We start from the raw sequence: 287,578 nt of genomic DNA, 5'->3' as shown, positions 1-287,578 counted from the left end.
AGTCTCCACGGGAGGCTCCGCCGGTTCCCCCTCTCCCCCGGCGGCGTCGGACGACCTCGCGTCACCGCTGAGCACAGCACAGATACCGCATGTCCCTGTCGGTCGTGAACGCACCCCCGCAGCCTCTCCCATTAATGTGTTAAATCCCTCCCAATCCGTTCCCAAAATTACTGGGTGCGTCAGGTGGGAGCTAACCGCAACCTTTATTCTATATTTTTTCCCCTTGAACCTAAGTTCGACGGACACTATTGGATACTCATGAATGTCCCCGTGCACACACCTAATTTTCACCCGCGACGCTTCTACCAATGCCCCTGGCCGAACCAGGCTCTGATGTATCATGGACTGCGAGCAGCCCGAATCCACCATCGCCTGGCGTGTACCCCCCTGGATTCTTACCGGAACACGGTACGTCGCTCCCGGGCCGGGGGAGGGTGCTGGAGCACCGGCGACCCGGATCACCTGCCCCACCTCCATCAGCGGACACTCCCTCCGCAGGTGGCCGGGCCGCCCGCACTTCCAGCACTCCTGCCCTGGCGTCTGAGAATCTCCCGGTGGGTCAGGAAGGGTGCCAGGGTTTGCTGCGGTCGGGGGGTCTCGATGTACGGCTGTCGGCGCCCGACGTGGGGCCGGTGTGGGCCGCCCTGCGGTCCGCTGCGGCCTCCTTCCGGTTGGCACTGCTGCTGGTTGCGTCGCCGGCGGCGCGCCCTCCCGGCCGCCCTGCCCGCTACGGTGCACCGCCAGGTGGTCCTCGGCCAGGGTGGTGGCCGCCTCCAGCGTCGGTGGCCGGTGATATCGGACCCACGCCGCCGTCCGGGCCAGGAGCCCCTCCACAAACTGCTCCAGTGTCACCGCTTCAAGGACCTCCGCCGCCGTTTCCACCCCCGTCGGCCGGAGCCACCTGGCGTCCCATAGGCGAACGGCCTGTCCTCTGGCCCCAGCCTGGTTCCTCGGAATCGCCGCCGGTGGTCCTCCGGCAGCAGCCCCAGCCGGTCGACCACGGCCTTCCGCACGGCCGGATAGTCTCTCCGGGCCGCCGGGGGGAGCCCCATGGCGGAGGGGCACCAGCCTGACTGGCCACTCTTCCTCCGGCCAGCCGCATGCCTCCGCCGTCGCCTCGAAGGCCTCCAGGAAGGCCTGTGCGTCGTCCTCTGCCGTCATGCGGTGGAGGGCCAGGCTCGCCAGTGCTGTCGGCCCCGGTGGTGGTAGCGCGGGTCCCGACCGTGCCACCAGTAGCTCCAGCGCCTGGGCCTGCCTCCCCACCTGGGCCTGGAGCGCCCCCAGGAACTGCCGGTTAGCCTCGGCTTGGTCCCTCTGGATCGCCGCCAGCTCCCCAATCATCTGGCCCAGTGCCAGCGCTGGTTGGGCCGGCATCGCCTGCTGTCCCTCGTCCGCCATTCTGCCGGGTTGGGCGCCACTGTACGGTGTAGGTTGGTACGGCTGTGGACACAGGCACTCGACACCAGGATGGTGAGTTACAATATTTTATTTATTCCGCTCACAAGAACACGCCGCTCGCTCGGTCGGTCTCTCACCCTCCTCGCTCCCCCGCCTCACTGTTGTATAGGGGAGAGCACACACACACATGATTATCCCCAGCTGATTGTCAATATTTTCACCTGGCACTGTTCCCCGAGCCACTCCCCCTCTCTCTCCTACCTGCAGGCGGGCTGAAACCACGCCCGCCACCACACAGACCCAGCAGAGGCGCAGCGTCTCCATCACCTGTGGGAATGTCCGACCCGGATCAGCAGGCGGGAGGAGACCTCAGTATGCCTCGGGTCATTGAACATCTCGCCGCGGTCCAAACCGAGCAGAGCCAACAACTCGGCCAAATCGGGGAGGCCTTAAACACCCTAGCAGCAGCTCTTCAGGAGCTCAAGCAGCACGCGGTGCATACGTCCGCGCGAGCGGCCCCCCCCACTGCTTCAGCCGGAGTTTCTGCTGCCATGGAAGCCCCCGCTTCAGTGTCAGCACCTCATCTAGCGCCACATCAGCGTTATGATGGTAGCCCCGAGTCCTGCAGAGGTTTCCTGACTCAGTGCTTCCTGGTGTTTGAATTACAGGCCCCACAGTTTATTTCAGGTCGCGCTAAGGTGGCCTTTATTATCTCTAGGCTCACAGGGAGAGCTTTAGAGTGGGCCACTGCAGTATGGGGCCAACAGGACCCTGTCTGTTCAGACCATGAGAAGTTCATGCAACAGCTAAGACAGGTGTTTGATCACCCCAATAGTTTGCAGGAGGCTGCCAGCCGCCTCTTGAAGCTGCGCCAGGGACAACGGGCGGTGGCCAATTATGCGATAGACTTCAGGACCCTGGCGGCAGAAAGCAGATGGGACGAGTCTGCTCTGAGGACCACCTTTTATCATGGCCTTGGTGAATCTCTTAAGGACGAACTGGTGAACAGGGACTGGGGTAATACCCTTAAGGACCTCATCAGTCTGGCTGCTCAACTCGACCGTCGCAGGAGAGAGAGACAGCAGGAAAAGAGCTCCAGGAGCGGGGAGGGTCATCATTCCAGGGGCCTCCCATACTCCACCTCCGAGGCTGCTCCTGGTTCGGAGGGAGAGCCTATGCAACTCGGGGGGACTCGACTGTCTCCAGAGGAGCGCGAGCGACGGAGGGTAGAGGGTTTGTGCTTCTACTGTGGGAGGACTGGACACTACCGGAACACCTGCCCTCATCGGGGAACCAGAGGTCAACCACTGAAGGTGAGCACGCTTCTCTGCCCAAACATTTCCTCGCACCAATGTCTGTTGTCGGTCACCATCATCGGGAGTGAACAATCATTAACAATCAGCCTCTTGGGTCAGGTCTCATCTCACAGGTTACAGTCCCGGTTAACCTGGTGGTGGGTGTTCTGCACTCTGAAAGTCTATTTTTGCTAGTTATTGACAACATAACAAATGAAGTTTTCTTGCCATGGCTGGCATTCCATGAACCACAGATTTCCTGGACCAATAATGAACTGCTCCGTTGGGGCGACAAGTGTGTCTCCCAGTGCCTGGGTAAACCCATTAGAGCAGCCATCATCAGGAGCACAGCCGCCGCGGCCCCATCAGGGGTCCCCTCTGTCTACCTGGATCTCGCAGCGGTATTCAGCAAGACGAGCGCCGAATGCTTGCCACCACACAGACCAGGGGACTGTGCCATAGACCTGATGTCAGGAGCTACTCTACCCTGAGGTAGGATCTTCCCCCTATCTTTGCCAGAGTCACAGGCCATGGAGAATTATGTGGAAGAGGCTCTCGCCAAGGTTTTCATTCGCCCCTCCACATCAACCGCAGCGTCAAGCTTCTTTTTTGTGAAAAAGAAGGATGGCGGGCTTAGACCATGTATTGATTACAGGGGGTTGAACGCCGCCACCATTAAGTACCGATACCTCCATGCCGTTGGTGCCTGCGGCTGTAGAACAACTACGAGAGGCCGCCATGGAAGCCCCCGCACCGGCAATACCGCTGTCAGCACCTCATCCAGCGCCACCTCAGCGTTATGATGGTAGCCCCGAGTCCTGCAGAGGTTTCCTGACTCAGTGCTTCCTGGTGTTTGAATTACAGGCCCCACAGTTTATTTCAGGTCGCGCTAAGGTGGCCTTTATTATCTCTAGGCTCACAGGGAGAGCTTTAGAGTGCGCCACTGCAGTATGGGGCCAACAGGACCCTGTCTGTTCAGACCATGAGAAGTTCATGCAACAGCTAAGTCAGGTGTTTGATCACCCCAATAGTTTGCAGGAGGCTGCCAGCCGCCTCTTGAAGCTGCGCCAGGGACAACGGGCGGTGGCCAATTATGCGATAGACTTCAGGACCCTGGCGGCAGAAAGCAGATGGGACGAGTCTGCTCTGAGGACCACCTTTTATCATGGCCTTGGTGAATCTCTTAAGGACGAACTGGTGAACAGGGACTGGGGTAATACCCTTAAGGACCTCATCAGTCTGGCTGCTCAACTCGACCGTCGCAGGAGAGAGAGACAGCAGGAAAAGAGCTCCAGGAGCGGGGAGGGTCATCATTCCAGGGGCCTCCCATACTCCACCTCCGAGGCTGCTCCTGGTTCGGAGGGAGAGCCTATGCAACTCGGGGGGACTCGACTGTCTCCAGAGGAGCGCGAGCGACGGAGGGTAGAGGGTTTGTGCTTCTACTGTGGGAGGACTGGACACTACCGGAACACCTGCCCTCATCTGGGAACCAGAGGTCAACCACTGAAGGTGAGCACGCTTCTCTGCCCAAACATTTCCTCGCACCAATGTCTGTTGTCGGTCACCATCATCGGGAGTGAACAATCATTAACAATCAGCCTCTTGGGTCAGGTCTCATCTCACAGGTTACAGTCCCGGTTACCCTGGTGGTGGGTGTTCTGCACTCTGAAAGTCTATTTTTGCTAGTTATTGACAACATAACGAATGAAGTTTTCTTGCCATGGCTGGCATTCCATGAACCACAGATTTCCTGGACCAATAATGAACTGCTCCGTTGGGGCGACAAGTGTGTCTCCCAGTGCCTGGGTAAACCCATTAGAGCAGCCATCATCAGGAGCACAGCCGCCGCGGCCCCATCAGGGGTCCCCTCTGTCTACCTGGATCTCGCAGCGGTATTCAGCAAGACGAGCGCCGAATGCTTGCCACCAGACAGACCAGGGGACTGTGCCATAGACCTGATGTCAGGAGCTACTCTACCCCGAGGTAGGATCTTCCCCCTATCTTTGCCAGAGTCACAGGCCATGGAGAATTATGTGGAAGAGGCTCTCGCCAAGGGTTTCATTCGCCCCTCCACATCAACCGCAGCGTCAAGCTTCTTTTTTGTGAAAAAGAAGGATGGCGGGCTTAGACCATGTATTGATTACAGGGAGTTGAACGCCGCCACCATTAAGTACCGATACCCCCATGCCGGTGCCTGCGGCTGTAGAACAACTACGAGAGGCCCAGGTATATACCAAACTCGATCTTCGCAGCGCCTATAACCTTATTCGCATCAGGGACGGGGACGAATGGAAAACTGCATTTCACACAGCAACGGGGCATTATGAGTATCTGGTGATGCCTTTTGGTTTCAAGCGTTCGTCAACGAGGTGCTCCGGGAATACATAGGAAAATGTGTAATTGCATACATTGATGACATCTTGGTCTACTCAACAGATCTGGAGAAGCATGTTGAGCATGTACGCGAAGTCCTCGGGAAACTGCTTGAGAACCACCTTTATGTCAAGTTGGAGAAATGCGAGTTCCATGAGACCCAGGTACAATTTCTGGGGTACATAATTTCCGCCCAGGGGGTCTAGATGGACGATGATAAAATCAAGGCAGTAGTGGACTGGCCTGGGCCCCAGACCATTAAGGAGCTCCAGCGCTTTCTGGGCTTTGCAAACTTTTACAGGCGTTTTATTCGCAACTTCAGTTCAGTGGCTGCACCGCTAACGTCTCTTTTAAAGGGGTCTCCCAAGAAACTCGTCTGGAATGAGGCTGCCGCCCGGGCCTTCAAAGAGCTGAGGGCAGATTCACCTCAGCACCTGTCCTCAAGCACCCGGACCCGAACCTCCCCTTTGTGGTGGAGGTGGATGCCTCAGAAACAGGAGTAGGAGGCATCCTCTCTCAGCGGCATGGTAAGCCCATTAAACTACATCCATGTGCGTTCTTTTCGCGCAAATTGACCTCGGTAGTGAGGAATTACGACGTGGGAAATCGCGAACTCCTAGCAGTCAAACTGGCCTTCGAGGAGTGGAGACATTGGCTGGAGGGAACCAAGCACCCCTTTTTGGTCCTAACGGACCACCGCAATTTAGAATACATTCAGTCGGCTAAACGCTTGAACCCTCGTCAGGCGCGTTGGGCCCTGTTTTTTACCCGGTTTGATTTCACCCTGACCTATAGACCAGGTTCGAAGAATGTCAAAGCAGACGCACTCTCCCGTCTCCATGACACGGTGACGTCCCAGAACACCCCGGGGCCGATCCTGCCCACACAACACATCATCGCCCCCATCAGATGGGACATCATGGGACAAATCCAACAAGCCTTGCCAGGAGACCCGGTTCCCCCGGATTGCCCCGGGGACAGAACCTATGTGCCGTCAGCGGTCCGTGCCCAGCTCCTGCATTGGATACATTCGTGTCCCAGTTCAGGACATCCAGGTATTCAACGCACTCTCTCACTGACCAGGGAGCAGTTTTGGTGGCCATCGTTGGTACGGGACGTCACAAATCACGTCACGACCTGTGCCGTATGTGCCCAGATACGATCCTCCCGACAACTACCCTCCGGTCTCCTGGAACCGCTCCCCATAGACCTTGATCCTACATGGCGGTGGATTTCATTACCGACCTTCCCCGTTCTCAGGGTTTTACCACCATCCTGGTGGCAGTAGATAGATTCTCCAAGGCATGCCGTCTGATTCCCCTCAAAGGATTATCCACTGCCTTGGAAACCGCGGAAGCCCTGTTTCACCATGTGTTCCGGACCTTCAGCCTACCGGAGGAGATTGTGTCAGACAGAGGGGTCCAGTTCACCTCAAAGGTATGGGCATCATTTTTTAAAATGTTAAATGTTCAAGTGCATCTGTCTTCGGGATATCATCCACAGAGCAATGGGCAGACAGAAAGGCTGAACCAAGAGATTGGCCGGTTCCTACGCGCCTACTGCTTCCAGCAACCGAGGGAGTGGAGCCAGTTTTTGCCTTGGGCAGAATATGCTCAAAACTCCCATAAGAGCTCGTCCACAAGGATATCGCCGTTCCAGTGTATGTTGGGTTTCCAGCCAGCCTTATTTCCATGGTCCGGGGAGCCGTCAGAGGTCTTGGCGGTGGACGACTCGTTAAGACGGAGTAGGACCATCTGGGATGCCGCTCGAGTCCAGATACAACAGGCCGTCCAGCGTCGGAAGGGGAACGCCGATCAGCACAGGCGCCTAGCGCCCCGGTTCCAGTCCGGTCAGGACGTATGGCTGTCCACACGGAATATCCGTCTACGCCTTCCTTCCAAAAAGCTAAGTCCCCGTTTCATCGGCCCATTCAAAATCATCAAGCAGATCAATTCTGTGTCATATCGGTTGCAGTTACCCTCCCACTACAGGATCAATCCGACTTTCCACGTATCCCTGCTCAAACCGGCCGTCAGGACCGGGGACGGCCAGTCAGGACCGTAGGTGCAGCCGACGACCCCCCCACCGCTCCTCGAGGACGGGGCGACACACACGGTCAGGGCTCTGTTGAACTCGCGACATCGCCAGTCTGGTCTCCAATACCTCGTAGACTGGGAGGGGTATGGCCCCGAAGAGAGAGCCTGGCGCCCAGCCTCGGATATTCACCCAGATCTCGTTGCAGAATTTCATCAGACCCATCCCGAGTGCCCCGGCCCACGGCCACGGGGCAAGCCCCTCCGTAGGGGTCGAGGTTCGGCTTCCGGAGCCGCCTCTAGACAGGGGGGTTCTGTCACAAACAGACGTTCCCCGTCTCCGGAATATTAAGGTCCGAACCTCGGGATCTCAGTCACCCCTCTGCTGCACGTTATAGTGGTTTGTGCCACTCAGGGTCAGCCCACTGAGCCGGCACGGCCACTCCCACCTACGCACCTGTGGCTCGTCTCTAATCAGGAGAGGCTGGGCGTTTAAGCTGCCGAAGCCTCAGAGGCCGGTGCGAAGTCTTGTGCATGTTGCCAACACAGTCCGAGCGTTCTATTGATATCCTGTTTCTGCCTACTGCTATTTGACCTCTCCTTTGTCCCAGACCTCGTTCACGCCTGCCTGACCCCCGACGGTACCTCTGCCTACCTCTGCGCTCCCGGCTCTCGACCCCTCGCCTGACCCCCAGCTCCAACCTCGCCTGCTCCCTGACGGTACCTCTGCCGATCCCTGCTTGCCTGGCTCTCGACCCCTGCCTGTTCACCGGACACTACCACGCCTGACGTCTGTACCTCGTTAATAAAACTGCGCTCTGCGCTTGGGTCCACTCTGGTCTCCTGTGGTGCGTTACACGGTGCGTGCTACGAGAGCCACTCTGCGAGCATCCGAAAGGAAATGGCGAAAATACAAACAACCTGATGACCTGCATGCATTTCAGTTGCTTTTGTCATCTTTTTCTGCCTCCATCTCCGCTGCAAAAAGTGCTTTCTACCAATCCATAATTGAGTCCTCATTTTCCAACCCCAAAAAACTATTTTCCATCTTCACTAACCTCCTCGAACCCCCCAGTCCTCCTCCCCCCTCCACACTCCGATCTGCATCTGCCAAGCTTGTTTGTTTCTCCCCCACTGAGAGAAAAGCACTCGGCGAGATCGCGACTCTTTGATGTCCTGGCTCCCAGATGGTGGAATGAGCTGTCCGATGACATCAGGACAGCAGAGAGCCTCTACATCTTCCGTTGAAAACTCAAGACACACCTTTTTAGACTCTACATGACTAAAACACTAACAAACCGTAGCACTAACAAATGATAGCACTTAAATTGTACCTATAATGGGACTTTTCTATAACATGTTTTGAAAGTGCTTATTTGATGAAAAATGTACTTTCTTGTTACTTGTTCTTCTGAGTTTGTATCTATGTAGAAATGCACTTATTGTACGTCGCTTTGGATAAAAGCGTCAGCTAAATGACTTGTGTAGCAGACGTGCGGATCCCCGAAGGAGTGACACACGGACACCAGGCAGCTCAATTCTATATTTCTTTATTATTCTTTTTTGTGTTGCACGGCGTCGCTCGCTCTACGCTCGCTCACTCCTGAGCGTCGGGTTCAGCAGGCCTTCTCCAGACCTGCTCACTGTTTTAAGCACAGGGGAGACAATCAGACCAATGCTTTCCAGCTGCGCTTATTACCTGCCGGCACCGTTCCCTGAACCCCTCCTCCCAGCTCCCCTAATCACACCCCACTACCACATACCCCCAACGCCCGACTTAGGCCGGGAAGCCGTCCGGCCGAACCAACTCCCCCCCTCCTTCTCCGGAGGGCGGGAGAGGAAGTCGGCCACGACCATCTGCGTCCCGGGCCTATGGATCACTTTGAATTTAAAAGGCTGTAAATCTAGATACCACCGAGTGATCCGGGCCTTGGTATCCTTCATGCGGTGGAGCCACTGCAGCGGAGCGTGAACCGAGCAGAGGGTGAATGAGCGTCCCAGGAGGTAGTACCGCAGGGAGTCGACCGCCCACCGGATGGCCAGGCACTCTTTTTCCACGGTGCTGTACCTGGCCTCTCCCTCCGATAACTTCCGGCTGATGTAGAGGACTGGACAGTCCACCCCCTGCACCTGCTGGGACAAAACGGCCCCCAGCCCTCTGCTCGACGCATCAGTCTGCAAGATAAAAGGGAGAGAAAAGTCAGGTGTATGGAGAAGTGGTTCCCCGCAGAGAGCCTGTTTCACCCCCTCAACCGCCCACTGGCACCGCTCAGTCCACTGGACCGGATCTGGGGCACCTTTCCGGGTCAGGTCAGTTAAGGGGCTGGTCAGCTCCGCAAAGCCCGGGATGAACCTCCTGTAGTACCCGGCCAGCCCCAGAAACTGCCTCACCTCTTTTTTTGTCTTGGGACGCGGGCAGGCCGCAATAGCCGTGGTCTTGTCTACCTGAGGGCGCACCTGCCCACCCCCCAAGTGGTACCCCAGATACCGTACCTCCCTCCGCCCAACTGCGCACTTCCCCGGGTTGGCGGTGAGCCCGGCCTGCCTCAAGTATTCCAGCGCCGCGCCCACCTGCCACACATGCTCCGCCCAGGTGGTGCTGTGTATGATCACATCATCCAGGTAGGCGGCAGCATATGCCGCATGCGGGCGAAGCACCCGGTCCATGAGGCGTTGGAAGGTGGCCGGGGCCCCGAACAACCCAAAGGGAAGCATGGCGAATTGGTATAACCCAAACAGAGTGGAGAAAGCCATCTTTTCCTTGGACTCTGGTGATAAGGGAATCTGCCAGTAGCCCTTGGTTAAATCCAGTGTCGTAAAAAAACGTGCGGTGCCCAACCGGTCCAGGAGCTCGTCGACCCGGGGCATCGGGTAGGCATCGAAACGTGACACGTCATTCACCCTGCGATAGTCCACACAGAACCGCACAGACCCATCCTTCTTAGCGACCAGGACGATGGGGCTGCACCAGGCGCTGTTGGACTCCTCTATTACCCCCATCTCCAGCATCGCCGCTAATTCTCGCTGAACAATTTTCCTCTTGTTTTCAGGTAACCTGTAGGGCCGTGTTCGCACTTCACGCCCGGGGACGTCTCAATGTGGTGCGCTATGAGGTCCGTGCGACCTGGCAGGAGAGAGAACACATGAGGTCCGTGCGACCTGGCAGGAGAGAGAACACATCGTTAAACTGACTTTGCAACCGGGCTAAGTTTGCTTTCTGGGTCGCAGAGAGATGGGCATCGAAATGGTGCCGGGTCGGATCGGTGGACTTAGGGACCTCGGGCCCCAGCTCCTCTCTCTCAGCTACTACGGACACCAGCGAAACAGACTCCGCCTCCCTCCATTTGTTTGAGGAGGTTGAGGTGGTAGATCTGTGTAGCTCCGCCCCTGACAGATCGCACCACCTCATAGTTGACGTCCCCTACCCGCCGTGTGACCTCGAAGGGCCCTTGCCACCTGGCGAGGAGTTTTGAGCTGGAGGAAGGAAGCAATACAAGAACTTTTTCTCCCGGTGTAAATTGTCTCAGCTTTGCTCCTCTGTTGTACAGCCGTTGTTGGGCTGGGCCTCGAGCAAATTCTCACGTGACAACTCACCCAGTGTGTGGAGTTTGGCTCGCAGGTCCAGGACGTATTGAATCTCGTTCTTACCGGGGTTCGGACCCTCCTCCCAGTGTTCCTTAAGCAGGTCGAGCACCCCCCCGTGGTTTCCTGCCAAACAGCAGCTCAAAGGTAGAAAATCCCGTGGAGGCCTGGGGCACTTCCCGTACTGCAAACAACAGAGGATCAAGCCATTTATCCCAATGACGTTCATCGTCGTGAATGAACTTACGAATCATGGACTTTAAGGTTTTATTCAGCCGCACCACCAGCCCGTCGGTCTGGGGGTGATAGACGCTGGTCCGAATAGACTTAACTCCCAGTAATTCGTAAAGTTCCCGCAGTGTACGTGACATGAACGAGGTGCCCTGGTCTGTCTGGTACGGGCTGGTGATTGCGGCGTCGGCAGGGGCCACGCCGCGGCCATGCCGCGGCCAGATGCTTGGTCCTCCTTCGCGGCGTGGGGACTGGCTGCAGTGGCGCGGGCGGGCGGCCCCCCTGGTTTCGCTAACTTCACGTTCCTCAGAATGGAGCTACCTATGAGATAGGACATCAGATATATAGAACGTGAAGCAATTTAATCACACACTTTTCATCACTATTAGACATTCCAAATTAACACCAATGGTGGGGTGCAACACAGAGTCATGGGAACCATGTTCATTGCAATGTCAAACAGAACTGGACAGGGATTTAAGATAAACTGTAGCAGTGTCTCTTTCTTGTAGTCATTGAATCCCATTCTTCCAAAACCCAACCATAAAGCAGACCAAAGGATCTACAGTTGTCACGGTTTGGTTCTTCCTGTTTTATTTTGTAGTTTCATGTCTCTTGTGTCCCTGGGTTAGCTTCACTTCCTGCCTTGTCCTGTGATTGCCTGTCATGATTGAGTGACATGTCATATCTGACATGCCACCAGTGTCCAATCACCTGCACCTCCCTAGTGTATTCAAGCCCTGTGTGCCTGTTGTTCCGTTGCATCGTTGTCTACGTTACATGCTGTGGTTTGTGTACCTCTGCCCTGTTTTGGAATTAAAGAGCACTTCCTGGAAAGTCCTGCATTTGCGTCCTCCCTCAACCTCCACCAACAGCACCCTGTGAACACAGTATGCATTTGAAAGATTAGTCCAGGGGGTTAAACTGATCCAGCAATTAATACAGTTGAAAAAGGTAAAGATTGGGCTAAAGTATAATATCACAGTCTAAATATTGCCTCAGAGGGCTTTACAGTTTGTACACATGCAAGATTCTCTGTCCCAAAACCCTCACATCGGCACAGGAAAAAAATGAAACCCTTCAATGGGGAAAAATGAGAAGAAACATTAGGGAGAACATAACAGGAGGGATCCCTCTCCTGGGATGGACACACTACAATGTATGTCATGTGTACAAAATAAACAATGTAAAATAAGAGTCTTCCTTACTGTTGGCTCCACAGGTTTTTTCCATAAGAAGGGTCTGACCGCTGGGGCTTAAATCCAAAAGTAAATACACCAATTGAAGTCTAAATTGTGTTCAGCTTTGCATTCATCTAATGCTCTCGCTAATGGTGTTTCAGAATCAAGCTACATAAGTTTGTTTCAGGGGGCGGAAGACCTGTCTCTACCAGTATATAAGACAAAATATCACCCCTAACTATGACCAACTGAAAAAAATAAATATCTAAGACTTTAAATAGGACCAGACAATTCTGTGTCATCTGTGTTGGAGAAGATGATAGCAATCGTAAAAATAAACTTGATTCTGAATCAATATACTTCCCTGTAACATGTAATTATCTGCATCTCATCCATTAGCCGTCCCTACACTTAAGCAAATTAGTCCTTGAACCGTCAAACTGCTTGTTGATAGAACTCGATAGACATTGTAGCATCATAAGGGGCCAGGTGGTAGATGGGTGCTACATTCCCTTTAATGGTCACCAGCCATATCACAAAATTGCCGCCGATGCGCAAACTACACCTCCTAGAGACTGTAAAGCCCTCTGAGGCATATTTGTCATTTGCGATTTTGGGCTATACAAAATAAAATGAATTGAATTCAATAGAAGGCGTCACCAGTCACCCAGCAGTGTGTGCTTCAGCGACTTGATGTAGACAGGACTTTAGAGCTGCAGGAGCAGAGGAGAGGGGAGAGCACACGGATGGAAGGAGAGAACTAATCGAGACCGGGGAACGGTATAAAGCAAAGTGCCAAAATAGATAAATAATAATGAATAAAATCTTTATAGTTTAATAAAGAGAATTACCTAAGTTGGCCAGTAAAGGTAAAATACAATTAAAATTTTTTTTAATAATCTTTTATTTATTGCACCACTCAACGCTAGCATGCCATGTAAGCTTCTCATGGCGTTACAACATGAAACTAATTAGAGCAACGGAACATCGCTCGACCAAATCCCAAAAGCAGTGGCTTCGATGGAAACCTTCATATCTGCTGCAGCCATTTGGGTTGTACAAACATTTAGAGGAACGGTTGTAATTGGCTCCAAAGATGCGTCTAGCAATATGTCCAAAGTATGAGAAACCAGATGCTTCTTTCAGAGCCAATGAAGCAAATAAAACATGTTTCACTGGGTTCCAGGCAACTAATTTGTGGTATCCAAAAGAAAAATATAGCTACAGAAGTTTGATTATCAAATCACTAAAGCCTTTAGTCTGAATATTATTCAGTGTTACGTATTCTGAATGTGTTCTTCTTCACATTTTTTTAAATCTATATACAGTATACATATTTAACGAAACGTTTTATTGTGCGCACAACATTCAGCTTTCACTTCACACACACAAACACACATTACTACGAGAGTCAAATACAAGAGATCACATATACACATACAAATGCAACAGCGGCACTGAGAAGCAAAGCTCTGTGCAGATTATCCGCTCCGTTTGCATCCTGTTTCCAACAGTCAGACATGTAAATGTTTGTGTCTTGCATTCTGGCATTGGCAACCCACAGACTGTAGGAAGTGGTCATTTATCACAACACAAATATCACATTTCAATGGCTGACCCTCCAGAGTCTGGTGTTGGTGTTTCAACTGGAAAATATCACAATCCAGCATTCTGCCAGGTTGAAGAGACATGACCTCAGTCGCCGTATTAACTTGAAGTTGTGGAAGAAGAGAGTGGGAAGAAGACAAGTGCGTGGGGATGGGAATGCAAATGTTCTTGTTTTTTCTTGCCTCATTCTGAACCTGCTGTGTGAGTCATGTATTTCACCCTGACTAGGAGGCCAGATGGTCGGCAGACGCTGAAGCACGAGACGACTGAAAAAACCCGTCCACATCCTCTCGTCTCTCATCAGCTGGGTTTTGATCTGCTAAGGCTTGTATTGAAATGCTGCAAAATACATTCCTGATGCAACATATTTGACGTAGAAATAGTTCACACCTCAAACATAGTTAATCATCCAAAAAACTTGAAAGTTGAATCAGTTGCACTTGAAGTGGAGCGCTGTCACATTCCATTCCATGTCATTTAGCTGACACTTTTATCCAAAGCGACTTACTAGTGCATTTCATCCACAAGGATACAAACAAGAACAAGAAACGAGAAAGTGTTTCAAATAAGCTGATTTACTTGTTATAGATAAGAGCCATTAGAAGTACAGTTTAGGTGCTACGATTGGTTAGTTTAGTTTAGTCGAGGTGTAGTCTGAAGAGGTGTGTCTGTAGTTTGCGGTGGAAGATGTAAAGGCTCTCTGCTGTTTTGATGTCATCAGAGAGCTCCTTCCACCAATTCGGAGCCAGGACCAATGGTGTCACTGCCAGTTGTTTGCTGACCTTTTGACCCGTCACTTAGGCTCTGCAAACTGTGTACTGTAATACTGGAAGCCTCGTGGGGAGGGGAGGGGAAACTGCACTCATGCGATTGGTTGAAATTGGGGGCGACCCCTGAACAGATAGGTGCATGTTGACGAATGTAGTGGGGTCCACAAACAAATACATACAAATCATCAAATAAATATAAATGGTAATGTATTTATGTGTGCTATTTGTAAATCCTTCCATGTGCATTAGTAAATCGAATATATTCGTCAGTTGTTCTGTTTACATTTGTGAGTTTTTCTGTGTGCATTTTCAAGTTTTTGAGACTCATCTGACCCCATAGGTGCTGCTCAAACACATGTAAAAGTAGCTAACTCAGCACATGGGTACTTCTGTAGATAAGTAAAATACATCAAAGTAAGCAGTTATTTTACAGCATTCTGCAGTTGTATTTTCAGTCAGCAGAGGGTGTTTCATCATCAAAACCCCGGGTGAAGTCACATGTGGTTTCTGCTCCCTTGCCTACGACATCCGAGCACGTGCAGAGAGGTACAACACACAGCTAAACATCCTGCTGTGGAGGAAACCAAACAAAAAAGAGTCAACTGTGGGGAGACTGATGACGTACAAACAGGGAAAAGCAACATCTCACACACCGCCAATCTGCCTTCAGAATGAGGGAACATTGTGCAACATCTCATCTGTGTGCCTTTCCACATTATTTAATCCCTTTTACTCTGTGCATGTGTCACTGAAGGATGATAGGAACTTCTCACCATGGGAACCTTGTGAGGGGAATGCAGGGTTCCAGCATGCATCAAAGAGAGTTGAACTCACTAACATCCATCCTCTAGTATCCCATGCTAGTGTCCAGGGAGCGACACACAGCTGCTCTTACAGACGGATGCTCCGTGTTCATGTCTCATCCTGCCCAACAGCACCACTGATAACCGCGGCTTATTATTATATAGATTGACAGAACCTACATTCTTCAGGAGAATGAGTAAGTTCTGCACTTTAATTGAGATATGCTAAATGATTACAGTATGTTTTATTCATATTTGTATCTGTTTATTGGTTGAATAAATATCTCTGTATAGAAGCTTGGAAACACACATACAGAGGAACAGTGACTCAATTCTAAAGCAATAGTATAAAACTATTTGCAGGATATTTTTCATATGCTAACACAATGCTTTCAAAACTGATGAAAACAAATTCAAATACAATTCACAAATTTCAAACATTTCTGCAGTAATTATTTTGAAATATAGAAACTTTTAGCAGAAAATTGTACCGAATTCTCCAGCTTAATAATTTTTCTCCTGCTTGTCTGCTTGTCAATTAACTCTACTGTCATTCCAGATCCCGTAATAAACACAAAATCATCTGATCTTTTCACCTGGTCCTCATGCCCTTCCCACCTGCAGTCCATTCCCTCATTAGCAACTCACTATTTTAGTCCCCGCCCTTGCATTTGCCCTCTGCCAGATTGTCTTGTGTTTATGCCAAGTTTTACAGTGTTTCTAAATTTTCCTGATACCCCCAAGAGGTAGACTTTTTTCACTGTCTGATCCAAGGACTAAAGCCATGGAGAAATACATCAATGACTCTCTGGCTGCCGGTCTCATTAGGCCCTCTTCGCCCTGCGCCCCTGCATCGATTACAGGGGACTCGACAACATTACTGTCAAGAACAGGTACCTCTTCCACTCATCCCCTCCACATTTGAGCTGCTACAAGGTGCTACCATATTTTCCAAGCTCGATCTCCGTAATGCTTACCATTTGGTAAGAATCAGAGAAGGAGATGAGTGGAAGACTGCCTTTAACGCTCCTACATTACGAGTACTTAGTGATGCCATTTGCTCTCACAAATGCGGTTGCAGTGTTTCAAGGGTTGGTCAATGATTTTCTCCGGGATTTGCTCAATGTCAGTGTTTTTGTGTACCTGGATGATGTTCTTGTTTTTTCAAAATCTCTGCAGGAGCATGTGGTGCACGTACGCCAAGTCCTCCAAAGGCTGTTGAACAACCACCTTTTTGTGAAAGCGGAGAAGTCGGAGTTTCACACCACAGCAATATCATTCCTGGGCTTTGTCATTAAGGCCGGTAGTATCCAGATGGATTCGACTAAGACCTGAGCAGTCGCAGACTGGCCTCCACCTGCTACACAACTAGAACTTCAACGCGTTCTTGGCTTTGCCAATTTCTACCAGAGGTTTATACGCAACTACAGTTCCGTGGCTGCCCCCCTCACCGCTCTCACCTCCCAACTTGTGCCCTTCCGGTGGACCGCTGCTGCAGCGGAGGCCTTCAGTGAGTTAAAATCACGTTTTACCTCTTCTTCCATTCTCATATTCCCAGATCCGGCACTTTATCGTGGAGGTGGACGCCTCAGACACTGGTGTGGGACCAAAAGGTTCACCCCTGTGCTTTCTTCTCCCGCAAGCTGTCCCCATCAGAGAGGAATTACGACATTGGAAACCGGGAGTTGTTGGCAGTCAAACAGGCATTGGAGGAGTGGAGACACTGGTTGAAAGGGGCGGAGCAGCCATTTGTGGTCCGGACGGATCACAAAAATCTAGAATACATCCGTTCAGCTAAACGACTGACCTCCCGTCAAGCAAGGTGGGCTCTTCGGTGGGCTAATCGGTTTGAATTTGTACTATCCTACAGACCAGGTTCCAAGAACATCAAGCCCGATGCCTCGTCCCAGTTATTCCAGCACGAGAGCTCTCTCTCTTATCCAGAAGGTATCCTTCCTCCGGAAGGTATCATTGATGTGGTAACCTGGGAGGTGGAGGACAGGGTTAAACGCTCCATTGCTGAACATCCTGCTCCCAGCGCTTGTCCGGTTAACCGGTTGTTTGTTGCGGCCAACCTTCGTCCGCAGGTTCTCCAGTGTGGTCACGCGTTCCGCCTGGCTTGCCATCCCGGGATCCGACGCACATTAGCAATGCTCAGACAACGCTTTTGGTGGACGACCATGGAGGAGGATGCCAAAGAGTTTGTTGGTGCTTGCATGGTCTGCTCCCAGCAGAAGAACACACGCCAAACCCCATCTGGACTTCTGCATTCTCTTCCTATTCCTAGTCGCCCTTGGTCCCACATCGCCTTAGATTTCGTAACCGGCCTGCCCCCCTCTGATGGTAACAGTCATCCTCACGGTCATAGATTGACTTTCTAAGTCTGCTATGCTAAATCCACTACCTAAGCTACCCACCGCCAAGGAGACTGCTAAAGTCTTGTTGCAAAATGTTTTCCGACTCCATGGTCTGCCCACTGACGTGGTCTCTTACCGGGGACCACAATTCACCTCTCGCCTTTGGTCAGTGTTTTGTAGACTGATAGGAGCCACGGCAACCACCACTGTTCCCAGAGCAAGAACGAGAGTCCAGTGTCCCCTCAGTGCAGACATTGGTCCAGAGGTGCCGACACACTTGGAAACAGGCCCGCTCCACACTGTTGCGCTCCTCCGACCGTCTGCCAACAGACGCCGTATTCCTGCACCCCCTTATGCCCCGGGACAACGTGTCTGGCTGTCGGCACAAGATCTTCCACTCACGGTGGAGGCTACAAAAATGGCTCTGCGCTTTGTTTCCATTTCCCATATCTCACGTCATTAACCCTTCGGCTGTCCATCTCAAACTGCCATCGGCCATGAAGATTCATCCCACCTTCCACGTTTCCAGGATCAAACCTGTCAAGGAGAGCCTGCTTCAGCCCCACCTCCAACCCCCTGGCTCATCGATGGGGGACCAGTCTACACGGTCCAACGTCTGCTCCAATCTCAGGCGACTGGTTAGGGGGTTACAATATCTGGTGGACTGGGAGGGCTAGTGTCCTCAGGAGCGGGAATGGGTTCCCGCCCGCAACATTCTTGATCCCTCCCTAATTACGGACTTCCGCCAATCCGGACCAGCCCTGTGGGACGTCAAGAGCCGTCCCTAGAGGGGGAGGTTCTGTCACGAATTCCCTGTCTGATCAAGTAAATAACTTCTGATTGGATTTGTCTCCGAGTTGTGCTTTTGGGTTTGAGTACCTGTAAACCTTACAAAAATCCAATAATAGGCATTTCAAGCTGCTCAAAGCCAACCCAGGTGTCCTGCTTTACATTATCATCTACATTACCATGTTGCAGTAAAGGGGGAAAGCTTGGAACTGATTTTGTTGTAGATATGGATCACAGAGGACAGGTTGGTGGGGAAAGAGCAGCGGTACGAAGGTGAGTGTGGAGGACAAGGAGGAAGACCAAGACGATGACCAAGACCAGTGATATCTGATGAAATAAGGGCCTCTTTTATTAAGAGTGAACGGTCTGCACCACTCAACAGGTGAGACGATACATGTTACAGGTACGTTTGGAAACCTATTACAATGCACTAGTGCACTGTGTTTTAGGATCCAAAGGTTGCCACACAGAGGATGGAGAGGCCGAAACTTTTCAGATGTGCATGACAACCTTCTTTGTACATATGCATGCTAGTAGCGCTGTTACGGTTGGTTCGCCCTACTACTCGTTTGTCTGAAAGTTTAGTCTAGTAACGAGTAATGTATTCTCTGAAAAAACAAGCATTATTATACAGTATATTGTACAAACAAAGCCCTGTTTGTATATACATTTCTGTGGTGGAAATCATCTAAAATTATACTTGAGGGAGAATGGAAGCTGTTATGCGTAACTCTGTACTGACTGGGAACTTCTTTATTGAAAAAAAGGGAAAACTATGATTATGTCTTTGGTCAAATCACAGGAAAACTACTATTTATGTGGCCTTTTAGGATCAAGGTCTTATGCTCCTCTCACATGATATGAGAGCTTTTGATGCACTACACCCTCAGAACTGTACTACTAGTATTAGTTAATTTGGCTACTTTGCAGACTTAAATTCCTCTCAATCATCTGAGAGCATACTACACATTCTCACAAATCTTAGTATATACCAAAGAAAGGGCATTTTATTTGAATTGCACACTTTAATAACAAGGCAATTCAAAGTGCTTCCTGAAAACCAATAAAAACATCCAAACATAAAGCAAGGAGATATACAAACAGCAAAGAACATGAGAAGGGTTTTTCATCTTTTGGGTTTTTTTTCCTGTGCCGATGTGAGGGATTCAGGACAGAGGATGTTGCTTGTGTACAGACTGTAAAGCCCTCTGAGGCAAATTTGCGATTTTGGGCAATACAAAATAAAATAAAATGAATTGAATTAATCCTTGATATATTCTTTACGTCAGATGTCCCCAACCATCGGGCAGTGGACCGGAACTTGGTCTTTCAAGTAAAGATTCAAACCAGTAAAATGCTGTGTCAGAATCTGACTTAGTCTATCCAGTAGTATGTCATGGTCGACCGTGTCAAATGTTGCCCTGAGGTCAAGCAATACTTAGACTGAAAGTCTGCTGTTGTTTAAGTGGATCTCGTTGAAAACTGTGCTGTGGTGCTGTCGAAAGCCTGACTGGAAGGCATCAAAACCCTTATTTAGCTATTAAAAGAACTATTTTTTAATTATTTCACTTAAAGACATATTTGATTACACAATGTTCACACAATAAGACAGACTCTACTTTATCGTCCAATAATGTAACAGTTACATTATTGAAGATAAAGTACTCCCTCAAAATGATCATTTGTGGCATTTCCGGGGGGTTTTCGGCGATCTCCACCGAGCTAAAAGCTAACGGCCGCGCAAAATCGAACGTGTTACTTTGACTGTGCAGTGATATGGAATGCTCAGGTCAATGTGATATGTGGATTTATGAATGTGAATAATGCACACCCCGTGGCTCACTCTCAACCAATCAGAACGCTGGATTTCATCTACCTCTGTTATAATGGACTATAATTTTTCAGCGTTGCAGCAAGGGCATTGTGTTCACATGAGACTCACACACACACAATCATACTAATAGACATTGAGACATTGATGTGCTCAATTTAATACAGATTGTGGTGGTGGGGTGTGATTAGCTCAGCTGCAGGGGAGGGAGAGCTGGGGGGAGGGGTGCAGGGAACGGTGCCGGCAGGTAATGAGCGCAGCTGGGAGGCATTTAACTGATTGTCCCCCTGTGCTTAAAATCAGTGAGCAGGTCTGGAGTGGGGGCGGAACCCGGCACACAGAGGTCGGAACGCAGGAGCGAGCGCGGGTGGAGCGAGAGCGACGGCGTTGCCCCGACAAGAAACAACAAAATACAGAAATAAAGGAACATTGAACTGAGCTGCCTGGTGTCCGCGTGTCACTCCCTCGGGATCCTCTGTTACACAGATATTATTAAAAAAAATACAGGTATCATTTGGTTATTAGGAGACTTCTGTATGGAAAGCCCCGTTATTATTGGACATGGATACAATCCGAAGCCAAAGGTGTTTTGGGTGCTCGCTCCTTTTGCTTGACGCACGCTCCTGATCTTGAATCTAGAATCGATTGCTCTTCCTTAGTGTCCCGGATGTTGGTGTGCCAAGGTTGAATTTTTTTGGGTTGAATATTGTAACCTCCGGATGTTGGTGTGCCAAGGTTGAATTTTTTTGGGTTGAATATTGTAGCCTCCATTTCGAATATTTCAACTTTTTTTTTTTTTAGGTTGAATTTTTTGCGGTGTTTTAATGTTGAAAAACATTCAGGTACATAATTTCAATGCATAAATATTCAGTGCTAGAAATTCAATAAACTTTTTATTTCAACCCCCGATGGCACAGATTTACTTCCATACTTCTGCCTTTTGCATGAAAAGTATTACTGGTTCAACTACCAGATGTTCAACCTCTGTGCCTCAAATCACTTTCCTTCTTGGTTTTGGCCTTGTACGACCTCAACTGATTGTCCTTTTTTGATGCTGGAAATGGCAAGTGAACAATGGCGCAACAGTTGTTTGCCCGTGTGGAGCATTGGCCGTCGCTACAAGCACATTTGAGTTCCTTTGATGGCGTCTATCGAGTAGGAAACAGGAAGACAGCTAACAACATTTCTAAATGCCCTTTCATGAACCACTGATATATGGAGAGGCTGCCATTATATTCAGCGTTCAAGCCACAATTGAACTTGGTGGCATTAGTTTCTAGAAAAGCTGACATGTGGAGACTGAATTGACTAAGCGTGCAGTTAGCTTGTAATGCCCTTTAGAAAACATCTTTAGGCAATTAGGAGATCCTTTAGGTTTGGAGTCCACTTTAACAAAAAAAAGGTCATGTAAAGTATCTAAACATTCATACAAATATTTGAAGAAAACTGAGAATAGCGTTTTTCACTTCTAAAACTATTTCATGACCTCCCTTTGACCTGGTATTAACTAAGTGGTGCCACCCTATACCACAATACATCGCTCTCAGAGGGAACCATTTCAGCTTTCTCCTGCAGCCTGTGTATTCTTACAGTGCTGTGGACATAATCAGGAATCAGGAAACGTTTATTGCCATAATATGTTGTACATAATATGTACATACATGGAAATTGTCTTGGCGGTAGGTGCAAGATTTTTCCAACAATCCAATAATTTACAAAAACTCCAGAAGTGAACCATCCCTACAACCCAGCAATAACTACAAACATGTGTAGAGCTGTTGGACTCACATGAACTCTCCTGCTTGTGTAAGGTGGTGGTTAGCGTCGGAAATACACAAGGGTAACCAGCAAAATTGCCCCCAAAATATAATTTTGCCCCAGATAACACTAGAAGAGGGGCAAAAATGCCCCCATAAATTCCCCTGATACTTTAACTAGCTTGTCAAAAACAGTGTAGCCTTTACGACCCGGTCCAGTTGCCATAAAATGTTTTTAATTCTCACCTTGACTGACGTTGCAGGTGTGGAAGAATCAAATGTTCTTTAAAAAAAAGAATAATGGAGCGCTTCTTGATCAGACCTGTGAGTGTGCGGAGCAAATCCAGTCTCTGTCACCATATCAAGTCCAAAAAATCCACACACCCAAATCCTCGATCAATGAAAAATGAAAGATAAATGGCTTGGGGTGGAAGAAGACAACAAGAGAACCATATTTTTTCCAAACAATAAATTCGGACGTCATTGTCAACACAGCACAGGCAGAAAAACGCAGCCTTTGGATACCAGGTGACCAAGAAACACGTCATCACCTACTGTGAGTGATAACTATTTTGAAATGATTTAATTAACTAACGTTCGCTAGCACTGATTAGTTTTACAACTAGCTATGAAGGCTTGAGAGGCAAGTGTGGAAGATGGGAATCTGATGCAGAAGGCATTGCGAAACCACAATTAAACAAAAATTCAATTGAATGAGTCTCTTTTCTGTTTCTTTTGGTTCAAAAAATAGAAGAAAACACGAATCTATAGACTACTGCCAAATAGTCTTATTATCATGAAAGATTTTGAAGGAAGTTGGCTCATGTATGACAATTTGACAGGCTTTAACTTAGGAATGCTACATCAGAATGTCGTAAATTTCCCTGAGTAACACTTTGAGGTGGTGTACTATCTACCTGAAGTGGAGTTATTATGTAACTACAGTATGTACCATTTTCTTTTAAATGCAATCTGAAGTTGGCTTGTGAATGCGATTTTTAAAGGGAGTTTTATGGCATTTTGACAGGCTGAACTTAAGAATGCCGAGTGAAATGTTGAGGCAGTGTACTTTCTACCTGAAATGGAATGATTATGTAACTATTCACCATTTCCTTTAAAAATCTAAACAGAAATTGAACAGAAGTTGGTTCCTGAATGATATTTTGATGGGCCTTGAATTCAAAATGCTACATACGAATTTCCAGATATTCTGTCTGTGTTCTTCGTAAATATATTTGAATAATAAATTACACAATTGGAATGACATTTTTCCGCCAATAATTTAAATTATAATTTTTCTCCGCAATGTTGCATGCAGTAATGATTATTTTGAGTTTAAAGTTATCATTTATAGACTGTGTATCCTATATATTGTATCAATGTCACTGTTTTATAATCTATTATCATAATTATAAATGATTTACAGACTTATTGAATGAGTTTGACACGTTCTATCACATTCAGTCGAAGTGCTCTTATTTTGAAGTCAGTTCGTTCACGGCACTTCCGTAATCTCTACTATATATGCGTACCATGAAATAACGTGCATGCTGGCTTGACTGTGTGTAGACTGGCTCGTAAGGCAGCTTTTTGCAAGGCCTGTTCCCTAAGGAGCATTTTGAAGGAGATGTTTCCTCTGTGCACACATCTTTCCTGTTCCCATCACAATCACCACGCACCACGACGGCCAACCACAAGCGGATTTGTACATGCTTGGGGGCGTATGGTGGGGTCACGTGGAGATAATGGGCTGACCTTCGTTGACATTGTCCAGAGTGCAACTCTAGGGACGGGACCCCTTCAGGGAGCCAGCGACTCTGGAGAAGTAAAACCTGCAACGACAAGTCACATTCTGGAGTCTTTTTTTGGGTGAACATTACTTCTACAAGATCATTTGATTATGTAAACTTTAACCAGCACTAGTGTGTTGGTTAGCACTTAGCATAGCAGCTGTAGCAACTAATGGGCTTAAACAAATCTGTGCATTTGTTTCTGCTTCAACAGAGTTTACAAGTACACCACTTATGCATGTCCCCATCATATATGAAGGGTCACCATAATAACCCTGGGTTGGTTTTGTCCCAGTTTTAGCAACAAAACTAGGGAGCTTGTTGTTGGTATCTAGTCGAGCAGAGCATTTACAGTATGACTGTTGAGTATAATCAGCAAGCAACAAATTTGTTTCTTGTAATTTATTTTATCACAAGCAGTTTGCCTTGTCTTGTCATGTTAGTGTTCTTCATCGTCAAGTCCAGAAGACATTCAGTTCAGCAAGCAAGACAAGATTTTGTTTTCTCCAACCGTCCATGTTCAAAGAAAGCCAAAAATCTGACCTCTATAAAAGCGTGAGGAGATTTTAGCCAGCAGAAGCCTCGGCAGACTTTTGGGATCTAATATGCCATGCTGTCAAGCTTTTCATGTCAGCTGAAAGGAGTAAACTAATCCTGGACCACATTGATCTGCTGTTATTTTCCAGTGGCAGAATGGAATTTTCCAAACCAAATCGCGGGTGACCAAAGCTAACAGCTTCCAGTCACGATGGCCAGGGGCTGTTTTACAGGAAGGGATTACTGTCCAACCGGTACTTAAGGTTGCAGAAAAAACATATTTTTTAAAGCAGCCAGGTATTTTTCTCATGTTTGGTGGAGGACTTGTGGCCGAGGGAAAGGCTAAAACTGCTAGTTTTGGATACATTTTGGAAAAAATGGTTGCCCCTTTTTTTCCATGTCTGCTGACTGCAGATTGTGGCATAAGTCAAAGGAATGTTGGAGCAGCTGTGTAACATTTCCTGGTCCCAGAATGACTGACGTGCGGCTGTGTCATTTAACATGCGGCTGTCCACACCAGAGCTGCTATAGGAAAAAACAAAAACTAATCTTTAATAGACTCTAACCCGAGACTTGTTTCATTCAACAAGATTATCTAAAAGGACAAGATTTACACATTATTTAAAAAACTGCAAATGTTGTGCAGCATTACACATGTGTATACAATTCGGTCATCATTAGGTACACTAAGTTATTTAGGTTTTTCTAGGTCAAACACATATTTTGAAATGCATTAAAAGTGTGATTTCCTTCTAAAAACTAAATCTTACAAGTAATGAGTAATCACTTCAGAAAGTGTGTATTTGATCATCTTGGAGGAAGAATTCCACCCGGTGGAACATGTTGAACTAGCGACTCTTCCTTCTATCCTCCCCGGGCCACGTCTACCAGCTCTGACTAGAGGATCCCAAGGCCTCCCCAACCTCCCCACTGTCACTGCCGCCCATGTAGCAGCACACCCAACCCAATCGGTTTCCTCCACAGGTGGTGAGCACATGGGGGTTAGAATCTTGGGATGCCGCGTCACTCCTTCAGGGTATGCCTGGCCCTCCATCTGGGGCTGGCTCCAAATGAGGGCCCCAGGCATTCTCCGGGCCGGTTAGCTCCTTTCCTCTTCCACTTTTTCATAGAGTCTTTTGCACCATTCTTAGTCTGGCCACTCACCTGAGGCCAAGGTTAACCCTACCAGGAGCACACGGCTCCCGACAACACAGCCCTCAGGTCATAGGGACACACAAACCTCTCCACCACGATAAAGTGATGGTCCCCAGAGAGTGATGTGTGTCTGTTTTTTACATGAAATTCCCCCACCTCCACTTAGTGATTTTATTAAACAAAGCAGGCGAGGCAGCAGACTTACTAAATCTGCTTCAAGAAGGGATGGTGTTATTTCACACAGGTCAAACTCCTTTAACAAATCTGCATTTTCTGTGAAGGCAGCTTAATCGTGGAATGCTGTGCCACAACATATTCACACACAAAACACATACAAATGTTCAAATACAACCTTAAGGATCGCCTATTTCTAATCAGGTTTGCAAGCATTAATGTGCTGTCTCTACTGCCTGCTTGATTCACTTTCATTTGTCTTGCTCAGTGTTGCTATTTTTCTTTTCTTGTTCTTTTTCCAAATCGAGATCGACCTATTGGGTACCCCTGCTCTAGTCTATTGTGTTTCTTTTCCTGTGTATTGGTTTTGTCTGTACATTGTGTCTGTCTATAACTCTTAATTACATTTCCTTTTGAGATTTTCTTAATTTTTTTATTTTAAGGTGCCTTAAAAACATCTGGCTTGGGACAGCAGATGGAAATTATTCTCTCTGGCTAACTCCGGCTCACTTATGCTGCATTCACACCAAAAGCAAAGCAAACCTTTACTAAAAAAATGTTTGTCTCAGACAGTTATTATTTCTGCTACCCACCATGGAAATAAATAACCACTATTTATTCTCTTTATTTGTTGTCTAAATGACACAAACGGCGTCTTGTTTGGAATCATCTGTCACCGCTTTCAGTGCTGCTTCCAGGGCTGCTTCAGGCTGACCAGCCGCCGGTTTGATGACCTGTTGTGTCGGCTTGGTGCAAGCGTCTCTCGGTTAGACACCAACTAATTTAAGGGCGTTGAGTCTCACCTGCCTGTGTATCTTCGGTGAGCGGCAGTCTATTCACGCTTTGGCAGCAGAATGGAAAAGCATCTCAAACGCTGATTGGCTTTCGCAGGTGTTACGTTTTGGGGGTGTTTGTGTTGGTTTGTGTCCTGTTTCTCCATGTACAGGAAATCTGCAGACAAGATGGCTACCCTTCAAGCAAGGTGCAGCCGATTGGATACGACCAACCTGGACTCCTCCCCTTCATTATTGGATGCAGCTGGTGCAGGTCTATAAAGACCTGTCATTGTAGATCAGGAGAAGAGAGGAGGAAGGGTTTTGCAGCTCTGATGGCAGAGCGCTTCTCGTGGATCACGGGTGTCCTCGCTCATGGTTCTGTGTTTATTTCCGTCGTTGGGGTTTGTGAGTATCTTGTTCAGAGAGAGAGAGAGAGTTTTTGTTTGTTAAAAGGTAGTCCCAGAGCGTGGGCTCTTTGGGTTAATGTGTATGTTACATTTGTTTTGTATACTGTTTGTTATTTGAGTTAAACATTTCTTCTTCCTGTGTTGCAGGGGGGGGGGAAGGGGATATTGTTAGGGAAGAGACCCATGGGTATACACCACCCGTAGCTGACTGCCTGTCTAGATACACTAGGCAAGACCTGGGCGGACCACTCCCTGTACTTTTGGTTAGCGGGCCTCATCCGTGCCCGAGGTAGAGTAAAGGGGGGGGGAATTAGGTCAGTTAGGGAAGTGTTCACCCTTTTTGCTTGTTTCTTTGCTTTGGTCTCGCCCAGCCCCTTTTCCCCTGAACATTTGTTTGGTTTTTCCTTGTAAGGAGAGAATAAACCTCCTATTTTGTTTGCACCGTTTGCCTATGTGTCCGTAGTAGTCACTCACACCACGACCCCATACCTCTGGTCGCCGCGTTCATCAGGGCTCATGTTTGCGGGGGTTGCGCTCACTTACACCTAGACTAGGGGAGACGTAACAAGTGGGGGCTCGTCCGGGATCGTCAATCTCCCGACTTCCCTGTGAACACGAGGTCCTGGTGGGTGCTGGTGCGAAGGTGTGGTGTTGTAGTGTGATTTCAGCAACAAGTTGCTCGTTTGGTTTGTAGTAGTGGTGGTGGCGTGTGTACCTACTAGAATGGCTGCTCCAGCACTGGCTGTTTTTCTAGCGGCTCCATCCCTTGACCAGCTGGGAGGGATGCGCAGGTCAGAGTTATTCGCCGTCGCCGATCATTATAAAATCTCCGTCCCAAAGCAGGCCCTCAAGGCAGAGATGTTGGAGTTAATAAAAAAAGGGTTGGTTCACCAGGGGGTTTGTGAGGGGATGGACGAGGGCAGTGAGGCCTCAGGTGAAGAATCTGGGGATGAAAAGACTGTGGGTGCACTGCTGGCTGATGAACAGTGGTTGGGGGCCGCTGCACCAGTGGTTTTACCTAGGGCCGACCTTTCGCCTCGTTCCTCTGTTGGGTCCAGAAGTGCTGCGGCTAGGCTCGAGTACTGGCTGGCTCGCCTAGAGATGGAACGAGAGGAGAGGGGAAAGGACAGACAATTTGAACTTAGAAAGAAAGAAATAGATGCAGAGAAAGAGGTGCGAATCAGGCAGCTCGAGTTAGAGGCTGGTGTTGGGGTTCCGTTAGCTCCCAACCTCGGTCGGTTTGAGGTGAGGAAGAATATTGCTGTGGTGCCGCCTTTCCGGGAGGCTGAAGTAGATTCATACTTTTCAGCATTTGAGCGTGTGGCTACGGCGCTGCACTGGCCACGGGAGGTTTGGTCCATCCTCCTGCAGTGCAAACTGTCTGGCAAAGCCCAGGAGGATGTGGCGTCTCTCTCTCTCTAGAAGAGAGTGGGGATTACGAAATAGTTAAAGCAACTGTGTTAAGGGCCTACGAGTTGGTTCCAGAGGCATATTGACAACGTTTTAGGAACCACAAAAAGCCTCAGACCCGCACTTTTGTAGAGTTCGCCAGGGATAAAGAGACACTATTCGATCGCTTGTGTGCGGCTAGCAAGGTCAAGACGTTTGCTGAGATAAGGGAACTGGTCCTTTTAGAAGATTTTAAAAACCATCTACCTGACAGAATTGTTGTGCATTTAAACGAACAGAAAGTGCCGACGTTGTCTCGAGCCGCTGTGTTAGCGGATGAGTATGCTTTGACCCACAAAATAATGTTTACTGCACCGCGACAAGAGGCTCGACCGCCAACAACGCCTACAACAGCATCTCATGCCAGCCGTGTTTCTCTGGGTGAGACCAGATCTGCACAGGAGACACGTGAGTGTTTTTATTGTCATCGTCCCGGTCACCTCATAGCGGTGTGTCCGGTTCTCAGAAACAAGAAAGCACCGTCACCGGTGCGATCGAAAAGCATAAACTTAATCCATTCCATGTCTCAGACAAACAGCAATAATACAAACGAGTGTGGGGAGAAGCCAGATCAGGTGTATGCTCCGTTTGTGTCAGGTGGGAAGGTGTCCCTTACAGGGGAACCAGTTGGCCAAATGAGCGTCACCATACTGCGTGACACGGGGGCAGCGCAGTCTTTAGTCTCTCGGTTAGACACCAACTAATTTAAGGGCGTTGAGTCTCACCTGCCTGTGTATCTTCGGTGAGCGGCAGTCTATTCACGCTTTGGCAGCAGAATGGAAAAGCATCTCAAACGCTGATTGGCTTTCGCAGGTGTTACGTTTTGGGGGTGTTTGTGTTGGTTTGTGTCCTGTTTCTCCATGTACAGGAAATCTGCAGACAAGATGGCTACCCTTCAAGCAAGGTGCAGCCGATTGGATACGACCAACCTGGACTCCTCCCCTTCATTATTGGATGCAGCTGGTGCAGGTCTATAAAGACCTGTCATTGTAGATCAGGAGAAGAGAGGAGGAAGGGTTTTGCAGCTCTGATGGCAGAGCGCTTCTCGTGGATCACGGGTGTCCTCGCTCATGGTTCTGTGTTTATTTCCGTCGTTGGGGTTTGTGAGTATTGTGGCAATCCACGGGTGTGGGCAAAAAGAACCTGCTTGGAGACACGAGTGGTTGCACAAAAAAGGTTTGATTTATTTCTAAACGTTCAAACAAAAAGAAAAAAAGCCAAAGTAAGTTCTTCCTCTTTGGAGGGTTTGGGTCCCTGGGTCCCGCTCGACGGTCCAGCACTCGGTCTCCTCACTGCAGGGAAAACAGAAGAAAAGTCCTTCGGGGTTAACGCATATGTGTTAGCGCCGGCCTCGGCCTGACGCCAGCTCCTACTCACGTCTAGTTCCCCGGCTGTTGGAACGGTTGGTCCTTTATAGTGGAGCCCTCCTTCATCAGCCTCATGAGCCGCAGCTGAGCCGCTCGTTGTCTCCCGGGGGGGGGCGTGGCGTATCCACTTTTAGTCACCTGACCTTGGTGCTGATTGATGCGCTTAGGGACCTGCCTCCGTGGGTTGCCACAACTCCCCCACCCCAGCAGAAAGCCGGGACCCCGCCGTCCCGCCCACATACAAACGTCCCGCCGGGACAGCGCATCCGCGTTAGCATGTTCCTTGCCTGGTCGGTGCTCCACCGTGAATTTATAGTCCTGGAGGGTCAGGAACCAGCGGGTGACCCTGGCGTTGGAGTCCTTTGCCTGCGCCATCCATTTCAGGGGGGCATGGTCGGTCACCAGGTTGAAGCTCCGCCCCAGGAGGTAGTAGCGGAGCTTGTCCAGGGCCCATTTTATGGCGAGCGCCTCCTTCTCCACAGTAGAGTAAGCGCGTTCGTTTGGCAGAAACTTTCGGCTGATATACATCACCGGGTGCTCCTCTCCGTCCCGTACCTGAGATAGTACTGCGCCCAGTCCCACTTCCGACGCATCTGTGTGGACTAGGAATGGGAGAGAGAAGGCAGGGGTTACTAGCACCGGTTTGGTGCACAAAGCCTGTCGTAGGCACTCAAAGGCCCCGTTAGCTTCGGTGGTCCATATGACCTTGTCCGGCCCCCGTTTTCTCGTCAGGTCATGCAAGGGGGCTGCCATAGTTGCGTAGCGGGGAATGAACCTCTGGTAATACCCCACCAAACCTAGGAATGATTTGACCTGGCGCTTGGTCTTGGGTCTTGGCCAGCTGAGAATGGCCTGTACCTTGGCATCCTGGGGTCGCACGTTGCCCCGTCCTATGCGGTAGCCCAGGTAAGAAGCTTCCTCTAGGCCCAGCCGGCACTTCTTTGGGTTTGCCGTGAGGCCTGCCCCGCGAAGGGCCCCCAGAACAGCTCTCAGTCGGCTCAGGTGAGTCTCCCAGTCGTCGCTGTGAATTACAATGTCATCGATATAGGCTGCGGCATACCCTTGGTGCGGCCGGAGAATCTTGTCCATTAACCGCTGGAATGTGGCGGGGGCTCCATGGACACCAAAGGGCAACACTGTGTACTGATATAGGCCTTCGGGGGTGGCGAAGGCCGTCTTCTCTCTGGCCCGAGTTGTCAGCGGCACCTGCCAGTAGCCTTTGGTGAGGTCCAAGGTGGAGATGAAACGGGCCGTTCCCAGCCGGTCTATCAGTTCATCCACCCTGGGCATAGGATAGGCATCGAACTGGGAGGCGTCATTGAGTCTACGAAAGTCATTGCAAAAACGGTAAGAGCCATCTGGCTTGGGCACCAGTACCACTGGGCTGGACCAGGCACTGTGGGACTCCTCAATGACCCCCAGCTGAAGCATTCTACTCACCTCCTGCCTGATGGCCTCTCTCCTCGCCTCGGGGACACGATACGGCTTCACCCGAACCGTTACTCCTGGCTCGGTCCTTATGTCATGGGTGGCCACGGCGGTCCTGCCCGGCAGGTCAGAGAAGACATCCAGGTGCTGCCACACTACCTCACGTAGGTCTTGCAGCTGACTCGGGCTGAGATGGTCTCCCATGGGCACATTCGGTAACGGGATCCGAGCGGTAAGGGCCGGGGTGGGTTGCGCCGGTGGTCCTGGAAGACTCTGCCATTTTTTAAGAAGGTTAACATGGTAGAGTTGTAGGGGCCTGCGCCGGCCAGGCTGACGTACCTGATAGTTGGCTTCGTTGACCCGTGTCACCACCTCATAGGGTCCCTGCCACTTAGCCAGGAACTTGCAGTCTGCGCTGGGGACCAACACAAGAACACGTTCTCCTGGTTGGAAGGCACGTACCTGGGCACCCCGATTGTACACTCTGGCTTGGGCCTGCTGTGCCTGTTGCAGGTGTTCCCTCACTACTGGCCAGACTTGGGCCATCCTGGTCCTCATTTGGTCCACGTGCTCGATGATGGTGCGGTGGGGTGAAGGCTGACTCTCCCAGGCTTCCTTAGCGATGTCTAAAAGTCCGCGGGGTCTTCTCCCGTACAGCAGCTCGAACGGGGAGAACCCTGTGGATGCCTGAGGCACTTCTCTTACCCCAAACAGAACGTAGGGTAGCAATTGGTCCCAGTTCTTCCCATCGGCCTCCATTACCTTCTTAAGCATCCGTTTTAACGTCTGGTTGAACCGTTCTACCAGGCCGTCCGTTTGGGGGTGATAGACTGATGTTCGTAGTTGCTTCACCTGTAGCAGTCTTAACATTTCTTTTAAAACCCTTGACATGAAACAAGTGCCCTGGTCAGTGAGGATTTCCTTGGCTATTCCTACCCTACTGAACAATAAGAACAATTCTTTGCCCACCGCTTTGGCGGTGGCAGCTCGCAGTTGTAGAGCTTCCGGGTATCTGGTTGCATAGTCTATGATCACTAGGATGTATCGATGACCCCTACTAGTTTTGGGCAGTGGACCTACAATGTCCATGGCAAGTCGCTCGAATGGTTCTTCGATAATTGGCAGGGGGATTAGCGGGTGCCTCACTGAGGGGCGGGGGGCCACTAGTTGGCACTCTGGGCAGCCGGCGCAATAATCCACGACTGCCCTTTTCATGCCGGGCCAGTAAAACCAGGTTTCTATCCTCTCCCGTGTCTTATCCATCCCTAGGTGAGCGCCCATAAGGTGGGAGTGGGCCAGATACAATACCTTACTGGTGTAGGGGCGAGGGACTACTAACTGTTCGACTGTCTGCCCTCCTTTCTGGCACATCCTATACAGCAATGAATTTTTTGTAACAAAGAAGGGGTAAGACAAGGCACTCACCGGGTCAATGGGCTGTCCGTCGTGGGCGAGCACCCGAGCCCAGGCGTGTTTCAGGGTGTCGTCTTCTTACTGGGCTCTAGCAAACTGGCCCTCTCTGTTCCCCATCCCGTCCGCGACTACGGGAAATTCTGAGAACTCCGTAAGGCTCCCGCCCTCCCCTCCTCTGGGGATTTGGGATCCCTCCGTAGCGGTGTCCGTATCGGGGGTTCGGCCCCCCGCCCGGTTGGAGCCTCCTGGCGCAGTCGAAGGCGAGGGGGGAAGGGGTCTTGCCTCTTCCGGGGGGCCCTCGTCGGACGAATCGGACGGAGCGTGGGCCGCACAGGCAGCCCTGGGTCTCCCGCGTCGGATGGGTCTTGGCTGGGAGGCCCTATCGTGCCCTCCCCTCGGTCGCAGGCCCCAAAATCTCTCAAAAATGGGGCAGTCGCGTCCAATGATCAGGGGGACCGGGAGGTCGGGAACCAGCCCAGCTCGTATGGAAAAAGATCCCCGGGGGGTACACACCTGGATCCATCTCGTTGGATATGCCTTGAGGTCCCCATGGACGCAGGTCACCTCGATGCGTGGCCCCTCTTCCCCTTCCGCCCACTCAGGGCGGATCAGGGTAACCACACTACCCGAATCTATCAGGGCTGAGGTGTCCTGGTTCCCCACCCGAACCGGCACCGTTGCTGCGCCGGGTATCGGGGGGGTCCAACAGGTAGTCATGAGGCACCTCCCTGGGCGGTGCTGTTCCTCCGTGCTGGCGGAGGGCATGGGCACATCGCCCGCAGGGCACTGCCGGGCAATATGTCCTAACTGGCCGCACGAAAAACATCTCCACTCAGACCTGTCGGGTGTTGGGCGCGGAGTGGTTCTCGGAGCCGGGCGAAGAAGGGTTGCTGATGGCCGGACCGGAGCCCGTCCCTCAAGGCCTCGGGGAGCAGGGCATGTCCCCGCCGTCATCTGCTGGCTGACCCGATGGTTCTCCAGTAGGTTAATCAGCTCGTCCACCGACGCGGGGTGGTTCTGGGCTGCCCATCGCTTGGCGTCGAGAGGCAGGGCCCGGATGCAGCGGTCCATAACAACGCGGTCGATGGCAGCTGGACCCTCCCCGGTCACCAACCAGCTACGGGTAAGCCTCCCCAGGCGCACCACCTGGCTCCGCACGGGACCCTGGGGGTCGTACACCCAATCGTGGACCCGCTGGGCGCGGCCGGCTAAATTGTGCCCATAGTGGGCCAGGATGGCCCCCTTCACCGTTGGGTAGTCTGTAGCCTCCCTGGTCCCGAGGTCTTGATACGCCCTCTGGGCGTCTCCTGTCAGAAAAGGCGCCAGAATGTGTGCCCACCTGTCTTCCGGCCAGCCTTCACGTTCTGCCGTTCGTTCGAAGACCTCAAGGAAGGCCTCCACATCGTCTCCGGGGGTCTGCTTTGTGACTAGAGCTGTGGGGGACGCGTGAGGGGCCCTTGGGGTTAAGTTCTCAGCCAGCCGGTTGAATCTCCCCTGAAGGGCCGCCATGCTCTGCACCTGCTGCGCCTGGGCTTGGAGAAGCCTGGCCATCGCGGCCTCCATTGCTTCTCCCATAGTCTCCTGCTTTCGGGGTTACGGCGGTGGAACTAAAGAGCTGCCCGCATTCTCCACCATATGTGGCAATCCACGGGTGTGGGCAAAAAGAACCTGCTTGGAGACACGAGTGGTTGCACAAAAAAGGTTTGATTTATTTCTAAACGTTCAAACAAAAAGAAAAAAAGCCAAAGTAAGTTCTTCCTCTTTGGAGGGTTTGGGTCCCTGGGTCCCGCTCGACGGTCCAGCACTCGGTCTCCTCACTGCAGGGAAAACAGAAGAAAAGTCCTTCGGGGTTAACGCATATGTGTTAGCGCCGGCCTCGGCCTGACGCCAGCTCCTACTCACGTCTAGTTCCCCGGCTGTTGGAACGGTTGGTCCTTTATAGTGGAGCCCTCCTTCATCAGCCTCATGAGCCGCAGCTGAGCCGCTCGTTGTCTCCCGGGGGGGGGCGTGGCGTATCCACTTTTAGTCACCTGACCTTGGTGCTGATTGATGCGCTTAGGGACCTGCCTCCGTGGGTTGCCACAGTATCTTGTTCAGAGAGAGAGAGAGAGAGAGAGAGAGTTTTTGTTTGTTAAAAGGTAGTCCCAGAGCGTGGGCTCTTTGGGTTAATGTGTATGTTACATTTGTTTTGTATACTGTTTGTTATTTGAGTTAAACATTTCTTCTTCCTGTGTTGCAGGGGGGGGGGGGGGGAGGGGATATTGTTAGGGAAGAGACCCATGGGTATACACCACCCGTAGCTGACTGCCTGTCTAGATACACTAGGCAAGACCTGGGCGGACCACTCCCTGTACTTTTGGTTAGCGGGCCTCATCCGTGCCCGAGGTAGAGGAAAGGGGGGGGGAATTAGGTCAGTTAGGGAAGTGTTCACCCTTTTTGCTTGTTTCTTTGCTTTGGTCTCGCCCAGCCCCTTTTCCCCTGAACATTTGTTTGGTTTTTCCTTGTAAGGAGAGAATAAACTTCCTATTTTGTTTGCACCGTTTGCCTATGTGTCCGTAGTAGTCACTCACACCACGACCCCATACCTCTGGTCGCCGCGTTCATCAGGGCTCATGTTTGCGGGGGTTGCGCTCCCTTACACCTAGACTAGGGGAGACGTAACAGCAGGACAAAATATTTCAACTTCCAAGTTCATATTCAAGTTGAAATATTTGAACTTTATATATTTGATGTATTTGCTTTGCTGCTTTCGCTTTTCAATGTTCCACTGACATTTAAAGTGCACCAGCGAACAGATACTTTACCATACTTGTATGTATGTACCATAAGTGTATGCGCATATGGAGTGTGAAGGAAGTGACCAGTGGAAAGCGATGTCAGACTGAGTCAGTGGAGGAATGGGGCTCTGTTGCTTACCCTGACTGCCTAGGGGAAGAAACTGTGTGTTTTAGTCCTGATGGACCTCAGCCTCCTGCCAGATGGAAGGGGCACAAAGCAGGTTTTGTCCGGGGTGAGACGGGTCGGCTACAATCTTTCTAGCTCGCTTCAGCCTCCTGGAAGCGAACAAGTCCTGAAGAGACAGCAGATTGCAGCCAATCACCCTCTCTGCAGAGCCGATGACACACTGCAGCCTGCCCTTGTCCTTGGCAGTAGCGGCAGCGTACCACACGGTGATGGAGGAGCAGAGGATGGACTCGATGATGGTCTTTTAGAAGTGCACCATCATCGTCTTTGGCAGGTTGAATTTCTTCAGCTGCCTCAGGAAGAACATTCTCTGCTGAGCATTTTTGGTGATGGAGCTGATGTTCAGCTCACACTTGAGGTCTTGGGTGATGATGAAAACTGAAGGAATCCACAGCGGTGACGGAGTCACATTGGGTGATAGGGTTAACCCTAACCCTAATCACATAGATTAATGTGTTTATTTTGACACCCCTACTAATGTTAAAATGTCCATATGGTGTGCTAACAACCTGAACAAACCTGAAGAGTAAGAAATGCCTTCCTTAAAAAGTAGGTATTTAGGGCAGTTTTAAGAGTCCAGTGACAGTTCTGCCCTCAGGATATCAAGGACACTGTTCCTTTTGCGAGGCACTGCCGAGCTAATGGCCTGGTCGCCCGCGGTGCAGAGCCAGAGGAGCGAGCTGCTTGCAGTTATGAGGGTGCGGGCGGAGGTTTGGGGAGTAAGTAGTTCTTGCAGAAAGGGAGGTGCATGTCCATTGATGCATTCTTGAGTGAGTAGTATAGAACTTTGTAGTTGATCCAGAATGAGGCAGGGAGCCAGTGTAGTGAGTGTAGGATGCGTGTTATGTGTGTGACTCAAATCAGGATCCGGGCAGTGCTGTTTGTAGTAGTTTCAGGATATTCTTGCCAGTGATTCCAGTGAAGAGTGAATTACAGTAGTCTAGTCTTGAGGAGATGGAGGCATGGACAAGCTTCTCTGCATCTGAAAGTCTGTTAAAAGATGAACGACTGTGACTAACTGAAGACAGTGGTTGTGTGTCGGTTTTTGTTTGAAGTCACACATGCTGGCGCTGCCAGTGATGCTCTGCAGTGATGTGGACAACACAGTCCATCCAGAACTAACAGACTGCAGTGAAACTCACAGCACTGTTTCCATCTTAGACAGCCACTGAAGACTTACCGTCAATGCTACCCCACTCCACCACACCACTAACTGTCCTGATCTTGGACGGCAGCTGTCCTCCGCTTGTTAAAGTCGGGTAAAAGCCTTTATTTACAAGTACAAACAAGGGGCCGAACAAACAGGACCTTTACTAAGGGAAGCGCATTCATGTCCGCTAGGAGACCCAAAGTTGAAGGATTTCTACGCAGAGTGTGCTGACCTCACTAATATGGATGTTTTGTGTCAAGATACTGAAACAAAAAGGCATCAGGGGCCAAGTGTGATGGGGGTGAGATCACGTCGTCTCATGATTGCACACTCTGTGTAGTCAGCTGAGTGTCCAAAAGGTGATTCACAATTCCGACTGAGGTGTAAAGTAGGACCATAAAACAGTGAAAGAGACAATAAAACATAAGCAACAACAGCCCATTTACCATTAACCATCTAAGCATAGAGCAAACACTTGCTGAGAAGCCAATAAAATAAAGGTGAGATCGGTGTGTCAATTGTGTGTGAGGGACAGATGTTTGGATGAAAACGGCCTCTTCGTAACCAACAAAAAACCCCACCACTTTACACTCGCAGTAAACAATAATTATCTGGGAAAAAACAATGATTGTTGACAGTTAAGAAACAATTCAAGTTACCCTGGTGAATAGAAATGGATAATAATAGTTTTATTTTTACTTTATACGTGTATTTCAATCAGTGGCAAACTGACATTATTTCTGCAGGAAACCGTCGAGATAACGACTTTCAAAAAACACAAATGATCACCTTGAGTGTTATTGGCATATGACATTATATGTGTGATTATATCAGGACCAGACTTACTGTTCTACTACAGTACTGTACCACTACTCAATGTAACTCAACTAAGGCAAATAAAAATTTTGGAAATGATTATGTTACTATTATTATTAATATTATAGTACTTAAAGCACAAATCTGAACGCAGGACTTTAACTGTGCTGTTTAAATAGTTTTTAAAGGTTTTAATGTGAGAAATTAACTGTTTCAATTCTGATTAGGTAGTCACATGAACCACATAATGTCTGTTTGTACATTTTCAGCAATCGGGAGATGCAAAAGCTGCTCCATGGTGCCTTGAAAGCTTTGTAGCTTTTGTAGCTTTGCACACCTCGGCTAACTCACGGTGGGAACCATTTGCTGTTAAAATCACACTAAATCATTCACTTAGTTGGAGGTATGCATACTGGTTGAGTATGTATGTAGCAGTAATTGGAGGACCGACAAAGGGGGATCCTTGAAACAGGCTCAGGCCAAGCTTAGTGGAGGTATTTTGCTGTCAGCAATGTAGTCTTACAAGTCAGACTGACTGAGTGACACGGTCTCTGAATGTGCATCTAGCCACCGTTTCGAGAGAAAGAAGCATGCTACCTCACGGAGTTTGGCCTTGTCGCTTGAAACAAATGGCTGTTTGCCACCTTATCTCATCCTGGATGGACCGACAAGTCAAATCATTCAGAATGGTCATAGAAATCAGCATCTTGGCAAGAACATTCCTGTCTGTGTAGCACACAAAGCTTGATTTTATAGGTATAGTACATCGGAGCAGAGAACACACACAGTCTGTATATTTTCAATTGCAAAATTGGGTGTAAAGAAAGGGGGTAATTGTGCAGCTAACATGCTATTTTCAGTCTATTACAGCATATGCCGTATGTATGTTGAGTAAGAGAGTGTTTGTCGGTGTCTATATTAGGCAGTTGAACGGGCAGGAAGCAGTGGAACAGCGCTGTTTTCAATTAGCATGCCAGTCTGAAAGTCATGTTTGGGTGGGAGGACTTTACAAGCGAACTGAGTAGGAGAGGGGAGAGGGCAATATACACATGCTACCTCTGTGTGGGAGAGAGGGGCACCACTTAAGCATTTACTATGCAACGTATTGTAAAGCTGTGTGTGTGTGTGCGCGTGTGCATGTGCGCGCGTGTGTAAGCGGTCTACGTCAAAACCTCTCTCTTCTTCCAAGGGACTGGGGCATGTAAGGACACGCACCATCAGCTGATCTGAACTCATACTTGATTTACAAAAAAAAAAACTATCCCTCCATTCAGTAGTAATTTCAGCTTATTTTGTTCGCTCCCTCCAGTAATGAGGTCATCCCTCTAAAAACACATGGCTGCTCAGCCTGTTTCAGCAGGAGTCCTAGCAGTGGCTCAGCACAGGATTCTTGAAAAGTTTTTCAATCACATTGCCCTTGGGCATGCGTAAATTCCTCTCACGCTTTATTGGCCTCCTACAGTATGTGCAGAGACTAAAGCCTCAGCCCATTTGAAGCCATGTTCTGGGTGATTGGATTAGATACACTTCATGTGTAAATGCAGATGCTGTGGCCAAAATGACAAAGAAGTTGATATAAAAAAGGAGTATCAGATAACTTTGCTATTTTTTTGTCGTTTTTTACTGTTTACGAGATCAGCACTCTCCATGACGAATATTGTCCTTGTACAATATTGTGGCGAGCTCGGCCAGATGAATGAGACAGGAGACTTGAATTATTTTTACTGCCTTTCCTGTGTTTCGTACATCGCAAGACCCCAGGAAACTGACACTTATAAAGGCGTTGAACACAGAACTTCACCCACAGCCATACTAGGTTGGGTCGTGGTGGGCACACTCCTACACATTAAACTAACAGTAACATTTGAGCACAACAGAACAGAAAAACACACATAAACACTAGAACATGAAAATAACAGATAGGGATTTAAATACATCCAAAGATTGTCCCATCATGCAATGCGCCTACCAGCGCAGCCTAACGCAATCTGCCGCTACGATCGCTACAATATTTTGCAAATGGCGATTGCCTTTTCAACCTGGACCCGATATTCTTATGTATTTATGTCAAAGTGGGGAAAAATGGAAATTAGAAATTTGTGTCATCCAACTCACCGTCGATGTGTTCACCAAAAGGGTTTTTCTACTTTTACTTTACCTTTAGCATGATCCAATATAGTTTTACCAAATGTCAAGTGGCATCCGCATGGTCAAATATTCAGCAAGCCCATTGAAAAATCTCTTGATCTAAAAAAGGATGTCATGTTCTTTTGTGATTCTTGCCTGGATTGAATTATTTATTTCACCTTAAAGCAAACAGTGACACATATAACTAACTACATCACAACGCCTTAGAAAAAAGTTGTCTGTTGTAAATTCGGGAATCAAAATACACTCTACAAAGTTGTACATATTTTTTCAATGTGACTTTTTATTAAATTATTCACCACCGTTTTTGCAGCCCACCCATTCTCCCAAAATCAGTAAACTAGTTTTAGTAAAGGATGGTAGCTAACAAAACTCTGCCAAATTGCTAACATGCCCGTAACAGATGTTCGCAGCACTTTTTACTAGCTTTTACTTTGAAGCAGCAAAATCAGTAGATTTGAGGGTGATCAGCTGTGCACAGGTGAAACCCTGGGTTCTGAGATTGAGAGAAAGCTGCAATGGGTTCTTTTGAGTACTGATTACCTTTTCAGGTAGGTAATTCAACACAAAAAGGTTCAATACCTCACTGGGACTGAGCCCTTGGTATTTGTCACATCATCTTTCAGAAGAAGTAGAAAACAAGCTGTCACGGTGTGTGTCCTAATGAACCAAAACATTATGAGGACATTTCTAAAGCTGAGTGATCCAGGGGAAGAAAGGCAGCCACCACATACCAGATCCACTCAAAGTGTAAGTGTATGTATTTCGCTTTATTGAAACACACTACTGCTTGCATGCAGCTTGCCGTCTATATAATAAAGGCATTATATCCGAAGCCAAAAAGGTCCACCATTTGTCCAAAGCATATTGCCTTTTCAATAAAACAGAGCACTGGGATCAAGAGGAGACCGAATAGGAAAAATTTGCTTTTCATTCCAAATTTGGCACAGTCTGTATCAAATTGGGGTTTAAAAGGAGGCAGTATGGAGGTTGGGTTCTTAGTGTGCTTTTCACGTTTTCCCAGGCACATCCAAAATAAAAAGTCCCACGGTGCTCTTGTTGTTGACGGTTGCACAACTTAAGCAGGACTACCCAGCGTTCTGTTCATGGACCTGCACAAGTGAAGGAGTTCCTAGGTGGCACGAATTAAGCCAAAAAACACAATGTCATGAAGCAAAGCAAAACAACAAATATTAGGTGGGACACAAAGTAAAGGATTCCATCAACACTAAATCCTTTAAAATTGTGTCCAATTATCACACAAACATGCACTCAAGTGCAGGATTCATTGTCGAGCCGTTGCATTGGATAGCTTAGAGGTGCGTCTTAAACAAAATGACACGTAATAAAGCCAACCTGGCTCCTAAGTCACACAAAATAGTGTTAAGATATGGTTGGGTCAAGTTTGGTTGGTCTCTAATTTCGATTTTTGAAAGTTGGTTGAAAGTGCTGCATTAAAAGGGCCGGATTATATGGTCTCAAAGGTAAGTGTAATCATAACATGTAATGTAATCATTGAAAATGCTAACTAGTCTTTCTGACCACAAACTTACGCTGGTGGCCAGAAGATTTACCAAAAAGCTATTTAAGTCGTTTATTGGGTTATACAAGTTATTTTTTTAATGTTCTGTGCAGTACGTTATAGAGGACTATGCAATTTTAACAGTAAAAAAATTGTTAAAAACAAACCTAGCACCTTTATTAAGGTCTTAGAGGAGCAGTATGGCGTATCTGTAGCCCCCCTATTCTTCTTTGTCCAGAAAGAAGCTTGCTACTTTTAAAGAGAACTAGATTCCTGGGCCACACCAACACAGCGAGAAACGACCAGACAAAATATATATGTATCAAAAATAATGTATTTCTATTTAAGTTAAGTTTAAGATATTAAAACAACATCAAGTGAAAAGCCAGGAGACAATAAAACCCGAGGGATGATTCGATTCAGCGGATGGCTTACTCTCACAGTGCTTCAATAAGTCGGTTCCACATGAAGAAGTCCGGGACCAGGGTTTCCAGGGTGCCACTCTGCACCTTCAATACGCTTCTCAATGCTCTGCGACTCTGCCGTCAGCTGTTGGATCGGGCACCTTCCGTTAGGGGTATGCGAGCGTTGACCTCGCAGTCTGGGAATCGGCTCCAGCAGGGCACAGGAGATCCAGCCAGCAGTGACTCCGGGGGACACAAGCTCAGTCGTCCAGTCGTCCAGTCCTCTGCTTCTCCATGCAGCACGTCTATCCGTCCAGCCCCCTTTGAAAGAGATCTTACCTCTTTTTATTGGGAGAGGTCTACTCAGCTGGCAAATTAGAGCTGATTAACGGGGTTCTGCAGGTGTGTCAATTTGTGTTTTATTTCGTGAGAGAGGGAAAAAATACAGTCCACAGCTACATACAATAACACAAAACCACAGCAACAAATATAAGAAAATCACAGCAAACAATATATGGAAACCACAGCAAACAATAAATAACTATACAAAATAAACTAAACTCAATCACACTGCTCACTTATTTTATATTATTTGACATATCCACGTTTTACAAAAAATGTATATGATATATGTTTGCTATTATTATGAACTAATATCATCATCACATCTGTCAGGCCTGTGGAGTACTCTACTAAAAGCATTGAAATTAGATGGTATAATTCTGTAGATTTTTTTTTTTTTTAAATGTACGTCCAAGGGGTGTAATCAGGTATTTCAGAGCATCAATTCCAATTCATCAAAGGAAGCTTTACTTGTTCTCTATTCATCACAAGCCCATATGTGGGTTTACCCATGTCTTGTTCCTTTGAACCTTAACAATGTGGTCTTTGATCTCAACATGAATATCCTCCAGACCCAAACACACAGCAGAGCCACCGCTGCCCTCTGACTGGCAAACACAAAGCAGTGCCAGTAGTTTAACTTCCTTTGAGCTGTTCAGCATTGATAACGCCTGTATGTATTAAAGGAACTCTTAGCACTCCTCTTCTATAATGTTTTACGACTGATGGGAGGAAATAGTTTTCTCAATAATTATAATAGCTTTTCACTTTCACTTTTTTAAGTGACAATAATACAGTTGTCCCTGCAAGACAACAAATATCCTAATAACAAACGAATCAATGATTAGGTGTAGAGAAACATTTTATTTATTTAGAGTTTCCATAATGAATAATGACACTTCTACTAACAATCTGAGACTACATTGTTCCCTGTCTAGCGTTCTTGCTCAATCTTGAAGCTAAGAATTGTTGTCCCCATTGGTCCCTTAAACACAAAAACATGGGGTAAATAGGGTCCATTTGAAACAAGTTATTATAGACGTATTTTCTTAAGAGAAGGTTACTGCTGAGCTACAATAATAACAGAAAAATCCATGGATCCAATTTCTACAATATTTGTCCAAGTATCTGAAGGTGGACAGTATGTTGATGCTGCTCATCCTCTTAATGACCTGGTCTAACAGCACAGGACAATAAGCGAGAGACTTCTGACCCCTATTAGACGTCCTTCCAGCCAGCCAGCCACCATTTCCCTGTAGACAGTCCCCTTTGTGTTGGTACAGGGGCTGTTGTGAGGGGAAGAATCATACCTCCAACTAAGAAGTCTTTCCACACAAGACAATCAGAGATCTCTACCTTCCAATTTCTAAATGCAAATTTAGAACGTCAAAGAGAAAGTTTCAAAAACAAGTTACAGCCAAGCGTTGTGTGGGACACGGGGCCACATATTTTGGCGAAGAAACATTTCAAACTTAGCTTGCTGTCTTGGTCATACGGAGCACATTCACCGTGCTTTTTCTGCAGCCCTGCTGATGGGTCATTTGATGCCCAATCCTACATTCTTGGGGGCTTTTAGAGCGTTTAATAAAACAGTATTGGAGAGAGGCTGGCGTGTGGGCTGAGATTTTGGGGAAGGTAAATAGTGCAGAAATATCTCTCATTAAACCCCAGTTAGGCCGCCATCCCTGCTTCCATTTGGAGGCCTTTCACTCACGTTCTTTTATTGACAAATGTTGCATTTTTTATGACAAATTTTTCATTAATTGTCTCCTTCAGAAATCTGGCTAAATTAATTCTGCCATACATCAAAAAAAGCCTGCTCAGATTCTTGAACAGTACTTCATAGAAATAGCAAACATATATCTTGTGCATTTGTAGTTGGTTATCATTTTTTTCACCCCCTTGCTAACAAGTCTTTTGTAAGTCTTACCACAATAGGTCCTAAATGAAATTGCTCACGACAAGGTGTGTGGATTGTCTTCAGTAACTGGATGATGAGTTATAGGGAAAATAACTAATAAAAATAAGGGTTAACTTTCCCTTTAATGCAAGTGGAATCAGTAGCACGAACAGTGGCTCAATTCTGCTATTGGGACCATAACGACTGATGTGGTATGAAAAAATTCATAGCTGTTAACTAAGAGAAGTTGACGTTTTTGGACTTTTGGAAGTCAATATTCTTACAGTGATTTTTTTTTGGTGCCTGAATCCATCAACCGTTTATGTCATTTTGTCCTCATGTTAATAATCAAAAACCAGAGCAGCCAATGACAATCTGAACAATATTCACCCTGCTTTAAAGAAGAGCCAACACCACTGCTAAAAGATACTAAGATTAATTTCCTACATACAAATAATGACCCAGGTTTGACCCCAAATCCCTCACTGACCCATTTAGGTCAACGGACAGGACGGGTGAATTTGGGATTTTTCACTTCAGTAAGTGTTTTATTAACGGGTGGATCATCCAGTAACCTGCCAAGTATTCGTTTAAATGGCCTCAACATTTCCTGCCATTTGCCAATGACAGCTTCTCAGTTTCTGAGCAACAAACCCTCAAGTGGTTTTCATTTCTGAACATCTATAATCAATGATCAATTGATTCTGTTCTGCAAACACACACACACACATCCATACCATGAAAGCTTTACACACACTAATCCCTGCTGTCGGTGCCCTCTTTGTTTTCAGCGTCATCCAACTTCTTTACAGGTGACTGCGTGACCCCTGCCTGGAGATTAACTAATTTCTTTAACAACGTTGAGCAGCGTGTCACATTTACTACTGTCTCTGCCTTCAGACATGAGTAGAACTGAGATCATATATAGTGTCGGTGAGTGTTTTTATGAGAGTGTAATGAATACCTGTGCCATGTGGCTTGGATGCGCCACTATCAGCCAAAATCCTCAAAAACGAGATCAGAGCAGAGAGACACTCTGTAATAAGCCGCTGGATGAGTCGAGGAAGACAGTCTCAGCTGTAATGGCTGATAATTGTATCATTGCTCTGAGTTGGCACACTTTGGTATAATTCAGTCTGTGATAGATCATTATCAGCAATTCTGTTAACTCTCAAACTACTTAGTGGTTATGACTTGTATGTATTGTAGGATACGTTTACAGGATGGTTATTGTTGAAACTCAGCCCAGTGTTGCCAACAGTTTATGTAGCTTGCAGCACTGGCACCAAAACTGGAAAAATCTAAAGTGAGAAAGTTCCTAAGTTGTTAAGGCTGACAGTACATCCCATCAAGCCAAAGACTCAGAATGATCATACTGAATGTAAAACATGAACAGTGCTCATAATAACAGGAGATCCCGAGCAACTTCTGGGACAGAAATGAGTGAACATGTAGAATAGTCCATCCTTGAATCATAATCAGGCTAAATTAAATTATTAAAGTTCTAAACCGGCTGCTGATATTGGATTTATTTAATTTTTTAGTCAGAGCATTTGATCAATTGATGGCTTGAATGGAATGTACATTCATTTTCACAAGAAGAGGGTCGAAGCTGTCCAGTCTTTGTTCCAAACTAACCACGTTACTAACATACCCCTCTTATATTACTCCAGAAAAGAAAGCAATTAAGCATATTTACACAAACATTCATCCATTCCTCACATTCTGAAGCAATAACTGATGCTTAGACCGTGAAAACCAGAAGGTTGGAGGCTGTTATAGCAGCACTCTAATGCCCATGGTTTTGAAATACCATGTTAAACTGTCACGTGAAAGGTTTCAGTTCCCACATATGTCTTTCAATGTGGCTTACCGACCTAATCCATCCAACTATGTTTCTGTTACGTGGAGAACAGAGGACCCAGATGCAGAGGTGCGGAAAAATGTCTTTTATTCTTCCAAACTCGAACTAAGGGGGCTGCCGTCAGCAGACGCAGTCCGGGACAAAACTTAAAGTAGATCTGGATCTGGACAACGCTGGATTGGTAACACAGGGACAAGGCAACAGCTCAGAGTTCAACAACAGTCTGACAGGGGAGTAGAGAAACAGTGGTTAGAAATAGTCAAACAAATTAAGCAGTGAGCAGAAACAGGTGAGTTGAGAATCAGTGTGAGAGTTGATTGCTATGGAAAGCGGCTGTGGGCGAACAACGGGTTTAATACACGACACGTGAAAGACCGGGTGGATGCGGCGGAGCTTTGGGGGAAGCCTGAGTTTGACAGCCGCAGGGCTAAGAACCTTAATAATGGGAAACGGTCCGATGAAGCGGGGTGAAAGTTTACGGGAGCTAGACTGCAACGGTAAATTTAGGGTCGACAGCCAGACGCGTTGCCCACAAACGTATCTCGGAGCCCTTACGCGCCGACGGTTAGCGGATAAGCGAGTGCGTGATTTGGTACGACAGAGGGCAGTTCTCACTCTCTTCCATGTGCGACGGCATCTCCGAATTAAAGCCTCTACAGACCGAACAGAAGCGTCGACCTCTTGGGATGGAAAAAGCGGAGGTTGATACCCAAGGCAGCAGTTAATGGGGGATAGTCATGTTGCAGACGATGGCAGGGAATTGTGTGCGTACTCCGCCCATGGTAATTGTTCGCACCAGGACGAAGGATCTTGGAACGCAAGACTGCGGAGCATGCGACCCAGTGTCTGATTAGCTCGTTCGGCTTGCCCGTTAGTTTGGGGGTGAAATCCCGATGACAGACTGGCCGTGGCGCCAATCAGTCGGCAGAATTCCCTCCAGAACTGAGAGACAAACTGCGGACCTCTATCAGAAACAACGTCAGTGGGAAGACCATGGAGTTTGAAAACGTGATTGACCACCGACTGAGCGGTCTCCTTAGCGGAGGGTAGTTTAGGAAGCAGAATGAAGTGAGCGGACTTAGAAAATCTATCAACCACGGTAAGGATGACAGTGTTACCCATGGATGGAGGGAGGCCCGTAACGAAATCTAAGGCTATGTGCGACCAAGGACGCAATGGAGTCGGGAGAGGGCGGAGCAAACCGGCAGGGGGAGACTTACCAGACTTGGTCTGGGCGCAGACAGGACAAGAGAATACAAAACGACGGACATCCTGTTCGATAGTGGGCCACCAAAATCTCTGCCGAATGACGGCAAGAGTGCCTCTGACTCCAGGGTGGACAGCCAATTTGGACGAATGACCCCACCGGAGGACGGCCGCACGAACGGACTGGGGAACAAACAGTGACCGGTCAGGACACCGAAGGGGAGTGACGGTCCGGCTAAGGGCCTGCTTAATGACCCGTTCGATTCCCCAGACCGCAGCTCCCACCACACACTCCTAAGGAAGAATGTTCTCCTTGGTCGAGGCGTTCTCAGAAGACCCAATAAGACGAGAGAGAGCGTCAGGTTTAATGTTCTTCGATCCGGGTCTGTAGGACATGGTGAAATTGAATCGACAGAAAAAAAGTGCCCAACGAGCCTGACGAGCGTTAAGTCTCTTAGCAGATCTAATGTATTCAAGGTTTCTGTGATCCGTCCAGACTATGAACGGATGAGACGCCCCTCCAACCAATGACGCTACTCTCCTAATGCAAGTCGGATTGCTAATAATTCTCGATTACCCACGTCATAATTCCGCTCTGTAGGGGATAGACGATGGGAAAAGAACGCGCAGGGGTGAACCTTATTATCGAGAGGAGAGCGCTGTGAAAGGACCGCCCCCACCCCCACATCCGACGCGTCGACCTCGACAATGAACTGTCTCTCAGTGTTGGGGTTGATGAGAATAGGAGCGGTGGTGAACAAGGTCTTTAGGTGATCAAACGCGGCTTGGGTCGCCTCGGTCCAAGAGAAGCGAGACTTGACTGAGGTGAGCGCAGTGAGTGGTGCGGCCATCTGACTAAAGTTGCGAATAAACCGTCTATAGAAATTGGCGAATCCTAAGAAGCGCTGGAGTCGGGAATCGGCAACCGGCCAGTCAGTGACCGCCTTAACTTTAGAAGGATCCATGCCAATCCCGTCAGCGGACACGACCGACCCTAGAAAAGTCACTGACTGAGAATGAAATGTGCACTTCTCAGCCTTGACAAATAAGCGATTCTCTAAGAGGCGCTGTAGGACATGACGAACGTGATGGACGTGCACTTGGAGAGAGGGTGAGAAAATGAGTATGTCGTCGAGATATACAAACACGAAAATGTTAAGCATGTCTCTCAAGACATCGTTGATGAGGGCCTGAAAGACGGCGGGGGCGCTTGCGAGACCAAAGGGGAGACCCGATATTCAAAGTGACCAAGGGGCGTGTTAAACGCGGTCTTCCACTCATCTCCCTCTTTTATACGAACCAAATGGTACGCATTACGCAGATCTAATTTGGTGAAAACCTTAGCCCCCTACAAAACCTCGAAGGCTGATGACATGAGAGGCAGAGGATACCAGTTCTTAATCGTGATGTCATTCAGCCCTCGATAATCAATGCACGGACGCAGGGATCCGTCCTTCTTCACAAAAAAAAATCCAGCACCAGCGGGAGAGGAGCATGGAACAATGGTGCCCGCGGCAATAGATTCCGAGAGATACTTCTCTAACGCTTCGCGTTCAGGGGCAGATAAAGAGTACAATCGACCGCGAGGGGGAGTCGTACCGGGAATTAGATCAATCGAGCAATCATACAGTCGATGAGGAGGGAGGGAAGTGGCCCGAGAACGGCTGAAGACCGCCCGCAGATCGAGGTACTCCTCCGGCACACCGTTCAAATCCCCGGGCCCCTCCTGAAACACAGAAACAGAGGAGACAGGAGAAACTGCAGATACAAGACACTCAACATGACACGACAGGCCCCATGAAAGAATGGAGTTATTAGTCCAATTAATCTGAGGATTGTGTTTAGCTAACCAAGGATGGCCAAGAACAACAGGGCAAAAAGGGGATTGAAAAATATAAAAAAAATAGTCTCTTGGTGGTTCCCCGATATGGAGAGACTCACCGGCCGGGTGGATAGACGGACCTTGGATATGACACTACCGTCCAGGGCAAACACCGGCGTGGAGTCTTCATGGTCAGCCAGTGGTATGCCATGTTCCCGTGCCCACTGCTCATCGATGAAACTGGCCTCCCCCCGGAGTCGATGAGGGCCAAACAGGATGCTGCACCGCCCGACCACCGAAGAGTTACAGGGAATGTAGTGCGAGACTTAACTCTGGATCTGGGGGAGAGGGTAGTCGCGCTCGCCAGCAATCCCCTGGTCACTGGCGAGCTCTGGCTTTTACTGCGCAGGTGGAAACAAAGTGGGTACTCGAGCCACAGTAAAGGCAGAGACGATTGGCAATTCTTCGCTGTCGCTCGGTAGCCGAGATGCGGATACCACCAAGTTGCATGGGCTCAGCCTCCGGCTCGACTCTTGCTGGGACAGAGAAGGTGGGCGGGGCGACTGGTTGTTCCTCTCTCCAACGTCGAGCGTGGCGGCGCATTTCCAAGCGCTTCTCGAGACGGAATTGCGAGCTCCACCAACTGGTCGAACCGATCAGGAATCTCACGGGCATATATCTCCTCCTTAAGGGCAGAGTTAAGACCCTCCAAGAAGTGAGCAACCAGGGCTGGTTCGTTCCAGCCAGATGAGATGGCCAAAGTACGAAACTCAATGGCGTAATCTGTAACTGGACGTCTACCCTGTCGAAGCACGGCGAGGGCTCGAGAAGCCTCCTGGCCGTGGACGGATCGGTCGAACACCTTGATCATCTCCTCCTTGAATAACTCAAAGCGCTCAGTCAGATCCGAATCCATTCCCCAGACGGAAGTTCCCCACTCGCGCGCCCTTCCCTTCAACAGGGAGATAACGAAAGCGATGCGCGCCAAATCACGTGCATAGGTGGTTGGCTGCAGGGAAAAAACGACCTCACACTGCGTGATGACAGAGCGGCACTCTGTAGGTTCACCGGCATAGCACGGGGGATTGTTGATCCGGGGTTCAGCGGAACCTCCGGGAACACTGGGGGCCTCCAGCTGGAACTGGAGCCGTGATGACAGGTCCGAAACTTGGGCGGAGAGACTCTCCACCGCACGGCGTGTCTCGGAAATCTCCCCATCATGTCTTCCAAGAAGAGCTCCCTGGGCCTCGATCGCCGAGCGAAAAGGTGCCTCCTCCGCTGGGTCCATCTTGGTCAGACTGTTCTGTTACGTGGAGAACAGAGGACCCAGATGCAGAGGTGCGGAAAAATGTCTTTTATTCTTCCAAACTCGAACTAAGGGGGCTGCCGTCAGCAGACGCAGTCCGGGACAAAACTTAAAGTAGATATGGATCTGGACAACGCTGGATTGGATGCAAGGTTTTCTCTATTGAATTAAGATATTTTACTTTAATTTTACGGTTTTTGTTTGTCATTTGGTCGTTACAGTGTAGCCTCTGCTATCAGTGTATAAATGGTTGTGAATGATGTAGTGAAATCGCATTTTGAGCGGTCCGATGAATAAAAAAGTGCTATACAAATACAGTCCATATAGAAATATATTATAAGTACATGGACTTAACACTTATACAGAAAAAAAAAATCAATGAAACCGCCCCTTAGAATACAATAGAGTCTCTCCTGATTGATTACCTCAGCAAACATTGTAAACACAGGATCATGGTCTTAATCGATAGTTTTAAATCTTAAATAGACTATGGAACAAATTTGATTGAGGGGTTGCTGCCCCCATGGAGCTGTATCTGCCATCTCTACATTAGTCCTCGGCATTCCAAATATGGTAACCGTATCATAACCGGGACAATTGAAAACATAGCGCAGGCCATAATCCAAGATGGCCACGGATAAATGGTTCAACTCAAGGCTGTTAAAACAGCCGGTCTCAAACCAATGGGTCCTTGTCCCCTTCTTATATACAGTCCATGGACTCCGATTTGAGATTGATTTGTACTGATTGACATTGTTCCTCAGTTTTTATCCATCTGAGTTGTCCAACCAATAACAGGGGACCATGACGGGCCCTTTTGGCCGGTTATCTGGCAAGCCTGTCCTCGTAATGGCAGAGGTGACACCAGGGAATGTGGACTCGGAATAGGAAGAGAGGGGGGCTTCTCTCACTTTGTCCATCGGCTAATAAAAGTGGGAGAGCATGAGGCAAGGACCTCCTCCAGGCTCCAAGTGTTGTCATGTCACAAAAATGATGAGGTGACCTGGATTATTTGCAGGTAGCAATGTTGTGCTCTTTTAGTGATGAAACGGTACATTGTGAAGGTGTTCAGCCGAAACAATTCTAACTCTAAAGAATTGATGTCAACTCACTTCAATGTAAATGAATCCACGTTATTATTAGCCACTCTGAGCAACTGCTGTAATACAAATGAAGAACACAAACGTATGTGAAGCTAAAGCAGGAGCAGAGTTTGGATGGGTGAAAGCGACACAGGACTTTACCCGAGGACGCTGCTGTTTGTGTGCCATGTGAGAACGAGCCGCATCAACTTATACTTTCAGGTCTGTTATGGAACATTAAGCTAACGTCAGTTAGTAAAAGTCTTAATAGTATTTATTTTACATAACAATTGTTTCACTCACATTCTTCTTTTCATTCTGTATCTATTTCTACCAGAAACGACTGCATGTATGTAATTTCCATGGCAACATGGCGGTTTATTTTGACATTATCAATGTGATCTTTGAAAAACAAAACGCCATCCCTACCCAATCCAAAATCGACGCTAGAGAGGTAACAGGAGCGTCATAGTACTGATTTACATTTTTTTTTTTAAAACGTGAACTTCATTTAAAACAAGATGAACTTCCATGTACTTTTTTTCTTAGTATCAGCTCACTCCAATTCACAAATCCTATTTGAACATGCGCTCTTTTCAGGGGAAGCTCTGCACAGTTAGACATGGCAGGCTCAGCGTGATGCTTATTACGTCCTAACGACTTCTTTGCTGTGGCCTGAGAATGAATCTGGGACAAATTAAACTACCAAATGACATGTACCAATTACAAAGGTATAAAGCACAAAACATAATGTGATGCAAATGAGCTGGGATCTGTAATTGATACCAGTCGGACGGTTTTTGAAAACAAGCCCTGGTTGTTTTGATTGGTAGCATGTCTATGCTATTTATATGTGTGTGTGTTATGGGGGGGGGGGGGTTGATCTCTATGAATACAAAGGTCGTGGTGACATTAAGATGCTTCCATGTCAGATTGATGTGGGAGTTAATTGGAGGATAACGAGGGGGGTTGTGCAGAATGTTGAGTGGGGGTTATATCCTGCAAAAATGTATATTTGTAATGTGGGAGGCTTTTAATGAAATTAAAGTATAAGCCTTTTTCCGCTTGTGTAAGCTTCTCTGCGCTAAACAAAAAAGGCAAGTAGCTGTGTTGATGCTTTGTGGGATACTTATTAAGGTTTATGAGACATGCAGCAGTTTATAATGACACGGTATTTTATCTAAAATAAGTTACTCTGATTTATTTTATTATTTATTATTATTAATTTCTCTTACCAGAAATGCACGCTTGCATGTGTAGTCGTTGTCAAATATTAAACCAGTGGCCTCTGTCCTGTTGTCTCATAATATAAATGATGAGCTAAACTTCCAGACAGCTTGAACAATAGATTTCTCAAGGATCTTAACCCTTAAACATTTATTCTGTCTCAAACCAATTATGTGACTTTCTACAAAACAACGCTTTGTTTGAGGATTTACAATCACGATTTCGAGTGCACCATAGGATGGGGATGTTGAAATGTCCCTGAGCAAGACACCTAACCTCTAATTGCTCTCCAGGCGTCAGCTAAATGACATGTATCATAATGTAACAGCACAGAAACGACACTGGTGAAAATTAGGAATGATCATCGACTTGCATCAGACCAAGGACTTGTCTCTTGTCTTGTCTTGCTGGACCTCTGTGGCACATTTAACACCATTGATCATTGTGTCTTGCTGCAGAGACTAGAACACTTGATTGGTATCAAAGGAACTGCACTCAGCTGGTTTAAATCCTATTCATCTGAGATATTTTAGACGGTGACAGCGTAATTAACTCTATAGAAACTGTTTCTGCCCCACGGACACCGTTATTTAAGTTAAAGGTAAACAACCGAGGAGTTATATTTAATAACTTAATCAAAGTTAAATGTAACAATACAACTGTGCAACAAACTAGGAGAATTAAAGGGGGTCTTTTGAATATTAGATCTCTGTGCTCTAAAGCTGTTTTAGTAAATGAACTAATATCTGACAACCATGTTGATATTTTCTGTCTTACTGAAACATGGCTATCGGATGGGGAGTACTTTAGCTTAAATGAAGCGACTCCTCCAAGTCATGTTAATACTCATATCCCCCGAGGCACAGGCCGAGGGGGTGGAGTGGCAGCTATTTATGACTCCTGCCTTTTAATAAACCTTAAACCTAAACTGGATTATAACTCATTTGAAAGTCTGACTTTCAGTCTTTCACAACCAACCTGGAAAATAATCCAGCCGGTTCTCTTTGTAATAGTGTACAGGGCCCCAGGTCCTTATTCTGAATTTTTATGTGAATTTTCACAGTTCTTAACGAGTTTGGTCCTTAAAACGGACAAGGTAATTATAGTGGGTGACTTTAACATTCATGTGGATGTCGATAACGACAGCCTTGGTACTTCATTTCTCTCTTTGCTGGAATCAATTGGTTTCTGTCAGACTGTAAACAAACCAACTCATTGTTTTAACCACACCCTCGACTTGGTTCTTGTGTATGGTATTGTGATAGAACACTTAACAATCTTTCCACAGAACCCTCTCCTGTCCGACCATTGTCTGATAACCTTTGAATTTCTACTGCCAGAATCTCCTCCTCCTGCCAAGGGTTTCTACAGTCGATGTTTATCGGACACCGCTGTAGCCTCATTTAAAGAAACCATTCCCTCTGCTCTAAGTTCAGTGTCCTGTCTCAAGATATCAGAAGACTCCTGTGAAAACTTCAGTCCGTCACAAATCGACCATCTTGTCGATACTGCCACAGGCTCTTTGAGAATGGCGCTGGACGGTATTGCTCCCCTCAAAAGAAGAATGGCAACAAGAAGGAAGTTCGCGCCTTGGTATAACTCTCAAACCCGGAACCTAAAGCAAACTGTGCGGAAACTTGAGCGGTTATGGCGTTCCACCAAATCAGAAGGATCTAGGCTAACTTGGCAAGACAGCGTTAAAACATATAAGAAGGCTCTCCGTAACGCAAGAGCATCTTATTACTCATCATTAATCGAGAAAAATAAAAACAACTCCAGGTTTCTCTTCAGCACTGTAGCCAGACTGACAGAGAGTCACAGCGCTGTCGAGCCGTGTATTCCTGTGGACCTCAGTAGTAACGACTTTATGAACTTCTTCAATAATAAGATTCTGACTATCAAAGAGAAAATTGATGGTCTACTACCCCCAACCGGAGCCAACCCGTCCGCGGATGTAGGATCCTTGGACGCAGCCGTGGGCCCTGATACCTACTTGGATGGTTTCTCTTCCATCAACCGTGATCAACTGGCTTCTGCAATTTTGAAATCCAACTCTTCCACTTGTCTCCTGGATCCGATTCCAACTAAGCTGCTTAAGGAAGTTTTTCCGTTAATTAGCACATCCCTACTGGATATTATGAATCTGTCTTTGTTGACAGGACATGTACCACAGTCCTTCAAGGTAGCTGTAATTAAACCTCTTCTGAAGAAACCTACCCTAGCTCCAGAGGTGTTGGCTAACTACAGACCCATCTCTAATCTTCCCTTCCTCGCTAAGATCCTGGAGAAATCTGTCGCGAATCAATTATGTGACTTTCTACAAAACAATGCTTTGTTCGAGGATTTCCAGTCAGGATTTCGAATGCATCACAGCACAGAAACGGCACTGGTGAAAATTACAAATGATCTTCTACTTGCATCGGACCAAGGACTTGTATCTTTTCTTGTATTGCTGGACCTCAGTGCTGCATTTGACACCATCGATCACCGTATCCTGCTGCAGAGACTGGAACACTTGATTGGCATCAAAGGAACTGCACTCAGCTGGTTTAAATCTTATTTATCGGATCGATCCCAGTTTGTGTTTGTGAACGGTGAATCATCGAGGACCACGAATGTTGGTCACGGAGTCCCACAAGGTTCTGTGCTTGGACCGATTCTATTTACCCTGTACATGCTTCCTTTGGGCGACGTTATCAGAAAACACCGCATAAACTTCCATTGTTATGCAGACGATACTCAACTGTATCTATCGATCAAGCCAGAAGACACCAACCAACTTGTTAGACTTCAGGACTGTCTTGGAGACATCAAAACCTGGATGACCTGCAACTTCCTGATGTTAAACTCGGAAAAAACGGAAGTTATCATGATAGGCCCAGAGCGCCTTCGAAGTCAGCTGTCACGTGATACAGTCTCTATGGATGGAATTGCTCTGGTATCCAACAGCACCGTCAGAAATCTTGGAGTTCTCTTCGACCAGGATATGTCCTTCAACTCTCATATAAAGAAGACTTCAAGGACTGCCTTTTTTCATCTACGGAATATATCAAAAATCAGGAACTTCCTGTCTCAAAGTGATGCAGAAAAACTAGTTCATGCATTTGTTACTTCTAGACTGGATTACTGTAATTCTTTGTTATCAGGCTGCTCTTGTAAATCGCTTAAACCTCTCCAGCTGATTCAGAATGCTGCAGCACGTGTATTAACAAGAACTAAGAAATGGGATCATATAACTCCTGTATTAACTTCTCTGCACTGGCTTCCTGTTAAATCAAGAATAGAATTTAAGGTACTTCTCCTCACCTACAAGGCACTTGCTGGTGAGGCACCGTCTTATCTTAAAGAGCTTGTTACACCGTATTGTCCTACAAGGCATCTACGCTCCATAGATGCTGGGCTACTTGTGGTTCCTAGAGTTTTAAAAAGTAGGATGGGGGCCAGAGCCTTCAGTTATCAAGCTCCTCTTTTGTGGAACCAGCTTCCACTTTCAGTCCGGGGGGCAGACTCGGTCAGTTCATTTAAGATAAAGCTTAAAACGTTCCTCTTTGATATTGCTTATAGTTAGGGCTGGCTCAGGTTAGCCTGGACCAGCCCTTAGTTAAGCTGCTCTAGGCTTAGACTGCCGGGGGACTTCTTAGGACACACCGAGCCCCTCTCTCACTCTCACTCTCTCCTCCCACAATCATCCATGCTTTATTAATGTACATCACTAATTAAGCTTCTTTCCGGGAGTTTTTTGTGCTTTCTCGCCTAGCAGGTCTCCGTGGATCATAGTTTCGTGCGGACCCCGGTTCTGACTCCTGGCTCATGGCTCTGCTGACACCTGCTACTGCCATCATCATTACTTTAAATATGATTCATATTACTGTCATCAAAAACCAACATCTTTCTGCTCTCCCTCCCCACAGAAGCCTCTGTGGATGGTGGTTCGATCTGATGGAGGTTGTCCCTGCAGTGGTCCTGCCGTACACCTCTTCTGCTACTTGCAATTACTTGTATCATTTCAGTTAGAGAAATTGAATGTATTGTACATCTTTTACATTGTTGATTCTGTACACATGACATCCATTGCAGTCTGTCCATCCCGGGAGAGGGATCCCTCCTCTGACGTTCTCCCTAAGGTTTCTTCCCTTTTTTCCCCATTGAAGGGTTTTTTTCATATTTTGGGGAGTTTTTCCTGTGCCGATGTGAGGGTTTCGGGACAGAGGATGTTGCATGTGTACAGACTGTAAAGCCCTCTGAGGCAAATTTGTAATTTGCGATTTTGGGCTATACAAAATAAAATGAATTGAATTGAATTGAATTGAATTGAAATCAGGAACTTCCTGTCTCAATGTGCAGAAAAACATGTTCATGCGTTTGTTACTTCTAGACTGGATTACTGCAATTATTTGTTATCAGGCTGCTCTTGTAAATCTGGATTGAAGTAGATTAATAATAGCCATGCCCCATACTACTCCTCACTCATTCGGGCCAGCAAATACCAGACATCCACTAAACATTGCTCCCAATTATTGTAAGGTGTTTAACATAGCCTCATTCATGCTGAACAGCTTCGAGGGAACACACTGTTTACAAAATTTAGAAAGACAGTTTGACTAATAGAATGAAACAATGAATAAATACTAAATGTGTCCGTCCAGCCACAGCTTCCTGTCAGTATCTTCACTTCAAACTGGGGACTATGGAATAGTTTTATATTTGGACAGCTTTACTGCATCAACTTTAAGCATAATGTTTCACAATATTGTTGGTGACTGACCTGCATGAAAACACTTTAGTAATTTAGATGCATTTCAATTTTAAACATAAAATATATAGAATATAAATGATGTTTGGCTCTTGAAAATCCATTCAAAGGCCAGAAGCAAGCCTCATGGTCCCCAGCAGTCTGCAAGAAGTGGTACATTCTGAGTTTCCTGGCGTATGTGCAATGTATACAAGGCCTCTGGTTAGTTCACATCTGTCATTTTTAACAAATGAACTGACTTATCGCCTAGGTGTAATTGTGGTGATTGTTTATATGGATCACACTTGGAGATGTTATTTTGTCCCAATGCACATACTGTGCTGAAACAAAACCCTAACGGCCAAAGAGGGTCGGGGTGTGTTTGTGCCCTGGGAAGGTCCGAGCTGGTAACTAGGGTACGCCAGTGGGCCTGACAGGCCTCCTCCAGGCTCTCTCTAATACGTGCTAATTGCATTCCATCCTCGCTGGTCAGCAGCCAGGGGGAATGTGGCTGTTATTACGAGTCCTGGAGCCACCAGCGCATTCTTCTGAACTCAGTCTAAACACAAAGGTGTGAGCAGGCTCTCTGTTCCTGAGAGCACGTGATAGCATTTCACTAAAATCCACGGCCGATATATTATGTTCTAGCTAACCTTCATCCCATTTCTTTCAACAAAGAAAAGAAAACTTACTTTACATGACTGATATACTCACATAGAATATGTCAGTTTAGTACACTACTACTTATGGGCAAGTACTAAAGATTCATGTGTGGATATGGATGAACATTTGAATCCTAACAAATATTAACATGTAATACCTTTACATGAGTATAAAAAACATTACAGTTGTACATGTTCAGCGAGTAAAGTTGACACCTCGGGGGCCCTTTTTCAGTCACATCCCACTCCCCAGTTGCAAAGCACTGCATTTGAATCATTCGATCGAACCTGAGAGACCATCTCCTCCCATCCACAGTATAGCACATGAATCATGTCACATGAAATAAGTGAACAAACCAGATCAGTCCGTATAGGTTTAGTTTTTAAATTCAAAATAGAACAGAAATTCAAATGCATTTTTGATTTAAATGGATTCTTCCCCACTTGGTTTCCAAGCCCACGGTCTGAGTCAACAGTGGGACAATAGAAAGAAGAGAGGTGTGGAGAGGGGAGGATTTGGTGGAATAACAAGAGATCACTGCTGTTAGCTTGGGCTCTGTGTTAGCTTTTACATTGGTTCTGTGTGCGTGTGTGTGTGTGTGTGTGTGTGTGTGTGTGTGTGTGTGTGTGTGTGTGTGTGTGTGTGTGTGTGTGTGTGTGTGTGTGTGGAGTTGTGGGATGACCCCAGATCCGGAGTCACCCTGTGAAAACACTGAAGGGAAGTGAGCCATGTCGGTGCCTGACTCTCTCTCTCTGCCTGTCTTCCCACCAGGGCATTGTGAGAAGAAAACCAAGGAGAAGGAAAATTAACTCTCCTATCCTTCCTGCCTCTCCTCGGCTGATTTGTCTGCTTCCTGGTATTGTTCCCTCTGACACACACACTCGCACGCACGCACGCATGCACACTCGTCTCGCCTGCTTGCATAGGGATAAAATCTGTGCTCTCTACTTCCTCCATAATGTCACCCACTTGGTGGGTGGATGCCTTTGGGGCAGGTCTTTTTGAGTTAAGCTCTGCTGTTGTCCTCCACTACGTGTCAGCACCTGCTGGTTTACTGGCCGGAGCAGCGTGGTGTCGGAGCTGTTACCCGAGTTGAAGCCAAAGGATTCACCTTACTCTTGTTACTGCCATGTCAGAGGCCCCCCTTTGGAAAGCTGCTGGGAAGGAGATAGCAAAGCTCTCAGGCGAAGCAGATGGCTTTCTTGGTAAACAAACACTATCTGATCTTTGTTGAATATTTGCTCTCTGGGCAGATGTGTCAAGTCAAATAAATAGAAAGGAGAGTCCATTAAATCCAGATTTTCTCTGCGAGTTCAGGGGCAGCCACAAATGCCAAGCTGTAAAGTACAAAATGTTCTCTTTAATGTAAAACTGTAGTAGTGACGGGAAGGTCCAAGTCAAGGCTGTGTCCATTTGTAAACTGCAAAGGAAGTCTGGATAATAATTATTTGTATTATTGACCATTCATCCTTTTGTTTCTTATACAAATATGTTTGTCTAGACTGGAAGTTTACGTCCAACGTAACTTGCTTTTGTTTCTCAAGCTTTCAGAATTCTTCCCAGTGTTTTTGGATATCGCTCAATGTCATAACTGATAAAGGATTGACAAAACCACAAATTATGAGCCAAGTGGTACTAAAGCCTACAAGAAATGCTGCAAGATTGACACACATTCATTTATATATCATTTTGTAGATCCTACTACAGCAAAACTTCATAACTAGGAAACAAGAAAATCCTAGTTCAAGGTTCACTCCAAACAACATTTCAAAAGCTCCTAATTGAGCCAAACTCCTTGTTATCTCTTTGCCTTTTTGCCTGATTCTCCTTCTGTACAAAGCTACTGAGCTACTCATGGGTGCAAGTGTCTTTAGAGGACTTATCTCAGCCTGACCCAGGGGCTGGAGTCCGCTGCTCGTCCCCTGTGCGTCTCGTTGTGGGTCTCAAGGAGCGAACTAGGTTTTAATTAGTTCAGAACAAAAATTCTGATTATAAACAAGTTACAGAGAAACAAGGATATTAAAATGTTGAAGGAAAACAACTCTAAGTCTACCAAAGACTGTCTTACAAAGTCTACATCTACAGCTTCTCTATCACCGTCCAGCAAAAAGCAAGAACCATCCCAAAAACCAACAACAAACCGGTTGTACAGTCGAACTGGACCTTCTAGTAATACCAGAAAGCCTCAAAAAATCCTTCACGGCCTCTGAATCCATAAATCACCTGCACTTAGGCATCACATCTCCTCGCAGTCCATAACAAACATATCTAAACACTAATATATATATATATTGTGTAATTGCACATCTAAAAATAAGAAAAACAAAGAACACCTGCACATATATAGGTGTGACAATAAGGATGATTTCTACCTTAAGCGTCGGTAAATCCAGAGCATCTTTTAGATATGCTCCGTAATATGGCTGGTTATCTTATCAAAAGGTTTTTGGTCCTACTTAATAAACATAGGCCCGTTTTCCTATCCTAATGTGAGGCAAGGCAACGGAAAAAACATTTGTGGTCATGTGACCATTCCGTTTTCAAGCCCCTTCCATTCCCCCCTTGCCAAAAAAGAGAAGTTGGTGCTGGTGCTGTGGGAAGCAGTTTTTATCCACAAAAATATGTTTTTTGCTTGTAAAAATATATTTTCTTGTTGTGAACTTAATCCACTTGTGTCAAGACAAATTGAGTCAGGTAGAAAAACTGATCATACATGTCGATGAACGGGATTGATGTTAGCTGAATATTAGCATGAACTGCTAAGATGGTGGCTGTGGGGTAAAGTGAGACACTGTCTCCCATGCTTGTCTTCCCGTGAGTTAGGTATAAGGACGACTTCATGATAAGAGCACCTCCAGGAACCAAAGGTGCCGCCACGACAACCGGATGGATGAATGAAGACACCTGGCCTGAGTTCCTTGAAAGCTCACATCTCACTCAAGGCAGTTCCAGGTGGTGGTGGGTTGATCATTGTGTTTCAAAGGGCTTGAAATCGACTTATACTGTAGTTACACTTGTATATTGACACATCTGCGGGGAGTCTAGGTCACACTCTTAAAATGTCTGCAGAATTTTCTAGAAATCTCATTGTCTTAGTTGCTATGAGAATGTGTTTTTGAAACCTCAGTCCTATGACACAGTAACAAGTGGATGTATACATTATGTACAGTAGGTCATTTCCTGACAGTGTGATTACCTTTCCCCGCCCGGATCAGCATCAGCTGTTCCCAGTTACCCCGCCTCCCCCTTAGAGTATTGAGTCTTCATCTGTGTACCTCGATTTCTCATTTCCTTCCATAGGCTTCCTGTTCACAAGAATTACACACATATTGATTTAGTGAGACGTTTGGTACAGTGGGAGCAGCAACAAGTAGTAGTCCAGTTGTCATACAATCCTTTTATGTATGATTGTGTACCTCCTGAACCTAAAAATCAAAGGCTAATCTTTCTCGTTGGTGATGAGGATTTCTTCGAGGGTAGATCAAAAATCTGCATTGTTTGTATGACAAACTGAAGCAAATGATGTGCCGTCTGCTCGCAGGGAACTGTGTTGTGCAGACATCCCTAATCAAGTTAAGGATATGCTTCTGGATCTCACAGGAGGAGCTGTGTGGTCGCGCATGCATGCACCCAAATGCATGCGAACGCTAACCACACCTCTCAGGGACGGTCTACTTTTAGTTTGGTATCCCGACCCAGAAAGAAAAAGATACCAGAAAGTTTGATTTTCTGCCTTTTTTCTGTGGCCTGTTTAACAGTCAGCAGCGTGAAGGGAACAGGGACTGCACATCAGTGTCATTCATTTATACAACATCAATGATTCAAATTTAAGTATATACATTCTGTCTTTCAAATTTTTGAGGGGTGGAAGAACTAGGATTACACATCACATATCCTCAGATGAATGGAAAATCAAGTCATGATCACTAAAATCACAACGGCGTAGACATGAATGTAACCGGGTTCTTTCTTGTAGGCTCATTTGCCCGAAGCCAGAAGGCTGGCGCAGGGCGCCGCTCTAGAACGTACTCAACTGTCAGCGCGGTGTCATGTCCATCCTGGCATTATAGTCCATGTCCATTGTGACAACAGAGGGGAGCTTGGGAACCGCTGACTAACTTTGTTCTCTGCCATTGTTTGTCTTCAGGATGTCCTTCAGTAAAGTTGCACAGGGGGTCAGAGGAGCAGCAGAACCCAGGTCCTCTGATGTTCCTGGAAGACTAAAAACAACAACAGGCAACCTTTGTTCCTCTGGGACACAAACTCTAATTGTGCGTGTGTGAACCTGTGTGATAAGCGGATGACTTCATACTTTTGGGAGGACTGCCGTTTGACTGACGTTTTTTTTGCAAATTTGACATTTTATCAAGTGATTCTCTGTCATTTGAGTTTCACATTATAGGACTTTGCCATCGAGCAACGAAAGTTCATATTGGCAATATAAAGTTAAAAACTATATGTCATGGTTTCAATGTAAATCCACCGATACATCAGCTCGCCTTTCACCCGGTCACACAACATGATAAAGCCCAGCTAAGGTCCGAATTGTTAATTTACGAGAAAAGTCATACATTTTGGCAGAAATATTTTGCTTGCCCTATAATAATGCCTTTATGTTGAGGATGGCCTCGGAGTTAGGTCCTGAAATATACATATATCTGTTCTTTAAGGAACAAATAAATACCAACATCATCAATATATTTTGAAGAAAAAATTCATTTATTTAAATGATTTGTGCCCACAATGGCCCTAATGTTCAATAAATTATATTTATTAGTTTTTGATATCCTGTTTATTTCCAGTAAATACTGACCACTAAAAGAAGACGAGCACAGGTGTAGCTATGCATACACATTATATTCTATATATGTAGTATTTCTACTGTCAGGGAACAACCATCAAGGATAGCGGTAAATTAGAGGTAAATTAGTTTTGTGTATACGTTGTGTGCGTTTGTCTGGCTCTCTGGCTCACTTACAGTACTAGTTAGTGTGCATTGTCCCTGAAAGTAAATAAAGTTCAAGGTTATGACGTCTGTCATGCAACCCAAGAGTTGTATCACAGCGATTGTTGAATGAGGAGTGGAGTGAGTGGGTTGGCGCCTCACGTCTCCTCCGTAGAGTTGGAAGTTCCATTTGCAACCAGTGATGGTTGGAAACATCTGTCTCATCTGCTTGGAGTTCCATCCTAATGAAGCCTGTCTGCACTGTTGTTTGTACTCTGCAACAGTGAGCTACGCCATTAGAGCACGGAGGGCCGTATTTCATGTCATCAGGAAGACGATTAAACCAACAAGCGACCCATGGCGGCATTTACTGTTCTCTTAAGCAAGGCGTGGAGGAGCAGCGAGTGTGACCGGGCAGCCCGGAGAACGTCTCTCACACACACACACACACACACACACACGTTATGAAACCGGGCTGGACTTACCCGTCTGGCTTTATTTTTTCAGCCCACAGTGATATCACATTATCCTGCACGAGAGCAGCAATCATCTCAGTAGATGGATGTTGGCGCAAAACATCAAACCCTCATTTAGCTTACCGGCTGAGATCACCCTGTAAATAACAATATTCCTCATTTGACATCCCCCGCTCGCTCACACAGCCGCAAGATTTCCATTCTTCAGTCTCCTAAGTGGCACCTAAAATCCTTGAGATAATTACTATCATCTTCTGCAGACTTAACTGGGACTACATGGCAGACATTGTGAAAAAGCTGAGGCTCTGAAGCAGAAGTCAGTGGTGGAGCTCGGACCACACACCAACATCACAGTCAAGATTTCAGTTGTATTGCAAAATGAAAATGAGTAAACAAGAGTTATTTGATCCTGTAGAGATGAGAGAGGACATTCTGACTATGCAAAGTGTTCTTTTTTTCTCACCAGGATAATACCAGGGCTGCAAACATGATATGTCATAGTAATTGCTTTAGTATTAAAATAGTGATGGTGGTCATGGAGTAGGGTGATGGGCTGGGAGCTGCAAGGTTGGTGGTTCGAATCCTGGCTGCCCCATGTGCCATGTAGAAGTGTCCCTGAGCAAGACACCTGACCCCTAACTGCTCCCCAGGCCAAATGTAACGCATGGGTTATAATGCAATGTAAGTCGCTTTGGATAAAAGCGTCAGGTAAATGCCTTGTGGTGTAAAGATAGCAGCATGGTCAGCTTCTTAAGGAGCTGCAGCTGGTTTCAGTGGATAAGGCTGTAACTAAGCTACTCATTCAAGTGATAGTCTAGAACAAGTTATCCAACCACTAATATGTATATTTTCCAAATATCGTGACTCCTTTTCACTCCTTTTTAAAATGTTTTCTTAACTGCACATAAGACTCCACAGAAACTGATTTGGCAATAGCTTCCGACGTAATTCAATTCTCAGTGTTTTTTTAATCCCCCAAAAACTTTTATTAAACTTTTATTAAATTTATTTTGAAAAGAGGGAAGGGGAATGTTTAGCTAGACTTTTAAAAGGAAAACACAACATATTGATTTTTTTTAAAACTTGACATTGAGCAGGCTGACTTTTTACGTCACGTTGCAACTTTATGTAAATCCTTCTCTCCTTCCTCTGTGTTCAAATGTCATTATGAGGTGGTATTCTTTAGACTTATTCCCTTCTATTATTGTGTCCAACCCTTTTGACGGATGATATGCACTGTTTTCTTTTTTACTTTCTCAACTCATTAGTCAAATCCCTTCTAGACAGGACGGTGGCTCCAAACCTTTTAAATGTAAACTAGTGACCTCTAGTCACAAGTTGCAGACTTCGGTCACTGGCAGGTTCAGTAAGGTAAAACAAAAATACGTTTGCAATTTACGTAAAACCTTGTTTAGATACCACAACCCCCTACTTTGCAAACCACTGTTTTTAAAAGCAGAAAAGACCAAGCTATGTATTTTCCCACCATAACAATCATTTTGAGAGTGTGATTCAATTGCTTTAATAATAGAGCTCACACCCAAAAAGCAGCGGTTTACGACATGAAGAAACAGACACTCATAACACGGCTGAACTCCCTCCACCCTCGTCCACACCTACAGGTCAAGACCCCTCTTAAATGCCGGGGAATGGACTTGGCATTGGGCCGAAAACCCCTGAACCCTTTTTAGTTCAACAATAATAAGTGGGGTTAGTTCCAAACCCATCTCGCCCCAGCCGTTCCCAAGCTCCACAGGCATTGCCTGCGATAACACTGAGGAGCCTGCACCAACACCGTGATATTGTCCCAATACAGACACCCATTCCCAGGTTTAAATATGGATTTATTTTTAAAGGCCCCCCTACACTGTGCCAGAGTACAGGCATCAGCTGTGGTTTCTGAGGGGCTTGGATACAGTATTCTTTTTCCCCCAAACAGTAGAATAGGTACACTGTAGGGATGTTAAAGCTTAAGGCAAGACCATTTTATTTGTATAGCACATTTCAACAAAAAGGCAATTCAAAGCACTTCACAAAAAACCATAAAAAACATCCAAGAGTAAAGCAAGGAGATTTACAGTTAGGAACATATAAGAAAACTCATCCGTGTCACCAAGACTGTTTGCAAATTGGAGGGCATTGTTTTCAGCGAGTTTAACATTAAGATTTGCAACGCTGATATTGAACTATAAGAATCCAAAAATCCAAAAAGGAAATTCCTGTGCATGCGAGTTATATTAAAAATTACAACAAAATAGTAAAAAACAATTATTTAGAAGGTATTAAATATTCAGCAATGAATACGGGATAAAAAAATACACATCCAAAAAGTGTATAAGAGGTAAAAGTAATGGACAGGATATTGAAGAAAATAGCAGAAAGTTATATTGCAAATTGCTTAAATGAACAAATATATGTGATGTAATGTTGCATTTGTCCTATTAGCAGTGTTATGCGGATTTCATTACTGGGCTTTTTATTTGAATTAGATGGAGACGTGGCTCAGGTGTTTCTCCCCTTTCTTCAGCCCCCCTTTGACAATAGCTGAAGGGGCTGGTTGATTTCTGTGGCCAAAATCTTTGGGGTCGAGACCAATAAGATAATTTTCCAAAATGTGGCGCTGGAGTCAGCAACCTGGAGTCAGTTTTTCTGTTTCTACAAGTGTGCTACAAGGCGTTTTTTTTTAATCAAATGTACTTTTGGTTCATACCGTTCTGGAAGAGAGGACCATGTTTTTTTTCCACCAAATGAAAAAAAGTTACCATATTTGGAATGCAGGAGAGTGACGTAGAGGCACCATATATTGCCCTGGTTAGAGCAGCCAGCTTTAAATCTCATTAAGCATACGTTGTTTTATGGTCTAGACTATAAAGGTACTAAATACACATCTTGCTGTATTGAAACCTTGAAACTAGGCTGTTGGTGCATAACATTGGACCATAGGACAATGGATGCCAAGACATAAAAAACTGTCAGTTCAATTCACATTTACTTTTGTAGATTAACTTAGAAGTTATTATAGAGTATAATAAATAATGCTATAGGCTAGGGGGGTATAAAATAATAATTCAAAATTCAAAAGTTAGATTCAATAATAGGAAATTATAAATAAAGTGCACTGGCAAAAAGATAACCATACTTTACACAGTACACTTGTGTAGTGAGTGTTCTGTATGTGAAAGTGTTTGAGCTCACAGTGAGCGTACGTTGGAGCGAAAGATGCCTGGCAACAGTGTGCGAGCACCACGTTTTTCAGTACAGGTGAGCACACCTTTGACCAGAACGTCCAGTAATTCCAAAGGACAAAAAGTTGGAAGCACCTCTGCTGGAGTTGTTCCCAGGATGTTCATGAGCTCGTCTCTGGTGATAGAGCTCTGGGAATCCCAACAGAAAACAGAACAAACAAGCACTGACATATCAAAGCAGCCATCGAGCACAAAGATACTTTAAAAACCCCAACAGGAACTCACCGACCGCAGGTGATTGGACACAATCACAGGGGATAAAACGACACGGCAGGAAGTAAACCCAGGTACAACGAGCCAGGAATCTACAAAATAAAACAGGAATCACCCAGGTCACATTGTGACACACTAATGACAACAATAACACAACCAGAGCACATATTCAGTAATGACCCTCGGTGAAACTTTCTGACCAATGCAGCGTAAGATGATCATGGTAGACCCATGGTCTTTAGATAATCTAATTCTGACTCAAATTATTACATTTTTTACTTAGGCGCCTCGGCTGACACTCAGCAAACAGAAGAAATTAAAATTAGCCAATGCAGAGAAGGGTGAGCCAAAAAAATTAAGTCACCACCGATAAAAAATATTTTTGGCAGCACAAACCTGCGACCTTATGTTTACACAATAATACAACATTATATGACAAAAATGTGTCATCTGTTATGTTAGCTTTTCAACTTGCTTTGGACAACTAGTTTCTGAAAACTGAGTGAGTGAAAAATGTAGTGGTGGGGGCAGACTGTTGTCTGTATCGCTTTGACCTTTAAGGCCACAGAGAGCTCATACAGCGAACTGATCCTTCAGCTAGCAAATCAATAGCGGACACTCAATCATTTGCAGTAGAGCTTTTTAATGCCAAATGCCAACGCGAGCTCACCTCTCCATGTAATGTAATGTTTGAGCAGAAGCTTTTCGCAAAAAGAAAACAACAAAACCGCTCATCGCAGGTTAGATGGTTTAAAAAAAGCACTGCTTTGACCATGATCCTAAGTGACACATGTTGTGCTTCTAATCCAACCCCCCTCCCACACTACTTTCTGGCTCTTGAAAGATAGAATAAAAATAACCAATTTTTTCCCTCCAAGTCTAACGCTCTGATGCAACAAACTGCATCACCGCAACTTTTTTCCATTTTTGAGTGACGTCAACTACCGTGTGTTCCATTTCAGTTCTGAACGCTGATTAGCACATCAGTACGTGTAAATATAACTAACCATGGGACCAGTCGGTTTTCGAAAGTTACTAGCCACCCAGCAATTTCATTAGCCACAATTTTGCAGTTGGGATGTTGTTTTATTTGAATCTACAATTTACTTGAAAACTCGAACTAGAGTAGCTAATTGCATGTAACTGGTGGAGAGGTACTTTGTTGTCGGTTTACTCGCAATGCTTTTGACGTGGCCAACAGAAATCTCATAGTACTTTGTTTTTTCAACTGGGAAATTGCTTGTCCCAAATACAAAAGAGATGCCCATAACCTTTTCCGCCACCCGACATTCTTTTTTTGGCTGGATGAAAAACCAGCCATTCTCGACTGGACCTCCACTTTTCTTTGAACAGTTTTTTATTTAAAAGTTCCTCCTCTTCATCACCAGTTCTTATCTTTTGTGCGTGCCCTGTGGTTTTCCTACACCTACTGTGCCGCCACATGTGCCTTGCCCTGGGCAGGTCTCCACACGCTTCATCAAAAGCCTCCACCTGTCACGTGTGCATGTGCATCTATGTTGCTTATGTGACGTCTCCGGGCTCTAATGCTTGTCCCTCTGTCCCCAGAGAGTAGATGATGCAAAGCACCTAGTCCAAGAACGTATTTTTTTATATATAAAAAATGTCTGTTTAACAATGTTTTACAGGTGACTGATTTAAAGAAAGCATAAATATTGAGGATGAAAATTTGATTCGAATTATACATAAAATATTCTGGAGAGTACAGATGAAACAAATATTATGGAAAGTTTAGTGGAGACCAGTTTTTAGTGCATTCACTCACGTGTAACGGTTCATCACAACATTCGCTCCTTCTCTCCCTCCTCTGTTCTATCAGCTCTTCCCTCAACTGACTCTCACTCTTACATCTGAACGCTGCCGCAGGGACTCTACTCTCAATTCTGTCCTCCTCTCTCGACTCTCTGTCCTCTGCCGGCAGATCCCCTCCGGCTCCGTGGTGGTCTGACCCGGTGCGTGCCGTGAGAGCCACTCTGCGAGCATCGGAAAGGAAATGGCGTAAATATAAACAACCTGATGACCTGCGTGTGCGTTTCAGTCTCTTCTCTCCTCTTTTTCTGCCTCTATCTCTGCTGCAAAAAACTCTTTCTACCCATCTAGAATCGAGTCTTCATTTTCAAACCCCCGCAAAAATCTTTTCTGTCTTCTACAACCTACTCAAACCCCCCCCCCCCCCCCTGTCGTCCTCCTCACCCCTTCTTCCGGGAGACTTTGTGAACTATTTGATCAAAAAAATAGCTGACATATGCTCTTCTTTCTCTAACCCACCTCCTTCCACCTGTATCCCACCGACTTCACCTCTATCGCCATCACATCCCTTTTTCCCCCCCATCTCCTAACCAAGTTCTTACCTTAGTAACATCTGCCCGTCCCACCACCTGCCCTCTCGACCCCATTCCATCCCACATTCTACATTCACTCCTGATCTTCTTCCTTTGCTCACCTGTCTCATCAACTCTTCTCTATTATCTGTTTCCCCAACTTTCTGAAGGAGGCAAGAGGTAACCCACGCTCAACCCATCTGAAGAAATATACAGACCGGTCTCTCTTCTTCATTTTTGGTCCCTTTAACCAACTCTCCTCTTTTCTCTACCTTAACAACCTCCTTGACCCCCACCAGTCAGGCTTCAAGGCGGGCCATTCCACAGAGACTGTCAGGACGCGGGGTGCGAGGGCAAGGAGGGAGGACTCAGACACGGAGTAAATGAAAAAACAAAAGGACTTTAATAGTCAAAAAATCAAAATCAAAATCGCTCCAACCAAAAAAAGGGGAGGAAGGAGGAGAAAACAAAACAGACAAAAAACAGGGACCTGGACTTGAAAACACAAGAGACTTACTTGACATGACACGGTCAACATGTAATGACGCCACCCAAGACAAGAGACTCACAGGGCTTAAATACACAAGGGAGGTGCAGGTGATTGAACACAGGTGGAAACAATCAGGCACGGCAGACAATTACGGGGGAAGACAGGACAAGGCAGGAAGTGAAGTTACCCAGGAACACAAGAGACATGAAAACTACAGAATAAGACCAGAAGCAGACCCAAACCGTGACAGAGACTGCTCTCCTTGCAGTCTCGGAGCAACTCTCCGTCTCCGGTCTCGTTCTGGACCGTTCTGTTGCATTTGACACAGTAAACGACCAGATCCTTATCACCTCCCTCCAGGAACTTGGTGTCTCAAGCTCTGCTCTCTCTCTTCTCTCGTCCTACTTTGATGGCTGTACCTACCGGGTAACTTGGAGAGGATCTGTGTCGGAACCTTGTCCTCTTACTACTGGAGTTCCTGAGGGTTCTGTCCTGGGTCCCCTCTTCTTCTCTATCTACACCAACTCTCTCAGCTCTGTCATTATCATGGTTTCTCTCTTTCATTCACTCGGACACTCAGGTGGCGACACGGATGTCTCTACCTCTAACTGTTCCCTGGGTAAAATGTAAAAACCAAGGGTTAAAATTGCAATGCAAGTCACTTTGGATGAAAGCGTTGACTAAATGACATGTAATACAACTCTGTTACCGTCCACACTGCTAGGAACCTCTGTGTGACACTTGACTCCCCCTGACTCCCACCATCACAGCGACAACACGATCCTGTAGGTCCACGCTCTACAACATCAGGAAAATACGACTCCTTCTCACTCAGAAGGCAGCGCAGGTACTGATTCAGGCTCTTGTCATCTCCTTGACTATTGTAACTCTCTCCTGGCAGGTCTCCCTGCTCCATTCCACCTCTGCAGCTCATCCAGAATCCAGCAGCTCGACTGGTCTTTAATCTTCCTAAATTCTCTAAACATTGGTGCTGACTTCACTTCACTTCGCTTCAGATAAAAGCCTCAGATAAATTATATGTAATGTCAAAGTGTATTTAGTTATTTTTTCGGCAGCTGTGGCCATAGCTCCCTGCCTCAGAGCCCCACACAGACACAAATCTGTGTGACGCCTGTATTCCCCAGAAGACATACAAAGTTCATCTGTGTAAGCTATCAGCCTCAAGCAGGGAGGCAGGAAGTGGACGAATGACCGCCATTCCATGTCTGCTGTGTTTACACTGATGTTACATCCCGCAAAACACTTGGCTGGGATAGGACTTTCATATAATGAAGACTGTCTAATGAAACAGATCATGTCCAACAGCAGCAAGATTATTTCATATACAATAAATATCAGCTTTTCTGAAGAAGCACAAAATTAATGTTGATTATTGAGTTTTATGGGCCCATCTTGACCCAACCGGATTCCTTTTTTGACTTGGTAATAATACGTTATTTTTACCCCACGATTCTTCGACTAAACTTGCCAAATTTCATTAAACTCATTCTTTAATGCTGCCTAGACCAAAAACAGAAACTATGCAGGAGAGGTTACATTACTGGACCAACAGGTCTGTGTCAGGCAAATCGCACAGGGGAGACAGATCTGTGTTTACACAGCTTTGATAGCTTGAGATGAAACAAACAAAGTGTCATCCACTACATCAGTTTTTCCTGTGCCGATGTGAGGGTTTCGGGACAGAGGATGTTGCATGTGTACAGACTGTAAAGCCCTCTGAGGCAAATTTGTAATTTGCGATTTTGGGCTATACAAAATAAAATGAATTGAATTAAAATGAATCAACACGGCTCTTAGTGAAAATTGTTGCATCCCAATCGCTGAGAGTAAAATATTAGACTGCTGCGACTGAGAGTAGTTGAATCCCATGAAACAGACATTGTGAGCCCTTCAGCGTCTTACATTGTATTATTAGAACAGAGTAAACACTCATGTGCTAACAGCACTCCAAACCCTCAGGACGAATTAGAGTCTGCAGCCTTCCTAAAAAAGACACTTGTTAACACTAAGTGCATTCGTTTGTCAGCCTGTAAGTTGAACACTTTTCTCCTCTGAACAGAAATCAAGCTTTTGGAATTGTTTTGTTCATCGTCATTTTCTGTTATAATTAGATTGTCCTCACCAAGCTAATATCTGAGATCCGGGAGCAATGGTGACATCACTGAAAACAAAGTCAAGGAACAAGAGAAGTCAGGACAAGCAGACACTTCAGCGTTATTCTCAGGACTAAAACTTGAAATAATTGCATAATGGAAATTGTATTACAATGGACAATAATTAGATTAAATGCCATTTATCCAACGCTTTTATCTAAAGTGACTTTCAATAAGTGCATTCCAAACATACGGATACAAATCCTGAAGAAGAAACAAGAAAATGCAATTTCATCAAATGAGCCTAACTTGCTATAGATAAGATCCATAAGTACAGTTTAAGTGCTCTATTTTGTTTTGCGTTTTTTAGTCAAGGTATAGTCGGAAAAGGTGTCTTTAATTTGATAATGATAATAATGATTGTTGAACACATTAGAGTCAAGTGTCTCGATCTAAGAACATTATGCTGAAGTTAATGGTTTTATTTGTACCCTAAGGCATCAATGGCAATGACACGCCTAAGAAGACAAACCTACAGGACATGGTGAACACAATAACAAACAATATATTCCTGTTTTCAATAATCCACTAATAGTTGTATAATTGTATAATTTTTCCCAAGCATTGTTCATGAAAACATTTGTATTTAGTTAAGGGTGTTTGCCACTTCAGGGATGCAATCTCAGGGTTTGAGTTTTTGGTTGATGCATTTGCTTCCTATGGGGAGGTACCCATTGAAACCGCTAATATCAAAACTAAATAAACTAAAGAAAACTAAAAGTAAATAATTAGAATTAAAGCTGCAAGCAGCAATGAACGGGCCTTCGCCTCCCCTTGATGTCGGGGGGGCAGGGGATGGTAACAGAAACCGCTTACCACTGGGTTAGTGTCCTGTCCATACATGCTGTATGAAGACATTCAAAAAGTCACTCAAATATGTAGGATCACCTTGACTTAGTCAAGGCAGAGAACAGGAGCTAATTACACAACTTCTGCTCCACAGAGAAGTACAAACCTTTGTGATTAAGTACAGGTCTGGCAGATCTATTTAGAATGTGTCTCTGCAGAACAGAGCCACCAACATTTAAAGCTGTGTGACAATGTTGGTGGCTTCCTGCAGCGTCAGAGCTGTGGTCAAGTGACTGCAAACTTCTGCTTTTATCAAGTGGATAACTTCTCTCCAGTGGAGATGTGGACAGAGGTCCAGTCATGTTGGTCACAATGGGACATCTGTGATCAAGTCCCAGGGAGGAGTTTATCAAAATATAGCGTCAATAATATTTTACTTCCTGTTTATTTTTGAGCATGATCCCAGGAGACCTTTTTTCAAGTCTCGCTGTTGTACATATGTCTAAAAATTGTCATGCATGTAGGTCAAACAGGACACTGACAGAAGTTTTACAGAGAATTTTCATGCGCAGACAGTCAAAAACTCCCAATATCATCAAAGTCTTAAGGAGTATCTGCACAAATTTGAGGTTGATTAGATAAAAGGGCTACGAGTAGCTCATTAGTGTGAACTTAAGCATTTCTCTTGTGCCAAAAGGTGGTGCTATAATTTTTTTAAATCACTGCATAGGAATACTTTGAGTCCTACACTAGCATAATGAATAAGGCATTTTGGCCAGGAGTAAAAATGTTAAAACATTTTACATTTTCAAGAAAATCAACCAAAATGGATGCTAGGCCACGCCCAGGTAGTTACACAAAAACTCTTGATTTTGTTCACTCTTGACCACTCAGGATCAATTTCCTCGAACATGAAATCAATAAGAGTTAAAACTCTTGGAGGAGTTAGTTCATTCATGAATCAAAAACATGATGTAAATTGTGTATGCTCAAGGACTCAATGTGAACACATCCTAGAGATTTGGTGAGGAAAAGCCCATTACTTTTGAAGTTATAGGTCTTTACCTATTAGGCCACACCCCTTAGTAACTTCATTGGACCAAGGACCCCCGCCGCCGGCTGCATCGTCAGCGTCAGCGGGTCTGGCCCACGTTCGATCCAAGTGAGCAGTATCTGAAATGAGTTTCACTCCCCTGGCGTAGAAGAATAAAACAGCTTTACAATCCACTGCCAAATTATTGAAAATGTCTCTTTTTTTGCAAGGATTTTCTTTGTTATTCCTTCCAGAATTCTTAAGTCATATGTCGTACATTTTGATAACTTAGCTTTTCGTGTTGGAATTCCTTCTACAGGTTTTCGTGTTCTAATACTGTTCATCCCTATGAGCCATCGACTCCCTGTGGCATGCTCATTCCTGTAATACGGTGGCTCATGTCTACATGTTGGTGTGACATGGCTACGATATCGCTTAACACTCTGATGAATAAATGCCTGAGATGATTACCAGCTCGTTCCATTGACCTTCTGCCCAGGGTTCACTCATATTCTGCTTGAAGCTGGCTGATGACAGCTGACAAGAACCTCTTTTGAATTAATTAGAAAAATATATTCTGGATGCTATTCTTGACGTATTCTTCAACCTATTCCTAAACTGATGGCTGTGTTGTATGTCATTGTATCTTATCTTAACTGGAACGGGAAACATTTTTAATATGAAAGTTACATTACCCCTCCCCTCCTCTCTATCCACTTAGTCAGCAGATGAAGTAAGTCGTTGCAGTGAAGGACAGAAGCTTTTTGAATGTGGATGTAATCACGTAACAGGAAACAGAGAAATGCACTGAGATTGCTGAACAACAGGAAGCAACTTCTCTGTGTTGTGGCTAAACAGTTTTTTTTGGTTTGGGAAAACCAAAGGGCCAATTTAGTTTGTTTAACGTTTAATTAGCCTTTGCATCTAATGAATAAAGAGATATTTGATCAGTTGAAAGTGAAAAATAGAGGAACACAATGCTTTCGCGGCTCATATCCTTATGAAGCTACGGTCAAAAAATTAAACAATGTTTCTAACGGTATTCTAAAAAAACACTTGAAGACCAAATCCACATCTAAGAATCCTGTGCACATGTACCAACACTTCAGAACATGACATTTTTCAATGAGGTACGAGGACTTGAGATGTAGAAAGCATGGTTGCTATGGAAGCACCCTGTCACTCCCAATCCTAGAAATAGCACGGCTCGATCAGCTCCTCATTAGTATTGGACACGAGGCACTATTTAGCGCCCTGATGCGACGCATCAGACTTTCAACTAACTCTAATGAAAGCCCATCTGTATCCTCGTAAGATGGTCAGAGCAATTGACTTTGTCAGGACAAGAAAATCTGTGTACTTTGATGGAAAGGGAGGTTGTAAGGGTCATAAAAACAGGCGTTCACTTCGGACACCACTTATCGTATCATGCATTGGTTTCATTATTGCCTTAATTCTATTTAATGTATATAATCTACTTAACGTCAGCAACGTAATGTGTGTATTTATATCTATCCAAACCACAACCTTATGAGGCATATGTAAACTCCAACACCAGGTAAACCTGTTTTGGAAGTTTTAACATGTAACGAGTGCTTGTTTCCCGAGTTCATTTGTGGAGTGGAACCCGACACACAACCGTCTCTATGGCTTCTACTAAAATGTATATCTATATTCGTCAGGCCTAATTGGTCTCACAGTCAGCACATTACATTATCATTACACAAGCCATGTTAATGCATCCAGAGCACTAAGATTAGAAGGACTGCTATGTTTGTTCCAAATGCCCTGCAACCCGAGCACACAATTGACTCTCAGACTCACACACAACAAAGTAAGCACTATTTACTGTGTCTGCCCCCCGCTCATTACAGTGTACAATACTGTATAATTAAAGTGTGTGGGCCAGTTCATACACATGGACTATTTACTCGGCAGAATCCACTGACAACATTGATTATTTTTCAGTTAAATGGTGGTTAGGATGGTCCTTTCGTTCTGATCTTGCTCACTCCTGTTGTATACTGTGCAGTCACTTCTTCACGCGTCTTATTAAACCTTGATTAGGATCCGTTTGCAAAGATCAGTGTGACTGAGTTCATTTACTATGTAAACATACATCACGCCGCTCTCTGCTACATTTGTGTACTCAGCTGAGCGTTGCTGGAATGAGGAATTCCATCAGCTCTACGCTTTGCCCCGTTTCTCTGTTGCGAACACTCCGGAGGTGACGGGAGGTCACAGCTCCAACATGGCAGGTGCACATCAAATAGTGCTGCATGGGGGCCATATTTCTTTAGGGCCAATCAGGTAGTTAGCTGTGGTATACCATGTATATAGGCAGCGAGGCCTAGTAGTTGTACAGGGGATTATGTCAGCAGTGACATCATTGGGTCAGACCAAGTATACGGGTGGGGGGCGGGGGGTATTAATTTATGTTAAATTTGGTGGTAGAATTTGCACTTAAAGGGGTTCCTTTACTTGCACAGTGAGGAAAATTAGCTGTTAGTGATTTTGGGCTGTGCTAAATTAATTTGATTAAATTAAAGCCGAATAAAGAACCTCTGCTCATCAGTTCATGTTGCTTTTCCAAAGGAAAAAGAACTTTAGAATTTGGGATGCCATTAATAACAGACAGTAACAGTCTGCAGCATTTAGGTTGACACTATCTGCCTCATTCTGTCTTCTTTCAGGATACTTTGTTTCCAGAAGATGTTGTAACAATCTGGGTTTTTAATTCCACAATACCTGTGATTCCTGTTTGTGAAAGAAACTCTCACTGTAGATGAAAATAAGACTATAGCTCTTTTTGTTGTTGGAAAATACAGTTTTTGACAAAAAGATCAAGTGAGAGTGAGGATGAATGTGTAAAAAAGAGAGAGAAGTGAAGAGAGAGGGAGAGAGAGACTGGGCTGTATACATAACTAAACTATTGCATTAAAAAAATACTACAAAAAACTGCCCTTCTGGGATGTCCAAACCTTCCCACAGGAGAAGCGTGGCTGAGTACAGGGACCACTCGGACTTCTGAGCTACACACAGATTCGTCATACCACCTTTATGTACAACTATAAGTATAAGTACAGGGATCACAAGAATGTATTATAGCATTTCCAGAACTTACAGCATGTATGACCATGTAAAACAGAAAGAATGTCTATGGAGAGGTGAAATGATACGCTGTCAGAGTAGTAATAATGGCTAGTAACCTGGCCTTAAAACATAACTGTAGTTACGTACTATTTCTATACATGTGCTCATTGTTCTTTAATCAATCACAGATAGAGGGCATTCACCCAGGAGACGGTTAAGCGTAGTTCTTTATTCACGGCAGTCTGATTGCTCCGTTTGCTTTGTTGTTAAATGGCCATGTTCATCCGTTGGTGGTTAGTGTACGTTTAATGTTTAACGCATTGCTTTGGTATGTTGTTTTATAAAATGATTGATCCGCTAGTATAGGAACTGTATATGGCTTGTTTGATTCAAGATTGATATGAAAGGTATTTAACAGGTCTATTCTTGGTTTAAAACATCGTCATTCAACACATCTTTGGTATTTAGGCGCAAGTGAAATTTCAAGACATAAATGAAAAATACAATGCAGGAAGGCCCTCATGCATTTTGTGTTTTCCAATATTTTAAATCCTATAGATCAACTTTTCCCAGTTAATGTAGTGTTGCTGAGCCAGCACACATGTAGGCAGGATTTACACCTCCATGCTCTTTTGTGTCTTCTGTTTGGGGAGGTAAACCCTTTAAAACCGTCTGCACATGGCTGTCACTCAGGAGCTATCCTCTACAATGTCAGGCCTCCAATCAACACCAGTCAGTGTGTTTAACCATCTCGATCAGTTTGTGGCACCTTCATTTTTAGTAAATGGGCAGTTTATGCTCGAATCAAAAATAGCTGAAGATTGTTTTGTTTTAAATTGGATCTTTGCTAAAAAAGCGGTCTGTATGATTCCATCCAGTCCAACAAGTCAGTTTGCTGACTCAGTCTTCTTAGGAAGAGTCAAACCAGGCCACAAACAAAAAAAGCCAAAGCTTTCTAATGTCGGCAGAAACAAACAATATAATTTCTTGTTCTGGGTTTAAAGACTCATTTCATAATATGAAATGATAAGATCTGTTTTCAAATCATAGTTATCACTTAACACACTTCACAGACGCTATAATTTTCTCTTTGGGAAATGTCTAATCCGGTGTTTCGGTGCCTTTGCTGCGCTGGCTTTTTATCAGAGATGCACAGATATCAGAGAGTTTTGGCCATGCTAGAACGGAAGAACAAATGGCAGTCTATTCTGCATTTTCAAAGACAAAAAATGAAACACACACACTCGCTGCGCTGAATGCCCACACTCTCTCAGAAGAGAAATCAAAAAGGGGAAAGACTTCAGATGTCTGGCAGCAGAGACAGGATGTCCAACAGGAAGACCATCTCGGGATTGTGGGCTTTGTGGAGACAATCAACCTCCACCTCTTCACTCTTTGTTTTTCATGCAGGGCGGCTCATCATCTGTGCGTCAGGCTGACATGAAAATCAAACCAGCAGAGCTAGAGTCAAAGTGGTCCGTATGATTCCTCGGCACATCCAGTCCAGCCAGTCAGTTTACTGCTCGCTGACTCAGTCTTGTTAGGAAGAGTCAAGCCAGGCCACAAACAGAAAGAGCTGCAACTTTCTCATGTAAAACCACTGGATACTGTATGTGCTGTGTGTGTGTGTGTGTGTGGGGGGGGGGGGGGGGGGGGAGTGTGGGTGTACACATGGCATACTTTTTTCTGCCGAGTCAGTTCTGTTCTTGAGCATGCAATTGATTGTGCTGCGGGTTTGCCAGCCAAAAGCAGTTAAAAATAACCAACCCTACCAAATGAGGTGCAATTTGTTTGTTTCTCTTCAAGCCTGTAAAGTGGAACCATGTGAATAAAAGACTTATATCTCCTAAAGGCTGTTTTCTTTCTTGTCTTCTTTGAAAATAATTGGAAATCTCGATATCCTAGTTACCACATTTGAAACGTAATTACAAGCTGTGGGTATGCTTTCTTGTCTGATGTGGTCCCATGTCTCTTTTTTTTCTCTAGTATAAAAAGGCTAAATGAGCATGGATAGTTTTTTTTGTCTTTGTCTCAAAACCACCCTTTTATTAAAGTACTTTCGGCCAAGAAACGTTGAATCCAAATTAGTTTCAGTTTTAGAATGCAGAGTTTGACTGACTGATGCCAGGAAGACATCTTCTTTCAGTGTTCATGAGTCGGTCATTGTGAGCAAACGCTGTTCAAACAGAAGGTCATTTGAGTTTTATATAATTTTGCTCCAAAAGCAATAAAAGATAAAAGATATTCTGTCCAGTGCTTCACGGATCTTGGCTTCTCTTTGGACAACACCCCAGCAGTCACAGCGCGGTGGGTTAGCTAAGTGGATGAAGCCCTGCAATAACCACCGAAAACTATAATCATCCAAAACTGTAATAACAGGCTGAGGCTTGGAGCGAGTTATCTCCTCTCCTCTGTCAGCCTCTCAGCAAACCCGGGGTTGGGTGCTGTTTAGGGTGTGGTTCCATTTTCAATGCAATAGGTTGGGGTGATAAAAGGATGTATCATATTTGATCAAATATTTGCAAATATCTGTGCATTTATTATCTTTTGCATGTTTTGTCAGGGCTGAGGTTGTTAAGAGCACTGATAACATTTAAAGGAAGCAGTGATTGTCCTTTTGGGTTTCCCTAGCTGGATCTACAGTGATGCGGTATCCAAGCATTTTACTACTTACCTGTAGTTTGCGATTTGAAGTGAAAAAAGGATTTAAAAGGTTACTGCACGTTTGTTTCCTAATTCACATGCAGATCAGAACCAATGACAGAGCTTTTGTCCAGGCTAAACCTGTGACTGTGCAACATTTGGCCAGTTTGGTTTTCAATGTTCCATTCCTTCTCTCTGTCGCTCCTCCAATAGCCGGTGTGTTTTCAAGCCAATACCCAGGAATGGACTTGTACATTTATTGTGGCTGCTGCCTGCTTGCTGGATGGAAACACCTCGACCACATGCTTCCATGAGTTACTTACCTTCCCTTTGAGAGAGTTCCATCGAAATCCATCATTACGTGTTTGAACAGTCTTGCAGGTGGTGGATGTGCCGCTGGATGTAACATCAGCACTGGGCTGCTACCTGTAAGTTGTACATGTTATGCATGCTTGACAAAGGCCTTTGAGAACCATGTTTCATCAATGATACTTAACATTTAAAACTTTTGACACATGGTCTAACCAATGAGTCAGTCTCACATAATGATAGAAAAATGTTTAGGTAAACAAGGGTTACCGTTCGGACCATACCAGATGCCGTCCATTCATTATGGAGTTGAAGGAGGACCAGAGAAGTCCCTCATCAGAAGGGACTGGGACATGGTTACGTGGTTTTTCCCTTTGCCTGTTTACACGCCTCTGTGAGTGTGATTAGTTCTGCTGATTGGGCTGAGAGGTGACATGGAAGACGGCCAGAACAGAGAACAGTGGAGTCAGAAAACAACACAACACCCCCCCAGGATTAGTACCAGTTTAGAGATCCTGTGAAGTAGATCCACATACATTACCAAGTCACTGCTGATCAGAGGTGTGTCTGCGAGGTCTGCTCAAGGAGTTCACTGAGCAAACAGTAATGCTCTCCATCCTCCGCAGTGGGGAGAAGAGATGCAGGATTGAGAACATTTAACTGTAACATTAGGCACGTCGAGGAGACATGTGTGATATTGCAGGTTACACGCTGCAGACAAACAAGACAATTTCTGTTTGAGAAAAATCAGTGAAACCGTATGTGAAACCAGTAATTAGTTGAGTGGCCAGAGAGCCTGTAGGAGCCTTTGCAGACACTGTTGTAAGCATGCTGCTAGCTTATTGAGTTAAAGGAGAAATAAGCCATGGGTCGTAGTTCATTGCCATCACATTGCAGGAGTACTGACGTCATATAGCCAGAACGTTCATTAACAGTTTGAGTAAACGGTTTGTGAGGATGAAGCGGATCCAAAGTCAGAGGAACCTGAAAGGCACATTTCGTGTCTGTGACAGCTTTGGAGGCTGCAGGAAGCCACTGAATTCTATTATGTATGTTGAGATTTTTACGGACAGAGGTTGTTCAAGCTGAAAGTAATTTGGAAAAAAATGGTACGGAACAGTAGGAACACATTCCCCAAAATGACATCATCTGTTTCTTTGTTTGTGGTTTTGGAAGTGCCACAATTGAAGCAATGCGTTGCAGTGAGAGATAGTGAGGCTCTCTAAGCTTTCCCTAAATGCCTTGTGGTAGATGGTAGGTGATTCTGTGCAGCCCTCAAACAAACCAGTGAAAGGGTTCGCGATCCAAAGCATTTGAGAGGTCAACTCCCCGGAAAACCATTGAGCATCAGGTGTAAGGTTGGAGGTTGGGGAAAATGGGGGCTTGTGCGTGGACGGCTGCATTAACTGTTTTTAGGAGGGCCCATCAGTTGGTTTGCCTGCGTCTCTGATCTTTTTAACAGGAAAATAAGTGTTGTTACCGGGGAGTCAGGACCAATGGTGTTATGCCATCAATGGCCTCTTGGCGCAGTGGATGTGGATGTCTGTGGGGACGAAAGTCTGAGCGAGGAGTGATGACCACAGTTTGGCAGTCCCAAGCCATATTTATGGCGCTGCCCACAAGGTTGCTGAAACAGAGCAGAGGGTGAAATAGAGGAGATGTCAATCAGAAACACATCAGCTTGTGTGTCACTTTCATCCATGACATAAACAGATCTGAAACCAGGTTTGGAAAATGCAAAGAGCTGTTTAAAAGAAGCCTGTCGATGGAGACAGGCTCCTTTGCTCCAACAATTGGATCCGGTGTAGCCTCCCAATCTGTCAAAGTGTCACTCGACAAATGATCCCAAATCTCTACATGGTCTTTGCTGGTTTAGACAAAGAGATGTATGGGAAAGAGCATTCTACTTTAAAGAGGTGCCATGCACTTTGCTGCCAGGTGGGACAATTCTGGTATCTGTTCAACAGGAAGCCACCAATGGGATACAAACAGTGGATCACTGTTCTTACCATCTGATTGATGGCTCTGCATCAAAGCACTTGCAAACCTGTAGGAGTGGAGATGAGGCTAATGCCAAAAGAACAATACTGCCTTTTCCCATTAAATTAATGGGACAGCAAAAAAATGTTTCACTGTAATGTCTGGTTCAGGGTCAGTAGACTCAGTGTGTGTTTTGGACAAAGGTCCCATAAATATCTCAACCATAGTGATCCTGAAGCCCCTTGTGAGAAAACATATCTGCCACTCAATTTCTGATCTGGAAAATACTTACCCTGCGTTACAGAATGTGTGGCCCCTGAATCAAACAAAAATGATAAGAGTTTCCATTGAACCCGACCAAAGTGGTCATACTTGGTCATGTGGTTCTTTCGCTGCCGCTTTCTGTCTTTTTATCGCTGGCGGGTGTTGTGAACCGTGGAGCCTGTTGAGCTCCGACAGGTAGAGGCTGTCGGTCAGCAGGTGGAGCATGGTGCATGGTGGTGGTTGTTGAGACGGCCCCCAGCACCTGTGAGACTCGGACACAGGTTAGAAGAAACACATTGGTAATTTTGTCCAAAAACATTCATTGTCAGACAATGTGGTTTTAGTACATGTCAATTCTTTAGCCATTTGCTTTCTTTCTCTATATTCACATTCATTCATTCAAAAATCCATATTTTTCAGCAAATAGAACATTTTTCACATGGCAACATAATTCCATTCACATCTTTAGTGGTCAATGGGTCCCTGTGAATATGGACATGCCAGTTTTTCCCATGCCAAAATCTCAACAAGGATGAGTAAGGGCGTGGAAGCGGGCTCCCTTGGGGATTTTAAAAGGGGTTTTGACCTCAATATTTATACTTTTTTACACAGTTACTGCAACTCTGAGCAAGAAATCGGAGAACTCTTGGAGGTTGTATTAGATTGAAACAAACATTTAAGGTGATCATTTTATTGCCTGACTCAGATTTGGCCTAATAATCTGTGGTTTAGATAAGATGCTGAGACTGGATGTTTAAAATGTGCCACGGTGGGAGAGATTCCTTTGAACATGAGAGAGGAAGGGGGAAAACTATGCGGTGGGTTTTTTTTCAAGGAGGAGGGTCACAGTCAACAGCCAAAAACACTTAGCTATAAAAGGGATAATTTCTCTGTTTCTGCTTCATGCTGACTGCACTGCCTGGAAACACCAAATCATTTCACAAGGCATTTAAGACCAAGGAACATGATAACTACAAAACCAAATAAATTGCCTTAGCTCCAAACAACAGCTTTTCAAGACCTCCAGACTCTCTCAATTGACTTCACCTCTCAACCTTTTCCTAGTACACACATTTCTCTCCGTGAATTCCATCTTAATGACCATCCTGCGCCATTCTTTTTGCCTCCTGCTACCACAGCTGACACTGCTGCTGCTCTTTCTAGCTATTGTTTTTTTGACAAAAGCTTTCTAGATTTAAATATCCTCATTTCAAAAGGAGTTAAACCGTCCTTAAAACATGGATGGGGCTATTTAAGCATATTCAATCAAAACATGCAGTGGGAATGCATTGGAACAGACATGGGCCCATATTACCCATGTGTGATGAAATGTTTTGATTGAACTCAATACAATGGCCTCAATACCATAGAATACATTTAGTAATCAAGAGACAATGTACAGCTCTAATAGCGGGCTTAATAAACCATTTATTTATGGCATCCATTTATTCCAACCGTATATTCAACATGCCAGGCAACTTTCTTTTTTAAATCATGACATTTTAATTGTATATGAGAGCACTTTAAAAGAAGGCCATTCACTTTACCGCACTAATAAGTTCATTTCAAGTTCTTGTTAGTTCTTGTTAGTTCTTGCTGTTCAAACCCAAAGTCCTCGTCAGATGCAAGGATAAAATTTTTTTTAAAAACATCACTTTGATATGTTAAAAGCGCATCAGGATCTCTGAGTCTAAATATATAATAGAAGATCATGACTTCAGAGATGAACATATAGATAAAACCATTAAGCAAGGGTCATCCTAAGCAACTTTTCACTAGTTTCCACCATTTGCTGTGCTCAAAAGTGCATGCAAATAAGCTGAGGGAGTGTGTTTTATTCACTAGCTTTTACATTACATCTTTTTTACATTATTGTTTTTCACTTTAAACTTGTATTCACCTGGGACTCCTCCCAGTACAACAACCCGTTTTATTAGCAATTAAGCCATGTGGCATTTATCATTACTTAGTTACCCTTTTTGTCTACATACAGTAACAATAAAGACGTCAAAATGGATTGCTTTTCCTCTCTTTGTCAAAATGTTTTGCGTGGGTCAATCAACACCAGAACTCTGAGTGTTTACACTCTATTTGGTTCGTACAAACTCCAATAGTTTGGTAACACACATTTCTCAAAGTTCTCTTTACCAACACTGAATCTCATGCCCTGATGGCTTCAATGAAAGATCTGTGCCCAGTGAGTAAGTGAGGCGGGAAAACAGAGCCTTTAATTGGGAAAATCTCATACTGTGCAATGCTGCCCAACTACTTATGAATGTAAAGACACCAAAAATGCATAAGTACTACAAAAAGAAGTGCTGTCAATAGATTAAGGAATACAAATTAATCGTACATTTTGAAATTCATTAATCACAATTCATGAATGTTGTTGTTGTTACATTACATTTCATGTCATTTAGCAGATGCTTTCATCCAAAGCGACTTACAATAAGTGCATTTCAACCATAAGGATACAAAGCGGAGTGTGCGGGTTGGGATGTAGGGTTTGACCATGTCCTGGATGTGGACTGGACCCCATCCATTCACATATGAGAACCAATGCTTTGAACTGGATGCGGGCAGCCGCTGGTAACCAGTGAAGAGAGGAGGATTGGAGTAGTGTGGGAGAATTAAGGAAGGTTGAAGACCAGTGGAGCTGCTGCATTCTGGATGAGTTGCAGAGGTGGAATGGCGGCAGCAGGGAGACCTGCCAGGAGAGAGTTACAATAGTCAAGGAGATGACAAGAGCCTGAATCAGCACCTGCGCTGCCTTCTGAGTGAGAAGGAGTCGTATTCTCCTGATGCTGTAGAGCGTGGACCTACAGTTGGCTGTCAAGTGTCACACCGAGGTTCCTAGCTGTCAGAGTGGGCGTTAACACGGAGTTGCCAAAGTTAACAGTCAGGTCCTGGGTCAGTTGTTAATATTGTCCTCAAGCAAACGTAAAAACAACTCTATGGTAATTCTGTCCATTCTCTCCAGCCACTTTTAAAAATTCCGGAACCAAACCATTTCCCTTCTCCTTCCATCCACCAGATGTAATTTCCCCCTTTCCCCATCATCTGATATTCCCCGCCCAGCAGCTAAACCTGACGCCACTTTCCTCATCAGTGCTCTAAGTACTTAATTAGGCAGTTTTCATTCATCCCTTTTCAGTTCATAGTATTTGCATGGTTGGCTTCTTGTTTGTTTAAATGACATTTGAATGCTTCCTGGACCGAGAGCTGTACCCTCTGCACCTGACTAACGTCTGATATGAGTCACCAAAATAACCAATAGAATACAGATCCTTTATGTTATACAAACAGATGGAATCGTCTTTTTTGTTAAAGTAGGAGGAATAGTCTCTGGTATCGAGCGCTATGGTAATGACAGTCTGCTTGAGTCATAGATGTACATCAAACTAAAATAAACTACTTGCTGGAAAAGCTTTAAGAAGCACTCTTATTATTTGGTTTCTAAAATAGCAGGAAGGTGGGACCGTTTTTGATGTTGCTGAAGTGAGTGGAATAAATCTTTGAGAAAGTTTAAACACACATTCGCTTTGGTAGGTTTCCATCAACATTCAAAGTCTTTTCACTTTCAAGTTTTTGTTTCAGAACACAGATGTTCTCATTTACTCAAGGGATACAGCACTTATGGAAATTGTTCCCCAGTAAGTGCTTTTGTCCCCCTTGCACGAAAAGTGTTTTGCTGGCAAATTCCTTTTGTGATCGTTTCCCCCGCAGAGAGAACTCAGGCGAAATATTACTTCAAATCACTTTGTGACAGCCAGTGTTCAAATGGGGGGATAACCTCTCCCTAAAGATACTGGAGTTGCTATCTCTAACACTGCATATGATAAAAGGGAATGTCAATTGTGTAATTTATTTATTTTGCACAACACTCTGCTATAGTCAGTGCATCTGACTTGATCTCATCTTGTCAATAATGTGTAAGATGGTTAATCAGAACACTAGTGCGTGAGCTACTTTCATGCGCTGTGGTCCCCTGTTTCAGAACCAAATTGAAGGATACCTTGGTTCTCCTGAATCTGAGGTTTGACAATCATTTGGAGTCGCCTTTCCAGAACACTGGCACAAGCTTCTTCTGGGCTGCTGAGCAGTGTAGCTCCCCGATAACTGTCTGGCCAAGATAGCCCAACAAGTTCCTGAGCGTCAGCATCTCAGGGTAAATCTCATTCACAACTGGCGCCTGGCTGCTGAGAAGTTACTTAACTACCTCAGATTCCTCTGCCAAGAATATAAGTGAGGCCTGAATTTCTGCGCACACCACAAAGGTCAATGTCAGTAGCGTCTCAAGTGCTTTCTTTTTTTCCCATAGCTTTACCATATCTCCAGTCAGTTTCAGCAGTTATCGTCCCCTGCTGAATCCAGCCTAAGTTGAGCCCTGCGTCAGAAAGTTTGCCAGAACTCCATGGAGGTCAACCGAAAGTTCTTCTCGTCTCTAAACTCTTCCCAATCCTGAGTTTGGCGACCACAAAAGCCTTCTGGTCTACTTTTTCAGGAGATCCCTGAGCCAACACGTAGGTTCTAAGACCGACACCAATGACATTTTGACCACAATTACACAATGAAGGTTATAATCATGGATTTTACAATGGGTCCGAGGGGAGGTTAAGGTCATGGAATATGAAAATTCCTTGACCCTAATTTTTCCTGGGCTGCACCGCAAATTATTCCAGAGGTGTGAGTTACACCTCAGACGCTAGGTGCTCATGATTCAGCCTTGCTACCCTTGCTAACCAGCTTTGGGGATCCGTTGACAGCACAGTCTATGGGATCAGTCTCTTCATCTCATACATGGGATCAGATCCGACGATAGAACCACAAAGACAATCATCCATTTGTGGCCTAAACTATTCTGGTATCGTGCAGACTTTGGGATCTTCCCATTCTTGGATACGGTGCTTGTTATGACGACTGTAGTCTACCGCAGAAGTCCAATAAAAAAGGCAAACCCTTCTTCCCAATCACCACCTCCCAGATTTCTCCATTGCTGCCAAGTTAAACGTCAAAATCCATCATCAAAACAATTGGGTACCTAAACAATATACCCAATGCTGAGACATTATGAAGGCTGAATGCCCAATAGGCAGTGCACTGCACAGCGCATCATAGAACATGTGATCTCCCACTGGCTCATAGTTGCATCGACCCAACCCTGCATTCTCTGGGCAGACGAGCATCAGAGTGACACTATGCTGACTCTATGGGCTTGTCAGGATTCTCACATCAGTCTGGCCACTCTAACCTAGACCATCTGTAAAAAAAAACAGATTCCAGTCCCTCTTTTACTATTTGTAAAGGAGAGCCAAACTATATCTGGTTTGTATGGTTGCATCTCAGGTTCAAACATAACCACTGCCAGGAAATGGCCAATTCTGTACCTGACCAGCACTACTCCCAAGGATTTTTGGGGGGCATTGTACATTTCTTTATAACCAAGAGTACACTGGAGCAAGTCACATTGTAGAGGTATGCAACCTGCAGACTAGTAAATCGAGCAACAGTTACTGAAAGTTCTGTAGGTGAGGTGAGGGGTGGCAGACAGGTCGGGCGTGGTTCTACGTAGCAGCGTTTTTGTAACCTTAATATACAGCAGGTGATGTATAAAGAATATGAGAAATGTTTTCTTTGGTTCAGATTAACATTCACTGTATCCTCTTGTTTTCGGAAATGTGCAATGCCAAAAATGGTCTGCCGCCAGCGTTGTGTCGGTGCCTGGGAGGCAGAATAGCTGCGTGTTTGGAAATGGTAACTGAGGGGGTAGAATGCAGAAGCCTCTGGGCCTCCTGCTGCCCACAGATCGGTCTCTGAAAGATGGTTGAGCCCAGGGTTCGAAATGAGGGGGGGTCCCGGACCCCCTATAAGTCATTAGGGACCCCCTATAAGAACTTATTTTTAGATTTTGGGGGGTCCGACAAATATTTTTAACATTAAAAATGATTGTGAAAAGGTCTTTAGTGACGTTTTATATTCATAACAATAATTAATTTATTTCCTAGCGCGATTGGGCAGCAATCAGGGCAGCTATTAGCATCACAGATTGTTGTTGTGGTCCATGGCGCAGACACGTAGGTTATTGTTGAACGCGGCAAAAACAAAGCCTCACAAAGAGTGAAATCCCTCATGAAAATGCTGTAAGTGCTTCGATTATGTATCTCCATAATAATTGCTTATTGTAGTAAAAATATTTGGAATTGGTGTTCCTATATCAAAATTTATAAGTCAAATTTATAAATAAATAAGTCATTTCGAACCCTGGTTGAGCCTCTCGCTGAGCGCAGCCCCGTATTTCATGACTAGCTACACTCACTGATTTAAAGCCACATAAATATTTCAGAGATTTAATAAAGCTCAGCTTCAAAACATGTGAAATTGTTGGAGGTCTGTAAGCCTCTCCCGTTCTGTCTGTTCTTTACACCCATTGAGTGATTTAGGTTTTCCACACTATTTTCCGGGAGTGATGTTGTGATGTTTTTTTCAAATAATAGGTATAGCCGTGTTCAATAAAACTTCAACAAAAATGTGACTACGCAAATGACACCTTTCAATACCAATCAGAAACAAATACAGTCTCTAGAACAGCAAAAACTAATAAAAAGAGTGAGTAGGTGTCTATTGGAGTCATAAGGTTTTATTTAATAAGTCAAGGAAACAAAGGGCGGTGACAATTACAAAATCAAGTGTGTAAGAAAAACACAAGTCATGTCTAACAAAGTTCATTATTTGGACAAAGGAAGTTATTGATCTTTATGAACACAGTGTCTCCCTAAACTGCAGCCCTGTCTTGTGTTAAGTGATGGTTTTGTTGCTGCACTAGTAAGTAGTTATGTCTCTGGATTTCTGCACTGAGAGGGAAACCTTTATAAAGTGCCACATAGCTGAATATAATCATAATGGGGAATGAGGTCCAGACACGTCTGCTGTAAACCAATGAAGAGCCAAAATGGACTGTGGCGAGCTGGGTCTCGCACTTATCATTTAACCTCAGGATTTCAGACAGGGGCTCTCTCACTGTTTATTCTAGTGAAAACAAACACCAAATAAAAGTTAAGAATTATTTTCTTAACAAGTACTTCTTTTTTTTTTGAACTTTTTATTTATATTTTTTTTAACAAGTACTTTAAATTGAAAAGATATGACATTTGCTAGTCATGCTTTCTGTCACGACGGGATGGTGGAAGCAGGACTCAATCGCAGGTTGAGGTCATGCTAAGCTAATACTAGCTACATTCTTGGTTATTCATAGTAGTACAATATACCATTTTTTGTTCATTTTCAAACGGGGCATATTCCTTTGGCATTCTTCTTGGTTGATACTGCAACTGAGTAATTCTACGCCGTGTAAAGGATCTGAATACTTTTTATGCAGTAAAGAAAAACCTACAGTCAAACACATTAACAGTTGGAAAACGCGTAAATCATGGAGCATTGAGGAGCTCATGAATTATATCACCCTGTTTAACAGTGTGAGCTCATCGGGCGGCTTCACAATGAGAAACATGAATAATGAACTGTAATTGCTGCATGAATAGAAAAGAACAAAGCAAATGGAATAGGTACTTTTAGGCTGGGAGGGTGTTTGTTTTAGAACTTTCATAAAATCATCCAGTGTTTGGCGTGCAGTTTAAGTATGTGTCAAAAGCTTTGTGGACTCAAACTCAGAGGACAATAGGTCTAGAGGTGGGAAGAGAGGAAATGTAGGGAAAGGGATGCAAATATATCTCTGATATGTAGGAGAAGCCTTGTAAAATACAAATCCCCTTTTTCTAAACCTCCAGGAGCAAATGCTTCCAACAAACCACAGATGGACCGACCAACCTACAAAATCATTAGGAAAGAAAAAGACGACTTGTTTCGCTTTAAGTCTGAAACTTCATCTACATTTTGTCCAAATGCAAACACTCACTGGGTAGTTCAGGGGCCATTGGAGATTTGAACATGCAATATGCAACTATTGAAAGCTTTGGTTCTCAGCTTGCATTACGGAGCCAAAGGGGGGATTGGAAAATGGTGACTGACAGCTAAGGGTTCAATGAAGTGTAAAAGAGAAGAATCACTGGGAGACCGTTGTTTTGTTTGTTTATGAGCAGGTTGGGTGAACCTGAACATCTATCCTAACTATATATCTATATCTAACCATCTAACCAATACAAAAGCTCCCGTGTTTGGACTTAAAAGTCACAATCGTTTGATTTAGCACACACACACACACACACACACACAGCTGGACTAACAGCTTGTGTTTCATCAAGGCTGGATGAGCAGTAACTGTCCATTGGACTGCCTCAAAGTGCAAGCTGTGTGGACTGACTGAACTCCTGATCCGGCCTGTCGAGGCTCCATGGAAACGTGGAAAGAACCCAAACTCAGAAAAAAAAACCATTAAGAAATATTCGAAAGATGTTTTCAGTATTAGGAAAAAGTGGAAAATTCAATTCATAAAAAAATATGACAATCATTAATATGATAAAAGTCAATGATGTATTCCATCACATTAATTAAAATCACACAATTTGTCATTTATTTCAACGATATTCTCCATCTCAAAAGGAAAGATTAATGTGCGAGAATTGAATAAGGAAATGTATAACCAAAAATGGATTATTAGAAAAATAATCGTGCAATGTGATTGCAAAGGAATAGCTGAATCCCACCATTCAGAGAGTTGGAGTAGTATATTTTTCAGTGTTATTTAAGTGTTGAAGCAGCTCTATGCTCTCTCAGTGTAGCATTGACCTGTGACAGACGTAGCCCGTCTAGCCAGCTGGCCGTGGGTTAGCGAGCTTTTAATGACCCAATGTGTTAATGCTGCACCGGACAAACAGATATGTCCCCACACTGTGGTAAGAGTGAGATGAAGCTTCAGACAAATTGGATCTGGCTCTTAACACTTGGTGACTGCTGCTGGTTTTACGGCCCTTCTATGGTTCAGGCATCTACACTTGCGTTTTGCCCTTGTTCCCAGATGCACACCCTCCCTATTTTGGGATCAATTAGCTTAGTGATGGCATTGGAATAACTGAGTGTCCTAAGCTCTCCCTCCCTCACAGCGTGAGGAGCTGCTGTCTTCAGGTGCTAAGTGCACACAACTCAAAGTAAACCGCAGCATACATTTGTGCAAAGGTCACTCTCTTAGTAAATGTGGCCCTGAGAGGGAATCAATAGTCAAAAGAACACCAAACTAATCTCACATGACTTTTAAACCACCTACATTTCATTACATTACATCACATGTCATTGAGCTGACCCTTTTATCCAGAACGACTTAGAATAAGAGCATTTCAACCATAAGGAAACAAACTCAGAAGAACAAGAAACCAGAAAGTGCCATTTGACTTGTTATCGATAAAATCCATTCAGTACAGTTTACTGCTACAGTTTGTTAGTGTATTTAGTCGAGGTACAGTCTACATCCATCATGTGGTTGCACAGAGGCTTGTTAATGGCTTTTGTCTGAGTCTACTTATCAGGCTGCATGGGGAGCCTGGAAAATAGATGAAGAAAGATGGTGAGTTTGTGGGTTGTGGGAGAGAACAAGAGGAATGAGACACAGAACATAAGCTTTGGCTACTGATGAAAAGCTTCAGAAGCATTAACCTCCAAACACACGTTTATTACATGAGTTTATTGATCCTGAGTCACACTTTCCACCATTTCCTTTACACACACACACACACACACACACACACACACACACACACACTCATTGGTGAAGCATTCCAATATACGTTCCACTTTTAAGGTATTGTTCAGATCTTTAGGTTTATGCTGCTTTCACTGTTCTGGCTGTCTTGATGCTTTTTGTGTGTGTTCTCTGAGGCTGCTGATCACCCAACGAGTCCATCCAACCTTACTAAAACCAGATGTTAACTCCTGTTACCATAGTCACCTTACTTATGGAAAATGCTGCCCTGAGTGCTCGATAGTTGTTAAGGATCTCAAATCTTCACTTCATCCTCCAGGCCATTAGGAAACAATTTTGCCAGGTGGAGAAGTACAATTCATCTTATCCCTGTTTGATACTGTCAAGTGTGGCAGGTCTGTCACATGCCAACATTAAACCATACAGGTGTGTTCAGTCTCACTTTGCTCCAGATTGCTTCCTTAAATTGTTCTGACTTTGTTTTCATGATTTGATTTCCTGTGTGGCTGAACAAAATATTGTCCATTGAACCTGCCCGCTCTCTCAATTCTGTCCAAAGAAAAGAGGTCATCAAGTACGTCAAAGCGCTGCTGTGAACCCAAGGCCACACGTGCAGCATGTTATCTCAGAGATTGAGAGCTTGCATCTCACTTAGTAGGAAAGCTGATTTTGAGGTGAAATACAATGAGAGCTCTGTGTGATTTGACACTTTGTTTGGTTTTCTCAACCCAAATGTGTGATGTGTCATCAAATACGCTCACTGCATGTTTCAACCCACTCTGCATAAGGAGGAGCATGTCTCAAGATGTTGTGTACTCACCCTCTTATGTGCCGAGGCTATCATCAGAACACCATGAGACATGAGAACACCGCTACATGAAAATGGTGGTTATGTATTTGAAATATGAAAAGTAATAGGGGGGCAAAGTTGGGGGGCTCCTCCTGAAGTCCAGTGTTATCTCCACGCTTGTTCTCACCACACCAGAGGACCAGCGGGTCATCCTCCCATCTGAAGAGGCCCATGACCGCTGTATCTTCAGGAGAGTGACAAAAGACTCCGAACCCGGAAGCGTATCGGACTACTTCACGAGGGCCGTAAAGGCTGCAGCAATCAAAATAGAATCCCTCCTTTTTTTACATTTATAGTTGACAAATATCTATTGGTTTTAGGTTTAGGGTCCAGATAGTAAATCCTGCCCAAAGAATCCTCTGCTTCATGGTGTAAATGCCCAGTAAGTATCTAAATGAACATCATGCTGTATTTAAGGAGACTTGAAACTAGAGACCATAAACTCATGTTTACAATGTTTACTGAGGGAATAAATCAAGAGACACATAAAGTCTATAGATCAGGCTTTTTTTTAAATAATGCGAGTTGACGCCGCTTCCACATTGGCTACATTTTTCATAACCCACGGGAGCTGCCTAAACTTTACACACAAATCCCAATGAGCAGCAGTATTTCACATGCTAGAGCCTTGTGCATTTTAGCATGTTGCCTCGATTGCTGTACACCCCAAAAAAACCTTGAATCCTCTTTCTTGTGTCCAAGCACTGATTTCACAGTGATCCATTGTGTGTATTCTGGCCTCAGGTCTGTGATGACAGAGTGGGATACTTCAGTGACCTTTAGAAAGCCTCTCGGGCTTTTAGCTCTGCAAGTGTGTCTAAAGTAGGAAAACAAGTAGTAATAGTAGTTCTACAGTACAGCAGACAATGGTTCAGCATACCTGCTTCCTAAATGAAAAGGTTGATGATGGCCCACATTGCAGACGTGCTCTTGCACAACTGCACACACAACGTGGCCACTGCGTGTTAAAATGGCACATGCAGTGACTATTGTGGTTGTGTGTTTGTCAGGCATGCAGAAAGGCTGGTAGTGATAAGGGCTAAGGGTGACAGACATGTCCACAGTCCCCCCTATGCATTCATGCAGTTCTACAGCGTGTCTGACCCACTGAGGCAACAAGCCTTTGTGCACTTGACCCTGACAGAAAGAAATGTTGTTCATCATTAAACTAAATATGGACTTTTCCCTTTTGAAAGGTAGGTAACTGCCTCTAGTTTCCCCTCGCAGTCAGCTGCTTCTGTTTTCAGGCATGACGTCACCGCTCAAAGAGCTGTTTGAAAAGCACACTCACAAGTATACACACTGTCCATGCGTTCTCTTTTGGTATTTTAAGCCGTGTTTCCAGCCCAACTCTGTGGCATGGGGTTAGAAGTCAGTCTGTGACGTCTTTGGGTGTCTGTGTGCAGCAAACGGCTGGCACCCTTATTGTTCATTTATAAACTAAAAATAAGACATGCATGCACGGTCTGCAGCCCAGTAAAACAACATTGCATGTGGAAAGATTTACTGACTTATTCAAACGTCCCAGCTGGGGTTTCGGTTGGTTTCCCAGTTAAGTTTGACCTTGAAACGACGTCGTGCAGAGGTTAGGTTTTCCATCACAACACCGCTGGGAGAGCAGTTTAGTACAATATGAGTATACTTTCTGGAGGACAGGGTTGGTCTGTGAACACCAGACAGAAACCACTGCCAGCATCATGTGTGAAGGGGTCCAAGGTCATCAAACAGGCCTTGGTGGACAGCAGGATGTCTATCTCCAGTGTAGCCACTGAAATTCTGTGATTCTTGACGTGAGCGTGGTCACATGTTTCCACATAGTCACAGAAATATTGCTGTTTGGGAGTCTGGAGATCGTTTGTGTAATTCACAACAAGGGAATTCGTGTGCTCATGCATGCTTGTGTGTCAGCTTTGATCACCAAGGCTATGACCTGTTTCCCTCTGAACCTCCCTGTCACATGCTCATAGTGGTCATGTGACTAGTGGTCTCATTTAAGCATTGTGCATTTGTTTCAGGAAACAGCTCTACACAAACCAGCTCGTGTCATTGATTTTATTTGAGTTTAGTGCGGGACACAGTGGTTTGTCACTGGTTAGTTGGGTAAGCCCCTTGTTGACCCCCCCCCCCCCTTAGCAGCTACAGAGCTACAAAGCTACAGAGCTACAGGGCTACAAGGCTACAAAGCTGCAGTCGATGCATCTTTCATCTTAATTTAGAATTTAGAATTAAAGAGAGATGTACAGTATATATGCATTTGTTTAAAATAACACAACATGGTTTAAACAGGCTCACAAGGCAACCTCACAGTGACGACAATTAGAGAGAAAAGGATTTAACGTGTTGAATAATGAGCTTAAGGGGTGCTGGTCAGCTTTGGACGGGGTGACTTTTAAGCATTGTTAGTTGGGATACATTTGGATGTGTGTCTTCATTCTTATGGAGGCGGTTGGACTTTGACTACGGCCAGAACTCTAGTGTTCTATTCCCTGTCTGACATGTGGTATTTCATTTGAATCCCACATTCCCCACTCTGCACTTAAATGAACTGGGATAGAATTAGTTTGACTTGAGAAGGTGGCAGAAGAACCTTTGAGAAGCTGTAGGGAGCAGTATCCTCTCATTAGGAACTCTGTCAGAAGCCTTCTCCAAAGGACCCAACAGCTTTATTGGGATCATAACTTGGGTCATGTGGAGTTCAAAAGGCCTTAAGCACATGATGCAATCCTCTAGAATGTCACAATAGAGCTACAGGTCTGAAGGGTGGCTACGTACTGTATGTATCCATCACACGCTGAAGGCTCAGCACAGTCACATCTCACTGAAGTCTGTCCCATAATCAAATGAAACCTTCACATTGAACCAGACAGAACGGCCGTGGTGGAGGGATTTTGATGGAGATAGTCTTTATTGGAAGCTAACCTGTGGCCTGTTGCAGCTAACCAGCGCAGCAGTTTGCCTTGAATGAGGTACTGAAACAGCATTATAGAACTTGAAGAAACAGCCTATTGAATCACAAATCAAGAGAAATTGATCTAAGAGACATGTTGAGAGAGGTTGTGTGTAGGTATCACTGGGCCCACTCTCATGGTTTCTAACACACACAAGTGGCGTGTGGACGAGGGTTCACCAACATTCATCCAACACGGTACAGCAGTGCACCTTTCTAGTTAAACGTCTCTTTTATGTGAATTCCTAAGGGGGTTTTTCTCTTTTTAGTCTGAGACGTTTATGTCAGGACTTCAAATCTTAGTAAGAATATCCTTATAAGAGTTCAATACAAATCTGATTTGTTTTTAAAACGGGATGACAATACTCTGCCATTAAAACCAATTCATCACCAACTGAGACAGAAAAATATTTATTGGTTAAAATAGCTTTTCACAGATACATTTTGTTTGTTTTGCTATCATGAACTTCCACTGTACAACAGTGGATCCCCTCGGGTTACAAATACAGTGTCAGTGGGAGACATCTGTCACAGGAGCAGCCGATGAAACCAATGGCCGATGATGTCATGCACTTAGTGATTTCTGTGTTATAAAATAAATTAGTAACAAGTGTATCAGAAAACTCTCACCACTAACTGTGTGCTTCATATTACATCTCTATCACCAAGATCTCAGTGCAAATGCCATTGTAGCAGAAAGATCCATGACACAAGTAAGTACCAACAAAATGATGCATGAATGAAAGGTTCATGTTTAGAAATGACAGAAGAAGAAAGGGAAAAAAGGCCCAAATTAGTGTTTGGTAGTTGTGGAGCTACATTGGCAAACATTTGAACATAACTGACTAAATATTAGTCCAGATCTATAAGCAGTCTTCTAAAAACTCTGACAGTTAGCTTGATTTACAGTACTAAATATCTATCTCTCAAGCAGCAACGGTTACATTGAGTCCGAAAAAAAACAATAGCTACAGAACGAAGAAAAAAGATCATTCACTCCAATAGTAAAACGCTGATAAATCATTCTACTCTTTGTCTACAGCAAAAAGAAAAAGAAAGAAAACACAGTAATAAAGCCTTTCTTTATGGAAGCACGACCCCTCCCCCCCCCGAGACCCCCTCTCTCAAACACATACAACAACTACACAAGATGAAAACATGACACCACAAAAATTCAAAGTTTATCAGGAGACAACGGTACACACTGACTGACAAGGTGAGAGGAAGAAAACCAATGTTTACTGGGAATAAATATACAGTTTCTGGGGGGAAGATGTTTTGTGATACTGGATAGTAGTCAAATGTTCCTCTTAGCAGTAGGTGTCCTAAATATGCCAAGCAATAAATATTCACTACAACAGATAAAAGGTTACCATGTCTGGACTACTGTCATGTGACCTCCAATCGGGGGCCCACAGTTACGCAGTGAGATGGAGAACAGAACAAAGGGGTTTTAAAATGTCCAATCCTAAGAATCGTCTGTAAGACGCAGGTAACGCATGGCCATTAGTGTGTGTGTGTGTGTGTGTGTGTGTGTGTGTGTGTGTGTTTCAAAGTGACACAAAATGACACCATTCCTGCTCACTATCATATGGCTTCATTGCTGAGCTCTACATTATTAAGTGACCATTTCTAATGAGAACAACATTCAGTCTTTTTCCTCTCAAAGTTCACATCCTATCTCCTGGGGGTGGGTGAGTGGGGATTTGGCGGGGGGGGGGGGTGAGGGGGGTAAACACGAGGGGAAAGACCACTTTCACATGAGCCTCGTTAAGTTTAACCTTTTGAATTCCAAAATGTTACTTGCGACGCCGACGTTTGTGGCGGTTTGTTTGATTCGTACAACTGGACATTTTCAGGGGCATTTTAGTCACATGGTTATAAAAACAAACAAAAGAAACCCGACTAAAAAGGCACCCTGTTATAAAGTTGTTCCCTCTGACAGTGGTTAAGTAAAAGGCTGCCGCCATTAGGAAGAAGAGCAGAAACTGTGGAAACAAGGAGAATACTTTGTTCCTTTAAATGTAACCATGGCAGCGGCCGCGTTGACCGGGGAACTGCTCTGGGTTCTGTTGGACTCTTGCCCCCACCCCTTGTCTCCCAGCTGGGTTAGCTCCCCTAAAAAAAGAAAAACACTTACAACTTGTACCTTTTTGACAGTGTTACATAAGGAATTTGAATGTCCCTTGGAGTGACTGAGAGTCTCTGAGGACAGTGATTGAGGTTAGCCCCGCCCCCCGCCTGGACCTATGTGATGGAGGGTTTCCTGAGCCTCAGGCTGAAGGCGACATTCGAAGTGGAGCTGGCAGGAGGAGGACGGGGGCTGGAGGGGGAGGAGGGAGGGGGGGGGGGACAGCTCACACGTCCAGGTCGTCTGGCCTGGGTCGGCTGCTCATCCGGCTGCTGGCCCGGCTGCAAGGCCTGACGTCCATCAGCGCCAGCGGCTGCATCTCGTGTCCCGCCGCCGAGGGCAGCTTCTTGTGCTCCTGGGTGTCATCTGGGAAGTCGAAGGCTTGTGCGTGGGAGTTTGAAATAGTGCTTCCTGCGCCGTTCTGGCCCAGCCGGTGCTGCTCCGTGGAGTAGTTGGCCCAGTTCTGCTCGGTGGCCTGCTTGTTGTAATTGCGACACGAGCCGGTGCCCCGCTCCCCCGTGGCCAGCTTGTAACCCGGGGGGGACATGGGCGACAGCGGCGCCGTGGGGGAGGAGCAGCCGTTGTAGTAGGCGTACTTGGTGGTGGACATCTCCTTAGGGGTGGGGCTCAGCGTGCCCCCGCTGGGGTAGAGGATGGGCGGCTGTCTGCCCTTGACCCGATCTTTGATGTTCTTGAAAAAGACGTAGAAAAGCTCAATGATGTTGAGCATCAGGGACACCAGGGAGACCACCAGCATGAAGATGATGAACACCGTCTTCTCCGTGGGACGCGACAGGAAACAGTCCACCTGGTGTGGGCAGGGGCTCCTCTTGCAAGTGTAGACCGCAGAGAGGCTGAACCCGTAGATGTACCACTGGATCACCAGGAAGCCCACCTCGAACATGGACTTGAAGAAAATGCTGACTATGTAGGTTCTGAGCAGGGCGCCTTTCATCTTCACTTTGCCGTGCTCCTCAATGCCGTACTTCAGCTTCTTCATCTCGATCTTCTTCAGCGGGATGTCGACGTCGCCGCCGTCGTTTTGCACCGCCTTGAGCTCCTCCTCCTTCCGGTTGAACTTCTGCTCCTTCCGGTTCAAGTAGAAGACGTGAGCCAGGTAGAGGAGCGTTGGGGTGGACACGAAGATGATCTGGAGGACCCAGAAGCGGACGTGGGAGATGGGGAAGGACTTGTCGTAGCACACGTTCTCACAACCAGGCTGCTGGGTGTTGCATTTGAAGGCCGACTGCTCGTCTCCCCAGGCCGATTCCACCGCAGTGCCCAGGACCAGGATGCGGAAGATGAAGAGGACCGACAGCCAGACTTTGCCGCCGGCGGTGGAGTAGGCCTGGACCTTGTCCAGCAGACGGCCCAGAGCACTCCAGTCACCCATTGTCAGGGAGCGTTAGCTGGTGGAACCAAAAAGAACAAGGAAGTGTCAACGCCTACTATTCAGTTATGAGTTCAGCCCCTTACAGATAACAGGTTCTGTATGTCACTCCTCATTTGAGTGTAGTATGATGCCCATAGTGGTACAATCATTTCAGAATTCTTAATGAATCCATACATCACAAGGTGTATCATGAAAATGTCATTATTATTGATTAGAAACACATGAGCTGGAATCATTGAGCCAAGAGAATCTCCTACAACAACTATATTTATCCGAGGTGCTTCTCACTGAACGAGAACCGCTGAAGAATAATGAGAGACCAAACATCTAAAAGTTCAATATTTTTAACGTCTCTTTAGGAGACACAGACTTGTGTCAGTGACAGCTGGTCGTGAGCCTGGGGAGCACAAAACACCCCATTTCAGTACTTATGAGGTCCAACCTACACGTCCAGTTCCTCTGCTATTTTATTAAAAATGTTAACAGCTTGCAGAAGCCTCTGTACCTCTGCTTGTGTCGTACCCACAGAAGTATCTGCTTCAACTGACCAACCTTTGAAAGGGAGGAGGACAGAGTCAAAGACAGGAAGAAAACCAAAGGACACCGAGCGTCAGAGAACAGTGGAAAATCTGCTGAATGCCGTCATTGGACTAGCTGTCCAGAATAAAGGGGGTTTGGGGCTGGGGGGGGGGGGGGGGGTTACTGCGTGCTTACTGAGAAGAAGAACATTTCATTTGGAAGATTGACCAATTACGGAAAAAAGCATGACATCAGCAGCTCCCCGTTGACAGCTGGCTGTGGAACAATTCAGGCCCCAACTTTAAGGGGGTGTCCAGCTGAAAAGCTTCTGCTTTGCTACGATGACAATAGAGCCACAGCGAGAGGGTGCAGGACGGCCTGCCCCCCATGCGAAAAGCAACAAGCCTCGGATGACTGACTCCTCATTCGTGTAAATGAACAAGACGCCACATTGAATCATAAAGGGGGGGGGAATGGTTTGTTGAAGAGGTCCTCCAAGGGGTCGAGGAGCCTTTTGGGACATAGTGAAGGGGGGTGGGAGGGGGTCTTTAAGCGGCTACCACTGGGCCGTACAGCAGTATTACCCCACAGATTATAAAACAGCCTTAGACCGGTTTCCCCGGTCACCTTCTCAACCAAGCTGCAGTGGGGGGAATGCTGGTGGAGAAGTGGCCCCAGCACTGTAGGCTGGGGGGTTGGAGGATGCTCTTCGACGGGGAGCAAACCGCCACTTTCTACATGAGTGACTTTGTGTGCTGAAGATGGAGCGGGACAGCAGAGGACACAAGAAACCACACAATCACGTGCACCCAAACCGGGTTTTTAAGCTCATGGAAGAATCTTAAAATAGAAAAAAGAGATTTTCTTCAACTTTGGTGCAGAAAGAAAGAAAGAAAAGAAACGCTCAGGATTTCATTGCGTCATATTTATTAATAAGGAAGCCAGAATGTACCAATAAATTATTTCTTTATCACACCTTCGACATGTGGGAGGGGGGAGGGGGGGGGGCAGAAAGCGACCCAGAGAAACTTGACCACCCAGTGGAAGTGAAATAGTCAAACTTTGAAGGGAAGGCACGTCGTGAAGTTTGAAGCGCACCGGAGCGCACCGGAGCGTCCCGACTCCCTCTAACGGGAGCGCGCATACGGGACGGGGAGGCGGGGGGCTCTTTCCACTAATCTCAAAGAAAAGTTTTCAAACTTACCTGGGGGAGTCACGCAGAGGAAAGAAGCCGGGGGCCCGGAGGGACTTTCTCCGTCCGCCACTTGTAACCAAGTTGAAATCCAAGTGTTGGCTCCAGAGTGGGGGGGGGGACTGAGGAGAACTTGTCAAACTCCCTTTATAAGTGTCCCGTCAGAGAAGTTAGGGTCACCTGATCTATCTACGTCAAGACCCAAGCCCCTGTCCACTGGGAGGAGAGACAGAGGGAGAGAGAGAGAGAGGGGGGGAGAGAGAGAGGGAGGGAGAGAGAGGGGGGGGAAGAGAGAGAGAGAGGGGGGGGTGGTGGTGAGTTTAATAATAACATAACTTGAGGTATACTTTTGAGATACTGATCCTCATAATTTAATTTCACAAAGAAAAAACAACTTTACTTTCCACTTGTGGATGCTGACGATGACGATGATGACGATGATGATGATCCTCCATTAAGATGAAGCAGCAACAACACTGCATAGTGACTACTTTCCGTTTTCTTAAAGGGACAGTTTAGCCCCAAAACACAAACATTCACTTTATTGGTTCTTTTCCCGGCGGGCTTTGACTCGGAGACCTTCTGTCCAATGGAAGGGTACTTCCTGCCCGTACTAATACACAATATATGTATTTTGTCAGTTTAGTTTAAATACCAGACTTTTGAGCATTGGGTTATTGATTCTTTTACTTGGAAAGGGGACACTCTGTCCCCAGTGATGAGATATTTGAAGACATGCATTGCTTATATTACGTCATTGAACCGGTTTATAAGTCTAAAAAGTCATTTAAAAGTCTTAAGAGCTTCTTCAGTGTTGAAGCGTTACATGTAGAAAATGACACGTTTTTTTTTGATCAAACGTGTCATTCTGAAGAGCTTCTCAGTGGGACCACCTACACTGAGGGTTCCTCAGTGACCTCCACGGCCTACAGGGAGGGCTTTGGAAACACTGATGTTACATTATATTGTGCTGTTGTCCCTGACTACGTCACTTGTGATCGCTGCCGCTCAGAGGGGTGTTGTTTCACTACCCGCTTACTTTATTAACATACAAAGGCTTCGTTTCTGCCGTCGTCTGCGGCTCATTTTCTTTGAGATGGTAAAATAATAAATAACAGAGGCACGACTCAAACCTGCTGACAGTAAAGCCCTCGACTTCCTGTGCTGCACGTGGCCATTGCACAGCACCACCTAGTGGTGACTGCAGGGCGGCACCGCTCCACTGGGCCTGCTGCTGTGTGCCGTGGAAGAAACCCCCACAATGCAATGCAACGCATACAGGCAGACGGCAGGGACACAAAGTGGACGGCGGAGACGTGAGGTGGACAGCAGGGACGTGAGGTCATAACCGCTTATACAACTGAGTTAACCATGAGGTTTAATGAGAGGAGACATGCTGTACTTTGACCCCAAGCGGTCAGCGAGGACATCACCTGTGAGGGGACCAACGACTGCCCCCCCCCCCCCCATGTGCCCTTCCTACAAGCTCAATATTTCAATAGGATTAAAAAACATTGATGGTTACAGATCACAATTGATATTTGAGTTGAAAGTAAAAAGGTGTAAAAATTACCTGAATTTAAATAAACTGTTTTCAAAAAGAAGTGTGCACATGTTTATGGAATTGATGTGAATTCATACTGTGTGCTTTAAATCAAAGTGAATGACATCAGCTCCTCTGCAGCCGCCCAACAAACAAAAGAGCAAAAGGCAAATACTGTAAATCTTTATTTTCAACTCATATTCTTGTACAGAGAAGCCACGTCGTAGATGGGATTCATTGTTCCTGCTCCATCTTTTCAATAGTTCTAGTACATCCACATCAGTAATATCTAGTTGCTCTGATCGCATGTTGGGAATGAAGAGCACACATCACTAGTGGTCACAATCCAGACTGAACTCAAAACTTATTTTAAATATCCAATGAGAAACATTCCTATCATGACCTCTTTGAATGAAAAAAACATGATGTGAAAACAACAAACAAAAACTATTTACAAGGAATTCAGTCAGCACAGCATAAAATTATACTTAATCTAATGAATACTACGCTACTGCTGCACAGGCAAAAAAAAAAAAGACTTGTTTTTTTGGGTTCACATTTGCAGTTGAGAAAATCTAACGCACAACAGCTTGCATCGAGTTCATTAAATGGTCCTTCCATCATGGTCTTCAGGAGGAAGACAGAGCGCATTGGGTGGTGCATAGTTTTGGCTAAGCATGGACAACCTGAGGTAGCAACACCAAGTCAAAAACACTTCAGGACTGATTAGGTCAGAAGACTACAAATAAGCCTCTTCACATTCATGCATTTTTCTTGAAGCCTCACAAATTAATTCATACTCAACTAGATGTCTATTTATATAAATATTTTAAAACAAAATGCAACCAAATTCTAAAGGCAAAAGGTTTCTAACAAAGTTCTGGGTCCTGAGTTGCACTGTGCAGAAGATTTAATGGCATCCTCCACAACATGCTCCCCCCCCCCCCCCAGGGTTATACTACCAAGGTGTGCTTGAAGAAGTTATTCAAAATGTGATATTGTGACATTGTGGGAGCAAAACTTGCCAAAATTATGCTGACGGGAATATTCTTGAAGTATAAAACAAATGCATATATACAAAAATATACATCCTTACAAGACATCACTAGCAGAAGCCGTTTCCCCCCCCCCAGAGATTTTAAAACTAAAAAGGTAATATTCTATTTCCATTGAAAAAGGCGATTCTTCCACTGGGTGTTGCTTTGTGTCACATTTAAAAAAAGAATAAAAATAAAACAATTCAAAAACACTGCTGGTCCTTAACAAAAAAGATTATAAAAAGTCAAATCTGTCAATAATCGGTTGGAATTGAACTTTTGAGACTCACAAGCCGTAATATTGGGTAGAAAAGGCCTGGGCTCGTGGGCGTCCTCAGTAGACCCCAGGAACGATCCGGTAGGGAACGGTCCGGCAGTACTCGTCCCACGCAGAGCCATACTTCCTCCGACACTCGCTCATGTCGCGAGCGTCCCGGTGCACCAGCAGGATGACAAAGTAGATCATGTAGTACCACGGCAGCAGGTGGCTGAAGCCTGCAATTTGGGGAACAGACATACCCTTAATAATAATGAATAATACTATAATGATGTGCTGAGCAGACGGTTTAAACATGGACGTGGGCTCTGGCCCCGTTGGAAGAAGTACCACTCGCTCGTGTTAACGTACGCCCTTTAGCAGATGTTCCTTCAGGTCAAGGCATGTGTGAATGGTGTAGATGACTCACCACAAGGAAGGGACCACGCCAGAGCCATCAAAAGGTCCCCCAGATAGTTTGGGTGGCGGACCACCCCCCACCAGCCGGACACCAGCAGACTCTTCCCTGTGGCAGTGGGGATGGTCTTCAGATCTGAGCAGAGAGACACACACAGGTTACCATGTCGACTAACTACAGAGAGCTCACACGGCGGGAAAAAGCTGTTAATTCCACAACAGAACTTACAAGACAGTTTGGGGTCTGATGGGTTTCTCCTGAAGGCGTTCTTCTCAGAGTTGGACTTTCTGAAGATGTAGAATCCAACAACTGAAGGACAGACACAGAAATCTGAACTTTACTTCATTGGGTCTTAAATCAAATGAATGTCAATATTTTCCATGAGTAGCTGTTCGGGACGTCAAGATAAAGTAACGATAAGTAACGATCGACAAATGCAGTTTGGTCAACATCTGGATTAATGGGACGACATGAGATGGCTGGGGACTGGAGTCTGATGCTGCGTTTCTTACCTTTCAGTGCGATTATAGCTGCGACGGCGGGGGGGCTCAGGTGGATGGGGTGGCGGACCAGGTAGTAGGCCTGCAGGGTGTAAGTGAAGGGAACCCACACCAGGTCACCAAAAGCCAGCATGAAGCCAAAGCCATCGTGCATCAGGTCCATGGTGGTCAGTATGGCCTCCTGAGGACACAGAGAGGACTTTGGTGACCTGATATCTGGTAGTAAATGTCGGTTACAGCACGTTTTGAGCAGCTCAGTCTACCTCGTTCCAGAGGCCGTCCACCACGTAGAGCAGCTGGAAGAGGTTCACCAGGAGCATGGAGTAGGACGGAGCATCCAGACCCTGCTGCTTCATCTCAGCCAACGCCATCGCAAAGTTGATCAAACACTGAACAATGAGAAACAAATCAAGTGAGATCATCACAAATATGTCGGAATGGTCCAGAGGGCTTTGAGACGATACACTCCCATTGGAAAGGGCAGAGCTGCTACCTCTGGGGTTCTAAGGAAACTCACATGTGGCCACTAGAGGGAGCAGTAGGTCTAGCAAATGATCTGCTGAAACACATCCACTCTACAATTAGCGGTTTGTACTGGGTATGGGAATATAAAAGGCCTCTTCTGCATATTATAAAAAACTTCATACTTTAAGTACTAACTAGATGTATTTTGCGTTGGTGTCACTCCACAACTCACCCAGCCAATCAGACCAGGGCGCATCTCACAGAAGAACTTCAGGTCAAATTCTCTGATGCGTGGATTCAGCTCATGTCCTTTGAAAAAGTCATAGACCATATTGCCTGGTGAAACGGAGAAGACGAGAAAAATGACGTCAAGGGGCACAACGCCACGTGGATAAGCAGTGATTGGGTTGCTCACCAGCTCCCGCCCCCCTTACCAGAGCTTCCCCCCAGGGCCAGCTGCTCCGCGGCAGCGCACTGAGAGCGGACATACAGGTAGACGCTCAGCAGGACCGAGACGAGGAAGGCAGCCACAGCCAGCTGCAGGAAGTGGCTGTGGATGTAGGTGATGTCGACGCCCTGGTGCACCGCCACCGCTACGGTGAGAGCACTCACAGAGATGGCGAAGAAACCTGAAGGGGCACAGAGAGCTTTAGATACAGGGAAATCCATGTGACATTTGATTAAAACCATCAAGGTGCTCCGAGGCCCGAGCGGTCAGTTAAAGCCACAGATGAGCCAGCACGTCACTCTAGCAGCAGTCACCAGTATAGGAAACATTCATGCATTCAGACTTTAATGTGGGCGGGGCTTCACACATCCTCACCATTGGTTCTGTACTTCAGCCTCTCCCCGGACCAAAGCGGCATGCCCTCGCTCAGCTGGAGACACAAAGAAAAGACATTCCTATTACAACAGCTCCTGATCCAGGGTTAGGGAGTACTATGTGGCCGACGTACCAAACAAAATGTGATTAGATTCATGATTCAGGTCAGTAAACGTTAGGGTGAAATATCAAGAGGCCGCGATGAGCCTAATCTACTTAGCCGTCACTCCTGACCATTAATCCAATTTCTGCCTCGTGCCAGGAATAACAAACCCAAAACCTCCTCCTCCTCCTGTCTTCAGTGACCGGGGGAAACGGGTCTGCAGCTATCCACACAGACTTTATTTTCCCTCAATCAACTGGTGCTCAGCTCTTCTCACTCACTCACAGGGGGTGACAAAGGCCTCATTTACAGCTGCAGCCGCAGTAGAGATCAATGCTGATTGGCCAAGGCTCGTCACATCAAAAGGTTTTATTGCACAGTGAAAACATCACCTTTTCTTGTTGTCTCACACCAACCTCAGAAACGCTGACCCCCCCCCCCCCCCCCCCCCAATAAAAACTATACGGATGTACACGATTCACATGGATGACCAATTGAAGTTTGCAGGTCACTCACCTTTCCAACAGGCAGTGTGTAGAGCACAGCCTGAAATAAGATCCAGAGGAGCACCAAGCCAAAAGCCCGCAACTCCCAGAAGGCTTCGGGAGGGGGCAGAAGAGGAGGAGCGTTGGTCAGACTGGGGTCCTCCTGGTTCACCTGGAGGACCAGGAAGAGAACCCAGGCGGGCAGGAAGAGCAGCCAGAAATATGCTCCTGGAAGAAGGGAAAGGCAGATTGATGAGGTTTAGTCTTCCTGTTTGACCCTTAACAAATGAAGAGAGTTATGACTGGTTAATACTGTCACTTTCTAAAGAGGTGAGAAAATCGCCAGTAGCAGAAGCGCTGTGTGGCAGACAGGCAGCCAACACATTGCGGGGCAGACGGGTCAACTGGAGAGTGCATCCACTGGCACTGGCCACTTTACAGGATCGCTCTAAACTGGGAGCCAACTGGCCCTTCTGGGGAGTAACATGGTAGCATAGCAACACCAACTGACTAATCAGTATACAGTAGTAATCACCAGGACAGAAGCAGAAATACAGTCGCATTTCAGGGCGTTTCCCTAAATTTACATCTGTGGGGGGTGTGGCCAGGCTCTTTGCCCCGCTGGTGCGGACATGTTTGTGTATGCGTGGCGTGTGCAGTTGCAGAGGTGAAAATAAAACTCTTGCTGTCGGCTAACATTAAGCTGCATGGCTCATCCGTCACATGACCGACCTATCTTGCCTCCAAAGTCCAGCGGGGTGGTGGTGGGGGCGGCAGGGGCTGCAGCCGGCTTGGCCTCCTCCTCCTCCAGCTGCTCTGGTTTGGCCACAGCTGGTTTGGCGTCTCCGTCGTCCTTCCTGCGGCGCAGATTGTACCGGCCTTGGCCCTTATCAGGCTCCGCCTCTGCCACACCCTTCTGAAGGAAGTACGAATCAGAGTCAAACGTTGTACAAGATGGAGCCTTCCAAAGAGCTGGCAATCAGCACCTTGTCAAACAAATACAACACGTTTTAGGGTCTACAGAAATGTGACCTGATGAGAGATACACTGCTACCAAAGAGAAAAGAGGTTTCTCATGGTATTTGAGATTCCTCGTTTAAGACTTTAAATTAAAGATCCCCTTTGGGATCTGAGGTACTATTTGTTTCTAAACACGTCAACTTTTCCGTTTGACAACAAGCCCTAAAAGTTAGAAAATATCTTTATATGCAATTAATTGCACACTTTTTCAGGGGGCAGGAGGAAGGGTGCAGTTATAATGGAAGGGAAACGCTGTTCACTAAATACGGCTTTACTAAGAAATATTGTCACAAAGCTGTAAGTGAGCTCTCAAAACGCTTCCTACAGAGAGGATTAGAGATTAGCTCCATTAAACATAAAGAGTTACTCTGGTCTGTATTCCTCTGGGATTTCCGCTAAGCAAAAAACATCAAATACAATCCAGCGCAGCGGTGCCCAATAGGTGGATTGCCTTCCAGCATAGAAAGAAAAATCACGTTACTGACCCTTGCTTACTAACGGACACAATTGATTTCATTCAAAAGCCACCTTTGCCGACTCCGATCAGTGAGTCTTGGTAATGACCCAGAACGTGTGGATTCCCACTTTCTGACAGAGGAGAGGCTCCTGGGTTTCATTTTGTAGGGTGCTGATGGTATGCAACGTTGTGTTGCTTATTTACCGCTACTCCTCGTTGGCCTGACCCCCCATGTATAATGTTTATATGAACTCCTGACCCTCCCCACGTAGGAACCCCCCAAAGCCAAGGAATGTAAAGAAGTTCCACATGTTGCTACGCCATGTGACTGGCTACATGAAGCACCCCCCCGCCCCCCCATGCATGCATCATGACATTCCATGAGCTCCAACCTACACAAAGGCCATTCACGACGACACAGCGAGTAACGTCAGGAAAAACTATTGTTGTTTGGAACCGTTAATATAATTTAAACTCTAGAGAAGCGTGTGGATGAAGAACCAATGCAAAGACAAGGTGTGGATCTCAGGACCTCTGGTCTTTCACATAGGATGCTGTTCAGTTGTGTATGGGGCCTGGAGCCTGTACACAAACAACTGCTTTTCCATCCTTTTGATTGAAAAACAGCAACAGACAAATACAAAAGAATCACTCCACTTACATTGTTGACAGTGTTATTCTCCTCTTTTGGTTTCTCCTCTGTCTTCTCAGGCTTATTGTTGCCATTGTTCACCGCTGCCTTTGTCTGTTTCTGGCCGTCGAACAAGGGGGGGAGGGGGGGGGCAACGTGAGGAAACCAGGCTAACAGAGAGTGTGTCTTATACCATATCTAGTCTATTAAGAGACCAAATATATGGAGCTGTGATGTTGATGTATGTCAACATTCCTTTTTGGACAGACTGGCAAAAGGAAAACAATGTAATGCACTGGATGACCACGTTGGAAATGCTTCTTGCTTGCCAAGTCACAATCTACACATCCACTAGTCCACTCTGCTGTTTGCTGCCTGGTAACAACAAAATGTAGCTGCAGGAAGTGAAAACATTGCAAAATTGTGTTGAGTGACATTACAGACACGTGGTTAGAACACTGCACATTAACGGGGTGGTCCACTGGGCCATGGTAATCGATGGCATGAGAGTTAAGAGAATTATTACATGAATATGTCCAAGTGGCGCTCACAGCAGCGGGGCAGAGAGCACCAGAGTGACTAGTCCCCCCCCAGTCGGCCCGAGTACTACCACCCCAACTTCCTGCAGCTCTTACCAGGGGACTCAGCCTGACTTCCAGTGAATCCTTCAGCCTTGTGTCCCTGCGGGGGGGCAGTGCATCGTTGGTGGTGGTGGAAGCCGCGATGCGGGAGGACGAGCGGCGCGTGGTCCTCGCCGGGGAGCGGGAGCGGCTTCGCCGACGGCCCGGAGAGCGAGAGCGGGAACGGGAGCGAGGCCGGGTCTGGAATCCTGAAGCAGGCTGAAGGAAAACAGAAAGATTGAGAATGCATTTGGTCCACCTCATCTTGTACTCAATGGCTCGTGCAATGCAGCGATTTTCCTCCAAATCATTCATAGGCAGCACAATAAATCAGGTAGAAATCTTCACAGCTTGGGAATTCATTTCCCACAATTAAATGAACAACATAGACATCAGTTCTGCTCCTATCACTTCCAACTAGGGATGGGTATCTTTTGGGTTTTTTCCGATACCGGTGCTTTTAAAACGATACTGGTGCCAATACAAAACAAACAAGGACAAAACAATAATTTAATTCCAAGGCAATTTTTTCTTCTTCAAATTGAACAATACTGCAAATATTAATAATTAAAAAACACTTGGCTTCAAACTCCGGCTTTGAACTTTTGAACTTAAACTATGAACAATATATTAACCGTTTACAGTTAAGTCATTTGTTGTTTCCCCCTCTAAAAGCGTAACGTGTATATATTATTTCATAGGAATTTGGGGCATATTAATCATATCTTTACATTTTAGATTCATGCTCATTGTGCAGGAACTAAAGATGTAACATATTGAAGAGGATTGACTCTCCTTGTTTGTCTTGATGTAATGACGTCATGAATCCAGCAGGTGCAACACAGAAGAGCTGCATTAAGCACGAGAGCATATTGTTGATCACTGTGTGATTGAATTTATTATTATTTATATGTTAAGTCAACGCTTTGCTGTGTAAAATGAAGACGAAAAGAATCAAACGATGTGGTGTCATTGGTGTGAGGAAATAGAGTCACGTGTCTGCATCTCAATGCGTCTTACTGACGAACAACGTCATTAAGGACGGGACACCGGGCGTGTAGGAACCGGTCCTATGTTGGCACCGGTTCGCGGTACCCAACTCTACTTCCAACATAAACAAGTAGCTTTGAATTCAGGAATCAGGAAACGTTTCTTGCCATAATATGTCAGACATACATGGAATTTGACTTGGCGGTTGGTGCATGACAGCAGACGGTACGACAATGCGACAACAGACAACTTAGAGCAGGAATAAGATTAATATATAATGAAATATATGCTATGGGTTAGTAAGCTAAAGGTTAGTTAAGTTAAGAAATGAAGATAAGAATAGAAATAAAAATGAAGATAAATTGCAATAAATTACTAATTCAGGTGAAGTAGAACAGTATTTAGTTTGATGGAAAGAATCGTAATCCGTAACAATACATCAAACATTCAAAGACAAAGCAGTGCTCCGTTGACTTAATTTTGCGTTTGAATGTTTCAGTAAAATCTAACTTTGCTTCTAAGTGATACACTGTGACTAATTAACTGCTATTGTTTTAATGCAAATATTTAAACAATCGCAGATATTTAGCACAAAAATGGAAGTGAAAGCCCCACTTTTGTCAGTAAAAGTCAATGAGTGACTTTCAGAATGTTGGCCGTAATCGCACAGCCCGCATAGTTAAAAAGTAGAAATAACCGTTCTTATAATTTGTGTTGAAGTTACTGACTACCTTGATGTCTGGCTCCTTGAGCTCCAGCTCGGTACCATCCTTGTAGATGACGGTGTAGAGACTACTTCCTGCATCGAAGTCCAGCACCTTGACCTCGTAATACAGGCTGCTGCCAGGCCAGCGGCCCATGACCATCTCCCCCTTCTGATACCTTACAGTAGGCATCTTCACTGACCTGAGGATATGGGACAGATATATAGTACACAGAGAGAGGAGAGAAAAGAACAGGTATGAAAAAAATACAAGACAACACTTTTTAGTGTCTCGCCAAAAGCATTGAGGGTTGTGTTTGGGATATATATATCCCAAACACAACCCTCAATGCTAATATATACATACATTTTTTCCATCACATCAATATGGAATTTTGAAAACAGTCAACGCGGCGCACTGAGAAGGCTACATGGACACAATGGCAGTCTCACTTACAGTCCAGTGAAGCACAGCATGAGCTCAAAACATCTACAGGGACAACCAAAGTGGCATCTCCAACACTCAGTGGGCTCATTGTCAATAACTGCCTTGGCAATTACATATTTAACATCCTGCTTTCTGTTAGTGCAGCTATGGCTGCACAATTCAGTTGACGTAATTCATGTCCACAGAATCTGTGTAACTGATTTCACTTGGTGTGAAAATAACTTGGCAGATGCATTCAGCAGGCTGAGGCCATCCTTTTCAATGGGGGGAGACCCCCCCCCCCCTTTACACAGAAAAGAACCAACACCCAGCTTATACTAAATGAGTGTCCTTCAAATGCCGGCTTTTTGTCTGCAGCGCCGCCTACACTTTAGAGCGGCAGAAAGTGACTGTAGTGTACACCACTGGACACAATGAGGTGGGCCAGGCAAGGTCAGCAGTGTGGAACATCAGTGACCAGGGAGGCCCGGTGGGTCTAGAGAAGCGCTGCACTAACGCAGAACTGCTGACAGGTGCGTCCCTGGTAGGTTTACCCAAAGCTGTCTGTCTGACAGAGTGGTGCCATGTAAGTCGCAGGCGACCAGCCGCTGTACAGATGACAGGAAACAGAGCTGTCGAGTGTCTACTCACTTTGAGGACAACCATTCAATCTGAAACAGTGAGAGCAGCTGATCAGCTCTGCTAGAAAACACCCACATCAGTGTTGTATGTAAAAAAAATAATTAAAAAATGTCAAACTCAAACCATGTACTCATTCCAAAAAGCCCCATTTTAACATGAATGGAAACATGCCCACGTTCCTGCTACTACGGCTCACTTTCCAATGAGTCACTTCACCAATGCCAGGAGAACACAATAATGTGAATAAATGTTGATTAATATGTCAACACGAGATGTCAGCCAGGAGGTGACATCTGAGTGAGCTCTGAGGGTTAGGTTAGTTGTTCAAGTAGTGCTTTTTGTCACACAATCCAACTTGCCAATCCTTTTTTAAAATGGGCCATTATGTTGAAAAACATAACAAAACCACTCTGTTTTACAATAATATCCGGTGTGTACCTTATCTCTTGTATGCCTTTCAAAAACACAGAAACAACCCAAACAGTCCTTTGAGTAGTCTACTGCCAGGATTACAGAAATCGGTAGTGAGGGTCCACCCTCAGTCCACTAGAGACCGACGTCGCTGCGCTGCTGTCCGGGTTCCACGCGCGATGTGACCGTCCCCATCGGATGAAAGGCCGTGGGCTGTCCCGTAAGTGGAGTTTTCACGGAAGTCACACGCGCGCCACCCCGCTTTTGTGCAGAACGCTGTTGTTCAGCTCCACCTGGTATGCAGCCCCTTTGACGTGCACGTTAGGTCGTAAACAGCCACCACAGTTCAGAACAACCTTTAACGCAACTCTCCGTGTCAAATGTGGGCCACATTAACATCGCGTTACTGTTGAGTCGCGAGTTTAATGGGGATATTGTGAGGACATGACACTAAGCTAAACATATCAAAGCTGTAACATACACATACATACATACATGCACACAATAATAATAATAATAATAAAACAAATTATTCACACACGTGAAATCTTCCCTTGAGTTACATCGTTGAGTCTCGTGAGCAACTTTCACTGCGCTATCATTCTACGTGACGTAACTGCAATAACGATCAATAAGGAGCACTTCTGGAAACTAACGCTTAAGCGTTTATTTCTTTTAAAGTGGGCATTTTACACACTATGGCCATTGAAGTGCAGTGACGGGTCCCCGCTATGGGCCTGTTGCTTTAAAGACACGCGCCAGAGGTTAGCTTCGGGACCGAGACGAAGGAGGGAAAACGTCATGACTTCAAATACTGCTGGCGAAGAAAACAAACGCACCCGTCAGTCAAACCCAGCGCACATGTGTGAATAAGTTAATCAAAAATTAAAACTCAGGGACCGTATCCCATCGAAAGTATTAAAAACACCTAACGGTATGGCAACGTTGGCGTTATCGTTGCAACTTGACCGTACTTGTATGACTGAGTAGGCACGGTCTAATTTCTGGGAGTAACATGATGGCGTGCCGTTAATCTGGAAACGCTCTGGCGTGTCTCCGTACTACTGATCAGAACTAACGCCTAATAAGAATGTCTCATGCAACAATAATAACAACAAATAGGAGTCCGGCTGCTTACACCGAACCCAATGGTCGCCCATCTATTTTACTTCGACCAGTGGAAACAAGTTTCCTTTCCAGGAAGTAGTCGGTGCCTAGTCTCCGTTAACTTCGCTAAAATCAAATATTGCAACAAAGAGGAGCGTTCAGCATTTCTCATCACGAGCCTGTGCAGTGGTCAGGCGCGCTTACCTTAGTATTGAGCGAGTAATTCCAGTGAGTAAAAATAATAGAATATTTCGTGACCAAACGAAGAAATAATAACTGTATATTAATATTTTAAAAACGGACGCTGTTTAGGTTTTGACGTAGCAATCGCGCTCCCTCCCTCTGAGGGCAAAACCCACCAGTGACCAGGAAGGCGCGAAGCCCGTTGATTGGTTGGCTCAGCGTTCATTTCAAATGTCTCTGCATTCTGATTGGTTATCAGGGGATTTTAACTGAGCCGGGATTGGTTCCAACAGGATCACTATTACTTTTACTTTACTGTTTACTAGTATCAAATTACCGCCAGACAACATGGTAGGAACAGCAAAACCTTAACCGCTCTTAAAAACATTGCTTCATCGTTCCCCTCATTATATTACATATCCCACAGGTGATAATATGATAATCATTTAATTCATTGACTTAATCTGTTAATAAAATAGTGTTACTACTCCTACAATTATTACATCACATTTCATATGAAAATTGTAGATGTATTCAATATACTACTTGAGGCACCGTCTTATTGTAGCGCGTCTGCACCATCAGCTCAAAGTCATGACCCTCTAAGCCCCGTCCCCAGGACGCCTCTGACCGAACACGGCTGCAGCACTTTCCAAAAGTGCGGGAAACGCAGGTTTCATCCTGCAGCGGGTGTTTGGGTGTTACTAAACACTACTCAGAGCTTTATTAATAAATAATATATTATATAAAATAAAATATGTTGCATTTCAAGAATCAGCTATTCGATGCACAGCGAGACAAAAACAGTAAAGACAATCTGCCTTTGATGGACTGGGCTGAAACTGAGCATCAGGTACACCAAAACAAGGTTCACCAAAGAAGTTAAAAAAATTAAAAAATGTAAAAACCATGATGAAACAAACAACTGATGTTGCAGATGTGTGATGCATCTTGGAGGGAGATTCAGAAGAAGAAAAGAAAACCTCCACTCTCATCTTCCTCTTCCTGTCATCGTCAGCTGATCGGAAGCTGTGCTAAAGGCAGACATGCTTCCAGATGTCAAGGTGCCAAACAAAGGTTGTATCGAAGGTGTGGGCAAACGGGGGCCTGTGAGGCCTTTAAAGTCAATATTGACTAAATGTGAGACTGTTTGAAAGAGGAATTCACCATACTGCACTTAGAAATGAGAAGCTGACCTCACAAGCAGGAAACCATAATACACAGCTCCGGCAGACTTTATTATACCTTCAACCTGGACTAAGGACCTAAATCTATCCTCGTTTCATATCTTTCACAATAAAAGCCAGAGACATACAGTTAAATCCACATGCGAATGAATCGCACTAGTGCGCTGCAGGTTCCTAATGTCATTCTGAAAGAAAAAACCTTGAGTCTTGTAATGTAGTTTTTATTTTATTTGCTCAAACGAAAAACATTATGTTAACATGTAAGAAAAGACTAATTAACATGAGAAGGTTATGGTACAATGCACCCGAATAAAGAACAAGTCTGGGAGCCCTTCGGTGTAACACAACTCCTTCAGAGACACGAGTTCCCATCGGCATCGCCATCTGACCTCAGCACGGAGAAGACATCGCTGGAGAGGAAAAAATACTCTTTCAAAATAAAAAGAAGTGAAGAAAGCGGATTGGCTGAACACACGCGTGGTCTGATGGCGTCACAGAACAACTCATCTTATCTGGACTTCAGATTTAGAGTAAACCACCTGGGAGCGAAGGGCCTCGTGTCTCAAAGGCTGTATTAGAGAAGCAAACCTCTCAACGGTATGTCATAAGAAGATGGGTTTTATGTTGGGAACAGTACCAAGTTGATTCAAATTCCCCCTTAAAATAAACATGAACATAAGTAATAAGAAACAAAAGAAGAAGCCAAACTAAATTACACCTGCATGTGATCATAACAACAGTCCCTAGATATTATTACTAGTCATCTTTATATGTTTGACATATTAAATGCAACTTCGGAACAAGGCACAAACCACGTGGCTTTACCAACAGTCGACACATTTATCACCTCCGTCTTGTCCTACAGGACTGAGCGCAGACTGCCGGGCGCCGCCCTCGTTTTACGGATCTCTCCAAAACGGAAAAGAAACAGAATTGACAAGAGAGGCGACCTGGTGTCGAGCCGATCCTTTGGGGTGAGAGGCGGGACACGTGGCTGTTGTCAGAGTGGGTTGGATTGTTCTGTTGGGGGGGGTCGATGCCGTGTTTCCATATATAGTCGGGAGTGGATGAGGATGACACAACCTCGATCGAGCCGATCCCACAACCGGATCCAAAGCAAAGCAGAGGACCCGGAGCTTCTTGCACCTGCACCTCCTCAGGCCCCCGGGCCCCCAGAAAGTGGCTGCGTGGCCAGAGATTGGACGGCCAGAGGTGGGCGGAGCTTGTGCCCGGGACCCTGGGAGGGGAGGTGACCGTGGTGATGTCACCAGAAGGCCTCGCCTCGGACACCATTCGCAGCGTATATCTGGAATTGAAGTGGAATTGGGTTTTGGCAAAGACGACCATACTCCTCAGGCAGAACGTCTAATGGGGAGAACAGATGCTAAGGCCTGAATCCAGGGACAAAATGCAAGATGCTTTTAGCATTTGTTAAAACCTTTGGAGTGTTCTTGGTCTTACAGTCGGCCCATCGCAAGTGTCCCCACTTAACAGAAGTACGATATTCAATGTAAACGTAGTAAAACTGGGAGGGTCCCATCAGCCCCCACTGGGCTCGGCTACAGGACCCGTCCCACCTTCTGGATCTCATTACGACAGCCAGCACAGAATTCAACTCATTGAGGCAGTGGCTACAGTTTTTAGACATTTCCCTCTCAGCTTGATTGTACTTCAGTGAAACCAACTGGGCCCCGAACAGGGCCAGATGGGTTCAGAATAAAGTGACAGCCCCCCTTCATCCATGTCAAATCTCAGGGAAGGAACAGGTGAAGGGATTTTGACAAAAAAAAGGCAGAGAGAGAAAAATGATGAGGCACGTCGTCAGTAAGCACTAGAAATATTCAAAGCGTGTCCTTCACACATGTCGCTTGTCCCGTCACCTTTCAATCAACTTTAGAAATGCAGTAAAATAATAATGATAAAATGATACAAAAATCTGTTCAGCTCCAACGCGGTTGAACACGTAGAATCCTGTTTAATAGAAAATAAGAATAGGAGCACTGGGATTTAGGAACCGTGACATCTGATGTTCTAGTCTTTTCATCCCCCGGAGTCACAGAATAGCTGCGATGGTGGTGACATCGTCCTCCGGCCCCCAAAAAGGGACACACGAGACATCCAAAAAAGGCTCCGTGGCCTTGGACCGGGGGCCCTTTAAAAAAGAGATGCTACACTTATTGCTTGTATGAAAACTTTTAGGACGTTGCGGCTGACCTGTGGCCCCTGCGCCCCACCGTGAGCGGACAAAAAAACCAAGACGGACATGCAGACAGGGACCCTGAACGCGGCGCTGGGTGGGGGCTACAGGGAGGGTCGGGCTAACGAGCTACTTGGTACGGATCAAGGTCCACACTCACACCCACATGGTTGATAGATGCTCTTCTGTCTTCTTCTAAATAACTGGTTTCTCTCTCTTTTGTACATATTCAGGTTAAAATAGTATTTGAGGAAGACGAGCTTTACAGTGTCCTGCAGTGGTGGACTTCACCAGAGACTGTCCCATACGCACTCTCACACACACAGTCACACACACGCTGCCCCTGTGGCATTATAGGAAAAAGGGGTTGGATTTTACGCCCCCCGCGTTAATAAAACGTGCCTTTTGAAAAGTCTGTATTCTTAGCATCAGGTCATAGTTCACATAATACAGTAGCAAAGAGTATTTAGATTTTTATCATAGGACGAAGAGAGAGAAATCATCTTTTCCTCAGAGGGAAATGCGTCCTCTCTCTCTCTCTCTCTCTCCTCCAGCATCCACATGATAGTTGTTGCCGTTGTTTAATTGTTTGATGGGTTTCCATCTGTCGTATCGCTCTGGTGTCAGCTGGCTTTGTGGAGGGGGAGTTTGGCTCCTCTACGCCGAGCTGGACTTTCCAAGCTCCTCCCTGATTGCTGGAGACACAAATGGAGACAGACGCATGGGAATGGAAGTAAAAAGAAAACAATAGAAAGGCGTTAAAAGCATGTGACACAATACTGAAGTATCTCCTCGTGGTACTTCTTAGTTCTGCTCACTGGGCAAAACTGGAGGACGCTGTGTAAAGCCAAAGGGTCTTAGAACCTGTATTGTCTCAACTGACCAGCAGGGGGCGACTGCTCTGGTTGCAAAACTAAGTTTCTCTAAGTCAAAGAGAAAATCGCCTTTATTCCCTCAGTGAACATTTTAAGTTGGCTTAAGGGTGGTAGTGTGCAAACATTAACTGCATAAATAACTTGTTTGGTAAATAGTTCAGAAAAATGATTCAGGGCTGCATTGACCCCTTAGTGGGGGCCCGGGGGCCCGTTGATTGTTGATGTGTTGAACCTACTTTGAAATGTGACATGATGACGTGTGTGAAAGCATAAATACCATCGATGAGCTCTTCTTTTAGCTTCGACAGTTCCTTCCTCATCTCATCCAAGATGTCCTGAAAGAGGAACACAAGCAGAGCGACCTCAAAACCAACGGAACACAAGAGGAAAAGGCCCCTTGGACCCTTTAGTCATGGTCCTAAAAAGATACCAGCGTGTCAAATACCATTCCTTCCATAAAACACATCTCCTTACAAACCAGTGGAAGGAAAAGTAAGTGTATTTCACTACTTTGTTTCTTTCCCTCTGTAGATTTTTACCATTAGATGATGCCTGCTTTGCATATTTGAAAAGAACATTTCAGAAAATGTTTTAATTAGTGACTAGCCTGTTTTTTTGCCACTGCCATGATAAAAAGTGTAATAACTATGTGGTCTGTTTCCTTTCTGTAAGATGAAGGGGAGCCCTGATGTGTAAAATCAGGTTATATTTTACTCAAGCAACAAGGTACGAGAGGATGTGCTTTATCCTCCAATAATGTAACAGTTACATTATTAAAGATAAAGTAAAGCCTCAAGTACCTTCATGCTTTTATAACACTGTTACTAGCGACAGTATAAATAGAGTAAATAGGAGAGAAGGAGTAAATAGACTAAAGCTGCCATTAGTAAAGTTTTTGGAGTAAACATGGAGAGCAATTAAACCAATGAACACGTTTGTGTGTGTGTGTGTGTGTGTGTGGACTCACCTGCTTTAACCTGTCGTAGTCCACTGCTTCTGTTGGCACACCGTTGGCCCCCAAGGACGCAGCAGGTGTGGATTTGGGCCTGTGAGGAGGGACGGACCATCACGTGCATCAAGGTCAGTACACATGTTGGATGCATGTGACTAATACCAATGCTTTCCTCCCTAAACCACCCTGTACCACAGCCTCACTTCTTCCTAACAATATCATATTCTCATTGAAAAGAATGCTGCAAATTAAGGAACCGAATCATGGGCAGGCCGTCTGATCTGGTCTCGACAAACAAAGGGAAGTATCTCGGTTACGTGATGGTCCTGAGCATGGAGAGAGCATCCTCGTGGCGCTGCACCTGTCTAACTTATTCCCAAAGTTCCTCAAAGCCAAACCCATGGTGAAACCTGTTAGCGGCTAGGCGTCTTCTCACACGTCTGAGGAAAAGAGAGAAGAACGCTCGTCCTCTGGGAAGGAGACGTGGAGGGAAGAAAAGGAAACCAGCTCCACCACGTCCTTCAGAGAACATCTTTTTCCAGAAGCAATACTCTACCATGAGCCATGTGTTAGCATCGCGTTAGCCACATTGCGTTAGCCACAGGCCGTTGGCAGGAGCTACACCATGAGCAGCACTTCTCTGCTCCTTTTAACACGGTCTTCATCTATTGGAAATGTGGGAATAGTCAACTTTTAATCCCCTCAGTCTCTAACGCACACACACACTGATACACACAGCGGCGGTGGGGGGGCTTTATCTGTGAGGGCCGGCTGGATGATAAGTCTCCTGAGCTCTGGGCGGACACACATTTTTGTGTGTTTGTGGGTGTGATAGGGTGGGTGTACAATGTGTGACTTGGTGCAGAGCTGAAATATTGAGGTTCTAACTCAAAGGCTTCCATCTGAAATCCAACGAGTCCATCGCTGTGCGTCCCTGATTAAAGGTTTCCTGTGTGCAACTCTTTCTGCATAACAGAAGTATGGACTTGTTGTAAAAAGGCCTTAACCCCTGCCCCCCCCCCTCCAACAAACCCACTTCCATCACTGCAGACCTCAATGAGAAAAATAAGAAGGAGGTTCGAGAGAGAAGATCTTTCTCACATCGTCCCCAGGGCCCCTCCTCTCTACCAGACACCATCATGCCACTCAGGATCATTGTGAGGGACACCTTCCCTCTTTTTCACATGTAGCACTGTATTAACCCTCAGTTTAGATTTGAAAGCATCTTTCACCGTATGTTGGATGTGAAAATGTTTTTTTCCGGCCCTCGAGCCCAACCTGTTGACACAAAAAGGCTGCATGTGGACACTGAACGTCATTGAGGGTGTGATGCAACGTCCAATCAGCAGAAGCACTGATGACGCGCAGCTTGATGCAGCCAGTGTGCAGGTCAAGGGATGTTAGCCCGCATCATGCTAAAGCTAGCCGACGCTAAATGTACACACAGTATGCCCTTTAAGTGGAACAAGGCATAGAGCAATGGGGTAAGAAGGCGTACCGTCCGATGACTGGAGACTTGCTACCGTTCATGGTGTTTGTTCGGTCCCACGGCTTCCTGGGCATGTCTGCAGGAGAGGAACCACAGCCATGAACATGCGCCTTGTGGAGGTTCACTGGGGACAGACACGGTTTCTCTCCACTCACCTGGTGTGCTACAGGCTGACACTTTAGGAGTCGTGTTGATCTCGCCCTCCTCCTGGGTTCAAAGGTCAAACATGTGGGAAACAGACGATGCAGTTTAACCAGTCATGCTAACACACCGCTAGCTTTTGGTTTCTCTTTGATTTACACTGGAAGCATTAAGGCTAAATGCCCCTGCAAAGTTTCCAATCCAGAAATGAAATGAAAGGTTGGAACATTAATTCATACAGATTCCCTCAGTAATTGCATCCTTTGGAGAAAAACTGTATGACCTTTTCATTTTAATCCCTTTAAATATGCACCCTGAAAATAAATCCCTCAGACGTCTCAGAGAGAATTCAATCAAACCAACTCAAAACTTCCTGCAGATGTTTCACATTAAAAGCCTGGACACAAGTGTTGAGTTTCAGGGACATTAGCTTAGAGCTAATGATAAAATAGCAGCCATGGGGAAGTGAGCGGAATCCTATCTGACTAAAATATGAAGAAGTACTGCTGTACAAATAAAGGTTAGAAGGTTGAGGATCAGACTGGAATGTGCTCACAGAAACGGCACTGAGGCCGGTGGACCTCTCAAAGCACCGCAGAGCCCTCACACATAGCAGCTATTGTACAGTGAGAACGGCATCTGGGACCCAGGCCTTCGCCGCACTCACCGATCTCTGGTCGGGTTCAGGAGACGAGCCCTTGTCTGCGATTCTCCTCCTGTAAAAGACGCGTCAGCAAAGTCACATCCAGCATATTCACATCCACAATGGATGATACAACATAAGGGATCGTAAGATGGCAGCTTTCCTTTATGATTGCTTTTCTGTTCATTTATAACTGCTTCTCTTCTTGAGATTTAGCAAAAACATCTGTAGAATCAAGAGGAAAAGAAGGATTTTGATCAAATGGGAACAAAGTGAAGAACTCAGTTACCTCCTGGCCAATAGGGCGCTCATCTCCTCCATGAGCCCTCCTCCTCCAGGCACAGGGCCGTTGCCTCTGGCTTCGGACTTGGCCCCCGCGGCACCCCCTGCCCCCAGCATGGCTGCTGCCAGAGCGGCCCCCGCATCGTCACTCTGAAAGAACACGAGCCACAGCGCTAGAGGGTCTCAGAGAACAGCACGATGGTCAGAGTGTTCAGAGAAGCATGAAAACGTGTGTTTCTATGTGTGTGTGTCTCTGTGTGCGTCTGTGTGTGTGTGTGCGTGTGTCTGTGCGTGTGTGTGTGTGTCTCTGTGTGAGTGTGTGTGTGGGTCGTGGAGCACTCACCCGGGCCACTTTGCGCAGCTTGGCCCCGGCGAGGGCGGCGGCGAGGCCCGAGACGGGACGGTCCTCGGCGGGGGAGAACAGTCCGGCGGGAAGGGGGGGCGCCGGCGGAGGGAGCGGGGCTCCGGTGGGAGGAGGCGGCCCTGGAGGAGGAGGAGGAGGAGGGGGGGTCCCGCCTGGAGTCAGCGTGGGGGGAAGCGGGGGAGCCGGGGGCGGGGGAGGGTGGCCGGCCGACGGGGTGACGGCCGGGGAGGTCACAGTAGAGCCGGGTGGCAGGGGCGGCGGCGGGGGAGGGGCGAGGACGGTCGACCCCAAGGTCTGCAACACTTCTGTCGGGTGGGAGTGGGGAGGCGAAGACACATGGGGTGACAAATGTAATTCAAACTGCCAACATTTTGGAATGTAACTAAATCCTGAATCGTGTCTCCCAGTGACCCTGCTGTACGCTGACATCATTGACAGGTCACATGACCGGGGTGGCGGCTGGGATTTGTGTGAATGAACATGACAGCATGCAGCTTTAGTTTAATGCTGAAATTAGGATGAATCCATGAACAACCATCAGGCTGAGCTGTGATCAATACCTAATCAGTTTGATCATCTCATAGGTCAAAGGTCATCAGAACACCTCCTGAGGCTAATGCAGATGAACAGTCTGAACATTATTAACCAAAACAGTAATGGAATGAGCTTAATTAATTTCATATACATATACAATGGTCCATATGTGGTAACACTAAGAGAATTGCTCAATTCAGTTCTTGTTGGTACTCTCCATCCTTTGAGCGGGTCACTGGGTCGATAGTGGCCACGCCCCCCTCCCCATACCTCTCAATGTGCACATTGGAGTTTATTAGGTAACATTAAGCAAAAGAAAAGCTCAAAACAACTGATCAGCTGGTTCCTGCTTCCCATAATCTCTCAGCGGGGCTGGTTTTCGTGGGGCAATTCTTTGTGGGATTATCCTGAAGGAAGGAGTGGCTTATCTCCATGAAAACCATTAACCAAGGCACTATCAAGCTGGAGGAATAAACTACACCACTCGTCTCCTGATTCACATAAGATGGATCCAAAGGGATGCAAATGACAAATGGAATGGCAAAAATAAGAAGACGTTGCCTGCCATGCGAGGCCCCCCCCTCCCCTCCCTCCCCCATATGTGCTGCATTATGGGAGCGAGGGAACGGACCCGGTAACAGTTAGTGTGGTGAGTCAGAGACACAAGAGCTGGGACTGGAGGCCTTACCCTGGGGCTGGGCTTCACAGGAGGAGCCCCCCGCGGTCGGGTGGGCCGGTGGCCCCGGGGCCGCGTCTGCCCCCCCCGGCCCCGTCAGGCCTGGGCTCACAGGGAGCGAGAGGTGCTCGGCTGCGGCTGTGAAGGGAGAGGGCACACCAGGAGCCTGGGATGAGGAGGGGGGAGACGAGACGAAGGAGGAAGACGGACGGGGGGCCGAGGGGGAGGGGAGAGGGGGCGGGGTGGGAGGCGGAGGCGGGGTGGGGCAGGCGACACCAAAGGGGGTGTGGCCGTGCGGGATGGTAACGGGCGACGGCGCGGGGAAGCTGGGCGGGCCGTTGTGGCCCGGCGAGGGCGGCTTCTGGGTGAGCGGCGAGGGGGCCGCGAGGGGGAGGAGCGGCCGCGGGCCGGCAGCCTTCCCCGGGGGGCTGCTGATCATGACGGGTGGCGAGGGCGGCAGGGGCGTGAAGTTGCACGCCGACCACACCACGGCCTTGGCTGGCGGATGCGGGGCGGGGGCCGGAACGGGTGCAGGGGGCGGGGCTAGGGGGAAAGCCTGCTGCCGCCTCGGCACGGTGGCGTAGTGAGGCAGCACCGGGTGGAAGGCGGAGCCTAGCGAGGTGGCGAATCGGGAGGCAGAGTGTCTCAGAGGCGGGGTCGGCGGGGTGGCAAAGGAGGGCGACGGCGTCCCGGGTGGCGGGTGGGCGGGGGCTGCTTCCGAGGACGGCGTCCCGCTGTACAGGCTGCTCTCGAACGCTAAATACACGCGGCGCGCAAACGGACGCACCGGGGTCAGGGACAAGGAGACAGGAGGGGAAGGAGTGACCGAAGGAAGGAGAGAAGGAAGCAGCCGTCATGCACACAGGAGGGAAAGACAACAGGTGAGGAGAGAGAGAGAGAGGGGGAGGGAGAGAGGGAGGACAAAAAGAGAAGTGGGCAGATGAAGCAGAAAAAAACAGCACAGAGCTACACCAAAGTAGTGTGTACTTCACTGTGTTAGTGGACAGGTGTTAGCACGGGGACACTAAGCCGCAGTAGACAGGACCACAAAAGGCCCAGCATGCACCAGTGATTTCAACAACAGGTCAGGAAGGCAATCCACCCCGACCACTGAGGGGACAGGGGACACACCTCTCTGTCTGCACTTGTCTTTGTTTCAGAGGAAAGAATTCATTTCATCCACCGGTTTTCAAAATCTATTCATGCAACACTGGATGTTTGACCCTTCTGTTGCTTTTCTACACTAAATCACGGTAAATAGAATTGAGCTTTTTAGACAAGAATTAGCTAAATGATTTTTAGAAACCCATGTCAATGAATAAAATATGTGCTACTTAAACAGCTCTATGATTACACTAAACTCACTATCTTTTTAATAGCATTGTTGGGAATTTGGTCTGAAATCCCTCCTGTACTTGTGTGTGTGTGTGTGTGTGTGTGTGTGTGTGTGCGTGTCCATCCTGAAGAGCTAGTAGAGTTTTAGTGGGTTTCCATAGATGAACCACACACACTGGACAGCTGGCTCGACAAGCATGAAATCAGCCACAATAAGGCAGCGCTTTTCAGCATGCGCTGTGTCTTCAGGGGGCACGTGGAAACACACACACACATCTCTCTTCTGCATCTGTAGGGGCTGACAAACTAGTTTGAGGAGTATGGAGCGCACACACGTGAGAAGAAAACAGAGGCGTGCTGCATTCAGGCGCCTCGGCTGCAAACTGATTCAACATAAACCTTTGAGATAAGATGGGTTTGAAAACTGTAAAATGTAGATTGTTATCATTCCTGGAAAGTTACTTTTCATCAATGAACCAAATAAATCACACAATGAACAATGTGTCCAGGGGGAGGCGCCTTTCTTCTCTTACTATACGTTCATTATGCACAGACATGTGTGTCGATTCGCTGGATGGGTCGCAGACAGTTACTGACACACAAACACACACACACAGTTATCCTGTAACACACAAGTAGTGCTCTAAAGCAGTGGTTCTCAACTGGGACCCACCATCACCCCTTAATGACAAGCCGTGACCCAAATCGAGGAACATTCTCAACATCTCAAATTGATTCAAAATCAAGTTCATAAGCTGAATTTTATATTCAGGATGTTTAATTATCCTAAAAACCCAATGTCTCCCCCATATCAAAATGGTTTGACCCAACCTGGCACACGCTGCTGAAAACATGGATGGACGAGCCCAAAAAAAACGACACTCTGCTGCGTTCAAAAAGTCCCTTAAAAACAAAATCACAGGATGTTTTTCTTTTTTTTTAAATTCTAATTTATATTTTCCCATGCAAAGGCCCACGACCCACTAAAAACGCAACCCATCAGTTGAGAATCACTGCTCTAAAGCGTTACCTAGCGTACACACGTTAATGCTAGTTAATAAAACATTGTGCGTGTGTGTGATCCGGTGTGTTTAATTGTGTATGACAAACTTCTCCTTGTTATCCTCAGCACGCACCCCCCCCCCCCCCCTTGGGGGTCTCAAAACCATTCTCCCTGATGGTGTATTTTTAGCCTGTGAGTAACACCGTTGAGCTACGTTGCTGTGTGTGCATGCGTGTGCATGTGTGTGAATGTGTATTTGCATGTGTGTGCATGTGTGTGAATGTGTGTGCATGCATGTGAATGTGTGCGAATGCGTGTGCATGCATGTGAATGCGTGTGCATGCATGTGAATGTGTACGAATGTGTGTGAATGTGTACGAATGTGTGTGAATGTGTGTGCATGCGTGTGAATGTGTGTGCATGCGTGTGAATGCGTGTGAATGTGTGTGCATGCATGTGAATGTGTGCGAATGCGTGTGCATGCATGTGAATGTGTACGAATGTGTGTGAATGCGTGTGCATGCGTGTGAATGCGGGTGAATGCATGTGCATGTGTGTGAATGCGTGTGCATGTGTGTGAATGCGTGTGCATGCGTGTGAATATGTGTGCATGCATGTGAATGTGTGCGAATGCGTGTGCATGCGTGTGTGAATGCGTGTGCATGCGTGTGAATGCATGTGCATGTGTGTGAATGCGTGTGCATGTGTGTGATTGTGTGTGAAAGCGTGTGCATGTGTGTGAATGCGTGTGCATGCGTGTGCTGCGGGGCCTGGCGGTGCACAGAAGCGTGTTGCACGGCGCTGCCTCCCCTACTGGCCTGGTCCTCGGAAGCAGCTCATTCCTCCTTTCCATCACGAGACAACAAGAGAAACCCTGACCCATCACAGCGTGTTGCCCCTGAGGCTCCGCCTCCTCTCGGCTCCACTGGATCAGGACACCTTTACCATCTCTATGTGTGGCCATGGTGTGTGTTCATGACCCCCCCCCCCCCCCCCAGTGCCTTAGCGTGTCCAGACTCAGAACTACTATACTGCCTGCCATTCTCCCACAATGCAAATGGTGGAGCTGCATCTTGTTGTAATTCCTGTCCCTGACGACCCACCACAGATCCAACATTCCAACACACATAAGCATGCTCCTCAGGGAAAAGGCCCATGTGAAGTCCCAGCGGGTCATTATGGAACCAAAGGACATCACTCACCGGCGTTGGAGACGCGTCTTCCTCTCTCCCAGTCCTGCTGCTCTCTGTCCAACTGCTCCTGCTGCTCCCTCTCTGCCTTCTCCCTCTCCATCAGCTCACGCTCGCTGCGCTCCTGCTGCTCCAGGCGCTCGCGCTCCGCCTGCGCCTCCCTCTCCAGACGCTCCTGTTCCTGGCGCTCCAGCGCCTCGCGCTCTAGGCGCTCCCTCTCCTGACGCTCGCGCTCCTGCTGCTCCCGTTCCACCTCCTTCTGCCTCTGCAGCTCCTGGAGCTGCCTGTGTGAGGAGAGGAGATGTAACAAGAAGGTAAAGGGGAGGAAACAGGAGAGGAGTATTGGAAACAGGGATGGAGAGGAACCAAGAGGAGCAAGGAGAGGAGAGACAAGAAGGGAGGAATCAGAGGAAAGAAGAAGAGCAGAATAGACATTATTTCATAGTTCACATGTTAATTGGATGATGTCTTCATAGTCATCGCTTCAACAACCTCAAGGACACAATGACAGAAACAAGAGGGTTACATGTGGACAGCGTATTTCAGTAAAGACGAACAGAGCCAGTAAAAAAAAAAGAGTCTTGACCCCCCACCACGACCCACCGGCCATTACTGGGGTCATTGAATGAGTGAAAGCCTTTTAGGGCACACTGCTGCACAGAGACACAGGGGGCGGGTCTTTTCTTTCTGTTCTTTAGGTGAGTAATCTTGAAGCATGGCGCGATGCAAGAGGCTGCAGACACGGGTGGGACCAGCAGGTGTCAGCAGAGGCCAGCGGTGCATGTGACTGCAGCAGCAGGGCGACAGGAGCAGGGAGTGTGGGCATGCTCGCCAAGTGAATATGACAAAGTGTGACAGAGCAGCAGCCATCTGACATTTGATGAACGGCTCGAGGGGGAGAACACAGCATCAACAAAGATATCTGCCAACAAAGGTCATACACAGACCGATGTATGCCTCTTCTTCATTACGAACTAGATGCAAATCAATCAGGATGCGTCCGAAAGAGAAATAAACCACAGTCAACTAGCGACAGGTGCATGTGTTAAGGCGGGTTCGGCCCGGCAGAAGTGGCGTCGTTGCGTTTCCCAAGGTGCACTCTGGGAATAGCTTCTAATGCAGTTTGGCCTGGAGTTCTCCTTGTTGAGACGGCTGAGAGTTGGCATCCGTCCTGTGCAAATTGGGCCATGAAGGGAGCTGGCACACAGCGCCGTGTGAAATCATTAAGGCGTTTATTGAACCGCAGTGTTTTCAATGCCCGGCTAGAAAAGTTGTCAGAACAATTCACCAGTATCCTGAGAGCGGCCCACTAGGGCCCTGGTGGGCCGGGGTTCAAGTCCCAGACCCCCCTTAAAGCAACGTCAGCCAATGAGCGGCAACAAAGGCCCTAATTAAGGAATATCTTGTCTTAAAACACGCATGTAACATGGCTACTCCTCATCGAGAACACGTCTGGAAGAAGGAGGTATGTGCAAAGAACAACTGAAAAGAGGGCCAATGCTTTCCAAAAGGTACTTGGAAGGGGGTAAGCTGAACCATCTGTCAAGTGTCCATGCTACCACTGGAGAGATGCTCTACAGCTGTGCTGGGTTGGCGATCCTAGGCCCGACTACCCAGCATGTCCATGCGTCCTTGGGCAAGAACCTTAACAAGGTGCTTTCTCAAATCTGCGTCGAAAGCAGGAGGTAAAATGAGAAAACGTTTTTTTAAAAACGCGTCGCTATGAAACAATGAATGAACAATCTGAGAACTGATTTTGTCCAAAAGGCTTGTGTGCCCATTGGAAAAGTCAAATTACCCATATGTCTCCATTGATGGACTGAAGGTTGAATATTTCAATTGATCCTTAAACCAAATAGAAAAGTAACCACAACCTTTCTTCAGATAATGTATGATCTTTGAAAAGAGACTTTTGTCAAGATGTTGCTCTCATTAATCTTAATTAATCCAAAACGTTTTCTAACTATCATCTGGCAGCAAAGCAAGCTCTCGGGTGGCAGGATGTCGTCATACATGAACACAGAGAGGTAATTAATGGATGAGATGTGAAAAAAGAAGACGACCTATCGGCTTTTGGACGTGCCAAGTGGGCAGGCCCTAACCCGGGCTTTTACCGGACACCTCTACGACGGATTGAAGCTTGTTCCCAGACAAAGATTCTACCCTGAGTTCACGTCCCTTACACCCGAAGCTTTCCTTCTAAAGAGGCAGCCAAAGGAACTTCCTCCACCATGTGGCACCATCCTGACCTCACGGCACACGGTGGCTGCTCTCACACCGCCCCGGTTCCCACGGTGTCACGTGGGAACCGGTGACAGCAGCAGGGCAATGGCAGCTCGGCAGGTCTTGTCTCTGAGGAGCATCGGAACGGCACCGGAGCCTCTCCATGATGAAACACGGCTCGTTACGTAAGCGCGGGGCATTGCAGAGGCTTACTCTCCTCGTCCTTCTCTTCTATGCGAAGATGGTGACAGCGGCATTTGGCTGCCGGCTGTTGGCGGTAGCTGGTGCAGCTGGTGCCGCTAGTCTACCAGCGACGTTGGCAAGGCAGCTTTTCTAGCCATGTTTGAGCTGTTAGCCACAAGCGTCTGAGGGATGGAAACAGTACCAACAAGTGCCAAGTCAATTGAGAAGTGAATCAACTACGGCAGATGGATGGATGAACGGGCAGATACAGAGCCGTGCAAAAGTATTTACCCGCCTTTTGACAAGCTAACGACACACAAATAGGAGGCGCCTGGGGACGATGCAACATATACCTGGCACACACACTCATTAGATGGTGACTACGTCGCCCTTTTTGGGCTTGGTCAGTGTTTTTGTCACCCGTTCACCCCGTGTTCCCCCAGTGTCTCCCCAGTGCGTGGCCCACCTGATGCCATCATACTCCTCAATATAAGATCCAACAAGGGAAACCCAACTAACCAAGTAGGTGTCATTTGTCTCACGTGTAGTGTACTTGCTGAATACGCGCGTCCTAATTAGAGCGGACAGGAAACCTCAGCTGTGTCCTTCGCTGCAGTTGAATGATTGAGCCGGCGTTGATTAATGTCTTCTGGCACACACACACACACACACACACACACACACACACACACACACACACACACACACACACACTCTAGTGTGTGATTTATGGATGTCACACATGCACACAGCATTCCCCGAAGCAGAAGATCACGACATTCTTAAATAATGTGCACACATGCTTAAAATAAGCTGTCCTGAGAGAGGTACTTGAGGTGTGTGTGTGTGTGTGTGTGTGTGTGTGTGTGTGTGTAAAGCGGATTCAAATCTTCAGAGGGTTCTACAGCAGATCTGTTTGCTGGTTCCATCTGTGAATTCCTGCTCCAGTATGTCAGAGTGTAAAGCGTCCAAGATCGCTTTGATCAACACGAAGGAAAAACACATTGATAAAAAAAAGACAGAACTCACAGTCCAAAGTACAAAAAACGCCTTTAACCAAAGTTAAAAGTTAAATAGCAGATTTTTTGTCTGAACCGGAGTGTTTTGCTTAAAAACATGTGGTTAGTGTAATAGAAATGTTCACAGGAGCTGGGCGTGTTCTAGATCCAAGCCCTGAATATTAATGGGTTTTTTGCGGATGGAACCAGAGGAATACTAAAACGTTGCTCCATTCCCTGGAGGGGGTTCTTGTTAGCATCCTTATAAGGACAGAGAGGGACTGATGCAGCCTCTTGTAGGGTTCTGGACCCTTTATATCCTTCATATTCTTTGAGAAAGAGAAATTCCAGAGCAGAGCATGTCAATCTGAACGAGTCCAATGAGCTGTGTCATGTGTCACTTCCTGGTGTCTTCACAGTCTGTATACCTCCTGCCCCGGGAGGGGGACCCTAAAACGATTCAACGATTCAAAGCTGGGGAGGTAGTCTTCCTGCACGCTTCCACCGCGCCTCCCTCGCCTCCTGACTAGGGTTGCCAGGGAAACCGTCTCTAAGGGAGCGTGGGCGGCAACACGGGCCGAATCCCGCCACGCACATAGATACGAGCATGTGCACACGTGTTCCTTTTTTTGCTCTTTGCTATCAACTCAGAGCTGGAGAGGATGTTGGGAAACGTCCATTGTGCACTGAGAGAAGGCCAATAACACCCAGATCACATGAGGAGCCCTCAAAGACCTTTTGTACTCGCAGCTCCATCCACGGTTAGAGACACAATCAACCACAACGACAGCTTTAACTCTTTAACTCTCTGGACGACCGTGAAGAACCTTTTTTAATTGGAGAATTGTAACACAGCCTCATACTTACATAAAGGGTCCCAAATCCAAAGGAGTAGGACACTAGTGCGTTGGTGCATTAAGAAATACACCATCAGAGTCCTAAAGGGTGTTGTTTGGTGTGTGAGCACTGACCAGGTCGACTCTTTATCAGGTGATATGATGAGTGTGGTTCTCTTCTTCCGGTCCACCAAGAAACCACTTCACATCTGGCCCATCTGTGACTACTGTGCAGAACCTCCAGATACTGAGAGCTGTGGGCCAGCTGGACCCAGGGGCCGCCTGATTGGCTCACAGAACCAGGAAATGGTGTGTGAATGGACGGGAGCCCAGATGGACCATATGGACCTACTAACGAGGGGGTCGGTCCAAGTGTACAACACACACACACACACACACACACACTGTCTGTGTGGTTGTGTCCCGCTAACGTAAGATCCCAACCTCGTTATAAGGTGAACATATTGTTTTTAGATAGATGTTTGTGTGTGTAGTTACGTGTATTTGTGAGACGTGTTATATATCCAAGCATGCACTTGTGACAATGTGCAGAGCAGCTGCTGGTGTTTGCGTCTACGTGCTAACAGCTAACACCGATATCTCCCTGCCTCCCAGCACACACTCCCCTCGCTCCCACGCGCCACACAGTTATTTATATCACGGCCTCTTATTTTCAGCTCCTGTCTCTTTAATCCGAGGGCAGCAGCCTGCATCCCTGAACAGGTGGGCTCTACCCGCGCTGTACCGTGACCTCCTCCGCTGGAGGCCGCATTGGGCTGCACCTCTTCTCCAATGAAAGGGAGGAGCAGATAGAGATGGAGGTCACGTTTCCATCCTCTGTGTGACTGAACATGGGTGGTCACTGTGGAATGAGGTTAGCTCATCGCCTTTAATGAGGCTCGTCCAAATCTCCGCTTCTCTCTACTCCTCTTTGTCTCCATATCAGGCAACGTGCTTTGGGGGACACACGTTCCTCACATGTAAGACAAAGCCAAGACATTGGCTCATGCGTTGAGTGAGCCCATGAATGAATTCCTCTGTGGCTATTTTTAGTGTTTATGCCACTTTTCCAGCAGGAGGATCCAGAGCAGAACCACAGTGTGATACTGGGTCTCCCTCCATTGAAAGACCATGATCTCACTCCAAGACAGACCGCCAGGCCCTCAGACCGCCAAGCCCTCAGACCGTCAGACCGCCAGGCCCTCAGACCGCCAGGCCCTCAGACCGTCAGGCTCTCAGACCGCCAGGCCCTCAGACCGCCAGGCCCTCAGACCGTCAGACCGTCAGGCCCTCAGACCGCCAGGCTCTCAGACCGCCAGGCCCTCAGACCGCCAGGCCCTCAGACCGCCAGGCCCTCAGACCGTCAGGCCCTCAGACCGCCAGGCTCTCAGACCGCCAGGCCCTCAGACCGCCAGACCCTCAGACCGTCAGGCTCTCAGACCGCCAGGCCCTCAGACCGCCAGGCCCTCAGACCGTCAGACCGTCAGGCCCTCAGACCGCCAGGCTCTCAGACCGCCAGGCCCTCAGACCGCCAGGCCCTCAGACCGTCAGACCGTCAGGCCCTCAGACCGCCAGGCTCTCAGACCGCCAGGCCCTCAGACCGCCAGGCCCTCAGACCGTCAGTCAGGCCCTCAGACCGTCAGACCGCCAGGCCCTCAGAGCGTCAGACCGTCAGACCGCCAGGCTCTCAGACCGCCAGGCCCTCAGACCGCCAGGCCCTCAGACCGTCAGGCCCTCAGACCGTCAGACCGCCAGGCCCTCAGAGCGTCAGGCCCTCAGAGCGTCAGGCCCTCAGACCGTTAGGCCCTCAGACCGCCAAGCCCTCAGACCGTCAGACCGCCAGGCCCTCAGGCCGCCAGGCCCTCAGACCGTCAGGCCCTCAGACCGTCAGGCCCTCAGACCGCGAGGCCCTCAGACCGCCAGGCCCTCAGAGCGTCAGACCGGCAGGCCCCCAGACCGCCAGATGGGTCTTTCTAAAGGTACTTTGGCAATCTAAAACAACACCACTCTTGTCCACAGGGTGCCGCCAAAAGCTACACAGAATGCTCCATGTAGCTTTAGCTAGTTGTACTTGTTACATTTCACCACTGAGTTATTTGATTTAACTCAAACATGTGTAGAGGGTAGCAGTAGACTCTCTGCAAAAAGTAGTGTGGATATCGTATAGGAGTCAATCCCAGCCAACATGGGGTGAGACATCCACACACCTATGAGTCACCAATCAACTTCCCCAGCGCAACCCAAGATTCAGATGGTCAAATCTATTCCCTAATGCTAAGCTTCCGTAGCTCCTCCAGCATAGGAACCACTGAAGCATCCTTTACCAAAGCAAAGTTTTCCTTTGAAGCTGGTTGTTTGTGTCGTCTGCATGACTCACACTGTGACGACACATGAAGGAATCTCAGAGGCTTCTTTGGAGCCGCTGCAGACTGACGTCACCAACATGCGTCTCCTTCATCACAACTTCGCAGCTCAGTGGAAGTGGAGCCGATCCCCTAAACACCGCCATGTCCTTTCCTTCCTCATCAACTCTTCAGGCCATCTTTCCTTCTTTTCCACAGAGGTCAAGGAATAGTGGTTAGGAGGTCATTTCTTTGACACTTCAAATTTAGAGGCAGACCAAAAAGCATGGTATGCTTGAGGGCGGGTTTTCTGTGATTGACTGGTCGCCTTGTGGGGCTCTTCCACATCCCTCCTCCCTCTGAAGAAGGGTTCTGATTCAAAGCCTGGACTGAATACTCATTGCTAACAGATGCTTGACTGGCCGCAGCGTACTCACTAGATGTTCATCAGGAATAAGGTGAGCAGCACCCGTGTGCTGCCACTACGTCTGCTCCCTTTAACCCTCCTTTCATCCTCTCTTTTCCTCACAGCCATGAACATGGGGTCGGGAGGAGGAGGAGCTGGATCCATCAGGTTCTCTCCGACCCAAGACCCCTTAAAGTTCTCCTCAAAGAGAAGTGGAAGGAACATTGACTCACACCTAAAGAATGCTTTCCTCTGTGTGTGTGGGTGTGTTCTTGTACTTGCTGCATAGCGAGGACCATCAGAGTGATGGTGAAAATGAAGACATGGTGGAAATGAAGACATTTTGAAGGATTGAGGGATTTAGGGTACAGGTTAATTTAGGCCTGAATTTAGGTTAAGGGACTGCAGTGTCGATGAGGGTCCACACAAAGGTGGAAGTAAAGGGACGTGTGTGTGACAGAGGGAGACAGGGGAAGACAAAAAAGGAATCGTGAAAGGAGAGAATAAGGAGAGGAGGGGGCAGAGTAAATAGCAGCTGTGTCTGATGACAGGATGTCACCTTTACGAAGAATCCATAGCTCCCCCCAAGAGGAACGTTACCAAAGGTCTGCACAGAAACATGTAGAATCAGGCTGAAGATGCTGCATTACTCCGACCAGGCGTAAAATAGCCTGCAGTTACTCGCCATCGAGGGAGCCGAGCTTGCTAGCCACGGCGGGCGAGGCCGGGCGGAAGTGTCGGTGAATCGCATCGCGGACCCGAGTTTCCACGCTCTCAATGTTTTGAAAGTGATTTCAGTGCACTTTTTGCCAGACCAAACAGTCCTGCAACGTGTTTTTTTTCTCGGCCACATTGTTGCCGTAAGTAACTGGAACATGTGTGGCTGTGTGTGTGATTGACTTGTGTCAAGACACTTAGAGGGGGGAGTTTTGTTGTTATTGTTGAGTTCTCTGGTATTCTCTGAGTTGAGGAACAGGAACATTTCAACCATTTATTTTGAAGTCATTGATACTATTGGGGTGTATCACTACATTTAGAGTTTATTATTTACGTTTTTATTTAAGCTTTGGTTATTTATTTTTGTCTATTTGGTAATATTGTGTTTTGGGGAAAGTAATTATTGTATTTAAATAAACAAGGCGTGACCCTATTTATTTTACTTTTGTTAAAAGAAACAACCATCTCTGGGTCTCATTATTTTTTAAATAGCTTCTGTTAAAAGGTATTACAATACATCGAACCCAAGCACCCCCCATTCTCACGTGAATGATTCACAGAGTGGTGATACGCGTGCTACATCTCATATCAGATGAAACAAGGAACAAGAACCACATTTACACACATGTGACGGTATCTAAATGGGTCTACAACGTTATCAAAGCAGCATGGTTGCTTTGTGACGACACAAATCATCACTGTCCTCTTTTATCTTAGAAGGTGTTCTGTGAAACGTCGCGTTCTGATGGACAGGAGGAGTGTGTGTGTGAGAGAGACAGATGTGGTCCTGTACCTTCTCTGCAGCTCCATCTCCTCTGGCGTGGGGCCATTCTGGACCTGGGGGCTCTGCCTGGGCAACGTGGGGCCTGTGGGAAGCGACACACACACACACACACACGCAATAAACATTCATTCTATAAACAGTTAAATGTATTTCCTGCAGTATTTAAGAACTCTTGTGCTGAGCATTAAGTTCTTTATTTTGAAAGGAGTTGGAAGGGAGAATGACGATCTCTAAATGGTGACACACAGCGAGCATCTTGACACGGAGCCCTGACGGGTTTTATGTCCTTGATGATGAAAAGGTGGCGAAGAATTTATTAATAAATGAAAAAGACACTAAATCAGATTTGAACAGTTGGAAATCAAATCAAAGTATTTAATGCTTAAACGTTGCCACGTTCATCTAAAGTGCTTCCTCGCTTACAAACAATTCAACTTTATTCACACTTCATTTGGAACTGTTCTCTACATTTAAATTCCTTCTTATCTTTTGTTTTTAATACTTAATACTTTATTGTAAACTGTGTAAATTGAACACTATGTTGTCTTACTGTGTGACGCTATGCACCAACCTTCAGGACTAATTCCTCGTATGTCGAACATATTTTGCCAATAAATATTCCTGATTCAATGTCACTGATGTCACTGATTCCCCCCCCCCCCCACACACACACACACGCACACACCGTGTTTCTCTTTTCTCCTAAAAGGCTGGCCTGTGGGGGGGGGGGGGGGGGGGTCACAGGGCATTATGTCTGACCCTTACCTCCTGTCTGATGGGTGCATAGCTTTGTGTATGACGGTGCTTCAACCCGTTCAGGAGGAACTGGGTCCGAGCCCAAGGAGTTTTCTGTGGTTTTGTGTGATTCCGGTGGCGTTGTAGCATTAATTATTATTATTATTAATTATGACTCCAGAGAATAAAGAATCTGTCCCTGGTGGCCTGGATTCTTCATGAAGGAACTATTTGAAACAGAGTGAAAGCGGAGAGAAAAACATTTCATTTATTTCCAGTCTTTATGGAGACGCACAGATGGACACTTGTTCCTGTCCCATAGCTCCCAAAGCAACAGCCAGGACCAGTTAGTCGTTGTGGTTGGGGGGGGTCATTAAATATTGAAGGGCGTTAAGCATCCAAGGCTACAGTGCAGCACATCAGCCCCCCCCCCCCCCTGCAGACAGGATCCAACCTGGTCCTAAGAGGGGGAGACGTCAAGCCTCCATGTTTCTGTCCTGTGGAGAAGGAGCTCCATCCTCATGTACAGAGGCCATGAAGTGCTGAGTGAGGATCCAATGGAATGTTCCTCTGGGGAAGAACCTGTGTCTGCTGTAGAGCCGACTCATTGTCGAGCAACAATCATCTGTTTTAGAAATAGTTCAAGGTCAAGGACCTTCTTCACCCCCCCCAACCCCCAGCCAGCCCTCAGTTGCCGGGCAGATCGATTCAAAAGAATTTGCCTCACCAGATGACACCCAAGGACAGAGCGTCAATCGTTGAGTCCTTGAGTCCCAGTAATCCCAATAAACGAGACGTTGAAAGTAGGGCTGCAACAACCAATCAATAATTAGAAGTTGTGTCACGTGACATTACGTCACTCAATGAGTTGCAGAGACAGCCAGCAGCAGTTGTTGAGTCCCATGTAGGGTGAGCATGTCCACGAGACTATTTAGTGAGGCTGTAAAGTGCAGACGATGCAACCGACTGGGGGGGGGGGCAGTCTTCATCTTCCATATCATATCGGTTATTGTTGACAAATATATCTGCTTGTTGTACATTTGAACTAATACACTTTAAAAGTTATACAATAACTTTATTTTTACTAATGGTAATAATTTAATGAATAAGCTGAACATATAGAAAACACGTTCTGACGTTAAAACAAATCTGTTAAATTTCCTGATTTGTCTTTATTTTTTATAACTTATGTTTGTGAACTTGGTGCAGTCTTTTGTAATATTCCGTTTTAGAATAAAAAGTGCAAATGAAAGCTGTTTTTTATCTGATTCATCGATTAATGGTTAGTTGAAAGTCATGACGAGTTCCTTGAATGTCTTCGAGTGCCTTTGTCCTCATAACAGCAGGCTGCTTTTAGAGTAATGAAGTGAGGACAAGGCAAACGCTTGGTCAGATGCACAATCTGAAGCCGGTCCACAGTGTGCCAGGAAGCCCATTGACGGGGGTGTCCAGCCTAATGGTTATTGATGGAGAGAACTAAGCAGACCTTTGAGGACCAGCTGAATGGGCAGAGGGCCTCGGAGCAGCCTAAGAGCCCATTAGCAGGGCCCGGTCCCCCAGCCTCTGACGCTCTAACTGGACTTACCCACTGTGCTCCGCTGCAGAATGAGTTAACAAAGGAATACTTGACCCTGTGTTACCTGGAATTGCTTTTCTCATGCCTCCGTGCTGAGCAAAGGATCCTAAATGGAGAGAGGCCTTGATGAACAGGTGGATGGGGGCGGAGCTTAACAGCAGCATCGGTTGGCGTCACATGATGCAGTAGAAGTCGCGTTCCTCCAGCCGTGTGCTCGCTACCTGTGTTAAACAGGTTGGACTGGCTCCAATGATTAGATGTGAACCAATCATCTCTTCAGATGAGCTTCTCCCAGGAGACTTCATATTTCACAACTCCGTCTTCACGTTGTTCCGTTGTCACCAAACACGATGTCTAACCAAGCTTGTTCCAAGCGTGTTCCAACGTGACCTCTGCTGTTCATCAGGAAGAACATCCTCAGCTGCTGTAAAGTAGGCGTTGGCTCCTTACCTTTCCAGCCAAATACTGTTTTATCTATGAGTACAAATGTTCTTAACCAGAGTCGGTATATATATATATTTATATTTATATTATATATTGACATGTAGAATCGTTAACATGTATGACGATCACACATGCTTCAGGGGCGATCGGGAAAAGAAAGCCTGGAAACCGCATCACATTCCGAGTGTTGGGGTCATGCAAATATTAGCTTCTGCTGTTATATTTGTATGTATGTATTAGGGCTGTCAAAAATAGCGCGTTAACGGCGTTAATCAGCTGTTTGTTGTTAATTACGTCAATTTTTTTGACGCATTTCACGCATGCGCAGTGTGACAAATTATTCAGGTCAGTAAAGTGCCTCTTCCTCTAGGGAATGCACTTCATCCTATACAACACATTACTGCCACCTGCAGGCATATGTCAGGACGTCAGGTTCAGCAAGTCGTTTGCGCCAGAGACCTGCACCCCTCCCCCCCCCCCCCTCCCTCCCCGTTCTCGCGCAGCAGAACAGAGAAAAAAAGCTCCGCCCAGCAGAGCTTGGCTAAGAGCAGCGCTGAGGTAGAGGACCATCGGAGAGACCCGTAATACTGTTCTGAAACATGCGGAGGAAGGGAAGCCAATGCGATCTAAATCCTCCCGGGTATGGGGATATTTCACACTGAAATGGGGGTGGTAGCGGATTTCTTTGCAGCGCCAGTCGTTCTAATCGCCGCGCTCGACTTCAAGGTGTAACCTTTATTATTGTTCGGTCTGAAACGGCGCGCCCAGTGACGGGTGGTGCAGCAATATTGTTGTTCGGGTGGAAATCGGGAGAAAGGTCGGTCCGGGAGATTTTCGGGAGGGGCTTTGAAACATCGGGAGGGTTGACATGTCTGGTCATGTCTGGTCATCGCAGCCCTGAACCATCAGGAGCACAAACTCACAGCAGAGTGGGATAAACTGCAGAGGCTCGAGACCCTTCTAGAGCCATGCAGGGAAATCAGTCTGTGACTTGTCAAATAACATTGCTTTGATTATTTTCTGAAATGAATTAAAAAATCAAATATCAATAACATGTATTTATGTAAAAAATAATAATGATGATAATAATGATAATTATGTATCTGTGTCCTGTTATTTATCTTTAGTATGCATTTCAGAAAGAAAAAATGGTTAGGATTCAGGTGTGATTAATCATGATTAATCCACTGAAAATTCTGATTAATTTGATTAAAATTTTTAATCATTTGACAGCCCTAGTATGTATATATCTATGTAGATGTTATATGTAACCAAGCTGTCACTGAGGGGCTTCTCATAGACCTGATGAACATTTATTGGTCCTTTATGTATAAGGGGAGTTGCTCAATGGCCACACGCCATGTAAGGCATTACCTTCAACCTTTACCCCGTGGGGGGGTGTTGGGGATTCTGGCTTATCACCAGCAGGTGCTATAGGTCCTGGGACAGTGACATCGTGAGCTAAATGTGATGCGGTCTGCGTCTTTTACCAGACGGCGTCCATGGACCTGTCGCCACGTGTCCCTCAGTCCAGCTGGACTTTGACTTACGGGGCGGTCCTTCGCATTTCTTGCCAGGTATCGCGAGCACGTATCGAGTGTGTGGAGCCAATGGCCTCCAGAGCCTGCTGCATGCTGTTATTCTGTTTACTTTACTCTGACGTGACATGAGGGATGGACGGCCCATGGACAGGAAGACCTTGTCCTCCCCGTCAGCTCCTCGCTTACAGCCACACCGCGGCTTTGATGACAGGAGGCTTGTCCAGGTGGGCAGAGGACGATGACCCTGTCCTCTACTGTGTGTCCATTGTGTCTCTAATCTCAAAGAAACACCTCCATAGTGCATCAACACAATGGAGACGGTTGCCATGGCTGCCAGGGTCTCCACCGGCGATTCGTCATCAGGACTCATCATTGTCAAATGCTCACAAATGTCTATCAGCTGCTCCCCCCCTAAGCTCAGCACAAGAGGCCTGGTGCATGTAGCACATTAAGGACAGCTGTCTCTGACTATGCAACATTCAAGGACTTTGTTACATCACTAGCGCGGGGTTCAAAGTAATGTAAAGTAAGGAAGGGAATGAGCCAACACTTTGACCCCTGCAGCGTGTCCAACAATAGTCACGTGGGGGGGGTTACATTGGTGAAAGCCAGGTGTGCCTCACTAGGGCGATGGTGGCGCACGGAGTAGAGCAGTTGGTGGTTGGTGGTACGAATCCCGGCTGCTCCATGTGCCATGTCGAAGTGTCCCTGAGAAAGACACCGAACCCCTAATTGCTCCCCAGGCAAAAAATGGAATGCATGGGTTATAATGCAATGTAAGTCGCTTTGGATAAAAGCGTCAGCTAAATAACATGTAATGTAGGGCCTGGAAAGGTCTGAGCTGGACGAGCCAGTGAGAGGGACATAAGTCCATTAGATAGTAGGAAGCCATGGTTCTGTATGCAAGCTCCCAGGATTGTAGGGGGGTGGACGCACTGAGGCCGGACAACGGGTCACACGGGGGCCTTCGAAGGACTGTGGTGCTATGTCTGCTGCCAGAGGAGCCCCTGCCCCCCCCCATGTAGGTACAGGTGTATGTGTGTCTGACATGTGAAGGTGTTAAGTCCTGAGGACAGTCGTCCCTCTGAGGACAAACAGAGGGTCGGTGGTTCTGGCTTCACTCCCCGTCTCCATCATGGCGCCACGCGGTGCTCCTGGAAGCGGGCCGGGTCGGGCCCCTGAATTAGTTCCTGTCATTGGAGACGCTTCCTTTCGCCCACACCACACCACTTCTCCATTCTCTTCATTGGTTACCAGTGGCTGCCCGCATCCAGTTCAAAACATTGGTACTGACGTACTATGCTGTGAATGGATCGGGACCAGTCTACATCCAGGACATGGTGAAACCCTACATCCCAACGCGCACACTTCGATCTGCATCTGCAAAGCGGCTTGTTCCTCCCTCACTGAGAGAAAAGCACTCGGCGAGATCGCGACTCTTTGCTGTCCTGGCTCCCAGATGGTGGAATGAGCTCTCTGACGAGATCAGGACTGCAGAGAGCCTCTACATCTTCCGTCGAAAACTCAAGACACACCTTTTTAGACTCTACCTTGACTAAAACACTAGCAAACCGTAGCACTAACAAATGGTAGCACTTAAATTGTACTTATAATAGCACTTTTCTATAACATGTTTTGAAACTGCTTATTTTATGAAAAATGTACTTTATTGTTACTTGTTCTTCTGAGTTTGTATCTCTATGTGGAAATGCACTTATTGTAAGTCGCTTTGGATGTAATGTAATGTAATGTAATGGAAGGTCGCCGCTGTGAGGTCATCACTCATCAGCTGCCTGCGTTCTGTCACTCACAGTAACACAATTACACCCACTGGCAGGGGGAGATGGGGGAGACGAGGGAGAGCAACGGGACGGGGGAGACGGGGGAGACCAGGGAGAGGACAGTACATTGACTCCCTGTGGACACGGTTTAATTGAATGCGGTTTCAGTGGAGCTGTCTGGACGGCTTCAGCCCAGATTCTGGTACGTTTTATCTCCATCCGTCTCTGTTCGGACAGTCAACACTGGGCGGAATACTAATGGTGTGTGTGTGTTTGTGTGTGTGTGTGTCTGTGTCTGTATGTGTGTTTGTGTGTGTCTGTCTGTCTGTCTGTGTGTGTCTGTGTGCGTGTGTGTGTGTCTGTCTGTGTGTGTGTGTGTGAGTGAGTGTGTGTGTGTGTTTGTGTGTGTGTATGTGTGTGTGCATGTGGGTTTGTGTGTGTGTGTGTCTGTGCGTGTGTGTGTGTGTGTGTGTGTGAAAGTGTGTGTGTGTTTATGCTTTGCAAAGACGGAAACTATTCTGTGCTTTGCTTTCAAAAGCTCACACATGCGTTGCTCCATGCCTTAGATGAGCACGCACACACACACCCACACACCCACACACACACACACTCACATGTTAGCACAGATCAAAGGGACGACAAAAAGTGGAGAATTGAGGGAAATTCAATGATGTTTCGGGAGGACAGACAGAGACACAGCCTCATTGTCCTCAGCAAAAGAATTCTTTAGAAGAAAGAGGCCACTGGTCATTCGTACACTCTTTTAGAAGCCTTCTCAAGCATCAGACTCTTCACCCAGAGCCCTTTAGCCCCCCCCCCTCCCCCCAGCAGCCGTACCTGTGTCCTGCGAGTTGAGCACCTCCAGGGCGTGCATCATGGCGCTGGCAAACACGTTGGCGTCTTCCTTGCTGCCGAAGTTGAGGCCGTAGACCTGGCGTGCGTCGCGCCACTGGTGGAAGGTCTGCGTGGCCTGGTTGTACTTGAGCCCCTTGGGAATGGCACAGTTTATCACCACCTGCAGGGCAGCCAGGGGGAGACATCAAACAGACCCTCCTCCAGAAGCCTTCCACCCACAAGAGACCCAACGTGCATCATAAGCTCATCTGATGGGGCTGATACATGGTGTAAAGTGGTTTAATCCAACGCTTGTCTAATGACAATGACCCCCCCTTTATTTGAACCCCCGAGGATTCACAGCAGCGTTGGCCATTGGAGGACTGAGCAGATCTCAGGACGCTCCGACTGGAAGACCTGCCTCATCCTTCATTTGAATGTCCAAAGGGTCACATTTGATGAGGCAGCGCTCGTCATGACAACAACACTCCATGTGACCACGTCTCCTCGTTTATTTAGAATGTCACATTTGGACACATGTTTATGATGTTTACTGAGGGACTAAGCGCCGGCTGACCTTCATCGTCAGGGCTCACCATCCACTCGCCGCGTCGTGTGAGTGGATGGGGCCTTCACGGCTTCACGGCTCGGTCCATCTGCTGCACATAGCTCAGCCCGTGATACTCAACCACTGACCCGACGAACATTCCTCGCGCTGCAGCGTATTAGCTCACACGCACAAAAGTCACAACAGCAATTAGACGAAACCATTAGCGCCTCCCGACAACAATAGGAATGGAATGCGGTGGCTCCAGTGACGCTGGGTTTCTTGGTGAAGTTGCAGACGTTCAGATGTTGCATCATGACGGATCCTCCTCCCTGCAGCCACGCAGCAGACAGAGAGGATTGACCCGCAGGAGGCACTCACAAGCTTTCATCTCACACACACACACACACACCTCCAGCGGTCCTTATCGGCTCATTAGTGCTTTGTCTTTAGATACCCTCAATGCATCAGCCCTGCTTGGGATGCTGCTATATAGACGGAGGATTATGCGTGCTGTCAAGAAGGCAGCTGATGGGATGGGGGGGGTTAGAGAGTTCAGTGGAAGGTCAGGCGTGTCTGACACCTGGAACCTGACACATGTTCATCTTTTCTTTCCCATCTGGATTGATGAATGTGTCTTAAACCGTCATGGTATAAAGAACACAAAAACATGCATTAATTTCTAATTACTAAATGCACAACTAAAATACACGCTTTCTAAACTGATTAACCATAATTTATAAGATTTTGTCTAGAAATTGATCTAGAATAATGAATTTCAAAATGTGCAATTAATTAGTTTGTTTTTACATCACATGTCATTTAGCTGACGCTTTTATCCAAAGTGACTTACAATAAGTGCATTTCAACCATAGAGATAGAAACTCAGAACAACAAGTAACAAGAAAGTACAATTTCATTAAACAAGCAGTTTCAAAACATTTTGAATATATTGACAGCCCTATATATATATATATATATATATATATATATATGTATACATACACATGCACACACACACACACACACAACTGAATGACAAACCATTCATTCAAAGGGTTACATATATTTTCATTTGTGAAAATCAAAAGAGGACTTTTTCCTCCAGAAGAATTCACAGTGAGCAGCTAGCGTAGCTGAGGCGATATGACCGGATCATACTGACCTGATGGTCCTGGATCTTGCGGCCCACCACGCGGAAGGCGTTGGTGCCCGTGTGGTGGTAGATGTGGACTCTGCTGAAGCCCGTGGAGCCGCCGGCGGGGACCCACTTCTTGTTGGCGTCGTCGTACACCATGACGGCGGCTCGCGCCTGGCAGATACTCTGCTCACTGCAGGAACACGAGCACAGGGAACAGTGAGGGACGCACATCACCCCCCTCGGTCAAAACCCATTCTCCTGTTTCCCTCCTTTCAGACCCTAAAGTCTGGGGGGTTTTGGTTACCATATTGATGCAACATCCACTACTAGAGCCCCCCCAACTGAGACAGCACTGTTTTATTATTGTTTTAAGTAAACTAAGTGTAATCACTGTTGGATTCAGCCGAGCCGTGTTGAAAGGAAGAGAGGACCGGACTTATGGACCGAACTCATGGACCGGACTCATGGACCAATGGACCGGACTAATTGACCGGATTCATGGACCGGACTGATTGACCGGACTGATGGACCGCAAAGAGGGCGTCCAAACAACCCCATCTGAGTGGTAAGTACAAATAGCTTGTGCATTGCTGTGCTTTGTCATTCGTGTGAATGAACTGCATGTGATTACAAGCGGCCTGAAGGCCGCCTGGAATTCATCTTGAATCCATTACAGGGAAAAGAAAGTGTACAATTATGTCTCTGCATTGCTGCCCCCCACCGAGTTATCTTCTGGGACGTGATGTCACAAAGAGCTGCCTGTACGCTCACACTGATGGTGCTCAGGTATGCAACACAAGTGCAGCGTCCTGATTGGTTGAGAGCGAGTCATGGGGTCTGTTTTATTCAGCCATAATGTACAGTAGCTGTTCACATTGACCCCATTGTTCCATATCACTGTACACTCACAGTAACACGGTAGTTAGTTAGTTGACATTTTAGCGTAAAAAGAGGGGAATCATCAGGCAGTTTGAGCTTTCTTTGTTGCTGTTTGTCAGCCACACGTGTGTCTCTGACTACTGAGACGACACAACTTACTTCCTACGTATAATGTTGCTGGTGCTTGAGGCAGTACTTTATCTTCAATAATGTAACTTACATTATTGGACGATAAAGCACAGCCTCTCGTACCTTATTGCCTAATTAAATCTAGGGTGGATCTGTTAATTCATTCAACCCTGGTGAGGTGTAAAAACTGTCTACACATCACCAGAGTACCAGGCACCACTTCAGTAGCATTCCAGAGGCCCTTTGTGGTTGTTGTCCTGGGTCTGATCCCCCTTATCATAGTAATGCTTTTGATAAAAGCGTCAGCTAAATGATGTGCAACGTAACAATCTTAATTATATGTGAGCGCACTACAGGAGAGGACTTCTATTCTCATGAAAACATCCACCTCTGGGTTCAAATCATTCACTTTACCGTGGACCAATAACAATCAGCAAACCCTAACAGGCACCAAGGACCAGCCAATTGGAGAGAGAGGAGGGCGGGTCTTTGCAGAATGTGTTTGGGGCAACATTAAAAACAATTACAGTAAACTACAGTAAAAACTGTGAAAAGGGTAGTTTAGCATCCACAGGTGAGCCAGCGGCTTGCAGCTAACACTACAAACTGTAAAAAAAAATATATCAATGTGCAATCAATAACATTGATCAATTGATCAATGATTGATCAATAGGACTAAATCCACCCCTTATTCTCAGAGCACCTGGAGCAGAAGAAGCGGGGGGGCTCGGCGCCGTAAGGTCCTGGCGGCTGCAGGTATTGGTTCAGATTACCTTGTGAGATAAATGCAGTCAGTACGCTGCATCGCCGCTGCAGGGGGGGAGGGGGATTGGAACCATTTATAATGAGTTACATAACGGCCAAACGACTAAAAATAGACCACAGGGGGTATGTATCCCATGTATTAACATGGTTATGGAGATATCATGGATATCATGGTTGTGAAAGTGTACAGCCTGGACCAATGGGAGGCGGGGCTTAAGAAAGACCCACAGCTGCTTTCTACGGACCCATTTGCCCCCCCCCCCCCCCATTTTGGCTGGAAACCATCCCGACAAAGCGGCGCTCTGCTCTGGAAAAGGCCCGTCAGCAGTTTTCCCAGAAGCGGGGGAGGGTTATAAATCCTGTGCATCTGAAACAAAACATGGGGAGTAGAACCAGAACCAGATCGATGTTGGAGCTTCTTTTCCGTGTGAATGAGCACATGGGGGGGTGTCCTGGGACTGAGAGATGACCTGAAGGTTTGTTCGAACAGGGCTGCGGCGGAGTCTGGATGGAAGGAAGGAAGGAGGAGGGGGGGGGGCTCTGGAGCATCCCGGCCGCATCACCGTCCTTTTTTTCAATTTCCATCTCCTCAAATTTCAGCCTCTCCTTTTTCGTTCTTTGGTATCTCTCCAGTCAATTTGTAACTCAGCGACACCGCCCTCCTCCAACCATGTCCTAGCCTCCATGAGTCTCTTCTTTCCCTCTCATTAAACAGCCATTCCTCATTGTGTGGTGTGCAGCATGCCGAGCTCTTCCAGCCCATATGGAAGCGATCAGTACGGGGGGGGGCCCTTAAGGACAAACTGCATGTTTGGGAGGAAACGTAGTGAATTAGGACTCCAACACGGGCTCAAGACCTGAAGCTTAAGGAGCGGAAGATCTGCTGTAATGGAAGCTAATGTTAGCATAACATGCTTTATCTTCGTCTTTTTGAGCCCTTTCCTACCAAAGGACGCAGCTCGGCTTGATTCACGCTCCTTGCGTCGTCTTTTCAAAATGACGGAAATGAAGACCTCCATCTTCACACCATATAATGCGTTGAGTGGCATGGTGTGATTATATCAATATAATATGTGGTGTTTCACCCCCTAAGAAACAAAATCAACTGATAACTAAGGGCCACGCATACCAGTGACATGGTGCGATATCACTGGGTAAATGACAAAAATATATTTTAATTAATTTAACATGCTGGGTGTCCGATTGGCTTTGGGAAACATCTGAGAAAGCCTGCAGGGTGAAGCTGTCTGATCACACAGGTTACCGTGCAGGGACACGAGGGGGCCTTCACAGAGCCATTCATCTTTGGATTGTAGCGCCGTGACAGCTGCTCCACAGTCCCACACTCCTACGCCGGACCCCCCCGTCGCCTCCTTTCCGCCCCACCCTGCTGCCTTTTTATAGGCACTGCAAACCGAGCAGTCACCCTGGCAACCCCGCCGTAAATGTGCACAGCTGAAGAAAAAGGGAGAGGTTGTGGGGAGGAGAGGAGCACAGGTGCACAGGTGAGCACACATGAACAGCTGTTTGTCTGCATGTGGGTTGGCAGCCTAACTTCGGAGCCATGTGCTTACAGTATGATCCTCTCCAGCAGACGGTGGAGAGAAGGAGACCAGCCTGGTGAAATCATGGCAGCACAAACACCTGAGGTGTCACCAAGAAACCAGCGCCACTAGTTGCTATATATAAGCCGCCACATCCCACGGCGATAACACTGAGTGCGTGGGAGGCAGACACACACACGCAGGGGGCCGAGGTCCGGCTCCTGCACGGGGACTAAACCCCCCGACCTACTGCGGGGGATGATCATCAGACTATCAGCAGGAACCAGGAGAAGGAAGACTCATCAGGAACAGTGACGTGAAGTCATCAAGAGCCTTAATGGCGCCCATCGACATGCACTTGACCCTCAAAGCCCAGCGTGGGCCTTTCCCCCTCTTACCTTGTGTACTTGAATGCTGCGCCGTTGCCTTTTACACTAGTTCTCCTTTGTTCTTCCTACAGTCCACTCACACAGGTGATGACAGTGGCCGCTATTTACCTGGACCACACTCAATCCCTCTTGGATTCAATTAGGCTCCAACTCACTTACAGAAAGAGGAAGGCTCTACAGGCTGCGATGCCTTTATTGACTCTGCCCTTTCCAGCGCAATAGTGATCATCCCCACGGAGATCCCCCCCCCCGCCCCCTTACCTTAAGAAAGCCTGTCTGACCTTTAACTAAATACAAGATGGCCCTCTTTGTCAAAAGGCTCATGAACAATGGGAGGAATTGACTGCAGACTCTACGGTGAGCGAGAGGAAGTCGATACGAGTAGAAAACCTGCACATACGGAAAGTTACACCAAAAGGTGGATCCTTATTTCTGGACTGTGACTGTTCAGGTCTGACTTAGTGACTTAAGAGTTTATTGGGACCCAAGCTGTTGTACAGTCCAGTTCTTGTTTTGTATGTTAATATTAGGGCCGGGACTCGATTAGAAATATTAATTAGAGGCTTTGTTATTAATTAAATCGAAATTAATCGCATTTTAATTGCATAAATATTTGACCTGAGAACAGTGAGAAGTAATTTTTTTCACATGGATTTTTATTTTTGTTCAACCAATTCCAGCGGACAAGTGTAGCAATAGCATATTTAGAAATATAGTAGGCTACTTTCAGAAATTCGGTAGACCTTCTGTAAACTATGTTTTTTTAAGTAGACCAATACTTTCAAGTACATTCTGAACATTGGTTATTTTTTCAGACGTGGACTTAGTTACCCTGGTCCTTAAACCAGTCATCTGGTGCAGTGTGGGTTGGGTGTGGGTCCTTGTACCCGGAGTGGGGCTAACGTCCACGCTAGCTGCTAATTGTTTTGCGTTGAGGTGATACTTAAGGCTCGATGTGAATTCCTTGTTGCACAGCTTGCACACAACCATGCTCTTATCGACGCTTCCATCCGTGTGTTTATTATAATAAGATTTCCCATTCACGGGGCCACCCGACACGGTCTCATCAGCTTCTTTGTTCATGTTCTCTGTGGTTTGTTGTTGTCTGAAGTCATGAACGCTAGTTGGTGCTCCAGTATAATCGGTCCCCCCGAAACTCATCCAGTGAGAAACGTTCCGCGGTGCAAAAAAAGGTGTAAAAATGCGTAAAAAAGGTTTAATGTGTTATTTTTTGTGTAATTAATTAATCTTAATTCACATTGTAATTAATTAATCTTAATTAATGCGCTAAAGTCCCGGCCCTAGTTAATATGTCTGATAATGATTAAACATCATCTATTAACTTTGTACCAAATGTCCACCTGCGTGTCATGTCTCCGTTACTGCCGAGTCATGGTTACCCCTCCCACTGTGTGTGTCCACTGAGCACCAAACAAACAACAATCTAAACACAAGCAGTCAGCCCACACACACACACGCACGCACGCACGGCTCGTTAACTCGGCGCCTGGCACGTCTTTATGAGGCGTTACGATTGACACGAGGACAGGGAACACATTGACCAGCGGGCAGGTGTGGACCGGACCGAGCAGCGCTTCTGGTATATCGCCATGGAGACCGCCAGGATCAGCTCGTTTTAAAGGCAGTGTGAACAAAACAGTGGATTGAGGCCAGATGGCCTTTGAGGACTCATTAAATACCTGTGAAATTTAGTGGAGTTGCCAAATTATTCACCCGTGAATGGGACGGCTGTCCCCTGTGGACAACCAAAGGGAGACCTGTGGGACCTTTGTGTGGGAAATGTTGGGCTGCACAAAAGGAGCTGCTCAGGTCACCTGAAGTGGCCTTGTACAGACTTTTCCACATCTCACAGGTGTGAATAATGAAGTGAATGGGGGGTGTATTCCATCCTGTCAAAATGGCATGAACAATAAAATACATTATTAAAATAGTTTCTATTATTGTATTTAATGTTCTATTTAAATGTAATTACATTGCATAAGTGCCAGTATCAATCCAGAACAACGGGTCTGAAACCTCAGATGCTGCATTTCTATGGATTACAGTGAATAGGAATGTTTTGTATTTCAGTGGCAGCTTCTTCTTTTCATTCTTCCATCTTCTCAGGTTTTTAAACTGTTGACATAAGGACAGAGAGCGGAGCTCCGCTTGTGCGTTGGAACGTTGTTTAGAATCACTCAACAAAGAAATGAACATCTTGACTGCCAATGACTCAAATACAGTCTGTGCAGCTTGTGTTTCAGACACACCACAACACAAAGCTGTAGTGTTTGTGGAGCTGTTGATGATGTGGATGCCACCACTTCACACCCCGAGGCCCCACACACACATGCCCATATGTCTGTCTGTGTGAGGACCTTCGTTTACATGCTGCATTCCCAAGGCCATGCTTCACTCGCACCTCAACCATCACAACTAAATCCAAACATCTGACATTCAGCTCACATCCAGTCTTTGACTGACTGGGAGAACTGTCCAACATGCTAATCACTAAACCTCACAACTATTCCTGGAGCGGTTCCACCCCGAAGTCCGTTTAGCAGCGCGTCCTGATGTTCTGACCATGAGTTGAAAATAAGCCACTTGCCGTCACTGTGGAAAATACCCATCTCTCAGCCCACTGCTTTGAGAAAGATGGTTTTTGAAATGTTAACAAAGTTGCATCAATAATGAAGCAGTGTCTTCTTTCTTAACTTTAAGTTACACGCTGCTGAAGGTGACAAAGTGCTGTTAGCTACGTCCCCAACAGGCTCTGTGGGAGCCGACGAGGGAAACCCGCCAAAAGACCTTCTGCATGAGAACAGATTTTACATAAAGCACTGTGTGCCTCAAGACGAGCTCTCGTCTAGTACGACAAACTTATGGTCCCTGGTGGTATTGTCACTTTCTAGCGCTTGGGAACAGGGTTATAAATCCAAGATTATATCAACCATCACAATTGTTCTTTTCCCTGTAGGGTGGAAGTCATTAAATCCCAGCTTTCTGCAGGATTACTCTTCAAACCACGAGGGGAAAGGCTCTGCATCAAAGGACTGACAGCTGGGCTGAGGGCCGGGCAGGTAGACCGAGGCCATGCCTCTGAAAGAGGGGACGAACCCACCAGCTGAAGGCCGAGTGACAGAGATCCTGTTTAGACACACAAAGAAGTAACCAAACCCAACAAGTCGTAATCAGCTACTCTAAATGTAATAACAGGCCTATCTAGGTTCCATCCACCCACATTCTTGTTGTGTTGATATCAGCAGTACAAACCACACGAGCAGCATCAGCAGCCTAAATGCCGCGCAAACCACAGACAACACAGGCGACTTTTAGCGGGAGCGAGCTGAAGCCGGGGGCACAAAATGCCACAAAACATTCATGTGAAATCTGGCACCAGCAAGGGACCAAACAAACAGCCCAAAATGGCAGGACAGGAAACAGGGAATATATTAGAGAGACTTATGTTGTGCCATGAAATATATCTTATAATGACTGGAGCAATAATATGTCCGTTATTCTAATCTACTGCTAACTCTAACAATGTTGGCTCCTGGTGTAAGGCAGAAAAAAGTTCCAACATTTGAACTTGGATGACAAGTCGACAGCTACTGTTGAGTAACATTACCACCCTGTGGTCAGCATCATCGTGAACTCAGCACCATGAAGGTCGTCCACACAACTTAAAACCAGGAACTGAAACAGCAAAACCCTTTTGGGGTGACGATGGTGGCTTATTTAGTCAAATATATTTAGGAAAAAAGCATTCGCAAAAGGTAGCAAACTCAACCTCCCCGCTGGAGATGACTGTGGTGCCCGCCTCACACTACTGAAGGGTTCCTACTGGACTCCCACCGTGGTCAAAAAGCAGGACCAGAGCGAGGAAACACAGAAGAAGAACTCCCCCGCAGGTACGTACCGCTGCATTTCCATTTTGGAGGCCAGCACGCATCTCGGATCGAGGATGAAGCTGGAGGCTGGAGACTGGATTTGCATGTCCCCCCGCGCCGGCCACCTTCCTGCTGCAACTGACCAGCCCCCTCCCCTCCCAGCACCCCCCCCCCCTTCCTCGGCCCCTCTGGTCCCGCCTGCTTTCGCTTCTTCCCTTTGCCTCGGTAGGACCACGGTAACCTGTGGGTTTCTCTCCAGTGCCCCTCCTCTCTCCCTCCCCCGCAGTCCCACTCACTGCCTCCCACCTCCTCCCCTCAAAGCCGGATCAGGGTGGTGTCTTCCTCGTCCTGCCATGTCAGCGAGCTAGAGAGACGTCTACACAGTCAGCCAGCTGGGAGTTTCCCATGGCAGCGGCACCAGCTAGCACGCACGCACACACACGGCTCAATCCTGGCTTGTTGCCTCCGTGGCGACAGCAGGGGTATCCAGGCAACAGGCTCCTGCTCCCGCACAGCCCAATCTCCTCCGGGCGGTTATGGGGGGGAAACCGTGGCGTCGCGCAGTCTGCCACGGCTCGGCTCGCGGGGGTTGAAGCAGAAGGTGGAGGTGGTGGAGGGGCTCCTCGTCTCCTCTATCACTGGTTTCCCTGTGCTACACCCACCATCTCAATGGATCTGTCCTTCCTTCGTTAGCCTACCTACCTCCCAGCTCTCCTCGCACTGCCTTTTAGACTCCCCCTCTCTAACTCGCCCAAACCCAACTGGTCTCTCTCACCCGCTGCCTCCGAGAAAAGACGTGCTGCCGAGGGTTGGGAGGAACAAGCGGCTCGGAATTAGTGATGTGTGGAGACACCAGTAGAGGATTAGCCAAGCGTCTGATAAACACAGCGCTCAGACGCCAGAGAGGGTTCTCTTTTCTCAGTGCGAGGCTTTACAAGACCAATGGACGTGCATCGCATGTGCAGCTACGCTGAAGGTCTCCACTCAGGTTCAGCTCACAGAGAGAAACACAGCACAGTCAAAGGAAAGACTCAAACTATTAAATGTCTTACTATTTCTTTGTTTCCATGCTCCTCCACTGTGGTGAATAATCGTTGGATTAGTCGGCTAATCGAAAAATAGTCGATAGAATTGTTGATTATCAAAATAATCGTTAGTTGCAGCCCTACAGTACAGTGATTGGCGGTCTACTGCTCAAGAGCAACCTGCTGCTTTTTTTAAAGTAGTCGTTTGAATTGGTGACCAAATTTCTGATTGGAATGCCTGGGCCGGATTTAAGATAGCTAGGGCTGAAACTACAGATTATTTTGATTATCAATTAATCGGTCAATTAATCAATGAATCCAATAAAATAACAACACTAAAAAGCTTTCATTTCCAACCCTTTACTCTAAAACAGAACTCCAAATCAACATTGCAAAAATACTTCAGAAAGTACAGGTTGCTCCTTGAACATAATAAAAAAAATACAAATCAGAAAATGTATTTAACGTCAGAATGTTCTCTAAACTACACTCAAACTCACACACATCATGTTCACTTGAAGCCTATTCATTCAATTATTACCATTATTATCATTGTAGTGCAAGTTAATTAAATGTATACAGCACATCTAAATAGAGCTAAAAAAAGAACCAAGTGCTATAAGATGAATTTGAAATGGCATTTGTAAATAAATGCATTAGAGGCTTCTTAGTTTGATGGATCACCGTGTCTCCCTTTACAGGCTTAACATCAACTACCGTAAAACCCACGGTAAATGTGCACTACACTACCATATATGACAGCATTAAAAAGTACACATACAAACAAATTTGTCAACAATAACCGACATGGAACGAAGCACAAAATATATACAAGACAACAGATGGAAAAATGAAAAGGTCCAAAAAAAGGCGGGTAAATAAAAACGTGTCTTGCTATCCGCTTTACTGCTGTTATTAGCGAGCTGACGCTAACCTGTGACACATGGTTTACCTTGTGTAGAAGTCACATGTTGCGCTGTGACACATGGTTTACGTTGTGTAGCAGTCACATGTCGCCCTGTGACACATGGTTTACGTTGTGTAGCAGTCACATGTCGCGCTGTGACACATGGTTTACGTTGTGTAGCAGTCACATGTCGTGCTGTGACACATGGTTTACGTTGTGTAGCAGTCACATGTCGCGCTGTGACACACGGTTTACGTTGTGTAGCAGTCACATGTCGCGCTGTGACACATGGTTTACGTTGTGTAGAAGTCAGATGTCGCCCTGTGACACATGGTTTACGTTGACATGGTTTACGTTGTGTAGCAGTCACATGTTACACATGTGACACATGGTTTACCTTGTGTAGCGTTCACATGTCGCGCTGTGACACATGGTTTACGTTGTGTAGCAGTCACATGTCGCGCTGTGACACATGGTTTACGTTGACATGGTTTACCTTGTGTAGAAGTCAGATGTCGCGCTGTGACACATGGTTTACCTTGTGTAGATGTCAGATGTCGCGCTGTGACACATGGTTTACGTTGTGTAGCAGTCACATGTCACCCTGTGACACATGGTTTACGTTGTGTAGCGTTCACATGTCGCGCTGTGACACATGGTTTACGTTGTGTAGCAGTCACATGTCGCGCTGTGACACATGGTTTACGTTGTGTAGCAGTCACATGTCGTGCTGTGACACATGGTTTACGTTATGTAACAGTCACATGTCGCGCTGTGACACACGGTTTACGTTGTGTAGCAGTCACATGTCGCGCTGTGACACATGGTTTACGTTGTGTAGCGTTCACATGTCGCTCTGTGACACATGGTTTACGTTGTGTAGCAGTCACATGTCGCGCTGTGACACATGGTTTACGTTGTGTAGCAGTCACATTCGCGCTGTGACACATGGTTTACGTTATCAACTGTCCTAGTTTGTCAATGTGTAACCCGGGAAGAAAGTTGTGAAGCGGTCATAATGAATCTTTTAACGATTTATTGCGACTACAGGCGTCACAAACATTCATGTTCATGGGCCGCTCGTGGCTCAGGGAGGACGATGGGTTGTCTTTAATCAGGTGGCGGACGGCTCGTAGTCGCTGTCTGGATGTTGAAGTGTCCTTAAGGAAGACATGGACGCCTGCTTGCTTTCACCTGGGACGAGAACACCACACACACTTTGGCCCTGTGTTTGACCCCCAGCCTGACCTTAGTGGAAGGTCTCTGTTGCTCTGGTGGTCGGTCTTAAAAGGTGGTGATAAGTTGCTTCCTTACTACCCAGCATTAATATTGGCGCCGTGAGAGGGAAACCAGGCTGATTGAAACCATACCTCTAGGCGGATCAAATGTTAATGGACCAATCAGGGAAAGCAGCAAAGGCCTCATAAATACAATGTAGGCTCATACACCTGTAACATGCTAATGATCCCATATTAGATAACTAGAATGCATCTTGTCATCTTATTGCACTCATAAGCTTCCTGTGCAGGTGTCAGTAGCAAAGAATGCAGGCCTTTTGATTTAATTACTACACATGTTGCCAATAAAGACTTGTTTTCCTTTTCCCACTGGACAGCTGGCTCGACAAGCATGAAATCAGCCACAATAAGGCAGCGCTTTTCAGCATGCGCTGTGTCTTCAGGGTAGGACACACACACACACACACACACACACGAGGGGAGGCTCTACCGAACTATGGAGGTCGGAACAACGAGGGCTCCAGGAAAAATGTGTATTTGTGCCTTTGTTCAGCACATTAGACGCACACTGACTGTCACAGGCGACACTTCAATGCAACACATCGCTGACTCACACACACGTTATCAGATCAATGGTTATTAAGCAGTCTCGATATTCATAAAGAAATGATGACGTGTGACGATATGGACATATTTCAGCATTGGGACAACGATGTAGATTTGACCATTTCTGTGGCTTACTAGTTGTCCTTTTATTGAGTACTTATCAAAAGAAACTTTTGAATAAATAGTCCTCAATAATGTAGACATAAAGGCTGATGTGGAGCTGCCATTTGGCAGAACTATCAAAATGTCTAAGTGCTGAACATGCACGTTGAGAGCTATTACAATCAATTCTTAGACACGGAGGAGGCAGCGGGAGGAGGAGGAGGAGGAAGACAGCCTACAATGAGCTCCTGCTTCTTCTAGTGCCACAGAGGATGTGAGGGAGGAGAGGGGTAGAGGCTGTAGAAGTGGGGACAGAGTGAGGTAGGGGGTGCTAACTCCTCAGTATCCATTGAGATGACCAGGGAGCGCTCCATTTAGTCACAGTCACAGGTCCAGGCTGGTTCAGCATAGCTTGCTATAACCCCATCATGGAGAGGGACACGCCTCAAACAGCATTTACGGAGAGAAGAAAGTTATTCTGTAAAGTTTCCTCAAAGAGGTTCAGTTTATGGTTCACGTGAGTCTGGAGAGAATCACTTTTAGGCTTCACCTTCCACCTTCAGTCAGCAAAACTCTGGCTGTTTTTGTGATTCCTCACAGTTCATTCTGCTGCTCACGTGTGCATAACATGTTCCATTCACAATCTACATGTGCCGTGTTTGCCATTTCCCACTCGTGTACACGCTTATTTCCTGCAGATCAACAAATGTGAGACTCCGAAAAGGATGTAGTTAGCAGACCAATCACAGCCTTGCGTAGCTTTTGACGCTAGTCTAGAAAAATTGGTGGACACACGCAAGAAGGGGTGAAAAAGCACGGAGGGGCTCTTGTGTCTACGCAAAAGCATCCACGAATGGTGGATGCGGATGAAAAACAATGGAGGGAAAGTTGAACTGTTTCGGGGTGATAAACCACGCCCCCTGACCGATTACGCAATACACGCAAATTGACCACAAATGTACTCCAAGAGTCCTGCGGCGCCGTCGGTGTGAACGTACAAGTAGAAATGAACAGCTACTCCTTCAGCGAAAAACAGCTTGTGTGTGTGTGTCTGTGAGACAGGGGTGTGCTGTTGACCTGCGACCCTTCTCTTGACTTGATCAACAGGTGTCCTTGTGATCTGTGCAAGGAGGCGACGTCACACAAAGAACTGGCCGGGTCGCATTCCTGGCATCGACAGGTGCGACACACTTTGACACATGGCAGGAAGACGCAGACTCTCAGAGGGCCCACAGGAAACCGCTCCGTGTCCCGCAAGGCTGAGGTTGCTGGGACATATTCATGCGTCACGTCAAGCACTTTCACTTCACCAGTAGAGCACTCAAGGACACAAATCAGCAGCGTCTCCACTGCACTGATAGAACATGACATATTGGAGATGGAGAAAGTAACCAGTCACAGGGTTATGAAACGCACCACCATCACACACCATGGACGCACACTTACAAAACCACCATCCCTGCAGATATGAACAAGTCCACAAAGAGCTTTCTTAGACGTCACTGGTCTTCTGGAAACACTGCAGGGGAGCAAAGTACCGTCACCTCACCGAGGCCCCTCATCGGATCTATAATGCAGCTCCCCGTGTGGCGAATAATAATAAATAATGAATAACGACGTGGTCAGCCCTGAGTGCCAACGCGCGTTCTACATCCGGGTGGGACGGGAGGCCAGAGGGGTTGAAGAGAAGTTCAAACAAGGGGGGCTAACCCTCCGTCACAAGCCCTTAAAGAAAGGGGAAAGCAGGGGAAACCTGCCCCCGACCGTAGTCTCCTGAATCCTACCACGGCTCCCCCACCCCCACCTTCTGAAACTTACGAGTCTCGGGTCATCTCGGCTGAAAGCGGCCTCCTCCGCCTAAAAAGAAGGGACGCGTTATTTGTAAGCGCCTTTTGGTCGGATCCCTGAGGTGTCCACTTCCTCCACAGACCGTCTGACTGAGGGAGGGAGGGGGGGCCAGCTACTGGGCTGGCTTCAGTTTGGAGGAAAGTGAACTAGCGCTTAGACGGACAGTGACAGTAAATCCACTCAAGCTGACTCACCTCACTGGAGCCAGGACTAAATGTAGAACTGCTGGGTGGGAGGTGGGAGGGGTCTGCCATGGGGGGCTGTCGTGAAGGGAAGAGTCTCTCTGCCCTCTCTAAAAGTAGACCTTGTGACGGGGCACCGCCTTATGTGGAGGATGGTTAGTGGTTGGGTCATTGTGTGTCTCCGCAGGGGACAGATGACCCAAACACATCCGGCGTGACCAACGCAGGCTCCCTTTTCTATCCCACCGAATCCACAACAACGGGTCCAGTGCCACATAAGGCCTCGCCCCTTTTAGAACGAGGCCGAGGTCAAAGGTTGAGTGTATCCGGTGTCCCGTTGTCTGAGCCGGGATCCGTCCTGTCGGGTGACGCACCGCTCCAGTATCTCCGCTCCTAAATAACCCGAGCTGTCAGCAGACCCCCTCCACCCCGTCAGCAAAGACCCGAATAGGTACAGCACGTCTTTCATCCATCAATCATCAGTTGAGGCTGTAGTAGAATGTGTTTACATGCTTTGATGTGGAGAGTAACACATCGTTTGGCTCTCAAGCTCAAAGCTGTTATAAAGCCTTCATCATCTAATGGACCACAATGTGGCACAAGGAGCCACCTCTGATTGGCTCATTGGCCCAGGTCAGAAATAATGAGACCTTCATGCGAGGCGTCGCCTACTGAGGCCCTGATGGGTCTAAAAATTGCACCATAACCTTGAATTGGAATCTGTTCTAGGAAATCCTTGTCCTGTCCATTAATACACACATCAACACGGGTCAGTGTGTGTACGCCAACTACACAGTACGACAATGAGCGGCTCCACTGTAAACAGATCGACATCTTCTGATTTGAGCCAGTAAGACTGGACCGACGGGAAGAGGCAAGGGTGGATTAACGATGGCAACACCCCCCCCTTGACTACCAGAGAAGGAGCTAAACTTTCTCACCCCCCTCCTTCCGCCTCTGCTCTCACACACACACACTGTCCTTTCATTCATCCTTTCCCTCCAGCCAATTCTTTTGCTCCCTTCCTCCCTCGGTATCGCTTTTTCTCATCCGTCCAAAACACACCCTCTCTCTCTCTTTGTCTCGCTCACAGGCCACTGATGCGGTTTCTATGGTGATGTCCTTTTTTCTATTCCAGTGGAGAGCAACGGGCCAACGGACTGACAGGATTAGTGTGCTGCAGGGCAACCTGTGAATGTGTGTGTGCAACAGATTATTACGGTTGAGTTTTTTAAAATGACATCAAATCATGTTAGTGACAGGCTGATGGGCTGATTTTGATGATAAAGTGCAATTCTGAACACAATGCCAGAGCGTCACAGTACACGTCGCTGGAGCAGCATGACTGGTTTAACCTGCCGAGTGTGTGTGTGTGTGTGTGTGTGTGTGTGTGTGTGTGTGTGTGTGTGTGTGTGTAGGTGTGTGTGTGTACAGGAAACACATAACAGCACACGACCAACCAGCTCGGCGGCTGCAGACGTCGGCAGTGTAGCCAATGCTAGCCGTGTTTGGTAGTAACGCTCCGTTGCTACAATAAACCCGACTGCCCAGCCATCAAATCAAACTCCAGAGAGGTTTTGCAATGACACACACACACACGAGAGAAGACAAGAGGGGGCAGAGACATGGAAACGACTGAAAGTCCACAATAACAGCATCTTTCCTGTTCTTCCCCCACGTGGCAGCCAGACTTTGACGTGTTAAACCATTTCAGGGATTCACTTCTTGGCGCGAGGAGGGGTGGGGGGAGGGGCGCTCTCTGCAGGAGGCCCCACCAGGTGATTAAGTACTGAAGGTCCTAATCTTCAATTGAAAAAAGAAAACGTATTGATGACATTGTTGGCCTTGTTGCATGGAGGTTGGAGGTCGGGTGGTATAAATGTGGCCTTGCTACGTGGGAGCCAGTTGAAAGCCTGGTGCCATTCCTTATTAAAGCAGATGTACCTCACCTCGTAGAACTAGCACTAGCAGCACTGCACGTTTCCTGTGAACACAGAAGATTCGCCGACTCGCCGTCCCCAACACGTCCAAAAAGTGACTCTGGTCAGCAAACTGGAGCCCCCTGGTTTGAGATCCATCTAAGGTCAGTAAGGTCAAGACATGCACCATGGAAAAACTAGTTACTTCCACAAGACCTTTCCAGTCCCACCAGTGTACAGGTAGCAGGATGGGCGTGAATGCCTCAGTGGATCCTCTCTCTTCTTTCTCTCTCTCCTCGTTTCTTCTTTGGAAGACAACAAGCATCTCGGGAACAGAAGTCCTCATTAGGTTCTTCCGGAATTTCTCTTCAAGAAGGTCACGCAAAGGGGAAGAGTCCAGTTTTCTTCCTAGGTTGTGCTGTTGATGGTATCTGCCGCCCTGTAAGACGATGCCACGAGTCTAAACATACAAGCCCCAGAAAGTGGGTCCTCTCAGTGACAATAAACGGAACCAATATGTGGGAGGACGGCTGAGGGAATGAATGAAGTGACACGTCCTTTTATATGCTCGCTTTATGGTTACCACTGTGACGCTGCTACCTCTAGCACGGCACAATACAGGTCACCAGATTTCATTTCCTCAACACCGGCGATCAGGTGCACTAATCATCTGGTTAGTCATCTTCTTCATTACAGCCCACTCTCATGGAACTTCATTCAGGTTACGTATGGTTGATAACAGCAGAACGCTCCGCTGGGTTTAATGAAGAAAGGTTTATCCTCATGCTCACAGCTGGAGTCTAATGAAAGAATCATGCATCTTGTTTTCTACTCATGTAATGAGAAAAAGACACTGTGCGCTGGTTGTTTTGCGTCTTTGTGGTGTCACATTTACACAAAGCTGCGTCAGCGGCACGTCGAGGGGCTGCGCATCCTTCAAATTCACTTTTTAACCAGCGCTCCAGTGGAGGGGGGGGGCGGGACAAAAGCCCACCACAAAGACGTCGTCCCTTGTATTTGATGAGTATGTTGAGTATCATGGCTCCCAGCTTAAGAGACTCCACTAGACGCTTTAGTGCACACATATAGTAGAAAGGCCAAATGAGAGGAGCAAGACATATTTTGATATCAAATAAAAATGTTGTATATTCATTAAAGAAATGCTAAATTACATTTCACAAACTACTCAAACTGCATCTGCCACCACACGGGAGGAGTCCGAGGAGGGAAGCGTTGGAGGGACGGGGCGAGCAGGGAGCGCTCTGGGACTGGATCAGGTGGAGAACAGAACTCAAAGCTACTAGAAAGGAATTGATTTTACTTCTCCAACCACAGAGGAGATGAACTGGAACAGAATTTACCAGCTACGCGAACATAAACGTGCTCAAGGACCGGTAGAGAAGCCGATCGCAGCCATCTCACTTCGTCAGCTGCATGTTGGGTACAGAGACCCGCATGCTTAAGACAACATAGAGACTAGAAGCTGCCCGGCTCTCCCTTTGCCCGCCTTTTTCCTCATTACTGAAAATATTTATGAAGTCGAGGGCAGAGCCTCCCATGTCTCCTGCATTATGAAACGCCCCCTCCAGAGCCAAGGAGCAAAAACAGCGTTTGAGTTGTTCATTGCTTCCGACAGGATGCAGACTGCAGGGACAGATGGACATCCATACTAGCACGCTTATGGGTACTGCATTGGTTCAGATCTATGAAGCTTAAAAAGTAGTAGTATTCTTCCAAGGTCTTTCAAATAGCCAGGCGATTAGCGCTAGCACACAGAGGGGACAGTGAGTCTCTGCTTTCATTGAGTTCTCAGCATCCACAGGTGTCTGTTACCTCTGCAGGGATGCACTCTGTACTCTGCAGTCCCTCTGTGGGTCAGAGACAAAAAGAGACGGATAGAGGGCCGCTAGGACGACTCACTGTGGAGCTTCTGAAGGACCCATCGGAGAATCCTTTTACTCTGGACCGCATCAGTACTTTTCACTCTTTTAGAACGCGTTCCCCTTGACGCTGGCTGTGAGGGGGACCAGGCATCACATCAGGATCATTGTGCGTGAGAAGAGCTGTCAAAGATGTCCAGAGGACGTGACGCTGGACTGTGTTCTGACAGGGAAGAGATGGACCGGCCGAGTGTGACAGATCGCAGTGCGGTGACCTTTGACACCGAGCAGGGACAACAGAGGAGGTAGGTGGGGCTCAGGAGGGACAGATGGACCAATGCGGAGTCAGCCACCTGCTTTTCATTTACACAGAGAAAGTCAGCGGACGCCATGCAGACCGAGACTAGTATATCTAGTGATCTAGTGTAGTTATTGCTGTAAGGACTATGTGAAGCTTTTCTTCAATGCTGCACTAAATAATAAATGAGCGCCATAAGGCCTCCACCAAGGCCTCCACCGTGGGCCCCACCATGGCCTCCACCGTGGCCCCCACCAAGGCCTCCACCGTGGGCCCCACCAAGGCCTCCACCGTGGCCTCTACCGTGGCCCCCACTACGGCCCCCACCCAAGGCCTCCACCAAGGCCTCCACCACAGCCCCCACCAAGGCCTCCACCAAGGCCTCCACCACGGCCCCCACCATGGCCTCCACCAAGGCCTCCACCACACCCCCACCAAGGCCTCTGCCGTGGCCTCTACCACGTCCTCCACCGTGGCCTCCACCGCGGCCCCCACTACGGCCCCCACCCAAGGCCTCCTCCACGGCCTCCACCAAGGCCTCCACCACGGCCTCCACCACGTCCTCCACCACATCCTCCACCACGCCCTCCACCACGCCCTCCACCACGTCCTCCACCACGGCCTCCACCACATCCTCCACCACGTCCTCCACCATGGCATGAGGAGCCACCACTGCTGCTTGTTACATGTTGCAGGAGTCCGGATGCGTCAGTAGTTATTTCATTATGATAAATGATTGGTCAGTCAAAGGAAGATTTTCTGAAGGGAGTTGTGACGGGTTGGTGCAAGGGCTATGCGAACATCCACCCACGTGCAAAATATCTCCATCCACACAGAGTTTATAGCATGGATAGTGTGTAATTAACACACCTACATATATGCATTGAGTTATGTCTTTGTGGTCCCTGTGTACATTTTACTTTTCCCACGAACAAAGAACGGTGTCCCTCTAAGTAGGACAGCTGGCACTCCGGTTCAACGCTATTTCATTGTCGAGCACCTCTTCATGTACTTGAAAAGGCTGAATTAGCGTGGCGCTGGCTATTGGATTGTAGAATACATAAATAATTGATTGGTCGGTCCTGCTGAAGTGTCCACGAGCGAGAAGACGCTCCCCAGCTGACGCTAGGGCTCACATATCAAATAGCCGCGTGTTGCTAGGCCGCTGACATTAAAGGTCCAGTGTGTAGCATCAGGATGAAACATCACAAAAACACAATGGTTATCATACAATACAGCGTACATTCTACATATCATCATCATCATATTCCATACATGCCGCTACGCCCCGTTGGTGCGGCACCTTCAACAGACAAACGTCTAGTCCAGGTCTGGCCCTCTAACCCCACCCGAGCTTCATTTGAATCCCTCCTGTGTGCACACTGCCAGCTCATGTGCCAAAGCTCACACGTCCCATAGGTTCAACATTTCCGTCATATGAGAAAAACATCCTGCAGAAATATACAGAAGCTACATGGAACGCAGTTAAAGCAGCCAGTAAACAGCCCCCCTGGTCCCACACACAGTGGGGCAGGGGGGGGGGGTTCTGTTAGTTCTGTCTTGACAGGATTCTGTCCTTAGCATGACTAATCCTAATCCCGTCTGGGATGTAATCATACCTGTATATTTCCAATATTCAGACAATCCGATGATGCATCACAACAGTTGCAATAACTAAGGAACGGGATCACACTCAGTGTGTTCTCGAAAGACGTATTTGAAATGCTCCTGCAGAGGATGGAAGTGGACACAGAGCGGCTGGCTGCACCAGGTCTGAGGCAGCCACAATTCATTATTCAACACATCCAGAAGTCATCAGAAAACCTCCATTTACACCTTTGTCTCTCCTGCTTTGCTTCTTCCATCATCAGCAAACTCAGGGGCCCGATCGCAACGAAGGAGGAGCTGCACTCTCTGTCAGGCCTGGATGCTCACCTCGGGGGGGGGTCATGTGTCTGATGGCTCTCCCTGCCAGAGCTATTGTCCAGGGCAGCAAAGCTGGAGAGGTTTGTCTCGGGTTGCGTCATTATGGAGGAAGGAGGCGGCCTGGCTGCTGCGTGGACGACCCGTTTCGCAGCTTTTCACTCCCTAGTTTCTTTCCTCCCTCCCTTCCTCCCTCATTCACTTCCTCCCTACTTCACTTCATCCTGTCCTCCTGGAGCTGCAACTTTAATTTTCTCCTCTAAACTCATTCACATCTAGCTACAAATGGCCAGACAAAGAGCGTCAATGTCTTGCGGGTGGGAGTGAGGGGGGGTGAGGGTTACACTGTGTTGTATCGATCGGTAACACAGAGGCAGCATTCTCTCATGTGGAAGTCAATGACAGTTTACTAAATGCATCCAGTTTAAAATACAACTTTCACTCTCAATAGTTGTGTGTCAACACTAAAGGTCACTAGTGGTCACTTTAGAGCATGTATTTCATGTATTTCAGACGCAGTGACACAACTGGATTGATTACTTCTTGTGTTGTGAAGTGGAGGAAGTGTCAGAAATCCCAAAGATCGAAGAAGATCTGTTATGTCAACTTCCCTCAGAGTCAGCAAACCGCTCTTAAAACATTTTACATTCAGACTGCATGAAGAAGCTCTGAGAGGGGGAGAATAAATCTGCTTCCCTCCTCTCTGCGGGGGGGGGGGGGGGGGGGGGGGGGTGACAGGGCAAAGCAGAAAAGTGCACATTCATGAGCTGTCGCGGCTCATCGTGATAGCCCCGCCCCCTGCTGGCAAATCATACGGCTGAGTGCGCCGTCGGCACGCAGCTAGTCGAGGGGGGGCTGGCCCTGCTGGTCGGCAGGACCTCATGCACGCAAACACACAATATGAAAACACACTGAGCTCCAGTCCAGAAACGTAGATTAAGAAACGCTGAAAGTGTCACCTGAGGTTGTGCAGATTGAGTTGAATCAATTTCTTCTGAGCTGTCGGCGTGAGGGGGGAAGGTTTCATCCTTGGAGATATGGAGGGGGGGGGGGCTGCTCCTTGACATTGAATGGGGTCAGCTGATCAGGACGGCTCCATTTGGAGGCCCCTGGTGTAGAGCTCAAAGCGTGCTGGTCTCTGGGTGTCCATGTAGTGACACACACACACAGTTTAATCACAGAGTGTGATTAACATGTGCCCCCCCCCCCCTACAGTTGGCACGCCCTTGAGCAAGGCACTTAACCTTTAGCTGCACTCCTTAAGCCAGTCTTTACCATCCAATAAGGCAGAAATGCATGTTTTAATGGCGTCCTCCACTCAAGTGAATCAGCAACAATCCGGAGAGAAGTGCGGTGACCTTCCTCCTCGGGTCGACTTCCCCGCTGCAAACAGCGAGTCAGCTGAAACACGACACCTGACGGATGGAGCTCGGAAACAAGGCAAGGAGAGCCGACCCTTTTTTTTGGAACAGATTTGAGAGGGGAAGCGAGATTAGGAGAGATTGACGAAGAGAGGGAGCGAAGAAGATAAGGAGAGCGAGGAGCAGATGGTGGAGGGGAGCCAGACACCAGATCACAATCTTCCCAAAAACTTCAAAACTGGTGGAGCACAAAAATCCCTGATGCGCTCAACATTATAGAGCTAACTCCACCTCGAAATGAACAACACACCCAGCAAGACTTTGAATGATTCATTTCATGTGAATTATTCAAGATCGTCGTTCATTGATGGAATAGAAATTAAGATTCAAATTGTAAACCTTTCAAAGCACAAAGTCAAAAAGACAAAAGAAGATTCCCAAATATACAGGAGAAATAGAAAAGGTGTATTTATGCAGGGTTTCCCCTACCATTATAACAGTGGGGGCGCCCCCTGAAGTTGTTAACCTAAGGGAAACACTGTTGTGTGTATATAAATATACACACTTTGACCTGTGTGTGTATGTGTATATAAATATAAACACACATACACACACACAGGTCAAAGTAGCCAGTTGCAGGCTTGTACATGAGAATGTGATAAAAACAGCTTGATAAGGTACAGTACCAAGGACACACACCTGAATGAGAGCATGGTGCTGTAGGTAAGTATTTGACCTTAAATGACGGCTATTAGCTCCCCTTTGGGTCCGTGGCATCATGTGATGCCTATGATGAGCTCATGATGTACGGGGGTCTGCTCCCACTTCCACCATCACACAATGGGACAGTTGTGTTAGTGAGAAGGCTTTGATGAAGGCGTGGAGATTGGGTTTGCGCTCCACCCCGTGATGAGGTCCTCTTTTTAATGAAGCTGTGTGCCATGTAGAGAGGAGCATTGGCACCATGACGCCTCTTCTTTGCATCTCGTCACAACACTCAATAAAAGCGACTCGACTGCCTCTCCAGTCTTTAAAATAAACTTACGGGTCAGATGTATTCTCCTGTGCAATTGCCCCCCCCCGGCTGACCTCATTAGCGCCTCCTTTAGTCGCCATGACAAGAATTTAACCTTTGAGGGACTACGGGGACCAACACTCGCCCCAGTGCAGCGCGGTGGATAAACAGCCAGCCCCTCGGCCCCCGTCACTCATCTTTTGCGTGAACCTGCAGCGGCCTTTCAGCGGGGTGGGGGCTCGTTACAGTGACGCTTAGCAGCAACTTATCAGAGGGGCCCGAGATAAGAGGACGTCCGCGCTACGTGCCGCCTGACAAAACGCAGGCGAGCAAACGGGCCGCCGCTGTGTGACCCTCGTGGTTCAGGAATGTGCTTGTGCCAGCTATCCTTGACCTTTGACCTTGACCTTTAACAGTTGGGATAAAAAGCCCCTGCAAGAGTGCTGCCGGCTATCTGCTGAGAAGACGAGGATCTGCCAAACATAGAAGAGACCCACAGAGGTCTGACAGGACGTAAAATGGCCAACGGATCAGGACTTTTATCCTTAGATCGCCAATACATGCACGGAAAATATTAAACATTTTACTGACTCAGATTCAGAATCTTTTCTACGAACATGTGTGACCAAAGTTCTGAGAATAGGGATCAGTTCACTGTACACAGAATGAACAAACTCCCAAAACGCAGCAGGTCACAAAAGGCTAGAAGACTGAAAGCATCCTCTACGCTCTGTAAAGACTTTCAATTAGTTCTACCTTTAAAAAAAGCCGATGTGAAGGGCAATTACTCCCCTAATTGTTTTATCCAGTTGTTTAACTGCTGCTTGAATGCGGGGGGGGCCATGGAGTTAGACGTTTCCACCCTCAGTGTTGTGCCTGAACGTGTTCATTGAACAATAGTTCATGAACTCGTTCATATTTTGGGCGAACGTGAACTGAACGTACTGTATTAAAGCCCGATGAACGTCACTGTGAACTCGTTCATTCTGGTGTCTGTGAACGGCGCGTTCTTTTAGGTTAACATCGTTCAATAGGGTGCCAGATTTCTATAGAAAACACACCATAAACGCGCCTTAATAAGTAGCGGAAAAAACACCCATCTGGCAACACAGTGTCGCACCGCGCATGCGTCATTAAAAAAGAATGCATGGAGGCAACAGCTGCGTGTAGCAAAGAGGCGGTGAATAATAATTTAAATTACTTTTATGAAGTTACTGACAAGGTCGGTGAGGATGGGAGGAATCTGACCTTTCTTTGCATACATTTGCACCTTAATGATAACTGTCGTGTTTTTATTCCTTATTTTAAAAAGACCATTCAAGCAGCATGTGTTTGAGGATGTACTGTAGGGGTGAACGCTGCAGCTGCTGCTAGTGTGGAGTGAATGGACAGCAACATTAAAGCAGCAATCCCCTCAATGCTAATGTAAACCCTGGTTGGATAAGAAAAATTGGATATGAAGATTAAATCTGATGCATAGCTTCAGTGTTAAAACTGATACAATAATTGCTGTCTGTGGTTCTGGGCTGTGGCAATCATTTTGAATAATAATAGCTTGCAGCAACATATGGAAAAAAAGAACTGAACTAGTTGGAACTGTGAACTTAGTTCAAATATTTAAGTTTGAACTATGAACTGAACTAGTTCATTTTAAAATTTGTGAACTGAACTTTGAACTAGTTCATGTAGAAAGTGAACTTTCCCAACACTGTCCACCCTCCTACCCAGTGGAGGAGCGTCTGAAAGTCTCTCTCCAACAAGCCTCTCTCCCCCTGACGCGTGGGCGGGTCCACTTTGGTTTTTGGAAGCAAAGGTGATCAATAGAGAGACTTCAATAGAGTGGTCAATAGAGAGAAGTATAGAAGTAGTCATTTTCTCATAGACGTCTATGGGACCAGAGGAGTTGCCCCCTGCTGGTCAATAGAGAGAAGTAGTCATTTTCTCATAGACGTCTATGGGACCAAAGGAGTCGCCCCCTGCTGGTCAGGAGGAGCGTGCACGTTTCGGCTTTACTTTTCAGACCTCACAGGTTTGTGCATCGGCTGAGCAGCTTGACCTCATGAAGCACTAACACACAGCCATAAGTGTCCTGCATGAGTCAGCTCTGAGCAGCTGGGGCCGCCACTCACACACACACACACACACACACACAAACACACCTGTTGCACCCTGCAGACACACCACCATCTCTCCACTGGTCACATGTCTCCCATTCAAGGACTGCTGGTTGCAGAGAGCTCATGAGGACTTACTTTGTGACAGGATGTAAAACATGAGAATGAAAAGTTGTGGTTTCCATTGTGGGACCCAACATGAAACTACCAACACATGGATCCAATGAGGGTGGGGGGGGGGGGGGCGCACAGTCCACACTGCATGACTCCCTTCTCAATAAACAAGTTTGATGGGAGATTGGACTGGGGGGAGATAAGTTGCTCCCCAGTAAGCATGGGGGGGTGGACATGTCAAGCTGAATTGAGCACAAAAAATAAATTCAGGGGGGGGGGACAATGACACCAGGTTTTTCACCAGGTGGTCTCTGATAAACGAGGACATAAACATTGACACCGAGGTGGTAACACGAACAGAGCAGGGTTACGAACTAATGGGAGATTTAGACCCCCCCCCCCCCCCCGCCCCTCTAAAATAAAATCCACAGGGAATAGACGTCATCACTGTCCCGCTGGGCTTTGGGTGACTGTTGTCCTTGAAAGGCTCCAACGAGGTCTCCCCCCGCGTTACAGTATTTAAGCGCGGGTCTACAGTATGCTTAAGGAGGCTGACACCCACCACCCAGGGTCACCCAAAAAACACCACCCCCACAGCTGACAAAAGCGCACGAGCTGCAGTGAGACGAAAAGCACAGCCTTATTTTCTTATTGAACAAATGCTTGATGGATCCCTCTGGTGTGCGCCATGCGGGAGCGATCCCCACCGACCCCCCCGCACGGACACGAAGGCAGCGCACATTGTGGTAAAGAGCCTCCTCAAGGAAGGCATCGTCTTACCTCATGACGAAAGACACCGGGCCAGAGAGGTCACAAAGTTCCCCGGTGACTCGTAGTTGTTCTGCCCCCCAAAAAAGTTCCCCGCTCGGCTCGATGCTGCGGGCGATCCGGTGAAAGGGGGGGGCGGGGTGCGGGGGGGGGGCTTCACAGTTTGCAGGCTCTCCGGTACAAAAACAGAAGAAAAAGTACAAAAACAAAGAATGAGTATCGAAAATCAAAAAGAACCAGTCGAGTCCTACATGATCCACAGCGGCCCCGCTGCTGCTGACGAGTGGCTTGTGAAGGAGGCGGAGGATCGCCGTTCTCGGTGCGGTGCGGCGCGACTCGGCTCGGCTCGGGTGCCGGTCTGCTGCCGCTGCCTGCTGGAGGCAACACGCTCTGCGTTCAGGGCCGCGCTGAAAGCTCCCTCTCTGAAGCTCCCACTAACTGATCTACATCACACGTGTTAGAAGGAGGCCACATGTACACTTTGTTGAGGGGAGAACTGCGGGCTTCTTTGATACATTTTGCGGTCACTATTTGAACAGAGGGGGGGTTCTGGCGCCTCAGGGGAAATACTCCTCTAAACGTTGGCGTGTATTCGAGCCCGCTAGTTTTCGTTTCCCACAGTACGCGAACGCAGCAGTTGACGCAACTTGTGGGACGTTGCCCCTGACAACTGAGTTGGTTCTCTTGCTGTCTGCCTGCGTGGAGCGTGGGACCAAATGTTAAATCTGTTTTGATTGTTAATATGATTGTTAATAGTAACAGTATTACTATTGATATTATTTTTACCAAATTGCATATGGTCTATAAACCCATGTGCAGTGTATTTATGACAAGCGTTAAGAAAACTTAAAGTGCATTATAACTGCGTTTAGAAGAACATGTCAGCATTGTGATTTTGGATTTTGTGATGTGAATGCAACGGTTCATGACAAAGTACCCAGCTAAAAGGGCTCCGCATAGACCAACATGCTGGTTCACTGCATGACACTAAGTTATTATCACAACTTCAATTTTGAAATTAGGACATGCCATGTCATTTAGATCACATAAATGTTACAGTAATTATTCAATTATTATTCAAAAAAGGTTGTACAGAGCGGACAGGAGCTGATGCCCTGACAGAGGTGGCTGTGTTACCTGCTGGTGTTACCTTTACGTCTGATTGGGTGGAGCTTTTAGATAAAATGTGGGTCAGTGACACGTGTAACCGCATAACTCAAACCGGTTTAAAAGCACCGTTTCCTTATTGAGCAGACGGATGCTGTCCTCCACCTGCCGATTGTGTTTTCTATGAGTGCAATGCCATCAAAGGCATCCTACCAATGTCGCAAAGAGGTCATTTTTGGCCTGTAATTGAGTCCCAATTGAAGGGAAGCTGTGGCTAGCTGTGGCTAGCTGTGTTAGCGCCTCGGGCTGTGTCTCGTTTGTAGACTTTGGAAAACAGTGACACCATAAAGAGAAAAAAACCCTAAGACAAACAAGAATAACATAACTAAGTCTCCAATAAGCCGCTGTGGATATTCACAGACTATTATTAGGTTCAAAGGAAGCTCCCAGTGGTCTGTTTTTTAAAAGAGGATTATGAACTTAAAAATGAAATTGAAAGGTGGAGGCAAAGCACATTTTGAGCTCTTCTGCCTTTATGTAACGCCAGTGCCATTTGGCACGATGCTTCCTCTATGAGAGCAGAGGCCACATTTGACCAAAACAATGGCGTCACTCTCTAGGTTTCCTTTTGAGCTTTTAACTGCCTACAAAAAGTTGAAAATAAATCGATCTTGTCTGGTTGACATCATTGAAATTCTATCTGGAGTCACGTGGGAGAACCTCCTTTGTTTTCATGTTTGTGGTGGTGGCATCTGAAATAGATGCAGAAGTCATGTGGCGCCAGGGGGAACGAGCTGCTTCTGACTCAGATGATGATGAACGAGCCGTCATCTCGACGACGCCCACTCTTCATCAGCTCTTACTGGGATCATCTCAAAGATCAGGAAGACAAGGAAAAAGAAGTCTTCTGAGGACATCCAATATCAAATATGTATATAAAATACCTCATCTTTGTCCGCCATCTAGTGTTCAACTTGTGGTATTACACAACGAGAGGGGGATAGATGGACACGGACAGATTGATACTTTTTAATCCTGCGAGGGGATGTTTTTTTCACTAGAGCAGCGTTTAAAAATACTTTTATATTGAGACAGTGCCACTGTGTGCAGCAATGCTACTAAAACGCCAATGTAGCAAGACCAGTGTGCATCTCTTCTACCAGATCTTCAGACTTCCAGGAGACTTGAAATCGGATTGAGTATATTTTCTTTAACCAAGCTAGTCTGCTAAACTTGTTGCTTCTGCTGTTTTTAAGTGAAACTTGACTGCTACTGCTTTATCTGTTACCGTTTCTTGTTTTAAGCTAACTTGACTGCCAGTTGTTGTTGTTGTTGTCCACTGATTAGGGTGTCAAAGTGCTCGTCAAGACAAGCAGAACAAAGACAACAAAGGAGTCTTTCTTGGAGTCAAGACAAGCAGAACAAAGACAACAAAGGAGTCTTTCTTGGAGTCAAGACAAGCAGAACAAAGACAACTAAGGAGTCTTTCGTGGAGTCTTTGGGGCGGCTGAGTGAGGCGCCTCACATACTCATTCGTAACTATGTGTTTTATCCCTGTACCTGTTCGAATTTCTGTCCGCAGATACTACCGCCCCCGGACTAGATGAATTCTTTGTCCTAATCTCTCCTCTCTTACCTACCCCACCCGCTCCACACATGTCCAACACCTTGTCACAGGAGGACTCTGGAACTGCCAGTCAGCTACTCGCAAGGCAGACTTCATCTCCGGCTTTGCTATCCAGCAGTCGCTTGACTTCCTCGCCCTCACTGAGACATGGATCACACCGGAGAGCACGTCCACCCCAGCTGCTCTCTCCTCTGCTTTCTCTTTCAGCCACACACCCAGACCCACCGGCAGGGGTGGCGGGACAGGTTTACTCATTATCTTATATATATATATCTCCCCCCCCCCCCCCCCCCACTGTCTTTTGAATTCCATGCTGTGACCGTTACTCACCCGGTTCAATTAAACATTGTTGTCCTCTACCGTCCGCCAGGCTCTTTATGTCATTTTCTGGAAGAACTGAACATCGTCCTGTCAAACTTCCCTGAAAATGGCCCTCAACTCATCCTCCTAGGAGACTTCAACATCCCGACGTCATCTGAAGTCATCTGACCTCATACTCCTACTTTCTTCCTTTGCACTGTCACTCAATCCCTCCCCTCCTACTCACAAAGCTGGCAATCACCTTGACTACATCTTCACTAGGAACTACGCTACAACTAACCTCACTGTAACTCCACTCCATGTCTCTGATCACTACTTTGTCTCATAATCTCTTCCGCTCTCCCCAACTAACGACCCCACCCCATCAATCGACTCTATACCCGTCTGCCGTAACATTCGCTCACTCTCTCCCCCCTCCCTGGCCTCCTCCATTCTATCGGCTCTGCCCTCAACCGACTCTTTTGCACTCTTGCATCCAAACGTTGCCGCAGAGACTCTCCTAACAACTCTGTCCTCCTCTCTTGACTCGCTGTGTCCGCTTAAGACTCAACGGGCTGACAGATCCCCTCCAGCTCCGTGGTTGTCTGAACCGGTGCGTGCTACGAGAGCCACTCTGCGAGCTTCCGAAAGGAAATGGCGTAAATACAAACAGCCTGACGACCTGCATGCGTTTCAGTCGCTTCTCTCCTATTTTTCTGCCTCCATTTCTGCTGCAAAAAGCGCTTTCTACCAATCCAGAATTGAGTCCTTTTTTCCAACCCCAAAAAACTATTTTCTATCTTACTAACCTCCTCGAACCCCCCAGTCCTCCTCCCCCCTCCACCCTTCTTCCAGGAGACTTTGTCACCTACTTTACCAAAAAAATAGCTGACATACGCTCCTCCTTCCCCAACCCACCTCCTTCCAACTATATCCCACAGACTTCACCTCTATCGCCCTCACTTCCCTGTTTTACACCCCTGTCTCCTAACAAAGTTCTTACCTTAGCTACCAGTCCCACCACCTGCCCCCTCGACCCCATTCCATCCCACATTCTACAGTCGATTGCCCCCGATCCTCTACCTTTCCTCACCTGTCTCATTAACAATGCTCTGTTATCTGGCTGTTTCCCACACTCTGAAGGAGGCAAGAGTTAACCCACTCCTGCGCGCTCTCTTCTCTCATCCTACCTTGATGGTCGCACCTACCGGGTAACTTGGAGAGGATCGGTGTCGGAACCTTGTCCTCTTACTACTGGAGTTCCTCAGGGCTCCGTCTTCGGTCCCCTCCTCTTCTCAATCTACACCAACTCTCTTGGCTCCGTCATTCGCTCGCATGTTTTTTCCTATCACATCTATGCCGACGACACCCAACTAAATCTCTCCTTCCCCGACTCGGACGCGGCACGGATCTCTGCATGTCTGACTGACATCTGCCAGTGGATGTCCACTCATCACCTGAAGATCAACCCCGACAAGACCGAACTACTTTTCTTCCCTGGAAAAAACTCTCCCACTCAGGACCTGACTGTTAACTTCGGTGACTCAGTGTTAACGCCCACTCAGAATGCCAGGAACCTTGGCGTGACACTCAACTCCCAATTCTCCCTGACTGCCAACATCACAGCAACAACACGATCCGGTAGATACACGCTCTACAACATCAGGAGAATACGACCCCTTCTCACTCAGAAGGCGGCACTGATTCTCTCTCTCTTGTCATCTCCCGCCTTGACTACTGTAACTCTCTCCTGGCAGGTCTCCCTGCTACTGCCATTCGACCACTGCAGCTTATCCAGAATGCAGCAGCTCGACTGGTCTTCAACCTTCCGAAATACTCCCACACCACATCACTTGTCCGCTCTTTTCATTGGTTACCAGTGGCTGCCCGCATCCAGTTCAAAACATTGGTACTGACGTACCATGCTGTGAATGGATCGGGACCAGTTTACATCCAGGACATGGTAAAACCCTACATCCCAACCCGCACACTCCGATCTGTATCTGCCAAGCTGCTTGTTCCTCCCTCACTGAGAGAAAAGCACTCGGCGAGATCGCGACTCTTTGCTGTCCTGGCTCCCAGATGGTGGAATGAGCTCTCTGATGAGATCAGGACTGCTGAGAGCCTCTACATCTTCCGTCGAAAACTCAAGACACACCTCTTTAGACTCTACTTTGACTAAAACACTAGCAGACCGTAGCACTAAAAGCGTCAGCTAAATGGCATGTAATGTATTCTAATATTATTTTAATCCAGTGCTTCTGCCACTTAAGAATGATCTGAACCCTTCTGCCATGATGACTGAGCACACATCCCATTCTTGGGTTCTAAAAATGCGCTTGGAAAATATAAATAAATGAATGAATGAAATGAATGGATCTAGAATGTAGCAATTCAGCCAAATCATAATGACTATGATCTGAAATGAATCAATGTTCATATTCTGAGCCTTGTGGACTTGGGAAAGGCGTCAGTTTTAAGGGCAACCACTAGGGGGCGACCAGTCGAATTTCCCACACAATTCACTACACAACTATTTCCGGGCCTGCGACCAAGGATCGTGTCAAAACAAAAGGTGGGGGCAGATAGGACCATGGGTGTAAGAGGCATTACTTGCTATGTAGCTATAGCAAGTAATGCCTCTTAAAGAAGTGCGTGTGTGATTCATCTTTAAGAAGGGTAACTACAACCAACTGACAACATTGGTTTATTAGAATATCAAAACATGGATGTCAAGTGTTAGACTTACATGGAGCTAACGAATAGGAACATTTTTGTCACTGGTTCTCTATGATGTTACATTTTGAACTTGGTTAGATGGGCTCCAAATAGCATCCTATATCATCTATTTGAATCCGCTTTCTTTTTTGAATCGCTATTTGAAAATACTCAATAATACCATAAACCTCAGACTGAATGCTAGACGTGCTTTTGTTTCGAAACTGCAACCCGGAAGTCGTTTCTGCTTAACAGTCCCTTCATTCGGATTGGCTGGCTCCACTCTTGTGCTGATGTGGTGTTCTGTTAGCGAGACCGGTGGGACGATTGGGACCGATTTTTTGGTTGAATAGTAGCGTCGCCATCGTTAGACGGAATGCCTTATTTCCAGACGTGGGAGGAGTTCGCCCGCGCAGCAGAGAAGCTGTACCTGACGGACCCCATGAAGGTGAAACGTCTTTACCCCGTCGGAAGCACCGCATGCTAGCTTACATTACATTGCTAGCTGCGGAGCTCGTGGCAGCGGCCGCTCGTGACGTTCTGTTGTTCTTGTTTCCAGGTGCGCGTGGTGCTCAAGTACAGACACTGCGACGGAAACCTCTGCATCAAAGTAACGGACAATGCCGTGGTGAGTGACGTGAGTTCGGTGTGTCACGTGAGCAACGTCGCGTGCAGGAGCTAGGATCCCAGTATCTCCTATTTCTAGTGATGTAAGCGGCTGTCAACATCGTTAAGGGTGTTACTGCGTCCTTCCAAATACGCAAGACGAGTGACTCAATCACCAGCTAAAACATAAAAGCAACTAATGGACTGGACCTTTGTTGCTGTGAGGCGACAGTTTTAAGAACCTTGCGCAACCAGCACTAAACCAAATTGCATTCATATAAACACAAGAGCACAAGGTCTCTGTAATGAAATGGACAAGCTATGGTGATGGTGATGTGAGTAATGTAGTGGTAACTAAACCTTGCCCTCATGTAGGTTATTGTCCGTCCCCACAGTGTTTACAGTACAAGACTGACCAGGCTCAAGACGTGAAGAAGATCGAGAAGCTCCACGGGAAGCTGATGAGACTCATGGTGTCCAAGGAGACACACAGCGGCTCCATGGAGACAGACTGAAACGCTCGGCAGGCGCCGGCCTTCTGGAGCACCCGGACTGAGCCCTGTGGACCCGGTGGTTGAGAGCACAGAACCATCGGTGCACTGTGGAGTCCCGGGACATGGACCTGGCTGCCCACACTGATACACCTTTTGGGGGCTGGTCATGCATACTGTATATATTTTTTTCTCTCAGGATGTTTTATGATCCGTTCTTTATAAAAAAAATCAATCCACTCATCTTTCATTTTACTTCTCAGTTCTTGTGATTGGATCCCAGATGGTATTAGTATTAGGTGTGGTTGGTGTAGGCTGTTGGAAGTTTGATTTAGGAAATGTTAAGTTGGCAAGAAGAGTGGTGCAACAAATCCTGTGCTGTGTGCAATGTAAGCAGCGTCGGCACCTTGGTTGTTATTGTTTTTTTCCTGAAGCTTGTTTTTTTTCAGCTTTAAAGAGGACAAGGACAGGCAATGAATGTTTTTTGTCTTTTCTCTATTTACATCGATGTTGGATTCAATTCAGCGGTTTTATGCACCACAAGAATGAAGCAGGACCTGATATCTCAAGAGTGGAGACACACACCTCCAAATGCTATTTTGTCGTCTGAGAATCATATGTCACATGTTTAATAAATGTTTATTTAGCCCAGTATCTCTCCTGTGTTCATATGGTGTTTTCTACAAGCTCATATCTAAAAGATTTCAATGACCACAACCGACTTCAACAGCTCGTGTTGTAGTTCTTAATCCAGAAGGGGCCCTATTCCAAACTACCCACTTCCGCTCTGCATGAAGGGTCCGCAACGCAAAGGGCCATCCTAAACCAGTGGGGGGGTCAACTGGACTGCCAGCATCTGAGATTGGGCTGAGACAAGGACAAAAGGTGGTGGCCTTTTCTCAATACCTAAGACGGCGAGTCCCGGACCTCCTATAAGTCATTAGGGACCCCCTATAAGAATTTATTTTTAGATTTTGGAGGGTCCCCGACAAATATTTTTTGTCATTAAAACATTAAAAATGATTGTGAAAAGGGCTTTAGTGACGTTTTATATTCATAATAATTTTTTGGGGGGGCAGCAATCAGGGCAGCTATTAGCATCACAGATTGTTGTTGTGGTCCATGGCGCAGACACGTAGGTTATTGTTAAACGCGGCAAAAACGAAGCCTCACAAAGAGTGAAATCCCTAATCAAAATGCTGTAAGTGCTTCGATTATGTTTATATCTCCATAATAATTGCTTATTGTAGTAAAAATATTTGGAGTTGGTGTTCCTATATCAAAATGCATTAACTAACTTAGATACCCAGTGTAACGTAATGATTAGAAGAGTTTCTTGCTGTATGTGTATGAAGCCAAACAACCTGCCAGCTAACAGCAGCACATTCACAAACATATTGCTGGAAATCTACAAAATGCATCACAAATCCATTGCAGCGTTCACAATTGCATAAGTGAGCACTACATCACAACCACGGATGAAAACATGTAGTCAAGAAAATATATTTAAGAAAAGATCGGAAGGATCGGGATTCGAACCCCGTGGGTCAAAACATCCTAAAGCCAACAAGCTCACTGCTCTACGCAGTAAACTATGCATATTTACAGGTTCTCTTGGGCGGTACAGGTGTGTTAACGGCCGTTATCTACCGGACCGAATAGCAACTCTGATTTCGGTGTCTTATTTAGATGCCAGGAACAGTCTTTATAGACATCATTATTATTCAATGCAGCGGCTAGTTGTTTTACAAATTCCATTAACATAAGGGATGAGAAACGCCAGTTGTATTTCATCAAACCCTTTGAAGGTGCATGGTGCTGCCATAATGAGTACACCTGGTGGATTTAGGTAAGTTAGTTAACTTCCTTGCTCAAGGAAAGAATGACCTGTTATCCACTTTGTCATGTCAGGGATTTATATAACGTGCTGTAACTTTGTTGCTCCAGAATTAGAGGGTTACCTGTTTGATTAGAGCCAATCCACTTCTCCAGACACCACTACAATACTGGGACTAGCCCAAACCATGAAAAACATCCCAAGACCATTATCCCACCTTCAAAATATGTCAATATAATTTTGCCTGCAGTATATAGGGTAGCAAGGTAGTCTTCAGTATTTTTTATAGTTACATTTTAGGGGACCCCCCAAGAGTCCAAAGTCATTTCGAACCCTGTGGACATGTCAAGGCCCCGCCCCCCTGTCACCTTTATCACACCTCACGTTGTACTTTAAACGCGTACAAGCCAACGAAGCTCGTTTGCGGATCTTTGTGCGAACGAAGCAGAGCGGTCGCAGTTAGACTGGGTCGCGCGCGGAGGCTGGAGGGTGGAAGTACGTCATCGCGGAAGCGAGAAGTTGCAAGCGGCGAGTTTACGGTTTGGGCTGTGTTTGAGGCGGAAAAACAGCGAGAGGAAGGAAGCAGCTATTTGCTGGCTGGAACACAAAGTGTATACGTGTACGGTGTGGGTGAGTTAAATCGAGTAGGAAGTGGGGTGGGATAGTATCGGCCGACGGCCTGTATAGGTCCGGTAGCGGTACTATCTCACACCCGCAGCCTCTTGATTGAATTAAAAATAAATAAATAAAAACTTAAATGGAGCTGCATCAGGGGAGACAGGAGGAGGATAGTATGGAGTATAGTGGAATGGAGGAAAATGGAAGTGATGGGAGGAGGGAAAGTGATTGGGAGGAGGTAGGGAAAGTGCGTAGGGAAAAGGAGGTTAGTCGTAAAAGAAAGAAGAAAAAAGATTGTGCTAGTTCTAATGGGACGGAAAGCGAAGAAGATAAAAGGAAAGCCCCTAAAGCAGGAATGCTTAATGTAGTGGTGCGACTTGAGGGAGAAGGAGTTAAAAAAATGGACCCGCTTAAGCTAACTAAGATAATAAGGGAAAAAGTAGGAGAGGTGAAGTATGCAAGGATTCTGGGAGATGGAAATCTACTTGTAGGATGTAATAATGAAGAGCAAATGGAAAAAGCAAAGAAGATGAAGTGTATAGGAAAAGTAAAAATAGAAAAAGTAGTAAGAGTGGGGGAGAAAAGAAGTGGAGGAAGTAAGGGAGTGATATATGGAATCCCACTTACTGTGAGTATGAAAGAGTTTGTAGAGAATCTGAAATTGAAGAATAGATCAGTAAAAAGTGCAGTAAGAATGACAAGGGGGGTTGAAAAAACGGAAACCGAGTCTGTGTTGATTGACTTTGAAACAAAGGAGGTACCAAAAGAGGTATACTATGGATTTTTGAGATACACCATAAGGGAGTATGTGCCTAAACCATTGAGATGCTATAACTGTCAAGAATTTGGGCACATGGCTAATGTCTGTAAAGGAAAGAGAAGGTGTGCTAGATGCACTGGGGATCATGAATATGGAAAGTGTGGAGACGTAAGACCAAAGTGTTGTAATTGTGGAGGGGATCATAGTGTGGCCTTTTGGGGGTGTGAAGTGATGAAGAAGGAAGTTAAAGTACAACAGATAAAAACACAGGGAAACGTCTCATATGCTGAAGCTGCTAAAAGAGTGGAAAAGGAAAAGAATAATCAGAGCGAAGGAGCTGAAAAAAGGGTAGTACGAGAAGATCATCAAGAAAAGAAGGAGAAATGGGAAGAGAAGAAGAAAATAGTGACATTCATAGCAGGGGTGATAAATGCTACGGCTGAAGTTAAGTCTAAAACGGAAAGAATTCAGATTATTGTTAAAGCAGCAATACACCATTTAGATATGGCAGGATTAAAGTGGGAAGAAGTGAGGGATGAACTTAGTGTACAGTCGAGTCAAGAGACAGCATGGGTGGGCTAATCATTTTAGTAATGTTAATCCTACAGTGGAATGCAAGAAGCTTGATCGCGAATGGGCAGGAGTTTAAGCAATTTGTTGGGAGTAGAAAAGAAAAACCAGATGTAATGTGTGTCCAGGAATCCTGGTTAAAGCCAAATTTGGAGTTTATAATATATGGATACATATCAGTTAGACAAGATAGGGAAAATGGTGGTGGAGGGGGATGTATAACATTTATAAGGCAAGGGATGCCGTATAGAGTGTTAGGTATAGGTAAGGAGCAAGAGTATGTAGTAGTAGAAACGTGGGGGGAAAGGGAAAAAATGGTAATTATAAATTATTACAATCCATGTAGGAAGTTAGAATTAATCAAATTAGAGGAAATAGAGGGACAAGATAATAATAATATTGTATGGTGTGGGGATTTCAATGCACATAATACATTGTGGGGTAGTGAGAAAATGGACAGTAATGGACAAGTAATCGAAGAACTATTGGATGAGAAAAACTTAGTGTGTTTAAATGATGGAAGTAAAACGAGGATAGAGGTTAAGACTGGGAAGGAATCTGCACTGGATCTAACAATGGTATCTAGTAGGATGGCAGCGATATGTAAATGGAGTGTGTATAAAGAAGGAACAATAGGTAGTGATCACTATCCAGTACTGTGTGAACTTAATATGGCAGTATCTCAAAGTGTAGGAAATAGAGGAGGAAGATGGGTTTTTGAGAAGGCTAATTGGGAAAAATTCCAGCAGGAAAGTGACAGGTACCTGAACCAGATTGAATATAATGATGATATAGAGACACTGGAAAGTAAAATTAAAGAAGGTATAATAAGGGCAGCAATGGAAACAATTCCAAAAAGTAAAGGTAATGTGAAGAGGAAAATAGTACCATGGTGGAATGAGGAATGTAAAGAAGCAGTTAGAAATAGAAATAAAGCATTTAAAGTAATGAAAAGAACGCATAATTTTATGCATATGATTCAATATAAGTATGCTCAGGCAATAGTAAGGAAAACAATTAGACATGCAAAAAGAACGCATTGGAGGAAGTATTGTAGTACAATTGGGAGTACAACTCAGATTGGAGAGGTGTGGACAATGATAAAGAAGATGGGTGGTGAAAGAAGAGAATGGAATTATCCAGTTTTGAGTAGTGGAAATGAAATTGCAGTGACGAATAAAGAAAAAGCTGAGATGTTAGCAAATACATTTGCCGAGGTGCACAGCTCTCATAATATGTCTGAGGAAGAGAAGAGAGGCAGAGAAAAAACTAAATCTGAAAATGTAGAGGCACTTGCAGAGATGGGAAAAGTAGAGGATGAGCTAAATGTATTATTTAATATGGGAGAACTAAATCGGGCAATGGCCAAAGCTGGGAAGACGGCGCCAGGAAAAGATGACATTTGCTATAGCATGTTGAAATGTTTAAGTGAAAAGGGGAAAGAAAAATTGTTGATGCTGTATAACAAAGTGTGGGAGAAAGGTAAATTACCAAAGAGCTGGAAGAAGGCAATTATAGTTCCGATAAGGAAACCTGGGAAGGACGCTAGTAAACCAGCAAGCTATAGGCCTATTGCCCTGACCTCGCATAGTTGTAAATTAATGGAAAGAATGATAAATGAGAGGCTAATGTATATTATGGAAAAAAGGGGTATGATGGCTGAATGTCAAAGTGGGTTTAGAAAAGGTAGAAATACTATGGATGCAATACTGTGTTTAGAAGACAACATAAGAAAAGCACAAGTAAACAAAGAGACAACAGTAGCAGTATTTTTTGACGTAGAAAAAGCATATGATATGTTATGGAGAGAGGGATTAATGATTAAATTATATAATATGGGAATTAGAGGAAATCTTCTGAACTGGATTAAGGATTTCCTGGAAGGAAGAACAATCCAGGTTAAAGTAGGGGAAGACTTGTCAAGGGAGCAGGGTGTAGAGAACGGAACACCTCAGGGGAGTGTTGTAAGTCCCACATTGTTTTCAATAATGATTAATGATATATATGTAGACATACCAATGGATATGGGAAGATCGCTATTCGCGGATGACGGGGCAATATGGAAAAAAGGAAGAAATATCGAACATATAGTTAAAAAGATACAAGAAGGGGTCCAACAGGTTGAAAAGTGGGGAACAAAGTGGGGTGTTAAATTTTCTATAGAGAAAACTAAAGTGATGTTTTTTACAAGGAAGAAAATCAAGGAAAATATAAATGTTAAACTATATGGAAGTAATTTAGAGAGAGGTAAAACATTCCGTTTTTTAGGAGTACAATTTGACACAAGGTTAACATGGAAAGAGCATATTAAAAATATAGAAGATAAGTGTAAGAAAGTAATAAATATAATGAGATGTTTAACAGGAACAGAATGGGGAGCAGATTATAACTCATTGAAATACATATATGTGAGGTTAATAAGACCAAGAATGGATTATGGAAGTATGGTGTATGGATCAGCGACCAAAACTTTACTTAGGAGGCTTGATGTAATACAGGCAAAAGCATTGAGATTATGTTTAGGAGCAGTTAAGACGTCGCCAGTGTGTGCTCTACAGGTGGAAGCGGGAGAAATGCCATTGAGCATGAGACGAAAACAATTGATGGTAAATTATTGGGTTAATCTAAAAGGACATGGAGATAGTCATCCAACTAAAAGAATATTACAAGATAATTGGGAAAGGGAGAGAGTACAAAAGCTCAGTTTTGGGTGGATAGGGGATCAAGCAGCTAGAGAATTGGGAGTATTTGAAAAGGAATTCTGCTCAACTGTAATATGGCCTGACACTCCGGTATGGAAGTTAGAAACAATGACGGTTGATTTTAAATTAAATTGGGCAAAAAAAGAAAGGAAGAATATTGATTTGGTAGCGGAATGTTATAGACATTTAGAGGTTAAATATAAAGAATATGTTCAGATCTATACAGATGGATCAAAGGATCCAGGAACGGGAAAGACCGGATCTGCAGTTTACATTTTGAATCAAAGAGATGAGATAAGTAGACGAACCACAAATGACCTGAGTGTGTATGCAGTTGAGTTATATGCTATATTGATGGCACTAGAATGGATTGAGGAAAACAAAATAAAAAAAGCTTTAATTGGCAGTGATTCAATGTCAGCTTTATACAGTCTCATGACTGGGGTGTCTAAGAGCCATCAGGATTTATTGTATGCTATATTGACAATATATACTAGAATAAAAGGAAAAAGTTACGAAATTCAAATGGCTTGGATTCCTGCTCATATTGGCGTTGTGGGAAATGAGAGAGTCGACAAGTTAGCCAAACAAGCTGTTAAAAAAGAGTTTATTGAGGCAAATATTAAGCTGTCAAAATCTGAGGGAAAGAGTGTAATATGGAAAGAAACCATTAGAAATTGGCAACAGCAGTGGGATAGGGAAAATAAAGGAAGACATTTGTACACTATTCAAAATAAAATTGGGGTTGTGAAGAAAAGGGGAGGAAATAGAAGAGAAGAAATTGTTATGAGCAGGTTAAGGATAGGGCACAGTAATTTGAACAGCACACTTCATATTATAAGGAAGCACCCAACGGGTTTTTGTGTTATTTGTCCGGTTGCAGAAACAATAGAGCATGTGTTAATGAATTGTAAACAGTATGAAGTACATAGGAAAAAGATGATGGAAGAGTTAGGAAAGGCTGGAGTAAAAGGGACAGGAGTGAAGGAAGTACTAGAGAGTGGGGAGAATGAACAATGTAGAGAAACTATTTTAAATTTTTTAGTAAGAACAGGTCTGGTGAAAAGAATATGAAATAAGGATATGATGTAGCAGAGAAATAAATCCGGAAGATGGCGGTAGTGCAACATAAAAGGATGCAAGCTGCCGATAAACCCTAAAGAAGAAGAAGAAGAAGAAGAAGAAGCTCGTTTGCCGGTGAAGCGGGAGGAGGGACCGCGCAGGGGGAGGGGCGGCGCCTCATATTCCACCCTGGGGCGCGCATGCACGAGCACAGGTCAGTTCGTTGTGTGGACGGTTCCGCTCTTCAGGCTCCGGTTTGCCAGTGACTCGCATCTGAAGAAGTGCCTTAGGGTTTGTATCCCGGTGGAGTTTACGTTCGTAGTCGCTAGTTAACGTCATTCAACTTAACTTTATTAAGGTTACGTTAACAATAGCGAAACTAGCTCGTGCAGCCTCGTTTCAGCACCAGCGACCGATGTGTTCGGCTGAGAGCCTTCTGCGCTCTACCCAGCATACATCGGGCGGAGGGCTGCGGGTTAACGGTGTGAAGCTGTCCCCGGGCTACACGGGAGTGACGTCACACTAGCGTGTGCACAGAGACCAGGCCCGTGCACACGCTCTACTGAACGGGGGGAGGGCAACGCTCTGTCGTGCTGGGGGGGCGGTCAGCTGGTCGCAGTAACAGGGAGGTTTTTGTCTCGCCCTGTGACCCTCCTCTGTGACCCCCCCCTCTCCCCTGGAATGAAACTGTTGCGCCATGGACTTGAAACACAAGCTTTCAGTAATGGCTGCTTCTGTTGGATTGTTCATTAAATCTCTATTTAGTTTAACAACGACATGCATTTTGTAACATCGCTTTACAAATGGCCGATTTTTGAATTGTTTTTTAGTTAACTCATTTTTAATGTTGGCCAAAACTGGTCACTGTGATACAAGGATAATATAAAAATAAAAAAAGCCATTTGTGCTTCGATTTGATGCCTCTTGGTTACGACAAGTCTTGACCTCATAAAGCTTTCCTTGTGTCATCTGTTCTACACCCTCGTCCTCCCTCCCAGTCCTGAGCACCATGTTCACAGAAGTGCTGGTGGCCCTGGTGATAGGAGGGCTGATCTTCTTCCTGGTTCAGAAAAGCCGAACCCAGGTTCTGAAGACTGAGGATGGCTGGTGGGGGGCCGGCGCGCCCCCTGATGACGTGGGGGACATCAGCATTCGCCCCTTCAAAGTCACCACCAGCGACGAGGAACTCGAGGTCAGCCCCCCTGTTTGTTTGTCAGGCAAAGGTCAGCCTCTGCGAAGCGCCATTTCACGTCCTTGTGTCCCTCTTTGTCAGGACTTGAACAGGAGGATAGACCAAACTCGCCCCACCCCCTCCCTAGAAGACAGCCAGTTTCACTATGGCTTCAACTCCCAGTACCTGCAGGAGGTGGTGTCCTACTGGCGAAATGACTTTGACTGGAGAAGGCAAGTGGACAAGCTCAACCGGTACTCCCACTTCAAAACCAACATCGAAGGTGAGGGCGCACTGCGGAACCGTTCACTAAGAGGTGGGTGTGGCACCTCTAACCGTCTGTCCCCCATGGACATGCCATCCAGGCATTGATGTCCATTACCTGCACGTGAAGCCCAGGATCGTTCCAGAGGGGTCCACCGCCATTCCCCTGATAATGGTCCACGGCTGGCCCGGCTCCTTCTATGAGTTCTATGGATTGATCCCTCTGCTCACGGAACCGGCGGACCCACAGGATCTCGTGTTCGAGGTGGTGTGTCCCTCCATACCAGGGTACGGTTTTTCAGAAGCACCACATAAGAAAGGTGAGACCTCTCCTTAAGAGTGATGTAGTACAGTAGTTTATGTGGAAGCGTTTTTACTGTATTGTGTGTGTGTGTGTGTGTGTGTGTGTGTGTGCGCACACACACAAACAGGTTTTGATTCGGTTTGTGCGGCACGCGTCTTTCATAAACTGATGAAGCGCCTGGGCTTCCAGAAGTTCTATGCTCATGGAGGAGACTGGGGCTGGCTGGTCACCACCAACATGGCTCAGCTGGAGCCTGGGTGAGACGCACACAAGCATTCCCAATGGTTACTAGCGGTGAACCTACATGATTACAGAATCCAACCCAGTGGCCCGGAGGCATTGAGACTTCCATAGCTGGTTAAAAGTTGTTGCATTTTCTCTGAATGATGTCTCACTGGTCTTTTCATTTTGTTTACCCCAGGACAGTCAAAGGTTTGCATGTGAACTTTGCCCCCAACTCCAAACCTAGTCTGTCCATGGTGTTCTCCATCCTGCTCGGCCAACGCTTCCCTAAGATGTTCGGCTTCACTGCCCTGGACGTCCAGCGTCTCTATCCCCGCATGGACAAACTGGTGGTGGAGCCCATCAAAGAGACGGGCTACATGCACATCCAGGCCACCAAGCCTGACACCGTGGGTACGGACCCAGCAACGTGACCCTCTGGGCTGGGGGGATTAGTACAATCTCAAGTGCTATTGGTTTGTTTGGCATCACAGCGCTTAATGCTCAATTCCTCCTGGTGTTATGGGATGTCGAGGGGGCTCTTCCACAGACTCAAGATCAGGAAGGCAGTAGGCCTGGGCCAGCTGTCCTGCTCTGGTCTCATCACAGGATTAGTGACCACAGTAGGGCTGCAACAACCAATCAATGAAATCAATTATTATTAAAAGTGTTGGCAACGAATTTCATCATCGATTCGTTGTGTCGTGCTATTATTACGTCACTCAATGAGATGCAGAGATGCGCGCGGAGCAAAAATAAAAGAGCCGAGACGACGTGGAGGAAAGAGTCACATGACCCACAACAACTGCCGCTGATGTTGCTGCGTGCACACACACACACACACTTATTCGGATGTGGAGAACTGCCGTGCGAGGGAAGAACAATGTCATTTCCATACATTTTCGGGGGGGGGGGGGGGGGGTTAGGACATTTGCTACTCCGCCCCCCCGCCACATTTGCTGGTAACGGAGTCCCACAACAGCTGTGACTGATTCCCCTGCAGGTCGAGGACTCAATGACTCCCCGGTGGGTCTTGCTGCCTACATCTTGGAGAAGTTCTCGACGTGGACAAGCCACGACTTCAGGAAGCTGGAGGACGGAGGACTCACCAGGTCACTAGAAAGCTAAAGAACATTCACTATTATCATATCTGTTTTAATCACCTCTAGTACGAAGATGCTGTATCAAACCGTGCACTAAGTTCTGAAGTGAAATATATATGAGCATCAGCCTCAAGGCTCAACTGTAGAATCCATCCAGAACATTATGGAGGAATGGAGATTCCTGCATTAAAGCCTGTGTGTCTGCTGTCCTGTAGGAAGTTCTCTCTGGATGACCTGCTGACCAATGTGATGATCTACTGGACGTCGGGCTGCATTGTCTCCTCCATGAGGTTCTACAAGGAAAACTTTGGCCAAGGCCTCAACCAGCCTCATTCTAAGTGAGTGACCTCCCCAAACCAGTGTTGCGTTGCTTGAAGAAGTGGATGTGGCAGCTGTGTGATGTCATTAAAGAGAGGGTCCATTCTTTTGTGGAACATTGTTACTTTCAAATCTAAATATTCACAATTTGATCAACAAATGTCCCCAATTTCCCTTTCTAAAAATCTTTTCCTACGTCCCGACACACATATACACTTATGTGTATGTGCTAAAATACATAATACCCGTTCATTCTCGTCAACGATAGCTCACAAACGCCTCCAGAAGATTTCTTCAAATGTGGCCGGACGGATCGATGCAGATTTGATGTTGGAGGTCAAAACCACTTAGCTAATTATTAGGGCTGCACGGATCAGTCCCCAGGCTTTGGGTATCTGATACCAGTTTGATTAGTACGGCGCATCCCCTATGTACTAACAGGTTAAATCCATCACGCATGGTTAGCTGTCCCTCGTCACTGGTTCAGCCTCAGATGGTAAAAGTGAAGGGCAACCTGCAGCTCACTGAAGGTGGTTTGGCCTGTTTAAGGTTGTTCCCCTTCAAATGACTAGGCTAGGCGCAGCTATGAACGACCTATTGAGAGACAGTTTGAGTCCCCACGGGCCTTAAAGCCACCACCATTGTCCCCGTCCCCAAAAACACGGCACACACCCGCTTCAATGACTCCCGCCCAGCCGCCCTGACCCAGTCATCACAAGTGCTACGAGAGGATGTTACTAAAGCGCGTCCTCCCAGTTGACCTGGACAGAACATCAGTTTGCACATCACACAGCCCCGTCTCACCTGGAGCCCCCTAACGCCTACGTCAGGATACCCGGCCTTCACTACCATCCTAAACTGGTGCATACACTCCAACGCGTTGGTCTTTCTGTTTCTCTGGTTTTGGACATCCTCTCAAACAGACCACAGATGTGAGGACAGGGACCCGGACATCAACAACCTGAACACTGGTGCACCAACAGCTTCTTCCTCCATCACACCCCACCCAGCTCACAGCCAGAGATGGGGACTCGAGTGCGACTTAAGTCGCAAACACAGTAACTTCAGACTTGACTTGAGACTCGTCCTCGAAAGACTTCGGACTCGACTCGGACTCGAGCTTTGGGACTCGTGAACAATGTTTAATTTTAGGAAACATCTGATGCGCTCGCTATACCGCTCCCTCCGTTACCTGCCTACGTAACACGTACATTGACATATATTGCTGGCTGCGCACGCGCGGCCACACACAAGAAAGATGCCGAATGCACCGGCTGCTGCTGTGCCATTCGTCGTGAGCTTTGGGTTGAGTGGTGAGTCGCTGAAGGGGGGGGTGGCGCTGACGTGGGGGGTTGGCGCTGGCTGGTCGGCGCTGGCGGCCGACGGTTCGCTGAGGTCGGGACGTATGCACTCCAGTGGCGGACCGTTTACTCTGCGATCTCCTTAAACTGTCTCTGCTCACTGAAGCAAAACAATACGTGGACAAGTGCAGCGAGTGTAGTCAACTACTGGTGCTAACACATCCCGTCGGACCAGGATTATTTATTTATATCCGTTAATGAACTCTTCTCCTCTTGTTACCCTGGTAACCGTGCTCATTACAGACGGTTGCGTCGATTCTTACTGTGAAAATCTATGTACTTCCGGTTTAGCGGCTATGCTTCGTATTTTCATTTATGGGAAAAACCACAAAAAAAGTTGTTGGTATGGTTTTTTTATGGTAAAAGAGATGATGATAAGGTACACAAGGAAATTGGACACAAGCGGTATGTAATGCAGACTGTGAGGCCCGCGAATGCGCGACGACACACAGTGCATTGTGGGATTTGTAGTATTATGGTGATGCGTGCGATACACCAGCGGGCCAGCTCTAATAGTAAATAGATTTGATCATGCGGGCCAAAGATAATTAATTCCCGAATTAGCTCCGTTAGCTTGCTTCTTACTTTAGCTACGACCCAACGTTACGGGAACGGATTTTTCAGTCTGCAAGTGAAAAACAAATATTCCTCGACATCTGCAGGTTTAATGAGTTCAGCCAAGCAAAGAAAGGGGCCCGTGCAGAGGGACAGAACAGCATTGATTCATTCTTAAGCCAGACGAGAGGTGTACAGCTATACAGCCAGTGGCATTCCAGACAGAAGGCCATTACTGAATCCACAATACAGGACCTCATCATTTCATGCAACCTACCTCTGTCTTTGACTGACAAGCAAGGTTTCAGGATACTGCCCTGATAATGTATGCTAATACTATTAGCATACAGTATTATTATGACTGCTTTAGTGTTATAATGACTGCTTTATCTATTAGGCTAATAGATAAAGCAGTCATTATAACATATTACATGCTTTGAATTCCTTATATATAGCTATGCAGTGTTCTAAGCAGCCTGGATGTGTCGCTGTACGTGTCGCAACACTTATTATAACCACAAGAGACTTGAGACTTGACTTCACCTCTAGCTCAGAGACTTGTGAGCATCTCTGCTCACAGCGCACAGTGCTGCAGGGGGACAAAAACACGTCACGCCTGTGTTTTACGTTTGATCTATTTTATATTAATTTTCTAAATCTTTCTTTGTTGTATGTTTTTTTTATTTTACAATGATATATATTCTTATGGTCATCTCCTTCCCGACAAGGCAGCATCTTCCCTCTAGTTTCGAAGTGCTACAGCCTCTGAAACACAGGAACGTTGGAGGTTAAATCTGCTCTCTAAAGCCAGAGTATCCCTTGTTCAATGCTAACGCTTCAGCGTCTCCTTACAGGATGCCTGTCTATGTCCCCACTGGCTACGCCTGCTTCCCCAACGAGCTGATGCACACCCCCAAACCCTGGGTCGAGCACAAGTACCGCAAACTCATGACGTACTCGCCCATGGCCCGCGGTGGCCATTTTGCTGCCATGGAGGAGCCCCAGCTGATGGCTGAGGACATCCAGAACTTCACGAAGAGGGTGGAGAAGAAGAAATAGTCCGAAGTAGATGCGTCAGATTAAGAATTCAGCTCGCTGATGGTTGACAAGCTGAATTGCTTATTACTTTCATCTAGTGGAGGGGTCTTCCACTAAAATGTGAAGAGGTCCAGTTACAGAACATTTCTAGAAGCATTTAATCAATACACGACTAACAAATCACAGAAATTCAATAACATTTAAAAAACTCTCTGACAATAATATTGTCAAATAACAAAAAACTCAACATATGTGTGACTGCAAATATAAATGTTCTCTCAATTAACTAAATAAAAGTAGGACTGCATTTCAAATTCTGGTCTGCATGTTTAATTCAGAAAAAATTAAATAATGGGAAGATAAGTTAACCCGGTTTAACAAGTGAACAGTTGAATATATATATATATATCACTCTCCCACTTGTTTGGTAAGTGGGAGAATTAAGATCTAGTTTTTCCAGGACTTTAAACATGTGCCTGAAGGCATCAGGCCATTCTCCTCACGTGGAACTCATCGTGCCTCATGATGATGTTTCAACGGGTTCGTAGCACATGACACACTGGTTTAGTGCTGCAGTGGGAAGTATGAACAGAAACCAGTCCGTCCATCATGGATTAAATGCTCCACTTTCGCTGTCCATTTGTCCCTCATAACCCATCATTGCTCCTGTAGCTGCAGTGTGTGGATGTTATTACTGATGGGCAGGTGCCACTCAGTGTGCTGCGTTAAGTGTTAAAGTGTTAAAGCACATTGAGTGGTTGAACGACTAGAAAAGCACTGTACAAGTACAGTTTATTCCTGAAATACCTCCAACAAATCGCCTACGTAGTTTAGCTCACATCCACATGTAGCATGTAGCACGTCACTGCCTCGTTTTTGAAGGTCTACTTGGTACCGGAGCACCCGAGGGCCAAAGCTCAATGGATTTTTTCTTCTTTTATCTCGCTCATGGTGGGGCTACGCCTCATTGCCCTGAATGGACCAGCAGCCACTGCTGCCACACTGCCACAAAAACGAGACTCAAGGAACCCAGAGAAAGGGTTTAAAGCTTCTAGAAAGCAGCCTACAGTACACTTAAGGATATTGTTGTCCCGGAGAACCTTACACTTCATGAGTTTTTAAAATGATCCCTAAAATCTAAATGAGACTCTTCTTTTCAAGAGGGTCACACAGGGAAAGACACCATGTGGTTGTTGACGTACCGATGACCTACCTGGCTGAGAAAGGTTAGGGTAGGTCATTGGTGCCGGTTATGTTGGCCACCCAAGAACCTGCTGGTGGAAACCACTGTCTGAGAAAGCTGTCAATCTGGAAGAGGAGTCCTTTGTGGCTGGTTGGTGGTTGGGGCAGAGCACCCCTGTATCAAAAAACTCTCCCACTCAGGACTTGACTGTTAACTTCGGCGACTCCGTGTTAACGCCCACTCAGAATGCCAGGAACCTCGGCGTGACACTTGACTCCCAACTCTCCCTGACTGCCAACATTGCAGCAACAACACGATCTTGTAGATACACGCTCTACAACATCAGGAGAATACGACCCCTTCTCACCCAGAAGGCGGCACAGGTACTGATTCAGGCTCTTGTCATCTCCCGCCTTGACTACTCTAACTCTCTCCTGGCAGGTCGCCTGCTACCGCCATTTGACCACTGCAGCTCATCCAGAATGCAGCAGCTCGACTGGTCTTCAACCTTCCGAAATACTCCCACACCACACCACTTCTCCATCTCTTCATTGGTTACCAGTGGCTGCCCGCATCCACTTCAAAACATTGGTACTGACGTACTATGCTGTGAATGGATCGGGACCAGTCTACATCCAGGACATGGTGAAACCCTACATCCCAACCCGCACACTTCGATCTGTATCGGCCAAGCTGCTTGTTCCTCCCTCACTGAGAGAAAAGCACTCGGCGAGATCGCGACTCTTTGCTGTCCTGGCTCCCAGATGGTGGAATGAGCTCTCTGACGAGATCAGGACTACAGAGAGCCTCTACATCTTCCGTCGAAAACTCAAGACACACCTCTTTAGACTCTACTTTGACTAAAACACTATCAAACTGTAGCACTAACAAATGGTAGCACTTAAATTGTACTTATAATGGCACTTTTCTATAACATGTTTTCAAACTGCTTATTTGATGAATATTGTACTTTCTTGTTACTTGTTCTTCTGAGTTTATATCTCTATGTGGAAATGCAGTTATTGTAAGTCGCTTTGGATAAAAGCGTCAGCTAAATGACATGTAATGTATTTACCTGTATTTTTTACAGCCCGTAGTCCTGGAGAAACAAAAATCCACAGTATCCATGATATTGTCACATTGATAAACCCTAAAATTACAAATGAGTGTCCTTCTGTTTCAGCCGATCTTAGGGAGTTAGTTAGATTAGTTAGATTTAGTTAGATTAAAGGGTATTCTTTGTTCTGACAATACAACAAAAAGAAAAAAGCTAGACTTAAACAAGGCAAAAGGCAAAGGGAAGTGAGCGAATGGGTTAAAAGAGACATCTTGGAAGCCAAACGTTTCTTTCAGATGTCTTTATATGTACACTGGGTGGCGCTGTTCTTAGCTCCCTATTAATGGACAATGGATTCAAGTGTCTTATTCAACAGACAGAAGCAGTCAGTTGAGGACAGTTGCTTTGCTTTGAGCTTTGTCTCGTTAGCCCTGTCCCTGTCTCCTCTCCTATACGCATCCTCCTTTTACAACTTTTGCGCGACGATGATAAGGTACACAATGAAATGTGACACAAGCGGTATGTAATGCAGACTGTGGGGCCCGCGAATGCACGACGACACACAGAGAGTGCATTGTGGGATTTGTAGTATTATGGTGATGCGTGCGATATACCGGCGGGCCAGCTCTAATAGTAAATAAATTTGATCATGCGGGCCAAAGATAATTCATTCACGGGCCGGATATGGCCGGATATCGCCATGAGTTTGACACATGTGCCATACAGGATGATTTTGATTGGTTTAGAGGTCTGAGATTCTTTTTCTAGCAAAACCAGACCAGTTGCTTTCATGTTATGCGGGAGACAAAGCCTCTGTGTGTTGTTCCTCTAACTCTCTCATCTGTCACGCCCTCGTCCACCGGCTTAACAGCCATCTCCTCCAGACCCTGAGTTCCCATCACAAACCACTGCCCTAGACACAGACCCTGTGTCTGCATATGAACCAGCTTCCATCAGCAGGCAGAGCAAGTGGCAACAACAAGTACTAGTTCCTCACTCCGGATTATCCAGCTCCTAAACTGCTGCTCCCAAGGTTTAAATGACCAGAATATCCATTCCAATACATTAGGCTCGACTTCATTGAACTAAATCAGTGTGAAGAGCAGAAATATTGTCATCATAGAGATACTTTACAAATTGATTCAGATGTTTTTAGACCATGACTAAAGAAATGATACTTGTATCCAGTTTTCCATAGCAGTTATACATAAGACACTATACTATAACTAGGATGAGTGTTCATAACTTTTAATCTGAAACTGGTGTTTGTTCACTGGTTGTTCAACTTTATGTTTAAATGTCTTGTTTATGTCTTGTCTGTATCCATAGTGTGCAGGCTTGTTGTACTCATTATCATTGTGCATTAAAACTAACAGTATTTTAATTGAAGGACCTGATGACTGTTATTGAAACTGGCAACAGGACATTAGCTTCAAAGAAACTCTCCATTCCAAATACAAATGATGGAATATTTCTTTGTAAGATCTACATGTGTGGTCTCCGCTACGAAAAAGTCGATGTAAGCGGAGCATTTCACAGAACGTGCACTAGTGAGATGCTCTTATGTTTACTAGTGAGATGCTCTTATGTTCACTAGTGAGATGCTCTTACATGCACTAGTGAGATGCTCTTACATGCACTAGTGAGATGCTCTTACGTTCACTAGTGAGATGCTCTTACGTGTACTAGTGAGATGCTCTTATGTGCACTAGTGAGATGCTCTTACGTTCACTAGTGAGATGCTCTTACGTGTACTAGTGAGATGCTCTTATGTGCACTAGTGAGATGCTTGTACAGTCACTAGTGAGATGCTCTTACGTGCATGAGATGCTCTTACGTGCATGAGATGCTCTTACATGCACTAGTGAGATGCTCGTAAGTTCACTAGAGAGATGCTCCTACGTGCACTAGTGAGATGCTCTTATGTTCACTAGTGAGATTACTCGTATGAATCCATGTGAAACACTTGTATCTAAACGTTTCATATCTTTGTAATCATATACAAGAGATTCAGATATGAATCAGGAATCAGGATCAGGAATCAGGAATCCTTTTTTGCCATAATATGTCAGACATACATGGAATTTTGACTTGGCGGTTGGTGCATGATGGCAGACAGTACAATAATGGACAACAGACAACGTAGTGCAGGAATAAGATAGAAATCTAATAAAATATATGGTATGGGTTAGTAAGCTAAAGCTATGGGATAGTTAAGATAAAAATAAATATAAAGTGCACCAGCTAACAGAAAGTGACGAGTGAAAGTAACAAAGTGTATGTACATGGAGTGGGAGTCAGTCAGGGGGGGCCCCGGGCTCTAATGATGAGCCTGACTGCCGACGGGAAGAAACTGTCAGTGTGGCGGGAGGTCTTAGTCCTGATGGACCTCAGCCTCCTGCCGGATGGAAGGGGCACAAACAGTTCATGTCCGAGGTGGGAGGGGTCGGCTACAATCTTTCTAGCCTGCTTCAAGGTCCTGGAAGCGAACACGTCCTGGATAGACGGCAGATTGCAGCCAATTACCCTCTCTGCATAGAGGAAGACACGCTGATGAAGGAGCAGAGGATGGACCATCATCGTCTTTGGCAGGTTGAATTTCTTCAGCTGCCTCAGGAAGAATAACTTCTGCCGGGCCTTCTTGGTGATGGAGCTTGAGGTCCTGGGTGATGATGTAGCCCAAGAAACATCAGCATCGTAGCTCCTCTTCCAACCGATTCATCCAGCTCTGCAGCTTAGATCCAGGAGATCATTCTTGCCCACTGCAATAAGACCTCTGTTTAGTTAGTTATGTTTATGTAATGGTATTCTATTTTCTTAAATTCATTAATTTTGCATTTTTTATATCTTCATATTTTTAAAATAACCACAGGCGGCTGGCCCATAAAAGGCCATGGGACCTGGCCCCACCTTTACCACAGAATAATATGCTAAATAAAAAATACATACAAATATTCAATATTTTTCTGTATTTGTGCTTTTGAAACATTGAATATACCCGGCAACATTTGGAAATTGGATTGATGGAAGATATCTGTGCTAAATATATGCTTTTCCTGCATGCCCTCTCCACCTGTCTGTATTTCAGGTGTCCTGGCCCCAAAGAGGCGGGTCTAAGAAGCAGTTTAGCCACTAACCGATTAAAGATAAATGAGTGACATATTAAACTAGATTCAGCCTGGGGCCATCGTCGTTTGGCCCCAGGCTGCGCCGTTTTAACGACCCGAACCAAACTTGGTACATTCTCTCCTCCAAGACCCATTTGCCGGAGAAACTAGAAGTGGTACAGAATCCAGCATGGACAGATACGTGATACGTTAAATATTTAAGTGCAAAGTAATAATGCATGTTTGATACCCTTTTTTGCATTGAATCATACTGGGATGTTTACTGAAACCCCCAAAAACATCCACCAGCCGCCACTACAAATAACATGGCTTTATCTGAACATTGAATCCTTTATCTCTGTAAAATATTATTCTGTAAATCTGCGAGGCACCAGGATGCGCATGAAGCTGGGAAACCAGGTCATGTGGGAAAAGTGGACTTTTTTTGAGTTCTCTATATACCAACAACACTTTTTAGCTAGTTCTTGCACAAAATGCAGTTTATGTTTGCAAATAATTGCTCAAGTGAATCAGACTTTGTCCTGTATAGAAATACTAGCACAGTGGAAATCTGGAGTGAAAAGTCTGAGAAACCCTTCAGGAGCATTTCTTTCATGTCTACTTGGATTCGAGGGTGATCTGAAGATCATTGTGACCTCACGAAATACGCGTTTTGGCCAAAGCCCAAGAATGATGTTCTGATGGTGTAAATTTCCCACTAACATCTAAAAGGGTAAAATGACACGTTGGACGGATATGGACGTAGAACTGCAACTGGAGGCCGTAACTTTCTATTCTCTGGCTCCTCATCATCGTAACGAGGTCAATCAGCTTCCAGGACGCCCCGGATGTCCTGAACAAAGCAGAGGACTCGTCCGTCTCTCTTTGGTCGATGTCGTACTGCCCCCGTGCTCCCAGTCCAACCCCTGTCCAGTTGTTAGCAGAGCTGTTGAGTTTCCCAAGCCCCCTCCACCCCCCTAACCCCCTCGGTGCCCTGGCTCGGGACACCATTTCCCATTGCTGCACTCCCCCAGGCCTGACTGCCTGCCTGCCGGCTCTTCTTGGCAGCCAAATAGCCAGGGGAGGATCAGGATGACCGGGCCGGCTGAGATAAGGACCACATGAAGTTCCCCACGTTACCTCACCCGATAAGGAAACAAGCAGAGACAGAGGGAGAGGCAGAGAGGGAAGGAGGGAGGGTCCAACCGAAAGGACGTCAATGCGGTGCTTGTGTTTTCTTATTGTAGGGGACCGGCAGAGGCCCGGGGAGCTTTGGAGAGGAGCTTGGAGATGCTTCAGAGTAGAATGTTTGAGACCCGATGAGTGATTTCAGCTGTTGTTCACCAGTATTCACATCTCCATTGGACTTTTAAAATGCTTCGAGAGAAGGATGACCTCAGGCTGTGTGTCCTGTAGTGGATGATAATCTCACAACCAACACTGGAAAGCAAACCTCCATCCAGCCAATGAAAACGGACGAATCACAAGTGAAATAAGTCTGCTACGGCACCTCGGCGGCAACCATGGCACTGAACCCCCTGGAAGGTCTCATGGCGGTGGCGGCGAACCACCAGCTGGTCCCCGAGACGCGGAGTGTGAAGCCCCCCCGTGCGGCATCCCCCCGCGGACACAGGCTGAGCCCACGCAGCAGCCGGGAGCCCAGGAAGTGGGTGAGTCTCCGGACGGAAGAGGGACCCAATCACACAAGTGGACTTCAGTAGTTCTCCACTGAGCTCATGCAATACGCCGATTTATGTACAGATTTTATTGGTACTTTTTCTAATTTAATTATATTTCTCTTCTCCCCTATGTTTATGTTTTCACATATTTTTATGTAAAAAAAGTTTTTCTAAATTTTAATATTTGATTTAACTTAAATGTTTCTTACACCAAAGAAAATATATATTTCAAGATGTTTTAAATTTTCTTCATGATTTTTATCGGAATATAGTAGGAGAATTGAGTAGATTGTGCTCGACAGACACCATCAAATTCATTTGATTTTGGTAAATATGTGCGTAGTTCTAAATAATCATCTCCTTCCTAAGACGATGAAGGTGACAATGAGGAACAAATGTTGAAAATTGTTCTAAATTTACACAATGCACTTGGTGCCATTTGTCATTTACTGGCTGCACACAATACACAACGCATTGGGAAGCCATATTGTAAAATAAAATTAATTAAAAATCCCCTTCAATTCATTTAATGTCAATATCTTCCACGTTTGACACAATCCCGTCTGACTAAATGTGCTTTATTGCTCTGATCACTGCTCCCCTGCAGGTGCAGTCTGTGTGTGCGTCCAGGTCTGCCTCTGGTTGTGAGTCTGCGGTCCAGTGCAGTACACTCAGGGGTCAGCACTCCCCAGAAAACGCAGCGCGAGAGAGGAGCCGTGTGCGCAACCTTCGACAAGCCTTCCACAGCCTGCAGGTAGTTAGTTCTTTTACAGCTCTTTATAATACACGGAACCAACCAAATTGTTGGTTCCGTGTATTATTAAAAAAAAAAAATAGTGGAGTGGATAAGATATATCTTCAATGCTCTTTGTGAGAAAGACCTGAACATGTCCCACTGACACTAGAAGAAAATTTCCAAAAGCTCCAAATGAACTAATTACTCCTCCACATCATCATCATCATCGTCGTGTCATCAACCCCAAACAGCGGTTTCCTCTTGTCAGGCAGCAGCAAAGTTGAACTTGCTCGGCAGCCTCGTATTAAACCCTTAACTTGAGACAGCAGGTCGGTTGCAGTCATCACTCTGTCCTCCACGATGTGATCAACTGAACCTCTGCAGCCCAAGGGAATAATAACAAATCAATGCAATTCATCCAACCGATGATTATTTAGACTTTAGTCTTCTTTGAAGTCAACCTTCGGGCGGTCAGAAGAGACGCAATGCATTTTTGGAACTATGAGTGCGTTCACTTAGCTCATGATGCATAATCAGAAGTTATCATAAACACAAGATCTACCTTTTACGCAGCCGGAAGGTGTGAGGAGCCAGTTGGAATCCTTCAGGTGTTTGCTGAATGAACACAAAGCAACTGCGTATTTCAGTTTCATACTTAAATGTCCGTCCTGCTTCCTCTGTCCTCAGGCCGCTCTGCCCTCCGTCCCGCCTGACACCAAGCTGTCCAAGCTGGATGTCCTGGTCCTGGCGACTAACTACATCGCTCACCTGACAGAGACGCTGGACCAGGGAGCGACGCTGGCCGAGCGCACCCTGCCCCCCAGGCCGGGGGGGTACCTGCATCCCGTTAAGGTGAGGACAGGGACCCAGGACTCCGTGCAGGAGGACACTGACTGGACGCGAGCAGCTGGACATGATTAGCACCTTAAAATCGATTTGATGTCTGAAAAAACGACATTTTGAAAGTTGATATATTATTTGGGAAAACAGGACATGCAGGCAAAAGTCAGGGTCAAGGGTCAAAGTGGGTTTGAAGTTCACAACGTACGGGCACAATGGTTGTCCGTCACAGTGACCCACGGTGCCGTGTGGTGTGGATGCGTCCTGCAGACATCCGCCTGTCACTCAAAGGGGCCACACCCTCCACTACGCACAGCGTTAAGCCTTAATATGGTCAAATACTAATCCACACCGCGGGGAAGCTGGCCGTAGGAACTGCACCGATCCTTGTGAGCATTGTGACACGTGTGTTTCGGCTTCATTTCTCGACTGCTTGAGGATTCAGCTCATGTCACGGTGCTAATCAGATTAGCATGTAGCGCTAACCAGTGTGCTGTCTCTGTCCTCAGAAGTGGCCCATGCGGTCGCTGCTCTACTGCGGCAGCGTGGGAGAGCTGCTGTCAGGGGTCCAAGTCAATCAGATGCACCCACCTGGAAGGGACGGGACACACACGCTGACCCCCACCCTGGAAGCAGAACAAGAGTGACAGCAGAGGACGGGCTTCGACTGGGCCATGTACCAAGCAGCAAAAGAAACGTTCTCCTCCGGAGACTATGGTCTTTTAGGAGAAGGCAGAAGCTTTTGATTTATCTAAAGATGAAGGACAGGCCTTAAATCAACTCGCATCTCCAAGACATTTGGTAAATCTCTTGGCTGACGTTTGAAAGTTGCCTGGTGTTTTTTTATTGGAAACCCACATTATGGTTTGTTGTATGTTTCGATAAAAGGCCTTGAAAGTGTTTTTTATTCCACAAAACCCACACAGCGCAGACAGGTTCAGATTAACTCTGAAAACATTCCATCATTATATGAACTTCAGACCGAAGCAGATTTAATGCGAGGAAATGAAAAAGCTGCTTAAGATGACTAACGGCGCCACAAATCACTTCAGCCATTATCTTGATTTAGAGGTCGTAGTGTTTGGTTTTTCTAGATATTACTTTTGCTGTAAGGAAGAGATGGGTGAGTTAAGAAAATATGAAATGTTGTTTTGTGAGGTGCTATGCCTTTTTATGTAGATGTTTGTGGTATGTGCTGAAGCCTCTGTGTGTGTGTGGGAGGGAGAGGATGGACGGACAGACGGCCAGTGAGGGAGGGATTGTTGTGGGAACACAGCTGCTGTCTGATCACTTGCTATCTCTGCAGTAATGACCACTTAGTCCTCATTACAACCGAGCTGCAGAATGTAACCTTCTACTTTTGAGTAAAATACCCTGCTGTTACTTTGTGTTACTTTGTGTTACTTCTCACACTGTGGCCGAGGCAAAAACCACCCTTTGGCGGCGTTAAACTGCGGGAACATTGGAACGAGGAAGGAAAATGAACATCAGAGACGCAGCCCAGATGTTAAAACCAAAGTTTATTGAATATTTTTAGATTTTCTTCACAGATTAACCTCTGTTCTCCTTGGCTGCATTCATGTGAGAGTTCTTTTGGTAGCTCAAAAGTCCCACATAGTGTGCATACCGTATTGTATACTAGAGTAATGTACATCACAGAGAGATGTTACATGTCTCAGGACATTTCTTGTGTTAACTTACTATGGTCTGCTGTTGCTGTTTGGATACACAGTCAGTGCACACACGAGAGATGAAATCCACTGCAATAACTCATGTAGATATGTTAGAAGCAACTGAAATCCTCTCCTCCTTCAACAAGATGGGCGCCGCTCCACAAGCAGCAGGCCGGCGTTCAAGGCTACTTCAATAAATCTGTCCTGGGGGGGCCGCGTGCAGCAATGACTCATTTGGAGCTGCTGGAGGTTACAGAAGGACAGGAGAAGAAGAAATGCAAACAGGAACCACTCAGTGGGATTAACGCCTTCAGAGAAAAAAACCATTAAACTCCAAAGTCCACCATTTGTTTCACTTCACACTTGAGCTCCAACTATTAAGTATATTTAAACTATTTCATATGTTTCCACTTGTCTTAATGAAATGAAAAAGCACACACTGTAATGTAATGAATACTTTATCTTAAACATCCCTGGATGTGTATGGTGTGTGGCGCGTCAGGCTAAGCAGGCTGGCTAGCTGCTTGGCTATTCGTGCCCCTGTATGTGTGTGATGGGAGATAATCAGCAGGCTCTGTCTCTCATTACGGCTGATTACAGGCTTTACAGGAGGAGAGACGGGGGGGGGGGTTCAGAGTGGGATGGGGGAGGAGAAGAGAGAGAGAGAGAGCGACGAGACTGATGGAGAAAAGACATTAAAAAAAAGGAAAGGAGAAGACAGGACAACGAAGGGGAAGAGGGAGACGGGGGGAGGAAAGGGAAAATAACTAGTTCACCCCCCCCCCTCCTTTATTGTCATGTGCTCCAGAGACACTTCCCTCTACTGAATCCTTATGATCAGGGGTTGAAATAAGAAGTTGATTGAATTTCTAGCACTGAATATTTATGCATTGAAATAATGTATCTGAATGTTTTTCAACAAAAAATTCAACCTAAAAAAAATCACTGTTAAAATAGTCAGCCGCAAAAAAAAATCATGGTTACAATATTCAGCCCAAAAAATTCAGCCGTGAGACACCAACATCTTGTCTTTTAGGATCCAACGGTTGCCTCAGAGAGGGGGGAGAGGCTGAAAATTGCCTCAGAGAGGGGGGAGAGGCTGAAAATTGGTTTTTTGAAAAGTTTCTTATTTTCTTATTCTTATTACATAAGTATGCTTCAGTACATTCAATAGATTAAAAATTGGTTAGTCTGTAATGAAATAATATTTATGTTAAAATTCAAACTTTCAATAAGTTTGTAATTGATGTAATGCTCCTTGTTGCTAGTGTTGGAAATGCAGACTGTGTAAAGAGTTTTGAAAGTGTGGTTACAGTATTGAACAAGGCTTTTTAGCAATGTTCCTCTGCTGTCTCAGTTCACTTTAAAAGGATTCCTCCAATTCTCTTCAAGTCATCCTCTGCACTTCACTTGTTCACTAGGGATGAGTACAGCGGTGGATTGGACCCAATATACTGAGCTTAAGTCACGGGTGACTCGTGCTGCTGTGTCAACATCCATGTTATAAATCGTCTAGAACAAAGGACGCTCAGAGCTTCTGTGTGATATATACATTGGGTGAAAAAAGCATTGAACAGTTTTTCTCAGTAAATATATTTCCAAAGGACCTATTGACATGAAACTTTTTATAGTATAGTTTAGGTTTAAAGGACAGCATTTTAACAAAGACAAAAAACATGTTTGACTGTCGGTAGAAAAGAAGATTCACAACACCAGCAATCACAAAAACAGTATTTGTCACTTATTTTAATGTCGTCAGGATTCAAGTACATCTAACTTGTTAAATCTAATATTCATAGATTCAAAGCAACAGTGAAACACAATAGATTTAAAATTCATGAGGAGGCTCCCAGACAGATGGCCTCATGAAACATGAGGACAAAACGAAGACACAAACGAAGGCACAGAGGTCTCCTCCACTGCTGTGCTTCTGTTTTGCTTTTTTTGGAATGCAAACAGGAAGAATTCTTGTGGATGGCAGAACAAATGCGTAAATATTGTTTAAAAAAAACAATATTTATCGTTGCTGGAAATGACGAAGCACCTTCTTTCCCAAACTGTACGTGCCTTCGAGTCGTTGTGCTTTATTACGTCTTCATGGGGGACACTTCTCACTATAAAAGGTTTGTGCATCATCAAGGTGACATTACAGGCACACACTTCAAGTCATTTCAAGTATGAAGGCATCATAAATCATAAATACAAATACACAATGTCACCTTGTGTCAAAGTAGTTGAAAGCATTCCGTAGGGTCCGTGTGTGATGTCGCGTCTTTCTGCTAAAGGCAAAGGATGCGACCGCATGCCACACGGAGACATGTTCTTGCATATAGAATCCCACATTTCAACAAGAAATGTGGCTTTTTGGTGAATTTACACAAAAAATACACAATCTCAAATATATATTCTGTTGGTAAAAAAGAAACTAATCAAAATATAAAAAGAATGGTATTCTATATGCTTTGGATGAATGGAGGTATTTTGGCGCTGAATGGTTCCACAAGATCAACCTCCATCTTCATCTCATTCACACGTTCTGCTCACTCTCCTTTTGTGAAGGCACAACAAACATTTCTTTTATATTTCCAAGGATTGTAAAAGAAGTCTTCTCTAGAAAAAAAGTTTGGTTTTAGAAATCTTAAAAGTATTAAAATGACATTTTAATATCTAGTAGTGCTTCAATATTACTGAGTACATTTACTCAAGTATCATTTTTACTGTAGTTACTACTAGTTAGACTAGACTGGAGATTCAGATTGTTCATAAAAAACCCAAATCCACCAAGTAACGGATGTGCTATTAGTAGTGTCCATTGGTACTTGGTACTATAGCTGCGCACTCTTTGACTTAAATGACGTTCTGATTGGGGGACTCGCTTCCTTCCCGCTGTGCGTCACTAGATTCCAGGATCATTACCACGCTGCTGGTGTACATGCGCGTCACCTGACAGCCAGGCCTTCTTTCCCTCCTCCTAAAGGATGCCCCAACACCTCGGGGATCTACTACGTGACCCTTTGAAACAGGTCAGCGGGTTGGTTCGCCCCTGATCTTCAGCGACACACACACACACACACACACACACACACACACACACACACACACACACACACACACACACACACACACACACACACACACACACACACACACACACAGCTAAAATGGGGGATGGTCAAGAATTCTGTGATTCCAAAAAACAGATCAACAACGACAATATTCAAACACACACAGTTGTACAAATCAACAACACACTGACAACAACCTGGATTAGAAAGGAAAATAAATAGGAGAAGTTCCTGCGGTTCGGACATCGGATGGAGCTCCCTGTCTAATACCATTAGCCAACTGGAGAAGATTAAAGAACATTTGGAAAACAGCCCATCACAAACTCTTCTTTGCTCACTGTAAACTAAGTTGTGGGTAACTAGTGAGGGATTTGAAGTGGGTGGTATTTGTCCCCAGAGGACAATGCTTGTGTCCTCGTCCCGGGCCCATGTGGACACACAGACACACCACTTGGCTGGAAGGCTGACAGCTGTCCGTCAAAAGTTATTTTTATAATAGATTCTCTTAAAACATATTGTGGGATTGTATGGCTTTTGCTTACATCATTTACATCTTGTACCTTTTGAGGACTACCTGATTATGCTAATTTTGTGGTCTAAGTGCGTGGATCCGACCTGGCGGAGCCGCCGGCTCTCCTTCCAGCTGCACAGATCTGGACCGGTGCTTCACTGACTCCCATGGGGACATCCGGTGGACACGTTCCATAAAACACCCAGTCTATGGACATTTACTGTAACCAGACTCAACTGATCATGACATTGTAAAATAAAACCTCCTGCATAGCGACGTGCTCCACAAGCCCAGGAAGACCTGCTTGTTTAGAAGTAGGACGAGACGGGATCAGAAGACTGTCTCCTCGACCGTCTGACCCGTCAGTTTGCATGAGGGTAGAGGCGTCCTCGATTCCACGTCGTCCTCCTCTGTCTGCGCCCGGTCGCTCTCCATCTCTTTGTCCTCGGTGACCGTGTCCTCCTTGCAGAGAGCCGTTCCGTTGATGTCCTTTTTGGCCATCCGATATGTCTGCGCGGGGATATCTTTGGACTGGTCAACAGGGGGGGACATTACAATCGGCACAGGGTTTAGGGCCAAACAGACACGAAGATGAGGTCCTCACCTCCGGAGGCGTGGACAGAGGAGTGACACAGCAGAGCTTCTCCCTGTAGCGCTCGGGCAGGAAGAAGAGTAGCGTGCCCAGGACGGGGAACACTGTGCCGGGGGTCAGATCCTTCTCCTTCATGGGCCCTGGCATGGTGACACACACACACGGTACCATGGATATCTATACATCTGTAGATATAGCTTTGGGTGTTTATAAAAAAGCTGTATTTGATGCATTTCATTGAGCGTGGGTGGGTTTTAACGTGTGCTCTCTGTGGGCTCTTACCGGTTAGGAAGCTGACGAGGAGTCCCACCACCACCACAGTGGTGGAGTTGTGAGCGCTGTACCACATGTAGGACAACGAGTAGAGCGCCTGCACACCCGACGGCCTGGAGGGAAGGGAGCGATTAAGACTTCTGTGGAGGAGGAGCACGGTGCACCTCAGGGTTCCCAGCGGTACCTGAGCCTCGGTGTGGTGGCGTTGACCAGAGCAGTCATCACAGACGTGTTGTCAAACGGCGGCAGAGCGGTGGCGTTAAGCGGCGGCATCGGGATGGAATCGGACATACGCATCACAAAGCTCCCGATGCCGATCCAGAAGGCCATGGCGAGGCCCGCTACCAACCCGACCACGGCCCCCTGACCAAGGACAGGTACACATGATTGACCCTGTACTTAAGAACGGTGGGTACGACATACCAACAAATCAACACTCACAGTGGAGTTTGCCCAGGGAAAGAACATTCCCAGACAGAAGAGGCCCAGCAGAGGACCTCCCACCATCCCAAAGATGCTGAAGGCTGCCTGAGGACACGGGACACAGCAAAACACGTCTTCACAACATGCTATTGGAAAAGGCAACATTTTAGAATGTGTCCCTCTTACATTATTTGTTTACCTGCAGCACAGATCCCATTTTAGAGGCGAGGTAGGCCATAGCTAGACACACCAGGCCATAGACCAACGCTGGGGGCAAAGAGTTAGTGGTTATACACAGTATGGGCTCATATTACACAATAGAAATCATTGGAACCATAAGTCCATAAAAAGACTCAATGCATGTGTATGGTGACGCAGGGGGGAAAGGTGACGAACATTGTTTAGTTCAAGTCAAATTCACAAAGGGAATTAAAGGAATGCAATACTGTGTCTCCTGATGCTGTCTCACCAAGTCCCTTGGATAGCAGCGTAGCTTTAGCCTCAGTCATGTTTGGGAAATGAGGTTTAATCAGGTCCTCCATGGTTACCGTTGCTAGGGAGTTAAAAGCTGATGAGATGGTGCTGAAGGGAGAACACAAATGGATTGAATTGCACATTACAGTGTGAACAGCACACGCATTGGGACAGAGCATGAAGACAGTATTCAACCGCAGACCAATCTTCTCTTCTCTTCCAACTCGACTTTCCCACCTGAGAGCTCCACTGAAGAGACACGCCACAAACAGTCCTGCAAGCCCGGGCAGATCCTTGAAGACGTCCATCACAAAATACAGCACCATCTGCACACAGTAAGGCAACGTTGGCCAAGCGAGTAGAATAGAGCGTAGATACAATGCAAGGACCATGAAGACAACTTGATGTGAACCTGGTCATTAGTCTTAACGTAGCCTTTGTCCAGTGGGCTGTCCTCTCCGTAGCGAGCAAACATGACCAGACCCATCAGGCAACCCAAACACAAGACGATCTGCTGGCAGGGGAACACCACGTAGCAGGACCTGGACGCACAAGACGACAGGACAAACCAACACACAGGAAGAAACACGAGTGCTTACAATTAACATCCAGTTCAACAAGGTTCTACTTATCTCCAATAGAGATGAAACGCAGTATTTAAACGTAACAATGTATCTACCTATGCTAGCGGACCCTTTCGTGGTTGCAGTGATTCACACTTTATGTGACCACATAGCGTAGCTCCTGACAAGCTAAACAGATAGCAAGGCTAGTTAGATAGCAAGGCTAGTTAGCCGCCAGTAGCTCGCAGAGATGGGCTGAGAGTTGGTGGGGACAACACAGCTAACAGAAACACACAGCTGCTGGTGGATGCATCTAGACAAACTGGTACATTCTCTGCAGTACTTTGACAAGTACGCTTTAAGACTTTGACTGGACTCACATGACGGCCTCTCTCTCCGTACGAGAACTGAGGTACCTCTGGACCTGGGCCTGGTTGACCCCGTACAGGGCCAGCATTAGGAAGACTCCGCCCACCCCCAGCGTCCAGAAGGTGTGGCGCTCCAGAGGGTCGGGGTTCAGGCTGTAGGGGCAAAGAGTGACCCCAGTCTGATCAGCCCTTCCTGTGCTGCAACACGACTCGGTCATGAGGAATACCTCATTGAATCACTCACTCAAGTCCAGAAATGCGGCTGCCATTCAGTGCTTTCCTCCACACCTCCGCCATGCCACCCGCCTGGCTGGCTCCCACCACGATGACCGCCAGCTGGCCAGCAAACATCACCACCGTCTGGAAGACGTCGGTCCAGATCACCGCCTTCAGACCGCCCTGCGTCGTGGATTAGTGGACTCAGTGAAGATGTGCCGTAATGAGAGGCTGGACATACTGGCAGAAGATGGAATGAGTTCCATCTGCCATCCTAAAAATGACCAAAGATGAAGCTACGAAAAGAATTGACTGATTGACTTAAGGAGGGGAAAGAGTTTTACATAGTTGTGGTCAACTAAAAGGTCAACGTAGTCATTGATGAAAGATGAAGGGACTGACCAGAGCAGTGTATAGAGTGCACACCAACCCCATGGCCAGCACCGCCCCCCACAGGTCAAAACCTGTCACTGCAAAAGAACCAAGGAGAAGCGTCACAAGACCCAACGCACGGGTTACTCAACCTTCTGTCTATAGCAAGCTAGATAGCGAGATAACAAGCACTAACTTACCTGCATTGAGTGCCAGGGCCGGGGCGTACAGGACCACCCCCATGTAGATGACCTGCACGGGAGGAGAAGAAGAAGCACACAAGCAGAGGTGAACTTGTATCACATGACGCCTGCCTAGCAGGCATTTCAGATGACATTTAGAGAGGAGGGGTGTGATTGGACAGATCCAACTGACATGCAAATGTTTATTATTTTTGACAACAACAATTCATGTCATTTGTTTGTGGCATCCATTTATGACTGAAATGCTGTTAGTGCTTTTATTGGAGAAGAAAAAGACACTTTACAAGGGTCAATGGGACAACTTCAGGGCCAAACTTTTACTCTGGCTGCAATATAATCAGCCAATGAATTCTTAAAAAGTCAGATAAAAAGCAAGTGGGGCGAATGGTTCTTTTTTCTCTCTTAACAACCTTTTAATACCTCATCTGCTGACTTTACCTGCTATACTTACTACACACAATTCGTTTTTAGTATATGTTTATGTGAACGTGATTTTATCAAAGTAGCACCGATCAGGTCCTGACTCCTGCAGAGACACAGGACTGCCACGACCGCTGTACAGAGAAAGAATGACGCAGGCAAAGATACCATCTGGAAGATGAAGGTCACCGTCCCACATATGCGAACCGTCTTGTTGAAGCGCAGCTCCAGATACTGTCGAGGGGAGAAAAGGCCAAAAGGCTGGTAAATGGAATCTGAAACACGCTCGCTTCCTCCCAGGATCACAGCTGCTGGGTTGTCTGAATGTTTCATTGGCTGAGAGAGTCCACGCTTGTCTCCAATGAAAAGAACCTGATATCTTGGTGCATACCGCGTCATTAACCCAAGGACTCGATAGCGGCGCACTTCTTCATCGTGGACAATATCTAAGGATCACATTCACTACTTTTTTGTATTTACAGGTATCTCAGAGCGAGCAAAGACACGGTCTCCCTGGAAAGCTGAAAGAATTTGAAGCTGCAGTAGAAGCCTGAAACCCTGCTTCACTAAAGAAACCTTTCACGCCTTAAGTATCTCCCTAAGTGCAGAAATACCTCGTAGGCGCTGGACAGCCTCAGTCGGTAGAGGATTGGTATGAAAACGTGGGCCGGGATGAGCAGGCCCAGGAAGTAGGAGCAGCCCAGGAACCAGTACTGAGTCCCAAAGGTGTACACCTCAGAGGGAGCGCCCAGGATGGCCACGGCCGACTGGAAGGTGGCCAGCAGGGACAGAGACACGGGCAGGCAGCTCATTGAGCGGTCCGCCATCAGGAACTCCTAGGACAGACATCAGGGTCAGGGTGCAAGCAGGGACGGCCCTGAGAGCGGGGGGGCGCCTGGAGCCTACCTGCGTGGTGCGCTGGCGCCCGCCAGAGAAGGCGTAGAAGAGGCCGATGCCGGTCGAGGCCACCAACAGAAAGGCAAAGATGACGTAGTCCACCGTGGTGAAGTGCATAAGGACGACGTCCCCCATGGTAACAGCGGATGTGGGGGGCAATCACAACGTCAGAGAGAGCCCCTCACCCAAAGGGTAGGGTCGCCGAGAGCTGGAGGAAGAAGGACATGTGAGGCGGTGGTTCCAAGACCTGGGGGGCCGCGCATGGTCCATCTCTGAGAAATAAGGGACTTCAAAGACAGCAAAGCAACTACACCTTTTACCCCCACCCCCCCCCCCCCCCATTTTATTATTACTGAACCAGTAATAAAAGCTACTTCAAGAGCGCTCGGCTGAATCACAGCCTCTAGAGGACTATAAAATGTGAACCAGAAAGCCTTTACTGGGACGAATTCATTCCCAAACCACAGCAATACACAACAGATATCACAGGTACTTTGACCTGGTTTACTTCCTGATAGCAGCACTACACAGCTCATAAAACATCAGTATACAGCGTTCCACACACACGCAGGAGAAGGACTTACTGTAGCTGCTGCTGCTGCTGGACTGCGGCTGGCTGCTCACTGGAGGGGAGGAAGAACGCCTCTAATCAGGATCACAGTGAGAATGTTCCCCGCCCCGAAAACAGACCCTTCTTCTCTGTTGGGTACGGATCATTTCAACAAAACCCAATCCGGTGTTATGTTATCACAAGGGGTGGAGGACAGTGTTCTCCTATAGTTGCCCTTCGGGGGGGGGGGGGGGGGGGGTAGAATCATCTGCCCCACCACATAAGGACATCTTCTCTTTCCCACAGCCTTGAGGTCTCCAACCCTTGTGAGTGAAGTTGTCTCGGCTCGGCCTCGTTTCTGGTTCAGCGCTTCGGGTCAGGATTTACACCACGGGGCAAAGTCACAAATGTTCACCTTCAGCAAAATGTTTGTTCCTTTAATTAAACGACAAATGTCCTGCATTGGCTAAAGCAAAGGTGTATGAACACCTGCATCCTCTACTGCCCATCAGAGTCTATGAGAAGGACCACCTCTCATGTCTCAATCGCCTAATAGTATGGAAGGGGAACCACTGCGTCCCTCCTCAGCATTTACAAAGAAAGGAACTTCTTTCCTTGGATGACAAAGTGACATTTAGGTCAAACATCAGTAGCTCTCAGTGACGTCCACCTGAGGCCATGAGCTGATTTGATCGGGCCCCGGCCCAGAGGGGGGGCCTTGTTAAATCTCACCCTTGTGACGGCTAATCTAGCACAGCCTCACAGGTTGGGAACATAAGCCGGTTAAAACTGGTTCCTCTCAAGAGCCCCCGCTGCATCAATGTTTGACCAGAACGTAGCTCTTTAACTAAATGTTCAAGGCACGCAGAGAAAAACGTACGGGGTAAGAACCAACAGCACTTTGCAAAGCTCTGCAGTTTGGATGCCATTCAAAAAGAAAAAGGCAACAGCAATGTGAACAAATGCATTAGAACTTGAAAAACTACATAACAGTCTCCCCAATGTTGAAATAAGAAGGCTTCACGGTGAAACCAGTGGGCTTCATTTGGTTACTCGGTCAGTTCTCAGATCCACAGACCGTCCCAGCTCTCAACGACAAGCCTCCATGATCTGAAGAGGAAAATGTACCAATTGTCAAATGGAGTACCTCCTATGCAGGCTAGGACCATGGTGAGAAAGCAGCTGTTACTGACGTTGTGTTCTTCTCTGTATCTGTTCTTCCTCACTCTCACTGTGCTAGATGGGTTAGCAGATGTTGGTTTAGAAAAAGAGTCAACCAGGTAATTGAGTCTGTATTGTAGTGTTCAATCTTATTTATCAGTCTTTGAGCAATGCATTCTGGGCCTGCAGCAGGCAAAATCTCCATCATCACCCACATACTGGGTCATTTATTCATCAGTGGAATGGTCTGGATCCACCAACAGCACTGATTGGACAGCTAGGTCACAAGTGCAGCCCATTTCCATATAGTAGGCCACGACGCCTAATAACCGTGTTCCCCTGAATTGTGAATCTTACAGGACACGTGAACGCATGTATGAACGTACACCACAGAAGGAACACGGCTCACATCCAACAGATTCAACCTGTATTTAGGCCTTTCTCCGTCGAGGGAGGTGCAGCACTGCCTGGGTTTTAGGTGGTGGGGGAGTCACAAGACTCGCATAGTCACTCAAGGAGGTCAGGGAGGCTGCGGTTGCCAGGCAACACAGGGTTAGTGAGGAAATGGTGGAACAAAAGACCTGCCGTTTCATTGGAGGGTGCAGGTGGAGCAGCCCGCTGAAGGAGAACAGGGCTTTTTATTACGCTTGGTATTTAATACGCTCTGTGTGAGCACGCAACGTAAATGTCAACAGGGATTAAAAGGAGATAATTACTACCAGAAGTCTTATCGTCCTTGAAAGGAAGATACAGATATTGGTCTTGGTTTTTATTTTTGGACAGGCTGCCCTATTAAAATGAAAACATTCATCTCAACTCAAGGTTAAACGAGGTCCTTGTAGCTCCGTTACTCTTGATCGTGGGTTTGAAAAACCGTCTGATAGAGAATAACCGTCCGCTGACTGATGCTCTTTCTGTCCTCCAGCCACAAAAGGTGAGCTAAATGGTTCGGATTTATGGCTACAGTACCACTCAGCTGGTTCTGATTTATGGCTCCAGTACCACTCAGCTGGTGACAGTCAAACCATTTTACTAGACAATTCTAGACTATTGTAAACCGCCGTGGCCTATAGTTCAGCTGAGTCCTACTGGTTTACAGTGAGGGACTCGTGGAGGGGAATGAGATGGTCCGGGTAAGAGGGTAGTGAATAGTCTCTTTAAACACTTTTCTGAATGCAAGAAATGTTTTTCATCATTCTCACAAATTGCTTTAAATGAGGACAATATTTGGGTTTTGGGAGTGTTCAAGTTGCATTGGTAGTCAAAGTGGAGTTGATGATTCCTGTTCAAGCCGTCGTTGGCTGCATGCAGGTCAACGGTCATGTGAACAAAGGTGGAACCTGTTGGCTTTTACCTGAACATCAATTCACTCTTTACTGGTTCAGTTCACTGAAACAATCCGCCTTGCTTCTCTTTATGTATTCAGGGTTATACTTTGGCAGTATATGGATCCATCCATGCTACTAATCATTAAACCCTTCAGCTGAACCCTGACTGCTGTGTGAAAGAACTGCACAGACGAGATGCTCCTCAAGTAGCCAAGACCAAGTGCTGCTGAAAAGTGAAGCACAGAATTGCCACTGCTGATAAATGTGTCGTCAGTCCTAAAAAGCCTTGTTGTGAGTGGAGATGTGCGCGGGCCGCTGGCACTGTGTAATCCTCAGCCTACAGAAGGTGCCGTGGTTCCTCAGAGCAGATAACTGGCCACACCATCAGGGAAATACGGAAAGCCCTTCAAGTGGATCTGTGTGCCAGGGTCAGCGGACTGGGTCACTAGTGTTAAAACACTTGTGTGTTAATTCAAACGTTGCAATACACTGGTCCTCTTACTTTGCTTTATTATCTGGACAGCACCCGTAAGACGTACACAGTTCAGTATTTGACCAAAGCACTCAATTCTACTACAGACATAAAACATGCAAAGGGGAATGCATTGGCTCCTCTTCACAGAGACTGGGAGGCCTGCTTAGAACCCGAAGCCTTCACAGGAACAAATTCGAATAGCATTATGGACATGTGACCTTAGGGCAAAGGTCAGGTCCTTTGTCAACGTGGCTGCCTGATATGTTCTTTTTCACTGGTGGAAGCAATAGAAATAAGGTGCTGCATTTAAATACCAATAGTGTCCGACGCACTTAGTACATGGTAAGAATGTTATTGTGGGTAAACTTCTAACCCCAAGTAGGAATACGCATTTCATCAGGAGAACTTATGGAGATCTAGAAACGTCATTACAGGCAGGAGAGGTTGAATAAATTTCTTAACCCACGAGCACCTCGAGATTCACCACAGATTACGTGCTGCATGCCACCAACTGGAAGAGATGGACATGTCGGCTCCATCACTGTGAATCACAAAACGTCTTTAGCAAGAGGCTTTAATCCGAGGACCTAAGCACCAGAACAAGGAATAGTTTTCCATCTGCTCCACCAACTGACAGATATGCAGCAGGAAGCGTCAGACATCCATTTGTTCTTCATAAACATCAGCCTGAGGTACCGGGAGGACATCTGAACCTATCACAGAGCTCCATTTCGTTATTGATCTCTGTCACCGTAGCCACAGAATCAAATAATGAAATCGTGTTTACGCGTTCATAGAAGAATATTGCGCGCGTATTTGACCGTAATGATGGACGTTATTTCAATGCGGTCCACGTGACACGGCGTGGAGACAGTGGCCGCCCGCCGCGTGCACTGCTGAGGAATGCTCGCACAACGCTTCAAGAACGCGCTGCGACTCTTAAGGCCACGCGCACGCAGAGCGCGACCCGCCGATTTGTCCCCACGGGTCATTCATTTACATCTGTGTGAGCGAGCCGGAAACCGCAACACGTGGCTGCGTTGCCCAATCCGAACTTTATTCTGCCGGCGCGTGAGACTTCCCGGCATGCTCCGGGTCCTCGGTGACAGCGACACCACGCATCGCGCGCACGTCGGTCCCGTGCACATGGACACCGTTCGGACCGGAATGAGGTCGAAGTTACCTTTTGGCCGGTTGACGTCTCCGGGACGCTGCGGGCACCGTTATGCTGCGCGCGGGGTCAGGCGGCGACGGACCGCCCACTCTCCTTGACTGGTGCTGGTACCTTCAGGGACGCTTCGTGAACCACGGACTCACCAGTTAGTGCAGGGAAACTGCACTAACATTCACATCAAACACCTTTCACTATACCATAGGCTTTCCGGTGATTGTCGTACATAAATTCCCTTTTCATTTCATTCAATTGACACAACCGTAACGCAGTTCTCGCATTTCTCAAAATCCAACGGTAGTTTCGTCCTTTCCCATTTATTTGAAGTCAACTAGCGCTCTGTCAGTCTGAAGCATTTTGTATTCCATCGATCGGTGGCACGACATTTAATTGTCCTGTTGTGTAACATGATGACAGCTCACTAGCTTCATATATATATATATATATACACACACACACATACTCCCAGAGCGCACAACTCCATGACGAGTCCATGACGTCACCGTAGTAATTCATCACCATGGCAATCGTCGCTGCAGTGACAGTATGCGTCACTCAGGTCGCATAACCCAAATCACGGTAGCCTGGTTTCTTACCGGTTTCTCCCCGTTGAGCTCGCTCACATCGTCCGCCGCGTGCCTCCGCTCAGTGGCGTGCGCTCTAGCATCTGGTTGAGAGGAACCGCCGGTGTCTCTAATAAGAAGCGTCCCGGACCTCGTCTCCCTGTGCGCACTCTGTGGCAGCGCAGCTGCATAGGTCGCTGCCCGCCTCCTCCTTCTGCTGGTGACTCACGTGTCGCTTTGAATTAACGTCCCCATAGTAACACAGCGTGCGTGTGTGATGTCCCCGATTGATCCCGTGCACGGATTTCTGTCTTTGTGACTGGAACAGATCAATCAATTGGTCGGTCTTCCAGCTGTCTGTCATGTCACACTGAGGAGGGGGGCAAAGGGCACATTCCTTGTGCTGGGTGTCTTCTGATTGGACAGCAAAAACCTCTCTAATGTGAGTGTCTTCCTCCTCCTGTGGGAGAAGAACACTGTCCCTTTCAGCTGAATTGAGTCAGTTAACTTGCATTTACGGCTTGTGTTTGGTGATTTCTGTACTTTTCTATATTCTAGTTAGTAATTAATACTTAATCACAAACCAGTTTATACTTTTTTTCCTCACAAGGGCTCAATCCACCGACACAGAATCCAGTCACAGTGAAAAAAAATAAACTCAGTTGTTGCTGTATTTGTACTTTATCCTTTTTTTAATTGTAAAAACTTGAACAATTGATCATAGATCTATGATTTTAAACACTGACTACTACTAAAGTAGTGGATGAATTATTTTACTGTCCTAATGTACGCAGCAACGTGTTGATCCGCTCCTCTGACAAACTGAGGAATCATACAGAACCCACAGAAATGTACATTTACACTTTCACCTGCTCACACCCTTGAATTACAACCGCTGTACAAATGGTCACTTTTTGGAGAAAAGGTTTAACCTCTCAAAAGAATTCAAAATATCAAACAGCTTCCCTTACTCTGTAGTCATGGCAACTACATTTTTATTTTTGAGTCCTTCTGCTCACAGCTTGTAACCACAATGGTTGTAAAGATGTATTCCTCTCTGACAAAGACATCATGGAAAAAGCCTCATAGTGTCCGTCCTTGCTTGCCCCCCCCCTCAGTTCAGCAGCCGGATGATGGAGTTAATGTCCGTGCTGCGGAATCCCGGGTTCCCCAGGTCCTTCAGGAGCCCGGCCTTGTCCTTGGCGGCGTGGCGTGCCACTGACAGCCTGAAGGGCAACAGGAAGTTGTTGGCGGCCTGGAAGCCCTTGCCGACAGAGTAGATCTCGTGTATGAGGTCCTCCAGGCAGATGATGCCGTGTTTACCTGGGAAAGAGGGCAGACACTGTTAAAAATACAACCGACATGGTGAGAAAACACCACCTGACTCATTCATGCAAACCACAAGCGATGTAGTGGAGGACCAACTGTTGTTGTGGAGTTACTCATTCTACCGATTGTGTCACTGAGGTTCTGCCAAGCAGCACACGACTCATCAACTTACAAATGCTTTTATTCTTGTGACTCCGCCAACAAACATTCCATCATTCATTTTACGCTGAATTGAAGACGGCCTTTGGCCAAAGGCAGGACTGTTCTTTTAAAACAACTTTCAGGAATAGGATTTATTGACATTGGTTTCCAGTGAGACATTTACAACTTAAGAGTATCTTTGCTTAAACGGGACTTTGTTTTTGTCACAAACGATGTAAAAGTACCGTGGCAGGTATTTGCTTGGGGTGAGACAGAGTGGTTTATTTAACCCGGGTCAAAGCTGCTGCTGGACGAGACTCACCCATGTGCTGCTCGATGAAGGTGTTGTCCGTGAGGGGGACCCTCCTCCTGCCGACCCTGGTCTGTCCCCTCTTCAGAATGAGCTCACGGACGGACTTCAGGTTGGGAAATCTGTGGGACGCATTTGAAATCAGAGCGCGTATCAGGCAACAGATTTGATTCATGCTAAAGCGACCGGACCCCAGATGATATGGATGGATAAAGCCACTCACCCCCAGGCCACGTAGGGCTCCACTATCTTCATCATGGTCATGGAAGTCTTGTTTATTCGGACAAAGGCCCCACTGAAAATCTTCCTAAGTCTCAGCATCTGGACCACCTTCATCACTTTGGGGCTGACACCTTTAATCCTAAAAGGGTAGAGGATGATCAGTGTTGAGTGAACTGGGAAAGGTGTCTTCGTTTAGTACACGTTAATATAGCGACCAGAACGTGAGCACTCGGCGCTTGACGTCATCAAAGTGACACACCTCCGCCTGAGACCATAGTTTGACCAATCAGATTTGACCATGTACTCCTTTTCGAGAACAGATGTTAGGATTGATTAGTTAGCTGGGGATAAATTGTGTTAATCTGCTAAAAAAAATTCAAATCTAGTTAAAAGTAGCAGATAGTGGGTTGTCCTTTTCAGGTGAACTGTCACAAGAATTGAACCTGAAGAAATAAACCAAGCATGACGTAACTCACTCTCTGATGCGGACAGCGAAGGCCAGCTTGCTCTTGGCAGGAGGCAGAGGGGCCGGCGGCCTGTGACGTAATCTCTCGATGCGCGTGTCATCCCCGTGGCTCCTGTGGCTTTGTTTTAAGAATTCCTCCAAACGCTTGAACTTCAGCGGTTTGCCTTTAAATGTCTGCAATCACACAAATACACGTGTAGTTAAAGCGACTGCACAGTCCACGTGCAGATGAAACCCCAACATTTGACCTCCTGACCCGTCGTGATTACTCACCTTTCTCTTATCAAGCAGTGCGAGCTTGGCTTGCGTGGCTTTGATGGCCTGGTACGCTTTCCTCTTCTTCAAGAGATACTCGGGTACTAGCTTGATCACCTTCTTTGGTCTGATAACAAGGGCGCACACAGAGGGAAGCCTTTGAGAATCAGACAGTAAACACCTGGAGGCTCGGGTGCATCAAGCTAACGCGAGCAGTGCTTCTATTAAAGGGAAGTCAACGAAGGAAACGGCAGCAAAAGCTTTACACTTGTGACAACGTTCCTGCGTAAATACCGCACCGAGAGAGGCAACAGAAGACATAACGTTAACCACCATTTCAACTAGTGCCAGTATGTAATGTACACTCGGACCCATGTGAAACCAGACAGATTAGAAACCACGATTTCTAGCTATCGGCCTGAAAAATATTAGTCCCGACAGCATTGGTAAAAGACCCACTTCTTACTGAGACTTTAAACACAACAATTACATTTAGAAATAGGACGGATGGACTTAGATATGATACAGTAAAAACATACTCAGCTTCCGCCATGTTGAAATCGTGAGCCTCACGCGTCGCACAGAGATGACGTCCCAGTCCACGTTGGTTTCATTTCCGGCGGACTGGAAACGGGCTGAGAGCGCCACCCAGCGGTCAAGAACAAAATATTTATCAGTATTGTCAAACCGCTCGCGTCCAATATAACATTCTCAATACTTCTTAAATATCTGTTTAAATGATCTATTTCATTTTTCTAGTTTCTCAGTCTTTTTTGTGCGTCACTTTAGTTGAACTGTTTTTCTTTGGCCTTCTGTCTTTCAAACACTGTAATTCTCTTTAAAGTTGCTAAATACAAAAAGTTTACTATCTGTTAACAGCATATTGTAGGTATTTGTACTTACAACGTGCAAAGAATAACAAAACCAATGGAAGTAATGGTCAACCCCTGAAAGAAAATGTTCTATTTTGTCTTTATCATTTTGTCAGAATGCAACAAATGCACTAAATAGATGACCCACCTCCCTGACCATGTGACCATAATCAGATGAAAGGAAATACCATGACCCTGCTGCTAAATGTGGTGAAATATGTTAATAAGTTATAAATTAATTTTCAGTAAGAAATAACAATAAACGTGTGGAAAGGGGGCCTTCATTGCTCCTATATCATCATAGGGGGCTTAGCAGGACCCTCTGTGCTAAGGTCTGACTGGGGGAGACCAACATTCCTGTTGGTGCCGCTGCTGCCTGGCAACGCTCACCATTCGCCCTCCCGGTGCTACCTCCCGTTCCCCCTCGGGGCGTTCAGTTACTGACGCCAAGTCTTATCCCATCAATAAGCACTTGGTGCACACATCCCTCTAACAGCTTTTGGGGGACACCGGCGCTCCACAAGAAGCCCCATGTGATCACTCTGGGATTTGATTGCGATGGCGCCGGGCCATTGTTAACAAGCGCTTCGATTGGACACTTGCCATACAAAATGGATGTCCATCTGCTGTGGCCATGATGGATGTAAACAGCTTCAGATAGCTGTGTGGGGAGATGAAGGCATTTATCTGCCCAGTCATCATGAGCTCAATTTGCTCCTCTTCTCCCTCAATCTCTCTGCTTCACTTTAATTGTCTTCCTCTTTTTCTGCTCTTCCCCATTTCTCTTTAATTTTCTTTATATGTTGTTTCCTTCCCGGGATGTAGTTGGATTGGATGGATTTTGGAGTTATGGATGGACGAGGATTCAAGATACATTTATGGTTGGCAGGTAATTTGGGTTCCCTCTCAGGGAACTCGAGCTGCGTAAAAACGCTGTGGGATCGCCTCTGCGTGACCGCGTCATGAAGCACGTGTGAAATTTAACCAATGGCGAGCTGGTACGTCATAGGCGGGAGACGCCGGTATTTATTCATTTATTTATTATGAAATGCAGTGTCATTATGCATTACCGTGTATTTATTCATTTATTTATTATGAAATACAGTGTCATTATGCATTACCGTGTATTTATTCATTTATTTATTATGAAATGCAGTGTCATTATGCATTACCGTGTATTTATTCATTTATTTAATTTTGACTAAAACGGCATTCCATACTTATTTGCTCCATCCGCTTTGTGCTTTGACTTTGCATGGAAACTCGCACAAATAATTTGCTTTGCTTTTGGTGTGAATGTACCATAAGAGCGGCCCTTAATACTGAACATAGGCTGCTTTATGCTGTTTCTTCTGGTACCTGTTAAGAAGATTCATATGCTATATGACTGCTGAGGGGTGTGGTGTGGTGTGTTGTGTTGTGTGGTGTGTGGTCAGCACTGTCACCTCTCAGCAAGAAGGTCCTGGGTTAGATTCTGCCCTGTGGCCTTTCTGCCTGTTGTTTGGTAACCTGGCTTCCTCCCTCAGTCCAAACCCATGTGCTGGGGATCAGGTTAGTGTGTGTGAAAGGTTGTTGTGTCTGTGGTACCCTGCGAAGCCTGAAGTCGGCTGGGATTGACTCCAGTGACCCTGTGTGCAGGATAAGCTGTTTGAAGATGTATGGATGGCGAGTGCCTTTTTATATTGTTGTACAAATACAAAATGTGTTATTGATAGCGTAGTACCTAAATTAACAGTTGGGTTGTCAATTTACATCTATTTTATATATATAAGAAAAGCTAGTGAGTTATTTACCCTAAATTTAGGATATATTTTAGTGTGGCTCTCCAATCATGAACGCTGGCTAATGACTTCTGTGTGTGATTGTGAGTTTGTGACTGTGTGTGTGTGTCTGTTGGCCAGGTTTAAAAAGGATGTCTCATCTTCCTCTGTCTCTGTCAGCACAGCTGTCTATCTTCCTCGTGCTCTCCCCGGCACACATTAATCCCAGCGTTAGTGGCGTCGGCCCTCTCCTCCAGCCTCCAGCACTCCACCCATCAGTCCTCAGTCCTCTGATACGATCTCATTCCCTCTCTGGTGATGGTGGGAGCCTGCTGCAACATCTTCCTCCAGTTTCTCCTGCTCTTCGCCTCATCCCCTCTTCACCCTAGTCTCCGTCTCTCTGCCGGGAAACAGAGAGTGACATGTTTCATGCACTCATAAGGAATCACTGTCCTGACCCACTTCCACATGCAGCCTCTGCCACATAGACAATGATGTGCAGACTCACAGCATTGCAGTAGGAGCTAGCGCAAATTGTGGCAGTGGCAACTCGCTGAGGCACTTCCTGTTGCAGGCTGCTGTCGTGGCAACTGCCTTCACGACAGCTGCGTCGACTTTGCGGTAGTGGTGCCTCGACACTTGCCGTTTTTGTTTGCCAAATAGGTGACATTTATGTTTTATATTTGGCCAACAGGTGACAATACAATATGCCCTTTAACAGTACTAGTGTTAGTTGTAATTGATTTAGTCATAAAACGCAGATAAGTGATACAATGGCTTCCTGTTTAGTCCAGCTTAGCTAATACGGGCTAAAAGCAGTTTTAAATATAGATAAGATGCATTATAACATTTGAAATAATAAGAACCCCAGAAATATTTTTGCTAGATATACATATTTTTGTACTACATAACAATGGACACATTTTCATGTAACTTATTTTCTGTTATGTCTGTCTTGACAGGACTGTAGTAGTTATCAAAGGATCATACACTTTGTACACACTATGTACCCGTTGGATGGTGTTGGGAAAAAAACACCATTTGCCATGAAACACATTTGTCTTGGTAGGTAAATCAAATTGACATAAAATTCATTCCACACAAGAAGTTTACAATGCAAGCCCAAACATTTGTTTTTCATTGTGGAAGGTCACCCTTTTGGCAAAGGTCATTTTGAGTGGCAAAAATGATTGAAACTTAAAAAATATGGATCACACATGTAACAAACCAATTCTTTTAATTCAAAATGCCTCATATATTTTCTATTGCACAGGTGTGTGTCCACTAGTTTGAGCAAATGTCAGCACTACTGTTTCTCAAACTGTGCAAATACATACATTTTTTTCATCCAGTATTGCAGTGCAGAACTTTTGGTAGTCTTTCGTAAATAAAAGTACATTTTTTTTTTAATAATGCGGTGAACATGACCTCTGTTAAAGGCGTTGTGTAGTCACGCTTTCCCAAAGAGACACTCAACTCTTCGCAGAAACGAATAAATGGAAGGTCTTCTACAGTCTCTGATAGAAGATTATGAAAGAATAACGCATACTTCTCGCTAGAAATGCCAGCGAAATGCATACAAATGCTGATGCTTTCTTAAAATATTGTGTTTTTCACAGATAATATGCAGACCCGTGCGCCTTGATTTTCTTTTCGCTAACGGGAAACTTGATAGTTACGTGACCTATTTGCAAAGCAATGTAAATGAATGGGCCAAAAGAAACGTAACATAGTAACGTTATTTTGGGGGGAAACGTAACAAGACTATGTTTATTACGGTGGACCAACGTAGCCATTTCACGCTTTTTTTGGAGACTGGGTTGCCTATACTTAAAGAGCACCTGGAAGTAATCCGGCCTCACATGTTGGAAATCACCAATTAGGGTGGTGTGGCCCAACAGGTAGGAGGGAGGGGGCACTCTACCCATCACAACTCCATTTAATACACAGGCCTTTTTTATGACCTGCAGAAGTAAATATCACCAGTGAGAAGAGTTCCTGTTTGTAGTTACTCCTGATGCTTCTCACCACGGTCATGGGTTCAGATGCCGCGCTGATGACTGCGCTGCAATCACACCTTGTCTGTAGGGATACTACTGCTTTTAGGTCCTGCCAAGGACAGCCCACCAGTAAAAGCTGTAAAACAGAACAGATATTTTAAACTGCTGCCGGATGTGCGTCACGTTCATGGCCCACATGACCTTTTTAAATATTGAAATAAAACACAGATGTGGTGGAAATTTGACCACAAAGAGAAATTTGTCTTTTAAATAGAATTTGACATTTTAAAAGATAGTTCACAATCAAACAACTGCTCCAGAATCCAGTTTTCTGGCCAGAATCCTTTAAAGATATGAAATCAATGCAGACATCAGAGGGAGACAATTAAATGATACAGAGAGGGGTTTTCAGTCTGTGGGACTTCCAGAGGCCAAGTGGATCATTTATATGAGTCCATGCACACAGTTCACAAGGTCACAGTTAGGGTTCATGTCCTGTTTTACTTTGTAGTCTCATGTCTCTTGTGTCCCTGGGATAACTTTACTTCCTGCCTTGTCCTTCCCCTGTGATTGTCTGCAGTGTCCATGATTGTTTCCACCTGTGTCCAATCACCTGCACCTTCCTTAAGCCCTGTGTGTCTCGTCCCTTCATTGTAGATTGTAGTCTGTGCAGCTCGTAGACGTGACGTGACGTCCTTAATCTCGTGTCTTGTTAGTTCCTGGTCCCCGTCTTGTCTCTGTTTTTCTTCCCCTCTGCTTTTGGGATTTGTGAGTTTTGACCGTCTTTTTTCGTCTGTCTGCATCTGAGTCCTCCTTCCTGCCGCCCCAAGAGAGTAGTGTGGGAGTAATAGGTTTGGTTTTGAGAAACTGCTTAGAATTCAGAATGCTTCATTACTCAAAACGCGCATAAGATTTGTGATTGTTGAAAAGCAAACAAGGACCACAAGACTCCAGTGATTAAACTTTTTGAATCAACTCTGTCATTGCTCATACGGGACGTGATTACTCTGTGATTTTATACCACAATCTACACACTGATGAGTGGAACTTTTCATTATGAAACAAAGCACAGCGGAAAATGTTCTTGTGATCAAAGAAGCCTTGCACGAAGTTAAAAAGACCAATTATATGTATCTATAACACTACAGTCTTATTTATTGTTATTTAGAATATTAATTAACCCTTTGTTAAACACTGAGGAAACTCAATCTTTTTTATTACCGACAACTGTTTCAATTATCAATAAAAATGATGAAAAGTTCTTTGTCTGAAAGCAGAATTTGCATGATGTTGGTTATCTGCCTTCTAGGGACTTCAATTTCAATTCGAAGTAAATGTAATTAATATACGTACATTATCAAATTATTACATACAGGACAAGAGAAGAAGCAAATGCCCCTGCTGCTGCCCACCCCCATAGCCCCCCCAAACAAAGACACAACCTGATGTCTACAACTTTGCAAAAAGGCCTCTGCCCAAGAGACAAAATATGGTGAGCTGAGATGAGGTCACGTTGTGAAAAGATCCACAGTTTGAATGCCCAAAGCGGGATGTGAGGAATCAGACACACACACACAGGACCTTGGTGCATACCATGGATCCAGGCCATAATCTGTGGATGCCACATTTGTCTGGGCCGTGTGACATTGCAGAATCGGGAGCTGTGGGAGTTTCACACCCAGCTTTCACTGTCTCCACTATGTTCCCACATTGCTTTCATAAAGACTCCCGAGAGCACATCTCAGAACACAGGAACACACACGGCCTTCAAAGTGCATCTACATAAGCAGGAGTTGTAGTTAAGGTAAGTGGAAGTGAGCTTTGGTGACTTTTTGTGTGGGAGGAACGAGGCAGTTCAGTTGGTTGAAACATTAATCTTACTATTATCTAACTTTAATCTAACTTTCTACAGATGAGGAGCTGCACTGTTCTTTGTCATCGAATGGCAGCATGTGGTGTGGCTCTGCTTACCTCTGTTCATCTTTAAAATGGGATTTACTGCAGTGAAATATTCAAATTGCTCTTTGTTTGTCATGTCGCTAGTTCAAAGTGAAATGTTAGTATTGACTTAAGTATTATTGTATCCCATTAATTTTTAAATGGGAACAGGTTGCAGCAGAAACTATTAATCTATAATCTATGATCAGTAGCAGGTGTTGAGTTAGTGGTCCAGCACTTAGTACCAATGTTGTGCCTGAAAGTGTTCATTGAACTCGTTCATATTTTGGGCGAACGTGAACTGAACGTACTGTATTAATGCTCGATGAACGTTACTGTTAACTCAGGTTAACATTCAATATGGTGCCAAATTTCTATGAAAAACACACCGTAGACGCGCCTTAATAAGTAGCGGAAAAAACACCAATCTGGCGACCAGTGTCGCACCGCCGCTTGCGTCATCAAAAAAAAAAGATATGCATGGAGGCGACAGCTGCGTGTAGCAAAGAGGCGGCGTATAATAATTTAAATTATAGCAGCGATGAACGGGCCTTCGCCTCTCCTTGCATGTCGGGGGGGAGGGCAGCGCTCAGCCAGACACGCGGGTCGAAAAGAGATAAAATAAATCACTCTTGTGGCTGGTATTCAAACCTGAGTCTGTGGTTTCATAAACGGAATCCACCAATACTAGGCTGATGCCGAGCTGCAAAAAACCTGCAAAAAGTAAGTGAAATGTAGCAGAGACAGTTGATGGAGATCGCAGAGTTACGGGTCTCGGGCACGATGACCACAATAATAAAAATATGTATTCCCGTAAAATAAAGGGAGAGTCTGAAGAGCAAGAATCACAGCAACACTTGTCTCGTTCTCCAGATTGCGTCTGTATAATTGATTCAAAACAAGAAAAGGTTTACGCCTCTGCAAAAAATACAGGGAATATTCACAAAAAAAAATGATAACCGACTTCCTGTTTGTTTTAGAGCATAGTCCTCAGAGACTTTTTAAGTCTCCCTGTATTACATTTGTTAAAAAATCACCGTACTTGTAGGTCAAACAGGGTGCCGGCGCTGCTTCGTTGAAAACTTCCAGGGGGCGCTATGGAGGCAATTATTCACTTTTGATCGAAAACTCCACATTAGGTCTGTAAAGGTCATCACGTAGGACACTCAGGGGTTTTCAAGAGTTTTGGAGTTTGCCAAGGCTCAGAAGATGTGCTTGAACTTTCATGCGAAGATGGTGTCGTCACGGCAACAAAGTTAGTCCAAAACTCCCAATATTCACTGTAACCTATCATCACAGTCTTACGGCTTATATTCCCAGATTTGAAGTGGATCAGATTAAAGGGCTAGGAGATGGACATCTGACTGTAGAAATTTTGCATTGACCTAAGCCAATAGGTGGCGCTATACTTTTTCAATAATCACTGCATGGCAATAGTTATAGGTCTACACAAGCATCATGAATAAACATTTCTAGCCAGAAATATAAATGTTCCTTGGAGTTATAACATTTTACATTTTGTCAAATATTGTCCAAACTGGACGCAAGATCACGCCCAGGTAGTTTTATGAAAACTCTTGATTGTCAGGTTGTCAGGATCAACTTGCCAGATTTTGAAATGGATCGGATTTAAACTCTCGGAGGAGTTTGTTCGTTTGTAAATGGAAAAAATGAAGAAAAGTGTAAAAAATACAGAGAATCACTATAGCGCCCCCTAATGTTCGAATTTTCTGGGAAAATTTGGGGATGTTCTAAGACTCAATGTGAACATGTCCTATAGATTTGGTGAGGACAGGCCTTACTTTTACTTTTGAAGTTATAGGTCTTTCCTTTCCAGGCTACACCCCTTACAAACTTCATTGGTTCATAACTTTAATGCAAAATGAGATATCAACATTTCAATAACTTTTGATGGCATTGAGCCAAGGATCATTTCGCCGAAGATTTTGTAAGAATCGTCTCCGTAGCGGTTATACATGAGATTTAACTGTACTATAAAGAGTCTTCATAACTTTCAATGTGGTGTCAGAGACTGATGTTGTTCACCGGTTACGTCTGTTTAAGGACAGAGTTTAGATTCATAACTTCATGTTTAAATGTAACTTTAACATATTGTCTGTATCCGCAGAGTGCAGCTTGTTTATTGTCCATCATTGTGCATTAAAACTAACAATGTTTTAATTAAAGGACATGAGGAGACCGTCCTCAAGACTCTAAACCGGCAGCAGAACTTCAGCTTCAAAGAAACTCTGAAGCTCTGAATTATAATAATAATGAATAAATAAAAATTCCATTCCATTTTTGATGTGTGGTCAGCTGCTTGCTGTACGAGGACCACTAAACTGATCATCAGCCTCTTTATGTTTGAGTAACAAGACAAACAGTAGGTGTGTGTGCATTAAAATATCGACTGTTTATTTTTTGTTGCTGTATCCAACCTTCTCCTCCTAAAATGATAACGCTAATTATACCATTTTAATGAAAATGAAACAAAAGCTTGTTAATAGTAAAATATTTAAGTCAAAAACTAAAGTAAAACGTATTAGCAAGACCAGCTGACGTGCTGACGTGGTGACGTCATCAAGTCTGCTGTTCCAATTGCGGAAATGTCTGTTCTCCGTTCTCCCGAACCTGCGAGTCAGGACTCCAGAGTCTGTCTCCCGAGTCTATTCTCGCGGGAACGCGAGCACCTGTGTGCAAAATTTCAAGTCAATCGCTAAAAGTGGGCAAAAATGTCCCCAGAGGGAGCATTTTAGGGGGGCGCTAGAGACCTTGCGCAACCCCAAGAATATCTAAATTTTTCGCACTTCTGAAGCGCCTGCAAAAATTCAAGAGTTTTTTAACATGGCAAAGGCCCCAAAAGTGTGATTCAAGTGGTGAAATAATAATAACAAAAATTCTTTGAAACACAATAGGGCTTCGCCCGACTTTCAGTCGGCTCAGGCCCTAATAAGAATTCTTCGAAACACAATAGGGCTTCGCCCGACTTTCAGTGGGCTCAGGCCCTAATGAGTTTTATGAAGTTAATGACAAGGTCGGTGAGGATGGGAGGAATCTGACCTTTCTTTGCAAACATTTGCACCTTAATGATAACTGTCATGTTTTTATTCCTTATTTAAAAAAGACCATTCAAGCAGCATGTGTTTGAGAATGTATTGTAGGGTTAAACGCTGCAGCTGATGCTAGTGTGGAGTGAAAGGACAGCAACATTAAAGCAATAATAGGGAAATGCTGTCCCCTCAATGCTAATGTAAACCCCTGGTTGGATAAGGATTAAAAATTGGATATGTTATTATACATTAAATCTGAGGCATAGCTTCATTGTTAAAACTGATTAAATAATTGCTGTCTGTGGTTCTGGGCTGTGGCAATAATTTTGAAAAATATAGCTTGTAGCAACATAAGGAAAAAAATAACTGAACTAGTTGGAACTGTGAACTTAGTTCAAATATTTTGAATTTTGAACTATGAACTGAACTAGTTTATTTTAAAATTTGTGAACTGAACTTTGAACTAGTTCATGTAGAAAGTGAACTTTCCCAACAATGCTTAGGAAAACAAGGCATGTTTGTACTGGATTATCAGCCCGAAAAAAGAGACAGAGATACTCTGATGAATGACTTTACTTCTGTCAACCCGCCGTGGAGCAGAGATTTAAAATGTATATGTAAGAGTCCATTTCTCCAGTTCATAAGAGCAGAGCAGCAATCTTAGACTCACCCTCATATGCTCTCATTAGTTGAGACGTGCAATAACGCCCCACCTACGCCAGAACTGATCAAGAGTCAAAGATTTGAAAGTTTGATTTACAGATGGTTCATTTAATGGTTTCTCTGTAACAAACTACGTGGTGGGTCTGGCTCGATTGCATCAACTGGTCACATAATAAATGGAATTTGCTTTTGTCTCATTCTCTCAAAGTCTCCAGGGGAGATGCGTTACCAGGCGGGGTTGATGATTGTAATCCTGTGGATGATGCAGGCTGCGGAGGGATGTCCCGATGTCTGTAAATGCTCCAGGAAATCTGGTCCAGAGAAGTCAGAGGTCAATTGTCATAAGACGGGGCTACGTACCTTTCCCTCCAGACTGCCCCCTGATGCTTGGGTTCTCAAACTAGGTGAATACCTCATGGTTACTCCAATCCAATCGTTGTTGGGATGTTCCACGCTCAGTGATGTATCCGACATGGACTTCTAGTACACATGAGCATTGTGGGAAATGACTGCATCAGTACTGACCTTCTCATTGCTTTATTAAAAGGTGAGAATGGCATCGTAGACTTGAAAGCTAATGTGCTCAGATCAACTCCAAACGTTGAGAGCATCAACCTGGAACGAAATGCCATCAAGTCCATCCACCACCACGCCTTCTCTGGTGGAAAGCAATTGATGCTCCTCAATCTATACGGCAACCACATCACCAACCTTCCACCAAAGGGATTCCAGGTATAGACTCTGTGGAGAGGTATTGTATACATCCACAGTGGTCGCAATGCAATGATCTGACAACAAAAAATAAATGTTGTGCCTTCTTTCAGGACCTCCTGAACCTCCGCTTCCTAATGCTGGGACATAACCAGATTCGCAGCCTCAAACCTCAGATGTTTGCTGGAATGAGGAACTTGTCAGAGTTAGACCTTCCACTTAACGCGCTGACAACCCTCCCATCCAATGCCTTTAAACCTCTCATCGCCCTCAAAGTTCTGGACCTTTCCCTGAATCGCATCCAGAAGATCTCTCCCAAGGCCTTTTTTGGACTCAGACAGCTCATGTTCCTCAACTTAGACAATAACAGGTCTTCACATTTGTCCTTCAATGGATTATTGTTTAGACTGTTTATGTGTGTGTGTGTGTGTTTGTACTATGCATTCATGTCTTTACTGTATTTTTTATAGAAATTCTTCTCGGTGACATCGAGTAACTACTTTAGCATTCATACAGATAAGGACAGCTATTTCATAGATTTTTATCTTTGCTATGTACAACTTAACAGCAGAGATGAGTTGTTATAGGAATGTTTTAATATTTCCCAAGACACATTTACATTAGTCGTGTAGTATAATCATGTTCATTAAGGAATTTGGACTTTCAAAATTCAGTTTGAAGAACGTTCCGGCCGGAGTGTTTAGACCGCTGCGATCTCTGGAGATGCTGGTTTTAGACAATAACCTTCTGTCCATGCTGGGCTCCTCAACTCTGGATGGCATGGACAACTTGCAGGTAAAATCAGTCATCACATCGGGTCCATATGTTTTTCTGTTATTGTGCCAAAAAAAGTTTCTGTCAATTGAAGAATGTCTTTTTATCAGAACAATTATGTGACCTTCCAATTAAATACTTGTGTAGTTGGTAACATGTTCACTTTGTAGACTAAATGTTAAAAAGAAAATGTGCTGACTCTGGAATCAGGAACTCTACGTGAGGAACAACGAGCTGGAGCACCTGCCCCCTGATGCGTTCAGAAACATGGCCAAGCTTTCTCAACTGGCTCTCAGTGGAAACCGCCTGAAGACAGTGGATGGAACCATGTTGGCCCATATGCCTGGTACAACCACCACCAGCTTGCCTTCTACCTACCCACTTTCACTGCGACAAAGGGGTACCTCTTTATGGTAGAGTTGGCAATGATGATTTTTCTTTTCCCACCCCTGTCAGACCTGAAGAAGCTGCATCTCCATGACAACATGTGGCAATGTGACTGTAACATCGCCTCCTTGGTGCAGTGGATGGGGCAGACCAAGGTCACGCTGTCTCCTCGGGACACCCTGATGTGCGCGAGCCCACCGGAGCTCCAAAAGAAGAGCCTCTCCAGCCTCCAAGCTGACAAGTTGTCCTGCCGTGAATGAAGCCGGAAAACCTGTATGAGGAACACACAGAAAAAACGTCTTGCCAATACATGTCCTCGTTTTGTGTTCTCTCAACTACCAGAACAACATTGTGATGTTTTCACTTTAAAACCCGCTAGAAATTTTGGCGTCACCACCACATATTTTTAGAGTAAAAGAGCTAACAGATTAACGCTATTTCAACTTCAAAAGCATTGGAAACTTACATGCTCAGTTAAAGAATAAAAATAATAAAAAATGGAGGTATGTTTTCATTGAGCAGTGTTCACTGTTGTTCTGTCGACCAGCAAAGAACCACACTGCAAAAACTCCTGCTCTAACCAAGACATATAATCTTATATCCAGCCAAAAAATCTTAATGATCTTATTTTGAGAATAATATACCAGGTATGAGCAGATTGTGTAACATAATTTAAAATTATTTTAGGAATATTTTTCCTTTATTTTCTTACTTAGTATATCTTAAAGTTAGTTATTTTTAATGTACATCAAGCTGAATTACTGTTAGAGACAGCATTGGAGCATTTTAAGAGGATTTATGGCTGTTAAAGACTGGTTTCAAGACAGTAACAACTGCTAAAATAACAATTCATTATCAGATTTATTGCCGTAACAAATCATATCATCAGTATCAAGTCACCACACACCTTCCAAAACTTAAAAATGGAAATGAATAACCATATTGTAAGTACAATTACATCATCAAGGTTATATTTTGTCAAAACATACAAATTGTTTTAAAAAGTGATTGCATAATATGATGTATAATCAAGTAGCTTTTCAGCATCTTGGAACTCTGTGGCCTGTGCAAGATTAGGTACTGCAACTGCAAATGCCAAAAGATCTCTATTCCAACCCAGAGTCTCGTAAAGGTGATATTCAAAGCAATACAATACACTGTCTATCACATAAATGTTTTTATAAGTCCAAAAACAGGTACTGTCTCATTTGCATAAGTAATTATCAAAGACTGTTCACAGATGTACTTGTTACCAATGAGAATCAGCCACTTTACACTGACCCAGGGCCCAGAGAAAGAATTTGAGAAGGGAAATGCACCATGTAATGTTGCTTAGGAATTACATTATTCTTATGAAACAGTTGTTTAAACTGTTTGAGATGCTGTTCAATCATTTGTTTCATTCTCAATACACTTTGCACAGATAAAACGGGTGCAAATATTATCAGAATTATCTCAATTAAGTCTAAAACAAACTGAACATATTCATTTTTCTCAATATTGTTCAACAGAAACGGTAAGATCATTAACAATATTAGCATTTGCCCAGAAGACTGTTTGTTATAATTAGATGCCAAGGTACTGACACTGGTATGACAAGACATGTTGATACACAAAAGAGTTCAAACTTGCTGACCAAAGTGTTAAATATTTCTGTTCTTCTATACATCAGTATTTCATTTTTTTCAAACAAACAAGAAGTGATGGGTTTGTGTTAACAGTCTGATACTGTTCATAAGGGGGCAAACAGGGTACTAAGACATTACACATGTAATGAATATGGTTTTATTATAATTTCATGCAAGATAGTTAAAGTGAAATCTTACATGATGATCACTATGTTGAATCTGGGAATCATCAAGCTTCAGCTGAGGCATTTCATTTGGGGGACACTTGTGCTGACTTCATTGCTGCTCCTTTGCATCCCTCTTGTTTGAGTGGCACAGTCAGAAAAAATTGGTAAATCAAAATGTTCTCCTCCAACGCTAGATGGCTCAGATGTAGCTGCTGTCATCCCTCTGGTGGGTGGCTGACCAGTTGCAAGATACAGAGCATCTGATGGTAGTAAAAGGAGTTGTATACTCTGTATTCTTCAGTACATCGTGTATTTAAACCATAGATGTAATTATATTAAAGTGTCCGTGTTAGCAGCCCCGCTACCACAAGCGCCCCCCGTCAGCTGTTTGCACGGACATTGCACTTTAGAATGTAAATTCATTAACTCAGCATGTACCGAACCATATTCTCATGTAAAAAAAACACATTTTGTAAAACATGACAAATTAAATCACTGCCCCTGCATACTGAACAAATATTACATCCTGTGTTCTGCCTTCAATGTTGAAATAATTGTTAAGACAACTTTAAGGTTTGTTTTAGTGTTTTAATAAATCTGTGTAGCCATTTTATTTTGAAATAAACGGTAAAACAGGAAGTGAGGCAACAGGAAGTAGGAAGTTGCAGAGCAGAGAATAACAAACGGCTTAAACGGAGCAGTGTAAAAAGAAAACACACAATCTAACTCCATCCAGCGTCTGAATCCCTCAGAAAAGCAATGGCTGTAAGTGTTTATGTTCTTTATCTGTTTAACGATAAGAATAATGATTTTAAGTTACTTGATTTCAGATGACTAAGATGTTTTTTGTATTCTTCTTTCTAGTTTTCACTCTGATTCAACGTTGCCATGTTTGTACAAAATAAAAGGAGCAAGTACGCTCACATTCCTGGCTCTTGAAAAGGAGTTTGGCTTGCTGTTAATTCATGTTAACACTTTTGGGAAGTACAACACATGAAGAGAACAGTACAGTGAAAAAAGCCATACTGTAAAAGAGATTCATCAGCGGAAATGATGGAAGACCATTCATCGGGGAAAGATGAAAGCGGGTCATCTGTGTCAAGATCTTCGTCAGTGTCCAGCGCTGCTGCTAGAGCGAGAGCCACGGCTGAAGCTGCACGCGCCAGAGTAACATTTTCACAAAAAGAGCTAGAATTGAAAAAACTAAGCGCCAAACTAGATTTGGAAAAAGCTACACTAGAAGCAGACTTGGAAGCATTGGAACTTGAAAAAGCAGCTGCAGCTGCGAATGCAGAGGCAGAAGTTTTAGAAGCTGCTGCAGGGAGAGCATGTGAGGATGTTCAAAGTGCTAGAAGCGGCATCTCACCACAGACAATCAGACAGCAAACAGAGGCGTATCTACAACATCAGGCTCAGGAAAATATCGACAACACCAAACAACCTGACACATCACTACCCCTCACACTCAAAGACGAGCCCACAAAGCCAAGGCAGACTCAGTGGACTGAGTACTTGACAGCATCAGGGAAGCAGAGATGTATGCAAGAGCATCCCATCACACATCCTCTCTCCTCCAACAAGGCCAATCAGCGGCAGGACTCCTCATCAGTCAGGCACGTGAGTCACCCGTCCTATCTTCAAAAAAACAACATGCACGACCCTACTATTACTCCATCTGCTAACATGGTAGACTTTGCCAAGTATCTAGCCCGCAGAGAGTTAGTAACCACGGGGCTCAATAAATTTGATGATCGCCCTGAGAGCTTCAGAGCATGGCAGTCGTCATTTTTAAATGCTACTCAAGGCTTAGAGCTAACAGCCAGTGAAGAGTTAGATCTGTTGGTAAAATGGCTTGGAAAAGAATCTTCGGAACACATTAGGAGAATTCGAGCCGTCCACATTACCAACCCGCAAGCCGCACTTCAGTTGTGTTGGTCGAGGCTTCAAGAGTGCTATGCAGCCCCTGAAGTGATCGAGGATGCACTATTCAAGCGGCTAGATAGATTTCCTCACCTCTCATCAAAGGAAAACATCAAACTAAGAGAACTTAGTGATTTACTGATGGAGCTTCTTTCTGCCAAAGAGGATGGTTACTTACCTGGTCTTAGTTACCTTGACTCACCGCGTGGGATAAAAACAATTGTGGAAAAGTTGCCCCCCAACCTACAAGAAAAATGGCTTTCTGCTGGATCAAACTACAAAGAAAACTACGGTGTTTGCTTTCCACCATTCACTTTCTTTACTGACTTCGTACACAAACAAGCCAAGGCTAGAAACGATCCAAGCTTTGCCTTAACAGAGAGCAGCCGCACTCAATACCGCAGTGAAAGACTGATTGCTAGGCAAGATGGTATGAAGGCTGCTATATCTGTCCATAAGACTGACGTGTCCACTACATCAGAGCCAAGCTCAAGGTATAGAGCTCCTACAACAAAAAATGTCAATGTCAATTATGATGAAGCTAACTACTGCCCCCTTCACAATAAGCCTCACCCGCTAGAGAAATGCAGAACCTTTAAAATGAAACCACTAGCAGAACGCAAAGATGTACTAAGGGAACACAGGCGATGCTTCAGGTGCTGCTCTCCAACTCACATGGCCAGGGAATGCACAGTGGAGCTTAACTGCAATGAGTGTCAGAGTAACCGACACGTCACAGCCATGCATCCGGAAACCACGTTCTCACTAGCAATGTCTACTAGAGTAGAGTCGGACGTCGAGCAGCAAAGCAGGGAACCTCCCGAAGTGACGTCAAAATGCACCGAGGTCTGTGGAGAAGGCCCTCATGCACGTTCTTGTGCGAAGATAAGTTTGGTACGTGTTTTTCCAAAAGGGCAACGAGAGCACTCAGTCAAGATGTATGCCATCCTTGACGACCAGAGCAACCGTTCGCTGGCCAGATCTGAGTTTTTCCAGCATTTTGGCATCCAGGGCGGACTTTCTCCGTACTTAATGAGAACTTGTGCAGGAACCACTGAGATGGTTGGAAGAAAAGCAGCCGGTTTCCAGGTAGAGGCAATGAACGGAGAAGTTTGTTTTGACTTACCGCCTCTCATTGAATGTAATGAGATCATGAGCAACAGAACAGAAATTCCCACACCAGAGGTTGCTCTTTTCCATCCCCACTTGAAATCTGTGGCGCCGCACATTCCCCAGCTTGATTCTGAAGCACAGATCCTGATATTATTGGGAAGAGACCTTATTTGTGCCCACAAGGTTCGGGACCAAATCAACGGGCCCCACAACGCACCCTTCGCCCAGCGTTTGGATTTGGGGTGGGTGATAGTAGGTGAAGTTTGCATTGAAAGTGTCCATAAGCCCACGGTAGCTGTCTTTAAAACTAATGTCCTGCAGAACGGACGTCCATCTTTTCTGACATCATGTGAGAATTACATCCGTGTCAAAGAAAAACTTAGTCACGGCGGGGAGCAGATCCTGCCCCCTGAAGACAAACTTGGAATGGGTGTGTTCATTAACACAAAAAATGATAACAAACCTGCCTTGTCCTTTGAAGATGAAATATTCCTGGAAACCATGCAGAAAGAGTTTCACAGAGACAACCAAAACAGCTGGGTTGCACCACTGCCATTCAAGTCACCTAGAGCCTGACTTCCAAATAACCGTGCTCAAGCCATCTCCCGCCTTCACTCTTTGCAACGCACACTGAACAAAAGGCCTGAAATGAAAGAACAGTTTGTAGCCTTTATGGCAAAGCTCTTTGAAAATGGACACGCAGAGGAAGCTCATCGTCTCCCTGTAAATGCAGAATGCTGGTACTTGCCAATTTTTGGCGTGTACCACCCCCAAAAACCAGGCCAAATACGAGTTGTGTTTGACTCAAGCGCACAAGAAGGTGGCATCTCTCTCAACAGTGTCCTTCTCTCTGGCCCAGATCTAAACAACTCCCTCCTTGGGGTGCTGCTGAGGTTCAGAAAGGAACCTTTTGCAATAACAGCTGACATCCAACAAATGTTCTATGGATTCTTTGTGAGAGAAGACCACAGAAACTACTTGAGATTCCTTTGGCGCAAGGATAACGACATGACAAAAGAGATAACGGAGTACCGCATGCGAGTCCATGTCTTTGGGAACAGCCAAATATATACGGCCTGCGACGAGCCGCTCAAGAAGGTGAACACGAGTTTGGATCTGACTCTCGCCACTTTGTCGACAGGCACTTTTATGTGGACGACGGCTTGATCTCCCTTCCCACCGAGGCAGAGGCCATTGATTTGTTGAAGCGCACTCAAGCATCACTTGCAAAATCTAATCTTAGACTGCACAAGATTGCCTCCAATAGTGTTACGGTGATGCAAGCCTTCCCTCCTGAAGAGCTTGCTGCAGGCCTAAAAGACCTTGGGCTTGGTGAAGAAGCTCTGCCTGTTCAAAGAAGCCTTGGATTGTGCTGGAGCATAGACTCTGACACTTTTACATTTAAAGTAGCAGTGTCTGACAAGCCGTTCAGCCGCAGGGGAGTGCTGTCCACTGTCAACAGCCTCTTCGACCCATTGGGCTTTGCTGCACCCGTGACAATCAGAGGACGAGCACTGCTCAGAGAACTTTCTGCTGACGTGAACGACTGGGACGCCGAACTTCCAGCAGACAAGCTAAACAGCTGGAAAACATGGGAAAAATCACTACAGGATTTGAGTAACTTGCATCTTCCCCGTTCATACATACAACAGTCTCTCTCCGGTGCCAAATACACTGAGCTGTGTCTCTTCTCCGACGCCTCAAACTGGGCAATCGGTGCAGTGGCTTACTTGAGAGTTGTCACTACAGATGGGCAGAGTAAAGTCGGCTTCGTGCTTGGAAAAGCAAAGTTAGCCCCTCAACCAGAACCGACCATCCCTCGCCTCGAACTTTGTGGAGCTGTGCTAGCTGCAGAAATGGCTGAACTGATCCTCGACGAGCTCGACCACAAGCCAGATGCGGTAAAGTTTTATTGTGACAGCAAAGTTGTCCTCGGATACATCCACAACGATTCAAAACGTTTCTTTGTATACGTGCACAACCGTGTCCACCGTATTCGCCAGACAAACGATCCAAAGCAGTGGCACTATGTGCCGACCGACCAAAATCCAGCTGACCTGGCCACGAGGTCTGTTCCGGCATCACAGCTCATGAACACAATGTGGTTTACAGGACCAGAATTCCTTCACAAACCACCCAAGCCGGATATAGATAAGTCCTTTGAGTTGGTAGATCCTGAAAGCGATGTGGATGTTAGACCTCAACTGACCACCCTTGCCACTCACATAAGTGAAGGTAAACTTACCACAGAAAGGTTCCAACGCTTCTCCACCTGGGACTCTTTGCTGAGATCAGTTTCCTTCTTGATCCATCAAACGCGTGCACACAAGTCAGACTCGAGGGACGCATGCAAAGGATGGCATCAATGCAACAAACCACGAAGTCAAGAAGAGTTGGCAAAAGCAAAGCTAGTTATACTAAAGTCTATCCAAAATGAAGCTTATCCAGAGGAGTATATTGCATTACAGGAGAACAGAACACTCTCAAGAGCGAGTGCAATCCTGGATCTTGATCCTTTCATGTGCGATGGTCTCCTGCGGACTGGAGGACACATCGATTCTGACGTAAAAAACCCAATCATACTCCCAAAACAAAGTCATGTCACAAAACTACTGGTGAGTCACTACCATGCCAAAGTGGCACATCAGGGCCGACATTTCACTGAAGGAGCAGTCAGGGCCGCTGGCCTGTGGATTGTTGCTGGCAAGAGGCTGATCGGTTCAGTCCTGCATCACTGCGTCACCTGCCGCAAATTGAGAGGAAAGATCGAGGTCCAAAAGATGGCAGACCTTCCTCCAGAACGTCTAAGCTCATCCCCACCATTCACATACGTGGGATTGGATGTTTTTGGTCCCTGGAATGTGACCACGAGACGTACAAGGGGCGGAGCAGCTCACAGCAAACGGTGGGCTATCCTCTTTACATGCATGAGTACCAGAGCTGTGCATGTAGAAGTAATAGAGTCCATGGACTCATCCAGCTGCATCAATGCCCTGCGAAGGTTTTTTGCTCTAAGAGGGCCAGCAAAGCAACTGAGGTCAGACAGAGGTACAAACTTTGTGGGAGCCAGTTGTGAACTGGGCATGGGACAAGACGTTCCAAGTGTGTTTAAATACCTTCAAGAGAACGGTTGCAAATGGGAGCTTAATCCCCCACACGCATCTCACATGGGTGGTGTGTGGGAACGCATGATCGGTGTTTCCCGCAGGATTCTCGACTACATGCTGCAGCAATCCAAGCGTGCTCCCCTGACGCATGAAGTGCTTTGTACCTTGATGGCAGAGGTCTCAGCCATCATTAATGCCAGACCGCTAGTCCCTGTTTCGTCTGATCCATCTTCGCCAGTACTGTTGACTCCTGCTATGCTTCTAACTCAAAAACCGGGTCTGATCGCTCCAGTCGGCAGTTTCGGGAAAGAGGATCTCTTCAAGTGTCAGTGGAAACAAGTGCAGGCCCTAGCCAACGAGTTTTGGACCCGATGGAGAAATGAATATCTTCACACTCTTCAGCCGAGGCGCAAGTGGCGCACAGCATCCAGGAACCTGCAGGTAGGAGATATTGTGCTGCTAAAACAGAGCCAATCACATCGCAACGAGTGGCCAATGGGACAGGTCACTTCCACTTTTCCAAGCAGCGATGGGAAGGTCCGTAAAATTGAAGTCAGGACAACATCACAAGGCAAAGTAAAGACTTTCTTAAGGCCCATCTCTGAAGTTGTCTTGCTTTTGCAAAAGGACAGTCAAGAGTCAACTGAGGACAATTAAAGCTTAAGTGGCACATTCAAATGCCAGACGGGGAGTGTTCTGCCTTCAATGTTGAAATAATTGTTAAGACAACTTTAAGGTTTGTTTCAGTGTTTTAATAAATCTGTGTAGCCATTTTATTTTGAAATAAACGGTAAAACAGGAAGTGAGGCAACAGGAAGTAGGAAGTTGCAGAGCAGAGAATAACAAACGGCTTAAACGGAGCAGTGTAAAAAGAAAACACACAATCTAACTCCATCCAGCGTCTGAATCCCTCAGAAAAGCAATGGCTGTAAGTGTTTATGTTCTTTATCTGTTTAACGATAAGAATAATGATTTTAAGTTACTTGATTTCAGATGACTAAGAGGTTTTTTGTATTCTTCTTTCTAGTTTTCACTCTGATTCAACGTTGCCATGTTTGTACAAAATAAAAGGAGCAAGTACGCTCACGTTCCTGGCTCTTGAAAAGGAGTTTGGCTTGCTGTTAATTCATGTTTGTCAGGACAATGACAGAGGGCGACCCAATAGCAGACGCAGACACAGGTAAGCAGGGTGCAACGCTTTTATTTGTGAGTAGCGTGGTCTGTGCGGGGCACGATGCGGGACGGTCGGGCAGGCGGGGTTCGAGCAGGGGACAGACGTAGTCAGCCGGGCGAGGTTCAAGCAGGGGACAGGCGTACTCAGCCGGGCGGGGGTCAGGCAGGAGGCAATCAGGCAGGCGGGGGGTTAGGCTGGAGACAGAGGTGGTCGGACAGGCGGGGGTCAGGCACGAGACAGGTGTGGTCAGACAGGCGAGGGTCAGGTACGAAGGGCAGGCCGGGAGAAGACAGAGAGACGGGAACGCTGGAAAGCTTGGAGACATCACAAGACGATCTGGCAGGGAGCTGACAAACGAACAGAGGTTAAATACACCGGGGAGGCAATCAGGGGACGAGAAACACCTGGGAGGGGTAGAGACAAACACTTGACGAGACACCGGCTGTGACACATGTTAACACTTTTGGGAAGTACAACACATGAAGAGAACAGTACATCCTGGATTCATTAAACACATTTTAAGTCACATCAGGAGTCTTATTAAATAAGTTGTGGTGATGTACAAAGTGCTAAACCTAAATAGAGGTAAAAAAAGCATGCTGTGCCAGGAATCTAACCTACATCTCCGTCGCCAGGGGCCAAGAGCTCTGCAAGTGAGCTATCTGCTCTGATACAATTTTGTAGTTCGAAACGTCCCTCAAATAGGATTGGTGACTCTCTTGCAAAACTACAGGGAATATTCACACTAAAAAAATTATAACTGCCTTCCTGTTTGTTTTAAAGCATAGTCCTCAGAGACGTTTTAAGTCTCCCTGTAATACATTTGTTAAAAAATTAGCATACCCAAAGTAAGAGTGCTTACCGTCAGCACCCCCCCCACGCCCTTTGCCGTTGCTTCAGTGAGCAGAGCAGAGACAGTGTATGGAGATTGCAGAGTAAACGTGTTCGCATCTCCACCCGTATGTAGCAGAATACGTGTATTTAAACCATAGATTATATGATAATCATAGATTAAATTATATTGAACTACTTACCGCCAAGGCCCCCCCCCTCTCCCTCCCCTCGTCATCTGTTCGTATTGATCGTATGTGCCGCAGCAATATCTGGCCCGAACCTGAAATGAGTTTGACAGCCCTGCTCTAAAGTGTAAACATTTGAGTCAATATCTTCAACAAGGAGAGTAATCTGGATCCATTTGTTTGTTGTATCAGCCGGACACGCGTATAAAAAGACAAGGGGAAAAAAAAGTACGCCTGTGTCGGGAGTCGACTCACGCCTACATCATTAGAGCCTTAGCAGGAGAGCTATATTCTCTGACAGGATTACAGAGTCAAAAGGTCAATAAAATAGGATTGGTAACTGTCCTGCTAAAATACAGGGAATATTCACACTAATAGAGATATAACTGACTTCCTGTTTGATTTAGAGCATAGTCCTCAGAGACTTTTTAAGTCTCTCTATAATACATTTGTTAAAAAAGCAACATACTTGTAGGTCAAACAGGGTGCCGACGCTGCTTCGTCGAAAACTTCTAGGGGGCGCTATGGAGGCAATTATTCACTTTTGATCCAAAACTCCACATCAGGTCTGTAAAGGTCATCACTAAGGACAGAGTTTTGGAGTTTGCCAAGGCTCAGAAGATGTGCTTGAACTTTCATGTGAAGATTGTGTCGTCACGGCAACAAAATTAATCCAAAACTCCCAATATTCACTGTAACCTATCATCACAGTCTTTCGGCTTATATTCCCAGATTTGAAGTGGATCCGATTAAAGGGCTAGGGGATGTACATCTGACTGTAGAAATTTTGCATTGACCTAAGCCAATAGGTGGTGCTATACTTTTTCAAAAATCACTGCATGGCAATAGTTATAGGCCTACACAAGCATCATGAATAAACATTTCTAGACAGAAATATAAATGTTCCTTGGAGTTATAACATTTTACATTTTGTCAAATATTGTCCAAACTGGACGCAAGAGGTAGGCCCAGGCCCAGGTAGTTTTATGAAAACTCTTGATTGTCAGGTTGTCAGGATCAACTTGCCAGATTTTGAAATGGATCGGATTTAAACTCTCGGAGGAGTTTGTCCGTTTGTAAATGGAAAAAATGAAGAAAAGTGCAAAAATACAGAGAATCACTAAGCCCCCTAATGTTAGATTTTTAAAAAAATTTCAGGGGAAGTTCTAGGACCCAATGTGAACATGTTCTAAAGATTTGGTGGCAACAGGCCTTTTACTTTTAAAGTTATTGGTCTTTCCTTTAAAGGCCACACCCCCTACAACTTGGTCCATCAATTAAAAACCCAATGAGATATCAACAAGCTTTTAATAACTTTAGATTGCATTGAGCCAATGATCATTTTGCTGAAGATTTCATAAAAATCGGACAAAGCGTCTGGGAGGAGTTAGCTAAAACGGTAGGCGCATTTGCATACCATGATTTACTTTTTTGTAAGCGTCTGGGAGGAGTTCGCAAAAACATGTTTTTCACTAAATTCAAAATGGCAGACATAAAACGGTAGGTGCATTTGCATACCATGATTGACTTTTTTGTAGAGCACATCCAAGAGCACCTGTTTGCAAAATTTCAAGTCATTCGGTAAAAGTGGGCAAAAATGTCCCCAGAAGGAGCACAAGCGCTAGAGAGCACTTTTTTTCATCCCCAAATTGCGCGACCCCAAGAATATCTAAATTTTTTGCACACAGTTTTTGAACATGGCAAAGGCCCCAAAAGTGCGATTGAAGTGGTGAAATAATAATAAGAAAAAGAATTCTTCGAAACACAACAGGGCTTCGCCCGACTTTCAGTCGGCTCAGGCCCTAATAATTCTTGCAATTTCAATAGGGCTTCGCCCGAATTTCAGTCGGCTCAGGCCCTAATAAATTGTTGTCGACAATGATCTGTGTGCTTTCTCATTTTAAGCTGCACAAGCTAATAATGAACAGTGTTGAATTAAGTGAAATTGTCTTGTTAAGTGGTTCTGCTTTTAAGAACTTTTCACTAAAATTAAGAAAGGAAACAAACTGAAAGAAGAATCGACATCTTATTTTGAGTCAATATAGTGCTTGAAATGATTGTTTTACCACTCATCGCAAGATATTTATCACCTTTCTGATGCCTAGATAATTTTTCTTATTTCAAGAAATCTTGCTAATTATAATTATCTTACTGCACTGGCAGATAATTTATCTTGTTTTAAGTATTTAACTTCTCAAATTAGGTATTTTTTTACTTACATTTAGATGGTTCATTTTTGCAGTGCAGTGCTTTATCACCAAATCCAACACTGAGATTATAAATATAATCTCATATTGCTTGACACATGGAGGCTGGTTAGGGAAGGTTTGGGAAGTGGCGGATTACATGCAATGGGATTATATTAATCCCATTCTAGGAAATGGGTTTAAAAATAGCTGATGTTTAAAAAAAATAATTTGAGATTGAGAAGCCTTTGGGAAGTAAGATGGTAGCACGTCAGGAAATCTGTAGATTAGATCCAAAGGGCTGTAAGGAAGGTGATCCGGGCTGATCCGTTTGACACTGAACATTATGTGAGACACTTAATGTTCTTAAAGTCCATGTGAAATAACCACAAGGTAGAGCCTGTTCCTTTGTCCAGATGACACACTCATTGTGTTACTGTGGAAGTGGGCATGTTCATGGCTCAGCTGCAGTGGAGCGTGTGGGTGCAGGATGAGCTGGAAGAGGATGGAGACGGAAGGTCACACTGAGCAGAAGGGTTTGGGCCGCGGACCAAGTGCGTCTGTGTTGTGTTAAAAAAACCGTTGTGAAAAGGATTGTTGTTGAGCATTGTGTGATGAGGTGGATCCACTGGCGAGCCGGCTACAGCTACATTTAACTAAGAACATGAAGTGCTCACAAATACACAATGAGATGAACATAATAGTTTGATACTTCCCATTAGCAGAATTATTATCAGTTACATTCCTGTGAAATGTGTAAATATGTCATTTAGACAGCATTAGGAGACATCTAAATGAACCATTTTAATCACAAAATGATTGGAAGACATTTTTGAATGATTGCCCTGGCAACATCACAAGTTAAGGCAAGTTACAAAGCTTCAGTAACAACAATTGATCTCAGACTAGTTTTCCTATAAAATGTTCAGGAATCAGGAAACGTTTATTGCCATAATATGTTGGACTTGCATGGAAATTGTCTTGGCGGTTGGTGCATGACAGAAGACAGTACAATAATGACAACATAGTGCAGCAATAAGATTAAAATAAAAGTATAATACAATATACACTCACCGGCCACTTTATTAGGTACCCCATGCTAGTAACGGGTTGGACCCCCTTTTGCCTTCAGAACTGCCTCAATTCTTCGTGGCATAGATTCAACAAGGTGCTGGAAGCATTCCTCAGGGAGTTTGGTCCATATTGACATGATGGCATCACACAGTTGCCGCAGATTTGTCGGCTGCACATCCATGATGCGAATCTCCCGTTCCACCACATCCCAAAGATGCTCTATTGGATTGAGATCTGGTGATTGTGGAGGCCATTTGAGTACAGCGAACTCATTGTCATGTTCAAGAAACCAGTCTGAGACGATTCCAGCTTTATGACATGGCGCATTATCCTGCTGAAAGTAGCCATCAGAAGTTGGGTACATTGTGGTCATAAAGGGATGGACATGGTCAGCAACAATACTCAGGTAGGCTGTGGCGTTGCAACGATGCTCAATTGGTACCAAGGGGCCCAAAGAGTGCCAAGAAAATATTCCCCACACCATGACACCACCACCACCAGCCTGAACCGTTGATACAAGGCAGGATGGATCCATGCTTTCATGTTGTAGACGCCAAATTCTGACCCTACCATCCGAATGTCGCAGCAGAAATCGAGACTCATCAGACCAGGCAACGTTTTTCCAATCTTCTATTGTCCAATTTCGATGAGCTTGTGCAAATTGTAGCCTCAGTTTCCTGTTCTTAGCTGAAAGGAGTGGCACCCGGTGTGGTCTTCTGCTGCTGTAGCCCATCTGCCTCAAAGTTCGACGTACTGTGCGTTCAGAGATGCTCTTTTGCCCACCTTGGTTGTAACGGGTGGTTATTTGAGTCACTGTTGCCCTTCTATCAGCTCGAACCAGTCTGGCCATTCTCCTCTGACCTCTGGCATCAACAAGGCATTTCCGCCCACAGAACTGCCGCTCACTGGATGTTTTTTCTTTTTCGGACCATTCTCTGTAAACCCTAGAGATGGTTGTGCGTGAAAATCCCAGTAGATTAGCAGTTTCTGAAATACTCAGACCAGCCCTTCTGGCACCAACAATCATGCCACGTTCAAAGTCACTCAAATCACCTTTCTTCCCCATACTGATGCTCGGTTTGAACTGCAGGAGATTGTCTTGACAATGTCTACATGCCTAAATGCACTGAGTTGCCGCCATGTGATTGGCTGCTTAGAAATTAAGTGTTAACGAGCAGTTGGACAGGTGTACCTAATAAAGTGGCCGGTGAGTGTATGCTATTGGTTAGTACGCTAAAAACTAAAGCTATGGGTTAGTAAGTATTAGTGTAACATTACCCAGTGTTTGTAGAGAAAACAGAGGAGCAACCTGTCAGACATAAGTCCACATCATAGTCTATTTTTCATCTAACTAACTCTCCTGTCATTTCAGATCCACCCACCTCGTCACCTGATTTCCTGCACCTGGTTCTCCTCACCTGTGGTGCCTCCCCTCGCCAGCCACTCAGTATTTAAGACCGTCACATTCTGTTGCTTGCTGCCAGATTGTCTTGTGTGTCCAACCAAGTTTTCCAGCGTGTCCCTAGTTATCCTGTCTACCTCGATCCTGACCTTGTCTGTTACTTGACCCTGACTTACCTGCCTGCCCCGTTTCGGATTTGTCTGCCTGTCTCTTTGCCATCCTGGTTCTGAACCTGCCTGTCCTCGCTTGCGGATTACGTGCCAGCCCCTCTGGAATTGTTTACCTCCCAACGGATCTCCTGGTTTTGGACCCTGCCTGAACTTTCATTAAAACCCCCCTGTCTTGTCCACCGCGTCAGAGTTGTGCGTTTGGGTTCTCCTGTACTCCGGTACCAGTAACCGTGACACAACTTGTCAATCACAGTAAGCCCGCCTAAAAGCATACTCCACTCTATGGTCTGTTTTACTCTAAATGGACCATCATTTACAGATGGACATCATGCTGCATTGAAGAGGACCCTCCCATAAATGCACGCTTACTGAGTGAATGGTTTAACAGACACTTCTGTTCTTTTTATCAAAGCTGTCTATACAATCTGACATAGGATTCTCTCATTATCAGAGAGAATAAAAGTCTCCAGACACAGGCACTGATCTCTGGATCTCTGGCCGGAAAGCTGAAGGCAGTTAATGTATCAATAGCAAAGGGCATTTAGGCAGATGGAGAAAGAGGGACGCGTCGTCCATCTCTGTATGGAAACTATGGCATGGCACGATATTGTGTGATTATGTGTGTCACATTCGGGGTGGTAGGAAGAGGCCCGGCACAAACGCAGACTTCCAAAAAAGAGACTTGAATCAACCGCCAACAGGGATCCAGAACTTCCAAACAGGATGACACACAAAGGACATTTAATGATGCGACCAGGGACAAAAGACACACAGGGAAGGCATGCCAAGGCAGGAAGTAAAGCTAACCCAGGGACACAAGAGGCAGGAAACTACAAAATAAGACAGGAAACAAACCCAAACCGTGACAACGTGGGTATTTCTTTGACATGCTACATTTGATGTAACAAAGTCAATGGTTGGTTCCATTGGGCTCCCGTCTACGCTAACTTCATGATCAAAGTGATTGATGCATGTAGTACACAGAAATCATCATTATCAGCTACATTGTCACTTTTTTGTATTAGTGCTTCTGAGCACAATATAACGTGTTTATCAACCTGTCCACTTGTAGAGAAGCTGACTAAGTTGACTACGCCGCTACCGAGATAACCTTCTCTACGTATCGATCATGATTGATTTCTTGATTCTTTGTCGTCAGGTCGATCCTGCAAATCTGGCAATAAAGCACAATGTTCATTTTCTATCATCAAACTATGAAATAAGTTGTGTCATGAATAACACCCTCGAATCGACGTAGTAGTTACTGGAGGCTAATATCCATATATAGCATGTGTGAAAAGCAAAGAGGGGTGTGTTGTGAATCAATTAAAATAGAAGAAATAATGAATCCAACATTCTGTCAGACAATGAGCCCTGCTCGGGCAGCAGGAGTCTTAAATATGATTAAAGGAGGCTGTGGAATATTATGATGTTGTCGCTGCACAGTAGTTGCATCCAGGGGCGGATGGTGTATAGGGGCGATTTGGGCAACGCCCCACCAACTGGGAGAAATAGGGGGGGGGGTTCAATAAATTCTATCACAGCAAAAGGAGTTTTCAGTGTTCTAGACATATTATCTGTCATTTTCCAATCAGATTCAGGTCACGTTTCAAATGGTCGTGCGTGGCGAACGTGAACTGAACGTACTGTATTAATGCTCAATGAACGTTACTGTGAACTCAGGTTAACATTGTTCAATAGGGTACCAGATTTCTATAGAAAACACACCGTAAACACGCCTTAATAAGTAGCTTGCGTCATCAAAAAAAAAAATGCATGGAGGCGACAGCTGCGTTTAGCAAAGAGGCGGCGTATAATAATTTAAATGAGTTTTATGAAGTTACTGACAAGGTCGATGAGGATGGGAGGAATCTGACATTTCTTTGCAAACATTTGGGGTGGTAGGAAGAGATGTCGGGCATGGAATCCTCTGCAGCGTATATTAATGATAACTGTCGTGTTTTTATTTCTTATTTTAAAAAGACCATTCAAGCAGCATGTGTTTGAGAATGTACTGTAGGGGTAAACGCTGCTGCTGATGCTAGTGTGGAGTGAATGGACAGTAACATTTAAGCAACAATGGGGAAATGCTGTCCCCTCAATGCTAATGTAAACCCTGGTTGGATAAGGATTCAAAATTGGATATGTTATTATATATAAAATCTGATGCATAGCTTCAGTGTTAAAACTGAGGCCTGTGGCAATAATTTTGAAAAATAATAGCTTGCAGCAACATATGGAAAAAAAGAACTGAACTAGTTGGAACTGTGAACTTAGTTCAAATATTTTGAACTATGAACTAGTTCATGTAGAAAGTGAACTTTCCCAACACTGACCAACACAATAGATTGGCCGTAACACACTCACCCATTTTAGAATCACATTGTGTTAACTTGTGTATAATTCCCAATTTCTATTGATGTATTTGCACTTACTCTTACTAAATTCCACAAGGCAAATAAATTAAGTTAAAACTTTTTCCGTGGTCCCATTTGCCTTTGTAAGAAAATGTTCTATTTTGTCTTTATTATTTTGTCAGAATGCACCAGAATGCTTCGTCTTCGGCTTAGACATCGTCTAAGCGGCCCTAACGCCATGGTTACCAGGGCCCGGATGATCCCCACCGGGAGAGACAGGGCTTCACTGCACTACCCGGTGCCCCCATCCTCTCGGTACTCTCCAGGGGTCAGGCTGTTGTCCCCGCCATCGTTTCGGGGCACGGCCGGCCCCAGCGAGCGCGAGCCCAAGGGCCGCTCGCTCCCTCCGAGGAGGGTTGCGGTGCTGTTAGACCAGTGTTTCCCTGCCAGTGCGCTGTTACAGGGCACTGTGTCTGCAGACCCGAGAGTTCCAGAGACCAGTGTCGAGAGGCTGGTACCCTTAAGAGAGTTTCTGGGAGAATGGCGAGCCCTCCCCCATGTAACTCATTGGGTCCTGCGTAAAATCGACAGGGGCTATGCCATCCAGTTCAAGAGGTGGCCGCCTCGATTCAGAGGGGTTCTTCCCACAGTGTCGCTGCACGATGTTTGTATGGCGGCAGGCTGGTCCTTGACCTTAACTCCACGCCTGGAGCGCTGGTGCTCTCGTCAGAATGAGCGCCCTGACTTCACACTACGATCACTGGCTCATATGTCGGAGTGGGTATTGGCGTTCCCACAGCGTTTTCACGCAGCTTGTGTTCCCTGATGGGGAACGTCTCCGGTTACATACGTAACCGGAAACGTTCCTTACTGTTTTTATTGACAATATAACGCCTTTTAGGGTTATTTATCAGGGTAAATTCTTATGTAACTGCTGTATCTCCACCGGAAGAGACAGGGCTTCACTGCACTACCCGGGGGACAAAAGAGCGGATCGCATCCCTCAATCCTGATGGCTTTCTCTTAGCCGCAGAATTGAATGAAAGGCAATGCTGCTTCTAAAATCAAGACACACAATCGGAGCAGAATATACGACAAACGTGTTGAAGGACTAAACTCCAGCCAAGCCGCACACCTCACTGGGAGTGGAAGGCCAGTGGGCAAAACCCGATGAGCAACCTCCAGTCCATTGTCAGCTGCTGGGTAGCAGGACGGGCCGTGCTGCTCGTTGGGAAAGTGAGAACGATACCCTGTTTAGTTGTGATGGTGGGTCGTATAAGCAGACCTGTTGGGAACCACTGCTCCAGAAGCCGAGCTGAGCCTGTCAGAAACACCCTATTCTATGTACTTACTCTATGAGTTCTTCCGGCTGCAGATTTTTATCAAACAAACTCTGTTCTGAAAATGGCATATGATAAAAAGTGTATTCACTCTAGAACTACTCTGTCAAGTGAAGGGGAACCCCTGTGGGTGTTCTGTGAAAAAATCTGTTTATATGTTATTGGGTAAGAAATCTGTATGAAACTACGTCCTGTAAAACACTTCTACGTGATCATGGAAAGCTTCAGCAGGGGATTTAGTGCAGGTCTAACTGCAGAGAAACAACAGGAGTCAAAATCTGTCTATAGTCAGGCTATGGTTGGCCAAATTCCTTTTTATGTCTGATCGGATCACTGCGCGGGAAAGAGCGACAGCTTCCTTCAGCCAAAAGCGAAATTGGGTACAGCGTAACATGATGCTGGAGAGGGATGGCGGCTCTCCCCACTCCTGAAGCCTGAAAGGTGTGATGTATATACAACGACGTCTGCACGTATGTCAATAAAGAAACAACGTCCAAGGAAAGGAGCATTTAGGATTCACAAGCAGGGCATTTCATTGGTGATTCAATGATTCATGTGTCTTTAGTTCCTGTTGTCCGAACCAGTTTTTTTTCTTTGCAGCCCCACAGATGCATCAGCTACATCCTAAAAAGGACTTGACACAGATTTGCTTTGAGTGATTAGATGAAGTTTGATATTCTTGGTCGGGGCTTTTTCTTAGGAAACACTTACAAGAAATAGTAATGAGGTGGGGAGGAGTTTGGTCTCAGAGCTGACTATTAACCGTATCAGCCTGTGTCAGCAGTTTTTTGTGCCTAATCTTTGACTAGCCCTTTTCTTTCTTCTGGAGCAATACTAAAAGCAATTAACTCCATCTGAAGGTTATCCACACACAGGAGTCATAAGGAAACTCAGGAGCAACAAAAAGCTGCCGGGAACTGCAAATGTTAGCAAAACCTCATGGAACCCCTTTTTATGTTAAAGCCTGTGTTAGCAGGCGCTCATTTTAGAGATTTTCGATGTGTCGCTTTTTTTTATATGTATGCGGTTGGTAGCATAAAGTCGACATGAACATGCCCTTTTAACAGTATTTTACATTATTCAGCTTTGTAGGAATGTCTGTTTCCACGTCTTAAAGTGATTTCCGAGCAGCTTTTTGGTTAGATGCCTTAGAGTAAGTATGTAGTTACACTTATTGTATGTTACATTTTCAACATAGAATAAGACAAAAATCTGCAAAACTTGGGCCAGCATCCACTAGTGGCTATATAAAACATTGTCCTTATGTCAGTAAGTCTGGACTTGGATATGTTAATAATCCAATGTCATGTTTTTGCTGGGGAAAAGAAGTTCAGATGAATGCATAGCATACTTGCTAAATATTTCTGTTCATTTCTAACATTCTGAAATCAGTCTGTCCTGGAATCAAACTTTTGTGAAATTCAAAACAATACTTAGTTTTTTGAAACATGCAATTTAAACGAGGGACATGAATACAGCTACTTTTTATCTAATAAAGTGAGTTTATATGTTTCAAACACTGACCACAGAACCAAATCCTGACTGAAAATCTTCTTAAGAGGTTCTATCACAGCTAATCTGAAGGACTGTGGTACATATCCTGTTTCCAGCGGTTTCCAAGGTTCCTACATTTGACAATAGATTAGTGCTGTTTCAGGGCAGCAGATATTCAGGTTCCTCTCCAATAGTTGGATTTTGATTCAAGAAGTTTTTTGTTTTTTCTAAGGAATTACCACCAAGGTACAAAGAGCATCCTTTAATTCAACCATTCACGCCTAGAGGACATCATACAACATCTGAAGTCATCCTCCTGCTGTTTAGATATTCTTACAAACCACTTTTTAAAATGTATTTCAAACTGCATTACCACTGATCTCTTCGAAATTGTAGACACATCACTCTCAAGTGTCTTTCGAAAAGCCCTAAAAGCTGCTCTTAAAAACAACTCAAAGAAGGCTAATTTAGACGCTTGAACAATGAAACATTTTTGGCCAATAACAAACCTGCCTTTTAAGTAAAATAATTCCCTTCACAACCCACCATTGTTATCTTTATAGATTGGTGGAATGGCCCCCTGTTACGTCCCCTGTTCTGTGTATAGGTTTGTGTATGTGCTCTGTTTTGTATGTGTGTTCATACAGGTGGTACTGATCATCCATGATCTCCATTCATCTTGGCTCCACCCCCGCTCGTTACCCGGTTCATCTGTATCCACTCATCGCCAATCCCATCATGCCCTTCTGTCAGTATATGTACCCCTGTGTTTGTTTCACCCGGGTGGGTGTCACTCTGGTTGTGTGTATGTGAGTGCTGGTGTATGGTGGGGTAGTTATTAGTTCTAGTGATTGGCCACCTACTGTAAGTTTGGGTAGGGCGCCTTGTTAGTGTGCCAGTTAGGACAGGTATGGGGGTGGGAGGCATTTTGTTATTTTCTTTGGTACCGCCAGCCCTTCTCATTTCCCCTGTTAACTGCGCTTAAATAAAAGCCTGCTTACCCCAACTTCAGGTGATGTTTTTTCTTGCACCTACAACTCCATACCCGTCAACTGGCCACATGACGTCCTCGGGCGGTGGCGTGAATCCCACTCCCCTCCTGGGGAGGCAGAACATTACACCCTCCCGTCATACGAGGTGGCTAAAACACTAGCTGCTCGTGGTTTACAAATCCAATTTGGGGATGACCCCCCGCTACCTCTCAAATCCTCTGCACATTTGCACAGTAATCGCCATTTAAGATCCAGTGACTTCATTCCTCAAGTCCGTACTGTGTTTGGTCATAACTCCTTTCATTTTGCTGCTGCAAATATTTGGTACAAAACACGCTCAAACTAACAGCGCCCACCTCAACATGTTCAAACAAAAGCTGCAACAAGCCACAACTATTTTGTTTTTAGCCATTTTTCTCATCTGTCATACTGTATTGTATCTGTACTGTTGTTGTCACTTATTTAGACTGTGCTACTGCCTCTTGGTCTTCATTGTAAATGAGAATTGGTTCTCAATTGATTTTACTTGGTGAAAATGTCATGTGGTGTTCCCCAAGGTTTAATACTAGGGCCCCTTCTGTTCAACATCTACATGCTTCCATTGGCTCAGATTATAGAAAACAAAGTGTGACATAGTAAAATAGATGTGTGTGTTATCTGAATAGTTTTCTCTTATTTAAATAAATTGTCTGCCAGTGTGATTGAATACCAATACCACAAAAATAGATTTTCTAAAACATGTAGATGTTTGGAATTTAAGGTAGTATGTGAGCTATTATTTTATTCAACAGAGGTGCAGTGGTTATTTGAATTGTCAAAAGACACAGGAACTAAGTGACTAAGGTCACGGCCTGTGAGTAAGTAAGAGATTCAACGAGTAGAACAGGAGAAGGAAGCTAATAAAGAAAATACTATCAATTCTGGTGTATGCTTTTTGTAAATATATGATTCTGTAAATGTGTATTTTTCATTGTTACAATTGAACATGGCCTAGAAATATTAAAGTATTCCTTCCTTGGATTGATGTGTGACAGTGACATACGCCTCATGACAGATGACCAGCTGAGAAAATGCCTTCCGTCCTGTGTTCATCGACTACCTGTTCTTGGATGCTGCAGGCGCAAGGAAAAAGATCCTAGCAGTCCAAGATTATGAGCGACAAAGGCTTCTTCCTTTTAGAGACTGTTTTACTTTGTTTGTTACATCACATAATGTTGGGTCATGGTCTGTGTTCAGATTATAACCTAGCTTGACATAATATAAGTAACCACCTCAGGATTTTTTTTCAACCATGAGAAAGTACTTTCATTGCCTAAATCTAACCAATTGTTTCACAAAGTTAACTATAGTGCATTGTGTGTGCCTACAAGCTTAACACTAGGCTGCATTTTGGTTTGTATGGACGTACAATACCAACATCAAAACTTGGGCATCTAAAAACACTATCAAAACGCCATCAGAAATTGTGTTTGGTTGCGAGCTACTCCTAGGAATATTACAATGCTGGATGTGTAATACATGGGACATTTTCCTCTAGACTAAAGTTAAATAAAATGGCCCTACCTTGTTTTTTGACCTGACTGTGAAGTCACATTTTCCCACTGGAATGCTAATTTTATGACGTGACCACGAGAATGTGATATTGATATCCCAAGTGAAGCAAGCGCAGAGGCAGAAGGCAGGTTGATGAGGCGGGGAAAACGGTAGTTAGAGATAAAAAAACAAATGGGGAGTTCAAATGGCATAATGGTACATGGCCAATGTTTCCGCCAAAGGAGTTTAACGTACGAATCCCAACGTTTGCGATATAAGTGGATTAGCTGAGTGTGAGACTGTCCCCTCCATTCCTCTAGCCAGGAACATTGAATATAAGAGAGTGGAAGAGAATTAGAGAAGAAGGGGGGGGAATTATTTTTCTATTTCAGGTTTTCTGAGGTGTATGTGAGTTAACACAGCCAAACCTGAAGGGATGTAGAGGTTGGGGACTGAGTGAGTGGTGCTGAAGCAAATATCAAGTTGATGGACTGAAGACATACATGCACAGACACAAGGAAGTAATAGAATCTCCTTTCCTCTGTCCCATCTGCTGAGTAAACTTGCCCCTCATTTTTGCTCGCCATCTAAAAGTGGAGCTGTCATGAATAACCACGCACAGCATGGAACAAATATTCCACGAAATATGCGATTTCCCATTTTTTCAAACTTGTCTTTTACAAAACGTGTTTTCTGCTAATAATAATAACAGTTATGAAAGTTTGGTTCACAGCACAAATGATTCTTCCAATGCAAGTAGATTGATATTAAGTTGGTGGAGCTGTGGGGGATGGAGTCAGGACATTGTCTTTCAAATCTGCAGTAGAATTCAGCTCGTCTGCCAGGCGGAGGTCATTCATGGAGTGGGGGGTTGGCTTGTAGTTTTGAGGTGTTTAAAGCCTCCACAAACCAAAGCAGAGTCACTTGCTGAGAACTGTTGATGTTTCTGAGAGTACAGTCGTTTCCCAGGTAGCCAAAATGACTTGGCCCAGATCCGGCATGAGCTCGGCACATGAAAAAACACATTGGGTTTGCAGACTCGTCTGACAGTGGGGGCCGAATACACTGTCCCAATTCCGGTATAAGACACTGCCGTCACTGGGCCAGCATCGTCCCAAACCCGGCCCGATCCGGTTGCTGACTCGACTGAGACTCAGGGATGAATGACGCCCCAGAATCGGGCCGAATACACTACACTCTCGGTTACGTGATACAAAACTTCCGTCCCAGAGCCACAATCCAAAACATTCTTTGGCAACCACAAACAAATGCCAAATAAGACGAAATAATATAACATGATATCAAATGTTTTTTTTATATATATATATATATATATATAACATGATATAATATCATATGATATTATTTAAATAAGACAGACCAAAATGTTACAGTGAAATAGAAAGCCCACTGTTAAAATGGTTAAATTACATTAAATTAATTAAAACTCATACTGGGTAGCAACTTTTGACTCCGGCCAAAACGGCTGAGCATTTGTTTATTGTTTATTTAATTTATTATTCATTCATTTTTATTTATTGGATTTTGCAACTCCTTACTGAAATAGCTGGTTTCAATTAAACGACTGATGACATGTCATATTTGGCTTTGACTTTGCTTTGACATTTGCGTTCAGGTTTTCTTCCCTATTAATGTGGAGAAAATATCGGGATGTATATCGATATCCAGCCAAAATATACCGGGATATGACTTTTGGTCTATATCGCCCAGCCCTACCTGACAATGAAGGTTTTTCAAATCGGGCAATCCTTTGCCATCCCCATCCAAAAAACAACATGGACTTATTTCAACCTCAAAGGTAAAACTAAAAAGATTTAGGTCAGCTCTTCATTACACATTGCCACCATGATCACATTTGAGGCCCGGGATATTGGAAATTGTTTTTATCATACCATTTGGAAACAAGAGGACCCCAAAAAAGCCAGAACCAGTACCATATAAACTGATTGCTACACAGTATAGCACTTACAAAAGTTCCCCTTTACCCACACAATCATAAAATGTACAAATAGAAAAAGTAGTTCCAGTAGTTATTGTATTTTTATATATATCTATAGATATATATCTATATAGATAATACAATATATATATATATATATTGTATTAACAAACCTGCAAAAATCTTCTATTAATTCTTCTGCTAGTATGATCACAAACATACATGCACAAACATACATGCACAAAGGTGCAGAAAGACACATAAATAAGTGTTTGTTCCACTTCTTTCCAATGTGGGGTAATTGAAATATACAAACAAGGACACAATTCAAACCTGAAAAAGAATAGTTGTATTCATATAGGAATCCATGTATTTATTAGATGATGTATTGGTTCAACTTTTCATAATGATGTTCAACCCACAGAGACTGGGCCAAATTATACTGGCAGGCTATTGGAAACATGCACTACAAGTTTTCAACAGCAGAGGTCATCATAGAGTTTGCGATGCATTGAATGAATGACATTTTTCCGATATAATTGGCTGAAAAGCTTCACTGGTTCAGAAAGCTTCACTTTGCCATCACTACCCACTCCCAGCGGCGAGGGCAGTGACCGGAACGCCGTTCGGAGACTCAGGGCAAGCCGGGGTTGGCGTTAATCCGAGCAGTCAGCTGCACGCTGCGTGGCATGCCTAAAGCCGGACGAGTTCCCCAAAACGGGTTTTGTAGGACAAACTCGGCTGAATCCTTCAGTGGTGGAGGTGGAGGCAGGACTCAGACGGAGAGTTCAAGACACTAGTCATTCTTTAATATCTCAAAAAAAAGGCAACACCAACAGGGACCAGGGATATTCACAAGCAACGCATAACAGGCAAACAGTAACAATGACACGACAGGGGGCACCAGGCACACAGGGCTTAAATACACAAGGGTGGTGCAGGTGATTGGACACAGGTGGAAACAATCATCGACACTGCAGACAATCCCAGGACAAGACAGGAAGTGAAGCTAACCCCAGGAACAAGAGACTACAAAATAAAGCAGGAAAAAAGCCCAAACCGTGACACTCAAAATACCCTGTTGAAGTCGAAGAGTTCGAAGACATTCCATCACCAGAACTGAAATGACTCCATCCTAACTTCAGGTCACTCACTGAAGGTACATTTAGCTCATTTAAAAAATAGCTCAGGGAATATAACTTGTGGTTAAGGATATAAAATCTGTCCAAGTTCAGCCAGAATGTTTCCAGATTTTTCCAGCAAAATAATATTACTACTACGGTCAGGGCTGTCAGAAACACATGGGTGGGTACATTGCGTATGCTCAGACCTGTGGTGCCCAGTACACTCATGGAGCTGTACGCCCACTGTTTATTGATCTCATTTTTTAAAAGAAGCTAGGATGACCTTTCTTTTATACGTTTAAGGTCACAAACCCTGTGACATCAAAGTGGAGGTTTGTTTATTGATCGGTGTGGTTTAGCTGTATCTCAGCAGTACGTATTACGAGAGAATGTAATGTGTGTCATACAGTTAAGATGTAGATGAAGCTGGATGCTTCTTTTCAGGCAGCTTTTTGTCCAGGAGCAAAGGAAAATAAAACGTTAGATTTGTTCATTTCCGCTTGTCTTGCTCTTGTCTCCAACAAATATTTGGAGCGGACCTCAGTTGTATCCAAACGAATTTAGACATAATGGAAAAAGTTGGAGTGTGTGAAAGAACAGTTGCACCACATGCTAATATTATGACAGAGGACTGCAAAATTCTAATTCATATCTAATTTAGGATGTTTTGGTACTATGTGATAATCTGCATTGGTTGCACTGGTAAGAGAGTAATCTTAAAAGGCCAATCTGTCGCCATCACTCTTAACTGTATCACATTTGCAGTGATTCACAATCAGCCCAGTGCATTAGCACGGAGGGGAAATATTAATGAGGTATTGGCATTTCGGTGTGTTGTAAATGTTACAGGTGTGTACCTTTTATTATTAGTGGAGACTTTCCTCAAGGTGGTTATCCGATAATTACAGTGGGCCATGTCGAGGAAGACTTGTCAATCAACTTGACCTTCAGGGGAAAATAGGGACATTAGAACTGTTTTTTTGTTTTTGCAATGTTCTCGTATCACCAACAAACACACACACACACACACTTTTCCTTTTTACGAAGGAATTCTCTGCATCAGGCGTGAGCCTAGAGAGAGGCTATGTGGGTTGGGGTGTGTGTGTTGCTCTGTGGGAGCAAGACTGAGTGACTGCATGTCACAATCCAGCGCTCCTTTTTCCCCTGCCTTCAAATCTTTCTCATACAACCTACTTCTTTAGAGACGGTGGGGGTGGGGGGGTTAGGTCAGTGTTATTATCTTCTCTTTGCAAAGTGAAGGCAGCTTTATTCGCCATCTGGTGAAAGGGAAAAATAGCAGATGTGGAGGAAACATTGTGGTGACCGTCTGAACACACCAGGTGAAGGCGTGGTAAAATTCCGTCTCAGCCTCTGACCCAGTCTTTGTTTAGTTTCCAGATGGCTGGCGACTCCCGACCTTCAGACACCGCTCGCCTGCTGTCTGCTCACAAAACTCTTGTTTGGATTAAAGGAAGAAAAACTGAAAGTCTCATGCTGACTTTAATTCTGTGAAAATAGCTGTTATCTCTAAAATGCAGAGTGGCATTGGATTTTCTTTATTCTCTTCCAGCAGCATAAATCCCAGCTGCTTGTTGATCTTAGCCACATGGAAAGAAACCGCTCGTCTGGTTCGGGCCGCTTCCTAAGCCTCTGCCTGGACCCCACTGTTGGCTCGGCCAAGCCTGTTTTGGAGAAAATTAGGCTGGTGTAAAAAAGAACACACATCAAGCTACAGTCAGCTGCCAGAAGAAGTGATGGGATCATTTCAAGGGGAAATGAGAATGTTGTTGTCAGTAATGAACGTCACTCACAGAGGCTGAGGTGGATGGTCCACAGGTCATCTTCCTTTAAGAAATACTAACGGGAAACTGGTAACTTTGTGCTGAGTCATGTCTGGTTAGGATTTGACTCCTCTCGCTCAGTAACGAGTTGCTGCAACACACTATCTGGGATGCCACAAGATCCCTTTTTCTTCTGGTGGGGCCCATTAACTACTATGGCAAGTTAGTCAATGCCACTTTAAAATCACAAACATTGTTAGAGGTACGAAACCATCTATGAAATGGCTGCCTCATTGCCGACATCGTGGAGATGAGGCACGTTAATACGGGCAACCTGCTCTCTTTCAGGAATCAGGAATCCTTTTTTGCCATAATATGTCAGACATACATGGAATTTGACTTTGCCGTTGGTGCATGACAGCAGACAGTACAATAATGGACAACAGACAACGTAGTGCAGGAATAAGATAAAATATATGTTATGGGTTAGTAAAAACTAAAGCGGATGACTCGCTGCAGTCTGCCCTTGTCCTTGGCTGTGGCTGCAGCGTACCACACGGTGATGGAACAGAGGATGGACTTGTAGAAGTGCACCATCATCGTCTTTGGCAGGTTGAATTTCTTCAGCTGCCTCAGGAAGAGCAACCTCTGCTGGTCCTTTTTGGTGATGGAACTGATGTTCAGCTCCCACTTGAGGTCCTGGGTGATGATGGAGCCCAGAAAACGGAAAGAGTCCACATTGGTGATGGGGGAGTCACACTTCCTTGAGGGGGGAAGGTGGGGCTGCGTTCTTCCTGAAGTCCACGACCATCTCCACTGTCTTTAGAGTGTTGAGCACCAGGTTGTCAGACTCCCACCTGTAGGCGGACTCATCCCCACCAGAGATCAGTCCAATGAGGGTGGTGTTATCTACAAACTTCAGGAGCTTGACGGACTGGTGACTGGACGTGCAGCTGTTGGTGTACAGCAGAGGGGAACCGGTGCTGATGGTCCGAGAGGCAGAGACGTGTTTCCCCAGCTTCCCGTGCTGCTTTCTCATCACTGATGCTCAATCAGCCTCCCTCTACGCCTTGTACCGACGCACTATTTATCATCTGTATTAGAAGCTTTGATCACTTTTTCCCTGGACTTGATAATGGAAGTAGTCAACGAGGGAGTCTTCCTTACCTTCTCCTCCGTGGGGAGTTACACGTGTGCGGTAACGTTCCTACTGGATGCACGGACTGGGTGTTGAGTTGCACTTTGTTGCTGATGAAAGAGACGGTAGCCTGAAATTAGATCGGAAGAAAGACGTGCATTCTCGAAAATACCCAATCTAGAAGTTTAGACTCTATCGCAGGCAAAGAGGTGTAGGAACAACTCTCAAGGATAAATGTCATGGCAGGGACCTTGTTTTGGACTGCATCATGATGGCATAGTGAATGAAGTTGCTGCTGGTTACTGTTTTAATGTGATGAAGTGGGGGGAATGGCAGTTGGAAATAGGTGGGCAATGTAGAGCTGTAATAACGTGAAGAAAATTAAGCAATGTCATTAAAACAACCTATGTCATCCATATAATATTTCCCTGAGCTGTTAAAATGTGATCATCCAATAGTGAATGTAATAAACAATCCAACGAATAAAAAAAACATGCATTTTAAAAAGCTTGGAATCCCATGAATCCATTTGGGGTGGCGGAAGAAGCCATGTAAGAGAGGAAAACCCGTGTGTATGATGTGATCACATTCACATGTTATATGGAACATACAGTGCCTGTGCCTCCAGTGTTTTGCATTAAATCTTAACAAAGGAATACTCATTATAATACAAAATGCTCCTTTGGAACTGAGTATGATGGCTGATTGGGTCAGACACTGGCACGTTACTATCCTTCTAGAAGAGGGGAACCCTTTTCTGGCAGCAGCAATGGAAGACCGCAATGACGCAGCGGTAGACTCCTCTTAGTGCCCCTGGGGGGGATTTTCTTTTTTTCTAAGTACTGTAGTTGTTATTCCTCACTAAACTTAATGCATGCTTTTTGTGCGCACAGAGGAGTGATGACATCGCCTGCGGGTCATTAAAGCGCTGCTAAGGTGATTAGTATGATTATATCATAGGCGATCACTGCTGCTGTGATGACTGAACAGCACATTAAAGAATTTGAAGAGGTTAGGTTTTTGCAGTGAAATGTTGATTTGTCTGTCCTACACATATGCAACACTCATCTCAGTTATTGAACAGTGTGCGCCGCGCATCCTGCAATTAGTTTTTCTCATCCCGTCCTCAAAAGAATCATAAAACTTTATTGATATGTGCAGTCAGAGCAACGTGTTCCTTCCAGGCTCCCCGAGTACACACAACGTGGAACAGAAGTTTTAAATGCTTGGACAGCCGAGAGACGTGGGCATGGTTATGGAACCAGAACACAGACGAACGCAGGGATCCCTAAAATGACTTAGCAGTGAATTCACTTAGAGGAAAACAAAAACAATGTGGTAGATAAGGTTATTTCAAAGTGTTCCACTGACCTTAAAATTCACTGAAGGTGAAATACTCAGGGCTCAGCTCCAAGCTCCTCGTGGAGGTTTCACCTGCATCCCAGTGTTCTCTTTACCAGACAGAAATCAGGTGTCCTCTACGAAGTACCCTTTCAAATTTGCTCTTTCATCATTGTAAATCCAATCACAGAGATGTATCCTGTTTACCGGCTGAATTGTAGTCAACTAATTTTCCTCCCCTCTTTGTGGCGCTTAAATGCGCCGAGCACAATCAAATACCGTGTATGTTGTAGACCTCACTCTATGTTTAGCATCCCCTCAAATTAAGCACTCAAAAGTCTTTCCTTGAACTACAGGGTGCATTTGAAGGCGTCCTCAAGCGTTCTAGTGTTGAATACCTAGCACAGGCCTATTGACCCCAACAGCATGTACTATAACAAATATATCAACATGCAACATACAATATGCCACCATTAGGAGACTTCTACTGAGAAAGCTGTGTTCCTGAAGAAAGGGTTGGTGTCAATACTTTGCAGTTTCCACTCTCTCCATTACTTGTGTAGGCTGAGTAAACTTGAGTGGAGTTTGTAGGGCCTGAAGCAAAAATGTCCAAAACATGGAAAGAACAAAGTATCTTCAAATATTTACCGCACCTAAAACTACAAAAGTAAAGTGAATATTGTACCAGTTGGGTCTCTTGCCATAATATTTGATTGAATGAATACAAAATACAATCATCTAACACCGCCCCCACCAAACCAACCCAGCCCCCTTTTGTACTGGCTCTGGTCATGATGAAAAGAAACGAGCATGTAATCCCACCGAGTCCCCTTCACTTCTGCTTGGCAGCTTGAAAGCAGGAGATGGGAACTTCTTGGCCATCCAATTAAGAAATATGACTAATAATAACTTTATTTATCCCATAGGACATTCTTGTGCCAGAGTTTGGTTAAAGAGATAAATAGCAGATAATAGTGGAATGCAAACATAAACTAAAATAATTAGTCAAGTGTGAAAATAAATTAACAACAACAAAAATGCAAAACAGACTACAATACTAAAATTGAATAAATATTGATATTGACACCAGTGCATGAAGGAAAAATTATATTGAGCATGATATTCAGAGTGACATTGCACATAGATGAATGAAAATAACATTAAATTAAAAATGTAATGTTGCAGTCTCTATTGCATAAGTGCATGAGTAGCTAACCAGCACCCTCTTTTCCTCCTTGTCTCCTAATTGAAGGATGTTTTTTAGGTGTCATGGACAAACGGAAAACTGATCGCTAGCAGATAACTGCACTGAATGGCGCCTTAGTCCCTCCGTCTGGGCAAAAACAATTCAAAAAGGGGCGTGTTCTGCCTTCAATGTTGAAAGAATTGTTAAGACAACTTTAAGGTAGTGTTTTAATAAATTTGTGTAGCCATTTTATTTTGAAATGAACGGTAAAACAGGAAGTGATGCAACAGGAAGTAGGAAGTTGCAGAGAATGACAAACGGCCAACGGAGCGGTGTAAAAAAGAAACACACAATCTAACTCCATCCAGCGTCTGAATCCCTCAGAAAAGCAATGGCTCTAAGTGTTTATGTTCTTTATCTGTTTAACGATAAGAATAATGATTTTAAGTTTCTTGATTTCAGATGACTGAGATGTTTTTGTATTCTTCTTTCTAGTTTTCACTCTGATTCAACTATGCCATGTTTGTACGAAATAAAAGGAGCAAGTACGCTCACATTCCTGGCTCTTGAAAAGGAGATTGGCTTGCTAACACTTTCGGGAAGTAAAACACATGAAGAGAACAGTACAGGGCGTGCTGCATTGCTTCTATCATCACCTACATATATATGTTGTTTGTGCCAAAAAAAGCCCCAACACACCAGTGAGACGTGTGTGTCTGATTGCACTCTGCCTGCTCACCTGCCCCGTCCAGCCAGCTGCCTCCAATTACCTCATCAGCCCACCCATATGTACTGTGTTCCCCGCTCCAGTTGTCATTATTCGTCCCCTCGTGTGTCTCTCATGACTCTTCGCTGAATCTCCATTATTGAGTGTGCATGCCCCTTTTGTGGATTTTTGTCTCGCTCCTGCTTGGAGTGGTTTTGAGATTATTTTGTGTTCATCAGTAAAGAACCACCTTTTGTAAGTTATATCTGGCCTCCAGTCACTGCATTTGAGTCCTCACCCAGCAGTGAACCACGACAGAAGCCTAATTAAACACAGCGGTGCATCTTCACATCTGGCAGCTAGGAAACATGCAGCAGCTTGGTGGGGTGCTTCTTCTCACCTGCAGATATGAATACAGTAAGAAGCTCCAGACAGAAACAACATAGTAGCCTTGAACAACATTAAACAACACCACACCATGAAAATAATGAGGGGGCTCATTATTTATTCCATTAATTAATTAATTTCATTTTGTGTAGCCCAAAATTGCAAATTAGCCTCAGAGGGCTTTTACACATGCAACATCCTGTCCTAAAACCCTTACATCATCACAAGAAAAACCTTAGTGAGAGACAGAGGAGGATCCGTCTCTCCCCGGATGGAGAGACTACAATGGATGTTATGTGTATAGAATAAACAACATAAAAGATCTACAATACATTCAATTCTTAAGACAAATGGTTCAAATATTGCAGGGACAACAACGACCAGATACAACAACCATCCACAGAAACCTGTGGGGAGGGAAAGCAAAAGATTTAGGAAAGAAGCAAAGTCGGTACTGTTTATGATGACAGTAATGGTAATGTGATTCATATTTATAACAATAATAATGATAGCAGTAGCAGGTATCACTAGGGCCACGGCAGGAAGAAGGAACAGGGTGCAGATAGAACCAATGATCCAAGGAAGGAGAGTGTAGATCCTGTGTGGATCCACACTCAAAAACTTTTGGGAAGAAGCTGTATTATCGAGTAATGAGATGTGAATTATGATAGAAGGGGAGAGAGAGAGAGGTTTAAAGAATCCTTTATTTCACTATTGCAATGGAACCAGAACACACTCTAAAAACAACAATAATAAACATACTAGCATAACAAGTAGAACAAAAAGGAGACAGAGTAAAGGCATCAGCATAAAATGTTCCCAATAGTTCATCCACCCTGAAAGTCTGTACGTTGTCCACAATCTGGTAATAGGCGTGTTACACCCTGAATTGGGCTTTCAACAGTCCCTTCAGAACTTTCACTGGGCCCTCACTACCAGAACCCCTCGCCCTATTCTTTCGTGTCAGCCAGATGGCGCAAGTTCCCAACCTTCACGCAGATTTCATATATTGTTTTCTACCCTGCTGTCGGAAACGTGTCCAGGCGAATGGTTGTGGACATTAGCAGCTTTTTTCCTCCCCCCTGCCGGTCTCCCAGAGCTGGTGCAATGAGCAGGGTGGGGGGGCTGCACTCACTCTCTTCATCCCACTAGTCAGACAGAGCACAGCTGCTCTCAGGTGTTGTGGCACTAAGTACTAAGTCTTCACTAAGTACGGCCTGCTTGTCTTACTCACGTTCGCATGCTGGCAGACTGCATGTTTGTGTCCTTATTGTTGAAGAAAAAAGGCTCCTCCAACAGCCACACACCCGGAGTCTCATCAGCTTCACGTGAGATGCTAAAAACCTGCCAGGCTTGCAGAACGGCGCTGTACAATGTCCTCAATTCCCTCAGACTGTAGAACAGGGGTGTCAAACTTATTTCTGGTTTGGGCTAGATACTGACCACTTTGATCAAAAGTTGGCCAGGCCGCGCGCAGCGGAGCAGACAGACGGGGCACCCCTGTGAATGGCTGCGGGACTGAGGGCTGCGAGCGGCGCCGACAACAAAAAAAAACCTTTGAACAGGACGGGGCAGGCGGCCGTTTCACGTGACAGAGCCCACTGTCACATTTCCCTCCTACTCTTCCAGATTGGCGAGGATCGGCGAGGATCGGCAATCGGGAAAGGTAGTCTGCCGTAATATTCTGCTTCCCGGCTTTACGTCTGATGTTGAACCTAAACGGTTGCAGTGCCAAGTACCATCGTGTCACCCTAGCATTCCGGTCCTTCATTGACTGGAACCAGGTCAAGACCCGATGATCTGTGTCTAGGTCAAACTCCCTTCCGAGCAGGTAATAGCCCAGGCTGTCCAGAGCCCATTTCATGGCCAAGCACTCCTTTTCGATTGTAGAGTATCTGGTTTCCCTTGGCAGCATCTTCCGACTCAGGTACAGCACAGGTCTGTCCTCTCCAGGTTCTCCTTGTGCCAATACTGCTCCGAGGCTGACAGCAGAGGCATCTACCTGGACCAGGAAGCGTTTGGTGAAATCCGGACTCTGTCTTCAGCGTGGCAAATGCTTGTTCACAGTCCTTAGTCCATTGCACTGGATTTTTTGCTGCCTTGGTCGTAAGATCTGTGAGGGGGGCTGCTATGGTTGAAAACTCTGGAATGAATCGTCTATACCAGCCTACCAGGCCTAGAAAGGACCTGACTTGTTTTTTCGTACGAGGCCGAGGGCTGTTGCGGATGGCCTCCAGCTTGTCCACCTGTGGTCGGATCTGGCCTCCGCCCAAATGGTATCCCAGGTACTGAGCCTTACTTCTGGCCCAGTCACACTTCCGCTGGTTCAAACTCAACCCAGCATCATGGAGTTGACCCAGGACGCGTTTCAGATGTTGGAGGTGATTGGCCCATGTGTCGCTATAGATCACCACATCGTCCAGATAAAAGCGGCACAGCAGTCCTCCCCTCCTTTACGGATCCAGTCCATTAGCCACTGGAAGGTGGCAGGAGCTCCATGAAGTCCAAAGGGCATCACCGTAAACTGGTATAGGCCCACCGGCGTCTGAAAAGCGGTGTACTCACGGGACTTCTCCTCCAGTGGCACTTGCCAGTACCCTTTACAGAGGTCTAGGGTGGTGATAAACCGGGCACGGCCAATCCTCTCAATCAGGTCATCTATCCTAGGCATGGGGTAAGCGTCAAACCTCGATACGGCGTTGAGTGTGCGGAAATCCATGCAGACCCGGAGCGTCCCGTCTTTTTTGGGCACAATGACCACAGGGCTGCACCATTCACTGCTGGATGCCTCGATGACTCCAAGCCTTTTCATGGTCTCCACCTCCTCCCTCAGTGGCTGTAGCAACAATCGGATGGGTGTTGACTCCTTCAAGCGTATGACATGCTGCGGCACCATTGTCTTCCCTGGAACAGGACCGGGAACCTCCAGAACAATTGCTGCAGGTCGACTCGTTGGTCCTTGTTCAGGTGCCCTAGGTCCACCGGACTCTGGCCGTGCCAGGCTGTAAGGTCGCAGGGGCCTTCGTCTGCTTCCACATTCCTCACCATCAATGTCTTGGCCGGACTCTTGCCGCTCCTTCCATTCCTTGATCAGTTTGACGTAGTAAGTTTGCTTCTGCTTGCCACGGTCAGGATGGTGGATTTCGTAAGTGACCGGTCCCATCTTCCGGGTGATGGTGTATGGCCCCTGCCATTTTGCTAGAAGTTTACTTGGAGGTCATCTGGTGCTCGGTCTGGTCGTAGAGTCTCCCGTAGCTCAGGAACCCTTCCTCTCGTCTCTGCTGTTCCTCCAGGAAGCCTCTCATTAGCCCAAGGAATTCAGCATTCTGGCCAGTGGTTGTTGGTTGCGTTGGTTGGGTCTGCGTTCGGCCCCTTTTCCCCTTGTCCTCCTCTTCGTCCGTGGCCTCCATTGTGTTCTCTTCCTCGGCCTGTGATCTGAGGCTCCTCTTGGCCTTTGTTCGGGCTTTGCGGTTGACCATCCCACTTCTTACACCAACTGTGGTAAAAGGCTTCTTCCGGGTCCGGTAATCGTTCGATCGTTGGGCACCGCTGTCGGTGGGGATGTCAGGCGTATTTATTTAAGGGGTTAGACGACCTTACATGCAGCTAACGCGCAATTTGCATTCAGCACCGCCGACTCTGCACTGCTCCTCCTGTCCATTACACTCCACTGAACCCCGAACACCAGGAAGTGCTTCCTCTTTTGTACACCGGGCCACGTGAACTCACTATCCCCCAAAAGGGGCGGGTCCCCTGCACCAGGACAGCTGTTTTGACGCTGGTGATCACTTTCAAGTTGTCACAGCACGCAGCCGAGGAGACAGACGGGGCACCCTGTGAATGGCTGTGGGACGGAGGGCTGCGAGCGGCGCCGACAACAAAAAAAAACCATTGAACAGGACGGGGCGGCCGTTTCACGTGACAGAGCCCACTGTCACACAGACCTTTGTGTCTCCGCTATGAGACCTCCTGGTGGCGTCAGTATAATGAGTCTGTGCCAAAGAGTAGATGCAACCAAGTTGTTAGCAACCATCTCCACCTAGCAAACAGAGTACACCCCTTCTCCTTACTTCCCACCCAGTTCTTTTTCTTATAATCCTCAGAGCCCAAAAACACAACACTCTTAGTCCTTCTTTTCCCGACTGAAGCCCCCCAGGCAGGTGAGGCACCATCTACAAAGCTGCAGATTTTTCCCAGTTAACCTTTGCAGATGAAGCCTTCTCATAAAGTGACAAACCATCCCGTCAGCTAAGGACATTTCCCTGGTCCTTCTCAGTCGGCACAACAGAGGTTGCCCGGAGATAGGACAACCTGGCCATATCCCTCGCTGCACAGGGCTCGGTTGACTCAGCCCAGTTCCTATCTTCACCATACAAACAGGTCCGTTATACAACAAACCCACCCAAGCCAAAGAATAAAACATACATCAAGCACATCACAAACGAGAGAAATATTGTCCATAGCCGTTCTATCTGGGATACAGTATGTTTAGTGACTATTTACAATGACTTCCAAGTAGTCTCTGGAAAAGCACCTTGTAGTCTGTGTAAAGGAGGGCCACTGGTCTCCAGTTTTCAAGGAGGGCCGAGTCGCCCTTCTTTGGCAGTGGGGAGAGTACATCTCGCTGGCAAGAAACAAGAAGTGATCCGGTTTCCAAACATTCCACCAACAATATCCTAGAACTAAAAAAAATCTGCGGATAGGCCATCAATTCCCAGAGTCTTTCCTGAAGCTATCTGGTTCACTGTAGTGGTCAGCTCCTACAGTGTCAGCACTCTGTCCAGCGTCGCTCTCTCAGCTGTGGAAGCCCCTGCTGTCTTTGCAGTGTTGCTCTTCCCCAAACAAAGCATCCCAGAAACCCATGGGGCGGGTCTTAATCTCCCTCTGGTCTGTGGTTATCCTGCCTCCTGGGAGCTTCACACAGGTCATCCGCTTTGTCTGTGCTGACGATCTTGGGGCATCCATGTATGTTAACTGTAAAAAAACAAGATCTAACCAGCGCTCACTTCGCCCTCTCTTGTAGGAAGGAGCTCAACTCCAGCCACCTCACCTTCAGCAGTTTTCCCACACTGGTGATGATAATGATAACCTAAAAGCAATAAAATATCATACATTATAAACAGTTCTAAATATTTCCAAATATATTATTACATTAACCATTTCATTCATACAGTAAATATGTCCGTTCCCTACTCATTGAATGATTTTAAATAGTGCATTCTTAGATAATACTCGAAAGAGACTTTGTTATTTATTTTTCGTATATTCAGTGGACAATTATTCCAATGATTGATGGAACGATAAATAACTGTTCTCTGTAAAGCATTTTATTTTGGGTGTGGTAACATCATCCGGCCATCCTCAGCTGATCGAGTCAAATGAGAATGCACCCGATCACACCTAACTATCTGGTTATCAAAGTAAGCAAGTTGAGAAGAAAAGACAATATTTCTGAAAAATGTAGTTGTATTGAAAACCAGCCTGTTCTCTACCGTTAACCATGAGAGTCGACGGTGCATACTGATCATATTTGTTCTTATGGGACAGTGTAATACTAACCTGGCAGCTCTGTTTTGGGCGGTTTGTAATTTCTTTAATTGACCTTTAGATGTAGATGACCATACAGGTGCACAATAATCTAGGTGACATAAAATTAAAGATTTAGCCACTTGTCCCAAAATGTGTGTCAAGTATCAAGTAATACTGCACCAGTCATCTTTGAGTTATCCATTTCCTTGAGCCAGTCGTCTGTCATTAATGTAAGGGCGGAACAAGTTGAATGGTTATGTCTATAAGCATGTTGGAAATCTGTGTTCAAGCCGTTACAGCTAAAGTATTCCTGTATTTGTAAGTGGACTATTCTCTCAATTAGTTTGCTAAGAACTGGAAGAATAGTGATAGATCTACTGTTCTTCCCAGTGAGTTATTATCTGCCATCATTAGGTAATGGAATAATTTTACCCTCTTTCCAGATAGTGGGAAAAACATTTTTTGTTAAACATGCATTTAATATTTGACATAATGGACCACAAATATAGTCAGCTGCCAGGCCAATTACTTTACTGTCCAGCATGTCAGTACCCACTGAGCTGTATTCAGGGACTTCAATAAGAAAGTGCACCTCTTATTTATGAAAAAATCCTTAAAACAATTTGCTATATCAGATGGTTTGGTCAGATAGATGCCTTCTGATTCCACAAAGGATGCCCCTGGGAAAGAAAGGTGATTTAAGCAATTTTGAGGGTGGCATGGTTGTTGGTGCAAGACGGGTATTTCACAATCTGCTCAGTTACTGGGATTTTCACACACAACCATTTCTAGGGTTTACAAAGAATGGTGTGAAAAGGGAAAAACATCCAGTATGCGGCAGTCCTGTGGGCGAAAATGCCTTGTTGATGATGAAGTCAGAGGAGAATGGGCCGACTGATTCAAGCTGATAGAAGAGCAACTTTGACTGAAATAATCACTTGTTACAACCGAGTGGTTATTGAAGAAAAAAATGTTGCCTGGTCTGATGAGTGTGGATTTCTGTTGAGACATTCAGATGGTAGAGTCAGAATTTGGCGTAAACAGAATGAGAACATGGATCCATCATGCCTTGTTACCACTTTGCAGGCTGGTGGTGGTGGTGTAATGGTGTGGGGGATGTTTTCTTGGCACACTTTAGGACCCTTTGTGCCAATTGGGCATCGTTTGAATGCCACGGCCTACCTGAGGTACACAACGGAAGTTGACACAAGCAGTATGTAATACAGACTGTGAGGCGCGCTTTTGCGGGCCCGCGAATGCGCGACAACACACGGAGAGTGCATTGTGGGATTTGTAGTATTATGGTGATGCGTGCGTTACACCGGCGGGCCAGCTCTAATACTAAATAAATTTGATCATGCGGGCCAAAGATAATTCATTCACGGGCCATGAGTTTGACACATGTGCTCTAAGCAAACAAAAACAGAAGTATTCTTCTTATAGTTTCAAGGTTACATTAGCTCACCATTTACATACCAGTCCAACGGTGCTGGTCACATGGGCTCAGGGCTGAACATGTGACGTGATTTCTGTCAGATACTGGTGGAGATAAATTAATGAACCTCAATAGAGCTCAGAGTGTAAAGGGCAACGTGGCGGAGTGTCCATCACCGCTCCAATGTGAGTGTTACAACCTTTACAGGCAGGGCTACATGGCAGGCTGACAGTCTGTAAATCTTCACAGTGCAGGACAGTGATTTCATTTAACGTTCGGTCCTTTACAGCCATTCGTCCCCCCAGGCTGCTGAGGCGTCTGTACTTCTTTGCATTAAATAATGCTTCCCTGCACAAGACTTAAAATTACAAACTTGACCTCTCCTGTTACAATTAATCCCATCTGGACAGGCCCTTTTATATAACCCCTTGGTATTTTACAGAGTCTGTCTTTGCTTGGGGCGTGTGGCGTAAATGTCAAACTAACCATAAGTGGAGTGTGTTTTGTGCACATTTGGTGCACATCAGGACATGAAATAGAAGCTGATCACTGATACTGATATTTCTACAAGAGGACAGTGTTGGCTGACAGCACACCAGTTAAGAGACAGCACATGTGACTGTGCACAGAGTATCTCTGCACAGATATCTTCTTAAAAAGGTAAATGCCCATAGCTAACTTTTTCTTACCCGGTCCAGAGATGTTGTATTGTAACTTTGGTGACAAATGCTCAAAATATTTTGGAGCGCAGCAAAAATAAAAAACGTTGTATACTGTATAGTATGAAATTCATTTAGATGAATGACAGTGTTCTAACAAGGATGACCAGGCACTACCAAGCACACTTTTACATTGTTGTTGTTAAAATGTCACTACTGATGAATGAGCACGGTCACCCTTAGATAAACAGATAACAACACACAAAAATACCCTTTTATCAGACAGGCGTGGTTATAAAATAGCAAGACGAATGGCCAAGGACGTGAATACAACAGATAGCAATTAGCCGGCGCTAAGTTTAAGATTTTAGGGCTTGTTATTGAATGTGCTGCATCTAAAACTCATTTGACAGAGCAACTCTTCAGGCACACACACACACACACAAGTCAATTTGTTATCCGTCAGGTTTATCTTACTGTGGGCAGAATATAGAAGTGGACAGGAATTGTTTCAGAAGGCAAGAGGACACCTGGGCCCTGTGGTGTCAGTGCTAGTTTATCACTGCTGTCACTGGCAGCGGACAGCTGCTAAATGCTGCTCCAACTCGTCACATGGAAAAAACATGAGAGTATGGGGACAAGGGCCGGGCTGAGAGCTGCCTGTGTATAGCTGCTGCAATGACAATATGACACTATCAATAAAAAGACAATGTACAACTGCAAAAAAAATAATTTGATTGTGCATGACAAAGAGTAGATACACACACACACAGGCACGTGAATTCTTACCATACATTGCAAAATTGTGCAGCTCAAGGATGTCATAACTTGAAAGAAAGTGAAAGAATTTCAACAACTTTTACTACATGTTGAAACTCTGCATTGAAAATCTTATAGTTTGAGTGCAACATTGGGAGCCAAAACATGTTTCAACATGGTGCATTTAATTGCTACTACCAATTTTTCAGTATTGAAAGCAAAACAATGAGGTGAAAGAGGAACAGGTACTTTCATAATATGCAGTATGCCATATGTTCTCACTGCCACCTCGTCACGGACGGAAGATCAGTTAGTGGCCCTTTACTTCACACATCCCACGTAGGGGACTTTGCTCTTGTAAAACAAGAGAACTTAAAATGTTTGCTTTTACTGTGAATGTAAATAAAAAGGAATAGAATAGAAAGAATCCATCTCCCATTGATCATTATAAAAAAAGTAAAGAAATATTGGTCACTCAGAGATTCCTTGGTTTGAAGAAATAATGTGTCATCTTCAGAGAGTGAAGGATGAACGGATGTCTGCCCTCTCACCACCACCCTGAATCGAGTCCTTGACATAGTTTCACCTGTAGATTTCTCACATTGATCATTGTTCACATTGTTCCTCCTGCGGTGCTCCATGAAGTCCTTTAGCTCTTTAGTACAAGCTCCCCAGCATGTACCTCCTACACGGTGCAATCACGGCTGTGCCGTAAAACTAATCTGCAACACTAATCTAATCTAACACATAAATGCAATTGTGACAAAACCTGGGTACAGAATATGGGAGTTTTGAAAATCCAATTGATTGGCTGCGTCCCACTAAGGAGAAACTTCACAGGTGTTCTTCTCTAATGCTAAACACGCACACTATGATGGGATGCCATGTGTAACCACAACGACCCTCCTTTTAATCTTCCGGCTGTACTACAGCTGTGAAAAAAGTGGAAGGTTTTCCAGGTCTAGATAAGGAAAGAGTTGGGAAGGGGGACAGTCAGCAGGGAGGAAGGGGAAGGAGAGATTTAAAGTCAGTCGTGGCTCCCTGGCCGAGGCGTCGGAGCAGATTTTCCGTCCCATCGTTGGCAGATGAATCCGATCTGAGGGTATTCCACTGAGTGTCAATCGATCAAATACTTGCATTCTGGTGAATTTTAATTTACTCATTTTAGAAGGTGGAAATGTCTGAAATTCAGGCACTTGGGAAAAAATGTAAAATGTCCGGGACCCCCCCAGACCACCCTCATTTCGAACCCTGGTCCCAATGCTAGAGCCTAGCCAAGCACGAGGTCTTCTCGTGGGTGATCATCCAAATGCGCCTCCATTTACACTCCTTTGTCTGCTTCCCACACTTTAGGGTCAAAGAAAGTTGAACTCTTGTGAAGGGGTGAATCACTGAAGAGGAACATTAAGTACAACGCACAATTAGTGAAGCAAATCATTTGCAATGAATAGGGGGCCGTAGAAAATTAATGAGAGAGTGAATGTTACTGTTGGATAAACTAGATGAATGTTTCACCTTTGTCAGTACTAGTTAGACAACAGGACCATAACCGGGTACTGGGCATGTTGCGTTCCAAGGCATCTGGTATTCTAGATGTTTGTGCGTCAATGTTAGTTGTAATTATTCAAATAAATATATTAATAATATCACTACAAATCAGCACTTGGGTTTTGCCAACTTTAAATGATGAAGAGTAGCCTGGATGCACGACTTTGTTTGACTATATTTGTGTCAATTATTTCTAATAAATGTCCTGTTTAATGATTTAACATGTGGATTCACACTTTCTGCAAGCTACAGTGGCCATTTGGCATTGGCATCCTTCTCAAAGCTTGTTCTGTTCGCTTGTTGCTGACCTGATGCACTGGAGCAACACCCCGTTTAGAGCAGCAGGCAAGAGCACTGTGTGAAGCGAAGTGAGACCTTGTACAGGCTACGTTTATTCTTACACCGGTCTAATTCTAGCACTTTAGCAAAAGAAAATTATTTTTAGTTAGGTGAAGACATGGTGAAGTGAGAATAACAACCAAGTATGAGTCACAGAGTTTGGTGTGAGTGAGTAAGTGCGTGTTTTTAAAAGGGCCTCATCATAAGACATTAAAGGCAACGTACTACAAATAGTGGACTCCATAAGGTCAGTCGTGTATGTGAACAGTGACTCGCTCTTTGCTGGAAATGGGAAATTCAAATTGTAATGGTTCAGGAGCTAAGCAGATAAGCACAGAAAAACACAAAGACGAGGTGAGCTAGTCCCCACAAGCAGTTCCACACAGGGAGTCAGTAGAGTTAAACTAATCGGACGGAGAGGTCACAAACCACAGAAAAAATAGAGAAATACTAGACAGTGATGAGTTTTAACACACAAAAGCTGTTTGGCATTTCTAGCGTGAATAACCACTTGTAGCCTGAAGAATGAAACACCATGGGGCAGGAGCTCTGCTCACTGGAACTCAATAAGCCAAAAGCGGTAAAAATTTTATTTGACACATGACAATTACAGCAGTTTCCATTGGTTGTCAGTCCCTGCTAGAGGCCAGGGACAAAATCAAACAGCAAACACACAACCTGGATTCTCTATTGAAATCAGATGGTGCTCAAGTCACTTCTGATAACTGGTTTTCATGCCAAGTTTGGGTCTCTCCAGCAACATCGCTCATGCTCTCGCCTACACTGCTGTACTTGCTGACTCCATATACCCCTTTATTTAGTTTAAGCTCTTCTCTCATGTTGACTCAAAATTCATGAATAGTTTGTCATGTTTGGTGGTGTGAATCTCCCTTTTTTCTCATCGCATAGCGATTTGTGACTGAGCCAGACTTTTCCACCTGGTCGGAGGAGGCAGGGCTGCCCACACTCAAGGACTCCAGCTTGTATCTACTATCAACGCTGCAGCGTCTGACCGTGATTCATATGGGGCCACTGCTAGCGTGTACATCGCACGGCATCGATCCAGTTCAGACGAGTTGTGTGATTTATTATGTTCTACGTTGGATGGATTCAATAATGGAGAGCGCAGAGAGCACACAAACCCTGCAGCAACTAAGTTTAATGTTAGTTCCTCCTCCCTGTGAGTACTCAACAACATCTCCCATTTGCTCCCCCCACCCTCATCAAACAAGTCACAATTCCCTGCTGGAATCACTGATGCTGGTGCGGTTTCTGGGAGTTCACACCATAGACTGTGAATAAACGGACTCCTGTTTTCAAGCCTCAAGTTTGGAGATTTTACTTTCTCCATCCTGGGTCACAGCCCTCACCAAGTTAAGGTTTTTTGCAACCAATAAACAGAACTTAGCTTATTTGGAATTTAGAAGGAGCCACAAGATGCCTTGGGGCAGCCACTTGTCAATCACAGTAGACCCCCCCTAACACATACTCTAAATGAATCCTGAATTCTAAACAGGGTTCGAAATGAGGGGGTCTGGGGGGGTCCCGGACCCCCTATAAGTCATTAGGGATGTTAGGGAAGTGGTGGTGTTCGGACCCCAAAGCAGACACGGAGGAGCAGGTAGTGACAAAGGGAGGTTTATTAGTCGGAAACGTAGTTGGCAGGCTGAAGTGGCCGGGTGCAGGCTGGCTGGAGGTTCCGCGGTGAGGCGAGGAAGACAGCCGAGCGAAAGGGCACAGGGAGATTCACGCTCTCACGGAGCACGACGGAATACTCTGGCGCCGGTTGTAGAGCGGGCCAGATCCTTATAGTGGTGTGATTGGTGATGGAATGCAGGTGTGCCTGCAAGGGGAAAACGGGAAGGGGAGGTGGAGAGACAAGACAGTAACGCAGAACCACCCAAATCCTCACAGTACCCCCCCCTCAAGGGACGCCTCCTGGCGGCCTGCCCGGTTTATCCGGAAACCGGGCGTAAAAGTCTTTGAGGATGGAGGGATCGAGGATCAAAGACCGGGAAACCCATTGTCTCTCCTCAGGCTCGTATCCCTTCCAATCCACCAGGTATTGGAACCCTCGGCCTCGCCGACGTACGTCCAAAATCCTGTTCACCGTGTAAGCCGGGTGGTCTTCAATGTTCAGGGTGGGAGGAGGGGGCTCTGCTGGAGGGCACAGAGGACTTGAGGACACTGGCTTGAGGAGGGAAACGTGGAAAGTAGGATGAATCTTCAGGGACGGGGGCAGCTTTAGTCTTACTGCGCAAGGATTAATGATCCGATCGATCTCATATGGTCCAATGAATCTAGAGGTCAATTTACGGGACTCTGTCTGAAGAGGCAGATCCCGGGAAGACAACCAAACCCTTTGCCCTGGCCGGTAATCCGGGGCCGGTGTTCGATGACGGTCGGCGATCCGTTGGTTGCAGGCAGAGGTCCGGATGAGCGCTGCCCGGGCCTCGCGCCAGACCCGCCGAGCGCGTTGAAGATGCTCCTTGACCGAAGGTACTGCCACGTCAGTCTCCTGAGAAGGGAAAAGCGGAGGCTGATACCCATTAGTAACCATGAATGGGGACATACCTGTGGCGGAGCAGATCAGGGAGTTGTGAGCATATTCAATCCAGGGAAGGTGTGTGGACCAGGAAGCCGGGTGTCTTCCCGTAACGCAGCGTAGGGCTGCTCCCAGATCCTGGTTAGCCCGTTCCGTCTGACCATTTGTCTGCGGGTGGTACCCTGAGGAAAGGCTGGCAGATGCCCCCAAGGCCTGGCAGAACGCCTTCCAAGTCCTGGCGACGAACTGCGGACCCCTGTCAGAGACAATGTCAACAGGAATTCCATGAAGGCGGAACACGTGCATAACCAGAAGATTGGCGGTCTCGAGGGCGGACGGTAATTTCTCAAGAGAAATGAAATGAGCCGCCTTTGAAAAACGGTCCACAATGGTGAGGACCACTGTCTTGCCCTCGGAGGGGGGAAGGCCAGTGACAAAATCCACAGCGATGTGCGACCAAGGGCGGTGCGGGATGGGTAGGGGGCGCAGCAACCCCGCAGGAGCCTGGTGCGAAGCCTTGCTTCTGGCGCAGACCGAACAGGCTGCGACGAAGTCCCTTGTATCAGCGGCCATGGACGGCCACCAAAAGCGTTGTTGAAGGAGTCCCAGGGTCCGACGACAACCAGGATGGCAGGCGATCCGGGAAGAGTGCCCCCACTGAAGAACTGGGGACCTGACCGCCTGGGGGACAAACAGCCGATTCGGTGGACATCCTGGTGGAGCTGGCTGATCCCTCAGGGCCCCCTGGACCACACCTTCGATGTCCCATCCTGCTGCTCCCACCACACAGGCGGATGGCAAAATGGTGCTCCCGGAGGTGTCCTCCACAGGAGCAGCAAACTGGCGAGACAGTGCGTCCGGCTTAATGTTCTTCGACCCCGGTCGGAAGGTAAGTGTGAAGTTGAACCGCCCCAGGAACAACGCCCATCGAGCTTGGCGTGAGTTGAGTCTGCGGGCAGTACGGAGGTAAGACAGGTTCTTGTGATCAGACCAAACTAAGAATGGGTGAGTGGAACCTTCCAGCCAGTGTCTCCATTCCTGTAGCGCCAGCACCACCGCCAGCAGCTCCCGATTACCCACGTCATAGTTCTTCTCTGCAGGGGAGAGCTGGCGGGAGAAGAAGGCGCAGGGGTGCATCCTCTGGTCAGAGACTGTGCGTTGGGAGAGCACAGCCCCTACCCCAGAATCGGAGGCATCCACCTCTACAACAAACTGGAGAGCAGGGTTAGGATGAATCAACACAGGTGCAGAGGAGAACAAAAACTTGAGACGGGCGAATGCCCCCTCAGCTGCCGGTGACCATATAAACGGCATCTTAACCGACGTCAGCTGGGTGAGCGGTGTGGCAACTCTGCTATAGTCCCGGATAAACCTGCGGTAAAAATTGGCAAACCCGAGAAATCTCTGAAGTTGCTTTCTTGATGTCGGAGTGGGCCATTCGGCCACTGCCTTAACCTTGGCAGGGTCGGCTTTGATCTGCCCCTTCTCCACAATAAACCCCAGAAAACTAACAGAAGCCACATGAAAATCACATTTCTCCGCCTTAACATACAGTCTATTCTCCAGGAGTCTCTTCAAGACAATGTTAACATGTTGTACATGCTCCTGGAGGTCACGGGAAAAAATCAAAATATCATCCAGATAAACGAACACAAAACGATTTAACATGTCTCTTAACACATCATTTATAAGTGTTTGGAACACCGCTGGGGCATTTGTGAGGCCAAAAGGCATGACCATATATTCAAAGTGACCCAGGGGAGTGTTAAAACCTGTCTTCCACTCGTCCCCCTCCTTTATCCTCACCAAATGATATGCGTTGCGAAGGTCCAATTTGGTAAACATAGTAGCTTCGTGGAGGGGACCAAACGCGGAGTCAATGAGTGGGAGGGGGTATTTGTTCCTTACAGTAATGTCATTAAGGCCCCTAAAATCGATGCAGGGGCGAAGAGACTTGTCTTTCTTCTCCACAAAAAAAAATCCTGCCCCCAAAGGAGAAGAGGAGGGGCGAATGAGTCCAGTGGCCAAAGAGTCAGTGATGTATTTCTCCATGGCCTCTCTTTCAGGCTTGGACAAGTTGTACAGTTTACTGGATGGGTAGGGGGAGCCAGGGATCAAGTCAATGCCGCAGTCATACGGTCTGTGGGGTGGAAGGGATAGCGCTCTATCCTTACTGAATACCTCCCGGAGGTGGTGATAAACAGACGGGACGGGACTTAGATCCACTGGTTTAGGAGGAGATGGAGTGGTGGCTAACGTGGAGGGAATGGCAGAATGTAAGCAGTGTGAGTGACAGAATAAACTCCAATTAGTGACTGAGACGGTAGCCCAGTCTATGTGAGGATTATGCAGCTTTAACCAGGGGAGACCTAACACAACTGGGGCATTTGGAGAAGGGATCAAAAAAAATGACATAGCCTCATGGTGGTTACCGGAAAGTTGCAAAGAAACGGAAATGGTGCGGTGAGTGACATGGGCGAGGATCCTACCATCCAGTGCAAACACCTTCCTAGGGTGGGGAAGGGGCTGAGAGGGGATTCCTGACTGGGCAGCAAAATCAGAGTCCATGAAACTATCGTCCGCCCCAGAGTCAACTAAAATAGAAATAGGCAGGGAGGCCTGAGCCCAAGATATAGTACCCTTAAGGATCAGGCGGGGAGGAGAAGAAACAACCGCTGAGTGGCTCACCAACGCTCCTCCCGTGGTTGATGAGCCTCCCCTTTTGGTAGAGAAGGGCAGTGTGTCAGCAGGTGTCCGTCCTGCCCGCAGTAGACACAAAGTCCGCTGAGGCGCCGCCGTTGGCGTTCTCTAGGCGTGAGTCTCGTCCTCCCCAGCTGCATGGGTTCCTCCGTGTTTGTGGGGGGAGGGTCGATCCGCGGCAGAATCCTGCTGGAGCCTGGCTGAGGCAACGGAGAGGGCGCAAACCCCTGAGAAACGGGGTACATTGTCCGAGTCACGGGGGGGGCGTGGCCAAGCCTCCCGGATCTCTCCCTGCGCCGCTCGTGAAGGCGATTATCTAAGCGTATTGATAAAGAAATAAGATCGTCCAGCGAGGAGGTCTCATCACGAGCGGCTAATTCATCCCTCACCTCATCTCTGAGTCCCCTGATAAAAACCCCCTGAAGTGCTTTCTCGTCCCACCCGCTCTCTATAGCGAGGATACGGAAGTCTACCGAGTGCGCTGCCACGGAGTTATTCCCCTGGCGAAGAGACAGGAGCCGGCTGCTGGCCTCCCTGCTGCGCAGCGGGTGGTCAAACGTCTTAAGGAACTCCTCAGTGAAGGAGGAAAAAGAAAAACACGCTGGAGAACTGCTATGAGCGATGGCAACAGCCCAAGCCGCGGCTTTCTCCGACAGGAGACTCATGCAAAAGGCGATCCGCGACTTGTCCGTGGAGTAGGTGAACGGCTGCTGATCGAAAACAAGATTACACTGATAAATAAATTCTCTGCCGGAACCTGACTGTCCCGAAAACCTGGCGGGCGTGGGGATGAATGGCTCCCGCGGCTGGATGGGGAGAGCGCCCGAGGACGCAGCAGGTGGAGGTGTTGTAGCGGGATCCGGAGCCGGGGCTGGAGCGGGAGCTGGGACTGCAAGCGTGGTGAGGTGAGTCGTCAGCTGTTCCATGCGGGCCCCGATCTGCGCCACGTTGGAGGTGAGGGTTTGGAGGGTTTCCATCACCTCGTGTAGAGCCTTCTCATGGATTCCCACACGGGTTCCTTGGGACGAGAGGGCCTGTCGGAATTTCTCCGCGTCTGCGGGGTCCATCTTCTTGGCCAGAGTATTCTGTTAGGGAAGTGGTGGTGTTCGGACCCCAAAGCAGACACGGAGGAGCAGGTAGTGACAAAGGGAGGTTTATTAGTCGGAAACGTAGTTGGCAGGCTGAAGTGGCCGGGTGCAGGCTGGCTGGAGGTTCCGCGGTGAGGCGAGGAAGACAGCCGAGCGAAAGGGCACAGGGAGATTCACGCTCTCACGGAGCACGACGGAATACTCTGGCGCCGGTTGTAGAGCGGGCCAGATCCTTATAGTGGTGTGATTGGTGATGGAATGCAGGTGTGCCTGCAAGGGGAAAACGGGAAGGGGAGGTGGAGAGACAAGACAGTAACGCAGAACCACCCAAATCCTCACAAGGGACCCCCTATAAGAATTTATTTTTAGATTTTGGAGGGTCCCCGACAAATATTTTAACATTAAAAATGAGTGTAAAAAGGTCTTTAGTGACGTTTTATATTTATAACAATAATTGATTTATTTCCTAGCACTATTGGGCAGCAATCAGGGCAGCTAATAGCATTACAGATTGTTGTTGTGGTCCATGGCGCAGACACGTAGGTTATTGTTGAACGCGGCAAAAACGAAGCCTCACAAGGAGTGAAACCCTAATGAAAATGCTGTAAGTGCTTTGATTATGTTTATATCTCCATAATAATTGCTTATTATAGTAAACTATTTGGAGTTAGTGTTCCTATATCAAAAGTTGCATTAACTAACTTAGATACCCAGTGTAACGTAATGATTAGAAGAGTGCGTTTGTCAACGTTTCTTGCTGTACGTGTATGAAGCCAAACAACCTGTCAATCTGCCAGCAGCACATTCACATACATAACATATTGCTGAAAATCTACAAAACGCATCACAAATCCATTGCAGCGTTCACGATTGCATAAGTGAGCACTACATCACAACCACGGATGGAAACATGTATTCAAGAAAATATATTTAAAAAAAGATCGGAAGGATCGGGATTCGAACCCCGTGGGTCAAAACATCTTAAAGCCAACGAGCACATTGCTCTACGCAGTGAACTATGGATATTTACAGGTTCTCTTGAGCGGTACAGGTGTGTTAACGGCCGTTATCTACCGGACCGAATAGCAACTCTGATTTCAGTGCTTTATTTAGATGCCAGGAACAGTCTTTATAGACATAATTATTATTCAATCCAGCGGCTAGTTGTTTTACAAATTCCATTAACATAAGGGATGAGAAACGCCAGATGTATTTCATCAAACCCTTTGAAGGTGCATGGTGCTGCCATTAAACTTTCCCTCTGCTATATTCCACGTGGCATTAATGTAGCAGAAAACAAATGTAATAAATAATACTATATAAGTAGAGAACAGCATCACATTTTACTGCTTGCACATGATCAGGTCGGTGTTATCCAGACAATGGTTGAATAATGGTTCATTTGATTAACTTTATCTTTACAGTCAGCAAAAGATTTGACTTAAGTCAACCAAGACCACGAGACATTCAAATCATTCCATAACGCATATTTACAGAAAACAGAGTCAGGTTACTGTCTCTGTCTCTGTCCTCCACCCACCTCACCCTGTATCCCTCCTCCCTCAATCCATCCCAGTTTTCAGTGGTCTTTGAAATGAGGACAGATACTGTGGGATGTGGGGGTGTGCTAGTGAGCTGCATAGAAAATGTATTAACAGCTCTGAATCTGTGATTGCTTAAGCACGTTTTCATGGTGAGATGTCAAATGGATGTGTCACGCTTGATGAAAATAATTTGCACTCAGTTTCCTGTCCCTCTCTGTTCCTGTTATCATCTGTGTGTGTGTGTGCGCGTGTGTACTTCAGCTACCAAACCATCTGCATCACTGTTTATCCGTTGAAGCAAAAATATTCTCATACATTCCTTCACATCTGTGCAAGTGGGTTTATACTGTATATTTCTGTCTGTAAGTGCACATGTATATACGTTGTGTGTGTGTGTCTGTTTTTGGAGATTTAGCAACCCTTTCACGGTTGAAATGTCTAAACCAATTTTATGCAACTGATTTTCAAAACTGCAGTGGAAAACTCTGTAACAGCTCCACCTCACTCTCATGACCAACACTCAATAAACCATCACGTGACCTCTTACACACGCAGGCACTCAGCGATGAAAACAGCTGTGTAAGGTACAAAAGTGCAGTGTAGACATTCTAAGAGTTACATGAACCTTTTCGACCGAGGCTGTTTTTTGGCCTCTGCTTGAAAAAGTGTAATAACTGTATAACTACTTTGTCTGTGTGTACCGAGTTCCAATACTTCTTGGAAAAACACTGCTCATAGTTGCTCTTGTTGTTAAACGGAGCGTTGGGAGACTCGCCCTCACAAGAGCTGAATGTATTTGAGGACGCTGAAATTATACGTCAATCATTAACTTGAATCGGGGATTGGCTAAACTGCTTCTTAGACCCGCCTCTTTTGGGACGTGGCCCGAGCCCAGCTGAGACATGCAGACAGGAGGTGCAGGAAAAAGAAAATATTTATCATAATTTACAAATATTACTTGGTCAAAGGTAAGGTGCATTCATGATTCGTATGCTTAGATTCTTATTTCGCTGTGGTTTGACTGAGAGAAGTTATCCTCCTATCAGCATATTCCGTCTAGCCTATTAAATGCTTAAATAGATTTTGTTTTCATTTTTTTGTCTGCAAGACTAGGAAAAGTTTTTTGGACTACATTTGGGATAGATAATATACTGTTAGTACTGATTTTAACATAATAACGGCAATAAAATCTTTACTAATAATAATTACTAATAAAATATATTGATACACTAAGTTACACAAATGTTTATAAAGTTTGCCTGTTCAACATAATATCAACTAAGTTCTTTTATAAGGGGAGTCAGCTGGCAGTGTCCTCACCTGGAGGAGCTCATTGCGCCTCATGATGACGTTTCAATGTTTGTTCTGGGACCGCGTTCCGCCAGTTAGTGACCTCTGATTTAGCTGAATGTGGACTTTAACCCTACCCTTCTTCCTCTTAGTTCTTGCTAGTGTACTAGATAGTTGACATCAAGGACTCGTATTTGTACACCGCTTGGGTTGTTTTGAAGGCTTCAGACTTCACCTAATGTGATACTGCACCATGGACTTGTTACTTTACCTGACCACCAGGTCTTGTGATTTGATGTAAGACAAGACTGGACTTGTCCTTTAATTCAATTCAAGGATCATGAAATTGGAGACTTGGGACTTGGCTTAACTTGACACATACATTTTCCTCAAATAAAGGCTATAGTAATTCTGAACAGTTTTCTTTCAAATTAAAAATATTCATCCATTCTTATAACAACACGTTGGGGTCTAAACAGTTCTCTGTACTCTAATCATTTCTATACTTTTACATAATATTGACGGACGTATTTTAGGCCTTAACAACAATTTATTGTAGTTTATTAAAACCCATTTTAACAACATTTTGCAAATGTACATTTCAATATCAAGCAGCCGCTGCATTCTGGATGAGCTGCAGAGGTGGAATGGTGGAAGCAGGGAGACCTGCCAGGAGAGAGTTACAATAGACAAGATGACAAGAGCCTGAATCAGTACCTGCGCCGCCTTCTGAGTGAGAAGGAGACGTATTCCCCTGATGTTGAGCGTGGACCTACAGGATCGGGTTGTTGCTGTGATGTTGGGAGTCAGGGAGAGTTAGGAGTCAAGTGTCACACCAAGGTTCTGTAGGATATTAAAAAATAAATTGACGACCAGGTTCATAAATTAACCATAGATAAAATGCATTTAGTGTACAACAAAACACAACCATGATTGTGGGGATATGTATTCGATAAAGTAATGGGAATGTTGTAAAAGCCCTGTAATTTTGAAACTGTAATCAATAGAATAATATCAATGTTAAGTTATGATTGTATTCAATGTAATATGATCTACCAAAATGCATTCATGTAATACTTGATAACACCACAACTGATAGACTGAGAGGCCTTCAAAAGCCAAGCTACATTGAACTCACCAGGAGACCACTCCCAGGGGGCGTGGTCACCACTCCCAAGGGGTTGGGTGTCATTGGCATAACTGTGGTAGGAGGGAATGACGACGCAGAGAGAGTTGGTGTAGATAGAGAAGAGGAGGGGACCCAGGACGGAGCCCTGAGGAACTCCAGTAGTAAGAGGACAAGGATCCAACACAAAGAACATTTATCTTTAACATATGCGTAAACAGAGGACGGAAATATATTTCAATTAACGATGGTTTGAAGAAGATGCAATATTTCAGGGGATGCCGTCAAAAATGTTAGAATACATTGCTTTAGGCCTGACGCGCAGCCGAGTAATAGCTGCCTTTCAGCACAAAATAGTATTGGTCACCAAACGTTTTGTATCGCATTTCCGTAGTCTAGAGAAAAATAGTCCCCTACTGTTGGTCACGGAGTCCCACAAGGTTCTGTGCTTGGACCGATTTTATTTACACTCTATATGCTTCCTTTGGGCAAAGTTATCAGAAAACACTGCATAACAATGGAAGTTTATGCAGACGATACTCAACTGTATATCGATCAAGTCAGAAGACACCAACCAGCTTGTTAGACTTCAGGATTGTCTTGGAGACATCAAAACTTGGATGACCTGCAACTTCCTGATGCTAAACTCAGAAAAAACGGAAGTTATCATGATAGGCCCAGAGGGCCTTCGAAGTCAGCTGTCACGTGATACAGTCTCTATGGATGGAATTGCTCTGGTTTCCAACAGCACCGTCAGAAATCTTGGAGTTCTCTTCGACCAGGATATGTCCTTCAACTTCGACTTCAAGGACTGCTTTTTTTCATCTACGTAATACATCAAAAATCAGGAACTTTCTGTCTCAAAGTGATGCAGAAAAACTAGTTTATGCATTTGTTACTTCTAGACTGGATTACTGTAATTCTTTGTTATCAGGCTGCTCTTGTAAATCGTTTAAACCTCTCCAGTTGATTCAGAATGCTGCAGCACATGTATTAACAAGAACTAAGAAATGGGATCATATAACTCCTGTATTAACTTCTCTGCACTGGCTTCCTGTTAAATCAAGAATAGAATTTAAGGTACTTCTCCTCACCTACAAGGCACTTGCTTGTGAGGCACCGTCTTATCTTAAAGAGCTTGTTACACCGTATTGCCCTACAATACAAGGCATCTGCGCTCCGTAGATGCTGGGCTACTTGGGATACTGGTTCCTAGAGTTTTAGCTCATTTAAGATAAAGCTTAAAACGTTCCTCTTTGATATTGCTTATAGTTAGGGCTGGCTAAGGTTAGCCTGGACCAGCCCTTAGTTAAGATGCTCTAGGCTTAGACTGTCGGGGGACTTCTTAGGACCCACGAGCCCCTCTCTCACACTCATTCTCACTCTCTCCTTCCATATGTGCCGATGTGAGGGTTTCGGGGCAGAGCATGTTGCATATGTACAGACTGTAAAGCCCTCTGAGGCAATTTTTTAATTTGCGATTTTGGGCTATATAAAATGAAGAAATTTTTTTTTTAATTGAATTACGTGCATTTAAACAGCATTGGGTCCTGCACCATCCTATTCATTCACATCGCTCATGACGTCCACCTTAATCGTCCGGTTGAGAAAGTTCGCATTCCCCGAAAGCGATCATTTGTAGGATTTCTGGTCTTTTTTCAGTGATCACCACCGAGCTAAAAACTGAAATGCCAACTAACGGTTAACGTGTTGCGCAGTGATATGGAACGCTCGGGTCAATGTGCACTGATTATTTTTGGGAGTGGCCACCTCTCAGCCATGTTCTGATAGTACTGCACAGATATTCACAGCTTCTCTCTACTTTGGCTTGATCTTATTTAGCTCAAGCCATGACACACACACTGCAAAATAGAGCACAGCCGATACAAAAAAGCCTGGAGAGCATCATTTTGAATGCAGCAGATGGTGCATGGTCATGCAACAGCAGCTGAGCTGAAGGTGTAAAGCAGTTCCGAGCAGAGTAAATGTTACATCCTAACTGCCCCCAAGTCTGCAGTTGTGATGAGTTCAGGTTTTTATTATCCCCTTGACCCCATTTGTTTATTTGTGTGGTTGTAAGAGGTTCTTGCTCCCTCAAATAAATACCTGCAACTTCTACTCATCCCTTATTGTCTGTAAAGAAATGATGAGAAAAACAACTGGGGAGTCCAGAGGTGTATGATATTATGGTCATCCTGGGATCTATATATATATAATAAATATGTGATCCACTACCATGAAAGCTGTGACAAAAACATGGTGCTTTTGTGTGTGTGTGTGTGTCATACTGAGATTGTTCATATTTACTCGCTGGAACCACGTGGAGCGAGTTTAAAGCTAATCTAAAAGGTCTCCCTCCAACACCGGAGATGCACACTGGGAGCCAAATGGATATCCTGCTGAGATATATACAGCATCCGCTCAAAGAACAAAGACACACACACACACACCCTAATCCCTGTGGACGTGAGGTCAGAGCAGCAACGGGTGACTGGTGGTTATTTTAGCGGTATCCTTCCCTGAAGGTAACATCTCAGAACCACTTTGGCCATTATAGACTGTGTTTTTGATATAATGCAAGAAAAACTGTAAAAATGTTCGTATGGAAGTAAATCTGTGTCATCGGGATTTGAAAGAAAAAGGTGATTGAATTTCTAGCACTGAATATTTATGCATTGAAATTACGTATCTGAATGTTTTTTAACATTAAAATACTCAAAAGAATTGAACCGCAACTAATTCAACGTTAAAATATTCAACCGCAAAAAATTCAACCATGTATTGGACATGAACTAAGCGGAGGTACAGTGTTTATTTTAGGACATCCTCAGATCTCAGACTCAGACAAAAAGTCCACAAACAAAACTCTGTCAAACCAAACGGAGTCATTCTTGCTCGGTGTTGCTCAAGCTAACGTTAGCAGTTATATCACTAGCTTACGCACTGCCATTGGAACATAAATAACAACGTCGTAATGACAAGTAGACATTTGTACTTGCTAACTTAGTATTGTATTTAAATAACTCATTTCAGGCTTTATATCCTCAATAAAGTTAGAAAAAAACATTTACGGCAAACCCATGGTCATGAAGATACTCATTTAACGTTATATGGACTTTGCATGCCGCTAAATACCCAACTGAGATCGGCTTGTGCCGTTCTGACAGAGGATCCGACCACTGGCACCTGCCGTTTTTTTCGCACTCGGTGTCCCTCTAATACGGTGAGTTTGCAAGTCATATTTTATTTTTCTTGTTCTCAGAATATGAGCTTGACCGGATTCAGAACTCTTAAATACCGTGTCCGCTCCTGCACGCGGAAAACCAAGATTCAAGATCCACCCCGACCCCCCGAGCTCACTTGTCTCAAATAAATAAAACAAAATAAACAAAACGTATTAACATCAATGGCCGTTTTCTAGGAAAACTTGGCTCCGCCCACTCATCGTGCCGTTGATGAGCTCCGGACTTCCCACTGAATTACTGGCAATTGCCACTCACTTGCCTTGTTTTGCAACTGACGTGCCACTCAGTTGCCATTGCTTGCCAGTGCCACAAGGAGGATCTCGGCCCTGCAGTGAAATTGTTGCAGATCTTTTCATCTGTAAGACACATATACATTATCAATCCCCACGTCAGCCTTTCATTTCCATTCTTTATAAACAGCTTCCCCACTGCTCTATTGTACATTAAATGGACAAAAAGAGGGGGTGACATTGCCAACTCTTAAGCAACTTCTAGGTGTCTGCTGCTGTTGAGGAAGGGCCTGAGCTTTGCTCATCCTCGCTGCCCATCCAAATTGGGGCTTTCGAGAAAGCTTCCCTCCTCAGAGCTCGGGAAACTATCCCATAATTCAAGAGTTCTTCCAAAAATGCAACAATGCCTTTAATTATTTGGAGGAGGAAGTGCAAGACAGGGAAGAGAGGGCCGTGGAGGAAAGGTGATGCAAAGCAATTCCCCAACACAAAGGATCCCGTTTAATAGGGGGCAGGAGGAATTGATCGACAGGAGTCTCCGAGGAACTATTGTTACTCTCTTCTTTGAGGAGAGGAGGATGGTGGAGAGGAAGCAAGATCCTGATAGGTAAGCAGCCATATTTTATGTTTTGTTACCTATCATTTATTTGTTTTGTTGGTAGGAATTATGTTTATTCACTTAATGTATTTTAGGTTCATATTTGAAATGACTTTCTTTGATTTATTAGACTCACCTGACGAGGATCAGCAGATAAGAGGGGGGTGGGACCGAGTCACGGAGCTGGCCTTTGTATTGGACGGGACATCTCACAGTATTTTGACCTCACGTTGTCCACGATGTTAATCATATTCAAATGAAACAACCAAATGTAAAACCCCAAATAAATGAGAACACAAGTATTGAGTGTTTTCTATTAGAGCGACAATGTGTGAGTCAGGGCACCGAAATCAGGAAGTGCAAAATAATATTTGAGAATAGAAGAATGTCGAGACTCGTGGGAGTTCGAGACTGTGATTATTGACACTGACCTATTAAACCTTGTTTTCACTCGCATATCTGCTTCTTAAGAGTCATGACAAGCCTAGCTAGCTTCCACTATTTGAATGGATCACGAAACCCCACAAAATCCCCAAAGACAAATGAGATGGAGGATTTCCTTTCCTTAGATTTTGAAACATTTTTCATTTCTTCAATGAGGTCTTCTTTCCTCATTCTGAGAGGAATTGGCATCCACGTCGTCCTCCCTACAGACTCTGCATTTTTTTCAAATTACGATTAATTTAGGGGCTTTCAAAGGGAATTTTTAAAAACTTAAATTAATTAAATAGATATTTAGATTGTTACTTATTGTTACAAATCAAACACAGCAAATCTACACATCATTGATGGAGGAGGTATGATACCATATTATTGCAGCTCAGGGGGGCTGAATGAAACCTCCTAAACCATGTTCATGTCAGACTCTTTTCCACTCATGTCTAACAATGTCTTAACACTTGACGTACTTGGATTCCTTTAATGTTGAAGAACTTTCTGGAGTGGCATTTAGAATATTCTGATGAACATGCATTCCGTTTTTATTACCTGTCTGCAGCATCATGCTTGGTCTCCTTTACCCAAGATGCCATAACACCATTATGGAAAAAGCTCAGGTAGAGAACTGAAGGTGATTTCAGGCGTCAGCTGAGCTTGCACACTGCCATCATTAATTGGGTGGCCCATTTAAGCTGTGCCTTGTCCGCCTGGTGTTCATGCAAATCTCAGAGCATTGCCATCACTCTGGCATCCACCGGTTTCCATTCAAAAAGCGCCAAAGCTGAACTATATTTTATTCATCCGTTGCTATATCCACCAGTTTTCCTTTCAAATGTCTAGCAACGTGTCAAATGTTGAGCTTGTATTTGTTTTTTTTTCAAAATAAACGTTGGTCTTCAGAGGAGTACTCCTTTTAGGTTCTACAAATCTACTTCCTGGTCAATGGTTGTGAACCCACAAAATTATTTTGTTCTAACAATTTTACCGAGGTTTGGGAGAGCTCCAGAAGAACGGGATCGTTGCTCTCTCCATCAACGATTATTTTGTTCCCCTGTTAGAAGATTTTCTCTACGAAAGGGAATTAGTTAGAAAGTCTCTTCAGGATCAGGAATCAGGAAACGTTTATTGCCATAATATGTTAGACATACAAGAAAATTGTCTTGACGTTTGGTGCATGATGGAAGACAGTACAATAATGACAACATAGTGCAGCAATAATATTAAAATAAAATAAAAGTATAATAAAATGTATGGGTTAGTAAGTAAGAGGAGATAAGATAAAATTAGAGATAAAGATAAAGTGCACCAGCTAAACAAAGTGACAAGTGAAAGTGACAGAGAGTCAGTCAGGGGGGGCCCAGGGCTCTGTTGATGAGCCCGACTGCCGAAGGGAAGAAACTGTTAGTGTGGCTTGAGGTCTTAGTCCTGATGGACCTCAGCCTCCTGCCGGATGGAAGGGGCACAAACAGTTCATGTCTGGGGTAGGAGGGGTTAGCTACAATCTTTCTGGCCCGCTTCAAAGACCTGGAGAGACGGCAGATTGCAGCCAATCACCCTCTCTGCAGAGCAGATGACACGCTGCAACCTGTCCTTGGCTGTGGCTGCAGCGAATCAAAGTTGTATTTCCATTTATTTTGTGCAAGGAAGAAGAAGTCTTCAAAAGCTATAAGTTACATGGACGGGTGTGATGTTTGAGAGCCACACAGATACATTCATACATTCACAGGGTTTTTGTTGTGCTAAAGGAATGGAGGCAACGAGGTCCCAGACCTGAGGGAAACCACAGAAATAACAACATATGACCGATTAGATTTAGGACGATGGCCGGAGAAACTCACACTTATGAAGTAGAAGAAGATGCTTTAACATGAATAACTGCAAATGTTCAACACAAAATGTCGGGAGAATTTTAGGAAATAATTTTCGGTAGTTGTGTGTGTGCGTATGTGTGCACACATTCACAGCGAGTGAAGTGAGGTAAACACAATTTTCATACTGACACACTTCCTTCACATCCATCTCTATCTGTAAGACACACCTGGGGGTAATTCCACTATATGGCGTAAGCAGCTTCCAGGCTTTAATGTCACACATCTATTATCGTTTGTGTGTGTGTTCACACAGTGAAAGTCTGAATGCTCTTGTTATTTCGGTCTTTCCAGAGGCGCTGCTTCACTTAACACTGCAGCATGTACACTGGTGTGCTTGGAGACCTTCACAAACTGTTTCCTGAGATGCCTAGGCACACAGCCAACAGCAGCTCAATACGCACATGGAGTAGATGATAGATTAAGTAATAATGCAACGCTGATCTCCTCACAGTTGTCAGTGCAGAAAATAACCAACCAACTACGGTTCAAAAATCAACAGCAATGAATAAAATCAAACCTCACAGCTATACAGAATGTAGCTGGAAAGCTCTGGCACACAAACAGACAAACGCACATCTAATAATAGTTAGATTAATTATTCATAATGTCATCCAGAGTGGTTATTTAAAAGAGGGGGAATATAAATACCAGAATGGGTTATTAATGTACTTACTACTAATGAACTGAAATAAATAGGCAGAAAAGCAGTAAGAACGGGAAACGTCATGCAAAACCGTAAAGATCCAATGCAGTAGGTACCTGAACAATCCTTTTGGAATCATTATCCAATGTAACATGAAAGCAAGGTGGAATTCATAAGCGAG

The 287,578-nt window shown here is 45.7% G+C and overlaps 12 protein-coding genes and 1 long non-coding RNA gene across 26 annotated transcripts; 7 read left to right on the top strand and 6 right to left on the bottom strand.

Annotated features, from left to right (window-relative positions):
* Window positions 1-11,129: 11,129 nt before the first annotated feature.
* LOC119194896 (uncharacterized) lies at window positions 11,130-41,810 on the bottom strand. The gene is made up of 3 exons (XR_005114181.2): window positions 41,540-41,810; window positions 23,764-23,840; window positions 11,130-11,233 (listed from the first exon to the last, which is right to left on the bottom strand). It is a non-coding gene; the product is annotated as an uncharacterized LOC119194896 (long non-coding RNA).
* A 53,676-nt stretch (window positions 41,811-95,486) lies between these two features.
* Window positions 95,487-100,479, bottom strand: gja1b (gap junction protein alpha 1b). Of its 2 annotated transcripts, none has more exons than XM_037449341.2 (2): window positions 100,339-100,479; window positions 95,487-98,631 (listed from the first exon to the last, which is right to left on the bottom strand). In XM_037449341.2, exon 2 carries the CDS (start codon window positions 98,613-98,615, stop codon window positions 97,449-97,451), a length of 1,167 nt encoding a protein of 388 aa, XP_037305238.1. In that variant the 5' UTR covers window positions 98,616-98,631; window positions 100,339-100,479; the 3' UTR covers window positions 95,487-97,448. The 2 variants fall into 2 exon arrangements, with proteins under 2 accessions (XP_037305238.1, XP_037305239.1); XM_037449342.2 differs by lacking the exon at window positions 100,339-100,479 and adding an exon at window positions 99,121-99,179.
* Window positions 100,480-102,025: 1,546 nt separating this feature from the next.
* lbr (lamin B receptor) lies at window positions 102,026-110,579 on the bottom strand. 3 transcript variants are annotated; one of them, XM_037449330.2, is made up of 13 exons: window positions 110,406-110,579; window positions 108,700-108,903; window positions 108,095-108,184; window positions 106,689-106,872; window positions 105,988-106,184; window positions 105,369-105,423; window positions 104,980-105,174; window positions 104,778-104,881; window positions 104,344-104,469; window positions 104,093-104,261; window positions 103,809-103,889; window positions 103,593-103,715; window positions 102,026-103,401 (listed from the first exon to the last, which is right to left on the bottom strand). In XM_037449330.2, the coding sequence occupies exons 1-13, from the start codon at window positions 110,568-110,570 to the stop codon at window positions 103,241-103,243; spliced, it is 1,854 nt and encodes a 617-aa protein (XP_037305227.2). In that variant the 5' UTR covers window positions 110,571-110,579; the 3' UTR covers window positions 102,026-103,240. The 3 variants fall into 3 exon arrangements, with proteins under 3 accessions (XP_037305227.2, XP_037305226.2, XP_062415696.1); XM_037449329.2 differs by having other exon boundaries at window positions 106,689-106,869; window positions 110,406-110,569; XM_062559712.1 differs by lacking the exon at window positions 108,095-108,184 and having other exon boundaries at window positions 110,406-110,569.
* Window positions 110,580-114,539: 3,960 nt separating this feature from the next.
* On the bottom strand, window positions 114,540-168,900 carry enah (ENAH actin regulator). Of its 6 annotated transcripts, none has more exons than XM_062559446.1 (14): window positions 168,012-168,900; window positions 143,128-143,293; window positions 141,419-141,596; window positions 134,514-134,586; window positions 126,028-126,299; window positions 122,500-122,625; window positions 121,257-121,582; window positions 120,921-121,063; window positions 120,656-120,704; window positions 120,003-120,054; window positions 119,857-119,923; window positions 118,374-118,452; window positions 117,684-117,741; window positions 114,540-117,226 (listed from the first exon to the last, which is right to left on the bottom strand). In XM_062559446.1, exons 1-14 carry the CDS (start codon window positions 168,014-168,016, stop codon window positions 117,189-117,191), a joined length of 1,632 nt encoding a protein of 543 aa, XP_062415430.1. In that variant the 5' UTR covers window positions 168,017-168,900; the 3' UTR covers window positions 114,540-117,188. The 6 variants fall into 6 exon arrangements, with proteins under 6 accessions (XP_062415430.1, XP_062415429.1, XP_037305205.2 ...); XM_062559445.1 differs by lacking the exon at window positions 168,012-168,900 and adding an exon at window positions 156,396-156,534; XM_037449308.2 differs by lacking the exon at window positions 168,012-168,900 and adding an exon at window positions 150,729-151,646 and having other exon boundaries at window positions 122,500-123,243.
* Window positions 168,901-171,051: 2,151 nt separating this feature from the next.
* LOC134107832 (uncharacterized) lies at window positions 171,052-173,845 on the top strand. The gene is made up of 2 exons (XM_062559715.1): window positions 171,052-172,674; window positions 172,791-173,845. Exons 1-2 carry the CDS (start codon window positions 172,476-172,478, stop codon window positions 173,213-173,215), a joined length of 624 nt encoding a protein of 207 aa, XP_062415699.1. The 5' UTR covers window positions 171,052-172,475; the 3' UTR covers window positions 173,216-173,845.
* A 153-nt stretch (window positions 173,846-173,998) lies between these two features.
* On the top strand, window positions 173,999-175,502 carry srp9 (signal recognition particle 9). Its single transcript, XM_037449364.2, has 3 exons — window positions 173,999-174,199; window positions 174,311-174,379; window positions 174,753-175,502. The coding sequence occupies exons 1-3, from the start codon at window positions 174,128-174,130 to the stop codon at window positions 174,870-174,872; spliced, it is 261 nt and encodes an 86-aa protein (XP_037305261.1). The 5' UTR covers window positions 173,999-174,127; the 3' UTR covers window positions 174,873-175,502.
* Window positions 175,503-182,496: 6,994 nt separating this feature from the next.
* On the top strand, window positions 182,497-189,131 carry ephx1 (epoxide hydrolase 1, microsomal (xenobiotic)). Of its 2 annotated transcripts, none has more exons than XM_037449337.2 (9): window positions 182,497-182,611; window positions 183,396-183,589; window positions 183,671-183,851; window positions 183,934-184,152; window positions 184,264-184,393; window positions 184,558-184,772; window positions 185,362-185,470; window positions 185,677-185,799; window positions 188,550-189,131. In XM_037449337.2, the coding sequence occupies exons 2-9, from the start codon at window positions 183,407-183,409 to the stop codon at window positions 188,752-188,754; spliced, it is 1,365 nt and encodes a 454-aa protein (XP_037305234.1). In that variant the 5' UTR covers window positions 182,497-182,611; window positions 183,396-183,406; the 3' UTR covers window positions 188,755-189,131. The 2 variants fall into 2 exon arrangements, with proteins under 2 accessions (XP_037305234.1, XP_037305233.1); XM_037449336.2 differs by having other exon boundaries at window positions 182,577-182,688.
* Window positions 189,132-194,196: 5,065 nt separating this feature from the next.
* On the top strand, window positions 194,197-198,709 carry LOC119194883 (transcription factor 24-like). The gene is made up of 4 exons (XM_037449356.2): window positions 194,197-195,750; window positions 196,367-196,513; window positions 197,183-197,347; window positions 197,845-198,709. The coding sequence occupies exons 1-4, from the start codon at window positions 195,604-195,606 to the stop codon at window positions 197,980-197,982; spliced, it is 597 nt and encodes a 198-aa protein (XP_037305253.1). The 5' UTR covers window positions 194,197-195,603; the 3' UTR covers window positions 197,983-198,709.
* A 2,307-nt stretch (window positions 198,710-201,016) lies between these two features.
* Window positions 201,017-213,015, bottom strand: slc5a6a (solute carrier family 5 member 6a). 5 transcript variants are annotated; one of them, XM_037449319.2, is made up of 18 exons: window positions 212,667-213,015; window positions 207,970-208,008; window positions 207,395-207,593; window positions 207,103-207,324; window positions 206,657-206,722; window positions 206,066-206,117; window positions 205,896-205,963; window positions 205,522-205,676; window positions 205,290-205,430; window positions 204,759-204,888; window positions 204,584-204,672; window positions 204,342-204,454; window positions 204,072-204,139; window positions 203,891-203,977; window positions 203,634-203,812; window positions 203,459-203,562; window positions 203,189-203,316; window positions 201,017-203,115 (listed from the first exon to the last, which is right to left on the bottom strand). In XM_037449319.2, the coding sequence occupies exons 3-18, from the start codon at window positions 207,518-207,520 to the stop codon at window positions 202,915-202,917; spliced, it is 1,929 nt and encodes a 642-aa protein (XP_037305216.2). In that variant the 5' UTR covers window positions 207,521-207,593; window positions 207,970-208,008; window positions 212,667-213,015; the 3' UTR covers window positions 201,017-202,914. The 5 variants fall into 5 exon arrangements, with proteins under 5 accessions (XP_037305216.2, XP_062415480.1, XP_037305217.2 ...); XM_062559496.1 differs by lacking the exon at window positions 212,667-213,015 and adding an exon at window positions 212,083-212,500 and having other exon boundaries at window positions 201,017-203,094; XM_037449320.2 differs by lacking the exon at window positions 212,667-213,015 and adding an exon at window positions 212,083-212,497.
* Window positions 213,016-213,299: 284 nt separating this feature from the next.
* Window positions 213,300-216,007, bottom strand: rpl7l1 (ribosomal protein L7-like 1). The gene is made up of 6 exons (XM_037449355.2): window positions 215,896-216,007; window positions 215,375-215,483; window positions 215,112-215,275; window positions 214,637-214,774; window positions 214,426-214,535; window positions 213,300-213,956 (listed from the first exon to the last, which is right to left on the bottom strand). Exons 1-6 carry the CDS (start codon window positions 215,907-215,909, stop codon window positions 213,748-213,750), a joined length of 744 nt encoding a protein of 247 aa, XP_037305252.1. The 5' UTR covers window positions 215,910-216,007; the 3' UTR covers window positions 213,300-213,747.
* Window positions 216,008-221,652: 5,645 nt separating this feature from the next.
* On the top strand, window positions 221,653-228,194 carry si:dkey-1j5.4 (leucine-rich repeat-containing protein 15). The gene is made up of 7 exons (XM_062559678.1): window positions 221,653-221,792; window positions 225,848-226,043; window positions 226,187-226,371; window positions 226,464-226,720; window positions 227,025-227,145; window positions 227,335-227,470; window positions 227,581-228,194. The coding sequence occupies exons 2-7, from the start codon at window positions 225,860-225,862 to the stop codon at window positions 227,769-227,771; spliced, it is 1,074 nt and encodes a 357-aa protein (XP_062415662.1). The 5' UTR covers window positions 221,653-221,792; window positions 225,848-225,859; the 3' UTR covers window positions 227,772-228,194.
* An 832-nt stretch (window positions 228,195-229,026) lies between these two features.
* On the top strand, window positions 229,027-232,915 carry LOC119194889 (uncharacterized). The gene is made up of 2 exons (XM_062559810.1): window positions 229,027-230,071; window positions 230,171-232,915. The coding sequence occupies exon 2, from the start codon at window positions 230,357-230,359 to the stop codon at window positions 232,913-232,915; it is 2,559 nt and encodes an 852-aa protein (XP_062415794.1). The 5' UTR covers window positions 229,027-230,071; window positions 230,171-230,356.
* A 1,481-nt stretch (window positions 232,916-234,396) lies between these two features.
* Window positions 234,397-244,721, top strand: LOC119194863 (uncharacterized). The gene is made up of 3 exons (XM_037449326.2): window positions 234,397-236,374; window positions 236,474-236,626; window positions 242,272-244,721. Exon 1 carries the CDS (start codon window positions 234,430-234,432, stop codon window positions 236,101-236,103), a length of 1,674 nt encoding a protein of 557 aa, XP_037305223.2. The 5' UTR covers window positions 234,397-234,429; the 3' UTR covers window positions 236,104-236,374; window positions 236,474-236,626; window positions 242,272-244,721.
* Window positions 244,722-287,578: the final 42,857 nt, after the last annotated feature.

The sequence above is a fragment of the Pungitius pungitius genome, chromosome 20 (genome assembly GCF_949316345.1).
Source record: "Pungitius pungitius chromosome 20, fPunPun2.1, whole genome shotgun sequence".
NCBI classification, from domain to species: domain Eukaryota; kingdom Metazoa; phylum Chordata; class Actinopteri; order Perciformes; family Gasterosteidae; genus Pungitius; species Pungitius pungitius.
The sequence above is the reverse complement of the archived record's forward strand: the minus strand, read 5'-3'. Positions and strand labels throughout refer to the sequence as shown.

Bases quoted from the DNA above. Each gene is read 5' to 3' on its own strand.
- LOC119194889 (XM_062559810.1), top strand. From the start codon at position 230,357: ATGATGGAAGACCATTCATCGGGGAAAGATGAAAGCGGGTCATCTGTG.
- rpl7l1 (XM_037449355.2), bottom strand. The intron at 215,276-215,374 runs GTGAGTAATCAC...GTGTGATTGCAG, and splicing joins CACTGCTTGATAAGAGAAAG to ACATTTAAAGGCAAACCGCT. The intron at 213,957-214,425 runs GTGAGTCTCGTC...CCTCTTTCCCAG, and splicing joins CTTCATCGAGCAGCACATGG to GTAAACACGGCATCATCTGC.
- ephx1 (XM_037449337.2), top strand. From the start codon at position 183,407: ATGTTCACAGAAGTGCTGGTGGCCCTGGTGATAGGAGGGCTGATCTTC. The intron at 183,852-183,933 runs GTGAGGGCGCAC...CATGCCATCCAG, and splicing joins CTTCAAAACCAACATCGAAG to GCATTGATGTCCATTACCTG. The intron at 184,153-184,263 runs GTGAGACCTCTC...ACACACAAACAG, and splicing joins AGAAGCACCACATAAGAAAG to GTTTTGATTCGGTTTGTGCG.
- LOC134107832 (XM_062559715.1), top strand. From the start codon at position 172,476: ATGTCCACTCATCACCTGAAGATCAACCCCGACAAGACCGAACTACTT. The intron at 172,675-172,790 runs GTAGATACACGC...CTCTCCTGGCAG, and splicing joins CACAGCAACAACACGATCCG to GTCTCCCTGCTACTGCCATT.
- slc5a6a (XM_037449319.2), bottom strand. From the start codon at position 207,520: ATGGGGGACGTCGTCCTTATGCACTTCACCACGGTGGACTACGTCATC. The intron at 204,455-204,583 runs GTGGGAAAGTCG...TTCTCCCTTCAG, and splicing joins CTCTTCAGTGGAGCTCTCAG to CACCATCTCATCAGCTTTTA. The intron at 203,563-203,633 runs GTACCGCTGGGA...CCTTCCCTCCAG, and splicing joins GCCACCACACCGAGGCTCAG to GCCGTCGGGTGTGCAGGCGC.
- LOC119194883 (XM_037449356.2), top strand. From the start codon at position 195,604: ATGGCACTGAACCCCCTGGAAGGTCTCATGGCGGTGGCGGCGAACCAC. The intron at 195,751-196,366 runs GTGAGTCTCCGG...GCTCCCCTGCAG, and splicing joins GCCGGGAGCCCAGGAAGTGG to GTGCAGTCTGTGTGTGCGTC. The intron at 196,514-197,182 runs GTAGTTAGTTCT...CTCTGTCCTCAG, and splicing joins AAGCCTTCCACAGCCTGCAG to GCCGCTCTGCCCTCCGTCCC.
- srp9 (XM_037449364.2), top strand. From the start codon at position 174,128: ATGCCTTATTTCCAGACGTGGGAGGAGTTCGCCCGCGCAGCAGAGAAG. The intron at 174,200-174,310 runs GTGAAACGTCTT...TCTTGTTTCCAG, and splicing joins ACCTGACGGACCCCATGAAG to GTGCGCGTGGTGCTCAAGTA. The intron at 174,380-174,752 runs GTGAGTGACGTG...CCGTCCCCACAG, and splicing joins AAGTAACGGACAATGCCGTG to TGTTTACAGTACAAGACTGA.
- lbr (XM_037449330.2), bottom strand. From the start codon at position 110,570: ATGCCTACTGTAAGGTATCAGAAGGGGGAGATGGTCATGGGCCGCTGG. The intron at 105,175-105,368 runs GTGAGGATGTGT...GTGCCCCTTCAG, and splicing joins GCTGAAGTACAGAACCAATG to GTTTCTTCGCCATCTCTGTG. The intron at 104,470-104,777 runs GTGAGTTGTGGA...CTCATTGTTCAG, and splicing joins GCCCTGGTCTGATTGGCTGG to TGTTTGATCAACTTTGCGAT.
- enah (XM_037449308.2), bottom strand. From the start codon at position 150,805: ATGCAAATCCAGTCTCCAGCCTCCAGCTTCATCCTCGATCCGAGATGC. The intron at 123,244-126,027 runs GTGAGTGATGTC...GCGTGTATTTAG, and splicing joins AAGACGCGTCTCCAACGCCG to CGTTCGAGAGCAGCCTGTAC. The intron at 117,742-118,373 runs GTGAGTCCACAC...TTCCTCTTTCAG, and splicing joins ACTACGACAGGTTAAAGCAG to GACATCTTGGATGAGATGAG.
- LOC119194863 (XM_037449326.2), top strand. From the start codon at position 234,430: ATGAACACAATGTGGTTTACAGGACCAGAATTCCTTCACAAACCACCC.
- si:dkey-1j5.4 (XM_062559678.1), top strand. From the start codon at position 225,860: ATGCGTTACCAGGCGGGGTTGATGATTGTAATCCTGTGGATGATGCAG. The intron at 226,044-226,186 runs GTGAATACCTCA...CTTTATTAAAAG, and splicing joins TGCTTGGGTTCTCAAACTAG to GTGAGAATGGCATCGTAGAC. The intron at 226,372-226,463 runs GTATAGACTCTG...GCCTTCTTTCAG, and splicing joins TTCCACCAAAGGGATTCCAG to GACCTCCTGAACCTCCGCTT.
- gja1b (XM_037449341.2), bottom strand. From the start codon at position 98,615: ATGGGTGACTGGAGTGCTCTGGGCCGTCTGCTGGACAAGGTCCAGGCC.